Source organism: Schistocerca americana, chromosome 4, assembly GCF_021461395.2.
Source record: "Schistocerca americana isolate TAMUIC-IGC-003095 chromosome 4, iqSchAmer2.1, whole genome shotgun sequence".
NCBI lineage: Eukaryota > Metazoa > Arthropoda > Insecta > Orthoptera > Acrididae > Schistocerca > Schistocerca americana.
In genome coordinates this window covers 348,715,576-349,003,933 of record NC_060122.1, presented here as the reverse complement: position 1 = coordinate 349,003,933, position 288,358 = coordinate 348,715,576, and the positions used below count along the sequence as shown (strand labels likewise).

At 42.8% G+C, this 288,358-nt stretch overlaps 1 protein-coding gene across 1 annotated transcript; it reads right to left on the bottom strand.

Annotated features, from left to right (window-relative positions):
• Positions 1–60,552: 60,552 nt before the first annotated feature.
• On the bottom strand, positions 60,553–233,174 carry LOC124612779 (homeobox protein OTX1-like). The gene is made up of 6 exons (XM_047141174.1): positions 233,025–233,174; positions 218,524–218,625; positions 191,388–191,569; positions 109,799–109,953; positions 68,301–68,543; positions 60,553–62,632 (listed from the first exon to the last, which is right to left on the bottom strand). Coding segments are annotated over exons 1-6 (1,233 nt in total). The 5' UTR covers positions 233,027–233,174; the 3' UTR covers positions 60,553–62,083.
• Between the last annotated feature and the right edge of the window lie 55,184 nt (positions 233,175–288,358).

The window sequence follows — 288,358 nt, the reverse complement described above, 5'->3', positions numbered from 1 at the left end:
TGGCTATTTTCGTAATTTTCAAATTATTTCCTTTCAACTTTCCTCAAAATCGCGGTGAGTTTACCAGTTTTCCTTAGGTACTACGTCTCTTGATAACAAAATCTTCTTGGATTGACATTGAGTCAATGCGTTCTTCTCCAGAAACGTTTCAGCAAGTTTCTTACTTAGCATCTTCAGGCGAAGTCTTGGCTTTACGTCTCGTCGGGATCTTTATAGCAGCTGCTCCACGGACTCTCTGTATCCTCAGCACCGATCGAGACGTGAACCCAACACTTCACCTGAAAATGGAAAGTAAGAAACTTGCTGAAATGTTGCCGGAGAACAACACATTGACTCGGCTGTCAACCCGGGAAGATTGTATCGTCAAGATTCGCCGAGAAACCTGCATTCTCAAATACTACGTCAAGAATGTATTTTTCAATACTCATCCAAATCCTTTTTTTAAATGAAGTCAAATTCATCAGAGTCGTTGATAATTTTCAACACAAACGTCTTCCCATGATTCTGGCTCCTAAATTTGTCCTTCTATTTTTTACAGGTTTTGTGCCATACCTATGGTTTGGATTCCACTGTAGATACCAACCGATCCACATCAACATCTGGCATCAGCAAAAAATGTGACACCAGCTTTAAAAAAGTAATAATAATAAGAGACAATTTTAAAGAGATCTACTCGCTGTTGTTGTTGTTGTGGTCTTCAGTCCAGAGACTGGTTTTATGCAGCTCTCCATGCTACTCAATCCTGTGCAAGCTTCTTCATCTCCCAGTACCTACTGCAACCTACATACTTCTGAATCTGTTTAGTGTATTCATCTCTTGGCCTCCCTCTACGATTTTTACCCTACATGCTGCCCTCCAACACTAAATTGGTGATCCCTTGATGCCTCAGAATATGCCCTACCAACCAATCCCTTCTCCGAGTCAAGTTGTACCACAAATTTCTCTTCTCTCCAATTCTCTTCAATACCTCCTCATTAGTTATGTGATCTACCCATCTAATCTTCAGCATTCTTCTGTAGCACCACATTTCGAAAGCTTCTATTCTCTTCTTGTCCAAACTAGTTATCGTCCATGTTTCACTTCCATACATGACTACGCTCCATACAAATACCTTCAGAAACGACTTCCTGACACTTAAATCAATACTCCATGTTAACAAATTTCTCTTCTTCAGAAACGCTTTCCTTGCCATTGCCAGTCTACTTTTATATCCTCTCTACTTCGACCATCATCAGCTATTTTGCTCCCCAAATAGCAAAACTCACTTAGTACTTTAAGCGTCTCATTTCCCAATCTAATTTCCGCAGCATCACCGGATTTAATTCGACTACATTCCATTATCATCGTTTTGCTTTTGTTGACGTTCATCTTATATCCTCCTTTCAAGACACTGTCCATTCCTTTCAGCTGCTTTTCCAGGTCCTTTGCTGTCTCTGACAGAATTAAAATGTCATCGGCGAACCTCAAAATTTTTATTTCTTCTCCATGGATTTTAAATCGTACTCCGAATTTTTCTTTTGTTTCCTTCACTGCTTGCTCAATATACAGATTGAATAACATCGGGGAGAGGCCATAACCCTGTCTCACTCCCTTCCCAACCGCTGCTTCCCATTCATGCCCCTCGACTCTTGTAACTGCCATCTGGTTTCTGTACAAATTGTAAATAGCCTTTAGCTCCCTGCATTTTACCCCTGCCACCTTCAGAATTTGAAAGAGAGTATTCCAGTAAACATTGTCAAAAGCTTTCTCTAAGTCTACAAATGCTAGAAATGTAGGTTTGCCCTTCCTTAACCTATTTTCTAAGATAAGCCGTAGGGTCAGTATTGCCTCACGTGTTCCAACATTTCTGCGGAATCCAAACTGATCTTCCCCGAGGTCGGCTTCTACCAGTTTTTCCATTCGTCTGTAAAGAATTCGTGTTAGTATTTTGCAGCTGTGGCTTAATATACTGATAGTTCGGTAATATTCACATCTGTCACACCTGCTTTCTTTGGGATTGGAATTATTATATTCTTCTTGAAGTCTGAGGGTATTTGGCCTCTCTCATACATCTTGCTCACGATATGGTAGAGTTTTGTTAGGCCTGGCTCTCCCAAGGCTGTCAGTAGTTCTAATGGAATGTTGTCTACTCCCAGGGCCTTTTTTCGACTTAGGTCTTTCAGTGCTCTGTCAAACTCTTCACGCAGTATCATATCTCCTATTTCATCTTCATCTACATTCTATTCATCTCTGTAATATTGCCCTCAAGAACATCGCCCTTGTATAGACCCTCTATATACTCCTCCCATCTTTATGCTTTCCCTTCTTTGCTTAGAACTGGGTTTCCATCTGAGTTCTTGATATTCATGCAAGTGGTTCTCTTTTCTCCAAAGGTCTCTTTAATGTTCCTGTAGGCAGTATCTATCTTATCCTTAGTGATATGCTCCTCTACATCCTTACATTTGTCCTCTAGCCATCCCTGCTTAGCCATTTTGCACTTCCTGTCGATCTCATATTTGAGACGTTTGTATTCCTTTTCGCCTGCTTCATTTACTGCATTTTTATATTTTCTCCTTTCATCAATTAAATTCAATATCTCTTCTGTTGCCGAAGGATTTCTATTAGCCCTTGTCTTTTTACCTACTTGATCCTCTGCTACCTTCACTACTTCATCTGTCAAAGTTACCCATTCTTCTTCTACTGCATTTCTTTTCCCCCTTCTTGTCAATCGCCCTAATGCTCTCCCTGAAACTCTCTACATCCTCTGGTTCTTTCAGTTTATCCAGGTCCCATCTCCTTAAATTCCCACCTTTTTGCAGTTTCTTCAGTTTTAATCTACATTTCATAACCAATAGTTTGTGGTCAGAGTCCACATCTGCTCCTGAAAATGTCTTAAAATTTAAAACCTGGTTCCTGAATCTCTGTCTTACCATTATGTAATCTATCTGAGACCTTCCAGTACCTCCAGGATTCTTCCATGTATGCACTTCAGGGACCACACGTTTGCCTGGCCTCGCAACAGATACACCCCTCCGTTGTGGTTGCACCTACGGTACGGCTATCTGTATCGCTGAGGCTCGCAAGCCTCCCCACCAACGGCGAGCTCCATGGTTCATGGGGAGGATCTACTCGCTATCAGGTATCAGGTTAAAACCAAAACTGAACTGTGCTTATGTGAACATCTTGATTGTTTTCTGTTTCCTGGACCCAGTTCACACCTTACAGAAACCTGATGAAACCTGTTCGAGTGGAGGGAGTATTCTGTGTCCTACAGTTTCTATTAGGTACCGAATAGAAACCGAGACTTCGTTTCACACTTGCTGCAACGACCGAAAATGAACCAAAAACGAACCGAACCTAATGGAATCGCATATACGTGAAACAGGCCTTACCGTTTGTCAGCTGGAGCGACAGTAGCACTCAGTTATAATAATGTATGTTTTAATTATTTTTCTACTTATTTAACGAAATAGTTATCATATTTTGCGTTCCCATGCTTTCGTAATTTACCATGAGACATGAGTTATTGTGAAAAACTGTAAAAATAACCGAATCTCAGTGATTCATTGACATAATCTACAATTTATTTATGAAGAAATACATTCGAATAAGAGCATTTTTTCGTCTTGCTCTGCTAGAAGCAAGACAATATAAACACACGATTCACGCATGAGAAGCATATCTCACCTGTTGTCTGTTCTTATTATGATAGGCACTTTACTTGACTCGTAAAAATTTTGTATAGAGTCTAACGATTCGCCCATTCTTACACTTCACTTAACTTTGAAATACACGTATATTTTTGTAAATGATTACGCGTTTTTGGGTACCTGTAAAAGGACCGGTATTCTACCGTTTACTAGCGATTTTTTATTCTTAAAAACAGTCGTTCTTTAGTAAATATCAGTGTATTACAAGAGAATTGTAAATAAAATTTCCTGTATTGTACCGTTTCATACCGCCCAGGGTCCTTAGAGTACTAAAGAAAGACCAACGTGCTGCCATTTTTAAGTATTGTCGATTTGTATGGAACTACATACGGTTCCTGTTGTAAAAACTATGTCGCATATCAACATAAACTACACTATTTGCACGCATCCTGTAGCGTATTCTGAAGTATATAGCTTGCTGGCCGCTTGGAGCACTACTACCAAAAGAAGACGGAGGCCGCGACAGTTATGTTAGGCGGTGATAAAACACTCTAACAAAAAAAAAAGCATAACAACGCATCACGAAGGAATTGTCCAAATGGGACGGAAATCGTTAGATGTGATGTAAATGTGCAGACAAACAAATGGTTACAATTTCAGAAATAATGGATGCTTTATTGAAGAGAAAGAGCTTCACAAATTGAGCTAGTCAAACACTCGTTGGTTCACCTCTGGCTCTTATGCAAGAAGTTATTCGGTTGGCATTGATTGATAGAGCTGTCGGATGTCTTCCTGAGGGGTATCGTGGCTAATTCTGTCGAATTGGCGCGTTAGGTCGTTCGAATGCCGACCTGGTTGGAGGGCCCAGCCGGATCTCTCTCCAACGCGCCCGTTGCACAGAATTTGCCACGATATCCCTGACGAGGACATCCAACAGCTCTATCAATCAATGCCAAGCCGAATAACTATTTGCATAAGGGCCAGAGGTGGACCAACACGTTATTGACATGCTCAAACTGCGAAGCTCTTTTTGTTGAATAAATAATCCACTTTTTCAGAAATCGTAATCGTTTGTGTGTCTGCACATGATGTGCATCACATCTATCTATTTGTGTTTCTTCGTGGTTCGTCTTTTGTTTTCTTTTCCTTTTTTTTTCTTATCGTGAATTTATATTTGAGTATATCTTACTAAGTCACGCAACACACATACAATAAAGTCTTAGCAACGTATAGCAAAAAAAATTAATGAGTATCATTCGATCGAAGGTACTGACAATAAATGTCATCCAGAATTCAGATTTTTAGTGAGGGCAATCTTCTTGTAATTTGTGAATTGTGAGCCGATTACTAGGTAGAGTTGGATCGGCAACTACAAATATCATATTTGCCCGACAAATATAGAAGAAGCGAACTGTTTTGGAAAAGATTAATCATAACGTAAAGCGTACATAAGTGATCAGCAACGAGAAAGATCGCACTTTAGCAAGCAGTCTCACGAACAAGACTTATTTTGGCAATGAACGTCTTGGACAAAAATCGGTTAAATTTGAATTTCCTCTAACATAGTGCCACATATCAAACTCTTTAGTATTCGAATACAGCTACACCACATCTCTTATGATATTAAATACTATTTCCGCTAAGGTTCCTTGAGATTACTTCAACCAATCTCCTTTTGTTTCGTTCCTGAATGTATATTATCCGGTTACCGGTTTTGAACCGCCTAGCGATTCATCTTCAGATGGTACATATTTACTGGTCGCCTGCAGCAGTGTGGGATTCGTGTAGCTGTGCAAGATGAATTAACGAAATACACTACTGGCCATTAAAATTGCTACACTAAGAAGAAATGCAGATGATAAACGGGTATTCATTGGACAAATACTAGAACTGACATGTGATTACATTTTCACGTAATTTGGGTGCATAGATCCTGAGAAATCAGTACCCAGAACAACCACGTCTGGCCGCAATAACGGCCTTGACACGCCTGGGCATTGAGTCAAACAGAGCTTGGATGGCGTGTACAGGTACAGCTGCCCATGCAGCTTCAACACGATACCACAGTTCATCAAGAGTAGTGACTGGCGTATTGTGAAGAGCCAGTTGCTCGGCCACCAGACGTTTTCAGTTGGCGAGAGATCTTGAGAATGTGCTGGCCAGGGCAGCAGTCGATCATTTTCTGTATCCAGGAAGGCCGTACAGGACCTGCAACATGCGGTCGTGCATTATTCTGCTGAAATGTAGGGTTTCGCACTGATCGAATGAAGGGTAGAGCCACGGGTCGTAACACATCTGAAATGTAACGTCCACTGTTCGAAGTGCCGTCATTGCGAACAAGAGGTGACCGAGACGTGTAACCAATGGCACCCCATACCATCACGCCGTTTGATAAGCCAGTATCGCGATGACGAATACACGCTTCCAATGTGCGTTCACCGCGATGTTGCCAAACACGGATGCGACCATCATGATGCTGTAAACAGAACCTGGATTCATCCGAAAAAACGACGATTTGCCATTTGTGCACCCAGGTTCGTTGTTGAGTACACCATCGCATGCGCTCCTGTCTGTGAAGCAGCCATGGTCTCCGAGCTGATAGTCCATGCCGCTGCAACCGTCGTCGAACTGTTCGTGCAGATGGTTGTTGTCTTGCAAACGCCGCCACCTGTTGACTCAGGGAATTTAGACGTGGCTGCACGATCCGTTACAGCCATGAGGATAAGATGCCTGTCATCTCAACTGTTAGTGATACGAGGCCGTTGGGATCCAGCAGGGCATTCCGTATTACCCTCCTGAACCCGCCGATTCCATATTCTGCTAACAGTCATTGGATCTCGACCAACGCGAGCAACAATGTCGCAATACGATAAACCGCAATCGCGATAGGCTACAATCCAACCTTTATCAAAGTTGGAAACGTAATGGTACGCATTTCCCCTCCTTACACAAGGCATCACAACAACGTTTCACCAGGCAACGCCGGTCAACTGCTGTTTGTGTCTGAGAAATCGGTTGGAAACTTTCCTCATGTCAGCACGTTGTAGGCGTCGCCACCGGTGCCAACCTTGTGTGAATGCTCTGAAAAGCTAATCATTTGCATATCACAGCATCTTCTTCCTGTCGGTTAAATTTCGCGTCCGTAGCACGTCATCTTCGTGGTGTAGCAATTTTAATGGGCTGTAGTGTATGTAGGCACTGAGTGTTGCTAGACTTATTCATGTTGTGATATAGAGTTTCTTGCGTTACTTACACAGTTTTTAGAATCCGTAGGTTGGTTGTTGGAGCACACAGTATTTTGGAGAAGTATTTAATGTTTTCCAGTGACATCAATTTTAATGCAAAAAATGGTTCAAATGGCTCTGAGAACTATGGGACTTCACATATGAGGTCATCAGTCCCCTATAACTTAGAACTACTTAAACCTAACTAACCTACGGACGTCACACCCATCCATGCCCGAGGCAGGATTCGAATCTGCGACCGTAGCTGTCGAGCGGTTCCAGACTGAAGCGCCTAGAACCGCTCGGCCACTCTGGCCGGCAATTTTAATGCACTTCACACACTTATCTACAGGTAACACGTTCCACATGCTTTACAAGACGTAAATATTTTCCAAAATACTGCGTGCGCCAACAACCAACAAACGGATACTAAGAACTGCAGGTAATACAACAACGTCTATCTCACAACGTAAATAATTTTCGCCGCACTTACATATTTCGTTTATACATCTTGCCACAGCTAGACGACTCCCACACCGCTGCAGACAACCAATAAATATGTACCATCCGAAGATGAATCGCTATGCGGTTCTAAACCGGTAACAAGACGATAAAAATTCAGGGACGAAACAAAAAGGAACTGGTTGCAGTAATTTCAAGAAACCTTTTTTAATCTCAATCGTAGTGATCCTCGTCCATAATGGATAAAAGTTTTACTATTTCTAGGGTTCAGCGTTGTTACTAATTGCTGAATTGACGGGGCTTACGTAAGTGGCGAATCAGTGAAATAACTTGACTGTGAACTTAAACTCAGAACCTTGTAATACACTTGTGCGTACGAATGGCAACGTTAGGGATTTCCTAGGGACAAACACGTTCTGTAAGCTAGAACCATAGATATCTTTCAGCAGAAACTTACGCAAGCGTATAAGTTTGAAAAAAATAAATTTTTGCTTTCGTTAGATCGAACCAGGGAGTTATAACGCGATAGGGCTAAGCTACAGTAAAATAATATTTGCGATACAAAAATAGCAACATTTACCCACCTCTGGGAAACAAATACATAAGATGAGATGTAATCCCTATAGCTAGAACTAATGTGACACTTACGTTAGTATTGAAAAAGCAGATGATTTCCGAAAAATGGAAAAAGCTATTTACGTCGCATTCAAACCCAAGACATCCCAGGTTAGCTTCATTGATCCTGCAAGAACTGGATCAACTATGACTGAAGAGACATGACAGAAGTGCAACCCTTCCCCAAATTGCTGCAAATTTAAATTCTGGACCATCAGCAAGTGCCAACGTGCGAACCAATCAACGAAACTTCATCGATATGGGCTTTCGGAGCCGAAGATACAATCGTAAACCCTTGATAATTGCACGACAAAAGGCATTACCCCTCATTTGGGCCCGGAAATTGGACTGCTGATGTCTAGAAACATGTTGCCTGGTCGGATGAGTCTCGTTTCAATTTGTATGGGGCGGGTGGACGTGTACGAGTATGGAGACAACCTCATGAATCCATGGACCCTACATGAAACTGTTCAAACTAGTGGAGGCTCTGTAATGGTATGGTGTGTGTGCAGTTGGAATGATATGGGGCCCCTGATAAGTCGAAATACGACTGACAGATGACATGTACGTAAGCATGCTGTCTAATCACCTGCATCCATTCATGTCCATTGTGCATTCCGACGGACTTGGGCAATTCCAACAGGACAATGCGACACCCCACACGTCCTACAGAGTGGCTCCAGGAAGACTCTTCTGAGTTTAAACACTTCCGCCGGCCACCAAACTTCCCAAACAAGAACGTTATTGAGCATATCTGCGATGCCTTGCAACGTGCCATTCGGAGGAGATCTCTCGTACTCTTACTGATTTATGGACGGCCCTGCAGGATTCATGGTGTCAGTTCCCTCCAGCACTACTTCACGCATTGGTCGAGTCCATGCCACGTCTTGCTGCGGCATTTCTGCCTGCTCGCGGGGGCCCTACACGATGTTAGGGTTCTACATCTTTAGGTTTGTCCTCTAGCCTGTCCTGCTTAGCCATTTTGCATTTCCTGTCGATTTAATTTTTTAGACATTTGTATTGCCTTCCGCCTGATTCAGTTATTGCATTTTTTACATTTTCTCCATTCACTGATTCAATTCAATATCTCTTGTGTTACCCAAGGCTTGCTACTAGCCCTCCTCCTCTTTGCCACTTGATCCTCTGCTGCCATCACTATTTCATCTCTCAAAGCTACCGATTCTTCTTCTACTGTATTCCTTTCCCCTGTTCTTGTCAACCGTTCCCGAATATCTCTCCTGAAACTCTCTGCAACCTCTGGTTCTTTTAGTTTATCCAGATCCCATCTCCTTAATTTCTGCCGTTTTGAAGTTTCGTCAGTTTCGATCCGCAGTTCATAACGAATAAATTATGGTCAGAGTCCACATTTGCGCCTGTAGATGTCTTGCAACTTAAAACCTGGTTCCGAAATCTCTGTCTTACCATTATACAGGGTGAGTCACTAACTATTGCCTCAGAGATTTATACGCTGAAAGATATCCTCAATGTACTCACTCTACACGTCGTACATTTAAATATGTGTATGATAAATAGAGAACAACTGAATCTTTAATGCATCGGAAACGTATCCGGCAAAGGAAAGTTACTAATGAGGAAGCTGAAATTGGTACTCTTGCTACTGTGGTTCAAAATCCTTGTGTTAGTTCGCGTCAAATTGCAAGGCAATTTGGCATGAGCCAGAGTAGTGTTGTACCCGTTCTACGTCGCCATAAATATCATCCTTACCATATCAGTTTCCACCAAGAATTAACTGGTACGGATTGTATGCGTCGTATTGAATTCTGCCGATGGGCTCAACTTCAGATTCAGAGGGACGATTCATTTACTAATTAGATTTCATTTACTGACGAGGTTACATTCACGAACCACGTAAATATTAATTTGCATAACATGCTTTATTGGGCAACTGAAAATCCATGTTGGCTACGGCAAGTTGCACACCAAACAGCGTGGTCGGTGAATTACGGTGTGGGATTCTGAAGGACAGAATTATAGCCCCCAATTTCATTGAAGGAAATCTTAATTCCTGCAAGAAACATTAGGTCTGTTATTGGAAGAAATACCTTTAGGAACAAGAAACAGAATGTGGTAACAACACGATGGGTGTCCGGCACATTTTTCGCTGAGGGCTAGAAATGAGTTGCAGAGACAATTCCCCAATCGTTGGATTGGACGCGGAGGAGATGTGTCGTGGCCGGCTCGTTCGCCAGACTTGACGCCTCTGGATTTTTTCTTGTAGGGATTCGTAAAAGACATTGTTTATAAAGAATTCCCAACTACATTTGAAGATATGCGAGAGAGAATTGTCAGAGCATATGCTTCGATAAGTGCCGAAGTGATAAGGAATACCACTCAATCCATGACCAGAAGATTGCAGCACTGCATTGTGCATTGATACCAATGGTCATCATTCGAACACTATAGCATCCCATTAAAAAAAAAAAAAAAGTTGACCTTCATATCTCTGAAGCGACCCCACCTAGCAACAGAAAACTAACGTCATATTATGACCCTCGTTGTCCCATGCAACTTTTGTTCCACAAACGTTTCAGCTCCTATCATACTTTCGGAGTTATTCTTGTTGGCAATAGTTAGTGACACCCTGTATAATCGATCTGAAACCTTCCAGTGTCTCTAGGTCTCCTCCACGTATACAGCCTTCTTTCATAATTCTTAAACCAAGTGCTGACTATGATTAAACTGTGCGTTGTGCACCACGAGAAATTTATTATTGAAATTTCGGAACAGCACTTTTCAGGAGGAGTCGGACAACATATTACTTCCCACCACATACATATCGCATATTGACCACGAGGAGAAAATTCAAGAAATTAGAGGCAATACAGACGCTTACCGACAATCATTCTTCCCACGCACTATTCGTGCATGGAGGGATTAGATAGTGGTACCGAAAGTACCCTCCGCCACATATCAGTAGGTGGCTTGCAGAGTGTGATGTAGATGTAGATGCTCTGTGCAAAATTCTACCTGGCAGCTTCCACTTTCATTTCTTCCCCCCAGTCCATATTCACCTATTACTTTTCCTTCTCTACCTTTTGCTGCTATCGAATTCCAGTCACCCATGACTATTACATTTCCGTCTCCCTTAACTATCTAAATAATTTCTTTTATCTCTTCATACATTTCCTCAATCTCATGTCATCTGCGGAGTTAGTTGGCATATAAACTTGAACTACTGTGGTGGGAGTGGGTTTCGTGTCTATCTTGGATGCGTTCATTGTGCTGTTCATAGTAGCTTATCCGCGCTCCTATTTTTTTATTCATTACTAAACCTACTCGTGTATTACCTCTATTTTATTTTGTATTTATAACCCTGTATTCAACTGCCTAGAAGTCCTGTCCCTCCTGCCAGCGAATTTCACTAATTCCCGCTATACCTAACTTTAACCTATTCATTTCACTTTTTACATTTTCTACCCTACTTGCCCGATTAAGGATCTGACATTCCACGACCCGTTCCGGAGAACCCCAGTTTTGTTTCTTCTGGTGACGACATCCTCCTGAGTAGTCCCCGCTCGGAGATCCGAATGGTGGGGGGGGGGGGGGGGGGGGCATCTTACCTCAGAAATATTTTACCCAAGTGGATGCCATCATCATTTAACAATACAGTAGAGCTATTTGCCCTCGGGAAAAATTGGGTTGTAATTTTCCCTTGCTTTCAACCGTTCACGGTACCAGCACGGCAAGGCTCTTTTGGTTGATGTTACAAAGCCAGATATGTCAGGCATCCAGACTATTGTCCCTACAGCTACTGAAAACACTGCTGATCCCCTCCAGGAACACAGATTTGTCTGGCCTCTCAACAGATACCCCTCCTTTGTGGTTGAACCTACAGTACGGCAATCTGTATCGCTGAGGCATTCAAGCATCCCCACCAACGACAAGGTCATTGACTGATGGGGGGAAGAAGGGAAATGTGAACTATTGTATCAAAAATTCCGAACTGCACTAAACTACGAACTAATGAAACGTATACTGTTTACAGATGTGTAAGTAAATTTCCTGTGGACATCACAAAAGGTGGAACATGGTTCTTAATAAGGCGTGTGATCAGCACAGACTGCAAAGCATTGATGCATCGTGCTCCCGTGCTGGCCACAATGTTGGTAAGGAGACTTTGTGGTAGGGCTAACCATTCCTCCGCCAGCATGGCTGATGACTGCTTGTGGGAATATAGTGTCACAATGACGTTGAACGGTGAGAGTACCCTGCGCAAAGATTTGGCAGTAAGTACGACCACACAACATTAGGCCTTTCCCACCTGGACTACCCTAATGGTCACGTGCGTCAATGTTTCTGGGTGCATACATGTTCCTCCTCTCGCCATAGGAAGGTACGTGCAGCATTGTCGAAGATGGTTGGTTTGGTGTTTCAGATGTTATGGTGTGGGGACGCATAATACTGCATGAGCGTACTGATCTCCAAATCTTTTAACAGTGTCCACTTACCGGTCATTGCTATTGTGACACTGTACTCCTTCTCTGTGTGCATCTTTTCAGCAGTGCATTCGATCATGACTTCATTTTTATCCATGACAGTGCGCGACCACAGTGAATAGCGCACATGGAGGAGCTCTTAGAACGAGAGGATGTTTGGCGAATCGACTGATCTGCGCTCCTCAAACGCAAATCCCATCGAGCTTGTTGGGGAGACGAATTGCAACACGTCCACAAGCACAAACGACCATCCAGCAATGAAGGAGTGGAACACCCTTCCACAAGAATTCATTACAAAACTTGCGGCCATCATGGGAGCACGTTGCAGAGCCTGCATTTCCGTTGGTGTCTCTCGCACGCCCCATTAAGAATCATTTTGCGATGTGCAGGGGACCATCATGACTTCAGTTTAATTATTGTCTTTTAATAAATGTGTAATTTATCTTTGTCTTACTGCGTATTTCTCTCAGTTACCTTCTGTAAAATACTGTAGTAGTTCTTTCTGTGTGTGATCCATGTTTCATCGAGCTTATGTTATGCAGCAGTCACAAAACATGCGAAAGTTTCTTCGCCCTTAAGTTTACACACTAGCGTACACTGATCAACAAGAATGGTCTAACCACGTACCTAATAGCTGGTTTGTCCAACTCTGGCACTGATAACAGTAGCGATTCGTTGTGGCACGGAATCAATGAGGCGTTCGTAGGTCGCTGGAGGAAGTTGGCAACACATTTGCACACATGTCACCTAGATGCCGTAAATTCTGGGAAGGGGGTCGATGAGTTTGGACGCCGCATTCAAACACATCCAAGAGGTGGTTTATAGGGTTCATATCTGGAGAGTTGGGACGGAAACACAAGCACATCAATTGGAACTCTCCACTGTGCTCTTCAAACTACTCCGTTGCACTCCTGCCCTTGTGACAAGTCGCATTATCTTGTTTAAAAATGTCATTGCCGTCGGGACCATGATCGTCATGCCGGGGTGCACATGATCTGCAACCAGTGTACGATACTCCTTGACCGTCATGATGCTTTGCACGAGCTCCACTGGACCCACGGATGCCCGCATGAATGTTCCTCAGAGCCTAATAGAGCCACCGCCAGCTTGTCTCCGTTCTGCAGTACAAGTGTCAGGGAGCTGTTCCCCTAGATGACGACTGATACACGACTTCCCACCGGCATGACGAAGGTATCGGGATTCGTCATAATATGCAACGCTCTGCCACTGCGGCAGTACTGATGATCACGTGTCCATGTCTGTCATAGTTGCCAATGTCGTGGCACAAGCATGGGTTTTCGGCTGTGGAGGCCCATTGTTAGCAGTATTTGGTGCAGAACGTGTTCAGACACACTGTTCTGCTTTACCAGTCTGCCCAACCTACAATGTCACATCTGTAACGAATGGTGGTCGCCCACCCCCATGCCATCTGGACGTGGTTTCACCTTGGTTTCACCTTGTGTTGAAGACACTCACCACAGCACCCCTCAAACAGCAAGCAAGTCGTACAGTTCCCGGAATGCTCGTGCCGACCCTCCAGGCCAGCACAATCTACCCTTGGTCAAACTCTGACAGGTCGCGTACCTTCCTCAGTAATAGTACATGTACCGTGCGTGTGTCTGACTAGCAGTCATTCGTCTAAAGGTGACGCTGCTATCGCCAGGACGGGTTTATATCGATAGCAGGTCGGTAGTCATAAAGTTCTGGCTGATGAGTGTTTGTTGTCTGAGCAGGTGAAGATAGAGGCAAAGCTTTGTGTCCCTGTTAATTTGGCCTACAATGACACTGTAATAAACACAGTCAATGACGTAAGTGGACCCTGCACTTAACATCAATTAGCAATTCCAACATCTTCGTCACAGTGGTATCGCATAGACAGATCACTAAATCCCTGGAAAATCTGCTATGGGAGATGGTGTCTGTTGTGTCTGCATCAGATATTCTCATTGACTTCATCACTATTTACCACAAAGGATGTAATGAATATATGTGATACAAAGGACACAGCATATGTAAGGTTGTTGAATTATCTGATGTGTCAAATGGAATGATTAAACACCCTTGTTACCAGTGCAATAACTGCAGAAACTTTAGAAACTGTAAAAATAGGAAAAAACATAACTTCGATGATCGACGTAGACTTTTACGTGTACATGTGTTTAAAGAAAGTGTAACACATTCATACAGCCGAAATAATTGGCCAAAGCCTTTTAAACTTACGTCTGGAAATAAATACCTTTTGAGTTGTGGGCCATTACACTCTATAATTTCCAACATCGAACGAATGAAATATGACTTAACTGAAAGCAATGTCTGGCACTCACTTTACTTAGCTAAAAATTACACATAAGCTCAAATAATAATGTTGTTGCCATAGGCAGTATAAGAAATGTTGCCTCTGCTGAAGTCAAAGCAAGAAGTATTTCAAATATGTTGCATGTGAGCATGGTGCTTTCATGACCAAAGCTTGAATGAGCACAGTGCGGATGAGGATTAGAAAATGTCTTCCTGAGGAAAGAATTCAATAGAAAAATGTTTGATACCCAGGGATCATTCAGGGAGTAGACACAAAAGCTCATGAATAACATATACAAATGAGATCTAACACACCACAGGGGGCTACAGAACCACACATTTAGAAAAATACAGAAATGTAACCGCATTTGCATAGTAATCCCTTAAGTAGGGGAACAGTGTACGGAGGATAGGCAAAATAATGTGAAAATATGTACTTACTTGGTAATGGTTTATTAATAAGCGGTGGACCACCATTTTCCCCTAATACCTGAGATTTTTCTTGGAATACTGGCATATATAAGGATTGTATAGTCTCCAGTGGAATGTTATGCCACTCTTCAATCAGAACGGCTTCTAACTCCTGTAGTGACGAGGGAGGCGGAAACCTGCCACGGAGTCTGCGCGCCATTACATCCCACAAGGGTTCCACAATGTTCAAGTCCGGGGACTGCGCTGGCCAGTGAAGACACTGCAGTTCTTTTTCATGCTCCTCATACCACGATTGTTCTGTCCTGGCTGTGTGAATGGTGCATTATCGTCCTGAAATATGGCATTATTGTTGCGGAACAACAATTGAATTACGGGGTGCACCTGATCACCTAAAATGTTCGCATAATCGTTTGCTGTAACACGGCATGACACGGCCTTTGAGAGTAATGATGGGACCAGCAGAATACCGTGATATGGCTGCCCACATCATCACACTTACACCTCCATGCTTAACCGTTGGAATCAAGAAATCAGGATTGTAGGTTTCTTTTGGCGTTCTCCAAACGTAAACCCGGCCCAATGTCGGAAATAACGGAAACGTTGACTCGTCGGACCATACGACGTGTTTCCACTGATCAGCCGTCCAGGATTTATGCTCCTGACATGTTTTACGCTTCTTTGCGTTGGTTGTCGTCACCAATGGTTCTCGCTCGGGAACCCTGAAAATCCATTATGAGTAAAACACAAAAATATATCTTTCAGAAATTGATCATAATCTCTTTTATCTAAAATTTTCAGAGATCAAATAATTGACCGCTGGGATATCGTATAAAAATAATTAAATATGATTGGTAATCAACAACAGTACTATGTTTATTTTTTGATTTCTTTTCTGGAGGCGGCGAATGACTGACACCATATTTTCGTTGATAAATAGAGTTCTTTATTCATTATGAATTAGACTCCTATTGGGTAGGGGTCTAGAAATATCTTCACATTTACTCTAATGGTTTGATCAGTATTTTCTCCATTTACTCTAATGGTTTGATCAGTATTTTCTCCATCTTTTAGAACAGAAGGCAAAACTTCTCATAAACCCAATCTTGAAAACCTTCTGCAAAGGGTATTTTGTATTTCATAACTAAAGAATATAGACCAGGTTCATTGACAAATTTTGTTGAATTTTGAATGTATTTGGGTAGATTGATTTCACTGCTAGTGAAATTTGCATATGTTTTACAATACTTTTCTTTAACTTGGTTGGTTGGTTGGTTTGGGGAAGGAGACCAGACAGCGTGGTCATCGGTCTCATCGGATTAGGGAAGGATGGGGAAGGAAGCCAGCCGTGCCCTTTCAGAGGAACCATCCCGGCATTTGCCTGGACTGATTTAGGGAAATCACGGAAAACCTAAATCAGGATGGCCGGACGCGGGATTGAACCGTCGTCCTTCCGAATGCGAGTCCAGTGTCTAACCACTGCGCCACCTCGCTCGGTTTTAACTTGAAGTTTTACAGCATCTCGAGGACGGTTATATCCTAGAAGTTCAGCGACTTGATTTCCATAAAACCATGGATTGTTATATTTTTTGAATAGCTCTTTGACTGCGACATGTTAGCACTTTGAATTTTTAATATCGGTTAATATTTGCCTGAGAAATTAATTCTCAGCGACTAAATGAATAAAATGATCGTAGGTCAGTGGCTCTGAAAAGGCTAACAGATGGAGAATGAGTATGCATCGAATCGCTGATTGCGCTTGGCCTCTGATCTCTGCTGATAGTGATAAAGATAACTGACCTAGCTCAACGCACGACAAGTGTTATCTCAAGAACGGACTCGCGTGCGCCTAGGCAATTAGCGAGCATGATGTAGCCAAAGACTGCTTTAGCTGTCGCTGAGGAGAAACGTGAAACCTCTTTACACATTCTGCTATCCTAGTAAAGCGTCTCACAATATTCAGTATAAGTTAAAATTAGTGCAAAATTCTGTAACAGATGGGGGTGCTGTTTGTTTCATTTTTAATTAATGGGGTCCCTTTCTTGATTTTAAAATCGAATAACATATTTCCTAATTTTAATTTGAGTATTTTAACTGTCGTTACATTTTATTTACAATTCGACCCTTCAAATAAAAGTAAATTTTGATAAAGTAAGTCGTATTTTGCTCCAAAATAAATTGATGAAAAATCGCACTTTTAGAACATGCTTTGTCACTCAAATACCAACTATATATACAATCTTCGAGCATATTTGCTCTGTCAAGCCTGTTAACCTAGTACGTAGACTGAAGGATTTTGATCCTTATCTCATGGAGTCATTAAGTGCCAGTTGTTTGACGAGAGCTAGCCATTGGACAGAAATTTTCTATCCTCGCTTCTGTATGATTTATCGCCTTCGAAACGGGTTTAGGACCTGTCTGTTGGTGGGATGACATGTTTCAACTCGAATGATGGGGGTGGATCTGTTAATTCAGAGACGGGACTCTGTGCTGAGTGAACGTACAGGATACAGAGGCCTGAAGCTCAGTAATCACTGTGTGGATGGTGTTCGATAAGAAATGCTTTGTACTTTTTGAGAATGAATTCCTTTATTTTCTTACGTTCACCTGGGAAAATGAGTCATTTATGAGCCATTTACTTTGGTTCACCAATTCATTTTAGTTATTTTCTTACGTTCACCTAGGGAAATGAGCCATTTACTTTTGTTCACCAGTTGATTTTATCTATTTTCTTACGTTCACCTAGGCAAATGAGTCATTTACCTTCGTTCACCAATTCATTTTTTTTTACGTTCTCCTTTCATAAAAATTGTATTAACTTCATTTTCAAAAGTGGTTCAAATTGCTCTAAGCTCTATGGTATTAACAGCTGAGGTCATCAGTCCCCTAGACTTAAAACTACTTAAACCTAACTAACCTAAGGACATTACACACATCCATGCCCGAGGCAGGATTCGAACCTGCGACCGTAGCGGTCGCGCTGTTCCAGACTGTAGCGCCTAGAACCGCTCGGCCACCCCGGCCGGCTGAAATTTTGGATGAACATTCGATCTACTCGTCGAACTGAATGTCATGTGTAAACGAGTACTAGTGCCACTGCACAAGTGTTATACTAAAACACCACAGAAAATTCAGACATTACTGGATTATGAATGAACCCTACAAACAATGTTATTTTGTAGTTACTAAGAAAAAGAACTGGTGCACCTAATGCAAACTGTTAATACCTTTCTATAGTTTTAATTATTTAATGTTGAAATTGAGACTCTGTTGTGTCACATCTTGCAACATATGGTTGATCTATTTTGTATGTTAAGCTCAAAATGGTTTATATGGCTCTGAGCAGTATGGAACTTAACTTCTGTGGTCATCAGTCCCCTAGAACTTAGAACTACTTAAACCTAACTAATCTAAGGACATCACACACATCCATGCCCGAGGCAGGATTCGAACCTGCGACCGTTGCAGTCGCGCGGTTCCAGACTGTAGCGCCTAGAACCACTCGGCCACTCCGGCCGGCTTGTGTTAAGCTTCTATTTATATCTACAACATTTACCATGCATGTACAAAGTTGATATTGTACTTCTGTGCTGTTAGCATGTCCGCTTGTCACCCTTGTCACGTGTTACCAGTTGTAATAAGTGGTGGAATACATCAAAATGCAATAGTAAAAAGTATTGGTAGAATTAGGTGCCTGACATTAAGATAAAACATATCCTTCTTGAGTAATTGCATGGTTGCCTTTAAAACCAGTAGGGGCACTGCCTTCACTGGAAAGAAAGATTAACTTTTACTAGCCATCAAAGAGTTGATACTTCGTCTGAAAGCTCATCAAATCATGGCTACCGCCCAACTTTTACATTCTTGCACCATAAACGGATGCCTACAGGAAAAAAGGTTCCGTATATGTACAATGTGATTCACCGTGTCATATGACACCCCACCAAATGCATAAGACACACGCTGTCGAGGTCATGGTCATCTCACCTGCCAAATCTACCATCTGAGCTACCCACTGTAGAAAGTCTTCAAGGTAAGTAAGAAAAACGCCATTTTATAATTATTTTTTTTTAGAATACTGGAATAATGCACATCCTGCATCTATGTAAATGTCAGCACAGTGTTAATAACTACCTACAAAATTTACATAGAGAGATTGTACAGCACCTGGATGTCATGTAGCTGACCTGTTTTCAGTTTTTTATCGAGTGGTTTTCGCGAGATACTGCATCTCCTTTCCTGTCTCAACTCGCCACTCACTGCTGCATCAGTGAGTTTACGGCTAGTGAGAATTCAGCACACAGCCGATTTTCAGAAGTCTATTCGCTGTGATATTTTATGGTCCTCAACACACAGCTACTGTCAGCGTGGACACGTCCTTACTGCCAAGTACAGAAGCATGTAGCAGTCGTATTTCCCTCAGCCTTGATATTTTATGTAAGCACACGTCCTGCCCGCTGTTATACACACTAAACAAGCAGTCTATATATGTACATGTATATGTTCGTATTTCCGGCGCTGGGTTAATATTCTTACCATCCATCCAAAGCATCAACAAACTACACATCTTCCAAACGTTAACCCAGTACAATACTGACTGGCAAAGCCAACACTTATAGAGCCCCTAGAAAAGCACACATGGATTGCTGAGCACACACATACCCAAAATACATGTTTACGCCTATTGATACTTACAACAATTCACTCCAGGGGCAGAGAAAAACAAGTGTCGATATTGGTATGTCTCTTGGTAAGCTGAGGCCACTACAAATACCCACATCAAAAAAAGTTTTGCACCACCTCGGTTTCGAAAGTTCCGGAACCTGTACAGAAAATTGGAATAGAGATCAACATAAACATCATTTCCGCCCTTTATACTGCTCATGAAAACCACACATCGCATGAGACCTTCACAGGTGGTGGTCTAGATTGCTGCACACGCCGGTACCTCTAATACCCAGTAGCACATCCTCTTGCGTTGGTGTGTGCCTGCATTCACCGTGGCATACTATCCTCAAGTTCAGCAAGGCACTGTTGGTCCAGATTGTCACACGCCACTCCTCAACGGCCATTCGGGCGTAGAACCCTCAGAGTCGTTGGTGGGTCACGTCGTCTATAAACATCCCATTTCAAACTATTCCAGGCATGTTCGATAGGGTTCATGTCTGGAGAACATGTTGGCCACCCTAGTCGAGCGAAGTCGTTATCCTGAAGGAAGTCATTCACAAGATGTGCAAAATGGGGACACGAATTGTCGTCCATGAAGACGAATGCTTCGCCAATATGCTGCCGATATGGTTGCACTATAGGTCAGAGGATGGCACTCATGTATCATACAGCCGTTATGGCGCCTTCCATGAACAACAGCGGCGTACGTCTTCCCCACATAATGCCACCCCAGAACAGCAGGGAACCTCCACTTTGCTGCACTCGCTGGACAGTGTGTCTAAGCCGCTCAGCCTAACCGGGTTGCCTCCAAACACGTCTCCGACGGTTGTCTGTGCAAGGCATATGCGACATTCATCGATGAAGAGAACGTGATGCCGATCCTGAGCGGTCCATTCGACATCTTGTTGCGCCCACCCGCACCGCGCTGCATGGTATCGTGGTTGCAAAGATGGACCTCGCCATGGACATCGGGAGTGAAGTTGCGCATCATGCAGCCTATTGCGCACGGTTTGAGTCGTAAGATGACGTCGTGTGGCTGCACGAAAAGCATTATTCTACATGGTGGCATTTCTGTCAGGTTTCCTCTGAGGCATACTCCGTAGGTAGCGGTCATCCACTGCAGTAGTAGTCCTTGGGCGGCCTGAGCGAGGCATGTCATCGACAGTTCCTGCCTCTCTGTATCTCCTCCATGTCCGAACAACATCGATCTGGTTCGCTCCGAGACGCCTGGACACTTCCGTTGTTGAGAGCCCTTTCCTGGCACAAAATAACAATGCGGACGCGATCGAACCGCGGTATTGGAGGCCTAGGCATGGTTTAACTACAGACAACACGAACCGTGTACCTCCTTCCTGGTGGAATGACTGGAACTGATCGGCTGACGGATCCCCTCAGTGTAATAGGCGATGTAATGGTTGTTTACATCGTTGGCCGGGTTTAGTGACAACTCTGAACGGTCAAAGGACTGTGTCTATGATAAAATATCCACAATAAATGTCTATCTTCAGGAGATCTGGGAACCGGGATGATGCAAAACTTTTTTTGATGTTTGTACTTCGTAATGTATTCTCGTTTTTGTTTATGATATTAAGAGATGATGCTCACACTACTCCTATATCAGGTTTAATTTTGTGAAAGTCATTTGTTCTTTCAGATGCTATGCTAGGGATATTAGAAGCAGTGACTTTCTTCTTAGCATCTGCACTTACGGTACATTGACTGACATTTTACAGTTATTTGATGGATCATAAAACATAACATTAGAGATGGTAGATGAAGTGTCTGTCCGGAGTAAGCCAGGCTTTGAACAGAAATGTGTGTTGTGTGTGTAGAAACAGCAAAAATATGGGAGGTTCCTAAGCGACATGTATATGCAGTGACGGGAAAAAGATCGCAACACCAATAGGCAGTTGTGTGACATAAACGAAAGTTGGTAGGCATGTTTCTACATCTGAATATGATGTCTATTCAAATGTCGTGCCAAAAATCGCAACACCAAAGAGCAGTTGTGTGACACAAACGAAAGTTGGTAGGCATGTTTCTACATCTTAAAGATGATGTCTATTCAGATGTCGTGCCAGCCGAATGAGAGTGGCGCTAGTAACACCAATATGTGGATGGATATCCGGTTTGCTTTAAGAACACGTCGTAACAAATGGCTCTGAGCACTATGGGACTTAACATCTGTGGTCATCAGTCCCCACGTCGTAACAGTCGCGAACGTTAGTAACCTTTGAGATTGGACGTGGTAAGTTGATATTAACCAAGAATGCCTTTAAGGCGACAAAGAAGTCATTATCAACACCCCACTGAGTTTGAACGAGGTCATGTTTTAGGATTACGAGAAGCTGGATGTTCCTTCTGCGATACTGCAGAAAGACTTGGCAGGAATGTATCTACTATGATCACGAGAATGTACAGTCACAAGAAGACTGGGCTCCAGGTAGCAACATGGCACTACCAGGAAGAAGCCCATCGTATCTGGCATATGGCTCTTGCGTACCATACTGCATCTGCCCCAGCAATTTGAACAATAGTTGGTGTCATAGTGACACAATAAACTATTACAGATCGGCTACTTCAACGACAGCTCCGAGCCAGACATCTTTTACCAGGCATCCCATTGACCCCACACCGCCGCCATTTCCAATTTCAGTGGTATCAAGCGAGAGCTCATTGAAGGGCAGGTTGAAGTCATTGTGTTTTCTGATGAAAGCTGGTTCTGCCCTGGTGCCAGTGATGGCTGTGTGTCGGTTTGGATGAGACCAACTGAGCGCCTGCATTCAACCAGTCTGCGTGCTACACACACGGGACCTGCATGTGGAGTTACCGTCTGTGATTATACCTCTTATGACAGGAGAAGAACTCTCGTATTTGTCCCATGCACTCTAACTGAAAATTTATACGTCAGTCTGGTGATTTGACGCGCTATGCTGACATTCATGAGGAACATTCCACACGGGTTTTCCGACAGGATAACACTCACACATATGCCGCTGTTGCAACACAATATGCTCTATAACAGTGTGTCGGCATATTTCCTTGGCCTGCTCGATCAACAGACCTGTCTCTATTTGAGCACATACGCGACATCACCAGATGACATCTCCAGTGTCATCCACAAACAGCATTAACCATCCTTTTATTGACTGATGAAGTGCAACAGGCATGGAACTCAAAATGGTTCAAATGGCTATAAGCACTATGGGACTTAATATCTGAGGTCATCAGTCCCCTAGACTTAGAACTACTTAAACCTAACTAACCGAAGGGCATCACACACATTCATGCCCGAGACAGGATTCGAACCTGCGACTGTAGCAGCAGCGCTGTTCCGGACTGAAGCGTCTAGAACCGCTAGGCCACAACGGCTGGCCATGGAACTCCATCCAACAAACTGACACCTGGTACCTCTATGACACAATATATGCGTGTCTGCATGCTTGCATTCAGCATTCTGACAGTTACGTTGATTATAAATGTACCAGCTTTTCACATTTGAATTGGATTATCTTGCTCTTACCTGTGATCTTGGAATGTTAATCACTTAAATATGTTACCTAGATAAATGTATTCTAGAAATTTCACTAGTCTACATTAATTATTTTTTGGTGTTGCGATTTTTTCGATCAATGTATTAAGTATAACCCTAGGTGTATCCTTTTTATGCAAGATAGCACTTCCAAGTGAACGTTAGGTCCCACCCAGGCTACTATATAGAGCTACTAAAGCAAACTGTGAACGCTAGAAGTTACCCTAGCATGCATTCACTTTATTATATTGTGGGTTACTGCAAGTTTTTGTTATAATAAGATATGAAACAATTGTGTTTGATGCTTGCATGTGACCGAGATTAGGGTATGACTGTATCATCATTGTACCCCCTTCCTAAAGACTGGAAAGTTATTTTTAAGATTTTCGAATATATACTGTTTTCGAACATCAAGAAATATTGTAAATTGAAGAAAACAGCATGATATGCAGGAAATGAAATTTCCAGATGATTGATTTTTAAATCGTCAACCACGTGCTAGTACTGTGTGTACACAGAGCCCTAACAGCAGCAAAATCTCATAAAAAATGTGTATTCAATTGATGTGCTGATAGTTATGAAGTAAGAATGTAACCCATGTGTTACACAATTTGTAGTGGTGTGTAGATAAATATCAGTCCACCATAACTATGGAACAGCATGCACAAGTGTTTTCCAGAGATTCTCTATGATGCACTGGGGTAGAGAACGGAGTTTCTTTTTTTTTTTCAAAATTTCAGTTTCCAATATCTCCAGCGTCAACATCATGGGTACCTGGCTAAATTTATTCAATACACGGCATCAGTTCGTGTTTCATAATATTACCAATAGAGAAAAATGGGTAACAAGTACCGTCCGTCTTGCTGAGCGACTACCAAATTTTGGTATAACAATTAGTATGGCTGACATATTGGTCTATTATGCAAAAATGATTTTATGTAGAGTAACAAAGGTGGAGCGATGCCAGCCTTAGTCGTCAATCACCACAAATTAACAGGTTCCTGTGTATTGAGTCAATCGGCTACACAGAAAGGATCTCACCCCACTAGGCTCACTGGCGAGGAAAAAGCGTATGTTCGTCATCTAGTACCAGTTTCCTTGATGGCGTGTATAAATTAACAGCATTATTGATAAGTTTGGTCAGTTGCCTACCTGTGGGTGATATCAGGCATCTTGCTCTTTTCCTGCATTACCTATGCTGGTAAGTCATAATAAGTACATCTTATTAAGTCACATTTTGTTTATAGGAGAGGGACGAATGGAGTATAATGTTCCATCGCACCAACACACTTAGATACTTCGATATTAAAGTTTATACAAATTAATGACATTATGGTACATAATGCAAAATGCCAGGAAAAAATTTGGAATGTGGAAGACGCAAACATATCCACTAGAAAGCATAACACTGCTTCTAAATTTGATTCTTGAGAGCTACCTCGACGTTATGGTGTATGTAACAAATTAATGATGTCATGGCTTGTTCTGCAATAGGCAGTAAATATTAACATAAGATACTTTGGCATTACGGTGTGTATAAATTAACGCCACTGTGGCATCATCTTACCCCTTTTGCATTATGGTGCATATAAATTAACGCCATCGTAGCATCATCTTAACCCTTTCCTAACGATTGCAGAGTTGTTCTTAAAATTTTGGAAGATATACTCTGTTCAAAAATTAAGAAAGAAAAACTTCGAAGAAAACACCATGAGATTCAGAAAGTGTCCACATGGTTGCGTTTTTAAATCATCACGCCGCATCCAAGTACTGATCGCACACAGAGCTCTTATAACAGCAAAACCTTGAAAAAACAAACAAACGGATCTTCTATTGCAGAGCTGAAAATTTTGAAGTAAGAAGGTATTAACAAGATGCAACATTATATGTAGTGAATGTAAATAAATATTAGCCTATAACTATGGAACCAAGCAGAAATGTTTTCCGACAACCTCCACGGTTCTCTGCAGCAGAATACATAATTGTTTTCCACACTTTCAGTTTTCCATTATCCCCAACGTCAACGCCACACGTATCTATTCGATACATTTCATTAGACAGGTATTTTGTAACATTACGAATACAAAAAAATTACCAATGACCAAATCGTTATGTAAGAATTAGTACAGCAGATCGAACAGTGGATTTTGAACAAAATGATTTTACCTAGAATAGAAAGTGTGGAGCCAATGCCAGACATATTTGTCAGTGCATCACTGCAAATAAACATATAACCCTGCCTTGAATCAATCGACTTAATAGCACAGATCTGACCCCAGTAAGTTATCTGATCAGAAAAAATAAATGCCCGCCATCCATAATGGTGCTTGCAAATTAACCTATCATGGGTAAGTTTGCTTAGTGCCCAACCTGTGAGTGACGTCCGACACCTTGCTTTTCTGACTGCATTACAACTACGTTGTTACATCAATAAATACATACTCTTAACACTACGAGTATATGGGAAAGCCATCATCCACCTAAGGCTGATATTGAGGAGAGCTGAATTTGATTGCTTGGCTGGGTGTGAGTCAGTGGTATGAGGACTTCGTGCAGCTGCCCCAGGTGATCTCAGATGCAGAGCAAAAAGCACATAACTGGAAATGGGCAAATCCCGGAGTTGGGAATTTGGAATGCTGTGGTTTACATGTTCTCTGTGCACGAGATCCATCAAACATGCTGGAGCATCACACAAACTGAAAGATGCCTTCTTACAGCTCTTTCAGAATCTACAATAATTCACAGTCAAATATTATAGCAAACCTGCATACATTTGCGAGCTCAGAAAAATAGGGTGCAGCCAATGACACAACAGTATTTTAAAACTACAGAAGTTAATATTTCACAGTGAAGAAATATTTTCACAGTGAACATCTCAGTTAACAACTTTTAAGTGGTTCATGCAGTTTCAACACGCAATAACTCAGATGACAGCATTGCACCATAGCTATCATTTCTGAAACAACGTACTGTATGTATTTTATTTCTTGATTTAATATATTTTTTATGTCTTTTCATTATGCATATATTTGTCAAACACTGTGTTGTCCACAATTATACCTAAAATGAACATAACATGAATACCTGTCATATTGTCATATTTGGGAAGCTAATTAGTAAACAACTTTATTTAACTATTGATTGTAAGTGCTCTTAAAAACTGTGCTAATTTAAAAGTGGCCAGTCGCAGGTGTTAGTGAACCCCACAACTGAAAAGACTGACAAGTTACACATCTTTCAAGAAGATGTAAATAACTTTTAAAACAATGTTTAACGACAAACTCTTATCATTTATAATTAGCACACTTGTGCAAGAACTATTACTTATATTTATTGTAAATGATCTAGATATAACCAAATGTTTATGACGTTTCTTTATTTAAATGTTGTTGTAATATATTAGTTTAGTCCGGGAAGTGATCATGAGTCAAGTGATGTCTGTGGTACATAAGAATGATGTATTTTTGGTAGGGATGGCCTTCAGGCATGGAAAAAGAGACAGCAGTGGAACACCTTTTGAAGTGAAGAGCTCAAGGGAGCGATTCCGGAGACTTTTAAGTTTGTACCTAAAGGAGGCAAATCTGCCTGTGCTGACGAGTGGTACTCGATTGTGTACGTGATTGATTCTGGGGAGCGAACGACCACTACCATACTTTAACTTCTGACGAGACTTTATATTTTGTGATGTCTGAATTTATAGGATTCTAACTTTCTCCACTTGTATTATGGAACTAAGGATAGATAGAGTATGAGTTACTATTCTTTGTATCACGTATGATAATTTTTAAATCATCACATTGAACTCTGAACTGGTTTCAAATAGTGAATATTACGTATATAGTGATTGCAAAATGGATTTCGTTTTCGCATATCTTTGATGACTATTAAGTTTTGAGATTTTGCTACTGTTTTCGTATTGCTCTTAACGTAATTTTACTGCATGTGTTAAGAGTATTTTCTGTCTGCAATTTAAGTGAATATTGTAGGACCACTTCCCGTTTACTTGAGATGCTCTTTCTCTAATAAACATTATTCAACGTGAAACTTCCTGGCAGATTAAAACTGTGTGCCCGACCGAGACTCGAACTCGGGACCTTTGCGTTTCGCGGGCAAGTGCTCTGCCATCTGCCAGGAAGTTTCATATCAGCGCACACTCCGCTGCAGAGTGGAAATCTCATTCTGGATTATGCAACGTAATTCTCTGTCGTCTACATCGGTTACTGACTGACTGTTATTAAATCATTCGTTTAACTTTTATTTTGTATTTATGTGTATTTTATTAACTCGCAACTGTAGTCAATGCACAAACTGTTTTACTGCAGGATCACAGCTACAGGTTATCATTTGCAGCGAATCGGCTGCCGTTAGGTACCGTTGCAGCCTGATCATTAGAATACATTTTGTTTACAGGAGCGATGACTGGAGTATAATGCTTCCATCACACCAAGACAGTAAGACACATGGATATTGCAATGTGTACAAATCAAGAGTTCATACCATATTATGCAAAATGTCACAACATTTTGAAAAAAAAAAAATTGTTCAGTAAGGTGGAAGACTCCAACATATCCATTACAAAGCATGACATTACTTCTAAATTTGATTCTTGTGAGTTACTTTGACATTACAGTGAGTGTTATAAATTGACGACATCATGGAATATTATACAACTGGCAGAAACCATTAACATAAGGTTCTTTCATTCTACGGAGTGTATAAATTAAAATCATGACATTTCCTGTAAAATGACAGAAAATTTATCCAATCCACAATTCTTTCAATTGTACGCTGAAACACACATGGAGTGCTGACTTAGGTATCTTAAATGTTACTCCATGACTACATAGAAACAACGATGATATTCATTTATACTTTTCTGTCACATGTTAAGATCACAGAATACAGCCCAACTAGGAGGCTGTCAACACTTAGTGTGTGTGTGTGTGTGTGTGTGAGAGAGAGAGAGAGAGAGAGAGAGAGAGAGAGAAAGAGAGAGAGAGAGACTGAGTGTCCTAAAGCAGTAAGATTTATGTGATAGATGGAAATAATAATAATAACAACGTTCAAGAAACTGACTCTACCCTATTGTGAAACACCCACATAGCTCAGTCTCATCCCATGTATGAGTGGAACTGGAAAGGGAATGACTGGTGGTAAATATTAAAATAAATGTAGAGTATAATAGTCCGTCATACAAACTGTCTGAGGGCAATAATTGAATCTATTAATAGCTTACTTTGTTGTTAATGCCTTTATCGTTTTGATAATGAAAGGAAAACAATGGACAAATACTTACTGCTAGACTTCTATGCCTTTAAGTAGAGTTAAAGTATTGCATATATGAAAAAGAATACTGGAAATGAATGAGAGCGAAATCAAAAAACGAAAAATTGAGTATGACAAAGACAAATGCCACAAAGGATGAATATAAACTGATATCGGAAACTGATGGAATGGTCGCTGCAACACCTGATCCCCTCACCACAAAGCAGAGCCTTTGAATGGAGAGCAACAGCAAATGTTGGCGCACATGCAGTTGAATTACAAACATTAAAATTGCTCAAAGGTTGGGGGAGCCAATCTTACACACCTTTGGCAGACAACACTATGTTCGTCAACAAGCAGTCGTGTGATGAGTGCGAGGGAATTCCTGGAATGCTGATGCTGATCAGTGAAATGTAGCAAATGCAGCTGCCTGAGCACTGGATGCTGATGATGGTGGTTCTGGCATTGCTGATGCTGATGTCATCGATTCCTGGAATGTTTATGCTGATTGCGACTACTCTTGGGCCAGAACATGCAATGATTCCCTACTCCTGGAATATTATTAAATGGCTGAGAAAGTAATGTGGCAAACCATTGATATTATGCTCAGATGACCCAAAGAAAATCAAATACTAAACTCCATATATTCTAGCAAAGTTGCAAATTGAAGAAACAACTAAATTGCGTATGTCGAACTCATTTGCAAAGTATGGCTCATATGGCTCTGAGTATTATGGGACTTAACATCTGAGGTCATCAGTCCCCTAGAACTTAGAACTAGTTAAACCTAACTAACCGAAGGACATCGCACACATCCGTGCCCGAGGCAGGATTCGAACCTGCGACCGTAGCGGTCGCGCGGTTCCAGACTGAAGCGCCTAGAACCGCTCGGCCACTCTGGCCGGCTTTGCAAAGTATGTCCCGTAAACAAATCTGAAAAAGTTATATCATATAACCATGCATGAGCAAGCAGCTGTCTCTGACCAATATCTTGGATTAAGTAGCTCCAAAAAACCCATTTATACCTCACGTGGAAGGTGTCTATATTGTACTTTCTAGGTAGGCAGCAAGTAGAAGATGTTCACAGCTACAGTAGCAAAAGTAGAGTCCTTTATCTGCCAGTCCAAATTACTGCAGGTAACTCAATCCTCGGCACCAAGCAATATGATTGGCCAGCGTGACTCTGCTATCAAAGTCCTTGGTAGAGACATGCTTTACTACAAAACCAAAGATTAAGGTACGCTTAGCAGACGGAAATCTTGACTATAGTGTCTTTGAATTACACAAATGCTTAGCACTTGTGAACGAATACACTACATGAAAATCGTTTATAGCTGATGGTTTTCACAGTCTTTCGTTGAATTATGTTGCTTACGAATTATTGTTTTTTTTTTTTTTCTCTGTAGTCATTCCATTTACTGTTACCCTGATGTCAATCATAGTCGACACCTTTCTAGCAGTGGCTGAGTGCTGAAGTTCAGCGCCTTAGATCTGCAGTTGGTACTGGCATTTTGTCCACAAATGAGGTGGAATTTGTACATAATGGAATAATAAAATACCACGAAGCTTTTGCAGGTCAGATCATCGAGCTACCATGAGTGTAAGGCAAAGTGTTCACTTCTTATCAATGTGTGGGCAAGAACTGTAGATGCCAGATCTGTATCGTAAGCCGTACACATTTACTATTCACATTAACAGAGCAACAATTTCTGCACGACGAATTACATGCGCTATTGGGAGCATTACCCTTATCGATCAACCATTGATTTAATCTGTGAAAGAAGGGGCACTGTCCAATTTTCTATACCTGGTGGGACAGTACTTAACCCAAAGCTTTAATTAACGATTGATTACTCGCAGCGGTCCAGTAGTGTGGTGTCCCCTTTCAACAGATCCTAAACTATGAATTTCTGCATTTTGCGGTTTTAATTTTAAAAACACACGCCAGAGACATTCCCCCCCCCCCCCCCCCCCCTTCGCTACAGCAGCGAGCAGCGTATGTCCCATGCATGGACCTAATCTGTGGGCAATGAGGTCCATTGTCTTGGATTAACTTCCAGACACCGGGGTAGTGTGTCATTGAATGAGGTGATCGATACGTCAGATAGGAACGCTGAATGCGGCGACCCTTGTGAAGTGACGGGGTATTTTACCACCTCACATGTGATTCTCCACGACACCCCGATTCGGTTGATACGGAATGTGCCATGCTTTGGACGTAATTAGCTTGAATTGCATAATGAGGAGTGCAATAAGCGGTAGGCACATACGAGGCTTGGCTTTCGTGTACACGGTATTAACACTACCTTCCTACTTTGTATGCAGATAAATGCATATATTTTTATGGCAATTTGCAACTGCAGTGAAAGTCGCAAAGGGCGCAGAAGCGCGACATGGAAAACCACTATAGGAAACATTTGCGAGGCACTACAAACCGACCCTCACCACTGGAGCCAATTTAAGACGACAATGGTTTGGGCCCTCACCTCAGCACATTTCTAACGGAAGTGGAAAAAAACCTCTGCGTCACAATTTTAGTAAACACTCGGATCATATGATGCTGTCATGAATAACGCGTGGACTTCACATGTAAAGAGACATGCTCTGGCGTAACTTACGCGCAAAAACAAAAACTCGGACGCTGATTGATCGAAAGGAAGACCAGGAAGGAGAAGGCGACGTTACTAGGACGCAGAAGACTACTAGGAAAATTCTGAATGGCTCTAACAAGCAAGTACAGAATGTACCGAGCGCTCCCACTGACCGATACTAGTATCGGCAAGGCCGCGGTACAGTGGGGAAGTTCACGACAATACAGTCAATTGCGGATGAATAAATGAAGCTCTCTCTTCTCTCGAGAGGCGTCGGATATTGCACGGGGCGCTTAATGCCCTAAGGTGACGCAGATAGAGGTTCTTCTGCGAACAGTAGTAGTTTATCCTGTAGTGAAGAAGAAGTGGATAGTTCCTGTGAATTATTATGGGTGGAGGTTACACTCAACAACCGAGCTAGGTTAATAATTGGCTCCTTTTACCGATCTCCCGACTCAGCAGCATTAGTGGCAGAACAACTGAGAGAAAATTTGGAATACATTTCACATAAATTTTCTCAGCGTGTTATAGTCTTAGGTGGAGATTTCAATTTACCAGATATAGACTGGGACACTCAGATGTTTAGGACGGGTGGTAGGGACAGAGCATCGAGTGACATTATACTGAGTGCACTATCCGAAAATCACCTCGAGCAATTAAACAGAGAATCGACGCGTGGAGATAACATCTTGGACCTACTGATAACAAACAGACCCGAACTTTTCGACTCTGTAAGTGCAGAACAGGGAATCAGTGATCATAAGGCCGTTGCAGCATCTCTGAATATGGAAGTTAATAGGAATATAACAAAAGGGAGGAAGGTTTATCTGTTTATCAAGAGTAATAGAAGGCAGATTTCAGACTACCTAACAGATCAAAACGAAAATTTCTGTTCCGACACTGACAATGTTGAGTGTTTATGGAAAAAGTTCAAGGCAATAGTAAAATGCGTTTTAGACAGGTACGCGCCGAGTAAAATTGTGAGGGACGCGAAAAACCCACCGTGGTTCAACAACAAAGTTAGGAAACTACCGCGAAATCAAAGAGAGCTTCACTGCAAGTTTAAAAGCAGCCAAAACCTCTCAGACAAACAGAAGCTAAACGATGTCAAAGTTAGCGTAAGGAGGGCTATGCGTGAAGCGTTCAGTGAATTCGAAAGTAAAATTCTATGTACCGACTTGACAGAAAATCCTAGGAAGTTCTGGTCTTACGTTAAATCAGTAAGTGGCTCGAAACAGCGTATCCAGTCACTCCGGGATGATGATGGCATTCAAACAGAGGATGACACGCGTAAAGCTGAAATACTAAACACCTTTTTCCAAAGCTGTTTCACAGAGGAAGACCGCACTGCAGTTCCTTCTCTAAATCCTCGCACAAACGAAAAAATGGCTGACATCGAAATAAGTGTCCAAGGAATAGAAAAGCAATTGGAATCACTCAACAGAGGAAAGTCCACTGGACCTGACGGGATACCAATTCGATTCTACACAGAGTACGCGAAAGAACTTGCCCCCCTTCTATCAGCCGTGTACCGCAAGTCTCTAGAGGAGCGGAAGGTTCCAAATGATTGGAAAAGAGCACAGGTAGTCCCAGTCTTCAAGAAGGGTCGTCGAGCAGATGCGCAAAACTATAGACCTATATCTCTGACATCGATCTGTTGTAGAATTTTGGAACATGCTTTTTGCTCGAGTATCATGTCGTTTTTGGAAACCTAGAATATACTCTGTAGGAATCAACTTGGATTCCGGAAACAGCGATCGTGTGAGACCCAACTCGCTTTATTTGTTCATGAGACCAGAACATATTAGATACAGGCTCCCAGGTAGATGCTATTTTCCTTGACTTCCGGAAGGCGTTCGATACAGTTTCGCACTGTCGCCTGATAAACAAAGTAAGAGCCTACGGAATATCAGACCAGCTGTGTGGCTGGATTGAAGAATTTTTAGCAAACAGAACACAGCATGTTGTTATCAATGGAGAGACGTGTACAGGCGTTAAAGTAACCTCTGGCGTGCCACAGGGGAGTGTTATGGGACCATTACTTTTCACAATATATATAAATGACCTAGTAGATAGTGTCGGAAGTTCCATGCGGCTTTTCGCGGATGATGCTGTAGTATACAGAGAAGTTGCAGCATTAGAAAATTGTAGCGAAATACAGGAAGATCTGCAGCGGATAGGCACTTGGTGCAGGGAGTGGCAACTGACCCTTAACATAGGCAAATGTAATGTATTGCGAATACATAGAAAGAAGGATCCTTTATTGTATGATTACATGATAGCGGAACAAACGCTGGCAGCAGTTACTTCTGCAAAATATCTGGGAGTATGCGTGCGGAACGATTTGAAGTGGAATGATCATATAAAATTTAATTGTTGGTAAGGCGGGTTCCAGGTTGAGATTCGTTGGGAGAGTCCTTAGAAAATGTAGTCCATCAACAAAGGAGGTGGCTTACAAAACACTCGTTCGACCTATACTTGAGTATTGCTCATCAGTGTGGGATCCGTACCAGATCGAGTTGACGGAGGAGATAGAGAAGACCCAAAGAAGAGCGGCGCGTTTCGTCACAGGGTTATTTGGTAACAGTGATAGCGTTACGGAGATGTTTAGCAAACTCAAGTGGCAGACTCTGCAAGAGAGGCGCTCTGCATCGCGGTGTAGCTTGCTGTCCAGGTTTCGAGAGGGTGCGTTTCTGGATGAGGTATCGAATATATTGCTTCCCCCTACTTATACCTCCCGAGGAGATTACGAATGTAAAATTAGAGAGATTCGAGCGCGCACGGAGGCTTTCAGACAGTCGTTCTTCCCGCGAACCATACGCGACTGGAACAGAAAAGGGAGGTAATGACAGTGGCACGTAAAGTGCCCTCCGCCACACACCGTTGGGTGGCTTGCGGCGTATAAATGTAGATGTAGATGAACATTTTGGTTCACTAGGCTCTCTTTCAGACACATTTGTGCTGAATCGTAGCTCTCCAAAGCGGAGAAAACGGGCCGAGTTGTTCTAGTTCACGTTCTTGCTAAAACTTCAGAGGGCAATATTGTGCACGTCGCCCAACATTGGCGAGTGTACAGAGCCATTTTGTCTTAGCCTAGGGAGACTTCACGGAAACTTAGGGAAGTTTTAGTTTGGTTAAATTCAGTCAGAGGCAGCACAGTGTTATTAGGTTAGCAGGCACAAGCCACGTCACACGCAACAGCCGGGCATCGCCGCTACTGTCGCTGCGCACTTCGAAAGTTAAATGACGCATTGCTGAGGCTCAAAATGTTGAAGTCACTAGTGCGCTTTCAATTCAGAGCTTCGTAAGCTTTAAGTAATAGTTAGTATTTCCTCGTGTTCGTGACGGCCTCGTTATCCTGAGGTTTAAATTCTGGAAGTCATAGAGGTGATGGAAAACATTGCTCCGCTACAGTAGCTTAGTTTATGTTGTTCGGGTGAATATTTCTGGCGGGAATTTCAGATGCGAGTTTTACTTGCACTTTTGTCATATTTTTTCGTATTAAGTTTTGTTAAATTTTATGAATACACTTTTCTTGCCTTATGTTTTTTGACACGAGATCTTTCTAGACTGTGTAGGATTTTCCTAAGACTATCGTTTCCGCATCCTGAAGCCGAGTGTTTATGGCAATTTGCGTAATAAAAAAGTTCTGTGTACAGGAAATAAACTGTTTGTCCTAAAATAGAGATCCCTCTCTCATGATGTCCAACAGTGGGCGTGTCTGGAATCTCCCAACCTGGCAGGGCCTAGGTTCACAGGCTTAACATTTTCCTTTTCAGAGCACTCCTAAGTGGTGGGATAGATTACACAAAAACTCAGAGCACTCCGCACCTTAGACCCTGTTGCTGCAGCTCATCAATTCCTTCCCGACTCCATTCACGTATTGAAACCGTCTGTTTACATGCATACGTAACCACCTTTATTTCTCTTACCTTATTCTCGTTATTCCTATGCGAGATACGTGCTGGTGTCAACGTAATACTCACACAGTCTTCTTCGAATACAGGTTCTCTAAATTTAACCAACAGCATTTCGCGGGAACTATGTCCTCTTTCTTCCGAGGAGTCCCATTTAAGCTGCTGTAGTATATCGGTTATGGATACAATGATCCCAGCAGCACGTCTCTGAATGTGGTAGCTGTGTCTTGTCAAGCGTGCTTGATAAGGACTCCAGGCACTGGAACAATATTCCAGATTCGCTCGCATTACCGTCTCGTATGTTATTTGCCGTACTATTTGACTTCCCCCAAATAATCACGTGCTGTGACGTGCCCAAGACAATTTTCACTAATCTTGTGATCAGATGCTATACGATTCTTTTTTTTCTGTGGCCGTCATTTTACGTTTATACATGCGCCATAGGAATGTGTGATGTCATGGTCATCATTTTGAAATCATGTCTGTGTTAGTGTCGATAAATGAAAATTGTGACCAGTGAAATTTGCGCCCGTAGCGCCCGTGCAAAGATCTGTAAAATTTACGCACAATATTCATAGTAATGAAAGTGTGTGTTGAGTGATAGTGACAGACGGTCACCGAAGACAATTGTGAAGAAAAACTAGGGAACTACAGCTATAAAAGCCACTCCAGATCTAAATATCAGACCCTAGAACACTATGGGGAATGGAAGCAATTCATTTGGTGGGATGAATCTTGTTTTCCAAGCGTGAAACATGGAGAGGATTAAGTGATGATTTGGGTAGCCTTATCGTGGTATCCCAGGGGCCCCATAAATATTCTCCAAGATAACATAATTCCCAAGGATTACGGGAGCATTTTGCTTGATTAGTTGCATCCCCATATACAATGTTTGTTCTCCCACGCTGACGCTATATTCCAAAACGAAAGGTCCTTGTTCACATAGTTCACATCGACTACGACTGGGTTTGTGAACACGAGGATGAACTGTCGCATCTCCCATTTCCACCACAATCAACAGACTTTTATATTATTGAGCCTTTATGGTACGCTTAGGGGAGAAGGTAGCGTGATTTTTGTCAATCTCCATCATCTTTACCTGAACTTGCCACTATTTTGCAGGAAGACTGGTGTAAGTTTCCCTTGAAAACCAGTCAGTACCTGTATTTATCAATTCCGTGATAAACTGGAAGCTGTTTTGTAAGCCAACGATTTTCCTAGAGAGTATTAGGCGTGGTAATGTGTTGTGTTTTTGATGTTTCTGTATGTTCGTCCACCCCTGTATCTTCCACTTCATAGTTCTGCAGAATTATAGTTATAAAGAAAATCATTGTCAGGTGTTGAAGTCACATATAGCAGACACGCACATGTAACGCTAGGGGTAGATGGAGAAGATTTTTACAGCTTGTGCGATGCATACACGTGTATACTCTGTCCTTTCAGTTTGTGTGACGAGGCATCTTAAGTACATTACTTTTAGCATGTACTGATCCACCGTATGAACATATTTTGATTCGTAGTTATTTTAAAATATGCTTCGCCACGTAACGATGGTACAATTTTTAAATTCTGTGCTTGTAATTTGGTGTATAGACTGAGATGACAAAAGTCATTGCTAACCTCCTGATATCGTGTCGAATCTCCTTTTGCCGGGTTCAGTGCAGCACTGCAACGTGGCACGAACTCAACAAGTCGTTGAAAGTCTCCTACAGAAATATTGAACCATACAGAATCTACAGCCGTCCATAATCCCGAAAGTGTTGCCGATGCAGGATTTTGTGCACAAACCGACGTCTCGATTATGTCCCATAAATATTCGATGGCAGTCATGACAGGCGATCTTTGTGGCCAAATCACTCGCCAAAATTGTCCAAAATGTTATTCAAAACAAATGCGAACAACTGTGGTTCTGTGACATAACGCGTTGTCATCCATAAAAAATTCATCGTTGTTTGCTGCAAATGGTCTCCAAGTAACCGAAAATAACCATTTCCAGTCAATAATCGATCCAGTTGGACCAGAGGACCCAATAAATTCCATGTTAACATAGCGCACACCATTATGGAGCCAACACCAGGTTGCACAATGCATTGTTGACAACTTGGTTTCATGGCTTCGTGGGGTCTGCGCTATACTCGAACCCTACCTGTCCGCCGCTCGTGGTCTCGCGGTAGCGTTCTCACTTACCGAGCACGGGGTCCCGGGTTCGATTCCCGGCGGGGTCAGGGATTTTCACCTGCCTCGAGATGACTGGGTGTTTGTGTTGTCCTCATCATTTCATCATCATCCAGGAAAGTGGCGAAATTGGACTGAGCAAAGATTGGATAATTTTACGGGCGCTGATAACCACGCAGTTGAGCGCCCCACAAACCAAACACCATCATCATCATCGAACCCTACCATCAGCTTTCACCAACTGAAATCAGGACTCATCTGTCCAGGCCACCGTTTTCCGGTGGTGTAGGGTTCAACCGATACGGTCACGAGCACAGGGGAGGGGCTGCAAGCGATGTCGTGCTGTCAGCGGAGGTACTAACGTCGGTCGTCTTCTGCCACAGCCCATTGATGCCATATTTCGCCTCACTATCGAACGTCCCACATTGATTTCTCTGGTTATTTAAGGTAGTGTTGCTTGTTTGTGAGCACTGAAAATTCTAGGCAAACGCCGGTGCTTTCGGTCGTTAAGTGAAGGCCATCGACAAGGGCATTGCCCGTGTTGAGAGTTAATGCCTGAAATCTAGTATTCGCAGCAGACTCTTGACGCTGTGGAGCTCGGAATATTGAATTCCCTAATGACTTTCTAGACGTAATGTTCCATTTCAAGTTCAAAGTAATTCTGGGATGTGTGGGTATAGGGATATATTCAAGCTTTACTCAGACGTAAGGACAGGGTAGAGCTCATAGCCTGTGACCTTACTAAAAATGTTGGTTATCATTAAATCCAGTTAGTGGGGGGCCTCGATGATTGCACGAGGATCCCCGCTCAGTGCTAACGTTGTGGAGAGATAGAGCCAGTATAGTGGAGGTGTCAGGTAGTGGGCCTGAGTTCATCGACCCTATGAAGCAGTTTCTGCGTTGCATATGTAATGTGATTGGAGATGCGTGAAATGTTCAGTTCGGCCTGAAGGCCGGCAGTCCAGGCCCATCTTGGAGCTCCTAGTATGAAGCGGAGGCATCTGTTTTTAATGACTTGTAGTGCTCGAAGATTGGATGGGCTGGTAGTTCCCCACATGGAGCAGCCATAAAGGAGTGCGCGTAAAGCTGTCGCTCGATATAGCCAAAGCTTCTTTCGAACATTCACCTGGCAACTGCTCAACAGTGGGTACAATTGGTGTAGGAGGTATAATAGTTGAATCCTCTTGTTGTTGATATGACGTTTGAAAAGGAGTTTGCTGTCCTGGGTGACCTGCAAGTATTTTACTTCGTTGCGAGTGAAGAGGACGACCTTCGTTGCGCCGGCGTTAAGACGAAATGATTATCTGTTTCCAACAGTTCCGTCAGCATAGGCTGACGCTGTAGTATCCCCACGACTCCTCTAATCCGCCGACTACCAGTGAGTAAGGCTGTATCGTGCGCAAACTCAGCCAGAACGACCTGGGGCAGGATGGGTGTCGGGGAGTGAAGACTCTACACACTAGTGAAGTCAATGAATCAATACAGTAAAACTTCTGCTCCCACACATTTATTTTCACAACGTCCATTTACAGTGAAGAAGTTATATATCTGCTGCAGAGCGCAGCACAATCTACAGTCTTAACACAAGACCAACAAATGGCGTAAGAACCTTTATTCCCTGACATCCTCCCCACCCTGGCCCATCTCGAGGGGGATGACCAGCTGGACTGCTCGACAGATCTTCATACCATTTGGCTGGCGGAGGACGATGCGCCGTATTTTATTGTCTCTGTCGTGCCGCACTTCTTCCACCAGAGCCCTCTTTCACAAGTGCTGTGGTTTGCTGTCTTCTTGGAACAGAACAACCTCTCCAGTTCTCGGTTTCCTTTGCGAAGGGTATCCCTTTGCCTCATGGTATTGTCTTAGCAGCAGGAGGTATTCGGTCTTCCACCTACGCCAAATGTCCTCACTGACATTTTGTCTGAGTCGGAACTCCTTGGAAAAGTACCTTCTGATTGCTGGCTCTGGCCCACATGGAATTTTTACTAATTTCCCACCATTTAGAAAGAGAGCCGGCTTCAATACAGTATCGCACTCTCCCTGAGTGATGGGTCGGAACTTTTATGCTGATCAAAGTGGTGTTCAAACTCTCTTCATCCATCTGGGAGCGACCAAGAACTTTCCTCAAGCAGAGCTTGACAGAGCCTACCATGCATTCCCACCTGTCTCTACACCATACCGCACGTGGTGGTATGAATTTCCAAGTGATTCCATGGTGGGCATAGTAGAGCTGTACGCCAGTATGTTGATGAATCGAAATACAAAGGCTGTTATATGCAGTACTCACCAATATGAACTAAACCTTGCTGTGTACAGTAGTGGTTCAGTGACGGTGATCTCTATTACATTGTAGGTTCAAATGTTCAAATGTGTGTGAAATCTTATGGGAATTAACTCCTAAGATCATCAGTCCCTAAGCTTACACACTACTTAACCTAAATTATCCTAAGGACAAACACACACAGCCATGCCCGAGGGAGGACTCAAACCTCCGCCGGGATCAGCCGCACAGTCCATGACTGTAGCGCCCTAGACCGCTCGGCTACTCACACGCGGCCATTGTAGGTTCAAATGGTTCAAATGGCTCTGAGGACTATGGGACTTAACTTCTGAGGTCATCAGTCCCCTAGAACTTAGAACTACTTAAACCTAACTAACCTAAGGACGTCACACACATCCATGCCCGAGGCTGGAATCGAACCTGAGACCATAGCGGTGGCGCGGTTCCAGGCTGTAGCGCCTAGAACCACTCGGCCAACCCGGCCGGCCATTGGAAATAGAGGCATTTAAAACGTCAAGGCAAACATTCAAGACAAAGAAGGTATTCTACCAGACCAGCAACGTCTGATTTTTGCAGGCAAACAGCTGGAAGATGGAAGAACATTCTCTGACTACAATATCCAAAAGAAGTTATATATCCACTGCAGAGGGCAGCACAGTCTACAGTCTTAACAGCAACAGATGTCTTAAGAGTCTTTATTCCACGACAATGGGTAAGTCGTTGACATAAATGAAGAAAAGAGTTGGAGATAAAACCAAGCCCTGTGGGAGGCCTTCCCGTAGGCGTCTATCGTTGGAGCGTTGCCTATCAAAATGGTTCAAATGGCTCTAAGCAGTATGGGACTTAACATCTGAGGTCATCAGTGCCCTAGACTTAGAACTACTTGAACCTAACTAACCTAAGAGCCGGCCGAAGTGGCCGTGCGGTTAAAGGCGCTGCAGTCTGGAACCGCAAGACCGCTACGGTCGCAGGTTCGAATCCTGCCTCGGGCATGGATGTTTGTGATGTCCTTAGGTTAGTTAGGTTTAACTAGTTCTAAGTTATAGGGGACTAATGACCTCAGCAGTTGAGTCCCATAGTGCTCAGAGCCATTTTTGAACTAACCTAAGGACATCACACACATCCATGCCTGAGGCAGGATTCGAACCTGCGGTTTTAATCGATCGATTTTTCCTATTCCTATCGGGGTGTCAGCAACCTACAATTAAGGGCGTGGCATTGAATGAGCCGGACACAATGTACTGTCCTAAGTGGTTTTTTTGTGTCAGGGAATAGATGACCTAGATGGCTAAGCAGGAATTATCGGTGAAAATCGATACGGGCGGGCAGTGTAAACCCGGAACAATAGGCGAAGAACAAGGGAGGCGATCCGCTGGTTCCGCGGTGAATGCGCTGGTCCGGCCGGCCACGCTGAGCGCGTCGCGGCGCGCAGCCAGCCCCGGCGCGGCGCGGCGGCTGCTAGGGGCGGTGTTTGCGCGCTGCCGTTTTTCCGGCCGGCGTGATTGGCGCGCGCCGGATTAGGCCTGCTGCAATAATGATGAAGCATTACGCAACAACGGCGCATTGTGTGCGCGCCCCGGCCTGTTTGCTCCCACGCGAGAGCGGCAGCGACAACGCCGCTGAAACGACGCCCCGCGCCGCGCCGCGCCGCGCCAGGCCGCAGCGCGACTATTAATTAGGGCCTATGCAAATCGCGCCCTTGCGCCCCGTAGCGGCGGCTCCCTGAAGCTCCGTGCACAGCTCGTGGAACCCCCTGGGCGGTGCGCTGCCGGTGCGGCTGCGATTACAGGGAAGCGTCTGTCAGGCTACGATACTGTGCGTGCGTTAATACACTGAGGCGACGAAAGTCATGGGATGGCGGATGCACATATACACATGGCGCTAATATGACGTACGCAAGATATAAATGGGCAGTGCATTAGCGGAGCAGTCTATGCTCTTGATCAAACTCCTAGACCTGACAACCTTGCCTGACTATTGTTTACCTGGCATTGGCAGTTCTTCCCAACACCGTCAGATAATGGTCCACATCGATGCGCAACGGGCCGGCCGATGTGGCCGAGCGGTTCTAGGCGCTTCAGTCCGGAACCGCGCGACTGCCACGGTCACAGTTCCGAATCCTGCCTCGGGCATGGATGTGTGTGATGTCCTTAGGTTAGTTAGGTTTAAGTAGTTCTAAGTTCTAGGGGACTGATGACCTCAGATGTTAAGTCCCATAGTGCTCAGAGCCATTTGAACCATTTGAACAATATTGCATGTGATACCATGTGGCATGGCGTATTAGATGGTACACGTGTATATGCAGTGTGTGAGACTTGCCCCATCTGGTCTGTGTAGTAGTTTAGCACTGTTGTTGCTGACATTACTTGCATTGTACAGTGCACCATTCCTATTCTGCAAGTATTTCACGAAGTGTAGTGTCAGTTAAGTACAATGCCCCATTGGCTCTCTTTTTTTTTTTTTTTTTTTTTTTTTTTTTTTTTTTTTAATAAAAATGGCTCTGAGCACTATGGGACTCAACTGCTGAGGTCATTAGTCCCCTAGAACTTAGAACTAGTTAAACCTAACTAACCTAAGGACATCACAAACATCCATGCCCGAGGCAGGATTCGAACCTGCGACCGTAGCGGTCTTGCGGTTCCAGACTGCAGCGCCTTTAACCGCACGGCCACTTCGGCCGGCGCCCCATTGGCTTTAAAAGATTTAGAACGGGAAGAGCTACAACACACTTCCGATGACATGCAAGGAAAAAACTTAAAACGCAACAGTTCACTCCTAGTGCACAATAAAAATACAAAATGTGTGATCTGCTGTCTGTGTCTGCATAATACGTCTTTAACTGCTGGTAGCTTATGAAACCGGACAAACTAACATGAAAAGTAGAGTTCTTCAACCTCAATTTACACGCTTTAGCAGTGACTACTCGTAATGCCCAAATAGTGATATTATCCTCGATTACAACACTGTTTTTCGCAGAGTATCAAAAAATTTGAATGAATAAGAGAATATTGGAAACTTTTTGTAGTATCGAATCACTTACCACTTTTCGAGGAGAGCAGCGAATGGTGGACCCACTACGTTTTCTTTTATTTGCCTATTTAATGTATCTTGAAACTGAATGAGTCAGTTTTTTTCAATCTTTGTTCAGTTATTACGTTCATTACAGGATATAAAAGGAATAAAAAACAGTAAATCAGTTATATCGGAAAACAGTTACTTTCAGGGATTTTAACGATCCGGTTATATATGTACAATCAACATACTAAATTAAATAGGCAAATAAAAGAAAACTTAGCCCGCGCTCCGTTCGCTGCTTTTCTCGAATAATAATAAGTGGCTGAATATAACAAAAAAAAAAAATCGCCAGTATTCCCCTATTGATTTTATTTTTTTGAAACTGCTCAAAAATCAGGCTTTAATCTGGGATGATAACACTATTTGGCCCTCATGTATAGCCAGTGCTAAAGGGTGAAAACTGAGGTTGAATAACTCTTCTTCTCGTGTTAATTTGTCGGTTTTCAAGGTCTACGATTAGATAAAAGCATATTACATAGACACATGCAGCAGATCGGCTACTTTTTATTCTTGTAGTATAATATGAATGAACTATTGTTAAGTTTTTAATTTATTATGAAACCAAGGCCCAACGATACCGACCGGCGGCCGTGTCGTCCTCAGCCCACAGGCGTCACTGGATGTGGATATGGAGGGGCGTGTGGTCAGCACACCGCACTCCCGGCCGTTTTGCCAGTTTATGATACCGGAGCCGATACTTCTCAATTAAGTAGCTCCTCAGTTTGCCTCACAAAGGCTGAGTGCACCCCGCTTGCCAACAGCGCTCGGCAGACCGGATGGTCACCCACCCAGGTGCTAGCCCAGCCCGACAGCGCTTAACTTCGGTGATCCGACGGGAACCGGTGTTACCAGTGCAGCAATGCCATTGACAACCAATCGCTTACTGCTGGAGAAATTTATTATTTCATAGAAATGGCAAACAAATTTTTAATCCTGTAAGGTAAACGACCCGTTGTACTTCATTGCGAAGTCACTTCGTAAAAATATTTCCAGACTATGGTTGGTGTCATTCTGCAATACCATAGACGTCCGGTGACGACAGCGAGAAACTTCCGTTTAGAACAGGCGGGAGCAACTCTTGCACACTGAACACACACGCATATCTTAAGCCATGACACACGCCAACAGGGACATTATTCTCTCAGAAATGCTGTCTCAACTCTTATACTATGTGCTTGTTGCTCTTTTCTGTCGACATTGTTACTAAAATACCTTTTCCCATTTTGTATAATAACGCAATATCTTAAACCAATACAGATTTTACCATTAAAAATTACTTCCCTTTTATAACCGGTTTATTTCGAAACGAAATATGTTACCATTACTGCTATTGTTAATTAATATTTCGTTTTTTTTACACGATTATTAGTACAAAATAAAAAAACCACCTGCTATATCCGAGTCCAAACAAGTACTGAAAAAATCATTTATTCCGAACTGAAATACCGGCATCGGCTTTAACTGCTCGGTTTTTCCCATCCATAGTGTGCATTCCTCTGCCTCGGTGGGTAATTTCCTGTAGTGCTGGCTAAGACAGTCGCACCACTTGCCTCACTCACTCATCAAAACATCTCTTCATTAATTTTCCTTTATGGATCAAAACTAAAGTGAATTAGGATCGAATGAAATGTATTAAAGAAGAGAAATAAATGTTAATTTCAGTAATCGCAGATCGATTACTGTGTGAAATATTTTAAAACGTGGTGATGCACACTAATAAAATGCCTCTTTTTCGATTGCATAGGGTCGCCAGATTTCTCAATTTCCCGGGTCAGTCCCAATATCAGATTACGGAAATAGGTGTTCCGAAAAATACTTCCGGAATGCAGATTGCCCTGGACTTCGGATTTCAGAGAAATATTTTCATCCTATCTTTTGTTTCTCCAAATCCTTGTTGTGGATCTATATTTCTTTGAACATTGCTTTCTCCGAACTTTCCATACATACCTTACCTCCATTCTCGTTCAAATCAGTTTTTAGATACTCCTACGTCCCGACACAATGGATGTCTTGTGAATTAATAGATCATTATGATTTTATTTTGTACTGATCACCATATTGCACTGACAATTAAGCCCTGCAAAGTGCCCCTACATATCGTCAAATATGGAAAGGCCCTTACTCAATTACACTGCTCTCTCACTGAGGGCTTGAATATCAGAGCGCGCAACCAACCTCCAATCATATCGATGTAGTAAACATACAATTCATATCCTGCGCCACACAATATCTTCCCTTTTACATCATTCATGCACATACTGCGAAGACAGAAAGCACCGTATATACTCCACGCAGCACTAGATATTTCCCTGCGAGACTAGGTGGTCATCTATTTAGTTGAGAGAAGATCGATTGTGGTATGTGCATCTAGCATGTGGAAGACTTGTTGCCAGTTCACTAGACATGAGAAACACCTTAGTTGATGTTGTAAATTATTGGGATGATTTGGAATCTGCTACATCTCCATCATCGGTATTCGCAAGTGGAAATATCAGTTTCCTCTATTTGTTTCGAGTTTTCACATAAAGGTCTTCACAGACGGGATAAGCGCTAAAGTTTCAGGTTTGTATAGCATAATTTCCAGTCTACATCTTCGGAATTATGTTGTGCGAGCGATCGTGAGGGTACTGCTGTGTGATTGATGTCGAGAAGTACCTCGAAACTGGTATAATATCATGGCAAACCATGCGATAATTCATGTGATCTTGTAATCCCAAAGTCTGGAGATGGATGTAGAAAAGCAAGCAAGCGATCTGGTCCAGTCCAGAAACAGTTACGCGTTTGCGCCGAGGGGAAACGAGTCCGAATTTGTAGAACAGTTCTGAGAGTGACTTCAGTCACTTTTTTGCGGTGTGAACGTTTAACGTTTCTGAAACGTATATTGACAGCAGGACGAATATTTCGCCCAAAGCGTTAGCCGCACTGGATATGCGTGCATGCTAGACACAGCTCACAAGTTCTGTTAGGATCACGAGGAACAATGTACTATTCTGGAAACTTTTTCTACAGCGTCTGTGAGGGTGAGTCGTTCAGCAATTAGGTCTCTGCTGAACCACAGGTAGAGAGAGAGGGTTCACACAGCAACAGCGATGAAGACATGCATGCAAGGCCCAAAGGATGACTTGGCACTTATTTAGACAGACATGCGACGTCGCAGTCGAAAACTTTCACATGCTGTTGGCAGGGCCCCTGCACTGATTTGCGGTGGCTGGCCTGGCGGAGCATGTTGGAGTTGATGATAGTTTGGAAGCGACTTTTACATGTACTGAGTGTTTCTACAGCGTTAGACATGCATTATGGTTTGAGGATTTATTAGATGTTTTAGTGTATGTTGCATTATTTTGTGAATGGGTGTGCAGTGCACGATTTAGAAAGTTGATGATTAGCAACCATGTTTGAAGAGTCTTTTAAATGGAGCCGAGACACACGCACCCCAGTAACATCTGCGCTCTGCAAATAGGTCTTCACTCCCATCTGCTCGCATCAGCAATGGTTCCTAGGTGATCATGTATTTTGAGAGGAATTTCTCAGGTGTCAAGTAAGAAAGGGGCGCTGCCGGCTCATGCTTCTGGGCACATGTGCATCACTTTGCGGTGGGTGCCGCTGCATCCCGACTTATGGGAGCGTGTGCAGTAGCCTCCTGCGTGGTCCAGTGGACAGCGGGGGCTGCAAGCAGTGCCTGTGCACGTTGTTTACGAGCACGTCTGTAGGCTGCGCTATGCATTATTTGGATGGTTTACAAGTTGTTTTCGTGTCTCCACATCACTGTATTGCATTATTTAGGAGCAGTTTGCATGTCTGTATGCTGTGCAGCGAAATTATTTTGGTAATTACGAGTTGTTTTTAGTGCATTATTTAGAGGTCTGTAGGCTGTGTGGTGTGACCCCAAGCATGTCAGAGCTTGTGTTTTGTATCAGTGTGATAAATATACTATCCCCTCAAAATCCATCACTAAATAAATTGTTGGAAAATACATAAAGTACATCCTGCCTCTCTCCAGCAGCCCAGAGCGGGCTGAGTCATTTTCCCCTGCAGACAACCATCTTGGGTAATGTCACAGAATGGATGACACCACTCTCTAGTGACAGTACTGTGTACTAGGTCAGTTGGAGTTCGGACCCCATTGCGACCACACTGGATATCGGTAGTGCCTCAGATTGTTTGCATAAATACTAGATGCAAAATAAAGACTTATGCCCAGCACAGGCTGGGTCCATTTCCCCACCAATCCCTAGGAAGAGGTGGCGGTTGGGTGGCTTAGGTTAGTGCAGGTAGTCCAAGTGTCCTTTCTTTCCCACCATTTTCTTAGGTTAGTAGAGATAGCACAAGTGGTCTTCCTGGTTCCTTCCATTTTGCCCCACCATCTTGGATTATGTAATGGGAGGAATGACAGTGAACTCTGGTGGCAGTACTGTGTACTAGGTCCAGACCCCATGGTGAACATGCTACTTGTGTCATCAACTAACATCATGGCAGCCATCTTGTATTACGTCATGGAACGGACGACAGCGCCTTCTAGTGGTGGTACAGTGTACTAGGTCAGTTGGAGCCTGAACCTCATGGTGAACACACAAGATGGCTGTAGTGCATCAACTTGTTTTTAAATAAACAGTGCATGCAAAATAAAGACTTTTGTCCAGCACAGGTCACGTCCTCTCTTACCTATTTCCTAGGGTGAGGTGGCAGTCAGGTGATTTAGTTTAGTAGAAGTAGTCCAAGTGACCTATTTTCCTGACATTTGGTTAGGTTACTAGAGGTTGCATTATCGTGATGGAATTTGAACTTCCCACCATTTTCTGGTTGAGGATGCAGTCGGATGACTTAGGTTAGTGGAAGTAGTCCAAGTGTCCTTTCTTTCCTGCCATTTTCTTAGGTTAGTAGAGATAGCCCAAATGACCTTTATTTACTGCTAAAATTCAAACTTCACGCCAATCCATAGGAAGAGGTGGCGGTCTGATGATGGGTTAGTGGAGGTAGCCCAATTGACCTATCTTCCCGCCATTTTTCTTACGTTAGCAGAGGCTGCATTGTGCTGATGGCATTTGAACTTTCTGCCACTTTCTGGGGGAGTTCGTTAGGTTAGTGGAGGAAGCCCAATTGACCTGTCTTCTTGCCAAAATTCAAACTTCCCGCCAAAATCAGCCATTTTGAATGACGTCATTGCCGCCATCTTGGATGACGTCATGCACTGTTGCCAATTCTACACGCCGCCATCTTGGATTACCCTGTCGCTGCCATCTTGGATACATCTGGCAACAATGCAGAGTGCACTCGTGTCCCCCTTGTCCCAATTTTACCAGCCTGTAGTCCGCCATTCCCATCAGCTACAAGTCACAGATCACTGCAGCGAGTGTACAGGATGTAACAGAAAAGCGTGACCACATTTCCAGGTAACATCCCTCATATGAAGATGAATGAAATGTGTTATATAGGGGCTGGGCCTGGAAAAGTTTTACCTCATGTAAGAGTCCATTTTCTACTTTTCCTCATATTCATATTTATCCTTGCAAAGAAATAGAAACAGAACGTACCAGTATTACATGAAACGATTTCGCATATGAAATGATCAAAATAGTCTCTTGTTATGTTTGGCTAGAGTGTAAAGTAAGTCGCAATTCTTAGATAGAGCGCCAGTGTTTGCCGTTCCAGTTGAACGAAGGTAATGCTAAAATGCGACTAACTTTAATGCTTATGTTGCCATGCGACTAATTTCAGTGCTCTACTGGCCTCAAGCACATACCATCAGCTGTTTAGTCTTCAAAACGGACTTGATTTCCAGTACGGTGCAGTGGATGTGTTCGCAGATGCTGGTTGGCAAATTCGCAGATGGTAATAGGCCATGGCGCTCAACGTATATATTGGGAGAGATTTTTCAGAACGACACTCCCCCCAACAGGACGACTTTTGAAGCAACTAATGGTCGATCTCCGGAGCACGGGACTTGTAAGTCTATTACTTAAGAGTGGGGGAGATCATGAAGGACGAGGACACCTCACTTGGAGAAGGAACTACTTCTTGCAGTTGACGGTAGGCCTAGTGACAGCGTAAGACCATTAGCTGCAACAAGTAATGTTGACCACAATGAGTGAATGGAAAGTGCTTCATGAGAACCTGCTGTAGCAGTACTACGTACGGCGTGTGCAGGCGCTATCAGTAGCTGATTTCCCTGCACATGTACACTTTTGTGAATGGTTCATTCAGCAATGCGTCACTCCTCACTTTAGTGTGAGAATGTGCTGTTCATGGACGAGGCTTCGTTTCAACGTGGTCAGATTGTAAATTTTCGCAACCAGCACGTTAAGGGCTGTCGAGAATCCACACGAATTTGTGCAATCACGTCATCAACAAAGATTTTCTGTCAACGTTTGAGCAGCGTTGTTAGTAACTGTTAGGGGCCCATGTTCTTCCACTCAGTCTCAACGGAGAAACTTACAGTGTTTCTTACATAATATTCAACCTCTTCTGCTAGCACATATGCTTTTACAAGCACGACAGACTTATACGTCATGGGCGGTGGTGCTCCTCCTCATTCCTGTGTTAATGTTGGTAGCCTTCTAAGTTACAGATTCCGACAAAGATGGATTGGTAGAGGTGGACCAATTCCTTGGACGTCACGTTCTCCTGACCTATACCCACTAGACTTTTATTTCTGGGGGCATTTGAAAGCTCTTGTGTACGGAACGCCGCAACAAGTTGTATAGAATCTTCGTGCTCGTATTGTGAACGATGCACAGTTTCCTGGGCATACATCAGCACATCAGGGATTCTGTGCTACGGCGGATTGATTCATGCGTCCTTGCTAATTTAGAAACGTGTTTCATACTATGCTGATACGTTCATTTCCTATGTTTTGTGTGATTAATCTGTTAAAGAGTTATAGAAAGTGAGCTCTAACACGGAAATAAGCGCTTCCGCACCTATATCCTTACATCATTTTCTTTCTCTACGTATGAGGAATGTTTGCTGAAAGTTTTGCCATGCCTTTTTGTTACACCTAGTATCCATCGAACCGACTGATAATGAGCAATATGTGGTGGATATATGAGTATCACTCAACGCCACTGAAAGGGTTACGGATAGTTGATTTCATTGGCTTTTCCTACCGCCACTAACGAGGTTGGCAAATGCGTTAGCAAACTCACTCATCACATGTTTGTGTTACAGGGTCGGAAGGAAGATTTGATTTTTACAATTCGTTGACTCTGTGATCATTAAAATACGTAGCACCAACCCGTTTGGAGGGAAAACCGTGAAAGAAACTGATCGTGGCCTTGTTGAAAGAACTTTATGAAACTGTTGTGTCTAGACAAGACAGCCTAGACACAATGAGAGGAAGCCGAAAGGCACGCGTTTAGCTAAAGCAGGATGGCGTGAGGTCTGAAACAGGATACGTAATGAATGCTATAAAGAAAAGTACGTAGCTTCTGGAATACTTAACTTTAATCCATCCTTTTGGTACATCTGGAGATTGTGGCGATACAAGTGAGACTCTTTAGATACATGCAGTGTTACTAATGGCGCCTTGCTAGGTCGTAGCCATTGACTTAGCTGAAGGCTATTCTAACTATTGGCTCGGCTAATGAGCAATGCTTCGTCCATGTAGTCGCTAGCAAAGTCGTCCGTACAACTGGGGTGAGTGCTAGTCCGTATCTCGAGACCTGCCTTGTGGTGGCGCTCGGTCTGCGATCCCTGACAGTGGCGACACGCGGGTCCGACATATACTAATGGACCGGGGCCGATTTAAAGCTACCACCTAGCAAGTGTGGCGTCTGGCGGTGACACCACAGAAACTGTTTAGGAAACCTGGGAAAACTTAAATCAGGATGGCTAGAGATAGATTTCAATTCTCCTTGTCGCAAATACAAAGAGAGGAAGAAAATTTGAGTTTTCATGTCCCGTCGTTGATTAGATCATTAGGGGCGGCTCATAAGCACTAAAAATGGTTCAAATGGCTCGAGGTTATCAGTCTACTAGAACTTAGAACTACTTAAACCTAACCTAACCTAAGGACATCACACACATCCATGCCCGAGGCAGGATTCGAACCTGCGGTCGTAGCGGTCGCGCGATTCCAGACTGAAGCGCCTAGGACCATTCGACAACAGCGGCCGGCTCATAAGCACTAATTCTATTTTGTGTTAGATACTGGGAAACATTGACACTGTCGATACCACCAGCCTGTTTTGATTCATGACGTCTTTAACATGGCAGACAAGAACCAATCATCGAATTCCGATATCCATAAAATACATGCATCACATTTGTTGGTTTCGTCAAACGACAACCCAGGTGTACGCTACAGATTAAGTCTGTCACCACAACCTACATCCAAAAATATAATATAAAAGCAAAGTAAATATGTTATGTGTTGCGTTCTACCTCTGCCTGTGCAGGTAGGACGTTATCAACGAGCGAGGTGCCGCAGTGGCTAGCACACTGGACTCGCATTCGGGAGGACGACGGTTCAATCCCGCGTCCGGCGATCCTGATTTAGGTTTCCCGTGATTTCGCTAAATCGCTCCAGGCAAATGCCGGGACGGTTCCTGTGAAAGGGCACGGCGGCTTCCTTCCCTGTCCTTCCGTAATCCAGTGAGACCGATGACCTCTCTGTTTGGCCTCTTTCCCCAAATAGCCCAATCCAACGTATCATTCCGTCATGGGTTGTTATATGTACAGCACTGAATGCTGAGGAATCATGGGAAATAGTAATCTGCAACCGTAGCAGTCGCGTGCTTCCAGACTGAAGCGCCTAGAACCGCTCAGCCACAACGGCCGGCAAAATTTTGTAATTTCTAGATACAAACTTCTTTTCCTAAGATTCTCGGACTATTTTTACAATTTATGCTTACACATTACAAAACTTCTACTGGAGTGTAGCATTTACAGTTCTGTTCTTATCCTGTTTCATACGGACATGTTCCAGGCATACAGAAAGTTATTCGTTGGTTACGCCGGCATAGAAGTATCTGGTTAGATCCGTCAATATTTTTTTTATCGCGTGGATAACGTTAAGAGTACGTGGCTACAGTGATGCATGTTTGAGGAACACACAACACACACTCCTGTGTAGAACGAAAGTAACTTCTTCATGGTGTGTCGCTGCCAAATAGCGCAGCTCGATGAAACTTGGACGATAAATAAAAAGAACTTCTACATTATAGTACACATTGTAACTGAAAGAAATGTGCAGTGAGACGAACATAAATGACACTTTTATCCCAAGATAATAATTACACGAAGTCAAGGCGATTTATGATGGCATCGTGGACATTAAAAAATGCAGGACATTGTTCCTAAGTGGGTGGACCTCTTTGGATTTATTTATTTATTTTGCTTGAAATGTTCCCTGGTATATCTACTTTATTGTAATGTTCATTTCAAGTTCACCAGAAATTCAGTTATCGAGTTACAAGGAGATTTGTGAAAAAAATGTATCTGATAGCCATTCACAGCGGGAAAACAATTGCTGTCTTCGCGGCCAATGTGGAGGCGTGTGTAATATCAACGACGGCCTAAAAAGCATTATGGAAATTATAAAAGTACTCGAAGTTGAAATCGGAGCTGCTTGCTGAAAGTTCTGCTCAAAAGCGAAGGAAAAGCGTATCGAGCGAGCAGAGCATTAAGTGACAGAAGCTAACGAAGAGGACCGCGGGACCACCGTCGCCACTAAAAAGATGGAGGAAGACCTCCTTTTGGATTTTTAAGGATTTCTGTGTAGTCAAGGAATCTCCGACTAGAGGTATGTTGAACCTAGCTACATAAAAGTGCCGTGCCGTAAGCCAGAATTTCAAACGCGTTTTTCTCGAAACTGTGTGTGTCAAATTGGTGAGAAACATAACTTTGGAACGGCAAAAACGATTTTGATCGAAATTTGATGCCGGCATTATAGATGGAATTCTTTATCAGAATATGCAGTCGATTTCCGTTTTGTGATATCTTTTGTCTTGGGCAAAAACCATGATATTTATTTCTCTACGGGCCGGCCGCTGTGCCCGAGCGGTTGTAGGCGCTTCAGTCCGGAACCGCGCTGCAGCTACGGTCGCAGGTTCGAATCCTGCCTCGGGGATGCATGTATGTGATGTTCTTAGGTTAGTTAGGTTTAAGTAGTTTGTAAGTCTAGAGGACTGATGACCTCAGATGTTAAGTCATAACAGCGCGCCGACCCCACCAAAGACTGAATAATTCTTACTGTGCTTGAAAGATTCTTAGCTCTTTGGAGCGTAGGTTCGAGGCGATGCAGCACACGCAGCGAAGAGATAATGAATTGTTAATATTTAGTTAATTGGAAGGGACAATATTGGTTGGAAATGCAGACTGAAGTGAGTGAGCAGTCAATGAAAAATCACTAAACCTGTGGTGATGAGCAACCCAATACAGAAGTAGTGAAGCTGTGTTCTCCTTGGGGCTACCTCAGCACACAAAATACAAACATGGAAGCGGCCAACAAGTGCGCTGGGACGTTACGAATGGCACGGATATTTGGAGATTTCACCGATGTTCAACCATTTTCAAACACACTAGAAAGACTAACTTCTGTAAATTTTCATCTGACTTCTTCACATCTTCATTGTAATAATTTTTTCTGTGTAACTTAAATATTTGTTGGAATCTTTTTTTCTGTTTGATGATGCTTGGCTACGGTAATCTAAAGTTGCATGTTTGGTGTTTAAATGAAATTAAATTTCAGATTTATTCCACGTTTTTGACCATTGGAAGAAACATTAGCATATTTCTAGCTGTCTCTTTCTCAAGTATTTTGGTATTTATTACATGGTATACGCTCTTGAGTATCTTCTCACCATGGATCTCTGAAATTACCTGCAATAAAGAGAATATTTTGACTTGCTTCCCAAGTTTAATTTTTAAAAAAATCCTTAAATTCATCTAGAGGTATTGGTTCGATAATGTGAAAACCGTGACGCAATCTGACATATTTGTGTACTCTACCTACTATGAAATATTGAAATCTAGAGGAAGCTATGCTGCAAATGGAATAATAAATAATTATTTGGTGAATGCACTCAGTGGGTGTAAGATGTAGCAGCATCAGAATACGCTTATCATATTCTTGAATGGTGAAAACTAAATAAGAAACAGGAAGAAAAATATTTAAATTTTGTAGAAATGAGAAATATTTAAGTCCAATAAGTTAATCATTGTTTCTACAGACATCAGCTGGTCGATACTGCAAAGAATACTAAGGTAGTCATTTTCCTTAAATATTTTAGTATTACGTATTTACAATTGCTTTTTATTATTTACAATTATTATTATTATTATTTTATTATTTACAATTGTTTCTGTAAGTAGTCTTTGCTGTATGTTTTATTTATTTACTTATTAGCTTACATGACGCACTGCTTGGTGCAACCTTTCTAATTGATGTCAGTCAAATGTCATACTTTTAAGTGCCTTAACTGTTAACTATTTCGTGAGTTCGTGCAGGTGACTCCTATACGTGCTTGACAGGGAGAGCGGTGAGGGGGGGGAGTGAGAAACAGTTTTAATGAGGTCCAGTTTAACAATATACCACCAACGAAATCTCGCATGCTGTAGCCGTAACAATGCTGGTACAGACTTCGCGTTTGGAATCTCTGCGCGTAGTCTCTCTTACAAGTTGCCAGGGAGCGGTCGGCGCGGTAGAAAGGGTACAGAACGGTAAGTGGAACATTGCGGGGACGATTCTCTGTGCGAAAACATTTTCCGTTATTTTCAATTGTTACGTTACTCACAGTGCAAATAAACCAAAGAATGTTTAATAAATTGTATTTAGTAATATTTTGATAAAAAGCATGAAAAGGATAGGCAAAGGAAAATTTGGGACTGCAGATACATTTCCAGGAAGGTATTGTAAGGCGTACACGAGAACTTACTGTATAAAATTAGATACTTTATATTTTACACTTGATGATTTACACGTGCTGTTGTGATATTAATCCTAAAAACAGGGGAAGCTGTAACGCACTCGGCATCTTGCCACGTTTTAAAAATTACATTGTAGTTTTAAAGCTTCTTTAGAAAAATAACATTCCCGAAAAATTTACGTAACTCGGTAGAAAGGTAGCAAGCGAATGAGCACCATAGCCGTTGTCCCCCACAGCTGATGTGCTGATTCTACCTGCACCGGGAATTTATTATTTGCGTGCAGCTGCCGAGGACTGCTCGAAGGTCAAAGTCCTCTACACATTAATTACAGTCCCTTGTTGGTAAGTTATTTGCAGAATCCTAGAGGATGCTGTAAGTACAATCCTTTCTTGGAAATTATTTGCAGTCCCAGATTTTTCCTTTGCCTTTCCTTTACATACCCGTTATGAAAATATTAATTGATATAATGTATTGAACATTATTTCGGTTTATTCGGAGCGTCAGTAACATAAAAATTGAAAATAAAGTTTCCATACATGGGTTCGACCCTACGACCTTCGGGTTCCGGTTCTGCACTCTTTCCGCTTCGCCAATCGCCGCCTGGAATTTACGCTAGCATAAATGGCCATGACTCACCCGATCAGCACCAGAATAGCTATCTTTTTTGGACATTTGTGGCTAAGCCTTGCATATATTTTAAACTTGGACGATATCGGTGATGACGAATAGGCGTGGTTCCTTCATTAGTTAAGAAATTTCTGAAATCTTGATAGTCGCAGTCTCAATAATCCTCACACTTTCCTACACATACATGAAAATGTACTGTTTCACAATTTTCTACATTCAGAAGCAAATAGCAATACTACCCGCAGGGAATAATCATTAGTGCAATGTTCAGCGGCACTACTTCCATCAAGTGTGCACTCAATGAAACAGTTACGTTATCCTGATATATGGACATCGACGGAATATTTGCAACTGAAGACCGTGCTATTGTGTCCTTAGCCACACTACACTCATTCCTGCCTCAGTGGTTTCACACCCGGAAAAACTAGGTGACCTCCCTTCCTTTCGAAAGCTTCTCGAAAACTGAGTACTTGTTACGTTATTTGAATATGTTTCTATAAGGAAATTAGATGTCTTGTATCGGTGGGGTGATTTTAGCTTCGTAAAGCTTGATGCTTTCCGGATGCCCGTCGCAGTGAGGAGGAAAAGGAATTTACACTACTCACTAGTGAATGCACATAACTGCATGAGACACGATAGAACCTAAAGTGCCATGTTTGGTTGTCTTTCTATCAATTCTGTTAGTACGATGACTGACCTGTAATTTAGTACTGTCTTTGTGTCGCTACATATGGGAAACTCAAAGTAAGTGGTGAGAACCAGGAGCCAACTTATCCCCCTTTTTCATCGAATGGGTCCGAAGGACCTTTCGAATTTAGCGGATGTAGCCGAGGAACGAATCAACATCAAAAAATCTTTCTTAGTCTTACTGTTTGTGACAGAAATGAATATTTTAGCCATTGCTTTACGATGTAGGCAGGCTCAGTTTTGATCAGGAGACACATACATAATTTCTTTCCAAATACCGTTGACGAACAAATTTACCATCAGCTGTATTGAATCCGTTACATTCGCAATGGACTAAACGCGTAAACCGTAAACCATTTTGAGACATATAGGGGCAGGTCACAGATGCCGACGGCGCACAAATGGTAATCAAGAGGTGGTTCTCTCTCTCTCTCTCTCTCTCTCTCTCTCTCTCTCTCTCTCTCTCTCTATGCTCAAAAGTATTCTCTCTGACAGTTTTTCCGACGTCAAAAAATGATTACGTAACACCTAAACTCCTGTCTCATAAGTTAATTTTACTCTCCCTTTGTAATATATTGCAGAAGATGGAATAGGGGAAAAATGTCATTATATATGTATGAAACGCCTGACAGTCTTGGTGCTGTAAGTAAAAATAGCAGCCTTATAAAATTATTTTTGAGAGTTCTAGCAAATCAGTTCGGCTGATATATTTCGATCGACGCTATTAGAAATGATAGATTTCCACCTCTCACTTAGAAGAGTATGGTGTATTCTTTAAGTTATAATTCATCAACTCTCTTCGTTAATACATTTGTTGTTGTCGTCGTCGTCGTCGTCGTCGTCGTTGTTGTTGTTGTGGTCTCCAGTCCGAAGACTGGTTTGATTCGGCTCGCCACACCAGTCTTTTCATCTCCGAATAGCTGCTGCTACCACCCACATCCATTAGAGCGTACTTATCGTATTCAGGCCTAGGATTCCCATCTCAGTCTTTTACCTCAAAGACTTCCCTCCATTACCAAGGTACTATTCCTTGATGTCTCATGATGTCCCCTATCAACATAAAAATGGTTCACATGGCTCTGAGCACTATGGGACTTAACTTCTGAGGTCATTAGTCCACTAGAACTTAGAACTACTTAAACCTAACTAACCTACGGACGTCACACACATCCATGCCCGAGGCAGGATTCGAACCTGCGACCGTAGCGGTCGCGCGGTTCCAGACTGTAGCGCCTAGAACCGTTCGGCCACCCGGCCGGCCCCTATCAACATATCCTTTCTTTTAGTCGAGGTGTGCAATAATTTTTGTCCCCAATTCCAGTCAGTACCACTACCCCCCCCCCCCCCCCCATTAGTTAAACGACCAACTCATCTAATCTTCAGCATTATTTTTTACACAACATCTAAAAAGTTCTATTCTCTGCTTGTCTGAAATGCTTGACGCCAATGTTTCACTTCCGTATAAGGCTGCACTTCGGACAAATGTCTTCATAAACGACTTCCTAACACTTAAATTATTTTAGATGTTTACAAATTTCTCTTTTTCAGTAATGCTTTTCTGGATAGTCACAGTTAGTATTTCGTATCCTCTCTACTTTAGACATCGTTAGTTATTTTGCTGCCCAAATGGCAAATACATCTGTTCCTTGTATTCCATTTCCTTCCCTTAGTATCACCTGATTTACACTGACTACATTCCATTATCCTTGTTTTATTTTCGTCAATGTTCATATGATAATTTCTTTTCAGAACAATATCCATTCTGTTCAGCTGCTGTTTGGAAATTCCTTTGCTGTCTCTGACAGAACTATGCTATCGGGTATCAGCGAGAGGTTCTATTTCTTCTTTCATTTTTTTTAAACTGCTTTTCCAGATTTATCCTTGGTTTTCATTACTGCTTGCTCAATGTACGGATTGAATAACATCGGTGATGGCCTGCAACCTCTACCTCACACTTTTCTCAACCACGGTTTCCTTTTCACGTCCTCTGACACCTATAACTGTAACCTGTTTGCTTTATAAGTTGCAAATAACCTTTTGCTCCCTGTATTTTACCGCTACTACCTTCGAAATTAGAAATAGTAGGGGCTAGTCAACATCGTTACTGATGTAGGTCTGCTAAGATAAATTCGTAGGGTCAGTATTATCTCAAGTATTCCTAAATTTCAGCTTCTATCAGTTTTTCCATTCTCCTGTTAAAAAAAATCGTGTATTTTTCAACCATGAGTTAATGCGTAAATGAAGCTTTCCTAAACCTGAAGGGTGGTTCGACCACCATAGTAGGTTTCTACGCGTAGCCGTGTTAGAAATAATAATTATTCCCTTGCTTTCCTCCAAATTGAGGTCTGACTGAGACAGTTAATTTTAGGACGACCTAGGTTTAATGTGGAATCGATCCACGTTCCTCGTTGTTATCGCATAAATGAATGGAGGAAGCAATAAGTACCAAACAATTTTTGAGCTAAAGCCCATGTTATTTTAATCTTATACTGAATGGTATGAACTAGATTGTCCTAAATACGTATTGGCATTTAAGTGAATAAGCTGACATGTGCGGTATTCACTCAGCTGTTACTGATGATTTGCTTCTTGACTCAAGAGGTAAGAACATCTTAACATTTTCCACTTACATTTCTGGAGATCGTTCTCGTACATAGATGTTTTTTTAAATATCTCGTTTACGAGCAACTTCCACCATGAGGTTTGAGGATTAGCATACATTTTCATAGTTGCTTGGCATGTACCACTTTACTTAAGTCATGAATTGTAAGAGAACACATTTTAAACTACTATCTTGTTGTGAGACGTGCTTTTCCTCGAGTGTAGGTGTAACAACTCTGCAGATCTGCAAATTGAGGGGAGGGGAAGCGATGAAACACAGCTCATGGAGTTCGGCTCTTTTCGAAAGATGTGTGTCACTTTTTATGTCTATTAGTTTATAAGATGAATCTTTCGTGGGACGACATTTGTTTGATATATCCTTATTTCCCTTAAACGAAACGAAAGAGCCAATAAAATTTATTGCCATCTGTATTTCACAGGGCAGTAGAAGGACACTGATCTGAGATCCAGAAATACGGTTAAGGATTAAAAGCGCTGCTAATTAGCTTTAGAGTGTTAAAATTTTAATTTGGCAATATAACAATTATTGCTGATCTACATAGCTATTCGTCTGCGTAGAATGAGGGCTTACAGGAATTGAAATCGGCAGGTTGCCATGTTAGCTTTAGTAGAACTGCTATATTGAGCGTGGAACGACACATCGTAAGAAATCCGAACAAAAAAAATGCGGAAATTATGGCTTACTGTTAGCTATAAAACAGCAAAACAAAGAGCGCTGTGTATGAAGTATGAAACTGAAACTCCTGTTGATCCCCCCCCCCCCCCCCGCCCCCCCTATACTTGACTTGGCAAACATTTGCGAAGATAGGACATAAGGACATAGTTTAAATATTTCATGTACAGAGGTTTATTGTGAGGGACTGGCATTGATCGTCTTGGCTATTTTTACACAGACCAAGCCACCACAGTACTCAACCTCAGGGTGTAATGGGTATAAGTGCAGATATTTTTGTTTGTGATACCTGAATGTATACACACATCAGTGTGTTGGGTGCATGTTTCCCTGCATCAAAAAGTCTTCCCACAAACACGCTACAAACTTTACAACCTAATGTCTCCTGCATGACGGTAACTGCATTATCAAGTGAACTACACCTGGCAGTATAGACTAACCGTTTGGCCGCCATGTGTCCACATTTCAACGGCAGACCTGCTGCCCAGGGAAACATTAGCGCTAATGGCTTGCTCTTTCCACATGTACTTGGAGGTATTAACCAACCCAAAAACATATGACTTGGAATACTACAATTATTATTATTTTGCAAGTGACACAAATACTGATGTAATGCTGTTCAGTATATCGTCCTCAGTCACCGGTAGCAATATCTACACTTATACTCATTACACCCTGTATAACTCATTCGCGAATTGTGCTTGCCTGTAACAGCTCGGAAACAGGAGATTTCAGATCAATGTACTTGCCGTCTTGATCATATTTACATGATTGTGATAAATCGTTTCATGATGTCACAAGTATCCGACGACTTAGTCTTTTGAAAAGGACTTGGGGTAGGGTGTAAGTTACATGAAACTTGGCTATCTGAGTGATGTTCTTACTTCACGCCACATGTGTATGCCTCTGGTTGTGTAGCTGTATTTTTTGATGGTGACAGTGACAATGTTATTTCAGTGTCTGCTTGTTAACAATTTTTGCAGGGCGAAAAAGTTTATGATAGAGTATGAATGTATGGTCGAGTGTAAAACTAAATTCCGCAGACACTGTCGTGACAATTTTACTTTCTAGGGATATTCATCATGTGTAACGATCCATTCTTAAATTGAGTTCTGCTCTGTCACTTAGAACATTACAATGTGTCCTCTGTCTTCCGTCTAGGATTACTTCCATTGCAATATGCTACAGCCAGCTGACACGACACACACAATACGAGTGCTGGTTGTAATAACACGAAGACGTGATATTAACATATACTCACACCAAACAAATTAATTCGTAAAATTTTAATATGATTATTTTTGTAAAGGAAATGCTGAGAAAATACAGCACGTACTAATGAATACTGAGAAAAGAAAAGATTTACAGCGATCCATTTAATTTGTGCTTTTTTCAATTTGAATTTAAAGTAACTTAATCATATTATTTAATTTAAGACAAAATATATTAAAATACAAGCCACAACAACACATCACTATGATTTTTACATTAGCGTCCTTTTTTTTTGGAAAATTCTACAATTATATGTACGATTTTGTACAATGAGAATTATTAAATTTGTTTACAAAGACAACCATTAGAAGATAAAGACATTGCGAGGTAGTAAGAAAGTTTCTGAAAATAATTAAACAGCGTTAAGAAGGTGACAGTACTAATAACATGAAATGAAGTAATTAAAGACTGCACTTTTGAGTTCCTCTAAGCGATAATCAGAAGTAAATCGAAAGTAATTAATTTCGAATTTTGAGAATCTTAATGCAGCTGGTGGTGAGTTGAGTGGTGGCCAGTCCACGATGGGCAGGGTGTACTGCAGGTTTCTCGACGTTTTCCACTGCCCTTCAGTACCAACACCTCTTCCCCATTATTTCTTCCTTTTTTGAAACACGGAGACCACTGCTGGCTGGAACATCAGCTCACCAAACGCACAAAGTAAAAGTTGCTGGAGACAGAGCGAGTTGCGCTTCCTATAGTACAAAAGGCACTGAAGCTGCCAAGAGTCACAGTCTCTTAGTAACTGTATTTAATGCAGATCTTCCAGAAGGCTAACACATCACAGGTCTGGGATGGTCCTTTGATAGACGGCGAAATCCATGAAATTTCAGCGGAATTTAACCGTTATAGTGAACAGACTCGCTGCATTCTAAAATTTCTTCTCGTAGCTGGTAGGTTTATTTCGTACCTAATTTCTCGTCAGTGAGACAAGGAGTCATTTTTTCTTAACATAACGCTCGCACGCGTCGAAAACGTCATAGCAAACGTTGGTACGTTTTTGTGAATATAAAAAGCTCTTCAGTTGCTTAAAAAACAGAACACACAATTCACTCCAGAATAAATTACGTTAATAAGGTACAGTCCAGGCACCAGCTCTGGTAACAAAAAGGAAATCTACCCCACGAAGAAGTGTGGGATTTAAATCTGTCAGTGGCGCCTCGACATTTAGTTCTAGTTGCCGACTGCAGCGTTACGACAATGTCCGAGCACAGTTTTTTCTGGGGCTTATGACCTGTGCATCTAAGTCCTGCAGAGAACTTTTGCAGGGGTGAAAATCGTGTGGAGATTCCGTTGTGTGGTAATGGAAGCTATCGACACGGTGTAATCCATTTCTAGGAAGTGGTGGTGAATCGGCATTTGGTTTGTGTCCTTTGCATTATCCCACAACTTTACTTTTTTTTTGGACGCTCCCAGAACGATATCTATTAGAACTGCTCTCGTGTATTAACCCGGTGGCGACGACCAGATAGTGAAGTGTTTCGGCAATCTATCGTGTCGCCTTCCTCCACAGGAACACACTGCCTGTGGGTGACTACATCTCAGATTTTGGAAGTACTGCAGCATTTATAAGATGGCACCCGCGGGTAGGGATAGGGGTAAACCGGGAAAGCCTAAAACCACACAGAACGCCTTCTGCCACCCGATGAAATCACGAGTGCGGCGTCAGACACACTTAGGCTCGACACACGTCAAGACCAGAGACGCAGAATAGCGAGACGAGCGTTAGACCATCTGGTACTTGTCCGGGGTGATCTGGTAGTCGAGCGAGCAGTCCGGGTGCCTGGCGGTGTTGAAGGCCTGGTGGTGGGCGCCGGCGTACGATCCCATCTGGTGGTGGTGATGGTGGTAGCTGTGCGCCATGACGTGGTTGTGGCCGTGGTGGGCGGAAGTGTAGTTGGACTGGTGGTGGCCGGCCGACGGCGGGAAGTAGTCGACGCCCATGTTGCCGTAGTAGGGCGAGTACGTCTGCGAGTAGCAGTGCGTCGAGGACGTGGAGGCGGGCGTGCCCCAGCAGAAGCCGTTGTAGGCCGTGGCCGAGGAGGCGGCGGCCGCGGCGGCGGCGGCGGCGGCGCCGGGGGCGGCCGTGCTGGGGGCGGCGTCGTGCTGGTAGCCCGAGCCGGGCGTCACAGGCGGGCTGGGCGTCGTCAGCACCGAAGACACTGAAGCCGCGCTGGCAGAGCCCGCCCGTTGCGGCTGCGGCTGCTGGGGCTGCGGCTGCGGCTGGGGGAGCGCCAGCGGCAGCGCCGGGAACGACGTCGTCCCGGGCTCCACCTGCCGACAGTCACAACACCGTAAGTCCTACGACATCTTTTCTATATTAACAACCAAGCTTTCGATGAGAAATTTATGCGATCAGTTTGGCTTTAGGAAAAGTAATGGGACGAGAAAGGCAATTCTGACGGTACGGCTAATATTGGAAGCAAGGCTAAAGAAAAATCAAGACACTTTCATAGGATTTGTCGACCTGGAAAAAGCGTTCGACAATATAAAATGGCGCAAGCTGTTCGAGATTCTGAAAAAAGTAGGGGTAAGCTATAGGAAGAGACGGGTCATATACAATATGTACAACAACCAAGAGGGAATAATAAGAGTGGACGATCAAGAACGAAGTGCTCGTATTAAGAAGGGTGTAAGACAAGGGTGTAGCCTTTCGCCCCTACTATTCAATCTGTACATCGAGGAAGCAATGATGGAAATAAAAGAAAGGTTCAGGAGTGGAATTAAAATACAAGGTGAAAGGATATCAATGATACGATTCGCTGATGACATTGCTATCCTGAGTGAAAGTGAAGAAGAATTAAATGATCTGCTGAACGGAATGAACAGTCTAATGAGTACACAGTATGGTTTGAGAGTAAATCGGAGAAAGACGAAGGTAATGAGAAACAGTAGAAATGAGAACAGCGAGAAACTTAACATCAGGATTGATGGTCACGAAGTCAATGAAGTTAAGGAATTCTGCTACCTAGGCAGTAAAATAACCAATGACGGACGGAGCAAGGAGGACATCAAAAGCAGACTTGCTATGGCAAAAAAGGCATTTCTGGCCAAGAGAAGTCTACTAATATCAAATACCGGCCTTAATTTGAGGAAGAAATTTCTGAGGATGTACGTCTGGAGAACAGCATTGTATGGTAGTGAAACATGGACTGTGGGAAAACCGGAACAGAAGAGAATCGAAGCATTTGAGATGTGGTGCTATAGACGAATGTTGAAAATTAGGTGGACTGATAAGGTAAGGAATGAGGAGGTTCTACGCAGAATCGGAGAGGAAAGGAATATGTGGAAAACACTGATAAGGAGAAGGGACAGGATGATAGGTCATCTCCTAAAACATGAGGGAATGACTTCCATGGTGCTAGAGGGAGCTGTAGAGAGCAAAAACTGTAGAAGAAGACAGAAATTGGAATACGTCAAGCAAATAATTGAGGATGTAGGTTGTAAGTGCTTCTCCGAGATGAATAGGTTAGCACAGGAAAGGAATTCGTGGCGGGCCGCATCAAACCAGTCAGTAGACTGATGACCAAAAAAAAAACCACGGATTCATTGGGGGATGGAGGCGGGACTGCTATGGGAAAGGGGGAGGGGGAGGACTGTGGGGAGGGGCATGGACAGGAAGGAGAGGGGGTGGGGTGGGGTGAGGTTAGAGATGTAGGGGTGGAGCAGGGGAAGAGAAGAGGGTGAGGGTGAGGGTGAGGGTGAGGGTGAGGGTGAGGGTGAGGGTGAGGGTGAGGGTGAGGGTGAGGGTGAGGGTGAGGGTGAGGGGGAGGGTAAGGGGGAGGGTGAGGGTAAAGGGGAGAGCGAGGGGAAAAGAGGAGGAGGAGGAGGAGACTAGTGTTTAACGTCCCGTCGACAATGAGGTCATTACAGACGGAGCGCAAGTTCGGGTGAGGGAAGGATGGGGAAGGAAATCGGCAGTGCCCTTTCAAAGGAACCATCCTGGCATTTGCCTGAAGCGATTTAGGGAAATCACGGAAAACCTAAATCAGGATGGCCGGAGGCGGGATTGAACCGTCGTCCTCCCGAATGCGAGTCCAGTGTGCTAGCCACTGCGCCACCTCGCTCGGTCTGGTGAGGGTAAGGGTAGGGTAACAAGGGTAAGGGTAAGAAGGGTAAGGGTAAGAAGGGTAAGGGTAAGAAGGGTAAGGGTAAGAAGGGTAAGGGTAAGAAGGGTAAGGGTAAGAAGGGTAAGGGTAAGAAGGGTAAGGGTAAGAAGGGTAAGGGTAAGAAGGGTAAGGGTAAGGGTAACAAGGGTAACAAGGGTAACAAGGGTAACAAGGGTAACAAGGGTAACAAGGGTAACAAGGGTAACAAGGGTAACAAGGGTAACAAGGGTAACAAGGGTAACAAGGGTAACAAGGGTAACAAGGGTAACAAGGGTAACAAGGGTAACAAGGGTAACAAGGGTAACAAGGGTAACAAGGGTAACAAGGGTAACAAGGGTAACAAGGGTAACAAGGGTAAGGGTATGAACTGAGAGGGAGCTAAGAGGTTAGGGAGAGGGGTGAGAGGAGGGGAGTTGAGGAACAAGAGAAGAGGAGGGAGAGGAAGAAGGGAGAGAAGGAGAAGGATGGGAGGGGGGACAAATAATTGAGGTAAAATGTCAAGTAAAAGTGTTTACATTTTTTCATGTATAACTTTCCAAAATATCAGTTAATCTTCGGAGAACAAGGCAAATTGTTAACTAGGCTAATAGAAAATAGCATGGAATTCTAGAAAACCAGTAATCCTCCCCTTCTTTAAAGACACGAACCCTTGCATAAAACGGGTTCAAACGTCTGATTACTTAACAAATGAGTTAATGTGTTAAATATTTGACGTCAATCATGTAAAACCTTTATTGTTGACGAAGCACACTCGTAATTATGTTCGTTTTATTATTTTCGGATTATTCATTTACAGATTAACGAAAAAGTGAAAACAAAATTGTTTTGTAGAGCTGTAAGCGAGAAAAGGTTGAGGAAAGGCATGAAATGGTGTTTCAAGTTGGTTGGAATCACTACGTGCTTTGATAATCAAACCCTGGATGAATATAGTGCTCTCAGTTCCACGAAAAACTAGTTTTTCGACGCAGCGCAATGTTTATGAATAATATCTCCTTAACTGTGTGTCAGGCAATGACATAATTTTGCAAGTGTTGATGGGTATATGTGGATACTGTCTGCAAAATGAGTTGCTAATTGAGATGCTAGTAAAGAAGTAATAAAAACCTCATACCTGACGCGGAGGTTTGCCTGCATAGACACTTTTTTTTCCTTTCATCATTTAGTGGAGGGGATTTCAGCAAGAAAATGTTAGGAAATGGTTGAAAATATGGGTAAAATTTATTGGAAGCCGCAAAGTTTTTTTTTTTTTTTTTTTTTTTTTTAATTAAATAATGGATGAGTATACTCTGTGTACGTTACCTCAAGACAAACACACGACTCTACTTTCAATACAGGATTTATCATCTTAAACTTTTAACTTAAGATTATACCTCTTAGTAAGTAGATTACGACAGCATTTTAGTTTTTTAAATCAGTCGATAATTATACGAAAAACTGAAAATCAAGTTTTTGTAACCCCTGGAAGACGTTAGAAAGGCAGACTGCAACTGGGATCGGCTGACCATTTAGTAAAACAGATTGCAAGCTATGTTTAATACTGGCTGCTTTCCTGTTTCCCGCCAACGAAGAACGGCTTATCTCCTGGCCACCTCTAGAGAATCTCACACCCGGGTGAAAGCTCCATTAACTGGCTAAGGATGCCTTCGGTGCTGACAACAAATCCGGCACGGTTCATAGTTGCAGAGACAGGACTGGAAAAGCGCAGGAAGTTGAGGGAGCCAAGACAGAAAGGTAAACACCAAGCCCTAGATCCACAAATAATAATAATAATAATAATAATAATAATAATAATAAACAGACACTAACCAATACAAAATCCAAAGTCAAATTCATGGGCGAAATCTCGGACCCCTTTGAAATCCACACTGGCCTAAGACAAGGAGATGGACTATCCCCGCTATTGTTCAACATCGTCCTGGACGAAGTAATGAGCGAATGGGAAGCTGAAGTCAGGAGACAAAACACCTGGAGACCAGTCACATTAGGAAGGAAAAGACTGGAAATCCCTTACCTAGCATTCGCAGACGACCTAGCGATACTGACCTATGACCCAACATCAGCAAAAACACAGATCGAAATCCTGAAAGAATGCGCCGAGAAAGTCGGCCTACAAATCTCCTTTGAAGGAACGCAAGTCCTAACAAGAGAAGGCGACGACATCACTACCAAGTACGGCAAAATTAAAGGGGTCACACACTTCAGATACCTAGGCGAAATCATCGAACCGACCGGAACAGAGAAACTGGCTTACGAAGACAGACAACAGAAGACACGGAAATCACTAGGCATGGTACGAAACGTCTACAACAAACAATGCATTTCCAGAAACACCAAGATCAGACACTATAACACAGTGATCAAACCCGCCGTACTGTATGCCAGCGAAACACTAGCACTCAACAGGAAAATCAAAATTGAAGAAATCAAAAAAGAAGAACGCAAAATCATGAGGAAAATTTTAGGAGGAAGACCCACACCAGATGGCTACAGACTACAGAAGAACTCAACAGTAGAGGCACATTCGAACATCGAGAACGATATGAGAAAAAGGCGCCTTAAATTCTACGGACATTTTGATAGACTCCCTGAAACAAGACTCACCAAGAAAATTCTAGAACACATCAAGACACTTAAAGTCTCGACACCCTGGATGGAAGGAGTCCGAAAAGACCTACAAGCAATTGGCACCACAAACACCACAGACAGAAGCACCGTCCGAAAACACATAGACAATTGGGAAGTAAAGTCAGAAGCGCTAAAACAGCGGACCAAACAAGAATGGTCTGAGGAGAGAAAAGAGGCCCTCTCCAAGAGAATGAAGGAGTACTGGAAGGACAAGAAGAACAAGCCTTCAAAGTCATAAGCTTAACGATTTCCTTTTAGGGAAAATTCGCCAACAATAAATAAATAAATAATAAACAGAACTACTGGGTGCTCGAACGTAGGTGGGAATGACATAGAAACAGCCGTAGACTACAGACCTTGAAATAATCGTCCTGCTCCATGGTACCAAAAACACACACAAGACATCACAGAACCATCACTGACGTTATCTATATTCTCCACACGCTGCCAGTTAACCACGTCTTCGGGTCGCCGATGCGATCTGCGCCTTGCATCGTTTGAAAAGAGGCGGGGATTTCGACTCATCGGGCTATACTACACGCCTTCAGTGAGCCGCTGTCATAGCTACTGTCAAGTTTCTGTGTAGTTTGACCCGTTGAAGACGTCCAGCTTTAAATGCAGCTGAGAGCAATGGACTTTGCGAGTTTCCCAACTCCTAATATCTACTGCACGAAATTCCTTTCGCAGCGTTATCTCGGAAACTGATTGAGATGAACATGTAATCAACAAATCAGGCTTTTCATTCGCAGTGTGCTCACTCGCAGGTCCAAACACGATAGCTCCTTTCAGTCATTCTGTCAGGTCTATAAGTCTATCCGTCTTACTGTGTTGATTCCATACAACCAGTGGCGCCCCCCCCCCCCCCCCACACACACACACACGCACACGCACGCACCACTTCACTGTCATGACGTAAGTCGGTTGTGGAGGCTCGAGTGACGGCCTGGTTCCATTTCACCGCCTATAGTGCTCCAAAGTGGCCAATGCGCTTTTTTTAAATGTGTGATTTTTAATTTACCGATTGTGCTTCGATGTACAACATTGAAGAAAGTAAGATCTGCAGTGGACGTTTGCTCAGATACAGGAATGTGATTGGTGAGCAGTTGGGGAAGACTGTCCGTCAGTCGTATCTCCAAGGTATGAACAATATTGTTAGAGGCAGATGGCTGATAGCATGTACCGAATACGTTGTCTGTGGAAGTACTGACCTTGCACTTGGGGGAGCTGTTGGCGAGGGCGGCGGCCGTGGGAGGCGGCGGCGTGCTCTTGGAGGCTGCGGTCTTCATCTTGGGGGTGACGGCGGACACGGCACCGGGGGCGGAGCGCGTCTGCGACTTTGACGCCAGGCTAGACGGCGGCTGCTGCTGGTGCTGCTGTTGTTGTTGCTGCTGCTGCTGTTGCTGCTGCTGCAACTGCTGCCTGCATTTCGCCCGCCGATTCTTGAACCACACCTGTAAGCAGTTGCCACTGTATACGTAACGGGTCAACTAATAAACCATACATATATATCGTAAGAGGCGACTCATCACTGCAGTTATTTCGGGAGAAGGGCAACGAGCTGAGACACACACCACCATCTCCCGTGTTCTCACAGATTATCACTGCACTCTCTATCTAGCAAGTCAACGGTCTGACATTGACACTGAGGGCCTGTCACATCCGGGCAGAGCACTAAGCGACGCCACATTCTTGCAGGCAGTCACGCGGGAAGAAATACGCATGGCCCTGTCGCGGGTCACGAGAAACTGGACCTGACTGTCTTCCGCTTGAATTTTATAACACCTTTTCTGACCGGACGAGGAAAGTTTGGTGGCAGATGTGCTCCGAACTCCTGGACCCAGACTTTAGCCCCCCCCCCCTAATTTTTGGAGGCAATGATCATCCCTGTGCCAAAACCAACCGGTGGGGGGGATGGGGGGGGGGGCGCAGACCGCAAAACTTCCGGCCTTTGACATTAGTGAATTCCGATTACAAGCTGTTCGACCGCAGACGTCGTGCTTACCTCCTTGCTACTATCAAAGACGTCATTCATGCCACCAAACATGTGTAGGAAGTAGCAGTAGTATACACAGGGCCTTAAGCTCTTATAGAGATGTGGGTGGCGCTCATCTCAGCACGCCACTTAGAAGGCGCTCTCGTGGTAGTTCATTTGGACCACGCATTTGACCGAGTTGAGCGCTATCTCTTGTAAGGTCTCTTATAGAAGATAGGCCTGTCTCCAGTATCGGCAGGTGTTGTTCTCCGTCTCATTCAAGGATGGCTACAGCTCGCTACCGTTCACTAATGAGAGTTCAGTGCGGTAAGGCTGCCCTCTCTCTTCGCCGTCGCCCTTGAACTTGGCCGGCCGGGGTGGCCGAGCGGTTCTAGGCGCTACAGTCTGGAACCGCGTGAGCGCTACGGACGCAGGTTCGAATCCTGCCTCGGGCATGGATGTGTGTGATGTCCTTAGGTTAGTTAGATTTAAGTAGTTCTAAGTGCTCAGAGCCATTTGAACCGTTTTTGAACCTTGAGCCTACACTTCATGGTCTACGGCAATCTTTGGAGGGTATTCACCTCCGCAATATGGATTTCAAATTCTGTGTCTACGCGGACGAAGTATGCTTCTTGGCGAGGTCGGCAGAAGATATACAGGGTGGTCAGAAATTCCCGTTACAAACTTGTAGGACATGTATAGGGTAGTGAGTACATAACGTTTTGAACAGGAACCTATGTCCGGAAACGTATCGTTTCCGTTCTACGACAGTTTCAATGCAGATGATCATCTCATCCACACCCACGTGAGGAATGTACTTAGGCGTGACCCATTACAAATGTTTACATTTGAAAAGAATACTGACTCTTTCCGTTATTACTTACGCATTTGCATTACAACTTACACTTTATGGTTTACATTAGTCGACGACAACAATAACCCAGCATCTACGGCATCAGCCGCAACGTACCGATGCATTACAACAGCGGCTCGATGTGGCGACCACCGACGTTATTACACACATTGTACTTCCGAAGCGTGTTCTGGTACACTCTCTCCGTCCCACCTGGTGTCTCTTCAGTGTCTTGCGCCGCGGCCAGAACTCGTGCCAGCAAATCTTCCTCTGTCTCTACAGCTGTCTCACAAATTAGGCTCTTCATACGACCCCACAAGACATAGTCCATAGGGGTTAAATCCGGAAATCGTGGCGGCCACGCGGTTGGACCACCACGGCCTATCCATCTTTCACCATACCGTCTGTTGAGATGTCTCCGGACAGCCAGTGAAAAGTGAGGTGCTGCTCCATCATGCTGAAACCACATTTCCTGACGGACATTCAATAGCACAGCTTCCAAGAACGGGTCCATTACGTGTCGTAGGAAGACTAAGTATGCGGGACCCGTGAGCTTGGATGGAAGGAGGTATTGTCCAATCACATGACCGTCCAGAATACCTGCCCACACGTTAATTCAAAACCTGTCTTGAAATACCTGAACATGCGTGGCATGAGGGTTTTCATCCGCCCAGACATGGCTCTTTCGAGCATTCAGAGCACAATCCCTTGTGAGCCTACATTAATCTGTGAAGAGAACTCGAGGTGGAAACAGGGGCGCGTCGATGCAACGGTGCAGGAACCATATGCAGAAGGCGACGCGTTGTGGAAAGTCTGCTGGACCCATAGCGTGTACCCTTTCTAAGTGGTACGGATGTAATTGTTGCTCATGCAGGACGTCCAAGACGGTACTGTGACCAACAGCCATTGCACGCGCAATCTTCAAATTCGGGAGTGCGGCGTCGCCGTGGAGCACCACAGTCCTGCCTCCTCACGATGAAGGTACCCGTTTCTCGTAGACGTTGTGTAACTTGGGCAAACAGTTTGTGCGATAGAGTGTGACGGTGTGGAAAACGCTCGTGTTACAGCCGACTTCCGTTACCTCCAGCTTCGCCATACACAAGGAGCACGTCTGTGTATTGCACCATGTTTCCTCTGTTGGAGATGCACTCGGTCTCACAGCAAAGCGGAAAATAATTGACATCTGGGGATCGTTCGACGTAGTACACGTCATCGTGTCTACCCTGTTGCATACCAGGACAGGGAACTCTGAGACGTTTCTCTCGCCCCTAAGCAAACGTTGACGAGGTACTCATCTGAACTGAAACTGTCGTAGAACGGAAACGATACGATTCCGGACATGGGTTCCTATTCAGAATGTTCTGTACTCACTACCCTCTACATGTCCTAGAAGTTTGTAACAGGTATTTCCGCCCCCCTGTATGTGCGGCGATTGCGTGGCCTTAGGGGTATGGCGAGATGGCCGGCAGCCTATCAACCTGCCGAAGTTGCACTACATGGATGTGGGCAGAGGACTGAATATGAATACAACAGTGCCCATTACGAAGGTCCCGACGATGAAACGCTTGGGAGTGACCATCCGTGGGAACGTGCAGCGTACACCAGCAGATTACTTAATGTGATCCTCACGCAAGTACGTCTCGATACGTTTCAAACACTTGACTTGATCGTGCGGATACAGTTTGTCAATTTCTACTTCGATCCGAAATTTAATCACTACACACACTTTCTCCCAATGGCCGTACGGTAGCTGCCAAGCTTCAGGCGGTCTTATGTCATTTCGGCAGCGGTGGTAGGGTGTTCAAGAAGCGTTACGAGACACTAACGTTTCCCACACATGTAGGCTGTATTGGAATGATAAACGTGCACAACAGAGCGCGCACTCTCTTCCTGCGGACGATGCATCGCCTACATACTTCGGACAAGAACATCCTCATTGGTACGCTGATTTAGGAGGTGGCGCCCCACTCCCTCCGGCCGCCGATTCCTGTTGGACATTTCCGCGCCAGCACTGTGTCACATTTTCAACTATCTGGTCGACATGAGGTATCTGTTGGATGTCCTACGACCATGTAGGCTCCTAGAAGCAAGGACTTCTACCGCTAGTTTCAACGGACACAGCCTGCTAATGTGATTGGCTGGAAGCGGGTGTAGAGTAACATACAATCGCCTTTCCTTCTCACCGCGGTGAAGGCGCTGTGGTTTGTGATAAAGCTGAAAAATTCCCCACCCGATAACGTTTATACACTATACATCTTGCCGAGGACCCTTTCTGCCCCATATACCCCGCTGCCGACACAGCCATGCACCGTTTCGTTTGCGATATGACTCCTGGCTCTTCACACGGCGCATATTGGCATTGTTGCTGAGACGGACGCCTCAGTCCGTAGAACCCACCCAACTGATCCATCCCAACGTCAGTTACTACCTGCTACTCGTCACACGGAAGGACCTATATCAACACATACAGGGTTCGATGGTACGAGCAGTAATATTAACTTTACGCTAGCAAATAATGCAGGAATGGCATAAATAACAAACTGGACTGTACACGACACCACAACCAGTAGTGATCACAATATCAGAACATACACACTGACTCACACTCCGAACAGAACGACCAAATCTCACACCAGACACTTATTGTTGCACAAAGCAGACTGGAACAAATTACCGGAAATTACCCAACAACTTGATCTAGAAAACATCATAGCCGGGCGGAGTGGCCGAGCGGTTCTAGGCGCTACAGTTTGGAACTGCGCGACCGCTACGGTCGCAGGTTCGAATCCTGCCTCGGGCATGGATGTGTGTGATGTCTTTAGGTTAGTTAGGTTTAAGTAGTTCTAAGTTCTAGGGGACTGATGACCTCAGCAGTTAAGTCCCATAGTGCTCAGAGCCATTTCCGCCAAAACATCAGTGGAGGTATCGATTGTAGAGCACCCAAGCCAACATAGGTAATACAACATGCACAAAACACATCAATTCCGACAACAAGGAATACAAAATGCTGACCAGTACCATAGGCCTTCCTATAGGCCTATGGCAACGGCAAACCACCTCCATTAGGACCTTGCCTAGTAAGGCGGTGCGGGTCTCCCGCATCGTTCCCCTACGCTCTGTAAAGAAGCATGGGGCTTCATTTCCATTTTCACCATAGGCCAGCGAACTCACGAGACTCAAACAAGATGCCAGACGCAAATGAAAATTATGGCAAAGGGGGATAGTAGATAGGGACGGACACATAAGACTAAGCAAATAGGCAAGCACAAGACTTATACAGACAGACCCTATACAACACGCGTAGACAAGAACTATTACAACAACACAAACAGAGAAAAATAATTGAGGGGGGGGGGGGGGGGGGGCGGGACCATACAAAATACTGACAGAGAAGATAAAAACCCAACAAATTCTGGGAACGGTAAGGCAGGATGACGGCACGATGACGAGGGGATGGAGGAATACAGCGGAGTTTTTGCTGTATAAACTGTTCCCTGACGACGTCATCGATACAGACGCACAATATCATACAACAGTAAGAGAAAACCAACACACACCACACAACATTGCAACTGCACTTTTGCGCAAGAAGAGGTTGCGCTAGCAATCTCCGAGCTCAGAAACAAGAATGCACCTGGACCAGATGGTATCCACTCGGAAATACGGAAAAAAACTAGCACTGCAGATCATCCCGTTCCTAACGACGTTACTGAACGATACCTTACGGCTGGACAGGGTACCTACAGTATGGAAAACCTGCTAAACAGCCATTATTAAATAAACAGCGGACAGGGATCCTTCAGATCCAAAGACTTACAGGCCAATATGCCTAATAAACACCCTAGCAAAGATTCAGGAGAAGCTACTATGTAAGCGCTTGCAAACACACAGAGCTCTCAGGGGTATGAGCCATCACCAATTTGGCTTCAAAACAGGTAGATCAATAGATGATGCCGTCAACCAGGCCCTACACATAGTTAATACTAGAACACAGAAATACGTCATGGCAATAATGATTGACATTGCCGGGGCATTCGATAATCTCTGGTGGCCCGCAATATTTCAGAGGTTAAGACATCTGGAGGTACCACAGTCACTGTACAACAGTTTGCTAGATAACTGTACAGACCGAGTAGTCTAATGGCAGATGGACAGCCGGAAAGTAATAAACAGAATTACCAAAGGCTGTCCTCAAGGTCGGTCTACGGCCCCATCTTCTGGAACATAACAATCGAACCCATCCTCTTACAACTTCTGGATCGGGATGACAGGTTAGATGGAATTGTCGCCTATGCAGATGACCTATTAGTTGTAGTCAATGCAAACAACAGAGCCCAGTTAGAAGAGAAAGCCAGTGGAATACTACAAACAATTACACAATAGTGTCACAACAATAAACTCAGGATAGCCGAAAACGAAATAAAATACACATTACTGAAAGGATCACTCCAAAGGGATCCTTCTGTTAAAACTGGGGGCACAAACATCGAACGAGTACACATAGATGAAAAATTGAATTTGCAAGAACACATAAGACTAACAACAGACACAGCAGAAAAAATGCTACATAAACTAGTGAGGAATTGAAAACTGTACACCAACAAAGCATCGGTCAGACGGGGGCATATAAGTGTCCTACATAGGCCATCTGGAGCCTTGGCACCACCTCAGTGGTGCACTGTGTGTGATGCTCGAAATATGCCGCATAGATATCACGATCAAATACAGAGCTGCAAGGTGCTGGTTAAAGATGGAAAGACTAGATAAGGTACGCGCAATTACTGGTGTATCGATAGAGACGATATGTCACCTTAAAAGTTGGTGTTTGGATATGTGGCAAGATGAGTGGGACGTAAGTAATAAGGGACGCAGACTGCACGACTTCCTCCGTGACATAAGGAAACGGTTGAGAATGAAACATATCTATCCCAGTTGTGGTATGGTAAATTTTTTAAGCGCGTGAGTCTGAGGCAGACACCTACATGCATAAGCGGGGAAGAAGGTGGCCCAGAACACACTGTCTTTCTTCGGCGGGCAACACGCGAACGATAGACATACACTACACTTAGACTACACAGAAACAGACATAGATATATAAGAGACGAAGAACAATGGGCACAATTAAACCTTTGACAAACAGTATTTCAAAAACAGCGCATTAACAGTACATGCGGACACGACATAACAGACATGTCTATGTGCAACGTAACAACAGTCTCCAGAGGGTGGACAGCAATACCCACAGTGAAAGCGAAAACAGTGACAATGAGGAGGAACAGGAGGAGGAAGACGAGATGTGAGAGTAAATAAGCATAAAGTGCTGGCTGGCTATCTAGCCAAGAAATCACCAAATGGTTCAAATGGCTCTGAGCACTATGCGACTTAACTCCTGAGGTCATCAGTCGCCTAGAACTTAGAACTAATCAAACCTAACTAACCTAAGGACATCACACACATCCATGCCCGAAGCAGGATTCGAACCTGCGACCGTAGCGGTCGCTCGGCTCCAGACTGTAGCGCCTAGAACCGCACGGCCACTCCGGCAAATCACCAAATGCTGTACGCGGATGGGCACCTAAAGTTAATACATAGGATTAGTAATAAATAGGATTAGCAATACTATTTCTCTACTAATAACCGTGTGTGTGTGTGTGTGTGTGTGTGTGTGTGTGTGTGTGTGTGTGTGTGTACTGGCTGTCAACGGCTCGAAGAAACCATTCCGAGGTAGTCACCGTCAGTCAAAATCGGTGACGGTGCTAACAAATCTCTCCTCTATCCTATCATATTTTTTATATTCTTCTTAAAAAAACAACAAAATTTTATTTGTATTTAAACCTCAAATTATTGTTATTTTCAAAAGTATTATTCTTTGTAAATGTTCTAGATAAAACAAAAGAAAAGAAAACCGCAAAAAAATGAAAAACGAAAATTTTAAGATGTACGACCTGTTTTAAAATATCAGGTAACAGGTCTATAATTTGGCAATAAATAAATAATACTCGTCATAACGCCACGGTGTGGGTTAAGGGTACGTCACTGTCACACTTTTTAGTGAGAGTTTTGCAGGGTTGTTAGGTTTTTGGCACTATTTAACGAACAACTACACGATTTTATGGCGCAAGGCGTCGTATGGTTCGCTCTTTGCGAATTACTTGTTTACGCGCCCTCAAGACCATTGGGGTGTACCGGGTGTGACAAGAGATTGATGAGAGACATCAACGGTACTTTTAGGGCGTTTCACTCTCGTTGAACGAGTTTACAACCTGAACATCCCACCGTCTGGCTCCTGTGGACACCCCCGGAAGAAGGTTTTTTTTAAAAAGGAAAAGAACATAACATAACAAAATTAAACAAATAAAGTATAATAAAAATATTGTATCCGTTCCTTTATCCTTTTGTTAAAAATAAAACGATCAGAGGCGTGTTTAATTTTTTTTTTTTTTTGCGGGTGCAGACCCTCAAGTGGTGGCAAACAGCAGTCCTAGTTAGGTTTTAGGGTAAACGTAGCTGTGGCACTTGTGTTGTTTTTGTTTTTAGGTTAGATAGCTTTTTGGGGGTAGTATATGTGATAGTGGCCAACGCCTGAAGTGGAAGAGGTCTAGGGAAGAAAAAAAATGCTAGCGTGATCTGGCGGAAACCGATGTTACCACTGCGGCAAGGGCGTGGGCTACTTCGAACAATCGTTGTCTTAATCTGTGAAAGAAGAGGATGAACGTGTAGATACAATTATGAACTTTACACTGAATATAAAGATCCACGTATTAGAAGAACAGTGAAAGCCCCATATTGTGTTGGGAGGGGCACACGGCACTGACGAGTGACTCGGAAGTAGCTAGAATGATGTTAGATAGAAATCCATCGAGTCAAATAGTACTGGGTCGACCGAGAACTAGACGGATGATCGAGTCATGGGAAACCTTCAGAATACGGGGTTGGGGAATGGGAAGCTCAGCCGGCCGGAGTGGCCGAGCGGTTCTAGGCGCTACAGTCTGGAGCCGAACGACCGCTACGGTCGCAGGTTCGAATCCTGCCTCGGGCATGGATGTGTGTGATGTCCTTAGGTTAGTTAGGTTTAAGTAGTTCTAAGTTCTAGGCGACTGATGACCTCAGAAGTTAAGTCCCATAGTGCTCAGAGCCATTTGAACTAATGGGAAGCTCAAGCGTTGGATCATGAAAACTGGTTGAGAATTAACTGAAGAGGTCAAGTTTCACAATGAGCTGTACAGCCACTGAATAAGACCTACACTACTTAAATCGGCAAATTCCCTTAAAAATTTCACTCTGACGTCACTGTTTTAATTCATTCATTATCATCATACCTGTGCGATTCAGTTGACGCCTCATTTGGAGAGAAAAAAAAAAGTGTCACCGATAGGTTGATCTCGACTGGAGGAAAAGCAAGTAAAAAAAAAAAAAAAAAAAAAAAAAAAAAAAAAAAAAAAAAAAAAAAAAAAGAATCAGAAGGCTGGAAACGTCCACGCCCTTTAAATCACCGTATCTAAAATAGAACCATAAATCTCAGTTAAAACCACACCGAAAAATCTCTCCCCCGTTTCATGCGCGCACGACCAGAGCTAAGTATTATTTGCAGTGGTGCAGCGGCTGAATACAGAGGAATAAAGAAAGAGGAGGAAAGAAAAAAAACGGTGAAAAGAACTGACGGATGGGGTGAGGGCGACTGGGAGCGGGGCAGAACAGCAGAGCAGAGCAGGTACGTCGCAGCTCGCCGCACGCAGCTGCGCCCGCTCACACGCGACGCCCCGCTCTTCCGGCCCGCTTATTGAATATTGATAACAGCGGCCGCCCCGCAGGCAGGGGGGCGGTTTTTATTTTCGCCCCCTGGCCTCGTCGGCGGCGGCGATGAGCTTTATCAATTCATTGCGAAAATTGAAACTCAATTTGCGCGCGCGCTCTCCCGGTTCACGCCCAGCCGTCCCATCCCCATCCCCACTGCCGCGGCCGCAACCGCCGCCGTCGCGGCCGCCGCCTCCCTATCGGTTTTCACGGTGAAGCCATTTTAAACAGTTGATGTGATTTCATTATTCCGTTGAGCCGTGAGCGCCCCTCCCCCCCCCCCCCCCCTTCTACCCGCGGAGCGTACGTCCCTTGTAGCAAGTAGCGCCCTCGCGTCCCCGGGCAAACATTGGCCCAGTCATTTACACCCCTGTAGAACAGGCCGTCGCGCCCTATTCTCCGAGGACTAATCCTCTTCGCTAATGGAAACGGCCCCTGCCCCTCCCTAGGGAAAGCTGCGACCCGTCCCGTCCCGGCCGGCCCCCTCCCCCAATCTCCGCCTCGGCCCATCGCGCGGCATAAAAGCTACTGTGTCTGCCGACGCGGTACGGTCCACAGCGGAAACAACAATGGGATAAGGGGGCGGCCGGTGCATATCGGAACCCCACAATGGCACGCCTCCTGCGGCGTGTCGCGCATAAAAAAAATATACGCCCCGTCTTCTGCGCGCTCATAAAAATTGCATTCCGCCCGAGATCGGGAGAAAGGGACACCGAGGAGAGACAGATCTTTATGCTGCCGGCATAAAGCCGGCGAGGCACGGCATCCCTCCCTGCGGCTCAGACATCCCGGACCGGGGCAGCTGGGAAGTGCGGAGAGCCCTCCACGGTTTTCCAGAGGAGATCCGCGGTTCGGTCGTTCAACGCCTACCCCTCTTGAGCACCATCCACGAGTTAACGAGCTTAACAGCACAGTTTGACATCATCTCTTTTCTTGAATGTTAGTCTCTTCTCAGTTATACAGAGTCACTTTCCGATGTGTACTGAAAAGTCACCGGCCAAAAGTACAGATAATATGCAGGCGAAAATTCCTCTTGCATTTTTAGGGTCCCGTACCTCAGTCTGTACGCTTTTGACAATGTTGACTGGAATACTCTCTTTCAAATTCTAAAGGTGGCAGGGGTAAAATACAGGGAGCGAAAGGCTATTTACAATTTGTACAGGAGATGAAGAAGCTTGCACAGGATAGAGTAGCATGGAGAGCTGCATCAAACCAGTCTCAGGACTGAAGACCACAACAACAACAACAACCACCTCAGTCTGTAAAAGTGCAACTCTTATAGCAGTTGTCGTCAAGCTATTTTTCCTGAAGAGTCAAAATACTGAAACTGTGCTGACGCATCTTGGACACATATACTACGACTTAATGAACCCCCCAACAGATCAGTTGGTAGAGTGTAGCAGCAGCAATAACAACAACACTATCAGCTGGTGTATTAGTTTCATTTGATTTTTAAAAGAAAATCAGCTATTTGACTGTGTGTTACTACATTTATCTCCTGTACTATCTAGATTTCGGCTTTTATGCCATTATGAAGCACAGTGCTAAAAGTTATATGCTAAGGCAGTCCAAACAGGTAAACAAGTCTTTTTTACCTGCTTTGGAGTGCCTTAACATATGTGACATAATAATGGTCTAACGACTTTTAGCATTATACTTGATAAAGGCAAAAAAGCGGAAACGTATACAGGGTGAGTCACCTAACGTTACCGCTGGATATATTTCGTAAACCACATCAAATACTGACGAACCGATTCCACAAACCGAACGTGAGGAGAGGGGCTAGTGTAATTGTTTAATACAAACAATACAAAAATGCACGGAAGTATGTTTTTTAACATAAACCTACGTTTTTTTAAATGGAACCACGATCGTTTTGTTAGCACATCTGAACATATAAACAAATACGTAATCAGTGCCGTTTGTTGCATTGTTGTATTTGTAACCACATCAAATAGTGACGAATCGATTCCACAGACCGAACGTGAGGAGAGGGGCTATTGTAATTGGTTAATACAAACCATACAAAAATGCACGGAAGTATGTTTTTTAACACAAACCTACGTTTTTTTAAATTGAACCCCGTTAGTTTTGTTAGCACATCTGAACATATAAACAAATACGTAATCAGTGTCGTTTGTTGCATTGTAAAATGTTAATTACATCCGGAGATATTGTAACCTAAAGTTGACGCTTGAGTACCACTCCTCCGCTGTTCGATCGTGTGTATCGGATAGCAACGAATTACGTAGGGATCCAAAGGGAACGGTGATGGACCTTAGGTACAGAAGAGACTGGGACAGCACATTACGTCCACATGCTACCACCTTTTTATTGGTCTTTTTCACTGACGCACATGTACATTACCATGAGGGGTGAGGTACACGTACACAAGTGGTTTCCGTTTTCAATTACGGAATGGAATACAGTGTGTCCCGACATGTCAGGTCGATAGATGTTCAATGTGGTGGCCATCATTTGTTGCACACAATTGCAATCTCTGGCGTAATGAATGTCGTACACGCCGCAGTACATCTGGTGTAATGTCGCCGCAGGCTGCCACAATACGTTGTTTCATATCCTCTGGGGTTTTAGGCTCATCACGGTACACATTCTCCTTTAACGTCCTTACAGAAAGAAGTCCAGAGGTGTAAGATCAGGAGAACGGGCTGCTCAATTTATGTGTCCTCCACGTCCTATGAAACGCCCGTCGAACATCCTGTCAAAGGTCAGCCTAGTGTTAATTGCGGAATGTGCAGGTGCACCATCATGCTGATACCACGTACGTCGACGCGTTTCCAGTGGGACATTTTCGTGCAACGTTGGCAGATCATTCTGTAGAAACGTGATGTACACTCCTGGAAATGGAAAAAAGAACACATTGACACCGGTGTGTCAGACCCACCATACTGGTAGCATGCCGCGACAGCGTGGACGTGAACCGTATGTGCAGTTGACGGACTTTGAGCGAGGGCGTACAGTGGGCATGCGGGAGGCCGGGTGGACGTACCGCCGAATTGCTCAACACGTGGGGCGTGAGGTCTCCACAGTACATCGATGTTGTCGCCAGTGGGCAGCGGAAGGTGCACGTGCCCGTCGACCTGGGACCGGACCGCAGCGACGCACGGATGCACGCCAAGACCGTAGGATCCTACGCAGTGCCGTCGAATGGCGAGGACCATTCGCAACCGTCTCCATGAAGCTGGGCTAGGGTCTCGCACACCGTTAGGCCGTCTTCCGCTCACGCCCCAACATCGTGCAGCCCGCCTCCAGTGGTGTCGCGACAGGCGTGAATGGAGGGACGAATGGAGACGTGTCGTCTTCTGCGATGAGAGTCGCTTCTGCCTTGGTGCCAATGATGGTCGTATGCGTGTTTGGCGCCGTGCAGGTGAGCGCCACAATCAGGACTGCATACGACCGAGGCACACAGGGCCAACACCCGGCATCATGGTGTGGGGAGCCATCTCCTACACTGGCCGTACACCACTGGTGATCGTCGAGGGGACACTGAATAGTGCACGGTATATCCAAACCGTCATCGAACCCATCGTTCTACCATTCCTAGACCGGCAAGGGAACTTGCTGTTCCAACAGGACAATGCACGTCCGCATGTATCCCGTGCCACCCAACGTGCTCTAGAAGGTGTAAGTCAACTACCCTGGCCAGCAAGATCTCCGGATCTGTCCCCCATTGAGCATGTTTGGGACTGGATGAAGCGTCGTCTCACGCGGTCTGCACGTCCAGCACGAACGCTGGTCCAACTGAGGCGCCAGGTGGAAATGGCATGGCAAGCCGTTCCACAGGACTACATTCAGCATCTCTACGATCGTCTCCATGGGAGAATAGCAGCCTGCATTGCTGCGAAAGGTGGATATACACTGTACTAGTGCCGACATTGTGCATGCTCTGTTGCCTGTGTCTATGTGCCTGTGGTTCTGTCAGTGTGATCATGTGATGTATCTGACCCCAGGAATGTGTCAATAAAGTTTCCCCTTCCTGGGACAATGAATTCACGGTGTTCTTATTTCAATTTCCAGGAGTGTATGTTGTAGCTGTTTGGGCGCCTGCAATGAAGTGAGGACCAATGAGGTGGTCGCCAATGATGCCGCACCATACATTTACAGTCCACGGTCGCTGTCGCTCTACCTGTCTGAGCCAGCGAGGATTGTCCACGGACCAGTAATGCATGTTCCGTAGATTCACTGCCCCGTGGTTTGTGAAACCCGCTTCATCGGTAAACAGGTAGAACTGCAACGCATTCTCTGTTAATGCCCATTGACAGAATTGCACTCGATGATTAAAGTCATCACCATGTAATTGCTGATGTAGCGACACATGAAACGGGTGAAAGCGGTGACGATGCAGTATGCACATGACACTACTTTGACTCAGTCCACCGGCTCTCGCAATGCTCCGTGTACTCATGTGTGGGTTCATGGCAACAGCAGCTAACACACCAACTGCACCCGCTTTTCCTGTGACGGGCCTGTTACGGACCCGTTTGCGTGCTACGACCATACCTGTTGCATACAGTTGGCGGTAGATGTTTTGCAATGTGCGGCACGTTGGATGCTCTCTGTCCGGGTACCGTTCTGCATACACCCTGCAGGCTTCAGCTGCATTTCGTCGACACTCGCCATAGATGAGTATCATCTCCGCCTTTTCAGAGTTCGAATACACCATGGTCACAGTTCCTACAACACTACACTATAACAGACGTCTGGTAACACGGTGTACTACAGTTGGTCTGCGTGCGGAGACGAATGCAGAATAACAATAGCAGCAAGCGCTACATGCGGACACTGCGACGGCTAGACGGAACCACAACAGTGCACTACAGCCACACTCGTAAACACGGTCGTCATCGTAAACATGTCCCTGCAGATGCTGCTCGCCGACCGTGGCTCGTGTTTGTTACAACACGCAACTGAACGTCGGAGGTTTCAAGCGTCAACTTTAGGTTACAATATCTCCGGATGTAATTAACATTATACAATGCAACAAACGGCACTGATTACGTATTTGTTTATATGTTCAGATGTGCTAACAAAACTATCGTGGTTCCATTTAAAAAAACGTAGGTTTACGTTAAAAACATACTTCCGTTCATTTTTTTATGGTTTGTATTAAACAATTACACTAGCCCCTCTCCTCACGTTCGGTCTGTGGAATCGGTTCGTCAGTATTTGATGTGGTTTACGAAATATATCCAGCGGTAATGTTAGGTGACTCACCCTGTATAATACAAAATGCAAATATAGTAATACTCAGTCAATTCGGTTTACTCTTTTAAAAAGTATTGCGTGGCTATGGTTCACCACCATCGAAAACTTTTTAGTTTCATTTGACTGCAACCGGTTTCGAGGATACAACAGACTCTCGCCAGGCCCCTCTACAACATAGTTTGATGACGCTCACATCAGGCATCAGCACTATATCTGTAATAAAAGGAGCGGAAACGATTGGCGTTCGCGAAACCTTTCGTTAATGGTGTATCTGGCTGCAGCATAAACAAAAAGTTCCCCCGGCGCCGGTGGTTTTTGCTCCGCTTATTAGAGATAAAGTGATGATGCCCGCTTTAAGCGTCATCACACTATGTTGCTGAGGGACCTGAAGATGTGGGTTGTATCCCCAAAACCAGTTGCAATTAAATAAAAGTTATACAGCGGGCTACTTGTGTTGTTATTGCTGCACATAAATAAGGCAGCTGCTCTCACATCATCCATTAGAAGATGGATGTACGGACATTACCTAAAGTAAGGGTGCGATAAAGTGGCCGCTCGTCCCTGAAGTTGAAAGGCAGCACTATACGGAACACATCGAGTCGACTGTGGTGTTTCAGATTGTTGTCAGCCTCAGAGACCCAACAATTGTGGCACTACAGCTGCGTGTTGAAATGTTGTCAGTTTCGATGTGTGTGTACATGATTTTGATTTACAATAGTATTTGTACTTATACACTGAAGAGCCAAAGAAACTGGTACACTTCTCTAATATTGAGTAGCGCCGCCGCGAGCACGCAGAAGTGTCGCAACATGACATGACATGGACCCGACTAACATCTGAAGTAGTGCTAGAGGGAATTGACACCATGCCGTATTCTGTGTGTTTACATATACCTGTATTTGAATACGCATGCCTATACCAGTTTCTTTCGCGTTTCAGTGTATTTAAATGTAGTACTGAATATGAGACACATCACAAATGTTCCATAAATGTTTAAATGCCAGATACCTTCTGCTCACTGAATTGATTACTGTGGTGTCACAGCCAGACACCACACTTGCTAGGTGGCAGCTTTTAAATCGGCCGCGGTCCGCTAGTATACGACGGACCCGCGTGTCGCCACTGTCAGTGATGGCAGACCGAGCGCCGCCACACGGCAGGTCTAGAGAGACGTACTAGCACTCGCCCCAGTTGTACAGCCGACGTAGCTAGCAACAGACACTGACGAAGACTCTCTCATTTGCCCAGAAGATAGTTAGCATAGCCTTCAGCTAAGTCAATTGCTACGACCTAGCAAGGCGCCATCAGCAAGTTATATTGAAATGATAATACTGTATCAACAAGACCAATGTTCCGCAATTGTGGATTAAAGTTAAGTATTCCAGCAGCTACGTACTTTTCTTTATAGCATTCATTACGTATCCTGTTTCAGACCTCACGCCATCCTGCGTGAGCTTATAGCGTGCATTTCGGCTTCCTCATACAACACGGTGTTGGCACTTCTGCCGACACTTCAATTACAACAACCCTAAATAATTCAGTGTTCCTTGTTACAAATAATTACGATACTTGAAGTTTTATGATTCAGCTGTTAGCTGCTAGATGCGGTATTATAAGAAGCGACTGAGACCCGCGAGCCACACGAACACTTGATTCGGGCTGCATGCGGCTCGCGGGGACAGTTTGACGACAACAGGATCACATTGTAGAGTTTCCGACTGTCCCATTGCTGAGAACCGTTTTTCTCTAGAACGGGCAGGCGTATCAAGTTCAAATTTTTCACATACTAACATCTAAGGTGCCTTGGCGGTGTATAATATTCGAGCTTCTATGTCAATGCAACCGAAAGCTACGGCGTTTTATGTCACATATTTTGATACCCGCAATCTCATTTATCAACACATGGAGGGTACTTCCAGTTGGTCTGTAGTCATGAAATTTGGCAGGAAGCAATGTTCCACAGTATCAGTAAAGGGAAAAGTATGAAAAATATTAAATTGTAATTCATTACATTAAAATATATTATAATTTACAATGTATACTTCATACATCAAAAACTTAATAGAAAAATATTACTGCATTCAAAAATAAATCTTAAGTATTAGTCATGTTTTAGTATGTAAATAAACATATTTTATTAAGTGTTCTATCTGTACTTATATAAACTAAAGTACCCTGCTCGGTTCTGTTGCTGTGTCCGGACTAGTCTCAGGAACTACTGTAGAGATTCTGATACAGTCTTGGAATTCCCCGGACCGATATCTTGCCAGGATCGATATCAATAACAGGAAATATTTGTTGAGAGTCTGGATCCCGGGATGGATGAATTGTCTACATACATAATCAAGTTTGCACGGAACACTCATTGCGTGAGTCCTGCTAGCTCTTGGCCATTTTTTTTCTTTATCCAACGATGGCGTCAATAATTAACAACACACCGTTTTTGTTTATAAGGATGACCTTGGGAAGGCGTCTGTGGCTGGATTATGCAGCAGTGCCAGAAAACTACACGGGAATCTTTCTTCATTTTGACAATACATACAGAATGCATTTGACAGATGCATACAAAGAAACTTATGCCATATTTACTCTGTAAGCCAAGCCCACGTAAGTTGGTGTGCACGGTGGCAGTAAATCAACTGATGGTTGGTGGACTGTCACCACACACATCACAGGCGCTAAGTATCTTCAGATTAGCGGTCACTAATGTTTTGGACCTTCTACAGAAACTATACACGATTCTATGGAGCAGCGTGACCAGCCAGAGTGATTAATTTGCCTGACAGTGGCGCACTCTAAGACAGAAACCGTTGGCGTGTAAAATAAACAAATACTCCTGACGGTATCATCGTTACTACAAGTAACACACAATCGTAGCTGTTGTCCTAGTATCCACCAGAGGCCTGGTGTACAGAGAGTAGACCGAACAAGAATCTATCTTACTAAGCGTCTCTCCCAGGGCACTCCTCCCCCGCCCCCTTCCCCCTTCCCACCCCAACACACACAGAACGAGGAGAGAGGAAATCTTTATCACTTTCTATATTCTGGTAATGTTCATCCAGCAAAACTTCAAAATCTGGCATCATTTTTTAATTTATTACCTCTTTACTACTAACTGCACTCACAACACCTTTTTCAGACGGTATCCAAATACAGAGTGATTCACCTGCTTGCTTCCTATGGTTCTACGCAACCCGCAACGCCTTCAAAAGCCTCGTGCGATGTTTTCGTATTCTCTCACTTGCTATGCACAAACTACTCGCCCCACAGAAGAAATGGACAGGAGCTTTTTGTAGCAAATGTAACCTAGTTAAATCTTGGAGTGGGATACATTTCCTCTGGCGGCCACAGTTTTCGAGTTATTGAAGAAAAAACCATTTGGAGGAAACTTTTGTATGTTTTTCATGAAGAATTCGAAAACTACGGCATCTATAGAAAAGTTATTTCAGAAAAATATTAACTACATTAATTTTCATACGGAAAGATGCTGTTCATTTTTTCTGTAGGAGTAATAGTTTGCGTGTGGCGAGTGAGAAAAAATGAAAATTTTGTGCGTGGTATTTGAAGGCGTTGTGGATAGCATAGGTAGAGGCAACTGAATCAAGTGGTTCAAATGTCTCTGAGCACTATGGGACATAAAACTGAGGTCATCAGTCCGCTAGAACTTAGAACTACTTAAACCTAACTAACCTAAAGACATCACACACATCCATGCCCTAGGCAGGATTCGAACCTGCGACCTTAGCAGCAACGCGTTTCCGAACTGAAGCGCCTAGAACCTCTCGGCCACCGCGGCCGGCGGCAACTGAATCATCCTGTATACCACTGAATATAAGAGAGTTGGGGCAAGTCATTGTAACTACTTTTTACTTGCAGATGTGGGCAGGACACAAATTGTTACTTGTCGCGTGGAAGCTATGCAGGAATAGTATAGGATTCGCAACAACGGATCTATCTGTGATTGCTGGTAGTAGCATAGATTGAGCTGTGAAATCAGTTGGGTGGCCAGCGTCGCGCAAGATGAAAGTAACTCACATTGAGCAGCATGCCTACTTCAAAACAGCTGTTCTCCGAGGAAGGATCGCGAGAGAACGCCACAGTGAATTGATGGAAGCCTATGGGAATAATGCCCTCCCATACCAGTAGCATGGACGGTAGAAATGTTTCAGCAAGAACGTGTGACAACTAGCGTCCAACAACGCTCGGGACGACCTGTCACTGTAAGGATCGATGTGGCTCGTGCAGTCCTCGACCAGGTGCTGGAGGGAGAGACAGACAATGGACGCTACTTGAGTTAGAGAGAACAAGTGGCGTCGAGAAACGCACCATCCACAGTATATTGCGAACAGAGCTGCCTGCAACTGCACAAAATCACCTCGCAGGGGGGTACTGCTTGAACTGACGGAAGTTCGACAGTGGAAGCGATATGCAACATGCTCCAACTAGTTAGCACGCTGGCAATAGGATGGTAACCACTTCCTGTTACGAATAATCGCCATCGATGAATTTTGGAGCAGGGCATACTGACAGGATCTAAACGCCAGTCCGTAGAGTGGAGACATGCCGCATCACGAAGTTGACAGAAAGTTCCGTCAGACTCCTTCCCCCGGGAAACTGATGGTGATCGTCGAGTAAGACGCCAGGAGTGTGATTGTGTCCACTTCGTTCCATACCGCAAAACAGTGAGGGCAAAGTACTACAGGCAAGGGCGCCCAAGTGATAGTTTTTAGGGGCGGGGGATTCTAAACCTAGGGGTATGGAGAATTTTTACTATTTTTTAAGTCGAATGGTGACGTGTAAGTGGCCATAAAAATTCCATTTGCGACCCTCTTAAAAACCCACATAATACCAACTTTTAAATAATTTTATTAAAAGAAAAACCCTTGCCCCCAGGTAAGGCTGCCCTTAACTACAGGGACTTGCTGGTGCGACAGGTACGATGTGGCGTTCGGGAGAAACGTCCGGATTTTGCGGACAGTGCACTCATGCTACACGACAGCGCAAAGCCACGTAAAGAAGCGAGCGTACGGCGGCAGTTGCGATGCTGGGAATGGTAAGAATTGGGACACCCAAAGGACTCTCCTGACCTTACGCCCTGTGACTTTAATCTCGTACAAAATGTACAGGAACCCCTACGCGGTAGGCGGTTTGCGACAGGAGAGGTCAACTGCCAATGCTGTGCCACAACAGATGACCCTTATTCAGCGAATGTGCGGCAAATGGTGATGCAGATGGTATTCAGCGCCTCTCACATCGTTGGCAGCCTGTGGTGAACGTTGTAGGGGACTGCTCAGAATGCCTTTAGACCCGGCTGCGCCTTGTCAACTGTATGTGTGCTAGAATGAGATTTTCACTCTGCAGCGGAGTGTGCACTGATATGAAACCTCCTGGCAGATTAAAACTGTGTGCCGGATCGAGACTCGAACTCGGGATCTTTGCCTTTCGCGGGCTAGTGCTCTACCAGTTCTGCAAGGTTCGCAGGAGAGCTTCTGTAAAGTTTGGAAAGTAGGAGGCGAGGTACTGGCGGAAGTAAAGCTGTGAGGACGGGTCGTGAGTCGTGCTTGGGTAGCTCAGTTGGTAGAGCACCTGCCCGGGAAAGGCAAAGGCTCGAGTTCGAGTCTCGGTCAGGCACACAGTTTTAATCTGCCAGGAGGTTGCATGTGTGTTGTGTGGTAATTATTTTGCACCTTGAAACCCGTATTGTCCTGTAAACTACCGTAAAAATTATGTAATGCACGAAGTTCGCGTGTTCTTGAATATCTGCAAACGCATTTCCCACCTCTTCCTTTCACTTGTAAGCCTACATGTCACATTTTCTAACCGAGATGGCATGTGCTAGCAGAAAAATAGTAGCAATGTTTTTTGTCCTAAACCTCGTACTTTCGAAATCATATAATTCTACCGCACGAAGTTTAGGAAATATGACGTCATAAGGAGGCGTAAAAAGTAACTTCTGCTTAGAGCGGACCGCAAATTACCTAGATTACTCAACCAGTATTTGATTATGTGGGCTCATCGCGACTTACAACAAACCTGGAACATAATTTCAAACCTTTTCTAAAATTATTCTCGCTTACGTGCTTATCGTCAAAGATTTAACACATTAATTCATTTGTGAAGTAATCAGAATTTTGATACTCTTTTATACATGAGAGTTTGATTCTTTAATGAAGCGTGGGTTTATAGGTAGTCTATCAGACAGAGATTGATTTTCTTAGGTACCGTTCTTCATCCAACATACTTCCTGTGTAAGATCTAATCTGACCTATAGACACACACATTCGCGCATGTGCAATACAGTATGTTTGTTGTTGTGGTCTTCAGTCCTGAGACTGGTTTGATGCAGCATTCCATGCTACTCTATCATGTGCAAGCTTCTTCATCTCCCAGTACTTACTGCAACCTACATCCTTCTGAATCTGCTTAGATTATTCATCTCTTGGTCTCCCTCTACGATTTTTACCCTCCACACTGCCCTCCAATGCTAAATTTGTGATCCCTTGATGCCTCAGAACATGTCCTACCAACTGGTCCCTTCTTCTTGTCAAGTTGTGCCACAAACTCCTCTTCTCCCCAATTCTATTCAATACCTCCTCATTAGTTATGTCATCTGCCCATCTAATCTTCAGCATTCTTCTGTAGCACCACATTTCGAAAGCTTCTATTCTCTTCTTGTTCAAACTATTTATCGTCCATGTTTCACTTTCGTACATGGCTACACTCCATACAAATACTTTGAGAAACGACTTCCTGATACTTAAATCTATACTCGATGTTAACAAATTTCTCTTCTTCACAAACGCTTTCCTTGCCATTGCCAGTCTACATTTTATATCCTCTCTACTTCGACCATCATCAGTTATTTTGCTCCCCAAATAGCAAAAGTGCTTTACTACTTTAAGTGTCTCATTTCCTAATCTAATTCCCTCAGCATCACCCGACTTAATTCGACTACATTCCTTATCCTCGTTTTGCTTTTCTTGATGTTCATCTTACACCCTCCTTTCAAGACACTGTCCATTCCGTTCAACTGCTCTTCCAAGTCCTTTGCTGTCTCTGACAGGATTACAGCGTCATCGGCAAACCTCAAAGTTTTTATTTCTTCTCCATGGATTTTAATACCTACTCCGAATTTTTCTTTTGTTTCCTTTACTGATTGAGTAATCAACTGAAATGATTGTGACACAGTTTCGCTGAGTCGTTTACTGCCGTAGCATATCGACATGCTGCCTCTCAAATCGTGCAGCGCAATTTAGCACATTAATAAATCCATTGACTGCTTAGCAGCGGTAGCACGAGTGGAGTGGAGCGTTAACTGTGAGAAGTCGCATCGGCGAAGTGACTCGGCTGTGGAGACGGCGACGGGAGGGCGTACTGAAAAGGCCGCGGAGGTGACGACAGCCGCGAGGGTCCGCGGGCCGCAGATCCGCGCGGGGAGTGCCGCCTCACGCCTCACGCCCAGCGCCTCAATGGCCCCACGGCGGCGCTGCCGCTGCCACTGTGTTACACGTCTGGAGCCACTCCGGACAGCCGCCGTAGCAAAGCCGTCGCGCGACGGACTGTTTCGTTCGCCATACAAATTCTTCTGCACCTGTCCTTCATGGGCCAGGTACAGTAACCGGTCTTTGCGTATTCGTTCGGCGTAGATCGAATGTTTGAGCGAATGATCCCGTTTCTCAAGGCTCGTTACCCGCACTAGAAACTAACATTATAGTACCATCTCGAAAATCGTCGTGGGTCCTGAGTCGTACCTGGGAAGCTCATTCGATAAATAGCGTAACTTGACAGCGTTCCCGGTTCGAGTCCAGCTCTATCACACAGTTTTAACCTTCCAGTAAGTTTCAGTCTAAATGCATTCGCTGACGCTTCATCCCCTCCTCCCTCGGACGGTATTAATGACTATTATCATTTAATCTCATTCACCCCGAAGGAATCATTTTCTTCATTACGGCCCAATTTTTATTTTCTCATGCTTTTCCTATTTATAAGATGCAATGAGTTCCTGCCTCTAAAGAATACATTCAAGAGGGATTGGGTTCGATGGACGGAGGCGTGAGAGTTACAGCATGCTAAGCTTGACATCGCACTGGCCGTCGGAGTCATTGTCAAGCACATGGTGAGCAGGAAGCTTCTTATCAACGCTTTTGATCACAACCATGACACTTCTGTGTTTGAGCAATGTATCTCAGAGTGAGCAGTCATTGTGGTTCCAGGTGCCACTATGTCGAAGGTGTACCGCCGGTACCTCCGTTTGAAAACACCTACCGCTGCCACATGAAAGTACAAGCTGATGACGAGGTTCGCTATCAGCTATTTGAGGTTTAACAGTAGAAAGCTGGGCATTACTGTGAACCCATTCCGTGTTCGCAGTGTATGTAAATTGCTTGGTGAATAACGGCGGAAGAACCAAGAGACTGTTTGATGATAGAGTTCCTGTGTACAGGGTACTTACACAGCAGGAAAGTGCAGTGAAATGTAGAAATGCTGAGGACCAATTCTTGATCCTGAAGCTGTTAGTTGACCCTAAACATAATCTAATTTAACATACTGAGCAGAAATAGGCGGAAGACCTATTACCGATGCTTATGTAACTCGCAAACAGTCACCAGAAACTTTTAGTATACTGGAGCACAATTTAAAGTGTATCGCCCGCATAAGATTAGTTGAAGGAATGGCGATTGCCAAACACATTGACTGGAAAAATCCCGAGAAAAAAGGTACCCTAAAATCTGTCGCCGGCCGGCGTGGCCGAGCGGTTCTAGGCGCTTCAGTCTGGAACCGCGCGACCGCTACTGTCGCAGGGTCGAATCCTGCCTCGGGCATGGATGTGTGTGATGTCCTTAGGTTAGTTAGGTATAAGTAGTTCTAAGTCCTAGGGGACTGATGACCTCAGATGTTAAGTCCCACAGTGCTCAGAGCCATTTGAACCATTTGAATTAAAATCTGTCATTTGATGGGTTCTTGAGTATTGCACTTTAATCTGCGACCCATACCAGGTAAAAGTAGTTGAAGATGTTGAGCAGCTCGAAAGAAGAGCCCAATGTTTCATCACGGGTTCAATTAACTAGCGCGAATGGTTCACCATGATGTCCACTTATCTGCAAGACATGCGTTGTGTTTCCTGGAAATATTTACAGTTAAAATTCCGAAAACATGCATTGCAAGAAGGGCGAGGCATTCCCTTATAGCATACGAAATGATCACAACGAGTTAATACAAACCGGCATCGTTCTTTCCCCTTACCATTCGTAACTGAACCTCGGAATTCGAAGTGGGACGTGAATTCTGGGGGACAGGCAAGACACACGAGAAGTACCTTAAACCATTCACCATAAGGTACTTTTTTGTGTGCATGTAGAACAAAGAAACTCTAAATACAACACGTAAGCTCTAAAAACAAGTGCAATATATACTGTTCATTTTTGGAGCATCACCTGTGACCAGCTTTGCGAAAGAAGCGGCGACACTTTCTGCGTAACCCACCCATCATTTTGCACGACAATGCGCGGGCGCATACAGCGCAAGCTGTAGCTGCTCTGTTCGGTCGATGGGACTGGGAAGTACTGTACCATCCCCCGGACTTAAGCCCTTGTGACTTTGATTTGATTCCTACGATGAAGGAACCACTTCGTGGTATTAGCTTCAGAACTTTTCCAGAGATCCGACAGGCAGTAGACCACTCCATTCGCACCATCAACAGAACAGACCCTGCTAACGGTACACTACGCCTTCAACATCGCTTGCAACGGGTTCTACACAACGCTGATGACTACTTTGAAGGACAGTAACAGGTGCAAACATGTAAATCTGTTGTATCGGTTGTGAATAAATAGTTGCCACTATTTAAGTTCCAACCCTCGTATTTCCACTATACACGAGGTCCCTCACAGGTGGCCAAGCCCGGGATATAAGTCGAAAGTGCAAAAGGTTTGCTCGAAAACGCAGCAGAATGTTGGCGAGCATTATTGGCATAATATGTGAACGGTACGACAGTAGGCCGTTGTATTTCTGGTATCTCCACTACGATAAAACAAATTACAGCGTCCTTCAGATCCCGAAACAATCTGACCATATCATTCCTGACGTTCAAAATTTGTTTGGCTTTTTTTTTTTAGGGATCTTGAATGATGCCATTCCAGTGACTGGACCTTTGTTTCCGGGCTTTTATGTGAAACGATGTCACATCACCAGTAACAATATGGTTCAAAAACTCCTCGCCATCCTTCTCGAGTAAGAAAAGTCTGTGCAGCTCCCACTCGTTGTTAATTGAGTTCAACTGTGAAAAGTCAAGGAATCCACAAGGCACACGAGTTTCTATAGTCTAAATCATCACTGACAATTTCGCATTTGAAATTTTAGGAAATCACAATTTCCGACGATCAGTACGTTGTAACATGTGTAAGGTGGCTAAAATTTCGCACCTTACTAGAACTCATTTACATACTTTTCCGCGATTTACAACCGCAATTAGGTAACATTTGATAGTTTGTATATCGTATATATGAATATTTAAATAAGACTGACATAGTCACATACATCTTGTAAATAATTGTCAACGCTTATTGCATGAAAGGTGACGGAGTGTCTTTATTATCAAAACGGCGTAATGAATGATTGTCTATACTAGTAGAGGTTGGAATGCCAATGGAAATGAAACGGCAGGCGTAACTCAAACTATGGGTAAAAAAGCCCGCACAGGTGTATTGGTCTTGCTTCACACAGGAAGAGCCAAGACGGACGGTCTGGGCACCTGAGTGCGGAAGCACAATGCAGCGGCGGCCGGCTAGTAATGTAGTAGGGCCGGAAGGATAACCAGATAATATTTCGGAAACTCTGAAAATCTTCGACGCAGCAGAGACGAACGAGGAAGCGTTACCTAGGAAATCACAGGCTGGGTTATTTCCGAGGATGTTTTACTCTGAGAAGCGTACCATTGTATGAGTATAGGTATTTCCTGACAAACTTTCCGCGCTGGACGACAAAAGATTAAAATATGGTTGGTCGGCGTTCGGAAGAATCTGTAGAGAGGAAGAATATTCTGTAGTTTCGAGAATATGATTCGCCTTCTGAGTTACGAGGGAGGGGAGCCGAGCTTTGCTGGGAAGCCAGCGGTGGAGAGAAGAGGTCTTCTGTTTTGAGCGCCCTAGTTTGAGGGTCGTTCAGTATCAGCTTTTGTTGGTACAGACGGACTTGCTTTCTTTGCTCTGAGAAGATTTTGTAGTTAGAACGGTTAGGCACTGCACTGTTGCGAACTTATACAGTTCTGGACTTCGCCTCCGGGTAGGGAGTCATCGTTGAGTATGCAGCAGTCAGTGATTGAGAGCACTTCTTCTGTCTGTACTCACGTTGAGACGTTACCTGAACTCCGTCCTTTTGGCTGGGAGTTCGCGTTTCTCGTTTGTAGAACACAGAGAGGAGAAGACAGTATTAGATTATACTTGTCAGCGGACAGTCTTATGCCGTCCTAATGTTTGAATGAGTTTTCTGTATGTTTAATGGCTGGAGTTTTTCCGTCGTCGCAGACGTGTACGAGAACCATCACTTCGAAAATTCAAATGGTTCTAAGCACTATGGGACTTAACATCTGAGGTCATCAGTCCCCTAGGACTTAGAACTACTTATACCTAACAAACCTAAGGACATCACAAACATCCATGCCCGAGGCAGGAGTCGAACCTGCGACCGTAGCAGCAACGCGGTTCCGAGCTGAAGCACCTAGAACCGCTCGGTCACAAGGCCGGCCATCACTCCGACGCACCGGACGCAGTACATACGGTGATGTTGCTAACTGCTTCGGCTTATTAGGGCTATAAAGCAAAACAGCTGTGATCACGTAAAGTTTATTTCCACTGAGGCCACACACCACTGTAGATCATCTTTGAAAGTAGTGTCTTCTAGTATTTGGTACGTAGACGATGTCAGTCGTCTCGCGTTATTTATATTAGACCACGTAGCCATAAGTAGGGGCAGATTTGGACAATTAATCAATAATATTAGGTAGGAAATTAATTTGTAGCTCTTTATGTCCATTGGACATTGATATATAAACAGTTGTAATATAAAGGGATTTAATCTACAATAAATGTATAAGCAGAAACAACATTTATTATTTTATAGTTACTAGTTCCCCTAATCATCCATTTATGTTTATGTTGTAATTTACATATTAAACAGCAAGAAGGAGGAGATATCATCATTAAGAGAGCCTAAGATCTGCTTCAAGGGGTAGTCAGACAGGGCAAAATCGTCATTTTCGCGTTCAGTTTTTTCCGTTGCGCACATTCATTTTACACCCGCCTGGAATAAGATCACGGACATCTCATAATTGTATTATGTAGTAGTTACAGTATGTTACTATGTTACATTTTGTCATCTTTTTATCTTTTTTTTCAGATTAGAAACAACTTTTGTAGCACAAATTTCCTGATATTAAATTATCGTTTGATGTTGCTTACGATTTCCAGTGTTGCTAGTCCATATATGTGGTACCGGAAATGGTTTCAAAAATGGTTCAAATGGCTCTGAGCACTATTAGACTTAACATCTGAGGTCATCAGTCCCCTAAAACCTAGAACTACGTAAGCCTAACTAACCTAAGGACATCACACACATCTATGCCCGAGGCAGGATTCGAACCTGTGACCGTAGCGGTCACGCGGTTACGGACTGAAGCGCCTAGAACCGCTCGGCCACACCGGTCGGCGAAATGGTTTCATTCGGTCCCCTTGTGACGGTAACTACCCGTTGTTAAATAGGTGGGAGTGAGGGGAGAATGGAAACCTTTCTTCACTCTGAAAATTGCCCTTACATATGCAGCAAGCAAAATATGAACTGGAAACAGGTAATAATACCCTGTAGTCTGCTGGAGAATTCTTAAGTCAAAGGAGTAGATGCATTCCGAGATACCTTCAGTTATCCGGCTAAACATTTTCGTCGGCGCCATGGAGTGTTCACAACATTATATGTTTTCCTTTGATTTGGCAGTTTTATTGATTACTTTGATATATAGCAATTATTCACATTTAAAAAGGAGAAAAACTTGCTTGTGGTTTTTGTATCTGTCGTTCACAAGAACCTACAGCCTTGTCTTACCGTATTGTAGATGTAAGGATGTGCCACAAAACCACAAATGAATTCTCTCATATTCCTCATTCTTATTTTCAACGAGATGTCAGAGCTGTATAGACACATATACACACCGTCCGTCCAAGAAGTTTCGAGACCACCTTTATAGTCGGCCGGGGTGGCCGAGCGGTTCTAGGCGTTATAGTCTGGATCCGCGCGTCCGCTACGATAGCAGGTTCGAATCCTGCCTCGGGCATGGATGTGTGTGATGTCCTTAGGTTAGTTAGGTTTAAGTAGTTCTAAGTTCTAGGGGACTGATGACCTTATAAGTTAAGTCTCATAGTGCTCAGAGCCATTTGAACCATTTTGAACCACCTTTATTCCTAACGTATAAGCCACGTCAGCTCAGTAATTGCGGTGGCAGCTTGATCTGACAACTGTAAACATAAGGTGTGCATTTGACTAGTCAGTTGTGAGCAGGCAGTTTTAAGAATTGGACCGTAGTGTGTCAACGTTGTTGCGTCACAAATAGTAATGGTGCAACATCTCTAAATCAAATGTTGAAGACATTCTCCGCAATGTTTAGAAGAGAAACGTGCGCGCAGAGCTGACCGACACTAAATTCCTACTGCATAAGAGCTATACCCTGCAGACGCCTGCTACGACTTCATTGAAATGCGAAACGTGGACAGTTCACTCCGGGTACAAATCACTGCGGCTGGCGAAACTTTACGTTATCAATACGGACCTACCACAAAACGAATCAGTCCACAAATTCGTAATGAAGCCGATGTGACGCCGGAATTGAACAATATCCCAAAGGAGGACTTTTCTGACACACACACGGGCGCGTGCACGTGAAGTTAGTACGGACTTATTTCCCTGTCTCTGGCTAGGAGTACGTTAAAGGAGGCAGCAGGATCCCTTATTACAAAACGACTGAAAGTAAAATGTGCACTTTCGTGTAACTAATAAATGAATGACTACTTTATCTAGACAGAAAATCCTGATGTGTGTTGTTGAATCCCCGCTTCAGTTCTCGCTGTCAGGTAGCAGCTGACGTGTACGCTGTGTGTCAGACATGCAGAAGTGGTTCCAAACGAATCGGCAGCGGTGTCTGTGGTGGGGGCCAGCAGTGGAAGCTGTAGTGGTGGGGGGCCGCGTTATGAGGTGAGGAGGCGGGGAACTAGCCGTGATTAATGCGCGGCCCTACTGGCCAGAGAGTCCGTACGGCAGCCACCCCGGTCTGGCCGGCCGTTGGCGTGGATTATAGGACTGCACCGCCCTATCAGCCGCAAACACGCCTGCCGCGCCAGCTGCCAGTCACTGCTAACACCCTCGCCTTCCCCTCTGTGTACTGGTGTAGCGGAAGAGGGAAGGGCGCATGTCTTTCAAGCGGCGGCACTCTGTTTCCCTTAGACGTCACGTATATACAGACTGCCTACGCCCCACCTCTCCCGTTTTAAGGTTTGAAACTACAAAGACGAAAAAAAAATCTCTACATCAAGGAGGAGTTATGGGGCTTAAGCTCAGGTTCTCATTCAGAATGGTCCAAAATTCGATATTTTTATAGCATTTCTTGAAAAGTATATGTGTCTAGAACGTTAAGACAAAAGGGTTTATTAATCCGTGCGGTACTAAAGCTTCTATAGCACATCGTTCGAAGCAGTGTCACTGCCTCTGTGGGAAGCTCTCAGCCCGCGACGTACGGCTCAGGTAGAAATCTTGTCATGCCGTGACGCACGTCCACAAAATGATTTATATTGCAGTATGCATGCGAACGTAACTGCCGAAAAACTGACGAACACCGTGTGCACGCTGCCGAACGCAATATATCCACCAGCTCAGCCAGATCGGCTTTCTCGTCGAGAAGAACGAGGAAGTTGCTCTCCAGGAACAATTCGAGTTAGAGGAAGGATTAATATACTGTCCTAGAATTGCAAACTAAACGTAAGTAAGGAAAACACTTTTTCCGGTCAAAATTGGTCAAAGCATAATTTTTGGTCCGCCATACTGGATTCACCAGTTTGAATATTGAAAATCTATCCTCAGATTTGTGGTCAACGACATTAAAAGTGTTTATTAACTTCTAGTTTTTATGCATATTATACAACTAAAACGTATAAAATTTTTCCCTATGCTTTAAACAAGTTTTTTCGAGAGACGATTTTTCAAAACTGCGTGCAACATACGATAAAAACGGTACAACCTTTGACCCTCGAAAAGTAAACACTTTCCGTGGGAGCTTATAACTATTGTAAGTTTGTTAATACTTTTTTTTTAAAGTCATAAAGAGTGAAACAAACCCGCAAAAACTGAACTCAAAAGTTCTAGTTAGCATCATATCGTTAAATTTAAGATTATTTCATGGTAGTTAGATATATTTAATGTAGTATCGACTGATGTTATCATTTATTTCAAATAACTTCTGAGGGGACTACATTGGACGCAGTCTACATACTTCAAACTCTCACGAACTCGATCAAGCCACCATTATGGGGTCAGGTTTTTTTTCTGAAAATCCGAAAAGTAGATCAATCATAATCCCCAAACAGATCCTTTGTATGTCTTTTCATCGTCAAAAAATTTTGAACCTTTGCCGATTTCTTGCTTTTTGATTGAGAACCTGTCCATAAACGAAAGTTGGTAGGCGTGTTGCTGCATCTGAAAGAAATGTGTATTCCAACTTCGGGCCAGTCGCATGAGAGTGGCGCTAGTAGCATTACTATGAGGAGGCAGATGACGTTCTTTAAATACACGTTTTGACGGTCGTCAGTGTTAGTTACCTTTGAGGAAAGACGTGGCGAGTTGATGTTAGTCAAACATGCCTTCAAGGCGACAAAGACGCCGTTGTCAACACAGTGAGTTAGGACGAGGTCGTGTAATAGGGGTACGAGAAGGTGTATGTTCCTTCTGCGATATTACAGAGAGACTTGGCAGCAATGTAGCCACTGTACTCGTAAATGATTGCTGGCAGCGGTGGCCACAGGAATGTACGGTCGACCGATCACGGGGCACTACCGAGGGGAAAGAGCATCGTTTTCAGCTTATGGCTCTGGCGCATCATACTGGAACTGCAGCAGCAATTTGCGTATCATTTGGAACCACAGTGACTCAACGAAATTGTTACAAATCGGTTACTTCAAGGACAACTCCGAGCCAGACCCCCGTAGAGTGCATTCCAATGAATCCAAACGACTGCCATTTGCGACTTCTGCGGTGTCAAGCAAAATTTCATTGGAGGGACGGATGGTAATTTGTTGTGTTTTCCGATGGAATCTGGTTCTGCCGCGGTGCCAGTGATGACTGTATGGTGGTTAGAAGCAAGCCAGTTGAGGGCTTGCAACAAACCTGTATGCATGCTAGACGCACTGGACCTACACCTCAAGTTACGGTGTGGAGTGCGATTTCTTATGACAGCAGGAGCACTCTCGTGGTTATCCCACACACCCTGACTGGAAAATTGTCGTCGGTCTGGTGATTCGACCTGTTGTGCTGCCATTCATAATCGGGATTCCAGGGGTGTTTTAGAGTGTCGACATATTGCTTTGGCCTTTTCGATTACCAGATCTGTCTCCAGTCGAGCACATATGGGACACCTTCGGGCGGTAACTTCAGTGTCATCCATGACCAGCATTAACCGTCCCTGCATTGTCCGATCAAGTGCAACCAGCATGGAACTCCTCCAGCCCACAAACTGACATCCGGCACGTGTACGGCAAAATGCAAGCACGTTTGCAAGATTTAGTTCAACATTCTGGCTGTTACATTGGTTATTAATGTACCAGCATTTCACATTTGCAATGCCATGTACATTGATCTATGATCTTCCAATGTTAATTACTTAAATATATTACCTAGACAAACGTATTCCAATAATTTCATTACTCTACGTGAATAACTTCTCTGGTGTAGTGATTTTTTTTCCGTCAGTATAAAGTCTAAGTCACGTGACGGAGGGCAGAAATTGGAGTTCCTATCATTATGCATTATATGATATGGAGATGGAGTCGACACTTAGACATTTTCATAGTTTAAATTAGATTGGTTCAAATGGCTCTGAGCACTATGGGACTTAACTACTGTGGCCATGAGTCCCCTAGAACTTAGAACTACTTAAACCTAACTAACCTAAAGACATCACACACATCCATGCCCGAGGCAGGATTCGAACCTGCGACCGTAGCAGTCACGCGGTTCCGGACTGCGCGCCTAGAACCGCTAGACCACCGCGGCCGGCTTTAAATCAGATTTTAACAACTGGACGACTTATGGTATCAGCATTACACAGTTAGTAGCACAGTTACAATACTTCCTCCAGCATTATGCGATTGGTTCCCAACGACCTTGCCGCAGTGGTAACACGGGCTCCCGTCAGATCAGTGAAGATAAGTGCTGTCGGTCTAGACTAGAAATTGGATGGGTGAGCACCCGGTCTGCCGAGCACTGTTGGAAAGCGGGTGCACTCAGCCCTTGTCAGGCAAACTGAGGAGCTACTTCACTGAGAAGTAGCGGCTCCGGTCTCGTAAACTGACATACGGACGGGAGAGCGGTGCGCTGACCACATGCCCCTCCATATCGCCATCCAGTGACGACAATGGGCTGAGGATGACACGGCGGCCGCCCGGTACCTTGGGGCCTTCATGGCCCGTTCGGGCGGAGTTTAGTGTTTCTCGAGCGATTGATTATCATTTTTACATTCAGTCAGGGTAACAAACAGTCAGACACTGTATTGATAGTTCTTTCTTTTCTTGCAAAAGATAGATTTGCAGTTCTTCAGTGAATTACAGTTGTTGCAAAGTGGCTCGCTTTCACGGGAGTAGAAAACGAAATATTAGCCTGACAGGAAGCATTAATCCCCAGCACCACGTTTGATACGATTTATAAGTAATCACGTTCGCTTTTATCTGTAAATAAAAAAGTACTACAGGAATAGTGTTGGAAATTCATTCCGCACCCACCTTATTCAACTGATCTTGCGCCCTCAGATTTTCACCTTTTCGGCCCTCCATCGAATAACCTTCAAAGAACTTCCTTTATGGATGAAAATGCGCTCCAAACAGCCGCGCGTGGTAGCCGCGCGGTCTCATGCACCATGTCATGGTTCGCGCGGCTCCGCCCGTCGGAGGTTCGAGTCCTCAAATTAGGTAGTGTGTAAGCCTAGGGACAGATGACCTCAGCAGTTTGGTACCATAGGAAGCTACTACCACCACCACCGCGCTCCGAACATGACTCGACGAATTTCTTCGCCTCAAAACCGCGTGATTCCTACAATCGCGAAATCGAAAAGTTACTCCGTCGTTGGCAGACTGTTGTAAAAAGTGAAACAGAATGTACTTATTATTAATGACTTAAGTCTTTTTATGTCCATCTGTTGTAACTTATGGGAAAACTCTACGAACTTGGGCTCCAACACAGTACTCGATGCACAACATGGCCTATGCCGCCGCTACTGTGAACGCAGGCCGGCCCCCCCCCCCCCCCCCGACCCCTCCAGCGTGGGCGAGGACCATTCTGGGTGGCGTCGGAGCGTACCGCGGAGGTCACAGATGTGTGAAATGAATGCTAACCGAGTTTATTCCTGGCAAACAGATCGTAATTCACTGGCGCGGGGCGCGTCCCCGGAGCGCATAATGGCCGGCGAGGCTGCGCGTGACAAATTGTGTGCGCATTGTGCGCGCCCACCACCTCTGACCTCCGGCAACAGCGGCCAGCCAGCCGGAAGGCAGCCACCCGCCACCCGCTCTAATAGTTTCCTGCCTGCCCACCCTCGTACGTGTCGATCTGCTGCGTTGAAAGCACCGCTGACAGCCAGCACAATTGTATGCGGCTGGTGAATACGTTTTTGAGAGAAATGGGGTACGTCATAACCAGTATTACCTTCACTTGAGACTAAGTTCTTTAGAGTTAAAGGAGTCATTATGCACACTGTTTTATGTAATTCGAGTTCCATGTAGAAGCTACACTGAAAGACAGTTGGCTTAACTATTTATTAAGACCCGTTGCCACAGACAACGAAAACTTTGACGTGCTTCTTCCCACCACTGCATCGGACAGCAAACTCGTCTGTAGAACGCACTTGTAGTTAACTGCTGTGCTAGCTGGCCTGACAGTCAGAAAAGTTAAAACCCTTTTAATTAACTGCGATGGTGTACCTTCCCCCTTATCATCATCAAAGAGCTTCACCAAATGCCTCTCTATTGTCCTGCTCTCATTCTGCTTTAGGTCATTCGTCAGCATGCATCTTGAATCGTTTGTCTAGTAGTTAAAAACACACAAAAAATCATAAAAAGTGGGTTCCGTCTTCATATAAGTAAATAAATGTTCTGTAAGTTGCCAAAAGGTTCTTAAGCCTTGTAGTAGAAGTCTCACTCTATCTTTCAGCAATTGGTTGTAATGACTTATCTGTAATAAAGTAACGCAGCACCATTTGAAGCAATGATACGTAGTGCAGAAGTATTATAACTGTATCGTTATACTCAGATACATACTGGGTGATCAAAAAGTCAATATAAACTTTAAAACTGAATAAATCGCGGAATAATGTAGATAGAGAGGTACAAATTGACACACATGCTTGGAATGACATGGGGCTTGGAATGACATGGGGTTTTATTAGAACAAAAAAAAAATACAAAAGTTCAAAAAATGTCCGACAGAGGGCGCTTCATCTGGTCTGAATAGCAATAATTAGCATAACAAAGTAAGACAAAGCAAAGATGATGTTCTTTACAGGAAATGCTCAATATGTCCACCATCATTCCTCAACAACAGCTGTAGTCGAGGAATAATGTTGTGAACAGCACTGTAAAGCATGTCCGGAGGTATGGTGAGGCATTGACGTCGGATGTTGTCTTTCAGCATCCCTAGAGATATCGGTCGATCACGATACACTTCCGACTTCAGGTAACCCCAAAGCCAATAATCGCACGAACTGAGGTCTGGGGACCTGGGAGGCCAAGCATGATGAAAGTGGCGGCTGAGCACACGATCATCACCAAATGACGCGCGCAAGAGATCTTTCACGCGTCTAGCAATATGGTTTTTTTTTTTTTTTGTTCTAATAAAACCCCATGTCATTCCAAGCATGTGTGTCAATTTTTACCTCTATATCTACATTATTCCGTGGTTTATTCAGTTTTCAAATTTATACTGACCTTTTGATCACCCGGTATTATTACACAACAGTCAACATAATAAAGATAATTCAATTACAGGAAAATAATGATAATTTTTTGCTTGTCATTGAATACCAATATTAGAATGAATTGGAAACAGAAAATTTATTGGAACCTTCAGAGATGTAAAGCTATACTTGAGCGTATTAAATTCCATGTACGTATAATAGTGTCTTATTGCCGCAATCAGTTAATTGCGGATGTTCTGCACAGGAGTAGAGTAAGCGTCATATTTACAGCACCTATCTCCTATCTGAACCTTGTATAACTCTAAAAATAAAAACAATATTTCTGCGAGCATGGGTCTTTCGTAAACGTTCTCGTTCTAATATCTGCACAATTACATTTTCTCCTGCACGATTTATTTCATTTGACACCATCTCGCAGGCAAAGTCAGTGGAAAACCAGATCTCCCGTATGAAAACGCTCATTGTCCTCCGAGGGCAATGAGGGGGCATGCTTGTGCAAATTTTCACTGCCTATGGAATCGCTGATTACCACTATTTCCCTCGTCAAGTGGTTTACGTTTCTGGCTCTACAGAAAATGGTTCACGTGCGCTTCCGATCATTTTAACAATTCACAAGAGAAAAATTGTCTCTGACGAAGTTTGCTTGATTTCGTGACACCCACTTCGTAGTGCATTGAAACTCCCCGGTACATTTAAACTTCGTTACGGATCGGGATTCGACTCTGCCTTTCCCGGACACTACTCTTACTTACTAAAGTAATCAGTCATAACTCACGCCCCCTCTCCCTCCAAGGTTCCAAACTCCACTGAAGCTCTCTCTCTCTAGCATAATGTGCTGGAACAGCACTCTTGGAAGAAACGGTGTTGCGGGAAAAAGGTTTAGCCTTAGCCTAGGGATTTTTTTCCGGAAGCGATCTTTCACTCTACCGCACTGTGTGCGCTGTTTTGATACGTGCTGCAAATAATCCCTTTGACTGTCCCTAACCACTTCCCAGTAACATCCTTTCTTCCATCAAGTTACGGAAAGGAGCTTCTTTGAAGTATGGCAAGAATGAGAGAGATATACACCTACGAGGACAGGGCCGGGAGTCGTTCCTGGATACCTCGGCCAGTAACGGCATTGTCTGTGAAAGGCAGTGTTCCGAATTAGAGTTCCTGTTCGGCACACAGAGTGGCAGATATATTCTGACTACTTGGGGGAGGACTTCAAAACCACATAACATTGGCAGGCCAAGTAACTTTTATTGTATTCTGGACAACACCTCAAGTGAAATAGATACACGAAATTATTTTCCAACATGGCCACGATGTCTCTGCAAACACGGTCGCAAAGTTCTACCAGTCGTTCAATTCTTCGACCATAGAAATCCGTACGTTGCTCTCTGTGTCATTAGAGAAACGCTGTGTGAACGACGTCCTCTTTGGAAAAGCTCTCACCCCGCCTTCCCCTTATTGTCCATTAGCTTGTCGAAAACATGGAAATCGCATAGTACAAGATCTGGAATTCCTGGTCAGAATCACCCAAGTCTGGCTGGTCTTGGTCAAATTGTTGGTACGAATTCAGCACTCTTGGACGCGACGTTGCGTTTGGTCCATATACCGACAGAATTTCGCGGTGAATCTGTGTGCAGTTTAGACATTTTGCACACAGGGATCGTTCTGTACCGCGTACTTAAACTTTGGAGTACCCTCTCAGTCGCCGCGCCTTTCACTCCAACACTTTGACGTACCGGTTATCGTTATTGAAGCAGAACTGCGTCTGCAGAAAGCGCAGGATACCCTCTCTCTTATAACAACGCGTCACTCTTGTCGCGTTAAGAGCTTAGCGTGGGACGACACGTGTAGTGTCTGAAGTCTCTTCGTTGACTTAAACTACATTATATTAACACTGTGACACAGCCGGTGTTTTGACATTTTCACGAAATTTAACTATAATAATAATTTCTTATGACTGTCGAGGTAGGGAGGATATAAAATGGAGACTGGCTATGGCAAGGAAAGTGTTTCTGGAGAAGAGAAATTTATTAACATCCAGCATATATTTAAGTGTCAGGAAGCCTTTTCTGAAAATATTTCTATGGAATGTAGCCATGTACGGAGGTGAAACGTGGACGATACACAGTTAAAACAAGAAGAGAATAGAAGATTTCGAAATGTGGTGCTACAGAAAAATGCTGAAGATAGGATGTGTTGATCACGTAACTCATGACGAGGCTCTCAGTAGAATTGGAGAGAAGAGTAATTTTTGGTACAACCTGACCAAAAGAAGGGATCAGTTGATAGGACAGGTTCTGAGGTATCAAGGGATTACCAATTTAGAATTGGAGGGGAGCGTGGAGGGTAAAAATCGTAGAGGGAGACCAAGAGATGATTACACTAAGCAGATTCATAAGGATGTAGGCCGCAGTTCAGTAGTTATTCGGAAATGATGAGGGTTGCACAGGATACAGTAGCATGGAGAGCTGCATCAAACCAGTGTCTGGACTGAAGACCACAACAACAACAATAATAATGATTTCAATCACATATGCAACTGGAAGACTCATTGAATCGAAAACTAGATTAACAAGAAATTCAGAAAGTAGAGAGAAAAATTATTAGAAAAATTCAAGACCATGATACACACGAGATGGATACAGACTGCAAACCATCGAGACAACACAAAGTATCAAAGATCGAAACTGACATCACTAAGAGAAGAATGAAGTTCTATGGACACCTACACAGATTACCTGGAAACAGACTAACCAAACGTCTGTTGGACTATGTGACATACCTTGGGTAACTGAAGTTAAGAAGGATTTGATAAAAGCAAAAATTGACGTAACAAACATATCAGACAGGGATGTATTAAGAAGCAAAATTGGTACGGGGAAGCTTATTCCAGAGATGGAACCAAACCCATAGCGACCAAAGTGAACGGAAGAAAGAAAGAAGGCCTTCGGTGAGAAAATGAAGAAATGTTGGGAAAATAAGAATCCTAAGACAGATTGAAAATCATCTGCTTATCGTTCTTCAATGGGGACATTCAGTAATAATAATAATAATAATAATAATAAGGCTTGGTTAAAGGAAGACATAAATTTCTTGGTCTGGCCGAGATTCGACTCTGCGACCTTAATGTTTCCAGGCATTCTCTTTACCACTGGGCCACGACACCTGACTGTAGAGAATGTAATTGAAAACGTGGAACAGGGTGTGAATCGTAGCAGCCTTCTACTGCAGTCATAGCTTAGAGATATTGTAGGCGAAATACCGTTCCTATATGGAGACGTTTCATCCAGTACTCATGCTCTGCTTTCCAGAAGTAATATGTCAAGAGTTAGATGAATCAGGTTAACTTGCAGCTCTTTTAATTTATGCAGTCTCCAGTGTTTGTCTGAAACGTAGGCTATTGTAAATGTTCTGAGCATAAATAAATTTCTGTCCCTATTTGGGACAATTCAGCAGTGAAAAACATCCGATATTCTACTAGATTCTCGTTGAAACTTATACAAAAAACGACTAAAAGAATAATGGAAGCTCCCGCCCCGTCCGTGGTTTTTCTCCCTATGCGATGACGTGTGAAAAGGGAGTAATGTGTCCTGGTCCATTATTGTAGGGTACACATTAGGATGTATGAGTATATGCTTACGTTAGGCAATTAAAACAACATCATAATTAGAAAGTGGATCCTAGAGTATCTATCAAAACAATTCTTTGTCTACAGCTGTCTGACGACTTTTCGATCTATAAAACACACCAGATGATAACGAGTGGATGTTACGCTAACTTCCCAGGTGACAAATTCAACGTAGACAAGTCAAAAGCAGTAACAAAGAAAGAGAGAAAACCTGTTGTACATAGAATCTTCCCAAACTCTCTTGTATTCACAATTTTTTGCGTCAATGGTATGTACAAATCTGGCATATTTCACACGATTGGTGATTTGAAACAACTTTACTTGCTAAGCCGATTAATGTACACAACGACGAGGCTAACATCTGAAGGAAAGGTGGCGGGATATAGAACTGTCTTCCTCATGGAATGTGAACATTTTGAGATAGCCCTTTATTTTCGCTCTAACCTGTTTTCGTTCATTCAGTCCTTTGTAGGCCTGTCATTGTCTTCGTAAAATTATTATCTTACCTGCCTTCTCCTTAAAACCTACAATGCTCAGGCATACAGCTGACACCTTCACATACTACCTCAGGGGAGGTGGATAATAGTGTGGCTACGTCATCGCAGTTTGACACAAAGCCGCACTGCAGACTTAACGAATGACTGAGCGTACGGAATAGGTTCTCAAATATGTGAGTGGCTCGAAGATATTTATGTAACAGAACCCAGGACGTTATCCTGGGTGGTGAAAGTTCATCGGAGACAAAGGTATCGTCAGGAGAGTCAAAGCGGGGTGTAATAGGACCGCTCCTATTCTTTATATACGTAAGCGATCTTACGGATAGGGTTAGAAGTAGTCTGCGAATGTTTGCTGATGACGCTGTAGTGCATGGGAAAGTATCATTGTTGAGTGACTCTAGAAGGATACGGGCTGACTTTTATAGTACGTCTAATTGGTGTGATGAACGGCAGATTGCTCTAAATGTGGACAAATGTATGTTAATACACACGATCGGGGAAAACAACCCTGTATCTTTCGATTACAGTACCAATGACGTGCTGCCTGATACAGTTACATCAGTTAAATATGTAGAGGTAACGTTGCACAGCAATTGAAAGTTCACGTAAGTCGGGTTGTCGGGAAGATCTACTATAGAGACTGCCTACACTACGATTGTCCGTCCTTTTTTTTTATTACTGCTGCGTGGTGTAGGATCCTTACGAGATAGAATAAACGTACCACATCGAGTAAGTTCAAAGAAGGGCAGCACGTTTTGTATTATCGAAAAATAGGGGAGAGAATGCCACTGACATGATACAGGATTTGAGGAGGAAATCGTTGAAACAAAGACATTTCTCGTTGTAGCGAGATCTTCTCACGAAATTTCTATCAACAACTTCCACCTCCGAATGCGAGAATACTTTGTTGACGGAGACTTACATAGGGAGAAATAAGCATTATAATAAAATAAGGAGAATCAGAGTCACACGGAAATATATAGGTGGTCGTCTTTTCCGCGCGGTCTTCGAGAGGGGAATGATAGAGAATTATTGAGGTGTTTTTATGAACCCTCTGCCAGACACTTAAATGTGATTTGCAGAGTACCCATGTAAATTTAAATGTAGATCCAGCTTAGGAGAATTTTAGGAAAATGTAGGTTCCATAAAAAAAATTACGCGCAGAAAGATTATTCAACCAGGAAGAAGCTGCTTCTCTCACTACGAGATAGTGAGTTGTTTTTCAGACTTATAACCAATATTTGAGTGATACAATGGAAGATTGAGTTTCTATGGCAAAAGTTATCTGAAGAAACAGTTCTGCTTGAACGAGATGGTATCGTTGCCTGGAGATGCTGTTTTTTGAGGGCAGTATATAAGTGAAAGCCTCACAAAATCGTGCCGTTGGACGAACCGTGGGTAAATGTTGGTCATTCCAGATAGACTACAAGGAGTGATGACACTGCACAACGAAAGGTCCGGTTTGTAAAAGGCAATTGGCTCATTCTTTTACATGTTGGAAAAATTGGCGGGTTTATTCCAAGTGCTTTGTTATTGCTTACACCAAAGAAATCTGTGGCCTCAAAGAGGAAATGACGGCAACAAAACTTGAAGAGTAGTTGTATACCTTTTGCTTCCAAACGATGGAAGGAACTCCAGCATAATTTTGTATTATGCATCATGTAACTCCATTCATTTAAACGAAGTCCCTAAATGCAGAAGCAGGAAGAGTGGGAAGGAGGACTTGCTAGAGAAGAACGGCGTAGATTTATCTGATAGGGAAATGAAAAAGGCAGAAATTGTGCAAATCGCAAATGAGCATAAATCACGTAAAATCACTTAAGATAGTGACAAAATACCAGAAGAAAATGGTCGTAGTGTGTTGCCCTTTCCATTATATCATTGCCACGTCAGTGTAATAAAAGTGATGTGAGCTCAGGTGAAATCATATGTTGCAGATTGAAATAAATCTTAAATTGAAAAACGTCGAAATTTTAGTGCCTGAGACATTCGCCAGTATTAATCCCACAAGATGGAACAACACTGTTAATGTCTGTTAGAAGAGGTTAGGGGATAATAGTAGTAGTAGTAGTAGTAGTAGTAGTACGTGTGAAGATAGTGAACGCGACACAGGAGATGCGGCTAATGACGACACTTCAATTGAAGACTGGTTCTCTATAACCTCTTCCATGAGATGCATCTATGCATTATAATATGTACTGAAATACTGAAACACAGTAACCATCACTTTGTAGTTACGTCGAGAGTATGTCGTAATTCCCCAAGATTATCAGCGGTATTTCACGCTTCAGTAGTTCGGCAATGCAAAAGCTCTACAATTTTAAGGTATGATATTCGTAACGGGGCGACCGACGCGGCGTAACGATAACAGCCGCTTGTAGCATTGGCAACATGGCTGCCGGCTGTCAGCGTCGTTCTTTCGGCGGCTCGACTGTACCTTTCGCGTGCACCGCACGATGGATTGCGGAGTACGTATGCAGAGTGAACATGTTTTTCCTGAGTGCTATGGCTGAGGAGCAAGGACACTTACCTGTACCCTGGACTCTGGGAGGTTGATCTTGAGGGCCACCTCCTCCCTCATGAAGATGTCCGGGTAGCGCGTCTTGGCGAACAGCGCCTCCAGAACGTCCAGCTGGGCGCGCGTGAACGTCGTGCGCTCCCGGCGCTGCTTCCGAGGGTTTACACCTGCCACACACAGACAACACACACAGTAAGCTACCTGCCTGACAACTTACAACCAGTCTCTGTGCTCACAGCAACTGAACAAGTGTCGCATCTGCCAAAAACTGAGCAGCCGGACGCTCAAAAAGACTAGGAAAGCGAAGCGAGGCCGCAATGGAACTTCGGTGAATCACAGTTTCTAATGTCCATTCATATTCGGTGCCTTTCTGTAAGTTAATTGATTTTACTTCGTGGGGTATATTTCCCACTGTCTTGTTTATGAACGCAGCAAAAAACAGTTGACTACTGAAAATTAGCTAGAATTTCTAATTTCAGGGATAATAGCTATGGCTAGGAGTTGAAAAACCGTAATGCAGCTTTGAGTTCCACCGACAACAGAGATTTATGTGGTCTGGTATTGTCAACCTCCATCTGTATGATCTGCTCAGGTACTAAACTACCGTTTCTTTCTCCACAAACACCATCGGATATGTTGGCGAATTCCCGCTTGAAGGCCGGCCGAAGTGGCCGTGCGGTTAAAGGCGCTGCAGTCTGGAACCGCGAGACCGCTGCGGTCGCAGGTTCGAATCCTGCCTCGGGCATGGATGTTTGTGATGTCCTTAGGTTAGTTAGGTTTAACTAGTTCTAAGTTCTAGGGGACTAATGGCTTCAGCAGTTAAGTCCCATAGTGCTCAGAGCCATTTGAACTCGCTTGAAGACGCAACGGGTGTGGTTCCAGATTGACGGGGGACCACCACACTTTGCCACTGACGTCAGCGAACATTTAGAAAATGTTTTTCCCCATTGTTGGATTCAGAGGAATGGATCTGCACCGTGGCTACCACGTTCTCCTGACCTCACACCTACGGTTTGTGAGCGTGTGAGCAGGAAGGAGGAGGAGAGGGGGGGATGAACAGGTTGGTGTGTGAGAGACAGCCCGTTTGGATGGAACTACAGAGAAGTTGACCTCATTGCATTGCCTGTATAGAGATAGGAATTAGTGATCATGATGTGGCACCGACGTGGTTACAAATTGTAATATCTCTGTCATGAAGGATGGGAGAGTATTTATGTTGGAAAGAGCAGATAAGCAATTGTTAGCATCGTACTTGGACATCATTTAGTTCCAAACTTTCTGAGACCATTATCCCGGAGTGCAATCAGATATTAGGTTGTACTCGCTCCCCCCCCCCTCCCTCCCATAATCAACAGTAACGCCTAGCTAAACTTTATAACGAAAAGAACTTCCTTTGAACGATATTACATATTATATTAAAATGAGAATATAATGAAAAAGAATTTTCTTTGGACAATGTTATATTAAAATGATGAAAGATACATGTTATTTATTTATTTATTTACAGAAATATGAAGCAACTCTCAGTGCTCTTTTAAAAAGATGAAACAACTCTCAGTGCATCGCTGGTACTGCCTAGAATTCATTCTCAGAAAGGGGACGTAACTACCCACATTGAGGGTACACCCGCGTCACAAAACATGCTTCCTCTGCACCAGTGCTGTCCCCAGCAACGCTTGCTTCATCTGCACCGTACAACCCAATTTAAAATGAATCAAGTCAAAATGTATGCACTATACATAGGCCTACGGCTTGAAATTCACTTGATTGATGCTCCTTACTTCTGAACTGACAAAGGTTGGAAGACTTCAGACTGACAAAGCTTTGTGTATGGTAACTTCCACTAATAATAATAATAATAATAATAATAATAATAATAATAATAATATGTAAGCCCCAAGCAATGTGGTAGTCATTATGTAGTTGTCCGCAGGTCGTGGTCTACTGGCTAGCGTTGCTGCCTCTGGATCATGGAGTCCCGGGTACGATTCCCTGCCGGGTTGGGAATTTTATCTGTCCGGGGACTGGGTGTTTGTGTTATCATTTCATCATCATCATCATCATCATCATCATCATCATCTTCATCATTCGTGACAGTGGCTAGATTGGATTGCGTAAAAAAATTGGACTGTGTAAAAATTGGGAATTTGTACCGGCGCTGGTGACCGCGCAGTTGAGCGCCCCACAAATCAAACACCATCACCATTATATAGTTAAAGTTGTGCTTTCATTTAGTGCGTTTATTGTTGTTAAGTAAATAACTAAGCAATTTATAGTCTATTGCTGGAACTACCTGGGAGTCCGAGAGCGCATTTTCGTGAGATATTTAAGTATGTTATGTCTCAATTTTACTGTCATAGATGCATGATACAAAACAGAAAGTATGGGTGTAGTGGAAGGACTATGTCAGAAATGAGATGTTTATATGTTCATTTCACCAGCAGTAACCTTTACCACATTGTATCACATGTTGATGCTAGTACTTGAAGTGATAACTTACGTAATCAGTATTGAGTTCTTATGAAATAGTGGTAATAGTAATGTATTTTGAAAAATAATTTAGTTTCATGACTGAAACACAATTGAGTCTTTTTGTTTTTACCCCACAGAAAATTACACTTTACCCGCAGCGAATAACACCTAATGCTACATGTACTCAAATGGGAAGAAGAGAAGACGAGGTGCTTTTCGCAAAACACTGTTAAGAAAATTTAGGGAACAAGCATTGGCAGCTCACTGCAGAACGATCCCCCTGCCGCCAACGCGCTGGGTGACAATTACTGAACTATATGAAGAAAAACTTAAATTAGTTACAAACTAAGGCGTGCACACACTTTCTTTCAACATGTGACGGTCACTACAGATATTCGCATTTAGGTTATGACGTGCTTGATATGGCTGCCATCATTGGCGATGATGGGTAATAGACAAATAGCGAAATTCAGCAGGTTACGCTGAAGTGTCGGAACATCGATGCTGTCGATGACCTTCTGAATGGCTGATTTCAGCTCAGCAATGATTTTGAGGTATTTGCTGTAAACCTTGTCTTTAATATAGCCCCACGAAAAGGAGTCGCACGTGTTCAGATCTGAGGAATATGGAGGCCAATCGAGGGCCATGCCAGGCGCCTCTGGGTGCCCCAGGGCCGGAACGTGGTCCCTAAATTGCTCCTCCAGGTCATCAAACTTTCTCCTGCTTCGACGGGGTAGAGTTCTGTCTTGCGTTAACCACATCTTGTGGAAATCAGGTCACTTTGGATAATGGGGATGAAATCATCTTCCAAAAACTTCACGTACCGTTTGGTAGTAACTGTGCCATTAAGGGGAGGTTTAGTATCTTTTGGTTCAAAAAATCGATTTTTTAATTGCAAATTTGGATCCATAAAAGTGTTTAGAATCCACCCCTAAAACGGTTTTTCCGAATACGGAGCGCAAAGAACGCACCTGCCCGAAATCGGCCTTTTGCACGCACCAGTTTTTTCTTTCGGAGGACAAGTTATTGTACTGGTGCTTAGGAGGAAACACACAAAATTCAAATGAAAGTTTCAACGCGTGTGTTTGGAAGTTAGCCCCCAAGCATTTGCATTCTGGTGCGAAAACTGTGGAGACTGCGACTTTCATGACAGTGAGCAGCTTCAACGAAAGGTATTCAGCAATTCTGAAGATCATGACAACGATGGACGTCACCCTAGGACTCTATTCGACGCAGTTCGCCAAGCATTCGGACGACCACCGGATTCAAGCGGACGAATACCGCTTGTCACCGGCCGTACGAACAGCTCTGGAGCAGCGCAGGATGGCCCAGATCGAGCAGAGCGCCCTCTATGAGGAAGAGAAAGGACTAGTTTATGAACCAGGAATAGCAGATTGAACGTAAGTTGGATAATATTGCATTTATATGTAGTCAAAACTTCAAACGCGTTGTTCTCGAAATGACTTTTTTTATCGCGCGGTATGGTAACATCAAATCTACTGAACCGATTGGCATGATTCTTAGTTTCTGACGAAGCTAACTAAATTGTCTAGGAGTTGCAGCACTTTTATTCCGATCCATCAACTATGAATATTTTTACTTGGCCGACGAAGTCTAAAAATCGATGGAAAAAACCTATTTTTTTCAAATGGCTGCCATTTTATTTCCTATGGTCCAAATAACTTAAGCGAGGTACAGCTCCTAAAGAATCTTATATACTTCGCTAACGTCAACTCAATTTTGATTTCAGACGATCCGGCTGACCTGAGACATAACGGGCGTGGAGGTCAACATCGAAATTTTGTTTCGTTCCGACGGCACTTCCGTCTTTATTCTTCAACATCTCCGGTCGAAAAAAATCCAGTTTGTAGAGGAAATATCAATAAACATTTTGGCCAAATTTGACATTGATACCTATAACACATCCAGAGAAAAAAATTCTCAAAAAACATGCTATTTTCGGGCCAAAGACAGTAAACCACCCCTTAATTAATGTTCCACCGATTATTCGGTGACTGGACATTGAGCACCCGTTGAGGATGAAGAGACTTCTCGATCGTGAAATGCGGATTCTCAGTCCCCCAAATGAGTCAACTTTGCTTATTGAAGTACCCATCATAGGAAAGTGGGCTCCGTCACTAAACCAAACTATACTAATTCCAATCATGCCCTGCGGCCAACTGTGCATTTAAAACGTCCTAACGCAAAACGTCCGGAAGTTAATGACGGCTTTATTTCATATAGTTCAATAATTGTGACCCTGTACGTTTCGCATAAGGACTGCGAAGACAAGAGAAATTAAGGCTGGTACGGGGGCATACCCACAGTCGTTTGAAAATTGAGGAATATTGATACAAGGTACTCCCCGCCACGCACCATACGGTGGCTTGCGGAATATGGAAGTAGATATAGATGCAGATATAGACGAAGCTACAGCTATTACTTGTGGAACATCTAGTTTTGAGCCTGTCAGACAAACATTAGCACACAGATGTCAGTTGTGCATTAAGGAAAACGGGCGACATTTCCAGCAATACCTCTAAAACAATATTCATTACACGGCAGTTCGAACATCATAAGTGTCAAAACTTTCATGGATCCCTAGCGGGGAAACGATGCACCAGCGCAGTTTTTGCCACATAAAAAATGTTTATCTCCTGTTTTATGTATCTTTTATCACTTGTTTTGTCAAACAATCTGTAAGATGAAAGACAAATTAGCAATGAAAAAGTGTACAATAACGTCTGAATCACAATGAAAGTGCAGCGAAGCAGATACCAGGGCAAAGGATGGTAGACGATCTTTTCCGGTGGGGCCAAAAGAAGGGATGCTCACTGAATGATTGTTCAAAGTAACTAAACCTGTAGTAGACTGCCTCAGAGGACAAGCAAACTTGTTGAAATTGATACTTGATGAGCAACCGCTAGAAGTGAAAGAATTTTCGTGTCTCGGGAGACAGGTTATATGGACTGGCTATAGAAAAATGAAGAAGTGAATTGACACACTGAAGGAATGTTCAAATTAAATGGACAACGTCGAAACGAATAGGTGAAAATAAGATATTGTGAGATACACGAGGGAAGAATCGAAGTACTATGACGTCTGGGAATAGTTAACTTGGAGGTGGAAGGAGCAATACATGAAATCGTCGTATAGTAACTGTTGGACAGAGGGGGAGACGGGGAAGGGGGGAATCGTCAGTATTATGACTGGTTCGATTGAGCCAGCTACAGTTTCCTATCCTGAGAAAATATCTTCATCCTAGTGTCCTTTGTTACTCGATAAAGGTAAGATCATCACAAGAAATGAAAGAGTTGGAGGGTGTCATGACACCATCGAAAGGTTGGAGCCTAAAAAAATAAAGTTATTTTATTGTGTCCGTATGTTAACATATTCAGGTCTCCAAGGAGTCATGCTCTCTGATTCTGATAACTTCTTCCTAGCAATAACGTAGTACTGTTAGTACAGTTTTTAGTCTATCTAACGTATAGTCAGTAGCGATTTGCTTTGGCACTTGTACTAACTCATAGATGGAAGGATGAACCGCAGCCTAGCCGAAGTAATTACCTAAGCGTTTACCGAATGTGATTTAGAGAATGGTAGTAAACAAAATATTCATACTTAGATTTGGACGCAGGATCCTGCAACCCATTCCCCAGACTGCAGATTAGGAATACCGTTGTCGTTCAGAGTGCTTGTAATGCTTCGAACGAGCTGTGATAACGCAAATCTCGGCGGCGCTCCTGTTAGTATAAATTGAGCGATTTTGTTGTCTGTTGTGTAGTCTACTAAGCGGATAACGGGCGATAATTTTTCGCGAACTGTGTTTGGCCAGAGGGAGTGGGGAGTGGTGGGCGGCCTCTGTACCTGACAAATGGATGTCTTCCTGTTGATAAACCGCCCGGCCAGCAGTGCATAACAGCCTCCTCCTGCCCCCCCCCCCCCCCCAACCCCCGCCCCCCACACACACTCCCCTCTTTTGTAACTCTTTTTCTCCATCCGCACTATAGCTTTCGCACAGTTGCTATGCAACCGCTCACATCGTTACTACTAGTTAGAGCGTCCCTTATCTTCATCGCACTTTACACAGCACCATGATTTAAGGTGTTAAATTCGTAAGTTTAGTTCATTGGCGTGTATTAACGCGTAGTGAAGTACTGATTCTAATCTGTGGTTCTGAGCGACCGAGAGACTTGGTCACTGGACAGCGAAACGATGGACAGTCGCCCCCATTTGTCCGGAAGAAAGCGCAGCGTAGAGCACTTTGTTCACACGATCTGTGAAACACAGAACGAAATGTTCGTGAATGTAAGAACAGAGTGTTCAAGGTTCTTCCAAAGGGATGTCTACTGAAAGAACGTTTTACGTGTACAGATTTCTAGACGTGCCGTTGTAAATGCGCGTTGGAAAGAAATAATCGATGGCGTTCATCAATGTTTCATTTCAATGATCTCAAAAACGAACGGTTGCTGGACAATTTTAAACACAATATACTTTATCTCCATTAAGTAAAACCATTAGAGTTTAACGTCACGTCAAGATCATTGTCATTAGAGATTCACGACTAACTCGATTGACAAAGACAGTGGCTAAAGGGCGTGGAAGAGAATTATGGCACAAGCGTGTGGCAACCATTATAAGTAATTTCAACTTTTTCTTTCTCATTTCAACGTAAGGCTTACTCTGCAGCTAACTGCCCGTAATTATTTACTTTGTTGTAAACTATATACCAAATGTAAGCATAAGATGTTACAATTCGCAGTTGTAAAATTAGGCTTCCCTACAGTGCAGACGCATGCAGACTATCACGAGGCTAGCCGCTGTGGCCGAGCAGTTCTAGGCGCTTCAGTCCGGAACCGCGCTGCTGCTACGGTCGCAGGTTCGATTCCAACCTCGGGCATGGATGTGTGTGCTGTCCTTAGGTAGTTAGGTTTAAGTAGTTCTAAGTCTAGGGGACTGATGACCTCAGATGTTAAGTCCCATAGCGCTCAGGCCATTTGAACTATCACGAGGTATCGGCGTATTTACAGAAAATTATTGAAGATAAGTCTACTTAGCTTCAGCGTTGTTTTGGCTGTGCAGCACCGTAGAAATCGAGGAAAACAGAAAATACAGAAAAATATGAGACTAATTATCACATCAAGCGATGAGTGTTCTTTGACTATGCGTGAAGATCAAAACTCGCTACAGACATAATGGCTGATAGTCGTTGCTGACTAATAAGATTTTTCAGAGACCACCGCCAGTCACAATATTTTGTAAACTTTCTTCAGTGATGAAATGTTCCAAGATATTTCGATGTATAATCTCGAATTTAAGACCTGTGTGTATTTTGTTAAGTGTTTTTGTATTGCCTTTTGCTGCCTGATGATGGGATTATTACTCGAAACTTATTGAAATGTTAAATATTTAAACAAGTTGACAAATAACTGTGACTAGAGGCGGTCTTCGTAAAACATGCTTCTAAACATAATAAGAACTGTATAGTTATGGGAAGTTAAAAAAAATCCCCTGTTTATTAGGTTAACCATCCACGACTCAAGAAAAGCGTTTATCGTCGTGTTATATTCCTTCCTTTGCTGCCAGTCTCTAAATGATAGCATCGCCATTGTGCAGGGAATTACTCTTAGTTGAGAGCATTAGTCTCGTCCAACAATAGCTTAAGAAGATTGTTAAACGAGAATCTCATTACGGCGGATTCCGACACTAAGGCTGTTAGCTAGAGGCAGGGCACTTGTTTGTTGAATGGCTGGAGCCTACGGGATAGATACCAGGTAGCGCACAGGTGAGGGAGATGGCTTCCAGATAATCAGAAAGAAGGAACGTTCACTGCTTTCTCTGCCCTCTTAGAAAACAGTTGGTGGCAGTACTACCCGTATTTCCGCAATTACTTTTGTCTGCTAATAATATCAATTTAATACTGTACTAACCAGCGTTGCTAACAAGCCAGAAGCCAGTAAACGTATCAAGTTGAAATTTATGACACATACTAAGGTCCACAGTCCCTTTACGGTGTAGGACATTTAAGCTACTGAGTCAATGCAATCAAAAGATACGGTCATTTACGTCACACGTTTTGATACTGGAAACTCAGTCATCATAACCTATATAGGGTACTTCCCATTGACCTAGAATCATGAAATTTGGCAAGAAGCAAGGTTTCACAGAACAAGTGAGGGAAAAATTCCGAAAATTGTTAAACTGTAATTATATCACATAAAAATACCTTTTCGCCATTAGAACTTATATAGCATTCCTCGTCCGTCAAAATCATGATAGGAAAATGTTACTGCATGCAAAGAAAGAAATGTAAGTTGTTGTCATATTTTAGTAAGTAAAAACATTTTATTAAATCTTCTCGTTTTACATATATAAACTGAAGCCTCCTGTTTGCGGGTTCGAATCCTGCCTCGGGCATGGATGTGTGTGATGTTCTTAGGTTAGTTAGGTTTAAGTAGTTCTAAGTTCTAGGGGACTGATGACCACAGATGTTAAGTCCCATAGTGCTCAGAGCCATTTTGAACCTCCTGTTCGCTTGTTTTTGTAAGCCCTGGCTAGTCTCAGAAACTACTGTAGCGAATTTGATACGATCTTTGAAATCCCGGGACCGATACCTTGCCAGTACCGATATTGATAAAAGACAAAAATCTTCGAGATTCTCGATTCCCAGAATGGATGAACTATCTGTGTACATAATCAGGTTTGTACTGAGCCACCAGCGCAAGGGCTCTACTCGCACTGGTCCACATTCTTCTTCTCTAGCAACGCCAGTAACAGCAATAATATAAATGTACTGTGTGCGTATGTGTTTTACTATAGCCTCACAATAGCCAGTGGAGTGTAAGTGATGAGACAGTTTGATTCCATTGATAAGAGTACATTACAACACGAAAGTGAATATTTCCAGGCCGATTCAGTTGTTAAAGCAGTTCTGATACGTAAAAATATGTTTATTTCCTTGAGAGACAACATTTCACAATAAAAATAAGGAGGCACGAAGACGGAAAATAGAGTTCGGTTTGAAATGGCGCTGTTAATACAATATGCCGGGAAATAAGTTCATGTAGCCAACTGGAGTTATTAGGCTATTGAGCTGCCAAAATATCTTATTATACACACTTTTTTTTTTTTTTTTTGTTTTTTGTTTTTGAGGCTCTGTTCATGAAGACAGAACACACGCTTTCTAACACTCCTAGCTCTCATCTCTGAATACGTTGCTGGTGTGGAGGTATTCAGACGGTATTTTACAACTTGATTTTCTTTATGTCTTACGTATCTGCCTTCGGTGTGGATTAATTCTCTGCCCCGCTGCACTTTACTAACAGTGTATAAAAGATTAGCTAGCCTCGATCTGACCTGCGAGACAAGGCTAAACTCTCACTACTCCGAAGTCAATTATATTGAAGGCCTGTAACTAGCCAACTATTCTCAGGTAGATTCCCAGATAAGACCACTGGAATAGACTGTACACAGCCGTAACACCTCATATATCTCCCTGAAGTGGTTCGTAGCAACTTCCACCGGTAATCTTCACAAACAAACAAAAAATGGTTCAAATGGCTCTGAGCACTTTGCGACTTAGCATCTGAGGTCATCAGTCGCCTAGAACTTAGAACTAATTAAACCTAACTAACCTAAGGACATCACACACATCCATTCCCGAGGCAGGATTCGAACCTGCGACCGTAGCGGTCGCTCGGTTCCAGACTGTAGCGCCTAGAACCTCGTGGCCACTCCGGCCGGCCTTCACAAACACAAAATAGGTAAACAGATTAAACTTAAATAGGAAAAGGATACACGTCTCTCGAAATTATCACAATGAGAAAATTAGAGAAATTATGTCATACGGAGCTTTACCGACAATCATTTCTCCCACGTGCCATTCGTAAATGGAACAGGAGAGGGAGGACAGATGCTGGTAGAGGAGTATGCTCTCAGCGCGGTTGGCTGCCATGCACAGGACACAGGCTCGATTCCTGGTACTGCCAGAGATTTTCCTTGGTGGCTTGGTGGAAGGACTAGAAAGGGGTGTACTCAGCCTCGTGATGTCAATTTAAGAGCTGCTTGACCTAGCAGTAAGCTGCTACAGGTCACGAAAACTAACAGCGGTCGGGAGGGCAGTGGGCTGGCCCCACGCCCCTACGTAGCTGCATCCAGTGACACTATTGGCGGAGGATGATACGGCGGTCGGTCGGTCGGTCTGTCCCGATGGAATCGCCAGGGCCTTTGGACGGAGTTTACATTTACGTTACCAGATGTATGCTCCGACACACACTGTAAGTTAGTTTGCGGATTCTGGATGTAGATGTAAAGAACACTGTACTTAATTTCCACTGCTATAAAGTAATTTCACTGTCTCACGCTACGCCTTGCCGAATCAGCTTCTTTCACTGAACACCATTTCCAACTAGCTACTGAATGCGCGATTTGATATAGAGCCTGTGCCTACACTCACCTAGATAACAGGGAATGTTTCGAACAGAATTCTGTGGCCGAGAGCTGGAACGGAATGGTGAACTCTTAAGAGCGAATCCTCTAAATAACTCTTTTGGATCACTCATGAACTAAGTGATGTTAAACACTTTTAAACAATCACCTTTACCTCTGAGGGCACAGGACTCTCTTCCTACGTCCGCTAAGGTTGCTGGCTGAGTTCCTGATTTCGCGACTTATAAAACCGCTGCATGAATTTAAATAACTTTTGCAGCCCTTTCAACCAGTCACCAGCAGGAACAGAAATCATACGTATCAGTTGGACAATCCGTGCTCCCACTATTCGCAATATTTTGTAATAATGCTGCTTCCGAACAGCACTTACAGAATGTTTTTTCCAATGGGTGCTGCAAAACACCGACAGTCCTGGAAAACTTTAAGCCCTTAAGCCTTGTAGGCCTTGACAAAAACCCATTTAGGAAGACACAACAAATTTCAAGACTGAACAAAGTCCCTTTCCGGGATCTGGCTGCAACGCCCACAATAGTGACCCGTCTAGCATCCGGGTGCGGCCAATGATATGTAATAGTTTCTTCTTCGCGTTAATCTCGTTCAGCACGGGGTGCGCTGTACTCCAAATATGACAATTTTATTCAGCTCTGCGGCCGAATGCCTACCTTGTCACCGCAGTCGCGTTACGTGAGGGAGGGAAGTCGTGAGCTCCATCTGCCTGTGAACTGTGTAAACTTCGTCTGTGTGTGATTATATTTTCGCTGATAGCGTTCGTATTTTCTCGGGTATGAATTGGGGCCGAGCTTAAAAGAGCGTGGGAAACCGACTAAAAACCACACTCAGGCTGGCTGATCTTCCTCTCTCGGAAGCTAGAGTGCTTCCCGTTACCCTAGACGAGCAGTTTTCTTACACAGTTTTTACCCTAAGATTTAGGCTATTTATATTGTATGCCACCGGTAGTACTAATCAGTCATCGTTATTACACATTATTGGCGGAGTTATACTATATTGGTCTGTAGTGCAGTGTCCTGGAGAGTGTAGATAGTTTTTGACATCTGCAGAGGTCAAAGATACGGTGACATTTTCTGATTTCTCTCGTTTTTTCTTTTGTGCAAAACCATATTTGCATTCTACGTCCGTCGTGCCAGCAGCTGCTTAATGTTTGAGTGATTCCTCTGTGGAGACATTTCCTACTAAATCAGCGGAGCAGTGCGTCGTGTAATGTACCTCAAGCGCTGCACATCGTTAGCAGTGCGGAGATTACAGTCGTGCGCATGAGCGGGACTGGCGCTATGCTACGTAATCTCCGAGGCCGGACAAAAGTAAAGTTTCAACTATCCCGTAATTTTAATCAAAACGGACGAGGTGCGTTCAACAAGTGCTGCAACACATTTTTTTCTGAAAACTGGTTGGTTTTATTCACGATTCCAATACATCATACTATTCCCCACTGTTTTGGCCACGAAACTCTAATTTTCAGCATAATCTCTGTTCCATGCGACGCCCTTACGACATCTTATTGGGAAGGTCTGTATGCCCACATGGTACCACACTACCAATCGATGTCGGAGCCAATGTCTTGCTGCATCAATAAACTCCCATCATCCGCGTACTGCTTCCCGCGTACTGCATCCTCCATTGGGCCAAACAGAGGAAGACGGCAGGCGCGAGATCCGGGCAGTAGGGTGGATCAAAAAGAACAGTCCTATGAAGTTTTGTGAGCTCCTCTATGGTGGGCTGTTTTGTGTGTGGCTTTGCGTTGTCATGGAGAAGGAGAAGTTCGTTTGCATTTTTGTGGCGACGTACAAGCTGAAGTCGTTTCAACAGCCTTCTGAGGGTAGCTCAGTAAATTTCAGAGTTAAGAAGAGAAGAAATCATATAGGATAACCCTTTCAGAGTCCCAGAAGGCCGTCACCATGACTACCGGCTAAGGGCGTGGGTTTGAATTTTTTCTTCGGAGGAGAGGTGGCGGTTTGTTTCCGGTTCGAAGAGATGAGCGCATGTCTCATCACCTGTGACGATGTTCGACAAAAAGCAGTCACGATCAGCCTTGTAACCCGCTCCTCGCAGAAGGTCCTTCGTTGCCCTTTATGGTCTTGTGTTAGACAGCGACGAACCCAGCTTGCACACAGCTCTGGGTAGCCAGTGATGGACGAGTAAGTGTATCAGCACTACCAACAGAGGCTTCCAATTGAGCAGCGATCGAGGTGTTTGTTTGTGTTGTGTCGACCGTCTCCAATGAGTGTGTCCGCACGTTCCAACATTGCAGGAGTCACAGCTATGTGCGGCCGGTCGGCGCTCTGGAGATTGGAGAGGTTTGTACGATCTGGTTTCGACAATGAGAGACGTCTCGCCCAACGATTTACCGTGCTTTTGTTCACTTTCATGTCTCCTTCAACTTTTGCAATCGCCTATTAATATCTGCGACGCATCGGTTTTCTAGCAAAAGAAGCTCATTGAGAGCTCTCTGCTTGGAACGCACTTATGATAAAAGAGGTCATTTTGAAGGCTACGTATAGCGTCACCACCTGTCGGAACGCCATGAAATTGTAGGCGCCGAAGCGGGAATATTCTGCAATGTCCCACAACAAATTCTCATTTTTTGCAACGCCCCCAGTAAGTAGTATTGACGATAATCGCAGTGGTGCATGCTTCCACGTTATCATTACTGCGGAAACCCGCGTAAGTCGGCATCTCCGCAAATCTCTTGCAACAGCCGTTCCCTTCCACAACTGGCATTGCGTATAATTTAGGCTTTCTAGGAAATTGGGGGTTTTTTGGACACCAGGAGTGGTGGTGGAGAGGTATCACAAGTGCCGCGGTCGGCTATCGAGATGAGACCACAGAGGGGGTGGAAGGGAGAACACGCGCGGTGGTAGCGGCAGCGGGCAGCGGCGCACTGTGCCGCGCTGGTCGGCTGCAGACGTCCGCTGCTCGCTGTCGGCAAATCCGGCTTAGCGTCGGCCGCTCCAGAAGCAGCGGCGGGCCGGCCCACTGATCAATACGGCGCGGAGCGGGCGCCACGGAAGAGCGGAGCCAAACACAGCACAACAGCACAGCGACGCCGGTTGGACGGCTGCCTGCACTGTCGGTGCCCACTCTGCCGCAACAGAGCGCCCATTGGCACAGCCGTCGGCGAACGAAATTATCCGCCATCTATACTAGCCGCAGCCAGGCGCATTTACTCTGCAGTTCCGAGACGTATTTCGGCTGAAGAGAATGCAAATATGGTCTTCTTTTACTCGTACACACTTGAGCACTTTGTACTATCTGATTAGAAGTATCCGGACACATATTAATGCTCATTAATATGGTGTGTGTCCAACCTTCGCCTTAATGACCACGTGAACTCGGCTGGGGACACTTTTAATGAAGTATCAACGTGTGCAGAGAGAAATGGCAGTCCATTATTCCTAAACAACCGAACCGGAGAAGATAGTGATTTTAGTCGCTGGTGTCTGGAGCAAGGTCGACGTTCTCACGCTGCCAAATGTTCAGGACGGGACTCTGGACAGGCCTGTCAGTTAGGAACGTTCCCAGAATGAGATTTTCACTCTGCAGTGGAGTGTGAGCTGATATGAAACTTCCTTGCAGAGCACTTACCCGCGAAAGGCAAAGGTACCGAGTTCGAGTCTCGGACCGGCACACAGTTTTAATCAGTCACAAAGTTTCAAGTTTCAGTTAGGAACGTTATTGCCCACAGATTATTGCTTCATATATATTGCTTCATGATGGGGTAGACAGTCATCTTGACACAAACAATCGTCGTCTTCAAATGGTTCAAATGGCTCTGAGCACTATGGGACTCAACTGCTGTGGTCATCAGTCCCCTAGAACTTAGAACTACTTAAACCTAACTAACCTAAGGACAGCACACAACACCCAGCCATCACGAGGTAGAGAAAATCCCTGACCCCGCCGTCGTCGTCTTCAAACTGTTCCTTTACAGTACACAGTTTACAACACTGTAAAATACATGGGCGATTCAGATGCCCCTATCAGTTGGTTTTATGCAACCCGCAACATTTTTTTAACATCAAATGTAAGATTTTCATATTCTCTCGCCTACATCGCAAAAAATTTCAGTGCAACAAAAAAACGAACAGCACGTTTTTGCGGGAAGTTTAATGTAATAATATTTTGTACTGGGAAACGTTTTCGCTAGGGCTCTAATTTTCGAATTATTCAAGAAAAATATACAAAAATGACCTTCGAACGCGTTTTTCTTGAATAACTGGAAAACTGTGGCTTCCAGCGGTAGTTGTCACAGTACAAAATTTAACTATTTTTTTAAGAAAATCTTCTCTTAATTTTTTCTGTGGGACTAATAATCTGTGCGTAGCGAGCAATAGAATATGAATATCTCGCCTGTGGTTTTTGAATGCATTGCAGTTCGCATAAAACCCTTCAGTAGGGGCAGCTGAATCACCCTGTTTGTTCATATCTTTCCAAATTCAGCATTTTCTAAAGCGCATTAAGGGGACCATATCCTAAACACGCAATATACCAACATAATGTAACATCACTTCCTCCATATTTCACTGTTGGCAGTACACATGGGGGCAGCCAAACGGAGAACAGTCCGTCTGATTGGCATAGGCCACAGCGTCGTTCATCACTACAAACCACTAAATTCCAGTCGTTCACCGTCCACTGGATCGCTCTCTGCAGCCCCTTAGTCATCACTTGGCAGTGACTACAGGAATGTGTGGCGGATGAGGAGCTGCTCGACCACTGCACCCTGTCCTTTTAAACTGCTAGCTGGACCGCTGGTAGCACTTTGCAACTCACGAGCGAGGCCTCCTGCTGAATTCATCAGATTTTTTGTAAGTAACTTCCGCAACGCTCGGCGGTCTGCCTGGTCTCAATTCAGCTGTTTCCACTTCACATTCACCACATCACCAAAAGTCGACACGGGCAGCATTTGAATGGCTTAAATGTCCCAGATGGATCTATTACTCAGGCGACATCCAATGCGTAACCCATGTTCCAAATCACTGAGCACTCCTGACCTACCCATTTTGCAGCTTCTGTTGTTCTGCTGGCATCAAAATAATCCCTGTCTCTTTTTATACTGGCGGGTGTGCTGCTCATGACATCTAGTGTTCAGTTCCGCTTTACATAAGAGTGTTTGGATACTTTTTATCAGTCTGTGTATGCACTATCTTGAATGTTTTTACCGGGCGCGGTGGCCAAGCGGTTCTAGGCGCTGCAGTCCGGAACCGTGCGACTGCTACGGTCGCAGGTTCGAATCCTGCCTCGGGCATGGATGTGTGTGATGTCCTTAGGTTAGTTAGGTTTAAGTAGTTCTAAGTTCTAGGGGACTGGTGACCTCAGATGTTAAGTCCCATAGTGCTCAGAGCCATTTGATTTTTTTGAATGTTTTTAATTATTATTATTATTATTCCTGAGTTTTTTTGTGAAAACTCAGTGGAGTCTCATATGAAACTGACTTCAATATATTTTTATACAAAAATAAGTGATAATCTAAAAACAGTTGCTTTATTCTATAGCCACACTTACTTTTTAATGAGATTACGCGTTTCGTAGCAAGTTCTATCATCAGACAATCCCACAATTCAAAACATCATACTGCATAATTTAAAAAAAAAAGGCACAAAATTCAACATACACAAACCCTTACTCCTTGTGAGCATTCGTCAAGCTCTATTACCGAAATAGATCTGTCTATACTAAAAGTAAAGATCAATGTTTTGCTTTAAGGTGCAAATTGCGGCCAGAAATAGCAAGAGCGTCCCCTATGTACATTGGCCTTTTTTCTAAAAAAGAGTCAATGTACAAGATATGTAAAAGTAAAAATCATATAAAACTGTAAGAAAACAAATAATAAAATAAAAGTACAATAAAACAATCCCCATGTAATTAAAGATTAAAAGTATATTAAGCATTTAAGTTGCTATGTTTTCATCAGCTGTTTCTGTATGGTCCGTTCTACCATAAACAAATTGGCCAGGCGCGAGTAGAGCTCGTCACTGAGGTTGCGAACCCACTTAGTTATGTGTACGGACAACTCATCCATTCGGAGCGTAGAGGATCTCGACGATTTTTGTCTTATCGACATTGATACTGGCAAGACTCCAAGACTTTCGCGAATGTTTTAATTTCAAGTTTGAAGTCTCATAACAAATGACAAAAGAAATACTGTTTTCATATGTTATTACAAATTAACAAGTTCCTGATTATTTTCATTTACTTGTGCTGTCAAACTTTTCTTTTTGCCAGATATCATGACTACAACGAAAGGCAGTACCCTATAGGTTTCAATGATTGAGTTCGAAAATATCAGAATATCTGACATAAATGGCCGTATCTTTTCATTGCATTGACAAGGGGAGCTTCACTTTTTTGCATCGGCAAGGGACCGTAGGAGTCAATAAGTCATTAATTTCGACTTAGGTCTACCAGTTCCTCAGAAAAAGGGTTTCGAACAATCGGACAGACAGGAAGACAGACGGACAACAAAGTAATCCTATAAATAGATCTGATGATGATTCATTCCTATCGTGTATGTGTTGTCCGTAATAATAGCATTATTTCTTTAGTACTAAGATTATTTATATCGAAAAGATACCCAGAATCCTCAGGGAACAGCGGTACAGTGTGGCTATACAGTACTCTCCAACTGTCAGTTGATGATGCTTGATCATGCTTCCTGTTTCCTGATGATTTGAATAATTTACAATATTACACTTAAGGAGCTAATGACTGTGACAGGTGGTGTACAGTAGAAGCATGCAAAATAACACGTGTTTCTTCGTGTTAAAAATTAGGCCTACAATATTATATTGGTAAATAAGATGGTTATACTGTACCGTATTATTTACCTAACGTGACAATATCAATTACTTTGTATTTCAGTGTGGTATGTAAACATACATTATACTAGCAACAATCCCCCAGGCTGTGGCTAAAGCATGTCGCAGCAGCATCCTTTCTTCCAGAAACGCTAGCCCTGCAGCTTCGCAGGCGACCTTCTGCGAAGTTTCGAAGGCAGAACATTAGGTACTGGCAAAAGTAAAGCTGTGAGAATTGGTCGTGAGTCGTCCTCGGGTAGCTCATTTACCCGTGAAATGCAGGAGTCCCAGATCGAGTTCCGGACCGGCATACAGTTTTAATCTGTCATGAAGTTTCATAGCAGCGCGCACTCTGCTGCAGAGGAAATCCCATTCTAGAACATTTTCTATTTTTCTATTTCATATTTCATTACTTACTGAAAATCGCTACACCAAACAGATTGTTACGGCTCTGAGCACTATGGGACTTAACATCTGAGGTCATCAGTCCCCTAGAACTTAGAACTACTTAAACCTAACTAACCTAAGTATATCACACACAGCCATGCCCGAGGCAGGATTCGAACCTGCGACCATAGCAGTCACGCGGTTCCAGACTGAAGCGCCTAGAACCGCACGGCCACGGCGGCCGGCACAGGTTGTTACCAAGAAGCCCCCCCCCCTTTACAGAATAGATCTACCACGTATAAAATAGCTTTAAACGCCTGATTACTTTACAGATGAGTTAACGAGTTAAATGTTTACGTTAATTGTGTGTACCTAAGGGAGGAACAATTCAGAAAACTTTCAAGATTATGTGCAAAGTTTGTTGGAAGTCACTAAGAGCTCTCACTCTCATGAGTTACATTGCCCCGAGACATACTCACAGTTTCTAACTCCACCGCCTATGTTCGACGCCAGCGTGCAATAATCACACAGAGACGGCAAGTGGTACACTAGCAGTGGAGGGTATATAAAGCGCATTCGTGGGTCGTGGGACACAGTGCAACCGTTATCGTAACGCGCAAACTGAGGGATTTAACTGAAATCCAAGTGGGCATAATTGTTGGCATTTGGGCCAAAGGTGGAAGTATTTTCCAAAACGGCAATGTCTGTATACTCTTCGTATGCCTCCGTGGTCAAAGTGCACCATCCACGTCAAAATGGAGCTATTCGAAGCCAGCACCGAGGCAATGGAGATGCACCATGGGCCATATATGAAAGGGGTGAATGACGGTTGCGGAGATGTGTACGTGCAAACAGACGTGCAACTTTTGAGCAACTGACCACCCAGATCAACCAAGGAGTCTTCTCAACGACCGTTGAGCGAAAGATGCTGCGTGTAGGCCTCCGCACTAGATGCCTGGTTCATGCACCCATACTGACTGGTGTTCGTCGGCGACAAAGACTGGAATTTGCACGCCAATACCGCAAATGGACGTCCAGTGAGTGGCGACAGGCGGCCTTTTCAGATGCATCTAGTTTTATGCTCCATCGGACAGACGGTCGTTGGCGTGTCCGGAGTTCAACGTCTGAAAGCAAAGTGTCCAGGCCTGATGAGGGACCATTACGGCTTGGGGAATGTTTTAATGGCATTTACTGGGAGACCATATCGTTCAGGGAGACACAATGTATCAACACAAGTATGCATCCATCCTTGGCGACTATGTCCACCCCTACATGAAATTTGTTTTCCCTATGCACGATGGTATCTACCAGTAGGATAATGCAAGTGCCACACAGTCACAGTGCATGAGCGTGGTTCTAAGGTCACCAGGATGATTTTACCGTACTCCCCTGGTCACCAGACTCACCCGATTTAAACCCAGTTGATAATCTGTGAAACCACATCGATCGGGCTGTTCTCACCACAGGTCTTCAGTCGAGAAACATAGCGCAGCTGCCACGGCATTGGAGTCGGCATGTCTCTACGTCCTTGTCGGCTCCTTCCAGGACCTCACTGACTCTTCCTGCACGTTTCACAACGGCCCGTGCTGCAAAACGTGTTTATTCAAGCTTCTGACATGTGATCACATTAATGTGACGGGAAGGTGTAATTGCGCCATCTAGCTTTGTTTCTGAACAAGAAGTCTAAGTATCACTAAAAAAATATATTCTCATATTAAATGAGAAAGCGTTCTATCGTAATAGAACAGTCTGGTCTGGTTTTCCTACTAACAGTAATAATCTTAAATTTTACGTTCGTAATCGATGTTTGGTATTGTGCAGTGTGTTTTAAATCTTAGCTCATGTTCAGGCGATAGTTCAGATACTCTTTTTTTAACGCGAAATATTTTATGCCCGTAATAATATGTTGCAGTCTGCAGATACAATTATCCTAGGCGAAAATATCTAAAACCTTTGGGGTGAAGAACTAAATAAATTCAAATAATTTCGACCAAAGTGTCTGCGAGATTTTGTGTAGTTGTGAGGCGAATGCCAGAATTGCAAGTTCCCTAGCAATTAATCCCAACTGAGGACCTATTCACACCAATCTTGCAAGCTGAGATCCGACTGTAAAGATCGGAGCTCCTCAATGGGGTGAGATCTTAAACACTCCGCTCTTTCCACTCTGAAAAGGAAAGTATTTAAGAAAAGAGAGCACCATCCTTCTCAGCTTAACCACCGTCCTTTCTTTTGCATTCATATCCTACAGCGCTGCATTCAGGTTATTCGGACGAGAACGTAAAATACGTTGTATGTTCCACGAGTCTAACAACGTTTCAACAAATCGCGTTTGCCATTGACAGTAATCATCTTTGTTTGAAACAAAGACTTCGAACTGTAAATTATGTCACTCTTTGAGTCATGGAGGACAAAGTGTACCTCTGTGTCTCGGTAATTTGACACCATGTTTCGGCATTTTGCTGCGTCACTAAGACCATGCCGCTTCTCATTAGAAAAGTAATAATTATAAAGTGCCTTTCGCAGATCAGAAAAATCAAGACAGTAACAGTGAAGTATGGGTAACGTAGCATATTTCCTATAGATGTAGAAGAGGATGTAGATACTTCAGCAAAAGGTTTGTAGTCTGTGGCGTCGCAGAAAATGGCATGGCACAGAGATATTTCATAATTAAACACTTATTTCTGGAAAAAAAATCAGCAGAAAGGTAGGCCAGGCCTGAAACGAAAATAAACTGTACCTATTGTCTACTGTAGCAAATAGCAAAAGCTGCCTAAACGTTTTTCCTAAATTTTGCTTTTAAAAATTATAACCACACCTGTGTCATTGTCACTGACACAGAACTTGAGTGAAATGTATAAGCTTTGTTTTTGCTTCCGCATGTCAGCCTCGTACGAACTAAGACACGCCATTGTTTACATACTCTTAAACAACTTGAAGTATTCTTACAGACGAATGTGTAACTACCTCCTTTTATTTTAGGAAAACAAAGAAATTTTTAGAAGCGCAATCTGTTAGTAGTTTGCGGATATTACGACTAAAATCTGTGACCTATCCGAGAAAGGTGGGCTACAGGTTCTACGCACACTGAAGCAGCGACTAGGTATGAAAGTACACACATGTAATGAGGCGCGTAATCTTAGAGGAGTAAAAATGACGACTTAGTCTATTTCATTTATATCGAATATCGTGTTGTAGGATTCAATGTTTTAAGAGCATTTGTTTTAAAGGTATTACAGTCAGCACAGCTGCAATAATGGTTTAACATACACAAATGAGTTCGTAAACACTGGTGTGTGTGTGTGTGTGTGTGTGTGTGTGTGTGTGTGTGTGTGTGCGCGCGCGCGCGTGTGTAGAGAGAGAGAGAGAGAGAGAGACAGACAGAGGGAGCGTTCTAGGAACGATGCACAACCGCAGATTAGTTGGTTAATTACACCTACTTTCAAATGACTACCGAAAGCGGGATTATTTGTAACTGGCGCGGGTAGTGCGAAACCGGGAGCTCAAAAATGCATTTTCAGTTATTAATGTGCATGCAGTTTAATTGCTTTTCGAACGACTGGGTGAAGCTTTTGCATCGAGGTTCAGTAAAAATTAAATACAGATTGCAAGCTCGTAGGTTTTGTACTACACGATCGGTGAAATGTTATGGAGCGGCACATCAGCGTCAGCGACAGAAGATTACTGTGCCACGATTGAACTTTATAATTTAAAAGAAAATATCCTGACAAGTATTTATGTTGTTAAGAAACTTTATTCCATAATTACAGGGTGTTTCGAAATGAACATACCGGTTTTAAGGCGTTGTAGCATTTATTACGTTGAACTTACGATTGTAAATAATACACCAAATGAAAGTGCAACTCAGACAGTTTTGTTTATATACCTGTGCGCAATGGGGAGAGTACGTAATGACAAAGACTAACTGAAAAACGTGTTGAACGAGTGCGAGTCTTTAAAGCTTAGCCCCAAGAAATATACCCGCGGAAAGTTTATGGGCCTTTCTTTTTCTGTGAACCAACTGTAACTGATGTTTCTTATCTTGATGTGCTACAGTTATGATCCGTGCCTCAATGGTAAGAAGCTGAACAACACATCTTTATTTGGGAACAAGATGGTGCGCCGCCTCACTGGCGTAACTCAGTACGCGACTGGTTAAAGAACATTATATCCGACCGGTGGATTGGGCGCAAGAGGCCGGTTGATACAGCATTTTATGCGTGACCTCCACGTTCACACACGATCTGTCGCGATCATGTATATGTGCCTCCGATACCAGCTGATATGTCCGACTTTAGAAACAGTGTTATTGCAACAGTTACTCCTGACACATTGATCAAGGTTCCGGAACAACTCTCTTATCGACTCGATGTGTGATCGGTATTCACACTGAATAACTGTAAGAAAAACTGTGTGATTCTTTTTCTTTTGGTGTATTATTTATAATTGTAAGGTGAATGTAATAAGTGCTACAAAGCCTTAAAACCCGTATATTCATTTTGAAACACCACGTATTTCTGGATTTTTGTTGTTAGCTCATCAACTTTCTTCGAACGTTTACATTTACTACAGACGTAACCGCTAATTTGCTTTCTTACCTTTTTGAGTATAAAATTATTTTCAGCAACCATTTCAACCACTTTCACACTCTCGAAGCTATCTAATCTAAATACTGTGCTTCTAGTGAGTCGGTCAACTGAACGTACTTCAGAGCCCTGCTAGGGTGGAGTGTACGAGACAAACACAGCAACTATGAACGAACAGCAAAGTCGAAATGTCTGTCTACAAACATTTTTTCTCCAAACATTGTTTACATACAATCAAAAGTGGTTCAAATGGTTCTGAGCACTAAGGGACTTAACTTCTGAGGTCATCAGTCCCCTAGAACTTAGAACTACTTAAACCTAACTAACGTAAGGGCATTACACACACTCATGTCCGAGGCAGGATTCGAACCTGCGACCGTAGCAGCAGCGCGGTTCCGGACTGAAGTGCCTAGAACCGCTCGGCCACGCCGGCTGGCTACATACAATCCATAATCAAACCAGTTAATAGACCAACGAGAACTAACACATCATTCTTAAAGCACATTTGTTGAGCTTTTAGGGAAATAGATATGCAGCTGATCTGTCACCTCCAGCAGAGTGCTCCTATGTACAAACACACAGAATGTTCTACACTTTTCCGATTTTCATACATACGTAAATCCCTGAAACCTTACAGAAATGGCACATAAAATTGCAGGTGAATGGGATCGAGCCAGTGATCTGCACGTCGCCACCTGAACGTTAAAACCGTTACTTCACGGTGGACGATGTACAGCACGCGATATTCTCCCGGAGTGGACTAGAACCTCCTGGACGTTCATCTCGGCAGTAGATCTTCGTATGGCGGCGCTTGTGTATCCTCGCGATATGCTTGTATTGTCATATCCCCGTGACCACCGCCACAGTCAAATCCAGTTATCCTGCTTTCGTGGAGGCATCAATCGTCGAGCAAGCGCTTCACATTAATCTGCTCTTCAATACTATGGTAGTAGGTCTCTAGTCTGTGGACTTCACGATATAGGACCACCCTCCTCCACTTCACCGCTGACATCTGACAAGCGACGTAAAAGCCGACGCGGTCCAGAGTATCGATTTAAGTGTTTTATCGCTCTGTCAGATCGACCAGGTTTCCTGTATTGTAGTTTGCATGTTGGTGTTTGGACTTACAATTTCACTATCCTTATGCTGGACACACAAGGTCCATTTGCACGTCAGCTATGCTGTTCCTTCAGTTCTGGTGAGAAGCTGGTTGGCTTAATCGGGCTGAGCATCATCGGATTGAAATGAAAACAATATATTGTTTTTTCAGTCTCTCAGCCATGACAGGAAAACTGTTTACACGTCACAGTATTGTAGCCTATCTGCCGTCCGCACAGCACGCGGCAATGTCTCTCTCCCCTTTACGAACAACTCTGACAAACGCCACAAAAATTAACAACTCAATAGCCCGTGTAATATAGCAACTAGTACTTACTTATCCTTAGGTGATAGCGACAAATGCGTTTCCGTCTTCAGAAGTTTGTACTGTTTTGTGGGAAAAATAACTAGCCCTCAAGCAACCTTTACAATGAGTCGCGTAAACAAAGTAAGCAATAAAATAGACGTTAAGAAAGACGTAAAACCCACTAATTAAACATGAATTCCTGTTCTGTGGTTCTACAATTCATAGTGAACCTATGCCTCTTCAACGATTCACCGCCAGATTATCACGATCCAACGCCCGAGCTGTCCATCCCCTGCATCCCTTTCCTGATGGTCCTCCATGACTCCATCTGTCCATCTGGATTTGGATCCCACCCGTCCTATATGACCTCCTGGTTTTCCATCTAGTGACCTTTTAAGCATTTATGTTTCACCCATCGGTGCAAGGTGCCCACGATCTGAATGTGGTTGATTTTACTATTCTTCTTATGGTGTATCTTTACACACTGTCTGTTAAGTAAGAGCGTGGTCAGCATTACACGGATCGGAAAAGATATCGCCGCGTCTGATTTGTCAAAGATGTTTGATGCCGACTGCGAAACGTTGGTTCATCGACAAAACTGAAGACTGGATACTGCAGGGAAACAATGATTCGAAGCATCGGAGAAGGCTTCGCATCAAATAGGAACAGGAGAAAGGTGTGCAGGGACTGGATTGGTCCTCAGAGTCGCCTGACGCTAATCCAATTCAAAATGAATAACCTCATATCAAAAATAAGTACGGCTGAAAAGGGACGCCAGCGTGCCCTCAAACAGCCCGCCTTCCTCCTTCAAAGGAAGGAATGAAAAGCGCAAAAAAAAAGAAAGTAAATAAAGAAACAAGTTGCAAGTAAAAAAGATCATTTTCATACAGCTGTCAAGCCAGATTCGACGCATTTGGTTGTCTTTTCCACATGAGTACGCGGAAAACCTGGTTTCAACCATGACTTGGAGATACCAAGAAGTTATCGACGCTGCGGGTGTCTGGACGTATTATTAACTGCAGTTGCATTTTTTTGTTGAAAAAAAATGTATGAATATGTTTAAGTTCGTTGTCAGATGCATTTTTCTACTGATTAACCCAACCACAATCTTACTTAACAGATTGTACAGCGTGCATCTCATGATCGTACCTCACCTCCAACTTACTCTTTCACAGGCTGACCCAACGATTCTTCGGAGAACATTTCTATCAAACGCATCTAGCATTCCAATATTCACTGATGCTAATGACTTTAATGTCAGTTATCACAACAAAACTACACTGCCTGACAAAAAAAAATAAACATCCAGAAGTGATTATGTAAATAATCAGAGCTGAAATTATCTGTGACAGGGAGGACGGCCACCAGAGTAAATTAGTGTTGTTCGTATGCACTGTTGTTGCCAGGCTTGGTAGGGTATATAAGGGGTGTGAACAGCGTCGGATGTTGAGTGATCAGTGTGAAGGACACGCAGATGCCGCGCACTCGTATGAGACAGCGTTATCAGCACCTGACAGGGATTGTAAGCATACTCATTGTGGGGCTCCATTTGGCCAGCTGGTCTAATAGTGGAATATCTAGAATTTTTGGGATTTGGATGTGAGAGTGGGCCCGATGTTCCACTGCACAGGAATGAGAGGGCAGGCATATTCTCATCAGACACATCGTAGCCCGTTCACATCTGTGCTTGCCATCGAAGAACAAGTGATGGCCTCCCTGCAATATTTTATCTCATCCCACACCATTCGTCCGATACTAACCGCGGCCGGTTAGGGAATTATCATCCCATGTGCAGGCTACCGGTAACAGCAACGCAAAACGTTGATCTTGCAGTTGAGTCGTGACCGGGAGACATGGCTTGCTGATGAATGTCGCATTCTGTTTAGGAACGAATCGCGGTTTTTCACTGGCCCAGAAGAGCATCGTTGGCGACAACAGTAAGGACCTGGGAAGAGATTCCATTCTTCCAATATTTTGCAGAGGCGCAGCGGTGTTACTACTGATGTCATAGTATGGAGAGCTACCGATTATGTCTGCTGGTCACGGCTTGTAGTGACTGAAGGAACTTTGACGCTACAACGGCATGTCACCGACGCATTGCGTCCACGTGTGTTCTCACATGCTACAATATCGTGATGCTACTTTTCTGCAGGACGATGATCGTTCACACTTGCTATGTGTCTCTATAAACTGTCTGCGTGACGGTCGAGATACTCCGGTGGCCAGCAAGACGCCCAGATCTGCTCCCGGTGGAACATGTGTGGGACCATGTCGGACACGAACTTCGTCACAGCGCCAGTAGCCAGAATGTCAACTGATGTGGGCCATCTTGCTTCAGGAGAGCTTACAGTGGCTTAGAAACACCTTTCCTAACAGAATAATTACACACATCCGGGACAGAGGTGGGCGCAACGCCTTGCTGATTAGTGGAATTCAAGTTGAATGAAAATGACATGCGCCGATGACATAAACTCTGTTCAGAATTGTGTGTTTGTGACACTCCCATAGCGGGACAAAGTTTCGTCTCAGACGAATGTGCAATTTATCGATCTTGTTGGAATTGGGGTATTTTTATTTCTGGAACTTGAAAAGAGCATTCTATTATGAAGGGCTACAGAATAAGCCCTCACAAGTTATGAAGTTAATGATCTGGACTGCAGTGTCCAGCAGGTACCTCATAAGGCCGTCTTTCTTTCACGGTGCATTGAATCAACATTCTTACCTACAAATGTCGCGTGAATGGTTTATTCCCGAGCTCCAGAGACTGAACACTCATGGTGACACTTGGCGTCAACGTGATGCAGTCGTGCCTAGTATTCGAGAATTCTTGGACGAAGTGTTATCCCAGAGGTGGATATGAAGAGGATCAGTGCATGTGCTAGCGCCGATCGAGTGGCCTCCGAAGGCACTCGACAATTCCCTATGGGGAATATTAAGCACTATGTCCCGAAACAACGATACTACACGATTGATGAACAGAATCAAGCTGTTAGGGGGGCATGAAAGGAAATCACACTGCCTATGCTTCGAAAAATTTCACATTGGACCTGGCGCCGTATAATTTTTGCCGCGACAGTGATGGTGCCCATATTGACGTTCTGTACCACTAAACAAGCTGGAACGTAAAGCATCAAGTTTATCACACATATGCTATGACACGTCCCAAATAAATAAATAAACGTCATTCCCACAAGAAAGGGGGGGGGGGGCAGAACATTCACATTCAGTTCAGAATGTAAACTGAAAATAGAGATGTCTGATTTTTTTCAGAATTTTTACTAGCTTTTGACATTTCCACAAACTGGCAATACTGTACGACGGTGATATGACCTTTAGGCGCCTATTTTCGTGACGGCCACTGTAGGAACCACGTCGGCCACGTAGGAAGCTCGTGGCACTGTGTACTTCAACGCTGCAGCGAAGTAGCCGCCCGCTTACTGCCGCTGCGGCCGGTCTCCTTGCCCTTCCCGCTCTGCCACACGTCCCCGGCCGAGGCTGCGCCGCGTGCGCTCTCTCCCACGCGACGCGCCGGCCAATCAGTGCTGCGAAAACAGTGCGGGGCCAAAACAAACGAGTGTCGGTGTCGGCGCCCCCGGCCGTATGAATGATTCACGGCGCGGGGAGTGCGAAGCCTTGTCGCCTGGGCGCGCCCCTAATAGGCGTGTAGCGGCCACACACTGTGTGCACACGGCGCCGCAAGTCAGTGCAGGGGCGGCGGCGGCAGCAGGGGGACAACAGTCCCGTCTTCTGTCACAGGAAGGAGATCGGTTCGCAATGGACGTCAAAGTAATCGAACACAACATCGACACACTAGGCGGAACGTCAACACAATTTCGCTTCCCTTAGCCCAGTACCGAAACGCGAAAGCGAATCCGGAATATACACCGATGAAAAAAAAACTTAGTACCAAGAACTAGTGCGACATAAACGGAAGTTGGTAGGCGTGTTTCTACATCTGAAACATGATGTCTATTCTAATTTCGCACAAGTTGCTTAAGAATGGCGATAATAGCGCTATTATGAGGATAGAACACGTGAGGCAATACTGACCCTACTACTTATCTTAGAAAATAGATTACGGAAAGGCAAACCTACGTTTATAGCATTTGTAGACTTAGAGAAAGCTTTTGACAGTGTTGACTGGAATACTCCCTTTCAAATTCTGAAGGTAGCAGGGGTAAAATACAGGGAGCGAAAGGTTATTTACAATTTGTACAGAAACTAGTCGAGGGGCATGAATGGGAAGCAGTGGTTGGGAAGGAAGTGAGACAGGGTGGTAACCTCTCCCCGATGTTATTCAATATGTATATTGAGCTAGCAGTAAAGGATACAAAAGAAAAATTCGGAGTAGGAATTAAAATCCATGGAGAAGAAATAAAAACTTTAAGGTTCGCCGATGACATTGTACGAGTAATTCTGCCGGAGACAGCACAGGACCTGGAAGAGCAGCTGAACGGAATGGACAGTGTCTTGAGAGGAGGATATAAGATGAACATCAACAGAAGCAAAACGAGGATAATGGAATGTATTCGAATTAAATCGGGTGATGCTCCGCGAATTAGATTAGGAAATGAGAGGCTTAAAGTAGTAAATGAGTTTTGCTATTTGGGGAGCAAAATAACTGATGATGGTCGAAGTAGAGAGGATGTAAAATGTAGACTGGCAATGGCCAGGAAAGCGTTTCTGAAGAAGAGAAATTTGTTAACATTGAGTATAGATTTAAGTGTCAGGAAGTCGCTTCTGAAAGTATTTGTATGGAGTGTAGCCATTTATGGAAGTAAAACGTGGACGATACATAGTTTGGACGAGAAGAGAATAGAAGCTTTCGAAATGTGATGCTACAGAAGAATGCTGAAGATTAGATGGGTAGATCACATAACTAATGAGGAAGTATTGAATAGAATTGGAGAGAAGAGAAATTTGTGGCTCAACTTGACTAGAAGAAGGGATCGGTTGGTAGGGCATATTCTTAGCCATCAAGGGATCACCAATTCAGTATTGGACGGCAGCGTGGAGGGTAAAAATCGTAGAGGGAGACCAAGAGATGAATACACTAAACAGATTCAGAAGGATGTAGGTTGCAGCAGGTACTGGGAGATGAAGAAGCTTGCACAGGATAGAGTAGCATGGAGAGCTGCATCAAACCAGTCTCTGGACTGAAGACCACAACAATAATAACATGAGGATGCAAATCAGGGGAATCTTTAAATATAAGTTGTATCGACCGTGAGCGATAGTTAACTTTGAAGTGGACGTGTTGAGTTGATGTAAGCCAAGAATGCCTTTAAGGAAACATAGACGACGTTATCAGTAAGTCGCAGAGTTTGAAGAGGGCTCGTGCAATACGGTTACGAGAAACTGGACGATCCTTCTATGATATTACAGAAAGACGCTTCAGGAAAGCAGCCACTCTACATGATGCCAGCGTTGGTTACGAGAATCTGCGGTGGAAAAAAGACCGAGCGGCCATGTGGCACTACCGAGAGGGAAGAGTATCATGTTCGGCGTATGGCTCTGGCGCATCGTACTGCATCTGCAGCGCAATCTGAACAACAGTTGGCATCACTGTGACACAACAAAGTTTTCAAATCGGTTACTTCAAGGACACAACCGAGGCAGACACCCCGTAGCGTGCATTCTTCTGACCCCAAATAGACGTTTCAGTGTTGTCAAGCGAGAGCTTATTGGGGAGCAGGGTGTTTTTCTGATGAAAGTTGGTTCTGTCTCTGTGCCAGTGATGGCTGTGTGTGGTACACAACTAACGGGTAAGGCGAACTCTAGATTGCTGTTTATTGGTAGAATCCTGAAGCGATGCAGTCTTTCAACAAAGGAAATAGCTTACAATAGTTAGTTCGTACGCACTTAGAGTATTGTTCGTCTGTATGGTATCCGTAAGAGTTGGGTCTGATTCAAGAGATTGAGAAGGTCCAAAGAAGAGCGGCAAGATTCGTGACTGGTACATTTAGCCATCGCGAGAGCGTTAAGAATCTCATAGAAAGTTTGAAGTGGGACACACTTGCAGATAGACGGCGCGCTTAACGGAAGGGGCTGCTCACTAAATTCCGAAATCCGATCTTCGCCGAGGATGTAGAGCATATCCTACCACCAACTTTCAAATCGCGCAATGATCACCATTGAAAGATATGGGAAATTAGAGCTCGTACTGATTCGTTCAGACAGTCGTTTTTCCCTCGCGCGATCCGCGACTGGAACAGAGGGGGGAAATGACTTTGGCGCGAATTGTGCCATCCGCCACACACCGCTTGGTGACTAGAGTAGTATATATATATATATATATATATATATATATATATATATATATATATATATATATATAGAGAGAGAGAGAGAGAGAGAGAGAGAGAGAGAGAGAGAGAGAGAGAGAGAGAGAGAGAGGTTAGAAGGAGGCTACTTGAAGGCCTACAACCAACTGCGTACTAGACATGCTGGACGTACAACTGTAGTTATGGTCTGGGGTGCGATGTTGTGTGTCATCAGAAGCACTCTCGTGGTTATCCCACGCACCCTGACTGCATTTTTGTACCTCAGTCTGGTGAGTCGACTTGTTGTGCTGTCAACCACGAAAAGCATTCCAGGGGTTTTTCCAACACGATAACGCTCATACACATACCGTTGTTGTAACCCAACATGCTCTACAGAGCGTCGACATGTTACCTTGGCCTGCTCAATAACCAGACCTGTCTTCAATCGGGCACATGTGGGACATCAACGGACGACAACTTCAGCGTCATCCAAAATCAGCATTAACTGACCGACCAAGTGCAACAGGCATGGAACTGCACCCCACAAACTGATAAGCGGCAGCTGTGCAACACAATGCATGTACGTTTTCAGGCTTGGATTAAACATTCTGGCGGCTGCATCAGCATTTCACATTTGCAATGGCTTATCTGATGATGGTCGAAGTATCTGAAGAAGAGAAATTTGTTAACATCGAGTATAGATTTAAGTGTCCGGAAGTCGCTTCTGACAGTATTTGTATGCAGTGTAATCACGTATGGAAGTGAAACATGGACGATAAATAGAAGAATGCTGAGGATTAGTAGGGTAACTCGCACAACTAACGAGAAGGTATTGAATAGAATTGGGGAGAAGAGAAATTTGTGGCTCAACTTGACTAGAAGAAGGGATCGGTTGGTAGGACATGTTCTGAGGCATCAAGGGATCACCAAATTAGGATTGGAGGGCAGCGTGGAGGGTAAAAATCGCAGAGGGAGGCCAAGAGATGAATACACGAAGCAGATTCAGAAGGATATAGGTTGCAGTAGGTACTGCGAGATGAAGAAGCTTGGACAGGATAGAGTAGCATGGAGAGGTGCATCAAACAACTCTCTGGATTGAAGACCACAACAACAACAACACCTCGCTCGCACATTAACGTGTGATCTCGCAACGTTAATCACTTAAATATGTTACCTAGCTAAATGTATTCCTGAAATTACATTACTCTACATTAATTACTTCTTGGTGTTGTGATTTGTTTCCGTCAGTGTAGCAAAAGAATTAAGAAACTACCAATGATGAACTATATTAATGAAGTAGGTACTGCTAATTCCTACTGTGTTAAGTAGCCTACTGGGTAACAAATATATTCCAGTGTACTCGATCAGCAGTTAGTTTTTCAGCGTCTTCCCAGTTTACGTCCATGCAATGAAAATGCTTTGCAAAAGTTCCAAGTGTTGCGAGGTCTTCCCCAGCTTCTACATTCATCCATTAGTTTCCGCATCAGTGCTGATTTGGGGATTCTTCCATCTTTCATGCACAGAGCATGTCCTACAAGCTACAGGCTTCTTTTAGCAACGTTTTCGTGCAGGCTGCTTAGACCACATTTTCTCAGCACTTCATCTGAAACTGGTCGCAGTAATTGATCTTTAGAACTCGCTCCAAGTATCGTTGGTGAAAAGCATTGATCTTTCGTGCTGATTTTACTGCCAAGCCTCCCATTGGTGTATGTCCATCGGTACGATGATAGAGGAGTACAGCGAAGGCTTTGTAGACGTTTTATCGAGTATGGAAGATGGCAGGAGCCTTCCCAGTTCTGCTGCTGATGTCTGCATCTATGTCCGCGTTGTTACATATAAAGCCGTTGAGATATGGAAATCAGGCATCTTACAGTACCTTCTTTCGCACTATAATTTTAATAGATATATGTCGAGTTTTTATGCACAGTGTGTTTGCCTTATCACCATTTATTTTTAGCTCTATGTAACAGGCCATTCTGTCCAGCTTGGTAGTCATTAGATGTAAAATTCGTGGTTTTACGCCAGAAGAACAATGTCACCAGCAAAATCTAGATACTTAAGTCTAAATTGCTCCTTCGAACGTACGACCATGTTGGATTTAGTTTTTCTCGTAAAGAAATTTATGAGAAATATGAAAAGAAATGATAACAAGATGGAACCCGTGGGCGTACAGCCGGCCCTACAGTCCGACCTTGCATTCGCCTACTTCGATTTTGTAGGCCGAAGCTTTTCGATCAATTCGAATTAAGACCAGTCTTGAAAATTAAAATTCCTCAAACTTGAAATCAGAATTAAAGTACACCCGTCTGTAAAATCTGAACTGAATTTCTTCCATTATGTATGCCAAACATATTCCCGTACACGACTTAGTGCTATGCCAAAGCATTACTGAAAGCTAAGCGTATGGGGATTTGTAACTAATGGAAGCGAATCTCGATTCTGTTAGTAATTTTGAAATATGTTTTTATATAACTACGGTCCACTTGACGCTCCAACATCCAGTGCTGCTACAAATGCCGCACGTAAGGCTGAAGGACACCTGAGCTCGGCACCAAGCCTGGGGAGGTGGCCGCATAGGTGCTGAGCGAGCACAACTACTACTCGAATGCAAAATTAGTGAACATGATGCAGATTTCTGACCAAATACATCTTCCACTAGAACGAATTTTAGTTCTGAAGCTAAGTCTCAGGCATCACCAAATTTGCAGTAAGGAGTATTTTGTACCTTCGAAGAATTTAAAAAGCTTGTGAAGCTATGGAACGTAAGACTCTCTTCCAGATTCTGAAAGAAAAAAGTCTGGGTCTCAAAACCACAGTACTTCATAGTGATACACTGAATGGTGGATAATCTAAGGTAGAATCAGTGGGAAAAACCGGAAAAATTTTGAAATTAAAACAATGAGAAAAAGTGATGAACTTTCACAATTAGTTTTGAGCTGTCTCTTAGAAAATGAAATCCAAGAGTGGCGAAAAGTGAAATCAGACCATAAAATTGATGAACTCATTGAATTAGAAAGATCCATTATTCAGATAAATTGCTTAATGACCTGGCGATGGAGTGTCAGGACACTGAAAAACCGAAAAAATAAATTTGAATTCTTAAAGCTACAACCGAAGGAGAAGCGCTCAAAATATCGGTCGAAAAAACATAATACATGTTTCTCAACTACTCGGCACACAAAAATCCTCAAAACTAAAAACGAAAAAATCGAGTGCTTTTCAGATCAAATATTTAGGCGAAACCATTCACGAAACTAAGCTACAAAAGAAAGGTTACGAAATTTGTTGCCACAAAATCGAAACAGCTTTCAGACTTACAAAACGCATCTGTAACAAAAATGCATGCAAACTGAGGCACTACAGTACTGACATCAAACCAGAGTGGCTTTATGGACCTGAAACACTCGTTTTAAATAGAAAGGCGGCCATTGAAAAAAATAGAAAAAAAGAGAACGAAAAGCCGAAGAAGCAACATAAAGACGAAAACAAAATTAAGGAACTGAAAAGTATACCAACTTTTATTGGGCTATGAAAGCACATACAATAAAATTTTGTAGTTGTATTAAAATCAATCAGATTATACCAGTTGTGGAATTGTGCAAAACTCTCAGTAAAGCAATCACTGAAGTAATAAAATTGATTTGTGTAATTAGGGAGACCTGGAAGCACGAGTAACACAACGTAATACAACAAACAGAAAAAAAACTTAGGCAGAAAATTCACGGCAGGACAGTTGACCTGGAAGAAGGACCTGAGAAGAGGTGAACTCAGGAATGTGCCCGTTCTGAGAGAATGAAAGTAATATGGACCCAAATAAAAGCTAAAAAAGAAACTCTGAAAATGCCCCTTGTTCTACATCGCATGGTCCAGTAAAGCTCAGATGTGAATAAAATATATTCTAAATTTTTGATAAAATTTTTGGGAAAGAGCAATCTTGTATGCTGTGTGAAACAACGAAAAAACAGTCTACATAGCAACGGTTATTTTATTAAAATGACCGATTTCGACCTGGTCTTAGGCCATCTTCAGAGTAGCACCATCAGCTGAAGTTGATGATGTCTAGAACAGATGGTGCTTCTTTCAAGATGGCCTATGACTAGGTCGAAACCGGCCAGTTTAATAAAATAACCATCGGGATGTAGACAGTTTTTCCACCTATTTTAAGTATATATTCTCTCCCTTCTTCCGACATACCCCGTTAGAGAACTTCTGGATGTTGGGTTTGAAAATCTTCTATAAAAAACATGAAATGAAAGTGTGTGCTACTCTTGAAGATATGATACTTTTAGCCTTTCGTTGCTAAGGGGACACTTTTCCAAACATTTTGTGTAAGAAAAATGAAATTTAGCATTCCTTAAGAAAATGAGACACTACTTGCACAGAGACAAAAATAATGTGAATTTGCGGTGCTTGAGGAGCAGAAAGCCGTAACTCTCAAGACAGACAGACAGGGTATATAGTAAAAGAGAAAAGGCAGACTACGATAGAAAGTGTTATTGAAAAATCATAATTGAGTTACCAATGATTGACACTTCACGAGAAAGATTTTCGGCTAATTATATAAGACTTACGACCTGCATTTGTGAAAGAGAATGGAAAGTAATGATCCAGGTGAATTTTCACTTTTCAGAGGTGTATGCAACGAGTTTAAACTACGTGGCAGATTAAAACTGCCTGCCGGACAAGGACTCGAAACTGGACCTTTGCCCTTCGTGGGCAAGTGCTCTACCGACAGCTCTGTACAAGCCTGTTCTTGATCCCCACACCCTGTCACAGCTTTAATTCTGCCAGTAGCTCTTCTATATAACGGTCCGGGACTCCAATAACTTTACCTTTTAGAGGGCAACAAGTGGCTCACCAACTGAGCAATCCGAATTTGGAAGGTAGAAGAAGTAGTATTGGCGGAAGCGGAGCTGTGGGGGAGAGTCGTGAGTCGTGCTTGGACAGATCGGTAGAACAGAGGCAAGGTCCTCGGTTCGCACCCTGGTCTGGCATTGCTTTAGTCTGCCATGAAGTTACGATAGTTAACGTAGTTTGTAGGGTATCCTATCGGTATGTGAAGTAGTACGAAGTGTGTCCTCCGACAAAGATCCTGAACCCTATCGCAGCCAGTTGACAGTTCCGGAGGCATCGACGACTACTCAGTGGGCGGCACAGAGACTGCTCTCCCAGCCGGCGCCGCCACACACGGGCAGAAGAGGCCGCGGCCGCCTGCTCGTAATTTGCCATTGTATGGAAAGGCAGCGCCCCTGGCGCCATTGTCATGCAAAGTGCGGACCGCTGAGAGCTCCCTCGGCTTAGGCCTGTGGTCCACCGCCGCACCGGACCGCGTCGCCTCCACAGCGACTCTATTTTAGAGGCGAAGGACGCGGGTTCTTCGTACCCGCTTACGTACAAGGCGGCTCGTAAATTGTCACTGCACTGCAGGAGAGCCTTTCTCTACCGTTATTTACTTCGCGGAGTTTGTTCGCTCTGTCTGCATAGCCGGCTCCCGATAGTGACAACAGACTGGAACCGGGGCTGCATGAAATATTTTAATCTCAGTTTAAAATTTTCTTTATGGAGGTTGCACAAACGTCTGTTAGTGTAGTATTGATTTACTGGGTAATAGCCGGTCGTGGTGGCCGAGCGGTTCTAGGCGCTTCAGTCTGGAACCGCGCGACCACTACGGTCGTAGGTTCGAATCCTGCCTCGGGCATGGATGTGTCTGATGTCCTTAGGTTAGTTAGGTTTAGGTAGTTCTAAGTTCTAGGGGACTGATGACCTCAGATGTTAAGTCACATAGTGCTCAGAGGCAATCGAACTGGGTAATATTGCTAACATCTTTTGACGAGCAGGTATAGTGAAAACTTTCTCCTATGTGTTGCGTCAATTTATCAGCGACGTTATAGGTTAGAATGAGTTATTATACATGCATTGTCTCCAAGGACATTACCATACCTGAATAATAATAATAATAATAATAATAATAATAATAATAATAAACCCCGTGGTGGCCTCGGAAAAGAATAGGCCTCCGGTATGTTTTGCCAGTCGTAAAAGGCGACGAAAAGAACAAACCACTAATAGGGCTAACCCCCCTTTTAGTGTGATTAGTTGGTTCAGGACAGAACTAAAGAAGCCTCGGACAAGCGCCGTCATGGTCGGGGACGACGCTTGAACCCTATGCCCGCCCACATGGTAACGACACTGCTAGCCAACTGGAAAATGATTTAAATCCAAATAGAGGTGTTTTGCAGGATATGCTTCCTGCAACCACCCTAGAAGGAAAACAAAGACAGAGGATGAGATGGTCAGATGAAGTTAATCGACACCTCATGTTCTGTTATTACCAAGCAACAAACCTAGGAACCAACACAACTGGATACAGATCACAAGTATACACAACATTTATTACCAGATACCCAGAATTAAAATTTTTAACAGAACAACGACTAGCTGATCAGATCCGTGTAATAATAAAAAATAACAGGATACCCCAGTCAGAATTAGAAAACATCAAACAACAAGTACAACAAATACTGGAACAAAATAATGTGCAATCAGAAGAAGAAGAAAATACAGTAATGGATTCAAACATCCCTGAGCAAATAAACAAAGAACAACACGCATCAGTTAAACAATCAGAGCAAAACGAAATCTTAAGGCAGCCACCAGAACAAGCACAAATAGAACACCAAGTGACACACATGTTAGATATAATAGAAAAATTTCAGCTAACATATATAGAATACAAAGACACAAATACAGACATTAGACCATTCTTGCATAGACCACCAAAATAACCCAAAAGTCGAAACAACAATAACTATCAACACAATCATACACAACAAAATAAATGAAAATACAACTATGGAAGAGTTAAAACTACTGGTTTATATAGGAGCACTTACTACACTAAATATACACACTAGGCAGAAATCAGAACCAACCAACACACAGAAGAAACCCACAAAACCAGCATGGCAACACAGGCTACACACCAGAATAGAACAACTGAAAAAAGACATCGGACAGCTAACACAATTTATAAGAAATGAAATGTCAGAAAAAAAAACGAAAAAGGTTAGGTAAAATCTCACAACAAGAAGCGACAGAGCAATTAGACGAAAAGAAGCAGAAATTACAAGCATTAGCCAAACGACTCAGAAGATACAAAAAAAGTGAAAATAGAAGGAAACAAAACCAAACATTCAACACAAACCAAAAGAAATTTTACCAGACAATAGATAACACACACATAATACAGACAATCCACCAAACATAACAGACATGGAACACTTCTGGAGCAACATATGGTCAAACCCGGTACAGCATAACAGGCAGGCACGGTGGATACAAGCAGAAACAGACACATACAAGATGATACCACAAATGCCTGAAGTGATAATTTTGCAACATGAAGTCACCCAAGCAATTAATTCTACTCACAATTGGAAAGCCCCTGGAAAAGATAAAATAGCAAATTTCTGGTTAAAGAAGTTCACCTCAGCACATTCACATCTAACTAAATTATTTAACAGTTACATTGCAGACCCATACACATTCCCTGATACACTTACACATAGAATAACTTATCTGAAACCTAAAGATCAAGCAGACACAGCAAACCCAGCTAAATATCGCCCCATAACATGCCTACCAACAATATACAAAATATTAATTTCAGTCATTACACAGAAATTAATGACACATACAACACAGAACTAAATTATAAATGAAGAACAAAAAGGCTTTTGCAAAGGAGCACGAGGATGTAAAGAGCAACTGATAATAGATGCAGAGGTGACATATCAAGCTAAAACTAAACAAAGGTCGCTGCACTACGCATACATTGATTACCAAAAAGCTTTTGATAGTGTACCCCACTCATGGTTACTACAAATATTGGAAATATACAAAGTAGATCCTAGATTGATACAGTTCCTAAACATAGTAATGAAAAATTGGAAAACCACACTTAATATCCAAACAAATCCAAATAATATCACATCACAGCCAATACAGATTAAGCGTGGAATATACCAAGGAGACTCATTAAGTCCTTTGTGGTTCTGCCTTGCCCTGAACCCACTATCCAACGTGCTAAATAATACAAATTATGGATACAATATTACTGGAACATACCCACACAAAATCACACATTTGCTATACATGGATGATCTAAAACTACTGGCAGCAACAAATCAACAACTCAACCAATTACTAAAGATAACAGAAATATTCAGCAATGATATAAATATGGCTTTTGGAACAGACAAATGTAAGAAAAATAGCATTGTCAAGGGAAAACACACTAAACAAGAAGATTACATATTGGATAACCACAGCAACTGCATAGAAGCGATGGAAAAAACAGATGCCTATAAATATCTAGGATACAGACAAAAAATAGGAATAGATAATACAAATATTAAAGAAGAACTAAAAGAAAAATATAGACAAAGGCTAACAAAAATTCTGAAAACAGAATTGACAGCAAGAAACAAGACAAAAGCTATAAATACTTACGCTATACCAATACTGACCTACTCATTTGGAGTAGTGAAATGGAGTAACACAGACCTAGAAGCACTCAATACACTTACACGATCACAATGCCACAAATATAGAATACATCACATACATTCAGCAACAGAAAGATTCACATTAAGCAGAAAGGAAGGAGGAAGGGGATTTATCGATATAAAAAACCTACATTATGGACAGGTAGACAATTTAAGAAAATTCTTTCTAGAACGAGCAGAAACTAGCAAAATACACAAAGCAATTACTCATTTAAATACATCGGCTACACCACTGCAATTTCATAACCACTTCTACAACCCTTTAGATCACATAACATCAACAGATACGAAGAAAATGAATTGGAAAAAGAAAACACTACATGGCAAGCACCCGTATCATCTAACACAGCCACACATCGATCAAGATTCATGCAACACATGGCTAAGAAAAGGCAATATATACAGTGAGACGGAAGGATTCATGATTGCAATACAGGATCAAACAATAAGCACCAGATATTACAGGAAGCGTAGTATTGAAGATCCCAATACCACAACAGATAAATGCAGACTTTGCAAACAACAAATAGAAACAGTAGATCACATCACAAGCGGATGTACAATACTAGCAAATACAGAATACCCCAGAAGACATGACAATGTAGCAAAAATAATACATCAACAGCTTGCCTTACAACATAAACTTATAAAACAACACGTTCCCACACACAAGTATGCACCACAAAGTGTACTGGAGAATGATGAATTCAAATTATACTGGAACAGAACCATTATAACAGATAAAACAACACCACATAACAAACCTGACATCATACTCACCAACAAAAAGAAGAAATTAACACAACTAATCGAAATATCCATACCCAATACAACAAATATACAAAAGAAAACAGGAGAAAAAATTGAAAAATACTGGCTGAGGAAGTCAAGGACATGTGGCATCAGGATAAAGTTGACATTATACCAATTATACTACCAACTACAGGAGTCATACCACACAATATCCACCAGTACATCAATGCAATACAGCTACATCCAAACTTATATATACAACTACAGAAATCTGTAATTATTGATACATGTTCAGTGACCCGAAAGTTCCTAAATGCAATATAACACATACCATACAGTTAAAAGGAAATGACGCTTGATCAAGGTCCGCGTCACTTTCCATTTTTAACCAGACTTTACGTCTGAGAAAGTAAAGAAATAACAATAATAACAATAAGCTGCTCGTGGTTCTTTTCTTGTACTAGCCAAACACTAGTCCATCTACACGTGCACTGACCGAGATGGTGAAATGGTTATGACATTGGAAACATGTTCGAGAGGACTTCTGATCAAGAACCAGCCAGCTTCTTTAAATTTTTGCCATTAAATAAAATAAGTAGGGTTTTATTTTAAAATCACGTAAACTACCACAGAAATGTCATTAAAGAGGAACCTCTAGCATAGTTGGAGATAGGTAGGGAAGAAATCAGACTGTCAAAGATATAATGGAAACTGCCCTTAAATAACTTTAGGAAACTACAGAAAATGCATAACTGGATAGCTGGGCGGAAATTTGAAGCTCAATAATCCCAAATACACATACAGAGATAACTTCCCTTTTTAGATTTTTCCTTCTGGTGACTATGCCACAGAAATACGCAGCGTAACAGGTGACTAGCGGCTATAATAAATTACGTAACTACATGTGAGGAAGTGACCAAGTTGCGAATTTACTCAGACACAAAATGGTGGCCCACTTGTTGCTGAGGAAAACAGACGCGATGCAACATGAGGGATGTTGCTTTTGCGCCTGATTTGCTAAACACGAATTACACTATAATTTAGTTGAACGCGCCTGCGGCGATAACCCAAAGATTTAGCTTCCACAATATAAATATATCACTCACACACACACACACACACACACACACACACACACACACACACACACACAAACGCGCGCGCGCGCGCGCGTGTGCGCGCCATGTTTATGCTTGATATATATATCCAAATATGTATACTTCATTCAAACTTAATGTCACTTGTCGCTATGCGAGACATGATGTAAATATATTTCATACTTTTAATTCATTTTCCTTCAGGGTACTCAATTTGTAGTTTCGCATGCAATCCATATTCTAATCGAATCAAGTTAACTATGAACTTTTCATTACTTTCCAAATGTTTAGAACTGTTCGCGAACACTGTTTTCGACGAATGTCCTGTATACGTGTGTTTTACTGGGGCTCGTAAAATTGTTCCTGTGGAAAAAAGTTATCAGACAAGTTCGATGAAATTTTTCATTCCCAAGACATTTAGTACGAAGTAACAGAATATTTGGAGGAAGAAAATGAACCAGATTCTAGCGAAACAGTGGTGAAAGAGGAAAAACTGCCACAACAGTGACTTCGAAGAATTAGCAGAGGAAATCCAATGTAATGCATAGAGATTTACATTTTCGTATATGAAACGATGGAGCAGCTATTAGGGTAAGTGAAACATTGTTTTCAAATTGAATGACGCAGATAATGAGGAAGGAAGATTACAGTATTTTTAACTGGCTTCTTCCTGTGCAGATGAAAGAACATTTAAAACAACGAAAATTATTTGAAATATATATCCAGAGAATATGCACGCCTTGTTCGCGAGGTTTAGGTGCGTGGAAGCACCAGCTGAAGAACCAGAAAAACCTAGTATCTGTTATATACATATGGCAAGCGCATGAACAACAGAACACAGGTCACAAGGAATCGATTTTATAGAAGCAACAGCCTTACGTTACTTACAGAACCTCGCGGTACAAAATATTTTGATTTAAACGGATTATAGAAGCCCTTTCCAAGATAAGCAGATGCCAACCCTTCTAAAGAAAGCTAATCCACCGGTAACAGAGATTATGAAATCCAACAAGGAAAACTAAAATGTCTGTAAGAAAGCAAACTTGATGCGGCTCTAAGGATACGATTGCATTAAATAGAAATAAGGTCTATTACTTAGTAAAGACTACCGTTCAAACCGGTTCATTTAAACTAACATTTTACTACCCGCGATAAGACTATATTATTTAGAAGAGCAGGACGCCAAATGGGAAGGCGAATATCATCATGGAAACGCAGTAAAGGGAAATATTAAGGACAAATAGACTCAAACATTCCGTCGGAGACCTGGTGCTACACAATCAATGCAGATAAAAATTTCATAAGCTCTATAATACGCAAGAGATGTGTCGTGGGTCATTTCCCAGCCATCTTCGTTATTATGAATGTGATAGAGTAACAGTAAGAGACACGTCACATTTCTTTCGGACGTAAACTGTATGCAATCCAGCAAACTGATTTCACGCAGCAGTTAATCAGATCTCATCAACCATTACCAACTTCATTTTCACCAAAGAATACATTAATTTTAAAACTAATTATGTAATTTAGAAATAAATGTAACCCTAACATGGAGAATCTTGGTAAATTGATAGTACACTGGGAGATGGCTGTATTGCCTTCTGCCCAAGAGACACGACAAAAAAAAAAGAAATAATTTGTAACCGGTTCATCTAGTAAGCGCAAGAGATTTACGGAGGTTTATCAAACATCAGTGTAAGACGCTACAAGAAAGGTATTTCACAAAAAAAGGTTTCTGTTAAAATTCACAAAGCTTATGCCTAGGAATAGTCAATTAACGTATTACGTCCTGATATTTGCGAGGAGTGTTCAAAAAGTAATGCAACAAATTTTTTTCTCGCCAGTTTCGGTTGAAAATATGCGTAATTTTTTGTGGGACATACTGGAATATTCCCACTTCAGCTTCTATTGTTTCATGAAGTTACAATAGGTGGCGACGCTGTATTTAGCCTCCAAAATGGTCTATGTAGCGGAGGTGCGTTCCAAGCAAAAAGCTTTCACTGAATTTCTTTTGCCGGAAAACCAGTGCATCGCAGATAATAATAAGTGCTTGCAGAACGCATACGGAGACCTTAAAGTGAACAAAAGCACAGTGAATCGTTGGACGAGGTGTCTGTCATCATCGCAACAAGATCGCGCAGACCTGTCCGATCACCTGCGTGCGGTCCGGCCATACACATCTGTTACTCCTGCATTGTTGAAACGTGCGGACACGCTCATGCGAGGTGATCAACGGATGGTAGTTAAACACCTTGCTGCACGGCTGAACGTGTCTGTTGGTAGTGCTGACACAGTCGTCCATCAGTTGGAGTACTCAAAGGTTGTGCGCTGGGTTCTTCGGCGCCTAACAGATGACTATAGAGAACAATGAAGGACCACCTGTGGTGAATTGCTTGCTCGTTACGAGGGAGTCTGTAGCAAGACGTTGGCTCTGATACCGACCTGTAAAGTGGTACCATGCGGGCATACAGGCTTTCCCAGTGATTTAGTGTAAGGCCGTCGCATTGAACGGAGGTTACTTTGAAAAATTGGGTTTTTTAGCCAAAAGAACGGGAAATAACAGGGTGTATTGGGACCTTGAATAATATCAATTTGCTTTCAGAGAAAAATGTGTTCCCTGACTTATTGAATGCTCCTCGTAGACATAACAAAATGATACATGCCGTAACATGAGGGGAAATTCGACATCACACGGTAGATCACCGCCCGTAGTTCCTTTCGTGCAATATTTGTAAATGGAACAGACCCTTGGGAAGTTATACTGGCACGAGAAGTAATCTCCGCCATATGCCGTAGGATGGTTTGCGAACTCTCGATGCGACGGTGTTCACAAAACGTTGTGCACTAAAAACTTCACCTGCTGACACTTTCAACTAGCCTTATGAATTTAATCTCCGAAACGTTCTCAAAGGTATACAAAGCACTAGGAGTATTCGTACAGTCCTAATTATCACTTCGAAAAAATAAAGATTTGTAATTAATTTTTTGTTTGTGAAACTTTAATTTCTCCTGGTGTATGCAATGTTCAAACAGCTGATGGAAATGCAACACCGTAGGACTTCAACAGCAACTGGTATATGGGCAGGTAAACCCTTGTCATTTTCAAGGCACAAATACAACCTGACAGTACTGTATGAGGAAATTGTATCAGGTTCGATTCCATGGCCTTGTGCTTTATGTTTATGACGTCATATCTCCTGAACTATGTGCTGTACAATAGTATAATTTTGTAGGCACATTCAGCGGATAAGTTTATACTGTCTGTGAAATTTATCGCGAATAGAGTTAGCAGCAAAGATGTAACAAACTTAAACATCATGCATTGTGCGGCAGCTTTTCACCCATGTCATTCCTAATGATGTCATATTTCCTGAACTATGTGTCGCACAATGATAATTTTGCAGTTACATTCAGCGGTTTATGTGAGTATTGCCTGCAAAACGTATCTCGAATACAGTTAGTAGTAAAGAAGTAATAAGTTACAACGTCATGCCTCAAGCGGTACTTTTACTGCAGGAACACCGGAAAAGGAGTAAGCGATTAACTTTTTATTCCTTTCATCGTTTTGTAGGTGTTGGCGGAGAGTAAAGTTTGTTGCAAGTCCCTAAAGTGCTCCCATTCTCAAATACTGGGTGAATAAAATCTGTGAATTCACGCGTCACGAGCTACGCACCTTTATCATTACTCACCCCCATCCCCACGCCGTTGATAGGGAGGTGCAATTGTTGCCTGACAGTAAGGTGTAAGTGTAGCAAGTTTGGTTGAAATCGGTCCAGTGGTTTGGGAGGAGATGTGGAGCGTACATACACACACGTATACACACATCCTTTTTTATAATACGTATGGATAAGTCTATATTCATTTCACCTAGCAACATGCCCGCCTCCGTACCGCGGCGGTAGCGTTACCGCCTACCAAGCAAGGGGGCCCGGGTTCGATTCCCGGCAGGGGACTGGATGTTCTGTGTCCTTCATCATCATTGACTCTCAAGTAGCCGATGTGACGTCACCTAAAAAAACACTCGCAATACTGTGGCCGAACCCCGAAGGGGTATCCCGGCCAATAAATGCCATACGATCATTTCATTTTCACGTAGCAACATTACCCTTGCTAACTCTCAGTACGTGCAGCTGTACGTCTGGATAAGATTTCATGAGCATAAGTCTAATTTCTATGCTGTTGTAACGAGCACTTAAAACCATCTACCAGTACACCTGCATCTACAGCTGTTGGATAAAAATATGTAAATAGCAAAACATAACACGTTCTCGTGCCTAATACTGTGTAACACACCGGTTGCCATTCAAAATAGCTTCCAGTCGTCTCAGGGAATTTACAGTATTGTTCATGCAAAATAGTGGCAAGGTCAAATAATGATGAGGTGGATAGTGATCGCGCACCCTTTTCTCGAAAGTGGACCACAAAGGCTCAATAATTTAAAGATCTGGTGACTCTAGTGGCAAGGAGAGACGTAAAAATTCATCCTCGTGCTCACAAAATCAGACCTTTACGACGCGAGCTGTGCACACGGCGGACCTCTCGTCTTGGGACACAGAATCCTTGCAGAGTAACCAAGGAACCCATGGGAATGCCACGATGTGATTGTTCAAATCGGCAGCGAACCACTGCCATGTTTCAGTCTTGCGACATAAACTAGGTCGGAAGCTGGAAACAGTACGGAACAAGATTCATCTGACCAAAAGCCTATTTTTCATTGCTCTATCCTTCACGTTTTATAGCTTCGGCAACACCTTTCCAGTTAGGAGCGTCTGAGTCACTGATAAGTGGTTTTGGGATTTCAGCTCGCCTTACAGTTCCTCTGTTTCTGGAGCCCCGTTTGTGTTGTTTTAGCGCGAGGTTCAGTTTTGCAGCTACTTATGTAGCTGTCGTCCTCTTATATTTCGTCACAATCATCTTCGATGACCGTCAGTCACGATCACTCCGCAAGCACTATCACCCGCGTTGTTACTTAGCGCTTGGCGTTTTTCCACTTTTCCTGTATGCGGTAGAAATCTTCGATAAAAAAGGTGCCTCATGAAACACCAAACTCTTCGGTTACCTTGGTTTCGAAAGCATCTACCATAAGAGCACCAATAATCTGCCCACATTCGAATTCACTTAGCTCCTATATAGTGACTCACAACTACACAGACTTCTGTTCTGATCAATCTTAAGTTTATTTAGATTGCAAGTAGTTCACATCCGAATGGAGAGCGCTACAAACTGCCTCCTTCAGACATTTAAATATCAGCGTTCTTAACATTGCGAACGATGCCAGAAGCAGGTTTCTACCATTTGAAGAGAGCGTGAGCCGACAGAGCACCTTCCCCAGAGCGGTCCGCTTCAGTTTGTTTTTCCAACGGGGAAGTTCACGCGGTAGCTGACATTAGCGGACAAGTTGCGAAAAGCGTGTGGGAGACGACCAGCGTCGTCTTGTCGCAGCCAGGAGAAGGGGACCGCGCCGGGGCATTGAGGTCTGGCCAGCTGAGCAAACAGCGCCCAACAAGAGCGGTGCGCAATGCAGCCAGCAGCCGCGTCCTCGGCGCCCAACATTCGTCACGCGACCTGTGTTTACACAACGCGAGCTTCGTCGGATGGCCCCGCGCTGCAAAGGGCACTGCTCAGGTGGTGGTGGTGGGGGGGGGGGGGGGGGGGGGGGAGTGGGGGGGGGGGGGGGGTAGGAGTAATCAGAGGCGAGGCCACAGCTCCTCACAGAGCCAAAGGCACTGCAAAAAAAAAAACTAATAACATGGCTATCAGTTGTGGTTCTCGGTGCAGCCTTACGACCGCTAATGCTTTCCTTAGTTAACACCTCGCTGATCGCGTCACTAAAACTTCTATAAGCGCGTGCCCTGTGGCTTTTCCACCGCAATGATTAGTTTACATATTTTTCCACATTGAGAAATATTTTACCTCAGAAAAAATTATGATTTATACTTTTGTGAAGAAAGACTATACCTGTCGTGAACAACGAACTTGCCGCTCTACCAAGACCTGTGATTTTGGGGCGTTCTACACATCTTGGAATACTCAGTGGAATTATCGGCAATGCAGGTTTTTACTGATTGCTCTACTCCGGCGAATGTTTTTGTTGTAAGTGTGGAAAATGTCGGTTGTTAAAGTTGCTTCGTAATGCTGGTAATTGAAATTGGTATATGTTACCGCTCTTCGGATATCAGGTAAAATATCCTTCAAATCTACAGAGATTATATTAATTCCGGTTTTCGGGCACTGTCTCTGGGCATTCATTTCTCCATGGGAAAATTTTTGTACTTTCTGTATTAGTGGCAGGTCAATTGCAGAAAATCTTTTCAGAAGGAATACGTCCGTCACTGATTTCCATCGTACGGAGTAGGGCATTTCTGCAGCTTCCGTTAACAGTACGTTTGTTTGTACGGAACGCACGACAGGGCTTTACAGGCACCGTGCTCCACGAGCAGGCGGTGAGCACAGGCGTGCGACCAGCACGCACCCTACCCCCTCCATCGTCACAGGGAACAGGGAGGCGATCCGTATGCACACCTTTGTAAGCGACGAAATAGATCTTGAGCGATATGGGTAAGAGATCTAGAATCTATACACGTATTCTCTGTCGCACTGCAAATCAAATTACTTTCAGCTGCAGATTATGGCGAAATGGGTACAAGTTGCAGAAGGTTTTCCATTTTCCCATTCAGATGCACCACAGCTAACGACTTATATGGCTCTGAGCACAATGGGACTTAACATCTATGGTCATCAGTCCCCTAGAACTTAGAACTACTTAAACCTAACTAACCTAAGGACATCGCACACATCCCGAGGCAGGATTCGAACGTGCGACCGCAGCGGAAGCATTCTTCACATCAGTGAAACGGCAGAAGGAATTTGCTAAAAGTAGTAGCTCACAGCAACGGCACGCTTATTTGATTTTCCTTCCTCTTCGTCAGAAAGCTTCCTTATACGTTTTATAATCTCTTGTAAACGCTCACGTTCTTCACGTATTTCATTCCTTGTATTACGACGTGGTAAGACATGTTGTGTCTTTGTAAACTGACCTTCCTGAAAATATTAAATGTTTCGTGATAGACCAAATATTTTGCGAAATCATTTCTTTGTAAAAACATAAGATTCCTCACAGAACACATTGAAGTGCGAAAACATTGTAATATACAATGCTCGACGCCGTCAAAATTGGCCCTTCTCCATTTCAAAATTGGCGCTTCTCCTGTGTTTTCGTGGTCACATGGCGCCCGCGCGTTTCCCTCACTCACCACCACACCGCCACTGCTTTGCTCGCAAACATGAACCTGAGAATGCACGGGTGCTTGTTAAGCCCTGTCCTAAACAAGTGCTAACACAGGTACACTGCATTTTTCTACTTTATAAACTAATTTTTCTGTTGCGTCTGCAGAACAACGAGCTATCGCAGTCAATTTTAGATGTTTTTAGTCTCATGCACGGAGCTTCCCCTCTTGATATAATATCTATCTCTTCTATTTATCGTAACTGTCAGTTATCCAGGCTGATGAGTACAGTTCAAAAATTAGCAGGAGGAGGATTTTCTGAGCTACCTGCTCTGTCTGTGAGGTACTTTTTCTTAGGACTCATCGAGAGAATCTCAGCCTCAGACCTGCCTTTCTTGCGACTATTTGTATGTGGTCGTCTTTCACTTACGGCTGTACACACGAACTGACCACAGATCCGTAGACAACAGTTCCCTACAGCGGTACAAGTACGTTATTACTGCATCTGGTTATGGAGATGTGAACTACGGAACGCACCGTGGAGATAAGACACCAGTGAGCGTCTGGAGTAATTAAAGTGCGTTTGAGTTCGGGACCGGCGCTTCCGGCGCGTCCCGAGCTAACCGGTGGGCGGGGCACCTAACGGCGAGACGGCGCGGCCCGTCTCTCATTTGTTTAAACGCACAATCACGTCGTTACGGAGAGAGGTAATGAAAGTCCAAGTCCGTGCGCTGATCCGCTTACCGCCGGCCAGGGCTGATTGCCAGTTGCCAAGGGAACCGCTTCCAAATCCCATCTCTTAATAAGCGCCGGTTAATGACGGCACAAAGGTTGTCCATTCGCAAACACGTCCCCCCTGCCGCCCCCCCCCCCCCCCCCCCCCCCGACACCGCCTCTTCAAAAGTCGCTCAGACGCGGCTCATTAAGCGCCGCTGACTCCCCCCCCCCCCTCCCCCACTTCCTTCCCCCCCACTCCTGTGCCGTCGCTGCCGGGACCAAACGCTTTCTGCGCTCCTAATGAAGAGTTCGCCGTGTCATTCTCTTATCATCCAGACGCAGCGCCACTTCTTTCCAGCTTCGCAACTTTTTTTTTCCTGGTCGCGTCACTTTTTACTTTAATGTAATTAGTTGCAGTTTTTCGTCTTCACCATCATCCATTTGATGCTCACTGCTGCACAAAGCCCCCCTATAGTAATAATAATCGTTTCTATTAAAAGTCGTATTCAGGTACACTCATCGACATCGCTCCAGCAGTTTTTCACCTTCCATTAGATGGTCGTTCTGTCTCCGTTTTTTCAATGACAAGATGGCAATGTGTCACACGTAGGGGCTTTATAATTCACGTAGCAGTTTATCTGAAGATGACACTATAACTTTACTGGAACTACTAATTAGGATGTGTATCAAATGCGACCTAGGCACTAAAACTTATACTTTAGAAGGTTTTTACATTGATATAGAGCCCCCCTTTCCTTCTGACAATGTCAGGAAATTACCATAATTACGTTTGTTTCATCATCCAGTTGTTTGTAGGGTTGTCAAATGGCTCTGAGCACTATGGGAGTTAACATCTGAGGTCATCAGTCCCCTAGAACTTAGAACTACTTAAACCTAACTAACCTTCCATTACACACATCCATGCCCGAGGCAGGATTCGAACCTGCGACTATAGTGGTCGCGCGGTTCCAGATTGTAGCGCCTAGAACCGCTCGGCCACCTCGGCCGGCGTAGAGTTGTCAGATTTTCAAATTGAAAACAATAGAGATTCTGAAACCTGCTAACAAGTTATGCGATGTAGGACGTTACACTACATTACCGACGTTTTCTATAGTATTTCAATTTCTAGCTTCGATAGGTCCAACGGAATTTTTATTCTCACACCATTGAAATACATAAAACACTTGAATGCACAAACGTGGTTGCAAATGTTTCTCCGTGTGAGGTGACAATTCTTCACTGTACAAGGAACAATAGTTGTTTGTTTTCACCAGGCCAATCCAAAAATAATTTTACTCCCAGCGTGAAAGATCGGCATACATACAAATACGTTACTTCTTTGGTAGTGTTTGATGGTATGCCTCATCACTTTCGTCACACACTACACTAAGGCGAAAAAAGCCATCCTAATATCACGTCGGATCTCCTTTTGCCCGAAGTAGTGCAGCAACTCGGCGTGGCATGGACTCAACAAGGCGTTGAGAGTCCCCTGCAGAAATATTGAGCCATGTTGCCTCTGTAGCCGTCCATAGTTGTTGTCAGTGCAGGATTTTCTGCAGGAACTGACTTCTCCATTATGTCCCATAAATGATCGGTGAGTGGCCCAATCATTCGCTCGAACTGTCCAGAATGCTCTTCAAACCAATCGCGAACAGTTGTGACCCTGTAACAAAGCGCATTGTCCTCCACAAAAAATTCATTATTATTTGGGACAAGAAGTCGATGAGTGGCTGCAGATGGTCTCCAAGTAGCCGAACGTAAACAGTTAGTCAGTGAGTAAATCAGTTGGACCAACAGGAACCTGTCTATTCCATGTAAACACAGCCCACACCAATGTGCAGCCGCTACCAGCTTGCACATTGTTCTTGTTCACAATTTGATCCCAATGGTTTTGTGGGGCCTGTGCCACACTTGTACCCTACCACAGCTCTTTCCAACTGAAATCGGGACTCATCTGACCAGGCCACGGTTTTCCAGTCGGCCAGGGTTTTACGTAACCGATATGGTCACGAGCCCAGGAAAGGCGCTGCAGGCTATGTCGGGCTGTTAGCAAAGACACTAGCATCGGCTGTCTGCAGCTATAGCCCATTAACGCAAAATTTCGGCGCATTCTCTTAAGGGGCTCCGGAAAGGCTCAAAATCATGAAAAGTTCAATTTTTACTTTTTTGCGTTTTCTGAATCTGCAGACTATTACCTTTTAATAGATATATAATTTATTCAATTCCGAAGACTACAACTATTTTTAAATTTTTTTTGAAATGTGTTCTACATGGGCGTGACCCACTGTGGCGCTGTTAAACTGCTGTCAAATGGTGTTATTATTAACGTCCGTGTTCATCAGGTACATTTTAGTGATGTGAGATAAAGTATGTGTTGTGGCTAACCTGTGATGGTTCAATATATATCGCTGGTGTGATTGTCGATTGTTTCATGTTTATTTACTCTGTCGTTATCTCGAAAATATTCGTAATTAATTCTGTTTCTTGAGTCTCTGTTTTGTTGAAGTATAATAATGAGTAAAAGTAAAGTTATTAGAAATCCTCTGAAGGCTTTTAAGAAAAGGAGAAATGTTGGAAAGCCAAAGGTATGTGTTATTACTGTAAACAATAAAGACGATAACCAAGTGAGTGAACCTAACCTCTCAAGTACACCTGCCCATAGCAGTCAAATGGGAAAGAAAATACTTCACAGAAGCAGCTTGGTTCAATGAGTGAAAACTATGAATGTTTTATGGGCGAATCGGATGTGAATGAAATGTTTGATATGTCGGTTCTCAGAGGAATTTTTTCAAACTGTGTAAGATGTATTCATTGTAGTGAAGTTGGTCTGGAACTCTCCATAATAAAGCACGTAGGACTTGCTAGTGAAATACAACTGAAATGTGATAAGTGTTCATACATGACCACCTTTTGGAACACTGTTGCAGTAACTGCAACTGTGGTAGCAAAATCTTCGAACACAAAAACGAACGATGCTTGCTTTAGACAAGGAGCACCTTCGGGCTGCAGACAGGGCTGTAAAGAGTCTAGAAATACAAGCAAGAGTAAACAGGAGGAGGAACAAGAGGAAGCTGGAGGAGAAGTTTGCAGAGGATGAAGATAATCCATCCTATGGACCTGGAATGCACTAAAAAGTTAATCCAATCTTTGTCACTCGATTCCCAAAACTTTTATTTTCTCATACTAATTACATGTTTTCTAAGGATCTTCCAAACATATTTGTTTCAAACTTTCAGTAAATGTTACACAGTACCTTCTGCATAATTTAACACAGCCTTTTTCCAAAAAAACTGTATATTTTTGAATATATAAATAAAAAATTGCAAGAAAATGTTGTGAATTTTCATTACAATTGAAAAAAAATCATCTTTAATAACTGAACTAAAATTTTGTAAAATCCCTGTGTTAAGTTGTAGCCCATATTCTAATAAATAATCTGTAAAAAGTTCAACTTCCTACCTCAAATACTTTGTGAGGAAAGATGTAATTTATAAGCGTTATTTTAACATTGCAAGTATAGGGCGTTCCGGAGCCCCTTAACGGACTTTTGTCGTACGTCCCACATTGATTTCTGCGGTTATTTCAAGCCGCGTTGCATGTCTCCTAGCACTTACAACTCTGCACAAATACTGCTATACTTGGTCGTTAGGAGAAGACCGTCGGGCACAGAATTGTCCGTGGTATTCCTGAAATTTGGTATACTCGGCACACTCTCGGCACTGTATATACTGAATTCCTTAACGGTTTCCGAAACAGAATATCACTTGTGTCTCACTGCAACTACTATTCCGCGTCGGAAACCTTTTCACATTAATCACCTGAGTACAAATGATAGCTCCGTCAATGCACAGCCATTTTATACCTTGTGTACGCAATACTACCGCCAGCTATCCCACGACTTCCGTCACCACAGCGTATAACAGACACACCATAAAGAGAAGAGAAACACCCAGCGATCCAACTGCTGCCAAAACAAAAGCAAAAGAAAATTCGAGGCGAGTTCAAGGAACATTACCATTTCCATATCTTCAACTTCCGGTCTCTAGCTTAACCAACTTGATTAATAATTTTTTTTCCATGTGGCAGCTCTAGAAACTAATACTGACATAAACGTACATAAATGTACATTTGTCTTCACGCTTGTAAAACTAATTTTATGTTGGCAGTGACGCTAATACGCTGCTTAGTAGTTTCATTACGGCTTTAGAACAAAGCTACGATGCCAAAGCACAGTTCGATCTATCACTCAGAATATTTCGATAATCGAAGTTGAATCACTGAAATTCGAAAGCACACAATGTCAAATCAGAATGCAGTACGGGAGAAATGTTCTTAACTACGTGAGACGGGAGACTGAAAAAAATAATTTCAAAATATGTGAATACCCAGGGAATACTGAAGGTATGGCAACCCTAATTGTTTGTTTTAGGTCCCTCTCAGAATTATTTCTCTACAATACAAATGGGTTATTGTGGGCAGCCTTAGCTATCATTATCACTGTGAGTACCCTACAACATACCACGAAAAAGTAATCGACTGCAAATTGTTTAGCGATCTACCTGATACTCATACTTTATATCTACGACATTGTCTCAGACACAATATAATAGGAGCTCCAGTTCCTTGGTTCCAACAAGATTCTCGGGTGGTTTTTCTAAGTTGTAACGCAAATACCGGAGCCGTTAATACCCTCCGTAATACTCTCAATTGAGAGCTCCTTTCATCATTTCCAGCTCACTTGGCTGTGCTCGAAAAGAACAGTTCTAAAATGGGCAGGATTTCAAGCAGTAGGAAATGTGGATAGAAAGATAGTGAATTCATCCGTAGATACACGAGTGTAGCATTCTGATTGAAATCTTTCTCCTCCTCCTCCTCCTTCTTCTTCTTCAGTTTATCTCAGTCCACTGATCGTTACAGGACTACTCCATGTTTCCGTGGTCTTAGTCCTGAGCCACTTAGCACCATCGTATTCTAGCCACCACTTTCACGTCAACAAACCATCTCTTTTGGAGCCTTCCAATGTCTGTCTTGTGGTAACCATGGTCTCCAGTGAACAATTCTAGGAGTTCACTTGCTGTATTCTTGTCGAGGACATGCCCTATTCCCGACACTGGCTCCTAGCATCTGTCGCTCCACTGCTCGATGTGTACGCTGTAGTTTATTAACTGTTGCCTTGTCTGAGTTATAATTCCCAGACCGTAGGCTGTTACTGGTAGTACTGGTATGTACACATTTTTGACCTTAACCTTCAGGTTATCTGGGACATCCTTATTAGTCAAAATGAATCTTCGTTTCCAGAACGGTGCCCAGCGCAGTCCTTATTCTGCGAGGAATTTCTGCATTTTGATTGTTTTAACTCATAAGTCCTGTCACCGAGGCAGATCTATTCATTAACAGCTTCCGTAGACTAGTTTTCGACTATAAATGCAACTACTTAACTTTTTTTAAACTTAGAGTCGTTTTTAGACGAACTATAAACCACTGTTTTTCAGAATTCCTCTCTACCTGATCAGTGGCAAGATTTGTCTGCTTGAAAACTTCGGTGCCCTCGGAGCTGAATGTTTTATCCGAGTGACACGCATACCTCTGCTACTGACTATAGTTTCGAGAACTTTTGTCTTATGAACGAACTGCGTGCATTTTAAAACTGGACAAGCTGTTTCTAAAATATTCAATAAATGGCACCATACAACAAAGATAGCTGAATATAAAGATAGGAAAAGTTTGCCTTCAAGGTAATCCCTCGATATTTCTAAATGGGTGTCCTGTAATTGGAAAAATAGAGCAAAATGTCAAACAGCTCCACCGACTAAATAAAGGAAATAAAAATGGATATCCTAGAAGAACTGGAGATATATTCACATTACAGAACATAAGAAAATAAAATATTAAACGAAAAACTTGAAAGTGAATCAGTGAATTTCTTCAGATGTTCCGATAGTAAACTTAAATAAAAATTGTAACAAATACAAATAAGCACAATTGTGAAATAGATATAAGTAAATTACGATCAGAATTGTTAAGGTAAATAATCTCTGTACAAAAGCATCTCATACTCTCTGGAAGACCTATAATGTCATCTCTGTTGACTACTAGTAGGAACATCTGTGTAACTTTTGTTTATGTGAAATGTTTTCGATGTTTAAAAGTGTACAACAAGTTGCGTGCGATGTTTAGTGTGTGTGTGTGAGACTCTGCACAAATGGACCATAAGGAAACTGTAAGTACAAATTCTTCTAAATTTCGCCACTAACTTCACAAAAAGATCGACAACCAACTAAAAATCGCGTGTTTTCTTATATGTTGAAGTAAAGTCAACGAAATGAAGCAGAGTCTCACACATCGACAACATCACATATAAATGGCATAACAAACACAAAAAAAACGCACTTGAAAATGGGAATATTTCCCGAAGCGCGTCGTGCGAAAAATAAAATAAAGAAAATCGTGACTGCTAGCAGATGAGTTATTTATAAACAAAGTCGCAGGCTTTCAGAACCAATGGATCAAATCAGACAAGTAAGAGTCGCTGGAATATCGTTGCTTTTTGAAGTCATCACTATTTATTCATATTTTCTTGGCACTTTCTAGAACACCACTTGTTAAGTAAATGCATTGTACAATATTTCAAGGTAACGCAAAGAACTTGATGGTTACATTGACGAATCTCGACAACTGAAACTAATGAGGTGCGTTTGGCGGCTAACATTTCTGTAAGTATCACGTACGTAGCTTCTATATCCTTCTAGAACAGGATGTAGTTCAAGTGAAATTACTTTTCAGGATAATTTATATAATGTTTTCTGTAGGTAATTTCTTATATAAACACTTATGCGCCCAATAATGATAGAGGTTGCAGATTTTGGCCGTATAAAAACTACCAGCTTCCTTTCTTTGTCTAATTGTCGACTCAGTTATCGATAATAAAATTAGAAAAATTAGAAATTAAAACAGAAATTTTGTTGACGTGAAAACTGAACCATAATAATAATAGTTCCACTATAAAATGTCTTTTCACTCATTTAAGTTAACAGTCGTGCTTACTAAGTTTCGTGGTTCAAGGTCGATGTTGTCACATGGATCGATATGACAAAATTACATTATGACACAAATAGTGTTTTGGTGATCAAATATATGAAAAATTATCTTTAGATGTAGAATATATCATTTAAGTAAAGAAATTAACTCGAGTCAGGTCGAAATTTATACGGAATCGAGCATCTCAATCGAAGCACGAAAAGTTCTGAAAAGGCAAGTTTCATTAACCCTCTCCCCCAGAAAGTCTCACTCTTTCCAGCATATTTTTTCGTGGGTGCTGTTTTCAGTCACGATCAGTCTTGCAATTGAGGTTTTTTCCTTACGTAAGTAAGCACAAGGACGTCATGGTTAATCGAATCTACCGCTAAGCGGCCAACCTGAGATCATAGAAAAAAAATTAGGAAGAATCTCATGAGTACTTTAGTAAGTGTTGGTACAAGTAAGCAATTTATTATCAGAAGGCTATATCAATCTGTCCACATTTCGATGCAGTTACAGTTAAATTGTCCGTTGTTGTTGTTCATATGCAAAGACCAGTATTCTTTACTGTAACGAGGCTGCGTCTTCACAATCTCATTCACTATTCCGTTATCAATCTAAGGTAATTATCAGCTGAGTAATGAGCTGGCAACTCTCACGGTAAACCACTCCATCCTAACCTGAGTTAACCCACTTTTCGCACCTATGGATTCCGCCACTGTCACTACCACTGATACACAGATTCTTTCGAAGTGTAAGCCGTGATCGTTACGAAACGGCACACCTAGAAATGGAGTCAGAATGCACTGCACGTCACACAACGTGGAGCGATGCGTGGATTCGTTGCTGCACGAAACCAGAGTTACGTAGAAGGGAAAATAGCAAGGATGGGCATTGTCCCAGAACTTCCGTCGATCACAGTTTCAGATAATGATAAATCTGAGTGTGGCCTAAACGATGTATTGATTAGGCACTACAATCAGCCGTTATCATTAAGAACCCGTTTCTCCATTGTCAGGTTGGTTCTTTACACCGAGGGGACACGAAACGCCTTGCCCGCGGCTACAGCTCGGGCACGCGGCAGCAGGCAGTGGCGGCATTGAATATATGAGGCGGCGTTAGCCGGATGGCGCGGGGGGGTGCGGGAAACCCCGCTGGTCTCCGGCCGGTGCGGCTGGCGGCCACCGGTCGGCGTCGGGTTGCACTCCGGCCCGCAGGCGGCTTCTCCGGATAATCCCGTAATCCCGCGCGGCACGCTCCTCGCTCCTCCAGCAACCGCCTAACGAGCGCCGGGCCTCGGAATGCCTTCCGAAGACTTCCCGCTATGGGACGTCACCTGCTTCTAACGCGGGTCGAGTATCGTCGCACCTTCGCAAGTGGGAGGGTCACGTCGAACGTCAAATTAGCAACACAGTAACTTCCCACGTCGAGTTCTAGAGAGTTGTTGTTGTTTTTGTGGTATTCAGTCCTGAGACTGGTTTGATGCAGCTCTCCATGGTACTCCATCCTGCGCAAGCTTCTTCATCTCCCAGTACTTACTGCAGCCTACATCCTTCTGAATCTGATTAGTGTATTCATCTCTTGGTCTCCCTCTATGATTTTTACCATAGACGCTGCCCTCCAGTACTAAATTGGTGATCCCTTGATGCCTCAGAACATGTCCTACCAACAGATCCCTTCCTCTATTCAAGTTGTGCCACAAACTCCTCTTCTCCCCAATTCTATTCAATACATCCTCATTAGTTATATGATTTACCCATATAATCTTCACCATTCTTCTGTAGCACCACATTTCAAAAGCTTCTATTCTCTTCTTGTCTAAACTATTTATCATCCATGATTCACTTCCGTATATGGCTACACTCCATACAAATACTTTCAGAAACGACTTCCTGACACTTAAATCTATACTTGATGTTAACAACTTTTTCTTCTTCAGAAACGCTTTCCTTTCCATTGCCAATCTACATTTTATATCCTCTTTACTTCGACCATCATCAGTTATTTTGCTCCCCAAATAGCAAAACTCCTTTACTACTTTAAGCGTCTCATTTCCTAATATAATTCCCTCAGCATCACCCGACTTAATTCGACTACATTCCATTATCCTCTTTTTGTTTTTGTTGATGTTCATCTTATACCCTCCTTTCAAGACACTGTCCATTCCATTCAACTGCTCTTCCAAGAACTTTGCTGTCTCCGACAGAATTACAATGTCATCAGCGAACCTCAAAGTTTTTATTTCTTCTCCATCGATTTTAATACCTACTCCGAACTTTTCTTTTGTATCCTTTACTGCTTGCTCAATATCCACATTGAATAACATCGGGGAAAGGCTACAACCCTATCTCACTCCCTTCCCAACCACTGCTTCCCTTTCATGCCCCTCGACTCCTATAACTGCCATCTGCTCTCTGTACAAATTGTAAATAACCTTTCGCTCCCTGTATTTTACCCCTGCCACCTTCAGAATTTGAAAGAGAGTATTCCAGTCAACATTGTCAAAAGCTTTCTCTAAGTCTACAAATGCTAGAAATGTAGGTTTGCCTTGCCTTAATCTTTCTTCTAAGATAAGTCGTTGGGTCAGTATTGTCTCATGTGTTCCAACATTTCTACGGAATCCAAACTGATCTTCCCCGAGGTTGGCTTCTACCAGTTTTTCAATTCGTCTGTAAAGAATTCGCGTTAGTATTTTGCAGCTGTGACATATTAAACTGATAATTCGGTAATTTTCACATCTGTTACACCTGCTTTCTTTGGGATTGGAATTATTATATTCTTTTTGAAGTATGAGGGTATTTCGCCTGTCTCGTACATCTTGCTCACCAGATGGTAGAGTTTTGGCACGACTGGCTCTCCCAAGGCTGTTCAAATGGCTCTGAGCACTATGGGACTTAACTTCTGTGGACATCAGTCCCCTAGAACTTAGAACTACTTAAACCTAACTAACCTAAGGACATCACACACATCCATGCCCGAGGCAGTATCGAACCTGCGACCGTAGCAGTCCCGCGGTTCCGGACTGCGCGCCTAGAACCACTAGACCACCGCGGCCGGCCCTCCCAAGGCTGTCAGAAGTTCTAATGGTTCTAGAGAGTATACAGCAGAAAATGAAACAATTATGGTATTGCCTCTGCACCTGTCATACTTAGGCTATAATGTTTACGGCTTTGGAGAGTCTATTGCGGTAAGAATATAGAAGGTGGTGACACGGACTGGTTCCGAAGAGCTCGTCAGTAGAACGACCAATAATGCTCTGTATTGTGCTACATCTTCTAAGAAACTTTGGCGTGTTTTGTTACACCACATCGGAACTGTAGACAAATAAAAGTCCCAGTAAAAGGAAGTGACCAAATCTCATGTGGGGGCGGATACAAAGGTGCAAAAGAAGAAAGCAGTTAAAGTAAGGACAACGTGAAGGACGAGGATGAGAAGGAAAAAGTTGGAGGCGATGGGTAATTCGCAATGTGAGAAGGAGAACGACGACAGTATGCTGGTAGACGGATCAGGTGTCAAAACGCAAAGCAAAATTATTTCTGGGCTCTAAATGTCTCCTTGCGAATCTAAACGTGTGTGTCACAACATGAACCATGAAAATATACTTCTTCCGCAATAATCGATCTGGATATCCACGGGTATATCTGGGGATGTGCGCAATAATAATTACTTTGTGGCTGAAAGTTAAAGGACAATTATTATTACCATTATTTTCTATTTTTTCAGCACAAGGAAAATCATTATTATTATTATTATTATTATTATTATTATTATTATCATTACTGTTTAAATAATTATTATGATTCATTCCGGTCAGAATGCCGCTGTAATGGCTTGAATGAGCAGTGTCCTAGAGACAGTCGACGAGTTGCTGACATCAGCAATGGCTGCAAACGGTGACAAGTCTATGTTATTGGTTTTCCGAACAATCACATGCAACTGACATCAAGCTTCTATCGCACCAGCACCTGCCTTACGTCTGACTCATTCTTGTTTCGATTATAATAACAAATCCTACTACAAGGCTACGTTAAGGCTGTTCTGCAACACTCCACCCATAGAAGTCTTCGGTAAATGGTGTGACGCCGATGTACCGCTTACGACATAAACAGCCGCCCGGTATAAAGTCAGTGAATCTATCACCATTTCTCTTACTCATCATCATTGCCCGGCCTCCACATAAGGGAAGGGAAAGGAATGAAAGAAAAATAATTAAATCGTGGACTTGCCAATACTACGACCAATAAAACTAATAAAATACATGGCAATTTAGAACATAAACACATTGCACACTTATTACACTGAGAAGTATAATGAATGATTTAATATTACGATCAATTAAAGTACATTTGATAAAAGAGCTAAATGACTAACATTTAATAGTATGCAACTTGTGACCAGTGTGGAAATATTCTGCAGAAAATTTTACCAAATCTGTTTTTGTTATTATTACGAATTCTTAACGTAATCAAGAACATGACAGACTATGCTTCATTAAATTCTTACTGCGTGGAATTACTTCAATAGGCATAACCAGACCAGATGCGGACTTGCAGTCAGAACTCTAGTGCATTGAAGAGGTTAAGGTGCTTTACAGGGTTTTTAAAATGCACAAATGTAGATGAAATCAGTTGCGGATGCCGATAAGATACTTCCTAATAGAAATTTTCTTTTCCACGCAGGCGTGACAACCATAAAGAACCAAAAAAGGAAAAACAGAAAGTTAGACACATGCAGCCTCGTTGCTCCGGGAATACCAGGATAGCAAACTGCTGGCTGCAGGGGGATTCCAGGGCAGGCACAAAGGGATTCCTGGTAAGCAGGTCATTAGGGCAGGGGACGCGGACTTGACACATGTCTCCGTTTAGTTGTCAGACGCAGCCCTCTCCTCGTCAGCTTTTACCGTGCCAACATTCAGCGACTGGTCTGCTTGTCACTTCAGGGATTCTGATTCGTTGTGCACATCGAAATATACCACCTAATGTTAACCCTGTGTTATTCAAAAGGCAGGACAAATTAGCAAAATCAAAGAAAGAAGTACTAAATAACTAAGAATACAGCTGTAACAAGTAATACACTGTATGGAGGCCACCGCAACACTCATATGAAGAGTCCTAACAGGACAAAATAAGATAATTTAAGGCGCTAAAATGACAACAAGTCATCAACGCCTCCACCTCTCACCGTAAGGGAATGGAATGAGAAAAAAGAAAATCGTACACTCGCCAAGTCTTCGACTAATGAAATACACGTCGATTTAGAGTGTAAATTATACTGACTTGGTCTGTGAAGTCATACCCAGTTTCAAGCATTCAAAGATCAAATAAATGTGGTTTCGTCATTTTTATGTTTTCTGACTTTTCTTAGTTGCTTGCAGCTTCATCAGTAGTCTGTAATAGAGTGCATGCTTATTCTATTACTAGCTTAGCGCCCGCTGTGTTCGCTCGCATGTACTTTATCGCAGGCACAGATTTTTGTTTTGTTTTGTTTTTGTTTTCTTGAACCGAAGTTTTATGTTGTTCGCAAATTGAAACACCTTCTAAACTTTTCACGCTAAATAAGGTCATAGAAGCAACGTCTCTAATGAATGTACTTCTGTCCAAAAACCGTTCCTGGTAATGAGAATCCAATATTCTTGTTAATCAGCCCTTTTGCGTGCTTGTGTTGGTTTCTCTATAGAAACTTCATTCCCTAACACATATTTCTTTATATCTAACAAAGAAGGGAAATACCAATTTCCATAAATTTACCTTTAAAAATTTTTTAATGTAACGAAATATTTTCTTAAACATTATCATATCCTATTTTACCCTCTTAGTGGTTGAATTTCCAAAAATTCTGAAACAAGTATTTCTTTATTTCTAACCGAGAAATCAAATACCGATTTTCGTATGTCTGACTTCAAAATTACCTTAATAGCGACAGTTTTCAAAAAACCTTTCATCCCCTGTTTCAACTCCCTTGGGGTGGAATTTTGAAAAATACCTTCTTAAACGACGCCTACAGTATAAGATGAACACCATCTGCAAATTTCAAGTTTCTATCCTCAGTGGTTTGGGCTGGACGATTACGAGTCAGTCAGTCAGTCGAGACGTTGTCTTTTAAACACACAGATAAACGAGTTACAAAATGTTTACAAACGTATTACTCTATTGAATTTTTTTCGCTGTTCTCTTATTCCTGGGTGAGCAACAGCTTCTTAGAGCGCAAGTTTCGTGAAGTTAGATTACTGCATGGTTCTAATTACGATTTTTTGGTGTCTGTTTATGACTTGTATGTCGTTCTGGAATTTTATCCTGCTGGCCCGCGCACACAAGGATGTCCGATGTTTGGCATTTGCGAGCACATTTTCTGGACGCACAAAGTAGTTAAGTGAAACATACTCGTAAACGCTGAAAATCGAACATCCTGGTGCATACATAACAACGGGGTATATTTCCAGGGCGACACGTATGAGAACAAAATGTCAAAAAATCATAAGTATAACTAAGCAGTACTTCAAGTTTACGAAGCTTGCGCTCCATAAAGCTATTTCTTACCTAGATATAAGAGAATAACGAAAAACTGTAATACAGTAATATATTTGTCAACATTTATTACATGCATAGAAGAAACTTTACTTACAGGTCACTTATGATGCTTCGTATATAAATTGCAAAGACGAATCACATCTTCGAGAAAATAACAATAAAATTTTGTTTCTTTGGGATGGCTGAACAATGTGTTTTAAAAGATTTATTTTAGAGTATTTCTTTAATTTTTATCTCGCGTTACCGAGGAACATGCGTATAGGATGTCTTAAGGGCGAAATTTATTTAGGTATAAATACAGCCGCGTTAATAATCACCTGTTGTGGGATACTTTAAACTTTCTCTCCTTTTAATGGCCAGTTTGACATCTTTAACTTTTGATGAATTAATTCAACCGTTATCATAACTGTACTTCGCATCTCTATAAAGCCGCATATTTACGAAACCTACTTCCAACAAGACAAAATGCGCTCTTCATTTCACTGCATATTTTACAAGAGCTTCCAGCTATTTTGCTTCATATTTATGTAAAACTTACGTGCCGCTTAGTTACGAAGAGTAGGTAAGTCGTATATTCCCTGACTAGTGGCCCCAGTACGAAACCCTTGTCATATGAAAAATTGATTTCTTTGGAAGAGTTAGCAGTGTTATTAAAACTAAGGAAACAGAACATGCCTCGGGCATGGATGTGTGTGATGTCCTTAGGTTCGTTAAGTTTAAGTAGTTCTAAGTTCTAGGGGACTAATTCCCTCAGAAGTTAAGTCCCATAGTGCTCAGAGCCATTTGAACCATTTTGAAACAGAACAGTACACAAAATTCATATCCAGAAACATCAGTATCCGTGCACTTCTGTTCTTCTACAACGCCAGTTTTCTCTTCAGTTGAAAATTATCAAATAAAGAAAGAGACGCACAACAGCATGCCTCAGAAATAAGTGCCATTTACATATTTTGCTTATCTGTGTGCATTAACGGTACATGACTACGCTGCTACGTACTTTCGTACCTTCGGCAACAAAAAGCGACGGATTAGACGCCCAAATCAAAAATTCAGTTCTTACCAATAAAATTTTATCACTGAATGTAAGCGCTACTCGATTCATCTCATAACTACTGTATATTCCAATGGATTAACAAAGTATCACAAAACGTTTGACGCCTTGGATGGAGCACTTGCAGCCGACAGCATTTTTGCAATTATGGTGGAAACTATGTAGTCTCTTCAAATGAACTGTGTAGATTTTGCACTTGTGTTGTTCCTTCATGGAAATTTGGGCCTTTAGGAAATATCTAAACAGCGCTGCCGGTGAGCATTTAAAATGCTTATATCTTGATTTCGTGTGCATGCCATGTTTCTCCAGTAGCCTGTATTTAGTAATACATTTCCTGTCTGTTACGAGAGAATGGTTTCCTTATCCACCCACTATCCTAAATTACTGAGACTATCGTATGCCATCTGCTTTTCATCCAGGCTATTACCATCCAACAAATATTAAGCGAAAGTGCCGAATAATGCACGAATTTCTACAGAATAGACATGCTGCAAGCCTGACTGTATAGCTCCTTGACGCCTCCATTCTCAGATCACTAATAAACAAAAGGGAACAAGAAATACAACAACTAGAAACAAAAAATCGGGAGGGTGGCCGACCTTATGTGCCTTCTGTGGCCATTACAGCGCAGGGAAGAGTAGACTGCACAGTGTTCGCAGGTGGTACTTATCTACGCCCACAGCCATGACTTACGTGGTTGATTTTAAAGTGACATATCAACAGAAGTTTTTTGGTTCATCACTGAAAAGTGATTACATTTGAACTGTCAGATTCAATATATATATATATATATATATATATATATATATATATATATATATATATATACTCCGGAAGCCACTGTACAATGAAAGGACGGAGGGACTTCGTGCCGATATTACCGATTTTCTGATCTATAAGATTCGCGTATTTAGCCCATGAAAATTGACTGTACACAGGCCTTACTCCATCTTCCGTTGTTTTCACAACTGCTATGACAGATTTATGGTGGCTCAACATTCTGGCAACACAGTATTCTTCAAATACATATTCTCGCGAATAGCAGTACGTGTTAAAGTGCCGCTTCCGGGACGGGGAGGTACGCTGACCCCCGACCGAATCCGCCCAACGGATTAACGAAGAGTGTCGGTGTGCCAGCCAGCCTGGATGTGGTTTTTAGGCGGTTTCTCACATCCCACTAGGTGAATACCGGACTAGTATCCAAGTCCCGCATCAGTTATACGATTCGCAGACATTTAGATACCTTTCGCTCACGACCACATGACAAACATTGTATTTGGGCCACACTTGTCTACGCCAAGTGACCCCGATCCCACTTTGAGCGGTGGCGGAACGATTTTGCGGTGAACTACAGCTGTACCGCCTGCCTAACTGATCGATCCAAATAGCCATACGCGGCTGAGAGTAGTGGGACTACGATACACCATTACTCACTTGATTCTGACGCACAAGACGCGTGATACGTGGCTGTCAACAGGAAGTGTGTGACACACGAACGCCTTTATAAGATCCGTCTGGGGGATTCACCCACTTGCCGGACATGCCACGAGGTGGATACCGACGACCATCGTCTCAGCTGTGGGGATGAGGGGCAGGTCTGGTACCTTGTGCGCCAGATTTTAGCATATATCCTAAGTACAAACGCCTCACCATATTGCCGCACACATGACTCTTCTACTGGATAAAACTTTCTACTCCAGGGCTCGGACGAATTCGGTCTTGTGGATCCGCGGAGAGGCCGTGAAATATCTCTACCGTGACGACCCCAAACGCGTTCTTGATTTCTGGTGTTATCTCCATGAGCGGCACCATGCCACTGTTCGCCGTCCACAATAGCATCAACATTTTTAAAGTTACCTATGGAGTGCCTTGCACCATTCGCCGTGTAGCTAGAACGTCCCCGTCGAGAGAAGTTGATGTGACTGCTTATGTTCTTAAACAAACCAACTTAGCACAACACAGACTGAAACGAGGATACGCTGGGCGACCCGGCGTCACGTACGATGATGCGTCTACTACCGCTGTGTCTGTTACTATAATGTTTTTTATCTGTTTCCTGGGTGTTCATCACACGCTAGAAGCGTCATTCAGTTCTCCCTCTTTCGTTCGTCATGTTTGTATATAAAGTTGTTGCTCTACGGCTGCAGACTACGATATTTGTCTTGTTTAGGTTTTCCACGTACTTCCCCTTCTCTCTCTTTTCCTCAAGGTGTGACGGGGATACCGTGACCAGATCTCGGGTTGCGACTTCGACCCACTCTGCCCCCTGACACCCTTCTACAGGGTGTTACAAAAAGGTACGGCCAAACTTTAAGGAAACATTCCTCACACACAAATAAAGAAAAGATGTTATGTGGATATGTGTCCGAAATAGCTTAATTTCCATGTTAGAGCTTATTTTAGTTTCGTCAGTATGTATTGTACTTCCTCGATTCACCGCCAGTTGGCCCAATTGAAGGAAGGTAATGTTGACTTCGGTGCTTGTGTTGACATGCGACTCATTGCTCTACAGTACTAGCATCAAGCACATCAGTACGTAGCGTCAACAGGTTAGTGTTCATCACGAACGTGGTTTTGCAGTCAGCGCAATGTTTACAAACGCGGAGCTGGCAGATGTCCATTTGATGTATGGATTAGTACGGGGCAATAGCCGTGGCGCGGTACGTTTGTATCGAGACAGATTTCCAGAACGAAGGTGTCCCGACTGGAAGACATTCGAAGCAATTGATCGGCGTCTTAGGGAGTACGGAACATTCCAGCCTATGACTCGTGACTGGGGAAGACCTAGAACGACGAGGACACCTGCAATGGACGAGGCAATTCTTCGTGCAGTTGACGATAACCCTAATGTCATCGTCAGAGAAGTTGCTGCTGTACAAGTTAACGTTGACCACGTCACTGTATGGAGAGTGCTACAGGAGAACCAGTTGTTTCCGTACCATGTACAGCGTGTGCAGGCACTATCAGCAGCTGATTGGCCTCCACGGGTACACTTCTGCGAATGGTTCATCCAACAATGTGTCAATCCTCATTTCAGTGCAAATGTTCTCTTTACGGATGAGACTTCATTCCAACGTGATCAAATTGTAAATTTTCACAATCAACATGTGTGGGCTGACGAGAATCCGCACGCAATTGTGCAATCACGTCATCAACACAGATTTTCTGTGAACGTTTGGGCAGGCATTGTTGGTGATGTCTTGATTGGGCCCCATGTTCTTCCACCTACGCTCAATGGAGCACGTTATCATGATTTCACACGGGATACTCTACCTGTGCTGCTAGAACATGTGCCTTTACAAGTACGACACAACATGTGGTTCATGCACGATGGAGCTCCTGCGCATTTCAGTCGAAGTGTTCCTACGCCTCTCAACAACAGATTCGGTGACCGATGGATTGGTAGAGGCGGACCAATTCCATGGCCTCCACGCTCTCCTGACCTCAACCCTCTTGACTTTCATTTATTGGGGCATTTGAAAGCTCTTGTCTACGCAACCCCGGTACCAAATGTAGAGGCTCCTCGTGCTCGTATTGTGGACGGCTGTGATACAATACGCCATTCTCCAGGGCTGCATCAGCGCATCAGGGATTCCATGCGACGGAGGGTGGATGCATGTATCCTCGCTAACGGAGGACATTTTGAACATTTCCTGTAACAAAGTGTTTGAAGTCACGCTGGTACGTTCTGTTGCTGTGTGTTTCCATTCCATGATTAATGTGATTTGAAGAGAAGTAATAAAATGGGCTCTAACATGGAATGTAAGCGTTTCCGGACACATGTCCACATAACATATTTTCTTTCTTTGTGTGTGAGGAATGTTTCCTGAAAGTTTGGCCGTACCTTTTTGTAGCACCCTGTATATCCCCAGACTTAAAAAAGAAAAAAAAGACATCTGCACGCAGACAGCGTACACATATTCCGTCCCGGGGTTTAACGAGGTGGTAAGAGGAAGGGCCCCTTAAAATCAGCCACGCCAAATCCGTTCATACCCATGCCAACCCTGCACCGATGAGGGCGAATGGCACAAGAAAAAGAAGATGGAGTATTCTTCGAATACCTGTTCTCTAAATTACCCAACAGTACTTCGCCAGAACTATGTCTCCTTTTCTTCCAAGGACTCAAAAAAAGTTCAATGTGTGTGTATTCCTAAGGGACCAAACCGCTGAGGTCATCGGTCCCTAGACTTACACACTATTTAAACTAACTTAAAGCAACTTACGCTAAGAGCAACACGCACACCCATGCCCGAGGGAGGACTCACTTCCGTATGGGCTACACCGAGGTTGCGACCCTAGCAGCGCATCTCTGAATTTATTTGACGTCTTTTGTCACGCTTGCTTTATCAGGACTCCAGTTACTCAACAAACACCCTAGAATTTATAGTACTGATGCTGTGTAAGTGACTGCCTTCGCAGATGCGCTGTACTTTCCCCCGATCCCCTCCATCAAATCGAAGTCTTTCATAACTCGCCTTCAAAAATGGTTCAAATGGCTCTGAGCACTATGGGACTTAACACCTGAGGTCATCAGTCCCCTAGAACTTAGAACTACTTAAACCTAACTAACCTAAGGACACCACACACATCCATGCCCGAGGCAGGATTCGAACCTGCGACCGTAGCGGTCGCGTGGTTCCAGACTGTAGCGCTAGAACCGCTCGGCCACACTGGCCGGCAACTCGCCTTCCGTGATGATGATTTTAGGTAATATAGCACCTCAACATTAGTCCTAAATACGTGTACAATGTGATATCCTGTAAATATTCTCCACTAATTATGCAATGTATCAAGTGGAAATTTTGTCGAAGTGTTGTCGCGCTTCATGCATGCGACAGCATTGGTAACGAAAATATTCTAGTGCTGCTGAATCTATCTGATAAATCTGCCAGAAACACTGGTAGAAGCAGCTCTCAGAGAGAATCAGTTTGGAAGATACGTAGAAACACACGAAGCGGTACTGACTACGACTTATCTTAAAAGATACACCGAGAAAACACAGATCTACATTTATAGCATTTGAGGAATTGAGAAAGATTTGGACAGTGTTCACTGGCGCACATTCTTTGAAATTTTGGAGGCAGCAGGAATCACAGCCATTTTTAGTGCTACGTACAGCACCGCCACCAATCATATCTTTATGAAACTTAAGGAGCTGAAGCGGAAATATTTCATGATATCACACAGAAAATTCCGCATTCTTTTCAACGGAAACTGGCCGAGAAAAAAAATTGTGTTGCATTACTTATTGAACCCCCTTCGTATTATGACAATGCTCTTACACATGCCCATGGGTAGACTAAAAACCGCAAGGCTTCAGTTTCTATTATTTCACATTACTGATTTCGAACGACCGGAATCAACTTTTCCAACCTGTGAACTTTTAATATCCATGATCCAACCGCCTGACGAAATACACCGATTATGTCACGTGGATACAAAACTGTGTAACCACTGACGGAAATTTTCCCGAGAAAATGAAATCCTTCTTGTGCAACGGCCACATCTAAGTAAACCCTTCCGATATTTTTGAGAGCTTTTACCGTTAACTGAATTCAACAGCGGTATGAGTTGTTACGCATGACGTTAGCAACTGAAGGACTATGAAATTCTTTATGTCGGAGGCCGTGGGATAAAGCGACGTTGGACGAGAGTGATGACTGACGGTGGAGCCACAAAACGAAAAGAAAGACACAAAAGAACGCACTGTTAGCTAGAGGTCACTTTGACCTCATGACGGATAGCTGCAATTACATGCACCGAGATAAATCTGCGCTGCCTAGTGTGCTAATCTCTGCTCGTTTGTAAAGAAAGTGTAGAAAGCGTGCACGTCTGTCACTGAGGCACGCCTACAAATGCCCTCCGTATTAATCGCTATGCGGCTTTCCGACAGCTGTTAACGGTTTCTTGGAGTCCTCCGCCGTAATCTGTCGTATATTTCGTAAGAGGGGAGTGTCTAAGGAGAAAGATGCGTAAAGTTCTTCCCCGTATGAGAAGTCTCATTGTTACTAGTGCGTACGTTATTAAAGTGTGTTTTATACGTTCGAACTTCTGGTCAAAATCGACTACTGGTGTGAGAGTGCGTCTCGTGCCTGTTTTTAAATAGACTGCCAATCATCCGAGTAAGTGAGTAACATTAGTGATCGGTTAACAATGTAACCTTTAATTGTTTAAATTGCGAGTTTATAAAATGATATGACCGGTTCGATTGTGCTAGCAATCATTTTTGTATTATAAAATATTGTTACAAGGCATAACGCATAACATGTTGTACAATCAAGTACTGAGTCATTAAAACTACAGTACGATATTGTATGATGTGAAGATAATTTCTATCACACCGGTTATATCATTTTATAAATTCGCATTTTAGGCAAAGATGTTTCAAATGACTCTGAACACAATGGGACTTAACATCTATGGTCATCAGCCCCTAGAGCTTAGAACTACTTCAACTTAACTAACCTAAGGACGTCGCACAGATCCATGCCCGAGGCAGGATTCGAACCTGCGACCGTAGCGGTCACGCGGCTCCAGACGGAAGCGCCTAGAACCGATCGGCCACACTGGCTTGCCGGCAAAGAAGGGTTATGGTGAAAATTCACTTTTCTACATTCTTGACCACATCAATTCTTATAAAATGATCAGTTGACTACGCCGAGTTTTAAAGTTGTAAAATCCTGAGCGTAGTGCAGATTACGTACGCACAGAAAAGAGTTTTGTAGCGTCGTTTGCTAACATCTGCATTTAACGTATTCCCATCGCATCCACTTAAGCTTACACAAATTTGTTTCGTGTTCTAATGTCTTCTTAGTTTTTATTTCTAATCTGTTTCATGTTCGTATCATTTCAAGGGTTACTTGGGGACTTTATATTCTTCCTACTAGTGTCCTGTCTCCAGAGTATCCTGCAAACAGTTGTTTGTGTTTTGCAGTGGATGGACAAACAAAAAGCCTATACTGTGCATAAATGAGACCGGAAATAGACAAACGTTTTTAATTACAGTAATTTTAACCATGAGAAAATCAGTTCATTTGAAGAGAAAAATAATTTTCTGTTGATTCCACTTAGGAAAAAAAGACATAAAGTAAAAAGACTTCATTTATTGCATTGTATATATTGTTTGACGTGTTCGTATGATTTTTCGATCAAATAAACGCGTTGTCGCCGTACCACCTTTGTCAAGAACATCCACTTTCAATTTCTCTTTGGTCACAAATAAACTATTATCATTGCAACAACTGATTCCCTATTTCGACTTTCAATGAGTGGAACGGTCCCGCATAACATCTCTTTCACCGTTCGAATGCCAAATTGTACATCAGACAGATCTCACAAGACATGCCATTCTGGCGCCGACATGTAAACAATAACGACCACTCGAGAGCGATGAGACGCAATAACGAAACGATATGTTGGTGGCGCTGAGGAAGACTCATTTGCCACGAGTACTCGATTGAGACAAGAAGGACGCTTCTGTAAAACCTGGACGGCGGGAGGGGGGGGGGGAGGAGAGGGGAGGGGAGGGCATAATATAAACCCTTTATAGCGCGTTCGTCCTTTGCAATGCAGTGCAGCATCGATTCTGTATGTTATAGTTTCGACGAATCCTTCCTATTTTTCCGCTATTTTTCCGGGGGTATATAACACCAGACGTCGAGTTACTGCATTATCTGATAGCAGGACTTCACCATTCTCATCTTTTAACTCCATCCGTCTCATTGACTGTGAGAGCACAAAGCAACCAATAGCCAGCGTACTTAAGAGAGGCGCCCACTTCTGCATTACTATAAATCAGTTTCTCCCCTTAACGACTACTACAATCAAAATCTGAAGAGACTATTTAGCCTACATTTTTTATTTTCATGCTTAGTGACAAATCTTTTATTTTAGTATTTCTATTCTTGCTCTCGCCTATTATAAATAGCTTTACACTGATGCTTCTTTTGAAATGTTGTAAATAAATATAAAGCTGCAACATCAACCAAAATTGTAAGAACAGTGATTCATTATAGAATGTGCAAAGTGCTATATTAAAAATTCTATATTACTAAGTCATACACCAGAGAGGTAAAAGCCGTTCCACATTTCCAGTTCCTACTAGCATTTCGCACCTACATTGTTATTCGGTCAATTTTTTTTCTTCTGCGTCTTTTTTTTTATACGCGTAATACAAATAAGAAAAAACTGGACAATAAACGACACCGAGTATGTAATTTTCTATCTTAAAATTTATGTTGAAACGGACACGATATCAAAAACTATTTGTCATGACTATAAAGAAAGGTTCAATCTTGATAGTGAACGAAAATTCAAAGATCCACCACAAACACATTGCACTACAAGACTACTTCTATCAGTCAACACACGAATATGGAATGCCTTATTGACAGGATGAAAGTAATATTACGCTCGTTGCTGTTTCCCAATAACAGCACGTAACACAGTTTCAGTAATAAGCGCATAACATCAGCAAAAAAATAAAGCGATGCCCATACGACTAATTTCGACACCTAGTTTTTGCATCATTTTTGATAACTTTATATTTTGAAATACGTCTATTGTGCAATTTTAACTTAATAATTTGTTGCTATTTATTATGGAAGCCAAGGTGGATGTGAGTGTTAACTCCGGAATGAAAATACTTTGTGACATGTAGCTCGTCGATGTGACTGATGGTTGATGGAATGGAGCCACATTGGAGAAGAATTCAATTCAAATTCGCTTCTGACTACCGATATCAATGTTTTCTGTGCGTTTCCTAATTCGCTCAAAGTAAATAAACGAATAGTTCCTTGGAATAGATACGACCTGTTACCCTTCCTATATTCGGTCTCTTTCACGATGACTTCGTCGTCTTTTGAACGTTAACCCCTATTCTTCCTTCATTTTCGTCAGTCTAACCATTTTGTACATATTCTCGATATTTTTACGCTCTTAATGCAAAGGTGTGCGTATATTGACGAAACTGCAACTTGTATGTCCGATACATTTTTTTATTGTAATGAAGTGCTTTTTTTCTAACGAGAAAAATACTAAGTTGCCCAAAACAGATCTCTCTGTTCGTTATTGTCTCTCAGTTGTAGCTTTCCCTCCTCCACCGCACTGTAAGTCAGCCACATTATATACGAATGCATATAAAACTAATTACATTTGACGCTATACGCCACAAGACAGTAAGTTACATTAACCTTTGACTAAGTTGAAAAATAATTCATCTTTAAGAAAAGCAGTGGCATTTGAACTGACGAATTAGAAAATAGAGAAGGATCCAAGGGACGGGAGGAAATGTTCACTGAAATTACGTCACAGCTACAACTGCTTCCAATCTCGCTACTACCGCTCCATCTAGCGACGAATATTGCAACTACGTACGTAGCTCAGGTACGTCACGCACGGTATAGCGAACACATACTACATTCACTTCTGCTGGTGGGCAGTTTTTCAATTGTAACTAGGAATGTGGGCGGAAAGTAAAAAAAAAGATATTTTATAGATATACAATAGAAAAGAACGATATAGGAGACATTGATTCTGATAGGTTCACACACAAATGTGGTTAAATGACGCTCGTTTAAGATCTACGTAGACTTCTTAACTCAGCTTCATTATGTACAGCAAATAAGCGGTATTTACTGTTAAGTAAACCTGCATTTGAAAATCTGTGTGGCAGCAGAAACATTTTGATGTATACAGGGTGTCTTAAGACGTGACCGACAAGCTTTGAGTTGCGATACAGCCAGCCATTTCCTGAGGAGGAGCAACGACCACTTAGGCAATCAATGCTACTGTGGCGACAACTGAAGCACCGTTTAACACATTTACGCCATTTGAGGTAAGCTGAACGCCGGAACCATCGATACGTGTCGCGAGATGAAATAAGAATCTGTCCGCGTTCGACACATCGAAACAATAACTGCTATGAAAATACGAAGCATATAATGAGACTCTGGGCACACAATTTGATCACCTGTAAACTTATTTCAACGTGTTTTAATAAATTCAATTTGTGTGCAATAGTTGATTCATGCTCATAACAAACTGCATGTTAAAAAGGACATGTACCTGAGCAAAAAACATCCCTGTGTGCTCTCCAAGATTGACGGTGAGGTTCTGAAACACAAAATAAAACAATTATCTGTTTTTAAATTAATATTTCGTTTAGACTTTGCACATTGTATATACGGTGCTTGTTACAATACTTGATTTTATTTCCTACGTTGTTTTCGGTTTTTTTGGTCAGCTCATCTGTCACAACTACGCACGACTATGTCGTTGACACGGATTATTCTGCCTACTTTTTGGTGCTGGGTCTCTACCTCCTTGTGTGAATGCCCTGTGCACGATTTTTTAGGCAATTTGAGGCACTAATATTTAGATGACACTCGCTGCTTATGTCGAACTATCGCATACCTTCATGCTTTTCCCAATACAACCATACTGTGACAAGGTGCAAAATGATGCGTCAACAATGAATGAATGAATCCACGTGAAAGAGGCCTAATACTCAGGAAGACGTTTTGAAATTTGTTTGTATGTAAGGAGGTGTCAGTGAGTGGAGTCCAATGTAACCACGCAACGCCTAGAGAACTGTAAATATGGTGCACATATAACTTAACGGTGAGGTTAAGACTTCATAATCTCCATTAAGAGTGGGGATAGCCCTGTGAAAAGTATGTCAAATAAAAAAGGAAAGAAAAAATCCTAAAATAACCAATGTTAGTGTCGAATCCAGAATTTTCGGTGCCGTTGGGGTAACACTTCCGATAACGTTTGACTCATAAGTTAGTCGCACGGTACAAAATACTGCGGAGAGGAGTTGAGTTCGCCGTATTAGTGTCACGGTCAAATTAATTTATTTCGCTTGTTCAAAATTTATTTATCCATAGCCAAGAGAGGAAACTGGAGTTTTCACATAATGTTTTGTGTTAGTAGTAATACTGAACGAATCTGGAAAAGAGTTTTCTCAATAATTTCCTAGCTTAAGTTCCACTTTGAGTGAGGATTTGGTTTCTTCTTACCATATAATGAAAAAGTGTGACAGAATAGACAACGTCGGGTAATCAACAAATTGAGAAAGGTGATCAGCTATTGACATTAGGTGTACTTTAATTTTAATTCTTTTCGGACTCTTCAGTATCATAAGTAGGAGGAGCAATCTAGTCTTATATGTAAAATATGCCGCACTACTCCTGTTTCGTATTGCCAGTTTCGCTACGCTGTGTTAGTTAAACAGTCACTGTGCCACCATTTACTTAACAATGTAAAGTTGCAAACAGTGTACTCTTGTCTTAGCACTCCTGATGCGTTTTGCTGTACAGCATCTTCAAATCTTGCTGGATACTCAGTATGTAATCAACACTTATCATCCTTACTTAAAAGAACATGGCATTTTCCATTTGTGCTGGTTTCATTTTATTTGTTCACAACTAATTTCAGGCATCTAGGCCATTTTCAAGTGATTTTGTGGTTCTATTCAAAATAGAGGGGCTTACATTACCTCCACGAATAGACATGCAATTATGTCAGTGTAAGTATATTTGAAATACAATTACCTGCAATAGAAAAACTTGCCTTACGTACTGAAATGACAGCGTCTCTAAATTTGTGTTTATTTAACAGTGATGTTAAGTAAGCATTTTCAGTATTGATCATATTCCGTGTATCCATCAAGATCTGAAAGTGCCGTACAGTGAAACGTCTCAGGCGGAAAAAAATTATTTTGACGACTAAGACAGGAGTACTGGCGGAGGTAAAGCTGTGAGGCCGGGTCGTGAGTCGTTCATAGGGAGCTCAGTTGTTAAAGCCTGTGTTGCCCACGAAAGGCAAAGGTCCCGAGTATTTCAGAGCACATTCCAATGCAGAATGAAAAATTCATTCTCGAGACGAGAGTAAGTCGTTTGAGCCAAACATGGTCGCACATTCACCGACGGATTTTTTTGTCCAACGTAATGAAATTTCAACTGCGCCGTGAAATATGGTCTTCTTTGATGCGTAACGCAATTTTTATATCATTCATTTTATGTGCGCCCTATCAATCTGAACAGGCAAATGTCTGCATGTAATGTACGTACAGTACACACACAGAATATTAAACAATGTATGCAACACAATATGTACCTTCGTTTTTTAACTGATACAGAGGCTTATATCAAGTTTGAAGGAGGACAATATTGAGCTGAAAAACACAAATACCTTCATAAATCGTTTCTCAACATGTACGAAAATTGTAATTTGCTGTAGGTGTAACTTCCGATGTAAACAAACGCATGACACGCCACAGGGTAAATGCCTCGCAGTCGGACGTCAATCCGTATGAAAGATTTACTTCATTCGGAATAGAAACAAGTGCAGCTAACTTTACATTTGATATAAGTATACGACATCATAAATGTGGTAAGAAACGAAATGGTTTGTGTAAAAATGGGTTGCTGTATTTTTCCTGTAATTTTAACGCACAACCACGGACATCTATCACCAGTATGATGGATACTAACCTCACAGGAAGTTGTTCATTGCTGTGTTAAGGAGCGTCCCTGTTTTCATTACGGAAACGGCCTCTATGTTGTGACGTCGTTCTGAGCCAGTGATCCGTGTGCTGCCTGGATGTTGAACTTCGGCTGTCTGATCGTACCAGCCATACATGCTCATATATTAATTTTTTTGCCAAACTACAACATGGCTGCTAGGAAATGTCACTAGAACACGAAAAGGAAGTACTTTTAGATTCAGCTCCCACAACAGCCTATTAGATCACATGTTGCCAAAGTTCAAACAAGAAATCAGTCTACAATTCTTTGTCACGAACAGACCGATGGAAATTTGTTTGTCATACTACGTCATGGCGGACGATGCAAAGCACATGAATCTGCAGACAGGCTGCAGTTCTATACTCTGGGACCAGACTTCTACATCCAGGTTGTATGGAAATCGCTGCTCTCGGCCGAGCAAGCAGGCCTATACTACGCATGCCGTGTGATCGTTTAGCAGCGTAGCGGCTGTAGGCGTGCCTACTTGGCGCTCGCTAATAGCTGGCCGCCCTAGGACCGCAGCCAGCTATCAATTGTTCAGAAGCAATAATGCTGGATTACAGCGCGTAGTGAAATAATCCCGGACTAATAGGATTTCTGAGGCTAACAATTACCAGCTCTGCTCTCGCCGGCTGCGGCGTGCAAGAACCCGCGGCGGAGTGCGCTGCGCTCCGATCCGATCCGATCCGCAATTTGCGGTGGGGCTGTGCTTTCTCGCTGTAGACTCGCCGCTTCCGCGAGAAGCGGCACATGTCGCAAGCCCGACCGGTGAGCCCTTGCGACGGAGACTGGTAGCTAAGAAGACACGCCTGTTTCGTATGTCAGATACCTACCACTGTCAACAAACATACCATCATCTCTGTTGACACGTTCGTAGCTCTCTTGATGCAAAGCAACTGCAGAAAGTAATGGAGAGGAGCGTGGGAAAACAGTGCCCCACTGTCACTGTCTTACTGCACAATAACATCTTATACTCGCAGAAATAATTATTGTTAATGATACAGACTAACGGAATGTAAGTTTTCCCTCTACTCACCGCATGGTGTCGCTAGGATACGCCGTAAAGAGAACTTGGATACACAAATACTTATAAAATCCTCTGGCGGCCGCTGTGTTTTTATCCGACTACATGCAGCACCTAAAATTAGCTTCGCTACCAGATAATCAGCCACCTACAAGCCACTCGTATAACAAACCATTGACTTAATATGTAACATCAAATCAGAACTTTCGTTATTTAATGAAAGGATGAACCAAATGTCTTGCAAATTATAGAATATTCCGTCAACACTTGAGGAACATAAATATAACAAAATCTTAAATACACTGTAGGAGAATCCTGGACATGACGATAATGCTGACATTAATGGTTAAAGTCTAATTAAACAGGCAAAAAACTACTACATTTCTATGTACACTTTAAACAGTGAGAAACTAATGTAAAGGCACACTGGTGAACACTATAAGATAATTACAAAAGGCTGACAACTGATCGTTTGGGGCAGTACGGAACGGCATTCGCAATTCTAATATTGCGAAAGGGCTATTATTAATTTACATTTTCTTACAAGTTTAATTTAAAAGAGTAACAAGGTGACAAAAGTCATGCGATAGCGGTATGCACATATACAAATGACGATAGTATCGCGTACATAAGGCATAAAAGAGCAATGCATTGCCGAATATGTCATTTGTACTCATTTGGCTCATTTGAAAAGGTTTCCGAAGTGATTAGGACCGCACGACTGGAATTGAAACAATTTGAACGCGGAATAGCAGGTAGAGCTAAATGAACGGTACATTCCATTTCGGAAATCGCCAGGGAATTCAATATTCGGAGATCCACAGTGTCAAGTGCTTGCCGAGGATACCAAATTTCAGGCATGACCTCTCACCAAGGATTACGCAGCGGCCGACGGTTTTCACTTAACGACCGAGAGCAGCGACGTTTGCCTAGAGTTCTCAGGGCTAACAGACAGGCAGTGCAACATGAAATAATTGCAGAAATCAATGTGAGACGTACGACGGATGTATAAGTTAGGACAGTGCGGCGAAAGCTAGCGTTCATGGACTATTTCAGCAGACGACCGACGTGAGTGCCTATACTAACAGCACAATAACGCCTCCAGCTCCTCTCATGGTCTCGTGACCACATCGTTTGGACGCTAGATGACTGAAAAATCGTGGCCTAGTCAGATGAGCTCCGATTTCAGTTGGTAAAAGCTGATGGTAAGGTTTGAGTGTGGCGCAGGCTCCAGGTTGTCAACAAGGCACTGTGCAAGCTGGTGGTGGCTCCATATCGGCGTGGGCTGTGCTTACATGGAATGAACTGGGTCCTCTGGTCCAGCTGAATTAGTCATTGACTGGAAATGGTTATGTTCGACTACTTGGAGGCCGTTTGCAGCCATTCATGTACTTCAAAGTCGCAAAAAACAATGGAATTTTTATGGATGACAATGCCCCATGACACCACGCCACAGTTGTTCACGACTGGTTTGAAGAACATTCTGATCGATTCGAGCAAATGATGAGCCATCCAGATAACCCAACATGAATCCCATTGAACATTCATGGGACATAATCAAGAGGTCAGTTTGTGCATAAAATCCTATACCGGCAACACTTTCGCAATTATGCACTATACTGAGGCAGCATGGCTCAATATTTCTGCAAGGGACTTCAAGATGTTGCACTATACAGGCCAAAAGGATTTCCGACGCGATATTTGGAGGCATCGCGTGATTTTTGTTACCTCAATGTAGTCACTTCATCCACGGCATTCAGGAAGTCACGTGAGGAAAGCCCAGCTTGGGCTTCACATGATCGATGTTTTCTTAAGAAATATTGATTAACGTCTACATCCGCATGATTAATCTGAGTTCACACGTAAGTATTTGCTCGTGGTTCATAGAACTTTCAGACTATGTCACGACTGTTCCGTTCTAGAATAGCATGTTGGAAAAATTAACGCCTAGAGTTTCCCGTCCTTGATCTGATATCTCTTTTATTACGATGGTCGTTTCTCGCTATGTAGATGGGATTCAACAGAACATTTTAGCATTCAGTGTAGGAAGTTGGCGGTGTAAATATGGTGAAAATCCTACCGCAATAAAAAAAAGTCTTTGTTTTAATGACTGCCACCCCAAATCGCATATCAATATCCCTGACGGTCTCTCCCCTGTCTTGCAATAACACAATACGAGCTGACTTTCTCTGAACATTTTGAAGTCTCCTATCAGTTCTATCTAGTAAAGATTCCATACCGCCCAGCAACAGTCCAGAAGAGGATACATGAGAGCAATGTAGAGTGCCGTTTTAATACATCTGCTACATATTCTAAGTATTCTGCTGATGAAACGCAATATCTGATCCCTCTTGTCTGCAAAATGTCTGCGTCACGGTTCAAATTCAAGATATTCGTAATTTTAATCCGTAGATATTTAGTTTAGTGAAAAACTTTTACACTTATGCGAATTATCTTATTGCCGATTTTAATGGATTTTTTTAGAATTCATGTCAAGGATTTGATATTTTTAATTGTTTATGGTCAATTGTCACTTTTTGGTGCATACAGAGATCTTGTCTAAATCATTTGGCATTTCTGTTTGATCTGATGATGAAAAAATGACTCTGAGCACTATGGGACTTAACTTCTGAGGTCATCAGTCCCCTAGAACTTAGAACTACTTAAACCTAACTAACGTAAGGACAGCACACACATCCATGACCGAGGCAGGACTCTAACCTGCGACCGTGATCTGATGATGATTTTACTAGACTGTAGACAACAGCATCAAATGCAAACAATCGAAGATGCCTCCTCAAATTATCTTCTGAATCTTTTTATATAGCTTAAGATCAACAGGGGGGGGGGGGGGGTGCAACACTTACTTGAGGAACTTCAGATACCATTATGTTTTCATTAGATACGTCTTGTCAATCACTGAGAACTGTGACATATCTGATAGGAAGTGACCGATTCAGAAGCACAACTGAGACGATAGTCCATAGACAAGCAATTTGATTAGAATTCCGTTGTGGAGAACTGCGTTAAATGTATTCTGGAAAGCTAGAAATATGAAATTAACTTGAGGTCCATGGTCGATAGCAGTAGTTACTTCTCGTGAATGAAAAGCCAATTGTGTTCCAGAAGAACCATATTCCCTAAATCCCTGCTGACTATGTACCAATAGATTGTTTTCTTCGAGGAATGTCATAAAGGTGTAATACAATATAAATGTGCCGAAATCTTATTGTAAATCTATATCAGTGAGATGGGTGTCGACCCGTGCAACTTTCGAGACGTTAGATACGGATCGTTCGTGTAGCGAGCTGTTGTATATACGAAGGTTGGAACTTAAATCTGCGAGCAGCTTTGCGAAAGAAGCCGTTGCACTTTCTGCGCAATGGCTGCTCTGTTCGGTCGGTGAGACTGGGAGTAGTGTACCATCCACCAACTTCCCGAACTTAAGTCCTTGTGACTTTGATTTGATTCCGAAGATGAAGGAACCACTTCGTAGCATTCGCTTCAGAACTGTTCCAGAGATCCGACAGGCAGCAGACCGCTCCATTCGCACCATCAACAAAACAGGCTCTGCTGACGGTATGCTACGCCTTTCACTTCGCTGGCAACGGGTTCTACACAACGCTGGCGACTACTTTGAAGGACAGTAACAGGCGCAGTCATGTAGCGATTGTGAATAAATAGTTGTCACTATTTAAGTTCCAACCCTCGTAATTGCTAAACAATACTTGAGAAGGAATCTAAATCGTCTAAAATCATATTCATCATATTCTATATGAATCTAAACCTTTTTTGGTGAATGAATTTCGGAAAACCGTGTTTAGTAAGTGCGCGTTAGTGACGCTGTCCTCGGTAACATTACATTGCTAACGCGCAATGAAGGTATTGTCTCTCGCCGCTTGTACACTTCATATACCAGACTCTCCTTGCATTCGCTACCAGATTTAGAGACGGAGTTCCATTGTACAAGTGATTGAAAGTATCTCGCATTGAAGTTTGCGCCAAGTGTCAGCATCTTGGAGATTTTGCTTTACTTTACACCTAGCATTCTTTTTTCGCTGCTTCTGCGGCAGTATCCCGACCAGTATACCAAGGGAGGTCCGTTCTTTCTCTTATTAATTTACTTGGTATAAACCACCAGCTGTCGTCAACACTGTTTCTTCGAACTTAGCTATGCTTGTTCGACGCTTACACAGTCTGTATGGAAAGAATTGAGACCTAATGGCGTCGATCAATGACTTTCGGGGTGTCATGTGGGAAAAGCACAAGTCGAGTTTGAAATCTGCAAAGACGCACCATTGATAGGTTAACTGCCAGCAAAAACTTTCTCATCAACATCGTTTGGTTGCAGATGACAAGCTACTTGTAGTAATTAACATAAAAGTGATCCAGAAAATTCATGCACACCGAATGTAAAGGTATTTACAAAGAGAAACCATCTGTAGTTTATACTAAAAATGCACATAATTTTATAATCATTTAAGAAAAATGCTCACATTGCAGAATAAATAAAAACGAAAAACCACTGATGATGGCACAGCGGTGCCGAAACATGTTCGGGTACTGAGTAAAACGGTGTTTTGCACAACTGGCGGACCTCACATCCAAAAATTTTAACTGCAAACACGGCCAATACATGGAACTGCTAATCAGAAAGATGGATGATCGATATTTTTATAATGCACGTTGGCTGTCAGAAGTAGAAGCGACGGATCGGCTTACCTTGCGGGAAGGCGACGGCGGGGTGGACGGCGTCGAGCGCGGGCGGCAGTCCGAAGGGCCCGGCGAGCCCCGGCACGGGCGGGTGGAACTGCGCGCCTGGCGCAGACTTCAGGTAGCCCGCCATGTAGCGCGGCAGCTCCAGGTCGCCGCCGCCTCCGCCGCCGCCGCCGCACGAGCCGCCGCTGCTGCCGCCGGAAAGGAAACAAAACAGCGACCGTTAGCACATCAGAAGGCGAGTCAGCTCTGACGTTACACTAACGAGGGAATGGTTCAATCACACATGTCGAAACAATTTCTGAATATTTTTACTCAGGAAGAAACCAATAAAAGAAATGCAGTGTCGAAATTTTAGCAGATAAGAGGCACAAAAGGTGCTTTGTTTTTTGTTTAATTGTTGAAACTAATCGTTTTTGTCGCACGAAGTGACTGAGCGAATTTGAAGCCCCTAACGGTACAAAAAAAAAAACCGTATCGTTAACGTTTTGAACAAGAGGAAGCACTTATCGACAGCTAAAATGCTGCACATGCAATTCTTACAAAGTGGCTGGAAGAGGAAAATAAATCAAGGTAGTATTTGATGTTAAATTGTAGACGACTTCCATCAGTTGTGACTCTTATTTATCGTATCGAAATGAAATATTTCTTGCGCACACATCACATTACCACAATTCCTGTAGCACACTTCTAGCGAAATTTTTTGAATAATGTGTATTTTAGTAATAATGAGATCCTAGTTTATTTTCCGTAGTTGGCACAATAAAGCCGGCCGGTGTGGCCGTTCGGTTCTAGGCGCAACAGTCTGGAACCGCGTGACCGCTACGGTCAAAGGTTCGAACCCTGCCTTGGGCATGGATGTGTGTGATCTCCTTAGGTTAGTTAGGTTTAAATAGTTCTAAGTTCTAGGGAACTGATGACCTCAGAATTTAACCTAGGGACATCACACACGTCCATGCCCGAGGCAGGATTCGAACCTGCGGTCGCACGGTTCCAGACTGTAGCGCCTAGAACCGCTCGTCCACCTCGGCCGGCAGTAAGAAATGGTCCTGGCCGTTGCGCTTCTTATTGTGCTGCATACCGGGCGTACTTGAAGCAATTCGTAAGACGTGAGGAATCGAACTGATAATGCACAAATGACTGAAATTTGAGAATACTTACCTCCTGATAAGCTTCAAATGACGCAGAGCTATTGGAAATTATGTTCTCCAACAATTTCCTTAAAAATACTTTCCACAGTAGAAAAAATCATTAATCGACACTCACACTGATTTTTCCCGGAGGATCCTGAATTAATTATATCAACAGTTTTTTCTTCATCCTCCTCAAGCAAAGTATCGTTATTTTCCGTCATTCAGTCGAACAAAAGCAAAGAATTAATTTCTGCAACTGGTTAGAAACCGTTTGCAATCAAATGTCGAAAATTATTCTTTTGTACTTTTCCACCTTTTTATAGGTCGATTATAAGAATTTTGTCACTAAACAGTCCTTTTTTATTTTTGGTCCTAATACGCCTTGAGATTCCAGAAGATAGAAACCTGCGGAAACAGTAATCCACTCACACTTATCACTGTCATTCTCGTACGTGAATGTGTCATAGCATTAATCGATTGCACAACAGACTGTTTCTTTTGTCTCCTCAGAATGATAAAGTGCAATTTGACATCAGCTACGAATTAATGGCGTATTCTCTACACTTTTACTTGAACTAAACTTCGTTATTTTGCGGCTTCCTATACTGTATGACTTCTTCAATCTCCTTAATAGGTTGAAGAAGACGTGAACTCAACAATGTTCATGTCAATTGTGATTCACATTGGTCAGTCCCGTAGATGTTCATCAGTAACAGCGCACTGCCTCTTGTGAACAACTCTACAAGGTTCATATCGCACGGAAACTCCTCTAAAGAAGGGTTGTTCGCATTATTTACTTAATTTTACTGGTTTATGTTTGTTATTAATGAGAGTAACAGAACGTTGTGGCCACCCTGTACAGTAAATATTTCTGATAGTTTTTCTTTCACATTTTTGCGAATTTTATTTTGGCGCATATTTATTACTTCATGTAAGTCTTTCTCGAATTTATACAGTTCACGGTCAGATGTTATAATGCAAAAGTGGCTTTGCACACTGATTAACATTAACTGTTAAACACAATGAACATTTATTCAGTTTTATTTCTATTGTCAACACTTACGCTACCGCAAAACCAACTGATATTAAACAAGATGCAAATTTGAGTGGACACTAACTATGGACAATTATTTCAGAGAAACTATCAATGAAACTGAAGTTTCCTTTACAAATTACGATTCCGCCAAGTTGTGTTATCCATTTACTAGTGCGCCGTCAACCTAGGATATGCGCCCGCCATGTTGCGCAAGTGCAATCTCTACTGCTCCAGTTGTGGTGTACAGTACTCCAGTTGGGGTGTACAATTCTCCAGCCGCTTGGCGAACTACGAATTTGGCAACTTTTAATATTTTTGAGAATATTTACAGTGCGTCTGTGCAACTAAAATTTTGACAGGGTCTTTCTTTCGGTGAATTCTTCCCGTGTAAAAAAAAAAGTGTCGTAGGAGTAAGACAAGCAGTTTCGGACAGCAGATTGTGTCGGATAAAATCTGTTTCTACAGGTTAGTGCTAGCGACACCACTTCTTGCGCCACTTCAGTGTGAACTACGAAGGAACAAGACCATTTACACGATTTTGAATCAAAACAACGATGCGTTTTAGTGTGGTAGCAACTTTATCTCTTCCTGGCGGGTTTTTCGGCGCACAAAATTATCTTTGGTGTGTAGTGTTTAGTTAGCAATTAAGTGATTTGATACTGTTCACCATAATATTCTATTAACTAAGACAGAAAGAGAGGTACCGAATGACTGGTTCTCACCGTACCTCAACATACGAAGAGTAGACATAAAAATACCTGAAAAGTCCGAACTTTTGGTAGGACGCTTCTCAGAACTAAACTACCTTAATATAGCCTAGCAATTTCCCAGCGTAGTTTATTGTGGCCAGCAATATTCCTGATTTACAGGGGTTGGACAAAAACATGGAAAGACGGCAAGAAATGCACGCTTGAACATAAATGCAGATGCCAGCCACGACTACAGGTTGTACTGCTGTATCTGACCACGAACGGCGTACTATTCATATGTACACTCATTTATTAGCCTTGGAATTCTTTTCTGGCGAACATACGTACAAAACACGAACACAGTTCTCAAATTGCAGGAAAGGGCTATAAAAATAATAAGCAAAAATAGTAGTCGAGCTCACTGTAAAAATCTACTAAAACACTAGTGATTTTAACTGCGCCGTTAAGTACATCTACCAGTCAGTTTTACACATCAAAAATACCATTAATAATTACTGCATAAGCAACTCTCTCCATGACCACGGAACAAGACCAAGATTGAACTTACGCTTACCAAGAAAGAATGAATATGAAACTTAAAACAAAATTTTGTAGCAAAGAATAAAACTGTACAGTAAATCGCCAAAGGCGATTGAAGAGATTACTAAGACAAACTTATTTAAAAAGGCAATGACAGCTACCTATTAAATTAATTCTACACAGTGAAACATTACGGATTACTTAGCTAACAGAGACCAGGTGTTCGGAAAAAAAAGGTAACACATTTGAACAATAAGAATAATAAAGCACATTATTTCACATAATACTTCCCCACTATGTTTTTTCCTTCTTTTTTTGTTTTCTGGAAAAACTTACTCCGAAAGTTGTACAATGTGCACTGATCAGCCAGAACATTATGACCATCAACCACAACCGATACGTTCGCCTGTGACACAGATAACAGCGGCGATGCGTCATGGCATGGAGGCAGTGAGGGCTTGATAGGTCGCTGGATGAAGTTAGCATGGCATCTACACACACAAGTCACGTAATTATCTAAAAATTACGGGAAGGGGGGCGATGAGCTCTGACGCCACGTTCAATCACATCCCAGATGTGTTCGATAGGGGTCAGATCTCCCGTGTAGGGGAGTCAGAAAAACGACTGGATCTCGCCACTGTGTTCCTAGAACCACTCCAAACTCCTGGTCTTGTCACATTCGCATTGACTTGTTGAAAAATGCCACTGCTGTCTTGGAAACGTGATCGTTGTGAAGGATTGTACGTGGACTGCAGCCAGTGCTCAATATTCCTCGGCCGTCATGGTGTCTTGCATGAGCTTCCACTGGACCCATGGATGTTCACGTGAATGTTCCACAGAGCATAATGGAGGCAGCCATCTTGTCTCCGTCCCGCAGCACAAGTGTCAAGAAGCTGTTCCTCTGGAAGTCAACGGATTCGCGATTTCACATCGGCATGATAAAGAAGGTATCGGGATTCATCAGACCATGTAACGCTCTTCCGCTGCGCCAGCGTCCCGTGCTGATGGTCACGTGCCCATTTTAGTCGTAGCTACCAATGACGTGTGTTAACGTTGGCACATGTATACGTCGTCGGCTGCGAAGGCCTATATTTGAAGTGTTCGGCGCACTGTGTGTTCAGACACAGTTGTACTCTACTCAGAATTAAAATCTGATGTTAGTTCTGCCACAGTTCGCAGCATGACCTACTTTACCAGTCCATCGAGCCTACAACGTCCGGCATCTGTAATGAGCAGTGCCAACCCAACTTCACAAGGTCTGGATGCTGTTTCACCCTGGTTTTCACCACGTGTTTAGGACACTCACCACAGCACTCTCTGCAATCCGACAAGTTGTACAGTTTCCCAAATGCTCGTGCCGAGCCTCCGGGCAATCATAATCTTCCCTCGGTCAGACTCAGGTAGAGGCGATCCTTCCCATTCTATGCACAGACAACACACTCACTGATACGACATGCAGCGTGCGTGTGTCTGACTAGTAATCATTCCTCTCCAGGTGACGCTGCTATCACCTGGCCGGATTAATATCGTTGGTACATTAGTGGTCATTTTGTTCTGGCTGATCAGTGTGTAACAATAACACCTTATCCTCATTCTCGGCTCAACATCTCACTCCTTAGTTTTTCGGGCTACTAACAGGGAAATTGCGGTACACTAAATGGAAACCACGCATCGCCTCCATGGTCCTGTCGTCAGCTGATAGTGTGTGTAGTGTTACGTTATGGAACAATAGGTGCGTGCAGTGACTGGGAGTGAGAAATGAAGCGTACCACTAGCTTTTTACTTTATTCAACAACTTCTTTGTGTAACAGTACTGAACAGTAAGAATAAACCGAATGAAGTAGTAATGTTTTAAACAGACTCGTCTTGTATTGGGGAGGGTGGAGAGGCTCCGAGCGTCTTTCGCCAACCTGATTTAGGTTTTCCACGGCTAACCCAAATTACTTAAGGCAAATGCCGGGACAGTTTGTACTATAAGGCCACGAGCGACTACCTGTTACATCATTGTCAGACTAGATCAGTAAGTACGTAAATAATTGATGTATAAATATTTTTGATTTGTAGTTCTAAATTTGTAATAGCAAGGCATGTTCAGTATACTTGTAAAAGTGTTCTACAGGTGAATACTACTACTTATATTACAATTTTATTGTATCTTTGGTTATAACTGATATTATTCTCCACAATGCAGACTGTGTCAATGTGTAGCTCGAATAAAGCATGTTAAACTTCCAAGGCGCTCTGTTCGGGTTGTATAGGACCAAGCAATTTCGGGTTGTACCGGACAAAAAAGATACTATAAAAACTTGCGTTGTTGAATCTAGAGTGCAGATATGTAGAGTAACTGAAAATAAAACAACAGTTCGTTGATACAAAAATGAGAGCGGTAAAGATTTCTGCTACGATTTTATGAAAATACACGAAGACTTAAGCTGAGTTCAGCTGAATCCCCTAGTTTGTAGCGAGCAACAGTTTCCAGCAAGGAAGACGATTCTCTGACAAACTACATGAGGTAATGGAAACTTTACATTTATTATCATTTACGATCCATTTAAAACATTTTTGTAGCGAAAACGACGTTTTTTATACATCAAAATTTTATGTCTGCTGCAATCGTCCACAAATTTAAACAACCAAAAATGGAAAGGGTAAAAAAAATATTAAAAAATTAACGAATGTATATTCTTATCACGCAGCTACGATTAGGGACTTCAAGAGAAGTTAAACGTAGTCTCATGTTAAGGTTATCACACATATAATGGTTGAATCACAGTGAGGGAGCGAAATCGTATAACAAAATTGAAATACGTGGGACAGTACGATTCTTGTGGGCTTAACATCTAAACTGCACACAGGTTGACCGTGAAATTCTGCCGGTGTATGAACGAAATGCAATGTCGAGTCCACCCGTATTGAAATGGTGCCATTTCGTTAGGGCCGCGCAGACGTGGCTGATGCTGATTGGGAAGTCTAGCTCTTACATTACACTGTTTCTACCTTTCCTACAAGCCGAAAGAACACCTGTGGTGGAGTGCGTATGGAAGGAGGTTGTAACGATGGGAACGTTTACCCAGCGGTTCTCGAATGGCTCTGTGACCAAGGAGCGGATTTCAGTCGTCGAAGAACTGAACCATTGGTAGAACGTTCCGACCGTTGTTTACAGAGACTGGATCACAGTGTTGAAAAATAATATCATGTAGCTGTGACGCTTTGCAGTTTAGTGCAGCATTCAATAAAAGTGACTTGGTCTGCAATAATAATGTGTTAACTTACTATTTGAAATTCGCTCGTATAATTCTAGTAACGTATCATACAGATGTTTAATGTCCCAGTAGCAAATCATTCAATCCGCCTCTGAATTGCTTCATTGGCTTTCTTTAATCCGACCCGTTGGGGAACAGAGGATGAACCACATTTTCCTGAAATTCTACCAATTAACCGAAGTCGAACATCCGCATCCCGTACTACTGTCCTTAAATTCTCCATTCATTTAATATCGCTCTCTAACGTCGCGCCTGGGTCAAGCACCAAATAAATAATGCAGCATTCGAACATTACGGCATTATTTTTCCTACTTACTGTGTATACATTAACTTACATTTTTCTACATTTAAATAAACAAAGTACGCGAAGGAACTTGCCCCCCTTCTTGCAGCGGTGCACCGTAGATTTCTAGAAGAGCGTAGCGTTCCAAAAGATTGTAAAAGGGCACAGGTCATCGCCGTTTCCAAGAAGGGACGTCGAACAGATGTGCAAAACTATAGACCTATATCTCTAACGTCGATCAGTTGTAGAATTTTGGAACACATATTAGGCTCGAGTATAATGACATTTCTTGAGACTAGAAATCTACTCTGTAGGAATCAGCATGGGTTTCGAGAAGGCGATCGTATGAAACCCAGCTCACGCTATTCGTCCACGAGACTCAGAGGGCCATAGACACGGGTTCCCAGGTAGATGCCGTGTTTCTTGACTTCCGCAAGGCGTTTGATACAGTTCCCCAGAGTCGTTTAATGAACAAAGTAAGAGAATATGGACTATCAGACTAATTGTGTGATTGGATTGAAGAGTTCCTAGCTAACAGAACGCAGCATGTCAGTCTCAATGGAGAGAAGTCTTCCGAAATAAGTCATTTCAGGTGTGCCGCAGGGGAATGTCTTAGGACCGTTGTTATTCACAATATATATAAATGACCTTGTGGATAATATCGGAAGTTCACTAAGGCTTTTTGCGGATGATGCTGTAGCATATTGACAGGTTGTAACAGTGGAAAATTGTACTGAAATGTAGGAGGATCTGCGACGAACTGACGCTTGGTACAGGGAATGGCAATTGAATCTCAATGTAGACAAGTGTAATGTTCTGCGAATACATATAAAGAAAGATCCTTTATCATTTAGCTACAATATAGCAGGTCATCAATTGGAAGCAGTTAATTCCATAAATTATACGGGAGTAGGCCTTAGGAGTGATTTAAAATGGAATGACCATATAAAATTAATCATCGGTATAGCAGATGCCAGACTGAGATTCATTGGAAGAATCCTAAGGAAATGCAGGCCGAAAACAAAGGAAGTAGGTTACAGTACACTTGTTCGCCCACTGCATGAATGCTCTTCAGCGGTGTGGGATCCGTTCCAGATAGGGTTGATAGAAGAGATTGAGAAGATCCAACGGAGGGCAGCGCGCTTCGTTACGGGATCATTTAGTAATCGCGAAAGAGTTACGGAGATGATAAATAAACTCCAGTGGAAGACTCTGCCAGAGAGACGCTCAGTAGCTCGGTACAGGCTTTTGTTGAAGTTTCGAGGACATACCTTCACCGAGGAGTCAAGCAGTATATTGCTCCCTCCTACGTATATCTCGCGAAGACACCATGAGGATGAAATCAGAGAGATTAGAGCCCATACAGAGGCATACCGACAATCTTTCTTTCCAGGAACAATACGAGACTGGCAATAGAAGGGAGGTCTGATAGAGATGTTATAGTTTCAATCTCTGAGAATGCGTTACAGCGAGCTCTGAATTACAGAAAGTACTAGTTCTTAACATCAAGCCTATGAAATAAGTTACTTTGAAGGTACACGTTCACCCATCGACGAATTTGACATTAACATCGAAAAAAGCGCCCTAAAAAACAAGGCGAGGAAGAATAGGATTCTTAAGTGTTTGCAAGACAATGACGGTATCAGTAATTATGTATGGTTCTGAAACTAAGGTTCTTACAAACAAAGACAAATCATTGTTTAAATAAAAACTTCTTAATATAACACGCTTTTAAAACGGACTAAAAAGTGTAAGTTCTCATAGCTCCATACCGATTCCGAACCCCATTCACATAGTCCTAAAAATATGTGCTTGTGAATTTTTATAGCTATGAGAATACTTGAAGAATTTAAAACGAAAAACGTGGAGCGCATGCAATAGATAATAGTCAGAAGGCTAACTATTCAGGCATCAATCATGTGCGAGTATTTAAAGCACCCCTCGTTTTTCATTTTAAATTCTACAAGTATTTTTATAACTACTAATAGTTCACAAGCATAAATTTTCAGGGTCATCTGTATGAGGTTGGGAATCTGTATAGGGCTATGAGGAATTATTTTATACTTTTTACTCCGTTTCAGGGAGGTGTTATGTTAAAATGTTTATTATTTATACAATTTTTTCTATTCTTAGTCTCGTGCGTGTCAATTTTTAAATCGATTTCAAAAAATTTGACGAGATTATAACAGAGACGTGTAGTAAATTTCAGGACTATTTCAGTTTCCTTACAGTAGTCAGCTCCGTGCTACGATTATCCCACGAAAAGATGTCGAAGGTAAATATTTAGAGAGAATCAAGGAACTGTTCTTATCACGAAACATTCTTAAGTGGAACAGGAAAAGGGAGAAGTAGCAGTGGTGTACACACACACACACACACACACACACACACACACACACACACACACACACACACACACACACACACCACACGAAGTACCCTCTGCCACACACCAGACATGAAACTGGATTAATACTGCGTTTTTGTCCAGGTCTGAGCTATGTTGAAAATTTCAAGTCTCTAGTTTCTCGGGGAATTGCTTCAAAATGAACTGAAAAATTTGACCGAACAAACAGACCGGAAAACGAACTAATAAAAACGTGTTAAAAAATAGATCTCAGGCTTCGAAAATTCGTTTCTTTGTCCGATTATACGTGAAAGAGATGGAATACGTAATGAAAGGATACGCCAGTTTTCTAACATCTGCAACGCAAGTAATATAAACAAGCATCATCAACAGAAGTGTAGATCCAATATGCATATGATGAATGGTATACACCTACAAGAGCAGTGGGAAAGTGTCAGCCTATGAGAGTCCATAGAGCGCGCAACTCGAACATCACATGATAAGATAAACTAACTATAAACAACGGATAGAAAATTCAAATGCTCGAGAGCTGATTTCTTTTTTTTTTTCCTTTTATTTTGCACAACAGTGAAAAAAATCTACGCCATAATTTACATTTACTTTGTCAGCCTAGTGTTTTTTTTGCACTAAAATGATAATAGGAGTCGCATCTGTTAAACGGAGCCCCACTAAGAAACTTTTTCTCTGCAGTGGTGGCTATTTTCTCAGGAATATTTCAAGGCGTAGTTACTGGAACTCCTACCGTAAAGTCTGTGATAAGATCGAATGCCAGAGGTGTTATGCGGCACTAGCAAGCCGTAAACTTCGGGCGTTCGTGTATTACATCTTAATGGTAGTGTGTTACCTCACGAACCCAGAAATTAGACGTTGGCGTATCGTTATTGCTGTCTCGAACCCGTGCAGTGACTGCATTGGCAGCCCCCTTAAAATTATCTGGACGGCTTTCCGATGCTTTACATTGACCTTAATGGAGTGGTATAAATCCACCCACGACATATTTTAAGAATCATACTATGCAAAGGGCGATTACTTTTGTGCTATCGAAAATAATAAGTAAATAATAAGCAATACGTGAATGATCGAACCAAGCGAATGCATCATGTAGCAGAAAGGCTTCAAAAACGTCAGCAGTTAACGCGGGAGGAAGTCTCTGTTGATTCATCATGGACAGAGGATATCAGCTGGTCGAATAATTGCCCGTATCAATTAAATTCGCCAATAGCCGTGTAACTGAGATGTTCTCTTGCTTTATTGCTATCAAGTCCTCGAATGAAGCACTTGTGAAGTGGTTTGCACTTACGACATCCAAGAATATCTGGCACTGTATTATGACAATACAGTTTATTTTGGGAGATGCATATGGGGCCTGAAGATGGCGCAGTGGAATGCCGAAACTGGTAGTTAAAATAAAATAACATCTCAGTTACACGGCTGTTGGCGAAATTCATTGATATCGCCAACTATGGGGGGAAGTTGTTATTAGGGCGCTTTCGTACATTTTCACGCATTGGAGATGCTAACTGGGCTGAACGAAAACAACAAGAATGGAAATCTTGTCAGATACTCTGAAATTCAATTGAAAAAGTGGTTGCTTCGTCATTGTTATGGATTTTGTTTCACTCTAACGTTTTTCTGAGAAAAAATCTTATCGAACGACCGCTTTTCAAGTACAAGGGTAAACAGTCACTTCGTCGCAGGAATTAATTGTTTTTTTTCCGCGAGTAATGTCAATTGTTACATCGTTATCTTGACATGTAAATTTTTGGTTTACAACGATTAATTGATCTGCAGATCTCCAGGAATAACAACAGGCGATAATACTTGAAACGTTCGAAAAAATATTGAAAATAATGGAGGTGAACAGTTTTCTCTTTGCAATTTGCAACTAGTTTCACGAATAACAGCTCACCTGTCAGTCGAAAGTGTATGACGACGTCATACTCAGCAATTTCAAAGTTGCAGTTCCTTCTATTTGCATTGTCTGACGGATGTTATGCAGATATTTCTACGTTGCATTTAGATTGATTGTAGGCATCGACTGAAAGTTATTTAGAAACGTTTACTTAACGTATCTTTGCTAATTTACCGGCTAAAATGTAAAGCTGCATAACAAGGCATCTTCGACAAGTTAAATACCGTCACGTACTTTAGTTGCTACCAACTGCCTCTTCTCCATTTTTTCCCCATTGCCCAAGTATCAATACTAAGAATAATAAATAAATGTAGTGTGACTAGGGTCTCCCGTCGGGTAGACCATTCGCCGGGCGCAAGTCATTCGATTTGACACCACTTCGGCGACTTGCGCTTCGATGGGAATGAAATGATGATGATTAGGACAACACAACACCCAGTCCCCGAACGGAGAAAATCTCCGACCCAGCCGGGAATCGAACCCAGGCCCTTAGGATTGACATTCTGTAGCTCTGACCACTCAGCTACCGGGGGCGGACATGGTATATTAAGAAAGAAACGTTTCAGACATATTTATGCAGTTTCATTGCATTGTTAGACACACTTAAATATCTGTTGCTGAAGTTAGCTTTATTCTCTTTTTGGCCGTGGGGTTCTAGGCGTTCCAGTCTGGAGCCACGCTGCTGCTACGGTCGCAGGTTCGAAACATGCCTCGGGCATGGATGTGTGTGATGTCCGTAGGTCAGTTAGGTTTAAGTAGTTCTAAGTTCTAGGGGACTGATGACCACAGCAGTTGAGTCCCATAGTGCTCAGAGCCATTTGAACCATTTCCTCTCTTTTGCCACATGATTACGTTGTTTTACTCTTACAAAAACTTAATAGCGTTAAACATTATTATATTTATGTAATAAAATTTTACCGTTCCTTCATTTTTCATACAACCGTAGATTATCATAGACAGTCGGTAATATTTATTGACAGTAACAGTCATAACACCGTCTCTTCATAAAAACTGCACTGCAGTTTCTATATATCGCACAAACGAAAGTGATGAAACGAGATACAATAAGTTGTTTTAAAATATTCAGCGTTTCGATGTATTTCATGGCGTTTTCTGTCTCGTCTTATGACAGATCTTCATCTCTATGGACTTACTTCTGCCAGTTACCCTATAATATAGTAGGTTGCTTAAAGAAGGCAAAAGATTACAACGTAAGTAATCAACGACGAAAGGGCTGAAAACAAAACAACTTTGCTCACGATTCTTGGTTATGTGAACCTGAAAAAACCAATGTATTCTAACACGCACAGAATCTCCGACCATTCAAAACTGCCAATGTATCGGAATATATCCCCGGTCTTTTATAAAAGTTTAACAGCACAAATCTCAAAGTCTATCTTGAGCGAAGCAACGCTGTGTCTCTGACAGTGTTTCTAATCTAGGATGACTCACCGAGACATCCAGTGGAGGAGTTTGGTTTTATAAAGATATTTTCCTTCTCAAGATCACTTCTCTGACTGTACATACACGTCGGTTATGATATACGAGCATTTGAAGAAATTTACACAAGAGCGTATTTCACCAGCAGTTATCTCCACTCTGAGGCTAGCAACATGACTTTGAAAATTTTGATGGAAAAATTAAGCATTGTCATAATTATAAAGGCTTAGCAACAAGAAACGGGATTCAAAGTAATGAGGCAGAAACTGCATCTTTCAAACGGTGTAGTATATTGTGGTACTTGCTTAAATTGAAACTAGAAAAGGTGCCAAAAAAAGTAAATGGAAATTTCTTGCCATTCTGTGGATGGGGAAATAAAAAATAATTACGATTACTGAAATAATAACGTTTCACAAAAGTGCGAAAATGTTAAAACTGTGGCTGTGAAACGAAATCCAAGCAAATCTGAAGTAATTGGAAGTGATGATTAGTTAATGAATAGTTCATTAAACTTTTAGAATCTCTTAATACGGACGCAGAAACAAGGATTTGATCATTTCCACGGTCATGTACCAAAACCCGAAGTGAGCCCATTTCCTCTGGTGGAAAACTAATAACCAAAAACGTTTTATTGACAGTTTAGCGTGACATTTTAAATGAGATTTTTCATAATTATTGTATTATTATTATTATTATTATTATTATTGGGGTGGCAATAATTAAAACAAGGGCGTGTTTCGTTGCGGCGATACCTTCTCACGAAATTTCAAACTCTGCGTTCTCCTCTGAATGCGGAAGTATTTTACTTACATTCACCTATATACGGAGAAAAGATTAATAAGAAAATAAGAGATCAGAGCTCGCACGGAAAGATTTAAATATTCGTTTTTCTTGCGTGCATTCAAGAATAAAAGATAGATAAATAAAGTGAAAATGGTTTGAAGAATCCTCTGCCAGGCACTTAGTGTTGTCAACAGAATTTCACGAAAAGTACGTCGTCTTCCCTCCAAGGATTCTCATTTGACTTGACGGATATATATTCCCACAATGATCGAAACCACCAGTAGCAAATCTAACAGCACGTCCGAATTGCTTCGATGTCTTGCTTTCATCCGACCTGGTGGGGACGCCAAATACTCGAGCAGTACTCAAAAGTAGGCCGCACTAGTGTCTCATTTATAGATGAGTTACGCTTTCCTAGTATTGTCTCAATAAACCGAAGTGGGTCACTCACATTCCTTATGTGCTCGTTCTGTCTCATGTCACTTTGCAATGTTACGCCTAGATATTTAATCGGCTTGATGGTGCTAAACAGCACATCACTAATGTGTATTCGAATATTACAAAATTGTTTTCATAGTCATTCTAAGTTTAGGGCAAGATAACGTTGATCGCACCAAGCAGATATTCTGCCCGTCATTCTGTATTCTCCTACAGCCACTCAATACGACACTTCCTACAGCTTCATCAGCAAACCGTCGTAGATTGTTTCTTACCGTATCCGTAGATAGTTTATGTATATAGGGAAGAAGAGCGGACCTGTCACACTTCCCTGAGGCACTCTTGACTTTACCCTTGTCTCTGATGAACATTTGCCATTCAGAACAACGTACTGGGTTCTTAAGTAGTAGAAGTCTTCGTGCCACTCTCATACCTGGAAACCTATTATACCGTATGCTCGGATCTTCGTTAATAGTCCGAAACGTCATATTGTATCGAACGCTTTCCGGGAATCTGGGAATAGGTCTGCTGCCATTCACCCATGGTTCGCAGAACGTCGTACGAGAAAAGGGAAAACAGTTCGGCGTGAGAGATGCTTTCTAAGTACCTGCTTATTTCTGGATAGAAGATTTTTCGTCTCAAGGAAATTTATTATACTTGAACTTACAATACAAAATGTGTTCGAAAAGAAACAGAACTGTGGCTGTAACGTCTTTATTGCTTATTGTAGAACATCTTATGCACTGTCTCCTCAAATTAGTCCCCTCTACTGGCAATATACCGCTCCCATTTTTCTTCCACTTTCAGAAAGCTTCCTGGAACGCATTTTCTTGGAAGGCGCGCAGCTCTCTCGTCGCACTGTTCTCACTCTCCTCAACGATTTGGAAACAGTCATTTCAACGTGGTTTTAAGTGTAGGCAACAGAAAAAAGTCTGCTGTAGTTAAGTCGGGAGAGTACTGTGGATGGGGCACAACGATGATGTGATGTTTCGCTAGACAGCTGCGGGCAAGGAAAGAGTGACGTATGAGGCGGCGCATTGTCATGATGCAACACCCAAGGCTGATTTTCCCACAATTCACGCCTCTTCCTACGCACAGCATCCCTCATGTGCGCAAGGATTCCTGGTAGGCGTCCTTGTTCACCATCTGACCGAGTGGTACAAAGTCCTGATGGACAACGTCTTTGTAGTCAAGAAACACAACCAACATCACTTTGATCTTTGACTGACTCATGCGTGCCCTTTTTTTCGACTGGGAAACCCTTTGCTCACCCATTCATACAGTCTTTCCTGTATGCCTGGCGAAGCATTTCCAATGTGTCTCTGAAAGTTTGACACACACACACACACACACACACACACACACACACACACACACACGTTATTTTTCAAGCTCTTTCATTATCCCTGGCACGAATCCAATGAGGTGCTTCTACACGTGCTCCCGTCAACGGCTGTAGCTAGCTTATTAACGGTCAAGAGCGAAATGCCAACGGTTAAGAGCGAATTGCGCGAACAAATAGATGGTTAAAACCGCCGCTACGCGCACTCGATAGCCGCAGCGCTCTTTCTCTGTCGGTTCGTACATTATTACAAAAGTTTGGCTTTTTTTCGAACACACCTCGTATGGCAAATGGTTCAAATGGCTCTGAGCACTATGGGACTTAACTTCTGAGGTCATCAGTACCCTAGAACTTAGAACTACTTAAACCTAACTAACCTAAGGACATCACACACATCCATGCCCGAGGCAGGATTCGAACCTGCGACCGTAGCGGTCACGCGGTTCCAGACTGAAGCGCCTAGAACCGCACGGCCACACTGGCCGCACACCTCGTATGCTCAAGAATTCTGCAGCAAACCGATATTAAGGATATTGACCTGTAATTTTACGAGTGCTTTCTTTCACCCTTCTTACATTCAGGGGTCACATGCGCTTTTTTCCAGTCGGTTGGGGGCTTGCGCTAGGCGAGAGATTCGTGACAAATGCAAGCTACATGAAGGACACATTCTGAAGAGTAAAACGGAATTGGGATTCCGTCCGGAACCGGCGACTTAACTGTTTTTTGTTTTCAGCTCTTTCAGTAGCTTCTTAACGCCAAGGTGCCTATTTCACTGTCCTCTGCACAGGAGACAGTGCGACGGTCAAACGTCGGTATTTCTGTACACTCCTTTTGCGTTAACGATTTTTTAAAAGCTAAATTTAAAACTTCAGCTTTCCTTTTGCTGTACTTATTGCCACAGACTGGTCGACGAGCTCCTGAATTATTTTACGTAGGATCAGAAGCCTAAAACAGAATTCCGTAATCACTGCAACGTGTTTGGCGTACTCTGGTCTTCATCGGTACATATAATTATTGCCTCTCTACTGCTCCTAATATTGTAAAGGAAGTTCATGGACGCCGCAGAAAATGTCCTTATAACCTGACCCTTCACCCCTCCGCCCACTCGCGGTAAAAGTGTTCAACTTTATTCTTCTATTAGTTTCACTACCTCCACTTTATTTTTTAATATCCTTCTGAATCACATTTTGACTGCTTGTCAGTGCTTTAAGCTCCCTTTTCCACTTTCATAGGATACTGTGCTATAGACGTACTTTTTCAGTAACTTCACCCTCAGTTTCACGTCGATATTTAACACCAGCAAACCTCTCTTACTGAAGACAGCTTTCTTCATATGCACCAGTCCTTGCTTTGGGCATCCTCTGTAACATTACAGCCTAAGAAGGAGAATTCTTTCGATTCTTCTATGTGGATTTGTATTTTTTACGCGAAAAGAGATTCTGTCATTTCTGCTAGTAAGCATACAGTCAGTAATAAACGTACTCATTGCATGTAAAGTACTGCTGTAAAACAAATATTCTTCATCGTGTGGATACTGGTTGCTATAATTTATTCTGTGCTTGTCAGAACAGAGTGCAAACGAAAGATACTTGGATGAAAATTAGCCTAAATCAGGATTCTGAGTGAGAGACGTAGTTTGAGTTTCAGTATGCAGTAGGATCGAAAAGTCGCGCACATGGAATTAGAAGTGTCTATATGAGAAGTTGCACTGGATTTATTCGATCAGCCACCGCAAGGCAACACCACAGATATGACCAACAACAAACCGAGACGCCAATTTAAAGAGTATAGGTCACACGACCTGTTACTGTACTACAGTGCCCTTTTCTCAATAGCAATGAATTTTCATCGTTGAATTGTATTTTTTCAGTCGTTCGTATACGCATTTAGTGGTAAATTTCCAGATACTGCAGTGCTGAAAATTTAATATTAACGAGATTAATCTCTCATTTGGGCGAATATGAATTAGTTACAGAAATGAGGAGAAGCTAAGGACTATCCATTTTGAAGGATGCTAAACTGGGTGAGGTGAAGAATGTGACGCTGCGTTCTCCTTCATAATACTCCAAGCTACTTTCTGTTCAACTTCAGATTTCGTGTGGTACTGCTCAGAGAGCTATGAAGTTGCAATTTCGTGCATATTACGTTAGTAATGTATAGCAGTTGAAGTTGTAGAATGAAGAAAAAGCTTCTAGCGTACTGTACATGGTTTCGGTCATTTGTTTACACTCACAGAATCGCAGAAACACAACACTGTCAGAAAAAAATTGGAGTGTCGTGTGCTATAACGCGTCGACGAATATTAGGGCCATTTTCTTTAAATACAGTTAACAATGTTGTGAACCAAGACATTACAAAGTTTACATGCTACTTTGTGCGTAGGGCACTCACAGCTAACAATAATTAACGCCTTGTTACACTTTACTAAGAAAAACACACATATATTGGCGTTCTCTCCAATTTTACTAGGTAATTATACAAAGTTACCACCTGTTACCACCACATTGTATTACGATGCCCATATTTCAGCTGTTGATGAGTTACACTTATACAGGGCCCCAGCTGCCTATGATTACGCGCATGTGCGATTCTTCATTGTCATAAGACAAGCTCGATTCCGGTTATTTTACTCAGGACCCAGCCTACCGCATGTAACCTACAACACCTGTGCAGCGGATGTTTCCCATAGTAGTTTTACGTCTGCCACAGTAAACACATATTATAGGATGCTTTTACTTATTTTATGCTTTTTATTAAGTCGTCTCTGCAATAAAAAGGGTTGTTATTTTCATTTTATGGCACTTGCCGTTGGTCTACCATAACGGTCAGCCACACATAATGCAAGCTGTGTTTTACTATAGGTTCATTCCTTTTTCATCACAAGGAATCGCTTGATTCATGGTATCAATTTGTGAATGAACGTTTGTCAATACGAGCTTCTAGTACAACACCACCAGTCGCCAGTCCGTAGCATTGGCATAACAAACAATCGACGTTTTCACAAGTGCTTAATGGTGAGTGATTCTTAAATGCAACAGCACTTCTGGTAGGTTGCTATTATTTACTTTCATATACCCCGCAGACGTTACATGCCACGAACATTGTTAAAAGTTCTTCATGCGCTTTAGCCACAAATTTTAATGGCTGTGATTATTTTCTACATTAGATATTATCGCCCATATGTTCAGTTTGACATTCACGTAGTAATACTTAACGCCAATTTTCTGTTGACAACAGCCTATAACTGATCAACATTTTAGATTTGAAAGTGAACTAAGGGCCATCGTAGCTTCCCGATTGTTTGAGAGCTAGTCATGGCATCATTTTTCAGTCAATGCACGTATGACATATTTTAAGAACTTTTATAATTTTTTCTCCTGTTTACAAAATTCTATTCTAAAAATGCTCCTTATTTAACAGTCCAGCTCCTGAGGATGCACCTGTAACGGTGGGAAATCTGTAGAGTTCCCAATAAAGGACTAAGGAACTTCCTTAAAAAAAAAAAAAGTATGAAGATTCTAAAATGTTAACAATTAGCTTATTTCGCTTTTTGAGAAAAATAAACATTATTGTTGCTTGCCGCAAGACAGTGTCAATTGTCATACATCTAGCGAAACAACTCATTTCTTAATCGAACTGTTTGAGGATCGAATCATCTTTAAAGGATTATAGCCCCCACGTTCTCCCGGTTTAACGTTTGCAGACTGCCTCCCGTGGGGATTCCTTAAAGGAAGGGTCTTTTGAGTCCACACACACTGACGGAACTGAAGGCTACTATTGCAGCTGAGACTAACAGCATCAGTATCAACGTGCTCCGCAAACTGGTCTCAAACAAGGAAAAAGGTCTTCTGCATGTATTACTGAACGGTGCATCCATTATGAGGATGTGTTATAAACAACGTGTTTGTGTGAATATATGAAATAAAATACGTATTCCAAACAGGTACATATTTAATTACTTTTTGATTTGTGCGACTTTTATATCACCATGCAGTTCAAGGCCCGAAGTAAGGGAATGCGAAGGTTGCTGTTTAGTGTCTCGTCGACGACCATGTCTTTAAGGTTCGGCAGACGCTAGTGGTTTGAAACGCTAGAAAGGAAAACAAAGAATTCCTTTCTACAGAAATAAACGCAGGAATTGGCTTGATCATCTTGGAGAAACTAAGGGAAACCTAAATGGCAAAGGCCGAAAGGGGATTCGACTTTCTGTCCTTCGATAGGAGAGTGGATCTCTCACCAATGCGCCCACTCGTTCGGTAGGGTCCCGAAGTAACGCACGAGAGAAACTGAACCGTTGCTGCGGACGCCGTGTGAGATGAGGGAGACAATGGGATGGTGGACGCGGGGAATGGCGGGGGGAGGGGGGCGGGTCGCTGGGTAATCCCCACGCCCCGCCAGTGCGTGGCTGCGGTCCAGGTAGCCTGGCGCCGCATCTGCCGGACCGCCCGCTGCGGCACAGGCCGCGCCAGGCGAAGCGCTGCGCTGAGGGCTCCCAGCGCCTCCGAGCAGCCCATGGCAACATCTGCTACTCTGCCAGTAACGCTAAATTTCCCGAACCGTTTACTTCCTCACTATCTGCTCCCAGTTGTGCTGCTACCAGTTAAAGAGTTATTTGTACCGAAATATCAACGCCGAAACTCATTAACCACCCGCGTGCGCCATCACAAACCTTATCTGTTGGAGGTATTGAGGCGCCAGCCATTTATGGCTCCGTAGACCGTTCGAAAAAAAAATCTGAGACGATGGGAGAAGCTGACAATACATATCGCTCATAACTAGCTCGCTTACTTCAGGAAAAACTAATCTCTACGTTAAACTTAATGCATTCATTTGATAGTTAACTTTAATGAATGACTTTTTAATCATGTTACCCACACCAGGCGAACATTAGTCACACCGACCATCCCACGGGAACAGCGATTTTTTTTTTCCCTGAGTAAAGACTATTTCCAGTCCGAAGTTCATCTTAAATCCGTCCAGTCGCTTCAGCGTGAAGAAGTACAAACATACTAAGCCAACGATGAAAGAAAATAAGCGATATCTCAGTTTGGTGCAAAGCAAATTTTATAATATATGTACGGGCATCAACGTCATCTTCCTTCACGTGCGAGGCTGTTAGCAGTGGGTACGCTCGCATATCATAATCAAATGCAACCTCACTAACAGCCTACCACGTTCTTCACGTTAAAGCACAACGCCTCTCTGTCGTACAGCATTTAAATAACACCGCCGTTGTGAGTCTTCAAAAAATGGTTCAAACGGCTCTGAGCACTATGGGACCTAACTTCTATGGTCATCAGTCCCCTAGAACTTAGAACTACTTAAACCTAACTAACCTAAGGACATCACACAACACATAGTCATCACCAGGCAGAGAAAATCCCTGACCCCGCTGGGAATCGAACCCGGGAACCAGGGCGTGGGAGGCGAGAATGCTGCCGCGTTGCGAGGCTTCAAACGTCTCAGAAGAAATTAGATACGCCTCACGCTCAGCGGCTAAAATGCAACGGGTTTGTATGGAAATAGGTATTAAACACTTTGAGGATTGTATAAGCATTGTATTCATTACACTGAATCGTATTATATAGGACATATTAAACAATAAAGGAATTTTCACAATACGACACAGTTGAAAAGTCAATTAGTAAATTGCTTTTTCTGAGACTAATTGTTGTTCCACATTTCGCGTTATATGCTTCAAATCAATAAATATCTTGTACTACACATTTTTAAAAGGAGCCTGTAAATTCAGGGTATAAGTTAATTCTACTCCAGAGTCCTTCGAAATCCGCCCTGCCGTTTCAGTGTGAAAAAGTAACAAACATACTTACGGACAAACTTTCGCATTTGTCATATATAGAGGGTCTTCTCCACTCTAGGTTCGGCTGCATTGCCAACTCCTTTCGGTTTACGGCTTGCTACGTTCCCGAGCCAGTTTTCGTCAAAGTGTGTGTTATCAAGCCTTCTATAAATTGATGTGGTAGTGGTGTTTGTCATTTTCGACTGGGGCACTCAATACCAAAGAGATTAGCCCTAAATCACACCACTTCACAGGACAAGTATAGTTAAAACCTGTGCAATACTCTGAGTGCGGTACAAACAATTATTTGCACTCGTATGTAATCCGCACGTTGAACCCGCAGTTAAAAAATGTCATAGAACTTTCTGTTTAAAAATATTTTCAGAAAAGAACTTCTGAACACACATTCCTTTTAGTGTATTAATGAAGCTGACAAAAAAATATTTGCAACGGATCCAGTGTAATTTGGCACATTAAAATCACATTGGACACGATTCCTGACACAACTAAATACAACATTTTCCATGCACGTACCAAACACTTCAAATTTACCGTCATCGCGTTACGAGCCAAGGGCTTCCGTCGTAACATCACGATGTTAAAATTTTACGCAGTGTGAATGGCAGATAACAGATACTTCATTCCAATGTGTGTTCGCTTCGAAGGAATCAACTCTATACCGGAGGACAGTGTACAGGGGATAAGCAAAATAATGTGAAGACCTGTACTTACTTGGGAATGGTTTACTAATAAAGGGTTGGACCCCCATATGCCCGTAATACAGTTGCGATACTTCTTGGAATACTGGTATATAATGATTGTATAGTCTCCAGTGGAATGTTATGCCACTCTTGAATCAGAACCCCTTCAAACTCCTATACTGACGAGGGAGGCGGAAATCTGCTCCGGAGTCTGCGATCCAATACCACCCACAAGGGTTCGATAATTTTCAAGTCCAGGTACTGTGCTGGCCAGGGAAAACGCTGCAGTTCAGTTGCATATTCCTCATACAACGATTTTACTGTACTGGCTGTATGAATCGGTGCATTATTTTGCCTATCCCCTGTACAATATGGAAGTGATCGAGCAATACTTCACTGTCTGCCACAAGCCGGAATAAAGTGGGCTACGACTGATAAACCAACTGATGTAACCCCCTAGTCATTCATTAGAGTGTTGCCATCTTATTTACTTTCTACACATTCCTTTCTCTACATATAGAACGATAAGATCTAGTGTAAAATATATTACAGACATTAAAATTCATGGCTAAAGCGTTTGAAAAACTTAAACCAAGTTCGTGTGATGTTACGTCTGCGAGTTCTATGGAGGTAAATAACAGCAACGTACCAGAATTACTGATGCATTTAAGAAGCACTCAAAGACCAGCAATTTTGAAATGGATGGAGATATTACCAGATTACCAGTCGGGAAAGTTGGGAAGGTGGGGAGCGAAAGTGTGAAGTCGATTAAAAGCAAAACTTCGTAAACTTAAACGTTACAATATCGTTTCTTTGTTACTTTTATTTTGGCTGCACCACTTAATCGAGCGAACAAAGATGGTATCTGAGTTCACCCATTGTTTTAGATAGCTACCGTTTGATAATTAGTTAATCTTGACAGGATTTTTACGAATTTTATAATTACAGAGATTACCGCTTTAGTGTACGTTTTGTGCTTGTCTCCGTAGCTTTGTGTCACGATAACGTTGTTCTTTCTTTCTGTTTGTTTATCAAAATTGTAACTGTGGGTCTTTGTGCACCAGCTGTCAGTCATATCTGGCAAGCTACGGTGGTCACGCAATAGTACATACAGAGATTAATCTCCTACAGGTTTTGCACGCTAACAATCATGCTCTGACCAATCTCTAGACACTGACAAGTTACTCTTAATGACGATGTTGTGGTAATTAACAATGTATTCGAGTAGCAATTACAGTGCATACATAATAGGGTTTTCACTATTTTAAATGTTTTAATACTCCTGAAAAGATTTGTTTTCAATCACTGTTACGCGGTTTCCACAGTAACCGAAATACAACTTTTCTGTAAATCTGTGGATGGTTACTAACCAACAGAAATCGGTGATCATCTGCTTGTTATTGGATTACATTTCGATCAAGACAATTAAAAGTTATGATCGTCATGTCTGCTTCACATGACGATGACATGTCTTATAAACAAATGACAATCTTTTTCTACATTCTGTCAATATTTCCAGTGTCATCTACTGATTTTACTATTATGTGAAAGTGTTCTTTTGCAATCTACTGCACTCGTTTTACATTAAGATCCTGTTGTCATGCTTACAAAACTTCAGATTTCTTCCTCATTTCTTCAAATGGATCATATGGCTCTGAGAACTATGCGACTTAACATCTGAGGTCATCAGTCCCCTAGAACTTAGAACTACTTAAGCTTAACAAACCCAAGGACATCACACACATCCATGTCCGAGGCAGGATTCGAGCCTGCGACCGTAGCGGTCACGCAGTTCCAGACTGAAGCGCCTAGAACCGCTCGGCCACAACGACCGGCCTCCCTTCAACTGAACCGTCTTGTAACGCTCTAGGTAGTGAGATTGTAAAATTTTCTTTTAATAATACTGCGAGATTACACTTTCTGAGCGTACTGTTGTATCGCTAACATATTTAAAGTCGCCTCTCCGGCGAGAGTAAAGCGCATCATTTGAGTGGTAGCTTGGTTACTGTGGGCAGTATTGATACCATGGCTGCAACACGCATTTTTCAAGTTATTGCGATGTAATTAACAATGTTTCCCACGCAAGTTGTACATTTCATATCAGTGTTCGCGATTTAATATTAATAGTTATCCAAAAGGTGACTATTTTCTATCTCGTATGTCATGTCGGAAGGTGAATAATCAACCGCGTCGGGACTGTTAGAAGATAACGTGGGCTAGATTGGCTCAAATTACAATCTCCAAGTAAAAGAAACATGTATGGTTTGACTGTCTGAATATCGCGAGTGCAGGTACTTCCTCGGTTCGGATGTCACACACTGACTTTCTGAAACATCCGCGTCGCGCTTGGGTCACGCGCACCCTCGTGCAATGAACGAAGGAACTCCTTAGTAGTGACCAGAAGAACTGTGGTTTTCGTCGAAATATAAAGCACCTTTTGAACAGTGAATTTCATATGCGTTCTGTGTTGCATATTTCTGAGTTGGATAATATTCCTTCAACAATAACGTGGTTGGAACGCAAAAACCGACTACGCCAGTTAGGGAATTAGATTAATTGTGAGTGTTCAACAGAATATACAGAATTCTGTCGCACTGAGGTGAGATTACTTGTGTGAGTGGCACCGCATCCTGTTGGATAATAACAATAATAATTAATAATGTTAATGCAAGGAGAGAAGAGCAACCGCCGCGGGAAAATCTGGATAGTGAGGTTTTAGGCACACAGTCTTTAAAGATGCAGTCCCCGTTCCTGCGTTTACAAGTATGCACTGGATGCGTTACAACTTACATACATTATTATCCTATTTTCTTCTTTCTTGCCCCAATACCTCAACGTAAGACGCGTGCTCGTACGTGTATTTCGCGTTATTTTTACTGGATTGATACGTCCTGAAGCTCTCTCTGTCATGCGATAATTTTTTGATGTCTGCACAGTTAGTATATCCATCACTCTCAAAATCTATTTGCATGATCTACTCTTCGTTTTCCCCTGCTTTTTTTTCCTGTGGATTGAGCCACACAGCACGTAGTCCCACTTTCTATGTTAACCAGTTTACATCTACTTGTTTCCCAAATCTCGTATCTGTCCCGTCTACTTATTTTCTGTACTTTTTTAACTTTACCAAATTATTTTATTTGCGCAGTGAAATTGTAAAATCGACATTCGACTGTCGTCGAAGTTTACCAAATAATACTAGGTCAACAACTTTGCTTCCGACGTTTTTTCTCGAAGCTGGTTTTTATTGTGAAAAATTTACAAAAATATGATTCGTAGTATTGCCCATTGCTGGCCACTACATTCTACCATCTTTCGGACAGCACACTAATCCCGTGGCGGAAGAACTGGGCGTCTTTTGTGGGGATCCACGAATCGATTCAATTCTTCACTTGTTCATATGATCGGAAGAGCTGGTCAGCCAGACTGTATGCCACTGATCGAAGAAGGTGGTAGTCTGAGACAGCAACATATGGAGAATACGGCGGGAGGGATAGGACTTCTCATTTCAACGTTTCCATGAATATTTTGACTGGTTTTGCGACATGGGGTCGAGCACTGAGCTGCTGCAAAATTACCTTTACGTGCCTATCGCTGTATTGTGGCCGTTTGTGTTTCCGTGTTGGGCTCGAACGCTTCAACTGCTTTCGATAATGATGTCCGGTGACTGTCATTGTCTGTTTCAGTGGCTACGAAAACATTCTGTCTTCCTCCGTCATGCCGGTCTTCGACATCTAAATCACCGTTCTGAAGGCGTTGAAAATATCCTCTGCACGTTCTTCCACTAATAGTTCCATCCACACCCAGCATTTTAAAAGCCACAGCCTCAGATTTCTTCATGTTAAAGCATAAAATTAAAGCTTCCCGCAAATGGCAAGAAATGGTTACGTAAGTTGACGTACTTAATCGAGGATGACCTTGTGATCCAATCACTACAGACGTCTAAGCTTATTCTATTACACCTATGACCAACCACCTGAACCCCACTTTCCGCTACTGCCGTCTCTTGCATACCGGCGGAAGCAAAGTTTTGCTCGTCTATTTTTTAGTGGAGCATAAATCCCACTGCCAACATCACTTCTCAGTAGTACGCAATTTTATATTTTCTTTCTTAAGTTCCTAACATGTATGTCCCACTCATTTCTAGCATTAGTAGACTTAGAGAAAGCTTTTGACAATGTTGACTGGAATACTCTCTTTCAAATTCTGAAGGTGGCAGGGGTAAAATACAGGGAGCGAAAGGCTATTTACAATTTGTACAGAAACCAGATGGCAGTTATAAGAGTCGAGGGTCATGAATGAGAAGCAGTGATTGGGAAGGGAGCGAGACAGGGGTGTAGCCTATCCCCGATGTTATTCAATCTGTATATTGAGCAAGCAGTAAAGGAAACAAAAGAAAAATTCGGAGTATGTATTACAGTCCATGGAGAAGAAATAAAAACGTTGAGGTTCGCCGATGACATTGTAATTCTGTCAGAGACAGCAAAGGACTTGGAAGAGCAGTTGAACGGAATGGACAGTGTCTTGAAAGGAGGATATAAGATGAACATCAACAAAAGCAAAACGAGTATAATGGAGTGTAGTCGAATTAAGTCGGGTGATGCTGACGGCATTATATTAGGAAATGAGACGCTTAAAGTAGTAAAGGAGTTTTGCTATTTGGAGAGTAAAATAACTGATGATGGTCGAAGTAGAGGGGATATAAAATGTAGACTGGCAATGGCAAGGAAAGCATTTCTGAAGAAGAGAAATTTGTTAACATCGAGTATAGATTTAAGTGTCAGGAAGTCGTTTCTGAAAGTATTTGTATGGAGTGTAGCCATGTATGGAAGTGAAACATGAACGATAAATAGTTTGGACAAGAAGAGAATAGAAGCTTTCGAAATGTGGTGCTACAGAAAAATGCTGAAGATTATATGGGTATATCACATAACTAATGAGGAGGTATTGAATAGAATTGGGGAGGAATTTGTGGCACAACTTGACAAGAAGAAGGGACCGGTTGGTAGGACATTTTCTGGGGCATCAAGGGATCACAAATTTAGCATTAGAGGGCAGCGTGGAGGGTAAAAATCGTAGAGGGAGACCAAGAGAATAATACCCTAAGCAGATTCAGAAGGATGTAGGGTGCAGTAGGTACTGGGAGATGAAGCTTGTACAGGGCAGAGTAGCATGGAGAGCTGCATCAAACCAGTCTCAGGACTGAAGACCACAACAACAACAACGTTCCACTTCCATGCAGTGGCGAACTTCAGTTTGCAGAATATATTAATAGAAACACTGAATGGTTTCAGGTGTTAAGATCTGCACCTCGTAACGTAAGAGCGGCGCGCAGCTCGTGAGACGGCCACTTGGACGCAGAGAGAAGTGTACAGCGGGCGGCCAGCTAGCCAGGCGCGCGTTACGCAAGTACTCACCCTATGGCCTGGTCGTGGTGATCGGCGTCCCAGCGCGCCGAGTTCTCGTACCACGGCTCGCGAATGCGGATGCCGCCTCTCGCATGGATGGTCGATATTTCCCTGCACAACAAAAAAAACACAACCCGTCAGCATCTCTCGGGCTAAAATGAAGTGATGGTTCTGCGCGCACGGTACAAAGGCAGAAGACGTTCGCCGATTGCGGAGAGTGGCAGTTTTGGTATACGGACAAGAAAGCATCATGAAGGTTCATCTAAGGAATACTGCACAGAAACCTTGACACCTGCGGGCAACACTGTTTGTTGCTTCCACAATTCTCCGTTCATACAGTGGATCATAACTCGAAAACTGACAGGGCGGAAAGTATACGGCACTGGAAGCAAAACATCCCTGTCAGTCGTTTGCGAGATAGTAGTGAATTTTTCGTTTTGAGCGGCCACTGACTTCAGTATGAACTATTATTCTAGTTCGCACAAATGTCTTTGAAATGTGAACTTTAAGTTCTTATCTAATAGGAAATCGCATTTCAAAAACTACGGTTTGGTGGTTTAGTATACTACATAAATCACGTAGTAAATGGTAAGATTAAGATTACCGGTAATACTGGTAGAATTGTTAGGGGCGTAACATGAATGAATGTGTAAGAGAGAAAATGGGAGCCGATAACCCTTTTTTGACATAATCAGAACCGCACATCGTTCATTGCGCCTTGCACAATATAAATTATATTTTAAACGTAATAAAGATTAGTTGATTGTGTAACTTCTGCCCTTTTATACAAGCAAACCAATTATTTTTGCTGCAAGTATGTTTACATACACAAACATAAAAAATCTGTATAATTTTGTAAATAGTCTTCACGGGTTTGCCGCCGGATCACGTAGTGCAAATTCCACAATATTTTCCTCGAAGCAACTGTCCGACATCTTCAGGTGGTTCAACCTTGCTGGTGGCTAGGTACGACTGACAGTATCCGCACGTCTGCGCCCCGTTTCTATAACACGCGCGCGATTTGCAGATAGATGGTGCCATATTCAAACTCCCTCTGGCGAAAATCGCAGAGCGGCTCTGCTGCGCATGCGCTGTACGCTGCGTTTGCCTACAGTGCGGCCAGACGTTACTCACCAGCTGCCGCACTAGACCAATGTTATTACAGACCTGTTATCGAAGAATCTGGATTTTCGCGTCGTGATGCTATTAAATCACGACGTGAAAATCCAGATAAAAATTCTTAAAAGACAAAATCAAAAACATTACCGACCCATTGTAGATGGAGTGGAAGGAACAGAAAATATGTAAACAATTGCAACCATGATGTATTCTTCACTAGGATTTTTAAAAAAAAATGTTTAGGCACCGCAGTATATGTGGGGAAAACTCAAAAGAACGAAAGCTAAGAAATGGTAATGCGAAATTACTTTTTGCGGACCACATAAACTGGAAATTTAATACACCCATTCTGTCACAACATACGATGCAAAAACTCAGAACTAAGATCTGCGCAGTCCCTTACCTTCAGCTTAATGTGTGTACCTTCTTTTACAACTTCCTAATATCAGAGACGGAAGGCAGTGAGTTGCAGACAGATTTGGTTGATTTTCTTATCTAACAAGAATCTCAGTACAATGAGGACTAGCATATAAAACTTGCCACTGGAAAGTAAGCGTGTTACTCATGCTATAGTCAGTGATATTGCGCAGATCCTCTTTTATCATAAAGACTGAGCTGTTTTGACAGCCACATAACTGCTCTGCAATTCTCTAAAAAGTACGTGACACAATTTTCCCTACCCCAACAGTAAGTGACTTGGCCGCATTGGGATTACGAAGTGACATGATTAAAGACTCCCAAGAAGCAAGCACACCTTTGTGTCGGTGACACACACACACACACACACACACACACACACACACACACACAAAACCCACGCCTTATCGGATATAACGGGGTGAAACAACATTAAAATTATAGTTTTAACGTATGGAATTACTCCCTTGACATTCCTGGTCATATTATATTCCCACTTGTATTGCTATGGAAAAGCAGAAGCTCTATCAATTTCGCACTTTTTTTCTCAGATTACAGGCATATCTTTTTACATACAAAAAGTTTCGAGAGTGGGTTAATAGAAAACAAAGAAAAGTTGCCGGTTATAATGCTTCAGATGCTCCACACAGTCACCTTCCACATGCGAACAAGACACAGAACGTTCATACAGCCATATGAAACTGTCATAACACTACTTCTTTGTGATGATATCCAACTCGCACCTTACATTGGTTTGAATACCGGTTAAGTCGTCTAAGCGTTGATCCTTCATGTTAATTTCTGCACTTTGTCGTTTTGTGGCAGGTTCATATTGATAACACCATGTCTAATCGCCCGTGATGATTTTTCTAGAAAAGAACTGTTCGCGTTTTGCATTTCAATCAAGGTGCGGCAGGCGTCCATAGCAGTTAGTGAAGCTGTGTGCGACAAATTTAACACAAACTCTTTTCTTCTTCAAAACATTCTGGAGACTGTCTTGACCATTTAATTTGGAGATGTTGATCCAATATATGTGACGAAACAACGTTGAAACACTACGGTCACACACGCACTACTTAACACTGCCTGCTAACAGCTAACTCGAATTTACATTTGTCGTTTGCAATGCTACTTCAAGCTGCCACCGTAGTTTGCTGCGCAGACGTATAAACGCAAGGAATAAACTCAGTCTCGTAATTTTTGGACGGACGGTGTACGTTAGACAGTTCAACATTCTCTGGTAATCACCGTACAGAAACGAGAGTCTCAAATAGTTCATGATAAATGATCACTAGTCATCACCTTTGTTTAAAAAGTTTCACACAATGGATGCTGTACTTTCACTTATCACCCGGACACACGGAGATTGGCTGCTGTGATCACGGAAATAAATTTCGATGGTCTTTAGAATGTTATAGTTTTTGGGACTGTTCCTCTTTGCCAAGTGTCAATTTACATTCTTAGAACACCAACATTGCTGTCATGAAAGCAGCTATGCCAAAAAGTGAAAAATGTTGAAATTTATTACTGCGGCCCATCGAAATGTCTTGTATTGTGAGATACGGAGAAACTATGGCCAAGAAATACATACGCATGAATACCAACCCAACGCGGTAATCGTAACTGTGCATGAATTGGATCGTTTTTCCAATCTTGCGTGCTCTAGAGCAGATGAACGCAGAATAAACGCATCTCTTCCTAGACATTTGCGACCGATATAACTGGCGCATGAACGTATCATTGGAAACAGCGATACATATGCCAGTGTTGGGTGGGCGATCTTATTCATGTGAATATCTTCATTTCTTCGGAGTTCAAAAATGGTGACAGGAATTAAATGGGTAACAATGTATGACTGACAAGCGCAATTCTAAATTACATATTACGGACAGTAGAATAACAAGCAAACAGTAAGCGAGTGTTGATTGTATGTATTGGAGGAAAAGGAATCTGGAACTCGGACTAAAATTGTAAAAGTAGTACGATTTACAATTTCAATATCAGAATTTTAGCGTCATCAGTATTTGTTATTCTTGTGGAGTGTGTCAGTAATATGTTTACAAGCTCTGGGGAAGGTATCCACCCATCAAAACATAAAGTAGTCCACATAAACGTATGTCCGAAAGCCTTTCGTTTCCGAATTATTGCTTGAAGAAAATGTAACGAAGTGTTCTAGCTACGAACTAAAAATGAATTATAAAATTTTCTTCGCTCACTTCAATTCATTCACGAAGATGACTGGATACACAAGTTGCTAGCGAAGTATCCTCCATGCGGCCCTGTTGACAAGTACTACATGCTGCGAAGACATACGTGATGACACTTGAATCTTCTTCGTCTGGCTGTTGAATTATTCTTTCTGGTCACGCGTGCCACCGAAATCTACTCTACATCGATCCCAGTTTTGTGGTACTACGTATTCTGTTTCAACAACACAACGGTAGAGATAACTCTAGTGTCTTAGTCTGATACCTCTGTCCAGCCTACCGCCCATTATTGTAAGTATGGCTCTGTATAATGGTCGCTACTTGCTTAGAAAATGAATATCTAGCAGTGGCTAAAATGGAACATTTGTCGGGTAACTCACCTCTTCATCCACTGGTAGATAAAAGATGACTCCTTCTTTAACAGTAATTGATACGTAACTCAAAACGAAGAATTTTCGGACATACGTTTAAGTGGACCATTTCCTTGGTCTTCGTATGAGATATCTGTCCGCAAAGTTTTCAACAAAGACTGTATTTGAGAAGAAGACCCATGGTAACAATGAAAACTGAAAAAAAAAAAAAAATGACAGCTAACATACTCGTTCACTACAGACTACACAGTCCCAATTACTGCATCCGTGAAAATTAAGTTTAACACTAACGGCTTATTGATATTCTTTAATTCTCTACGTGGCGTAGACAACATACAGCACACTTTCTCATACCATCGCGAGCGAACATATGACATTGCACAAAACGTCTATTTAGACATCTATATATTAAACATTTCAACCGCAATTCCTTTCCGTCTTGCAATACATAAGTGTTTTTGCATGCGAGTTTGCGAGGTAAAGGTCAAGCAACGTCGCTGTGCAGACTTTTGATGTGTGACGGCTTTTGGCTGTCAACAAATGAATCTTCATGAAATACAACAACTTCCGACGCCCGTTATTGTCACTGGTTTCTGTTCTGAAATCACTCTGTGTACACCGACGAAAAACCGAAGAAGTCTTAAACATGTCGAATATTATGCAAGATGGCGATGGAGTTCTTTTCATATTGATATCGTTAAGTGTTGGAGTGGCTACGCAAGGATTTCAGAAAACTGATGGCGTACTGTAATCTTCCCTAACGATTTAGCACATTGTAGTTTCAAACTCCGGTCTTTCTTCCAGTGTCAGAGTGTCACAATATACAGCAATCTATAGAGTAAATACAGTTACTGCGCAACAGTGTTACTGATAAGAACGAGAGAATTTTGCCGGCAGGAGTGGCCGAGCGGTTCTAGGCGCTACAGTCTAGAGCCGCGTGACCGCTACGGCCGCAGGTTCGAATCGTGCCTCGGGCGTGGATGTGTGTGGTGTCCTTAGGTTAGTTAGGTTTAAAGTTCTAGGGGACTGATGACCTCAGCAGTTAAGTCCCATAGTGCTCAGAGCCATCTGAACTTTTTTCTTTTTTTTTGAGAGACTTTTATTTACGTCAGTGTTATGTGAAACATGGATCTGAATCGCCGTACCTCTGACCGAATAAGATGCGTGACTTTGTTCTGAGTACTCTTTGCGATCGAAACCACGTATCTGAAAACGAGCTGTCAAAGAATGGTGTGCGCCGAACAGCACCCTCTGAAGTGCATCGCTACAGGGATCTTAATTTAGCAAAGGTTTCCTTTTTCTGATATCTACGGTCCCAAATATTACACGAGAGAGATACCAAATGAAGATAAAAGACGTACCACACAATGTTTCGAGGATGCACCGGCAAAATAAAAACACAAAAGGATCAACCAAATTAGACACAGATCACCTGGGAATCATTTTCAACTAATTGAGAACCAGAAAAAAATCTCAGATATGGGGCATACAGTGCATTTTGCACAAAGTCTAATTACATGAATGAAAATAAATAACAATGCAGTTTCATTCACGAGTAATGAATTTTCCAAGAGGGTGTTGTATAGACAGTTTCAAGTTACATAAATATATAACTATGTATCCTTCCTTCAGCGGATACGGAAAACCAGCAGTCTGGTGTTGGCGTTCACACTTAAGACTGAGTAAATCGAACAGATGGCCAGTAGTCGCAAATAAGTTGTCTGAATGAAACGATGCACTTGTTTCAAGGTGATTGGAAAAACAAATTTTTAAGACAATATCCTACATCTTTAAATCTCTTGAATACATCAAGGGCGCATTTTCTTTTTTATATGTAAGGAAATATACTTGACGCGCGTGAAGAATATAGTTGACAGTCTCCTAACTGCGAATATTCTACTCAGTATCCTTCTCTAACGTATCAACAATTTTTGTGAGCCTGGTACAGCTCCGAAAACACACATTTCTGAAAGGACAACCGAACAATATGGGTACGAAGTAAGAATAATTCTTTAGTCGATAGCGTGTAGCAGTATGAAAGTACATAGTGAATTTCACCGTGTTGCATTGTTCGACGCACACATGTATGATCAACATTTTGTTAATAGGTCTGAATAATTAGCTACTGTAACACCTTCACTAGGTGACCACAAGAAATTTGTAGATGCGCCAACGCTAATCTGAAAGTAATTACATTCATAATTTTTCCATTAAAGAAATCACTTTCACGTCCGAAGGTATTAACAATCTTAACAGTTAACTTACAATTATGGTGGACATATCCAGCCTCCTTGCTCAGTATATTTATCGTACGATGTCATTAAAACGCTGCCCTATGTAAAATGAGTTAGTAATATTATTTGAAGGCCGTTTGACTAAACGACCGGCCATAATCTCCTATTACAACTAATCCTCGGTGCATCCTACCGGCCAATTAATACGTCGAAATCTGCCATATCGATAACATTTGTATGCCACTTAGTTAGGCACGTCTTACTTCAACAAGGATAAGACACACACACACACACACACACACACACACACACACACACACACACACACAGAGAGAGAGAGAGAGAGAGAGAGAGAGAGAGAGAGAGAGAGAGAGAGAGATCCTCAGAACAGATACACGATGTGATCTGAGCAAAATAAACTTACACGTTACGATTTTTCAAAAAGTGGAAAATTTTCACTTGTGCAAACTCCTTCATGAAGTTACCGCGAACCATCGATAACTTTCATCATGTTACTGTCTAACATGCTCTGGACACCCTCTAGCACCTGAACACAAGTTAATGATTCATTTTAACGTAGGTTATCAGTGCTGTCGCCTCCCGTGCTATTTACTGTTCCTCAAGGGACACGTTGGCGAAACGTAAGCTTTCTCAGCAATGGTCAAATTTGTTAAAATCATCCTGAGTGTGTGGATACTTTGATACTAAATAGTTCGCAATAGCTGCGTATCTAGAAACATTTTAGTGACAAAATAAATGTTCACCGCCTTAACTTGTATGAATATTTAGTCACCGCAATTATCACAAATCACTTGACACTAGAAAGCGTGCCGCCAATCATCGCTTAGCTAAGTGACATCTGCTTAAAGTTGTATAGTTTTTAATGAGTAAGTCTGGTAAAGACTCTACGAAACCAAGCAACTTGACTGTAACTCTCATTGTTAGATTTCACGGAGAATAGAAACGTATTATTAGCTACAAATATGAACATATAAACTCAGATTTCTTCGAAAACAGTATTACCCTCAACAGTCATCAGAAGAGTAAGTCGGGTTTGGTGGTCTACTAATAAAGTGGGAGCTTACAGACCGTAAGGTCACGAGATCGAATCCCGATCAGACACCAGAATTTTTCAATCTGCCTTTACGCTAGCCTTCACCTGGGAATGCTGTTAAGATATGCCTGCAACAACACGTTATTCGGATTCCACGTTAAACAGTAGGTCTCCTTTCTCCTGTAGCGTTACGGGAGTACGTGAAGGACACGCAAGCATCTCACTTAGATAATGAACTGCCATCATTTATTTCCAGTATGATGGACACAGGAATTACGGACAGAGTTTAAACCGCTCTGGTCGAGTATATGCCTATAAGAGGATTAAGGACAGAAAAAACCCACCGTGGTTTCATAACGAAATTCCAAAAGTGCTGAGGAAGTAAAGGCTGTTGCACTCTCGGTTCAAAAGAGGACACGCAAATGACGGCAGGCAAAAGTTTGTAGAAATTAGTGCGTCTATGCACTAAGCATATAATTATTACCGTTATATCTTAGCAATGGATCTGACCCAGAAACAGAGAAAATTCTGGTCCTGCATCAAAACGATAAAGGGTCTAAGGCTTCGATCCAGTCATTCGCTGACCAGTATGGTGTGGCACTTGAAAATATGAAAACGAAAGCCGAAGTATAAAATTCTGCGTTTGAGAAACCGTTCATGCAGATGAAGCGTACAAACATACCTCTGTTTGACTATCGAACAAATCCCTATTCGGACGACATGGTAATAAGCATCTCTGGCGTAGAAAAACAAATAAGTCGCCAGATCCATATGGAATTCCAATTCGGTTTAACAAAGAGTTCTCTGCGGCACTCGCCCGTTACTAAGTTTGCATTTATCGTTAACCTCTCGGCTAGCGCAAAATCCAAAACGAGTGGAAAAAAGCGCAAGTGACTCTTGGACACAAGTAGTTTAAAAAAACTGATCAGCAAAGTTAAGGAATATTTTCCTTAACTTCGGTTTTCTGCACAATTCTAGAACATATGCTGAGTTCGAATATAATAAATTTCCTACTGACCGAAAAGCTTATATCCACGAATCAGCACGGTTTTAGAAAACATTGCTTGCCCTTTTAACACGAAACACTGCGAACTATGGATGAAGGGCAACAGGAATTACGGACAGAGTTTAAACTGCTCTGGTCTATATTTCCGAAAAGAATTTGACACGGTACTCCATCGCAGACTGTTAACGAAAGTAAGAGCACACGAAACAGGTTCTCATATCTGTGAGTGAATCGAAAAATTCTTAAGTAATGGAACCCAGTATGTTGTCCTCGATTGCGGATGTTCACCAGAGACAAAGGTATTGTCAAGAGTGCCACAGGGAACTGTGATAGGACAGTTATTATTTTCTACATACATAAATAATCTGGCGGGCAGTGTGGACAGGAATCTGAGGTGGTTTGCTGAGGTTGCTGAGACATAAGGGAAGGTGTCGAAGATGAGTGACTGTAGGAGGATACAAGATGACTTTGATAAAATTTCTATTTGGCTGTACATGTAGATAAATGTAAGTTAACACAGAGGAGTAGGAAGAACAGACCCGTAATGTTCTGATACAGTATTAATAGTGTCCTGCTTGATACAGTCAAATCGTTTAAATATCTGGGCGTAATGTTGCAAAGCAATATGAAAGAAAGCGACCGTGTGAGGTTGTGGTATGGAAGGCGAACGGTCGATTTCGTCTTATTGGCAGGATTTTAGAAAAGGGTGTTTCATCTTCTTGAGTACCGCTCAAATGTTTGAGATCCGCACTAGGTCGGATTAAAGGAAGACATCGAACCAATTCAGAGGCGGGCCGCTAGATTTGTTACAGCAGGTTCGAAAAACACCCAAGCGTTACGGAAACGCTTAGGGAACCGAAATGGAAATCCTTGGAGGGAAAGCGGCGTTCTATTAAAGGAACACTATAGAGAAAATTTAGAGAACCGGCATTTGAAACTGAATGGAGAGGATCCTGCTGCTGTCACCATACATTTCTCATAAGGACCGCGAAGGTAATATACGAGTACGAGACATTAGAGCTCTTAGAAAGGTATATAAGCAGCTAGTTTTCCCTCGCTTTGTCTCTGAGGGAAGCAGGACAGGAAACGACTAGTATTGGTGCAGGATACCCTCCACCACACACCGTACGGTGCCTTTCGGAGTATGTACATACATGTAGACTTGGAAGAGCTTGTTAACTGGTGGTTGAACATCCCTCTTCAGGACTTCCACAGTCAACATGCCATACGAATTTACTTTTTATCAGGCCAAAGACTAAGCAGGCCACAGAATAGCTGAACACACAACAGTGGAGTTGATTCCTCACGGAGGCAGAATGCCGCGGCAACGTCGATTCGTCGAAGCACGTGTTAGCGGGGTCAAAGCCTGCTGCAGGGGGAAATTTCAAACGCGTCATTCCTGGAAAGCGACTTACTTTAGTCAGTCTTTTATAGCTACGGACCTGAAAAAGTTATCTGAAAATTGCGGCAAAAGTTGTCAAGAATGATAGGAAAATGGACACTTTCAAATTTAATTATCTGTACGCAATTAATAAAAAACAATATCTCCTTCGGCAAAACAGAACTAATGACAAACAACTACACTGTACCACTACAATTAAGCGCAGATTATAGGTATAACAAGACGAAAGAAAATTCAGTAAAATTAGTAAACTTGATTTTTCACGGTTTACTTTCGATACAGGCACCAATATAATCATCTGAGACAAACTTTCTATGTAATGTGACCTTTACGAATTAACCTTGCAGTTTTGATTTTTATAACGAAATGTCCATTAAGTGTGGCGTGAACGTAAACATCAGGATACGCCACAGATCACATTCTTTCATCACTACCCACTATCACATGGGAACATTAAGTTATCAAAGCAGGTTTGCGAAAGATGGGCGTAGCATTCGGTTGAACTCAAAATGTTTGTAACAAAAACCATTGCCTAAAAAAAAAAAGCTACAATCATTAACTCGGCCAAAATACACATATTCATCAAAACCATAAATTTAGAATCTATAAAATATAATGGAAAAAATTGGACAGAAAGCTTGTGAGCAACTTATTCTGGAATAAAACAACAGTATAAAAGTGAATATCAATAAACACATAAGTACGAATCTTTTTAAAAAAATATTAAAATTAGATAAACAAGAGTAATTGTTCTAAGGGCACTCCGAAGATTGTCTAAGCTGCACGACGTTTGAAAAGCTAAGTGGCAAAGCAAATTGGTATAAATAAGCAAGAAATGAAGCTATAAAATAGGGAAAGAAAATTAAGAAGCGAAATGGTTTGGAAGACAAAGTGTTAGAAGAAGGCGAGGAAGGAAACGAACACTAAAATGTATAAAGAAAAAGTGAACAGATGGATAACAGTAGCAAAAACTTAAACCTAGCCTAGCTGTTTAAACATAGTCCTTGGCTGGACAGTAACGGAAATAGAAAAAAACGTTTGTATGACTGAGAATTAATTAATAATGAATATAACAACTAACATTATTGCAGAAAATAATTAGAATAACTAACTTAGCGGATGTACTCCAGATTACAAAGATGGGAGCAGCACAAGAAACACTTTCGTGATCAGATAACAGATAAAAAGCAAACAGCAAGCATCGACGTGATCATAAATTTCAATTGGACAGATTACACATATAAATTACTAATGGAGCTTCACTTATGTTCAATATCTGAGTAAAATCAGAGTGGTCTGTAAAATAGTATAGCGTCGTGTAGTTAACGTCTATAGGACGAAACCACCCTCATAAATACCAATACACAAAATTATTTCATCCTCTTGAGTGAGAACAGTTTGCCACAAACGCAATGAAATACGCTGTTAGCTTTGGCGGTCTGGACACCACACCCACTACGTAAGCATAAATAACTTGTCTACACTATTCACTAAGTCAGCGACAGATTTCACTGTCGTTTCAATTATTTTTTAGTCTTAACACGCATTGTGACTATATTACTATAGTTACGCTACATTTGGTGTTAGTGTCCCATTAATTATACCACTGCAACCTAATAAGCTAGCAAACCGCTAAGAGATGTTTAATTATCAGCTGCATGAGCCTTTGTTTGCGTTCGAGTTGTCAGTTGCTACACGGAAAATATCATTAGGCTAGGTGACAGATGGACGTACTTCATAATACCGTATGGGCTCCTGTGGATGACGGCCCGCGAGAAATCGCGACCCTTCAAATTGTGCAGGCTTGGCGATTCTCCCGAATCTCTGCAGGCACCGACAGGACGACTACACCAGGGGGTTTTCGTCACTTCTAGGCGAACGGTAGGATGTTCCTCGAGTTCCATCACAACCTGCTACAGTCACAAACACACGGAGCAGGGTTTACACCACGCAACACTTGACAAGTTTCACAAATAAATAACCCACACCCACTTCCTCTAAAGCACAGACCAATTCCCTTGACTAAGTGGTCACAGGAAGCCGAGGTCGTTCCAGAGGCACAATTTCTTTAAATATAAAATCTCAGTGCTTAGAATATTTTCCGCATGTAGACCACTATTTTTGTTATCTCAAACTGACCTGTTTCGGACAGTGTGATCCATTTTGAGATATGTTAAAGAATGCAAAAATCAATGATAATTGTTTTCTGATTCTGTATTGACAGTGTCACGGGACACAGGATTAGAACCCACCTATAATTTATTTTTATATTTTTTAACAGATATGAAGACTTGAGACACCAACAGAAACAGATCAGTTCGAAATAATAAAAATAGAGACCCAATGATGAAAAATTAGTGTATTTTCTCCATAGCGATAAGTATTCTCAAGTTTGATGTCACTCTATAGTAGGTCCTAAATTTTCATCTTCTTACTAACTATTAAGTCAGCGAGACATTTGCTATCTCAGATTTTGACAAGTACACTATTTACACATCAACGAAAATTATATTGACATACCGAACACAGACGTGAAATATATGAACACGGAAACTGTCAAGATGTTAGAATAATAATGGTACTACGATTAAATTTAACGAGAAAACTAGAATCTTATTATTGAGCACAGAAAAAAATGACAGTGGAACCGCATGTCGCAGAGGCGAGCAATTCGAATTACGGTTAAAGGATATCTGCATGTACCGTAAGCAGTGAGAATGTTTAACCGTAGAACAGTAGAGGAGGAAAATTGGTACTAAACCATCGTAAATTGTACCACTCCAAATTTATTCAAGTGAAGTCATCGTTTATTGGTGATGCATTAATTATAGTTATTAGATCTCCAATGGTATGTTATGTACCAAATTAAGTAGAAAATGCCCTGTTTTGTTCCCTATTGCAGTTGTAAATTTTACAAGAGTTTAGTAGTCTAGGATTAAGATTGCTGATCTTAAGACACTTTATTAGCGACGCGCTTCGAATCAGTTGTGTCACATGAGACACCAAGACATACTTAATCACTTGTAACATTTGCACTATCTATACTGTCAACCAGATTATCGCCAATTTCTTGAGTTGCCAAGGTCTTCATTAGGACCAGGGCATATTCCTTTCTACAAAGAAACGAATATTACGTACGGTGTATTTTTTGACAAAAAAGGTGCTGCCATGTATATGCACATATATACCGAGTTACGCAGTAGTAAATTATGCTATTATCCTCGATTTAAAAACATTGCGAAAAAAGGGAGACTTAATACGGCAGCGCAATTAAGTTACAAAAAAGAGGATAGAGTTTCAGTCACCGCAGTAAGAAGTGGACGTTCATACAGTTAGCTATCACCAAAAATATTTACATGGTAGTAAATGTTTTGTCAAGAAGTGAGCCATAAACGTTTTCCATTTCTACGCAGGGAAGCGTTTGGTCTGGAACTAGTGAAGATTCTGGCAACTCAAGTCAACTAATCAACAATAATCTAGTGCAATGTTAGTAACGTAAATAATATTTAAGTTGTTTGCATGTCTTGCTGTCTGATGACGAGCACTAGTGGCAGGAAACGCGCAGCTAGTAAACTAATGTAATTTTAATAATCATAAACGATGTGATGGGTTGTGGTGCACGCATAATCCTTTATTATAATCCAATTACGGTAACTTGTCAGCGTAGCTAATGATTGTTCGAATTAAGAGTTAGTACAATAACTTAAAGAACTTCGTGTGCAACCTCATACACAGACACTAAACATATTAGCGAAATACGCATGATGGGAGCCTCCTTAGAAATATTCAATAGTTGTCCCCGATGAGGAATCTCTTCCTGTAATCTACCGTGTATAGTGACAACGTAGGTACTGACTATACTGTAGCAATTGCACCTATATATTCTAGTACAAACAGTGGTCTTACGTAAGGTAAAAGTGTCAGTGAGGTGGGTACATTTTGTGATCCTAAGAGGCATAAAAAAAAGAATTTTCTGTCGCTTATCTAACCGTGGATTGTAGATTTCACATTTAAAAAGTGCCTGATATGCTAGCAACGAAATTTCAAATGCGAAATAGTAATCAATAAACAAACAACTGAGAAATGAATAAACGAATAACTACTAATATTATGCGCGTACTTGTTTACTGAGTGATAAGTAATTTAGCTCTTGAGCTCATTGCAGATTACACTTTATGCGGATATGAAATTATGTTTTACTATATTGAGTACCATATCTACTATGCTCACAAAGTAAATGAACTGCAAAGGCGGTACATAATTACAGATAATAAACATCATTATATTTTTTTGGTGCTACTTACTTTCAGGGAAATCCGCTCTCAATTGTATTATAGAAACGTAGTCAACACTGAATGCTTACAGAGAATGACAGAATCCGTAGACACCAAATACGGATAAAATACACAGAACACTGTGATAGCGCCTTATCGTGCTGCATTAGTTTGCACTTTATCGCGCGGACTGTTATGACACCTCCATATGTTGATCGCAACGCGCATCAATATCGATCGACCGTAAACAAAACACTACTACTGGCCGAACTACCTGTTGTCATCGCTTCGGAAACAAGCCTGCCGAAGCAGTCCACACAATCACTTCCAATGGCGCTGAAGACGGCGACAAAGACGCAACGCAGTAGTGCAGAGAGGCAGCGGCGGGCGGCTGCGACGTGGCCTGGAGGTCGGCGCGGTACTCACATGTGTGCCGCGGCTAGGGGGCGCAGCGTGCTACGTGGTCCTGCGCGGGTCGCCGCCAGCGAGGCACTGAGGCGCGCGCCCGCCGACAAATATTTTGGGCGGCGTACCTGCCCCCTCCCCCGCCCTCGGCCGGCGCGTCGCAGACTGTTGGGCTGCGGAATGCCGCCTTCCGGGAAACCCGGCGGCCTTTGTCCCGCGGGAGCAGATGGGTGCTCGGCTGTCGGCGGACCACGCGACGTACTGCCGCCAGCGGCGCGACGAGACGCTCACGTCTCCGACAGCCTCGCAGCGAACGGGTTCCCCCCAGCTGGGGCGTTCGGCGCCCATTAGCCACAGCTCGCTGGGCAACTGACGCTCGGGCCAGCTTCCCGCGAGTTACACGCGCCAGCATCACAGCCGCGGCGTCGCGAACTCCTCCGTAACACATGCAGTCCACTGTATGTGTAACGAATAAGTAGTAGTGGAACACGTTTTACTCGTCCAGAACTCGTGCTCAAATGTCACCAATAGCTGATAGTGAAAGTAAGGCAAAAAGTAAAATCACTGACTGCAACACATTTCCAATATATCTACACGGTGAGGCAGCTAAGGCATCCTATCCCAGATATCGGTACACATCCGACAGCACACGCTATCAATATGCTCCGAAACGCCGAGCGTGAAAACGGGATTTTTCCATAGCTCATACCTCGGGCCGGCCGCTGTGGCCGAGCGGTTCTAGGCGCTTCAGTCCGGAACCGAACTGCTGCTATGGTCTCAAGTTCGAACCCTGCCTCGGGCATGGATGTGTGTGATGTCCTTAGGTTAGTTAGGTTTAAGTAGTTCTTAGGGGACTGATGACCTCAAAAGTTAAGACCCATAGTGCTTAGAGCCATTTTAACCATAACTCGGGTTTTATTGGTGACAGAAACGTAGGGTCAAGTAATTTGGATAACTCTTGGACTAAGAGTAAGAACCATTTGTATACCCAACAGAAGCACCGTTTTGCTGTAACCTACGTACAGTGCAGGGTCAAAGTTCGAATATTACACACTCCCTCCCGCTTAGGCAAACAGATTAAATCGGTTTGTTCTTTTTGGGTTAGATGTGGTTTACGGTGCGCCATATGACGCTTACAAGGCCACCATTTACTTCAGGGGCGGATCCTGAGAAAACGCCAGAAAATCTTTTTTTCACCACTTTTTCGCCGTCAGCAAATTGCTCAAATTTTAAGGTGTATTCTCTGGGCATTTATCTAGAAGAGTCATTGTTCCGCCTTCAAAAAGTTTCATTTGTTGTCGAGAAACACCGGAAAACATGGTTCTTGGGTACCAAAACCGAGTCGAGAATTCCACGAGAGCCATGCACAGCCAATGGCTGTAATTTTTACGATATATATCTAAAATCCCGATCTTCCGGTGTGAGGCGAAAACATTGTTTATAGAGCGACGTAGCACGGAGAAATACGCTGTATCGTGTCTCCGTGATCATCAGAAGGGTTCTGGGAACTCCATGTTGTAGCATCGAAGCACATGCAAAATTTTAGTGCACGTAAAATCCCATCTGAGGTGTAAAATTAGTAAATTAATTTTACATCTGAGACCGGATTTTATTTATTTGAATTTCGCGGAGGTAAACTATCAAATTTTTGATAAGGCATGAAGTTCTTTTCATGTGAGTGACAAGTCCCGCTGCAACCGGGAAAAGAAGAGAACCAACGGAAAAAAGCTATCAGCGCACAAAACAGGCGAATATACTCCTGTTTAAAAGACTGGCCGGAAAGTGGGACAGCAGCTGCCTCATTCAACATTCCTCAGCATCTTTAAAAATTTTCCCAAAGATTTGGCCATGCGAACATATTCGCGCTCTTTCAGGCTGAGAAAGGAGACCGTAACAATGGGAAAGAGATGGAAAAGTAATAAATGCTGGAAGACAGTTGTGGCATAGAGTGAGCGAAAGAGATAATGCAACTGTGAGAGAAAGAAAGGGACACTTTGGCAGTGGAACATAATTGACATTGACAGAACAGTGCTAGGAAAAGAACACAAGCACAAAGTGGAAGTAGGTAAGAGTCAGTGATAAATGAGAGACAGTATATGTCAATAACAACGAAGAAGAGAGAGACAGTGAAAATGCGAAGAGAAAGCTGCAGTGGGAAGGAATGAATGAGATAGTAGCAGAAGAGAAAACAAGAGGGAGGCTATGATAGTGAGAGGATACAGTATTAGTAGAACAGAACGAAGGAGACTTTGGCTGTGAGACAGGAGACAATGACAGAAAAGCACAAAGAGATAATGACAGTGAATGAGAAAGGGAAGTGGGACTGGGTAGGTATGAGCGAGCTACAGTTACGGGAGCTTGTGGCAGTCACAGGTGAGTTGCATGTTAAAAAGAGCGCGAAAATGTTCGCCTGCTAAAATTTTTAGAGGTGCTAAGAAAGGTAGAATGAAGCAGCTGGTACTCTACTTTCCAGCCAGTGTCTTTTAAACAGGACCATACTCGCCTGTTTTGCTCTTCCGTAGGAGCATTTTTCCGCTGGTATCCAGAATGGGCAAATATGAATCCTATACAGCTTTTACCACAGTCTTTACAATTAATTTTATGCCTGGCTGTGTGTAGTGGTGGTTTTGTTTATCTGAATACATCAGTTTCTTGAGGCTATGTCCAGATCTCTACGCGAATTTAACTATTGTCTTCTTTAGTAATGTGTTCAGTTCGTTGGACATATAGCATATGTTAAGTTTGCGGTATGTATCTGCAGTTGTTATTAGCTATAATTTTACAACTGTTAACAAAGCATATTTGCCGGCAGGTAGCCTGAAGATGGCCGTAGAGTTGACATACTCCTATTGCTACTGTATAATCTACAGCAATAAGAGACCATGAATATTAGTAGCATTCGGCTTCAATATTATTATTACAAATAGAACATATAAATACTACACATTGCATTCAGTAGCTTTTAATCACTGAAGCAGTTAACTGTCAGAAAACAATAGAACGAATTAAAAAACAATCGCGTATCTACGAACAAAACAGTTCTGCCAGCTTGTGGTCTGCCAACTTGTAACTTCCAACTAATATACATCCGTAGTCCATACACCAGCGCACAGCTACTTTCCGAAAGTACTGTGTTAGCTACTGTTAAGAGCTTGACGGGAAGATTATAACTGAATCGGTATTCTTTTCAATTTATTTTTACTTCCTTATAGCACTGTTATCCCGTTCCTTATCCTTACTTTTGTAAAAAAAACTGCACTCATAACGCACATACGAGAGCGACCCTAAAAAAATTAGAATGCCTTGTTTCTAAATACAAATGAATTTTGTTTATATTTGAAAAATATTTCCTACTCTTTTTCGAGTAGTTTCTTTGATTTTCTCCAATAGTTTACTATCATCATTTAAGAAAAAATTGTGTACAAAGAAATATGAATTTGACTAGAGAAAATTTCCGGGCTATGATTTTTTGCGATTTTAAATAGTAATTAACGACAAAAATGTCTGAAAATTGGATCAGAACTTGGAGAAGAAGCCCCATCTAAGCCAACAATTTATAACTAGTAAAGTAAATTAAAAAAAGAGATCGATTTTTCTCCTTAGTGATGAATTTTGCGAAGGACGTCCAAGAACTCCTGTTACGGATGAAAATATTGCCTCCGTTCAAGCAATGCTCGAACATGATTGAGAGACATGTTATGAATTTATTCGACCGGTATTGGGCATTGGTATCAGTCAAACCCAAAAAATTTGCGTCAACAGTTAGATGCGACAAAACTTTTTGGTCGAAGTGTTTCATATAAACTCACTCCCGATCAAAAACAAGAATGCACTGACTGCTGCAAAAAAACCTCTGGAAAAATTCGAAAGGCGGCGTTTCAAATTTCGTTTGGATATCGTTACTGACGATGAAACTTGGATTTATTGTTATGATCCTGAAAAGAAATGTGCTCGCCTTTACTGAAACCATGAAAGACAGAAACACATATCCTGCAACCAGTGACTGTGAAGAAGGCATTGTGAAGGACACCTGTAATCTCCCAGTGCGATGAAGCTGTTTTGGTGGCGCACGTGGCTTCTGTTTGTACTGTGCAGTTGTAATTTTGCCAGGAGTGGAAGGGTGGGGCAGTTGGAGGGGTGGGGGGGGGGGGGGGGACTCCAGTATTTTTTTAGTGGCCCAAGGCCTCTCCTTGTCCCCACGACTACTCAGTCTACAATCTTACTTCGTGGCTTTTTTCCCTCTCCAAGTGAACATCTCGACCTCTTCACGTCGAGGAAACTTCAACAAGTTTTTGCTTCCATTTCAGCAATGAGTTACAATTACTATTTACGTCCAAGCATTTAAGCAAATAACACACGTACCTACATACTAAAAAAAAAATCAAAAACGAATATTAAACGGTGTACATACACAACAGCGCAAACAAAAGACGGCTGAAAATACACAGCGACAGTTAGCAACAGTATAAATAATAAAAGCATGCAAGCTGCACACATTAAAAGAGGAAGCCAAAAAGTTAACGTTGAGTGTTAAGGTGAAATGTGCTCTCAAATGCCAAAATGGAGCATCGCTTGCAGTTATAGCATGTGTCATTCAATGATACTTTATTTACAGGATTAACTACAATTATCACTCGTGCGACCAATTGTAGAATATTGCTCAAGTATGTGGAACCCATATCAAACATGAGTAGCAGGGGATACTGAACATTTACAGAGAAGAGCAACACGAATTGTCACACGTTTGTTTGACCCGTGGGAGAGGGTCATACAGATGCTGAAAAAACTGAATTGGCACATCCTTGTAGGTGAACGTAAACTATTCCGAGAAAGCCTACTTGCAAAGTTTCAAAAACTGGATTTAAATGTTTAGGAATATAGGCTACTACAATCCCCTACGTATCGCTCACAGAGGGCTCATGACGACAACATTATGTTAATTGGAGCACGCACACAGACATTTAAACAATCATTCTTCGCTCACTCCATACGTGAAGGGAACGGGAAGAAACCATAATGACTGGTACAATGGGACGTACCGTGTATCAGTCACTTCACTGTGGTTTGTGGAGTACAAGTGTAGGTGTATAAATCGGGAATTCTGGTGCGTGCAGGACAACGCGGTAAATTGCAGGGTGTCACATATGTGTTATTTCAATATCCCAAAATACTGTAAGTAGAACCGAACAGTAAAATAATCTTACAAAACTTGCGCTCAAAAAAAATGTTTTTTTTTTACCTGACTATAAGAAAATAACGAAAAATGCGGTAATATGGTAAACATCATCCAACACATTTATTATGTACATATAACAAACCAACTAATAATTTAGTTTAACAACAATAAGAACGTAAGTAAATACCCTATATTAACAGGTGACACAAAAAAGAGACTTTTAATCATTTAGTGCTTAGCTTCTTAGTTAGTTTGTAAGTATGCTGCTCGGAAAATAGGTCCATACGAGTTGCAAGAATAAGAATATAATCATAATTCAGCCTTTTACTAGTAGCAATATTTTCAACTGAAGTAGCAGACAGTGATAAGGTCACAACACTAACGAGCAACGGACGTGAAAGATAAAACTTCTGCGATTTGTGAGAGTCGAGCCCTGTTCAAGAAATAAAGTAGCTATCGTCTTCTAAGAAGTTCGTACACTGTTCGAAAAATCTATTTATTTTCCAAAAAATATTTAAATTCAGTGCTGAAATATGTCCTGCTGTTTGAAGTTAGTCAGGTTGTCCATTTGCATCAATCCGCGTGCCGATATACTGGAGGACGAGGAGTAGCAGGAGGAGGAGGAGGAGGAGGAGGTTAGTGTCTAACGTCCCGTCAATCGATGTACTGTACTTCCGGGTGTTCACCTGCAGACTGATTACTACATCGTTTTAAGTTCATTTCATACTATTGTATCTTCAATTTCTCCATGTTAAAGACGCAAGAGTGCAAGGCCCGTTTTGTATGAATGATATTGGATTACTTTTTCGACTACAGAAGCTTGATTTGGTAAAGAACAATGTGAGCAGATGTCTCATCACGAGAGTTTAATTTAAAATTTCACGCTTTACTTAAATATGCCTCAAACAGGGGGTCACCATCTTGTTGTCGTGAGTTTAGACAAAGTGAACGTTCAGATACAAGTCACTCTGAAGATTAATTATACGCATCGCGAGGCTTGGTTAGAGGCTAACGATAGAATTAAGTACAGTCTTTTTCAAGGTAGCTAGTTTTTCACGAGTTTAGGAAGCCGTCGTATGTTGCAGTGTCGCTGTTCGCTGGCGTGCTGAGTGTGACAACATTGTCTCATGAAACTATCGTTTCACATATGATAGGCTCCGGAGCACTATTAAATGATTTCGCAGATAGTTAACTACTGTATCCACTCTGAACTCACCAATACATGATCGGGAAAACGGTCCAATAACGCAACAGTTCCCTATAAGCGAGCAGCTAACACATGTTAGCGCCACCTGTTGCTTTCACGAAGCTATTCACTTATTCCCTCTGTGTCGCTTTGGGATATGCAGGCCATTACCATCATGCTACACTTATGATAACGGACCTTGTGCTGTGTGACTATTTTAGAGGTGTTTATACAAGTCAGACAGTGTTAGAAACATTTTCATAGCCGTTACATATTTCATTTTGCATATCGCTAGGATATCAGGGCTTGCTTAATTTTTTCGTTGCGGTCATTTCGTGAAATGTATGTGGGAAGTAGCAGCACATTCCCCAAATCATCCCGGAACGTAAGCTATCGGAGTTTCAGCAGTACATTCCTCTGTGGTGCCCAACCCGAGCCTCGTAGCTTCAGCCACTGGAGTTTGAAGGGTCTACTCATAACATTGTAACGCTGACTACATGACCCCGTGACGAAACGCGCCGCTTTCCGTTGGCTGCGCTCTATTTCTCTATTACTACTATTTGGTAATGTTTCCAGCTGATGAGCAACACTCATTAATCGATCAAGCAAGTGTTTCGCGAGTCATTTCTTTCGTGAATGAATTACATTTCCTTAATATTTTTCCAATGAAAGAGCAGAATCTGCTTTTCCTACAGTTTGTTTTATGAGGTCATTCCACAGCAATTCGCTCAGGATGTTACTGCAAGGTATTGTACGGTAGTTCCTGTTTCAGTGATTTGTCATCAACAGTGTAGTTGCATAGTAGTGGATTCTTTTTTCCTGTGTATGCCCAATGAGTAACATTTATTTACGTTTAGGGTCAACAGGCAGACAGTGCACCAACCACTGATCCTCTCCAGGTCTTACTACAATTCGCTTCAGTCCACTGGCGTTGCCAACTGCGTACAGACAAATGTATCGTATGCGACAGCCTCATGGAGCTTCCGACGCTCTCCACTAGATGGTTTATACAAATTGTCGACAGAAATGGATCTATCACACTTCATTGGGGTGCTCCCAAGATTAACTTTATCCTTGTTGATTTTGTTCTATTAAGAACGACATGATGATTTCCTTCTGCTAGAAAGTCCTGAATAAAATAAGAAATCTAGTCCTATACTCGTTGACCTAGAGTTTTGATCATTAACCGACTGTGAGAACCGTATCGAGGTCTAAGATAACAGCATCAACCGTTGTCCATGGCGCTCTGGATCCCATTATACGATGAATCACCTAATACTTGGACCGCAGATATTTCGGACATGAAAGATACTAACGAAATGGGGTTTTCACAGAACTGAATTGTGGGCAAGGACGCGGCCAACACAAAGATTTTGAGACGTTGACGAAAGGGCTTTTTTCACAACAGATAAGTTTTTAAATGGGGTAATGCCTATTGAAATCAAAATCCTGAAAGTAGCGCAAGTGAAAATGTCATTTGTGATTGTTGGAGGAAGCTAGTGCAAGTAGTTCAGGAGTTACCATGTAGTGAACACTGTATACGGCGACAGCTTTTTGTTCCATCCTACTGCTCAGATGCTATGCGACGACGGTGTGTTGCGTCTACACAGCGATTACATTGCGACGGTTCTGTCTCTCAGTGTGACAGTGGTCGTAGTAGGACGTGCTTGGAAGATGGTATTTACCAATGCGAGAAAAGCGGACATGCACATGGCTGATGGTGAATGTAAGAAGTATGCCTTTCGATCGTGTAACGTGTACGCCGAAAGAGACATCAATGGACGTGAACCTCTTCAAAAAATTTCAGGTGATATGAAACGGCGTATTACTGCTGACTGTGCTGAATTTTCCTCTGAAATGCTAGAACGCGTGCAGCAATCGCTGCATGGCAGACTGCAAGCTTGTATTGACGCTGGTGGTGGTCTTTGAGGTACATTGGCTTTCTACGTGTCAGACCCTGCAGAGGTACTGCATTCACTTGTTTCTCTTTCGTTTGTCCTTGGCCATGTCCCATTTAACAACATGACAACTCCGGATACTTACACTATGTGATGAAAAGTATCCGGACACCAGGATGAAAATGTCTTACAAATTCGTGGCGCCCTCCATCGCTAATGCTGGAATTCAATATGGTGTTGGCCGACCCTTAGCTTTGTTGACAGCTTCCACCTCCGCAGGCATACGTTCAATCAGATGCTGGAAGGTTTCTTGGGTAATGCCAGCCCATTGTTCCTGGAGTGCTGCGATGAGGAGAGGTATCGATGTCGGTTGGTGAGGCCCGGCACGAAGTCGGCGTTCCAAAACATAGGATTCACGTCAGGACTCTGTGCAGGCCAATCCATTACAGGGATGTTATTGTCGTGTAACCACTCCGCCAGAAGCCGTGCATTATGAACAGGTGCTCGATCGTGTTGATAGATGCAATCGCCATCCCCGAATTCTCTTCAACAGTGGGAAGCAAGAAGGTGCTTAAAACATCAATATAGGCCTCTGATGTGATAGTGCCACGCAAAACAACAAGGGATGCAAGCCCCCTCAATGAAAAACACGACCACACCGTAACACCACCGTCTCCGAATTTTACTGTTGGCACTACACACGCTGGCAGGTGACGTTCACCGGGCATTCGCTATACCCACACCCTGCCACCGGATCACCACATTGTGTACCGTGATTCGTCACTCCACACAACGTTTTTCCACTGTTCAATCGCCCAATGTTTACGCTTGTTACACCAAGCGAGGCGTCGTTTGGCAATTTAACGGCGTGATGTGTGGCTTATGAGCAGCTGCTCGACCATGAAATCCAAGTTTTCTCATCTCCCGCCTAACTGTCATAATACTTGCAGTAGAACCTGATGCAGGTTGGAATTCCTGTGTGATGGTCTGCATAGATCTGCCTCTTACACATTACGACCCTCTTCAACTGTCGGCGGTCTCTGTCAGTCAACAGAAGAGGTCGGCCTGTACTCTTTTGTGCTGTACGTGTGCCTTCACGTTTCCACTTCACTATCACACCGGAAGCAGTGGAGCTAAGAATTTTTAGGAGTGTGGAAATCTCGCGTAGAGACGTATGACACAAGTCACACGTTCGAAGTTTGCGAGTTCCGCGGAGCGCCCCATTCTGCTCTCTTACGATGTCTAATGACTACTGTTGTAGGTGGCAGCAAAATGCACGTAATATGAAAAACGTATGTTTTTGGGGGTGTCCGGATACTTTTGATCACGTAGTGTATTAACAACCGTGTATGTTGCACATACATACCCATGTGAAATTCACATTCGTTTGTACTACAGCATGTTGCAAACAACTGTTTGTGTTTACAAAGTTCAGACTGCGGTGTCTCGTAAACTACTAGCACTAGAGTCCTGCAACAAACATCGCTGACATCCTAATTTAGTCCTCTTTCATCGTGGTACCCTCAGCAGGCATTGTTCCATTTAAATATCGGTACTTTTTATACATAAATACGTCCGCCCCAGTAGCTGAGTGGTCAGCGTGACGGATTGCCGTCCTCTGGGCCCGGGTTCGATTCCCGGCTGGGTCGGAGATTTTCTCCGCTCAGGGACTGGGTGTTGTGTTGTGTTCATCATCATTTCATCCCCATCCGGCGTGCAGGTCGCCCAATGTGGCGCCGAATGTAATAAGACCTGCGCTATGGCGGCCGGACCTGCCCCGCGAGGGGCCTCCCGGCCAATGACGCCAAACGCTCATCATCATCATACATAAATACAAGGTTGAAACTCATAACACTCTATATATGGGCTGCAAAGGCGGGACTTTACCTAACGTTCAAGTCTGTGAAATCTGCATATCAATGGCACCTTCATTTTATCGAAAATTTTGATGTGCAAGTTTTAGGTGATTCACCAGGTACCGGGTGATCAAAAAGTCAGTATAAATTTGAAAACTTAATAAACCACGGAATAATGTAGATACAGAGGTAAAAATTGACACACATGCTTGGAATGGCATGGGGTTTTATTAGAACAAAAAAAACGCAGTATTGCTAGACGCATGAAAGATCTCTTGCGCGCGTTGTTTGGTGATGATCGTGTGCTCAGCCGCCACTTTCGTCATGCTTGGCCTCCCAGGTCCCCAGACCTCAGTCCGTGCGATTATTGGCTTTGGGGTTATGGGGTTACCTGAAGTCGCAAGTATATCGTGATCGACCGACATCTCTAAGGATGAAACTTCCTGGCAGATAAATACTGTGTGCCGGACCGAGACTCGAACTAGGGACCTTTGCCTTTCGCGGGCAAGTGCTCTACCAACTGAGCTACCCAAGCACGACTCACGCCCCGTCCTCACAGCTTTACTTCTGCCAGTACCTCGTCTCCTACCTTCCAAACTTTACAGAAGCTCTCCTGCGAACCTTGCAGAACTAGCACTCCTGAAAGAAAGGATGTTGCGGAGACATGGCTGAGCCACAGCCGGGGGGATGTTTCCAGAATGAGATTTTTATTCTGCAGCGGAGTGTGCGCTGATATGAAACTTCCTGGCAGATTAAAACTGTGTGGAAAATAGGAGACTAGGTACTGACAGAAGTAAAGCTGTGAGGAGGGGCCGTGAGTCGTGCTTGGGTAGGTCAGTTGGTAGAGCACTTGCCCGCGAAAGGCAAAGGTCCCGAATTCGAGTCTCGGTCTGACACACAGTTTTAATCTGCCAGGAAGTTTCATATCAGCGGACACTTCGCTGCAGAGTGAAAATCTCATCTCTAGGGATGCTGAAAGACAACACCCGACGCCAATGCCTCACCATAACTCCGGACATGCTTTACAGTGCTGTTCACAACATTATTCCTCGACTACAGCTATTGTTGAGGAATGATGGTGGGCATACTGAGCATTTCCTGTAAAGAACATCGTCTTTGCTTCGTCTTACTTTGTTATGCTAATTATTGCTATTCTGATCAGATGAAGCGCCCTCTGTCGGACATTTTTTGAACTTTTGGATTTTTTTTGGTTCTAATAAAACCCCATGTCATTCCAAGCATGTGTGTCAGTTTGTACCTATCTACATTATTCCGCGATTTATTCAGTTTTCAAATTTATACTGACTTTTTGATCACCCGGTATATCAAGCAGGAAGCCCGTAAACACGAGGAGTGATCCCGTTTTTGCCTCTTCCAGTGCTGCCTCAGTGTTTTTTGAGAAGGGTGTAATGAGACTAGATGGCAGTAACAAGCGCGCCTGTGTATGGACGGAGCAGTCCTGCGACTGGCTGGGCCCAGAGCGGAGCAGGGCAGTGCAGCGTCGCTGTGGGCGGAGAGGCGTCCGTAGGCCGCCCACGCTACGTAGGCGCATGCTGCCTGCTGCCTGCCGTCGGGATTTGCGCTGCCCGGACGCTGAATGGCCCGAGTTTTAAACATTTTTATGGCCGGGCATTTTTTTTATTTCGCCAGTAATCCTCTTAATTACGTTTCGCCGTATACGCCGCTGTTTTTGTCACGGGACGTATAAAAGAGCGTCTGTGGGTCCGCCTGTATGCATGTATATGTACGTATATATGTAGGCGCGTGTGTATGTGTTTTAGAATACAGCGTACGTGAAATAAATAAGCACCTCCTCCCACTGCCGCTTCCTCTCTCTCTCTCTCTCTCTCTCTCTCTCTCTCTCTCTCTCTACAATTTTTCCCTTGCTCTTTCCTCTACTACGTTCCTCCGCTTTCCGTGCGTTTTACGTACGCAGCTGATCAACTAGCGCAAAATGTAGCAACAGAAGCGTCGGAGACTCGCGACTCGCTTGCACTCAAGTACGACTCGTTTCACTTAGCCCAGATCTGCAGCCGGAACATTTTTGACTACAACATACTTCATTTCTTTCAGGTGAACGTACAGATGAGTTACCGAGCGAGGTGGCGCAGTGGTTAGACACTGGACTCGCATTCGGGAGGACGACGGTTCAATCCCGCGTCCGGCCATCCTGATTTAGGTTTTCCGTGATTTCCCTAAATCGCTCCAGGCAAATGCCGAGATGGTTCCTTTCAAAGGGCACGGCCGACTTCCTTCCCCGTCCTTCCCTAATCCGATGAGACCGATGCCCTCGCAGTCTGGTCTCCTTCCCCGAAACAACCAACCAACCAACAGATGAGTTGATGAGTTTAGCATTACACCCGTGGAGCGGGATTTGAAAAATGTCTTTATAGGGGAACTCGGGTCAGAACGGGATAGCGGGACACAATGGGAAATTGCTCTTTTCTACACTGGATAGTATTGCAACCTGTTGTATGGGCATGTAACTATTTCTCCGATTGGAAGGGAAGTGAGGGCAGCCATTCTGATTTAGTTTGATGTGCGAGATCTAAGTGAATTGTTGTCCGTCACGTTACCGCTTGCGTTGTTCTAACGTTTGATGAATTTCAACGCCTGGTAAGCTGTTAATTGTACACCCTAAAATGACACATTCCCTTAAAGTGCATGCAATTTGTTATACTTTAGTTGTTTAACGCGTTTAAATACGTCAGTTATTACACTCCATGAAAATTGTTAACCTCAAAAGTGCTCTTGGGGCGGAACGGGACGGGGCAGAATGGGATAGTGTCCTGTTCTACCCCGTCATATTTTGATGCAAGTAGAAAGCAAACCCAGCCTGGATGTTCATAGATGCCAGACTCTCCCAACCAGCCATTTTCGCCGAACAACTCAGCTTTCCAGATATCGCCCGATATCGCCCAATCCCACTAATCTGTCAAAATTCTCGGCGGACTACAAGGCGAAAAGGAAAAACCGTCGTATTAACAGATTCTCCTTATAAGAAGGAATTGCAGAATGCTGTCGCACGTAAAGTATGCCTACAGAAAGGAGGAGGGTGCACAAATATAAACAATGTTAGGACAGAGACGTCAGGTGCAATGCAACTTAAGGCAAAAATATCATACTGTACACCCAAATAAAACCAAAACTGGGGACATCAAAGACCATAAGAAAAATGAAAGGAAGAAGATGATGGAGAAGAGAGAATCAGAGAGAGAGGATGCTGAGTGTCTCTACCGTGGGGACTTCTACTCCGTTTCTAACGAGGGCTGGGTCGCATGCCAGAGTGGGCACACAATTCGTGTGCTGGCATAGACAGTGAAGATGAAGATGAAATACTTATTTGTGACTATTGTCGAAAGGGTTAGTAGTTAGTGGTTTGGTGGTTATTAAGCATTGTATATTTTTCAGAATGACATTAAAATATTTCCTTATTTTGAAGAATGACTTTTTAATTGTTTAAATTACACATTCCTTAGTCTGAATTGCCTGTTATAAAACATTTGTCATAGTTTAATATGATATTCGTAATTCAAATTCAACGTTTATTCAATAATTTAACCAAAAATACCCTTATCGCATTCTGCCCCGTCGGTGGGGCGGAACGGGAAATATGCAAGACTTTCTTTGAAAAATTGTAAAAAATGCAAAATGTATTGTTTTAAGTGATTTTAAAATAAGGTACATTAGGTTACACTACAAGGTGTTTTTTTTATCACTTTAAGAAGTGTTTCCCTGTGTTCCCTTATTTTATACAAATTGTTAAACATTAAGTAACCCGTTCCGCCCCGAGTTCCCCTACATAAAGTTCAGCCTTCGTATATTTGTGCTCGCTAAACTCGAAACGTAGTCGTCAGTGGACTTGAATTTTTGACTCAACGTTGCATCTGAATAGGCGTATGTTTTCATACCTGGGAAATGATTTGATTATCCGTCTTCGAAAATAAAAATGTGAGCTACTTTGATTCCCATTGTTACGTTCAATTAATTTCTTTTGTTCGCATTGTGATTTGATAATCTATTTTCGAAAATCGATTTCATTTCTTTCGTTTCTTTCCAGTTGATCGTCGTCGTCTTTCACGGGCCACGTCACGACTTTTACGAGTTGAAGGGGAAGAGAAAACACGTTCTAACGGCCATATTGCGTTAGCTCTTGCTTCTTCACGCATTGCTGCTGGTAGGGAGTAGATATTAATAAAATCATGCATTTCCGAATGTGTGTCCAGTGTCATAACCACCACGCCTCTCTCGTGGTTTATCTGTATAGAACTGAACCATTCGTTTTGACAAGCGAACGTTCTGGTACCAAATGTTGCTTCGTTCATTACGTAATTTGTTGTGGCATGTGACGCCATACGTGTGTAAAAAGAAAGAGACTCGAATGCTGGCAATATTTTTTGATTATATTATTTTTTGAAATATAACTCTAATTATAGGTTAGGTTGAAAGGTGACAATTCGGTTGTGAGTTGACGAAGGTAACGAATATGAACTTAAATCTTTTTGTGATGACACAAAAATATGTTCCTTGTCGGACGTCTATGTTAATTTGAAAGATGCTAGTTTGGTTATGCGGTAGCGAAGATTTCAGTTAATCCGTTGAAACCAAAACAGTTATGCATGGATACATACTGAGCAAGGCTTTAAATAAGTGACTGGATTTCTCTACATAGTTCTCTCGGAAGTTTATACTCTTGCCTTTCTATGATCTATATACCTGTACGAAAAAACTAATCAGGGGACGTAGGCTTGTTCAACATACATAAAAGATTTAAGGTGCGCACTAAAATGCCACGATCTCCTCTACCATATTGATACTCTCATGTTACTCAGTTTTTCACTTTTTATAAATTATCGATCATTCCGCTGGTGCATCCTTAATGATCTGCACAATAAATTGGTTAAAATACAATGTGATTGTCAGAAACGAAGATTATACAAGAGAAATATGCTGTGTTTCTATCCTACATCTCTCAGCTGCCAATCTAGCACTGACAGAGAAGGCGCAGCATATTAGAATACTGGTTTATTTCAGAACTAAATTGTGTTGCATTTAGAAAGTAGAAACTTTTTTGTAGACTCCCATGGTTGTGACGGACGTATTTTGTTTTCATAGCTGTAAACCGAAGTTCTGCACAGTTTCATCTTAACAATAAACGGAAATATCTTCGCAAAAAGCGGGCGAAATGTTACCTTAGTCGACTGACAATGAGACAATTGCTAAAGGATGCTCAAAATGAAATTAGTCTGATAAGAGTTTTTGAGTTTTAATGATAAAGTATTTAACCAGCAACGATACCGTTACAAATCTTTCCGAAACCAGATGGAACACCAGAAATTATTGCGCAAATAGAACACGCTGCAGCAAAATTCGTCAAAACTACAATGTCAGTTAGCTCTGCGGCTGGAAATTAAAAAATTGACGTGTCAGGTCAGTATCAAATAAGACCCCAATCCTAATCCTTACGTTCTTTGTTATGTACTAGTACGCTAAGACACCATTACATCATGTTAACATATGTTTGGTGAACACTTTCGCGCCAGTTTTGTTTCGGCTATATTATATTACCTGTAAAGTGCTAGAGTACCTTCTAGTCTATTCCTCCAGAAACATGAACACAGCCTCAGACGAAACGTTTCTTCAATTATTGTATTGTATTGTATGTCAACCAGGGACGTAGAAACGACGGAGAGGCTCCGTCCCCGCCGCAGCCGTAGTGGTCCACAACCCCACGACGACTACCGCAGTCCACTTCATCCCTCCGCCGCCCCACACCGAACGCAGGGTTATTGCGCGGTTCGGCTCCCGGTGGACACCCCCCCCCCCCCCCCCCCCCCCCCAGGGAACGTCTCACGTCATACGAGTGTAACCCCTATGTTTGCGTAGTAGAGTAATGGTGGTGTGCGCGTACGCGGACGCGGACGTAATGTAACTGAGGCGGAATAAGGGGAACTAGCTCGCATTCGCCGAGGCAGATGGAAAACAGCCTAAAAAGCATCCACAAACAGGCCGCCGGGCTGATTCGTGCCGGGGACCAGGTGCTACTACTTCCATAGAAGATATAGGTGATTCGTTAGTCGCTTATGACAAAGGATTTTCTAGAAAATTTAGGAAAATAAAATTCATTAAGGATTTAAAAAACTAAAAGAAACACATATTACCAAATAGATTTTGCGGAAATCAAATTCTATAATTAGTCTCAAAAAATTCACGATTATGCGTGAAAAACGTTTGGATGTTCTCGTAAGTAACAAATCATTCTACTCCTCCTTTTCCATTCCCGTTAGTTCTAGTATTCGCTAAATATCTCCCCACTCGCAATTCACTTAATCGTCTTATTATCTCATAGTAACCATAGTGCCTATTTCTGGCTGAACTGTTAAAATGAACTGAATGGAAAGCTTAATGAATGGAAAACTTTATTACGAAGTCTGTTTAGTGTCTTTTCAATGGGATTTACTTCATTTGCTATTGTATATTCTTCTTAGCTTCAGCATGACATCGCAGCAAAATTTACAAGTAGGCCCTACGTATTTTTGTAGTCCCTACGTATTTTTGTGGTCTTCACATCACAGTGAAGGTCTTCCAATACCAAGCTAAGTCACTTCAGGGTACGATATGCAATGGTAGACACGCACAACGCATATATCGATGAAGTTTGCTGGATCACCTCAGTCCATCAACGTACCATTTTAATTCGACTGCAGCAACGGATGCAAGAATCTTGTATGTTCACTTCTGTACGGCTGACTGTGGTGCTACACAAACGCACACCACGGCTAGTCGACAGTGTGTGTGGAAGCATGTTTCGCAGATACAGCTCGTGCAACGAACAGCAGGATGGACACTTGTGACAGCTCCCGTAGAGCATCGGGTTAGAGCCCCTAAGATTTGAAAGTGATCCGATCTTCGGACTTATTTTACATCCAAACGGTATATTTCTAGGCATGGCTAGCTAATTACAACTTTATCTGCACAATCCCCTCTACAACATCTAACAACCTGTAGTAGGAATTGTGAAACAATCTATAAATAAATTATTTTGTAGACAACGCCGGAAGCTGTCCGCGAATTGTACGATTGTCTATGAGAATGTAGCAACGCCAAAAACCTGTATCGAGCTGCAGGAATACCTGCAGAGGACTGATGATGGGAGAAGGGGCTGGCCGTTGACCCTGAAAGTAAATAAATGTAATATATTGAGCAAGTATAAGCAATAAAATCCGCTATCATATGATTACATTACTGGAGACAATTAACTGAGAACGGTAACTACGGTAAAGTAGCTAGCAGCAACTATATGGAACGCCGTACTGTGGAGTGACCGCATAAAATAGGAAAACCAGTCACCAGGACACTCATAGTAGGTATGTTAAGGAAATTTAACTCATCTCAAAAGGAGGGGGCTGGCAAAACTATTATATCGATTATTGCGTAGTGCAGGTTAGTGTAGGATCCTTACCAGGCTGTATCAATAGAAGAGATAGCGAATATCCAACGAAGAGCGGCGCGTTTCGTCACTGGATCGTTTAGTCTGCGCGAGAGTAATATGGAGATGCTCAACAAACACGAGCAGCAGACACCACAAGACAGACGTTGTGCATTCCGGAGACGGGTACTATCAAAATTTCGAGCGAGTATGTTCCTGGAAGAGTCGGGCAACATATTACTTACTCCCATGTGTCTCTTGAAATTAGCACAACGAGAAAATTCGTAAAATTAGAGCTAATACGGAGCTTTACCGACAGTCATCCTTCCCACGAGCCATTCTCCCTACGAGCCATTCCTGAATGTAACAGGGAAGGCAGAAACAAATAGTGTTATCGTAAGTTCCCCCCCCCCCCCCCCCCGGCCACTCACCGTAAAGTAGTTTACGGAGTCTACATGTAGATGTAAATTACCGCTATACGAGGTTTGGTGCACATCTCAGGAAGAGAGGCCTCGAGCACTTTTGCTCCTCAGCGTGTAGCTGACGCCGTGCTAACCAGGGAATTCCAGCCCTAACGGCCGCGCCGAAAAGGGTTCAGCTAACACTGCCCCCCCCCCCCCCCCCCCCCAATTGCCTGACGTGACGCATGCGAAGTCCACAACTATTCGGGCCTGCTCACTTCTTTCATTTCCATGCTGTGCACTGAGGCATCGACTCAGTCATTACAGGATCAGTGTTTTCGTTTTCGGGACTGTAACAGGCGATGTCTGGCGTATTTCTTTACTCAAAATGCCGCATTCAGCCTTAGACAGCAGCGAAAATTTTATTCCGCCTCGAACATAATCCTTAGCTGCTTGACGCTAGAAAAATTGTCTGATAACTGCACTATAGAATCGAGAGGGGCAGCGCAGTAGTTAAGGCGCTGGACAGGCAGTCAGGAGGTTCGGTGCTCAAATCCCCTCCACTTGTCCAGCTTTAGGTTTTGTGGTTTCAATGATTCTGTTAAGGTGAATTCCAGGAAAGTGTCTTTGGAAACAACATTACCTGTGCCGATCCCTGCCTTTCTCCAACGTGCTCCAATAATCTCGTCGTTCAGCCATTATGGTTTTCTCAAGCTCTTATTGGCGGGATTCAAAAGGTCTTGTAAACATGATGTAACGCTTGTCAGTGTTGATGTTGAAACTTTTCACAAAAGTATCCCAAAAGTTGCTAAAACTAAGAGGCAAGCCATCATAGGCGACTATTGCGAGGTTCTGGTGGGCATTGTACCTGTCACAGAGAACTGTAACTCTAATCATTTACATACCCGCCAATAGTGTATCCGTGTGCAAAGTTACACTCATATCCGTCCATGTATTCTGGTTGCGTCACTTTCTTTGTAAGGCAAAGTATAAAATACACTTGCTTCACTATCTCGGTTGATACAAAAATTAAGAATATACTACAGTAACACGTGTGCCTCTATCTACTACCATTCGCCGAAAACCTCATTTCGATCTTGAGCTGCTGACTAAACAAGAAGTGCTACGTATTAAGCGACTCAATTTCGTATGTCATTAGCAGAGAGCGTGCGCAAATTTGAGACTATATACACTTTAAAAAATTAAAAAATAAATAATAAACGACACACCACGAAAGAATTATCCGAATGGGACGGAATACGGTAGATGTAAGGGACGTGTACAGAAACACAAATGATTACAATTTCGGAAAAAAATGGATGATTTATTCAAGTGAAACAGCTTCACTAACTGAGCAAATCAATAACGCGTTGGTCCACCTCTGGCCCTCATGCAAGCAGTTACTTGGCTTTGCATTGATTGATAAAACTGTCAGATATCGTCCTGAGGGTTATTGTGCGAAGTTCTGTACACCTGGCGAGTTAGATCGTCAAAATGCCGTGGTAATTAGAGGACCCTGCCCACAATGCCCCAAACTTTCTCAGCTGGAGAGAGATCCGGCGACTTTGCTGGCCAAGCTAGGGTTCGGCAAGCACGAAGACAAACAGCAGGAACTCTCACCGTGAACTCTTGCTGAAACGTAAGCACAGGAAGACTTGCCATGAAGTGCAGCATAACAGAGCGTAGAATATCGTCGACGTACGCTGTGCTGTAAGGACGCCGCGGATGGCAATCAAAGGGGTCCTGCTATGAAATGAAATGGCGCCAGAGATCATAGCTCCTTGCTGAAGAGCTGTCTGGCGGGCGGGAATCAAGTTCGTATCCCAGAACTATCTATTCCGTCTCCAGGCACGTCTTCACTGGCCATTGGGACTCATTTCGAAGCGCGACTCATCACTGACGACAATTCTACTCCAGTCAATGAAATTCCAGGCCGAAGACATGTCTGGAGATGCCCCGGACAGTGTTGGGATATCAAACTGACTATCGCCCGCCATACGACCAACAATAGGGATTGATGGTCTGGGATACCATTTCGTTTCATAGCAGGACCCCTTTGTTTGTCACCCACGGCACCCTTACAGCACAGCGGTACGTCAACGATCCAACTGAATCGAGTTTTTTGACGCTCTAATGCTCTAAATGGACATAATTTGCCAGAATATCGCTCAACAGGACATTCAGTAACTCTGTTAATCAATGCCATAAGGGCCAAATGCGGATCAACGCGTTATTGACTTGCTGAGTTGCCGCCGCGGTGACCGAGCGGTTCTAGGCGCTTCAGTCCGGAACCGCGCTGCTGTACGGTCGCAGGTTCGAATCCTGCCTCGGGCATGGATGTGTGTGATGTCCTTAGGTTAGTTAGGTTTAAGTAGTTCTAAGTCTGGGGGACTGATGACCTCAGGTGTTAAGTCCCATAGTGCTTTAAGCCATTTGAACCATTTTGAACTTGCTCAGTTTGTGACCTCTTTCTCTTGATAAAGTTGTTGGATATCGTCCTGAGGGATATTGTGCCAAATTCTGTACACCTGCCGCGTTAGATCGTCAAAATGCCGAGGTGATTGGAGGGCTCTGCACACAGTGCCCCAAACTTTCTCATTTTTCCGAAATTATAATCATCACATCTATCGATATCGGTACCACTCAGATAATTCCTTTGTGATGTGTTGGGTTTCCTTTTGTCTTGGAGTGCATTCACTGCAACTTGCTAAAGAGTTAAAATATCATGCAAGTTGTCATCGTGTTTCTTGAACAAAAGAAACAAAGATGTCACAAAATCGTGTTTAAAGCGCTTACTGTGAACAACATACCACGCTATCCGCATAACGCTATGCTACTCACGTATCGTGCATTCGTTTCAGGGTGTAATGAATATCATTCGGTTCTTACTGCCCAGATATCGTCCTGAACCCCGCGTTTTGTGTCATGCTGCGCCGTTTGGTCGAGCCCCTCTCTTGCTTCCGCAGTGGGATCTGTATTGCCCGCACGGGAGACGCGCGGTCGGAATTCGAGAGATGGCCCGAAGTGGCCGGCCTCATTCGCAAAGTGCGCGGACTCGGTCAGGAGTGGATTTGCGCTCGCGTCGCCGCGGAAAGGCGCGTTCCGCTTTGTGCTTTGCGCGTAATCCGACGCGCCCAATTAGCTTAATGACGGGCCGCGCCGCTTTGATGTCTGCGACGCACGCGGCGCGCCCGGCGACTGCCGGCTGCCAGCTCGCTCTAACCAGATTCCAGGCCGCTCAGCCGGGCCTGCGGCTCTGCTGCCTCCACGCCACGCCCTCCACACACGCCACCAGAATTTTCAAATTACTTCCCGTACTCGCATCCGGTTTTTTCTCCTCTACGGAATACCGATAAAGGTCAGACCCACGTAACTCTGGTTATCTTTTCTCAAGCTGTGTTTTTTCTCTATGTATTGTACGAAGGGTCTTCAATAGGTAATGCTTTCTGAAAGGAAGCTGGTTTTATTCATGACTCCAGTACTCATTATTCCCCTCTCCTTTCGCTATTAAACCCTATTTTTGAACATAACTCCGTTCTACGCGGTGGCCTCACGCCACCTTACTGATACCACTCTACTGGTCGACGTCTTAGCCAACGTCTTGCTATATTAGTAACCTTCCCACCATACTTATTTGGGCAAAACAGATGGAAGTCGCAACATTGCTAGAGTCACAGATGTGTGTGGCCGGCCAGCAACCGGGAGGTAGTAGAGGTTTTGCGCCTCCTTGTTGCTATGATAATAGACGCCTCGCCCAAAGACTCACCAGGCTTTTGTTCACTGCCATATCTTCACCTACGAATGTCTGCAATGCTCCAATTTTCCGCCGGAAAAACTCAATGAGAGGTCTCTGCTTAGAACGCACCTCAGTTACAGACGACATACTGAAGGCTACGTAAGCGCCGCCACCTATCTGAACTTCATGGAACTGTAGGTGCTGAAGCGGAAATATTCCACAGTGTCCCACAGCAAATTACACATTTTTCAATCGATATTGGGCAAGAAAAAAGCTTCGTAGCCTTACTTAGGTATTAAATGGCGCTCGTAGAAGCTAATCTCTGGCAAGATCATTTTGGATTCCGGAGAAGTGTAAGAAAGTCGTACTGGCCTTAGCACTTATCAGAGAAGATAGGTTAAGGAAAGGCCAACCTACGTGTACAGCATTTGTGGATTTCGACAATTCTTTTCACAGCGCCGACTGGAATACACTATTTGCAGTTCTGACACAAGAAGGGGTAAAATAAAAAAAATAAAAAACTCCGTGAAGTGTGCAGATATTGCAGATACCAGATTGCAGATGTAAAAGTTGAAGGGCATGAAAAAGTAAAACGGTACTTGGTGTGACAGTGTTCTAGTCTCACCCAGATGTTACTCAGTCGGTACGGTAATCCAGCAATAAAAAACACTAATGGGAAATATTTGAATGAAATTAAAGGTCAGGGAGAAGAAGCAAACCTGTGAAATTTGCTGAAGACATTGTAATTCGGTTAGAGACGGAAAAAGAGTTACGAGAGCAGATGAATGGAATGGATAGATACTTGAGAAAAGGCCAAAAAATGAATTTCAACAAAAGGAAAGAGAAGTTAATGTAGTGCAGTCACTTTAAATCAGATGAAGCTGATGGAATTAGATTAGAAAGAGAGACACTAAGAGTCAAAGTCGAGTTTTGCTACTTGGGCAGCAAAATAACTGACGATGGAAGAAATGGAAAGGATTTAAAATTAAGGCAAGCAACAGCAAGAAAAGCTCTTCTGTTGTTAACGTGGAACATAAAACTTGAATGTAAGGATTCTTGTCAGGCAATGTTGGTGTGAAAGTGAAACGTAGACGACAAGCAGTCCAGATTGGAATAAAACAGAAGCTTTGGAAATTTAGTGCCACAGAACATTTTTGAAAATTACATGTTTTGATCAAATAACTAAGGAGGGGGTAATATATCGAATTTGAGAAAAAATTTATGGCACAGGCTGACTAAAAGATGGGATCGGTCAATATGACACATCCTGAGGCATCAAGGAATTGTCAGTTTGGTAATGGACGCACGTAGGGTGGGTGGAATTGTCAAAGGAGATCTAGGCTTGAATATATAAGCGGGTTGAACTAGATGTAGGCTGCAGTAGTTGTAGAGAAATAAACAGGCTTGCACAATGTAGACTGGTGTACAGAGCTGCGTCTGACCAGGCTTAGGACTGGAGACTACATCAAAAACAACAATGTACTAGCCAAGTTGCAGTTTTTCATCTATCGATAGCTACCCAAATTTGACCTCTAATGTTTCATTCTCTCTTGAAACTGGGCGAGGCAGTTGGGGCTGAACGGAATTTGGAAAGGGGAGCTGCTCCGTTGGTGCCGGCCGCGGTGGCCGAGCGGTTCTAGGCGCTTCAGTCCGGATCCGTGCGACTGCTACGGTCGCAGGTTCGAATCCTGGCTCGGGAATGGATGTGTGTAAACTCCTTAGGTTAGTTAGGTTTAAGTAGTTCTAAGTTCTAGGGGACTGATGACCTCAGATGTTAAGTCCCATTGTGCTCAGAGCCATTTTTCGAGCTCCGTTGGCAGTTTAATTTTGTCGGCGGAGTCTTACCGACGCAGTTATCTTTCTATCCAAAAGAATACATTGATGTAAAATTTGCCTTGGGCCACAGATCCGATCATGAAAGCAGGTAAAAATATCTAACACCAGTCAGTGGGCCGGTACGTGACTTGAGTCTTCCGGTGTACTCTTTATTCAGCAAACTGTGATTATTTCTGTGCTGTGAGACATGTACTAGCGCCAGAGGATAAAGGCTGACTGTGCATCTTGGTCTCAGTTAACACACATCCATCACATTTTTATCTACTATTCTTCTTCTATTACTCATTATTCTTATTTTTTATAAGCTTACTAATTTCACATAGTACTGATATAATGATAATGGTTTAAATAACAAGTTATCATTAAATTAACTATATTTTTCAAGAACTCAACAAACTATTCGCAGTTATTCAGCAAAAATGCCTTCTGCAGCTGTCAAAAGAGCGAAGGATGGAGTTTTAGTTCCTGCAGTCTGTTCACAGCCCGTCTTGGAACAAAACCGGTATCCGGTATCACCACAGACACGATGTGTGTAGACTTCGGTTGCCACACGCCTATTACTTCATCTGCCAGGTCCCTGTATTTGGCCACCTTCTCCTTGAAGGTGTTTACTGGCTACAGCGATGTCTACAACGAAGGTGACTTCATCAGCTATAACGAGCCCTTTTATGTCAGTCTATCACAATGGATTATCTGATCGGTTATTAGGTTCAAATGGTTCAAATGGCTCTAAGCACTGTGGGACTTAACGTCTGAGGTCATCAGTCCACTAGAATTAGAACTACTTAAACCTAACTAACCTAAGGACATCACACACATCCATCCCCGAGGCAGGATTCGAACCTGCGACTGTAGCAGCCGCGTGGTTCCGGACTGAAGCGCCTAGAACCACTCGTCCACCGACCGGTTATTAGGCTGTGGTACCACTAAATTTTTAAACCTTTTGTTTTTCACAACAGTGAAAGGGAAGTCCTTCATTAATTGGTACTGCTGACGAACTTCTGTATTCTGGCTGCCACATCGTGCCTTTCCAGATATTCTGCGGGTGCAAAAAAGTTTCATCCAAATTTATTATGTGATCACATTTTGATCCCCACACTTCCGATAGCTGTCATCTGTTCCTTGCTCTTTCAGTATATAATTCGGTAGTTCATCGTTGCAATCAGCGGATAATGTTCGCCGTCAGAAATCCCTCAGTTTCTGCCTGCTGTGCGTCATCCAGGTGTTCGATGCTTGCAAATCGACATTATCCTGCCTGAGGTCATTTGCATGTGTTTCGTGTAGTTCTTTTGTAAGCCAGCCTATTACACGGTCCAGTCACGTTAACGTGACCAACGCCTAAGGTCAACGTCAGCGTACAATAACCACTCACAGACGGCTGGTGGCAGTACTAGCAGTGGAGGGTATAAAAAGCGTGTCGAGGGGCGCGGAGAACGCTGCAGTCGTTGTCGTATTGCGGAATTGCATCGTTTTATGTGACGTCCAAAACGGGATGATCATTGGCTTTTAGACGAAGGATGGAAACATACCCGAAATGATTACGTTTGTAAACTGCCACTGTTGTTAAAGCATACCGAGCATGGCAAGTTTCTCTATCCAAAACAGGCGCCGATGCAGTGTGATGCACCACAGGGGACAAAGACGGCTGCCAACATGCGTACAGGATAAACGTGCAACTGTTGAGCAACTGATCGGCAGATCAATCAAGGGGCTACCAACAGTGTCTCCTCAACGACCATTCGGCGAACGTTCTGCGTATGGGCTTCCACAGCAGGGGTCTGGCTCACGCACCCTTGGTGGCTGCTGTCCGTCGACGACGAAGGCTGGAATTTGCACACCAATACCGCAACTAGAGGTCCACCGAGCTGTGACAGGTGGATTTTTGAGATTCACCACGTTTTATACAGACGGCCACTGGCGTGTTCGTCGTGAAAGGTCTGAATGCAAACACCGTGTAAAATCGTCGGAATGACCCAGGCCGGACGAGGGAGCATTAGGGTCTGGGGAACGTTTTCGTGGCATTTCTTGATTGATCTCGTCATTCTGGATGGCACAATTTTTCGACACAAGCATTATTATATCCTTGGTACTATGTCCACCCCACAAGCAATTTGTTTTTCTTCGGCACAATGGCATCTACAAGCACGACAATGCAACGTGTTACATAGGCTCTTAATACACGTGTGCGGATCGAAGAGCTCCAGGATGAGTCTACCGTATTCGCATGGCTACCCAACTCCCCATATGTAAACAAATCGAGAATCTGTGGCATCACCTCGATCGGGCTGTTAGAGCCATGGATCCTCATCCGAGAAACTTAGTGCAGTTGATCCAGTACTGGAGTCGGCATGACCGCACATCCCTTCCGGTACTTTCCAGATCCCTATTGACTCTGTTCCTACACGTATTGCAGTGGTCCGTGCTGCAAATGGTGATTATTCAGGCTTTTAACAGGTGGCCATATTAATGTGACTGGACTGGACTGTGGTCAGTTGTTTCTGACGTAGGTCTTGGGACTGTTCTGAATGTTTCTGCCAGATTGAATTAGGTGTAATTAGTGTCTGTGGCCACTATTGCTTTAAAGACTTAAGTAGCTGTTGTACAATAATAATAATAGTAATAATATTCTTTCGTTTCTGCTTCTTTTCCCACCATTACTTGGTTCGCTGATGAAGAACAATTGTTCATGAACAATTCGCTATTTTTGCTTTTGAGACTCGATGCCACCACAAATGTCAGTTGCCCTCAGTGATGAGCACGCATTAATTGTGTAAACCCTTTTCAATGTGTTTCCCTATACCAACAGTTTGTAATATTGTTGTCCAGAGGTAATTACAGTGTCGTCGCAGCCCTCAAAGTTTTTCTTTCTCCTTCCTGAACTTTAATTCCCTTTCCACATTTCTCCTCGGTTTCTTTTACTGCTTTCGCAATGTTGTGACTGAATGAAATCAGGGATAGGCTACAATCCGGGAGCACTCCCTTCCCAACCACTGCTTCCCTTTTATGTCCTTCGACCCTTGTAACCGTAGTGTGGTTTCCGTTGAAGTTTAAAATAACACTCCCGGCGATTTATCCCTGCAGCCTTCGGCGTTTCAAAGAGTGTATTCCCGTCAACATTGCCAAAAGCTTTCTCTAAAGCAATGGAAATTATGTTATGTGTTTATTGAAATCGTCATTCAAGACTTATTCGTCTGTAAGATCAAAATCTAAGCTTACAAACTAAAGTGTACAGTCGATCAGCTCTAATGAAGTGGTCTTTTCCCTACTTCCTGAATCGGTGGACGAAGTACAGACAAGAATATGGAAACCGTAAGGGAGATATATCCAAGTCTGTTCCAAAAGCGAACGGAAACAGTGTAAGTGGTACCACTACGACGGAAGGTCATATGGAATTACAATACACACTCGGGACTTGCAAGAAGCTGTCATTACTTGCGTGGACGAGCAGCCATTAATCAGCACTTCGTTGCTCGTGAAATAGCTATTGCGCTCAGTACTGTTGAGGAATAGAACGGAAACAGGAGCTTCAGCTCAATCATTGACACGAAGTGGAGGCTTTAAATTTTCTGGGTTAGAACTTCTCGACATGCTGACAGCAATCTTTGCTACATCATTATATTGTCGACTCTTACTCTCCTGCGTATGTACTTTTCTCGCATAAAACCTGTTTCACTAGGGACGGAACGATCAATAGTCGCAATAGTACAGGCTGTAGGGAATCCACACGGCACAGTTACGAAGGGTCGTAAACGTAGATTTGCAGTGAATCTGTCGGCGGGAGTAGTTAACGATTGTTCAGCAAGTACTATCTGATTCCTACATCTTTACAGCACCAGTGCGCGCACACTCTCTCTGAGAGGCGTGCTCTCTACGTTCTAGCAAGATATCCTACTTGACCTTCAAGCACGCACGTTGTTCCTACATGATGGAGCCCCCGTTCACTTTACACATCTTAGTCCTTAACACCCGCATCAGACGAAGAAAGGTGCGACATATTCATGCAAAAGGTAACGCAAAATGCAAACAAAGCGGTGCAGCTGAATAAGTCGATGGTGTGTAAATTACGGCAGCTAGGACACAATGCTGAGTGCCCTAGATAAGGGAACGAAAACCCCGTCTTGGTGAAAATTTCACGATTTTTGCTACACAGAACTGGACTTCGAGCGTAGCGAGGCAACTTTGAGAAAAATTATTCCATGTGATTTGGTTTTCAGAGATTTCAGTATAAACAAGTCGTTATATGAGCGAAATGTATGACACAGCATCAAAAAGGCAGACTACATTGAACTCTGAAGTAAAAATGAAGCATCGCTATTAATGAGACCAGTAGCTAACTTACTGAGCTAAAACGTAGATTCATATTACGTTGTCAAAGTGGGCAAGGATTAGTTTCAAATAGAAAAGCCGAACAGTGTTTAAAAATTGTTCTCCGCAGGATATAATCACGCAGATACAGAGGGTGGACAAAAATGTGGGAACACCAAAAACACAAACCGTTACCATGTGTAATACGGTATACGAAAATCGCTGGGATTCAAAACAGCTTCTAGTCATCTCGGAAAGGATAAGCTGACGTACTTTATGGTTTTCAAGGGGATCTTACGCCATTCTTCCTGATAAGCAGTGGCAAATTAAGGAAACCACGATGTAGGTGGATAGAGACTACGTGCCGTTTTTTCCGAAGCAGACAATAATGGTTCAATAATACTGAGATCCGGTAACACCGGTGGTCAAGGGAGATGCTGTAATAATTCGGCTTGGTGCTCACAAAACCAATCCTGGTCAATGCGAGCTGTGTGAACAGGGATCCTGTCGTCTTCAACCATAGCATCGCGACTGAGGAACAGACGTCGACCATGGAATGGGCCTGTCAATCAAAATGGTCTCATAATCCTTCGCAGTAATCAGACCTTGCAGAGTAACCAGGGGGCTTATGAACACCGCGATATGGCTGCCCGAATCATCACCGAACCACCACTATGCGTCACTCTTGCGACGTAAAGTCGATCAGGAGCTGCAAACAGTGCGAAGCATGACTCATCCGACCGAATGACTTTCTTCCATTGGTCCATAGTCCTGGTTACAGACATTTGCATCATTGTTTAGTGATTTTGGATTTACAGCTCGCACTGTAATCCTCTGATTATGGCTTTCCCTTTGTGTTGTTTTGATGCTGACAAGGTTCGCGAGTGCAACATTCAGCTCTCCAGTGACATCTGCAGCTATCGTCCTGTTTTTTCTTTCTTTTTTTCCCACAATGCTCTTCGATGTTCATCCGTCACGATCACTCAACACACACTATCGTGACTTAGCGGTTGATGTTTTTCAGCATTCCCTACATGCGGTATAAATCTTCGATTCGGTATCTCTTGGACACTTCGGCTACCTAGATTACGGAAGCAGTCACCAACGGACACCAATAATTTACTCGTTCGGATTCGCTTAGCTCCGACGTAATGCATTCAGAACTACACAAAACACTGTTCATACCATCACTGACACTTGCAACGTGTTGAGGACATTGCTCAAGCTGCCGTTGGTAGGCAAATATAACCTGCAGGTTTAGCCAACACCTGCATCTAGACTATGTGCCAAAAATATCCGTACACCCTCAAAAACATACGTTTTTCATGTTAGGTGTATTGTGCTGCCACCTATTGCCAGGTACTCCATATCAGTGCCCTCAGTAGTCTTTAGACATTATGAGAGAGCAGAATGGGGCGCTCCGCGGGACTCACGGACTTCGAACGTGTCACTTGTATCATTCGTTTGTACGCGAGATTTCCACACTCCTAAACATCCCTAGGTCCACTGTTTCCGATGTGATAGTAAAGTGAAACGTGAAGAGACATGTACAGCTCGAAAGCGTACAGGTCGACCTCGTCAGTTGACTGACAGAGATCGCCGACGGTTGAAGAGGGTGGTAATGTGTAATACGCATACATCTATCCAAACCATCACACAGGGATTCCAAACTGCATCGGGATCCACTGCAAGTGCTGTGACAGTTAGGCGGGAGGTGAGAAAACGCAGATTTCACGGTCGTGTGACTGCCCATAAGCCACACATCAGGCCGGTAAATGCCAGACGACGCCTCGTTTGGTGCAAGGAGCGTAAAAATTGGACGATTGAATAGTGAAAAAACGTTGTGTGAGTGACGAATCACGGTACACAATGTGGCGATCCGATGGCAGGGTGTGGAGATGGCGAATGCCATGTGAACGTCACCTGCCAGCGTGTGTAGTGCCAATAGTAAAATTCGGAGGCGGTGGTGTTATGGTGTGGTAGTGTTTTTCATGGAGGGGGCTTGCATCCCTTGTTGTTTTGTGTGGCACTATCACAGCAGAGGCCTACTTTGATGTTTTAAGCACCTTCTTGCTCCCCACTGTTGAAGATCAATTCGGGGATGGCAATTGCATCGTTCAACACGACCGAGCACCCATTTCTAATGCAGGGTGTTTGACGGAGTGGTTACACGACAATTACAGCCCTGTTATGGATTAGCCTACACAGAGCTCTGACCTGAATCCTATAGAACACGGCCGGCCGGGGTGGCAGAGCGGTTCTAGGCGCTACAGTCTGGAACCGCGCGACTGCTACGGTCGCTGGTTCGAATCCTGCCTCGATCATGGATGTGTGTGATGTCCTTCGGTTAGTTAGGGTTAAGTAATTCTAAGTTCTAGGGGACTGATGGCCTCAGAAGTTAAGTCCCATAGTGCTCAGAACCATTTGAACCTATAGAACACTTTGGGGATGTTCTGGAACGCCGACTTCGTGCGAAACCTCACCGACCAACATCGATACCTCTCCTCAGTGCAGCACTCGATGAAGAATGGGCTGCCATTCCCTAAGAAACCTTCCAGCACCTGACTGAACGTATGCCTGCGAGAGTGGAAGCTGTCATCAAGGCTAACGGTGGGCCAGCACCGTATTGAATTCTAGCATAACCGATAGAGGACGCTACGAGCTTGTAAGTCATTTTCAGCCAGGTGTCCAGATAACACAGTTGTCATACGCATAGTGTATGTTGAAGCATATATAAAATTCTCGTGGAGTTTTCGTATTTTCGTCCATCCTCTTTATACGGGTGCGACAGCGCTTCACCTATAAGAAAACTGTATGGTAAGCATACTGTTATTAGTTTCCCTCGCTGATCCTCCGGCATCTACGGCGTCTACACCTACAGCTACATACATACTCTGCAAACCACTGTAAAGAGCACGGCAGAGGGTACCACGTATTAGGGTTTCTTCCCGTCGTAATCGCGTGTGGAGCGGGAGAGAAATGCCTGCTTGTGTTACTTTGTGCGTCTTGTCTTCGCTCTAATTAGTGTTCACTGGCGCTACAGTAGCGTCATTCTGACCGATGAAAGATTTCTCTGGATTCTTCACTTAATACTGGTCCTTGAAATGTTGTGAGTAAACTTACGCGCGATGATTTACCTCTGTCTTCGGGAGTCTGTTAATTCGGGGTTTTCAAAATTTCCACTGTGCTCTGTGCAAGGCAAACAAACCATTCGTGCCACCCTTGTTTGTACCCACGCAATGGCCGCTATTGGTCCCATTTAGTATGGGTCCAAGAGAACTGCTGAGAAATCTCCAAAGTTGTAGTTGGCTAACAATATTCTAGCATTAACACTGTATGTTTTAATGAAGCACGTCTGCTGCAAAAAAGGTGCGTGAGGCATTGGCAAGAGTCAACTGAATACGATGAGAGAGAAATATGATACGAAGACATTTTTAATGCAGATGAAACCAGTATCTTACAACAAAAAGAGCGTGAGAAATATAGTGACGAAAAGAAATGGAAGTAGAGCAGTGTAGCAGCGTAACAGAGTACGAATTTACAGGCACCCAGGAAGCTCGACCAGCCAGACTAGAAACTTGAGACTGAACAAGCATTAACCAAGTAACATGAAGCTGTTGACAATCTTCGTTATTACGACGCTATTGTATAGCTGAACATACTTTTTTGTGATATACCTTTCTGTCTGATTGGCATTATTAGACAAAGGACGGGTGTATGGACAGATGGATGGATTATGGAATGTGGGGCCTTGAAGGACCAAACTACAATGGTCATCAATCCCTCCATTCCCTCGACTTCTCTTTGCAAGGTGATGCGTCCATCTCCACCTGATCAGAGAAGTTTCTCTTCCCCACTCACACTGCCACCTCGTTGCGAGAGAGTGATGCGTCTAAAGTGTAGCTTTCGTGTCTATGATTGTGTTGACTGTTCTGTATAAAAAATGGTTCAAATGGCTCTGAGCCCTATGGGACTTAACTGCTGAGGTCATCAGTTCCCTAGAACTTAGAACTACTTAAACCTAACTAACCTAAGGACATCACACACATCCATGCCCGAGGCAAGATTCGAACCTGCGACCGTAGCGATCGCGCGGTTCCAGACTGTAGCGTCTAGAGCCACTCGGCCATTTCGGCCGGATGTTCTGTATAGCGTGTTGTATTTCTTGTATTACTACGACAAATGGAAGGAACAAAGAAGGCGAAAACCCCCTTGCCGACCGACACCTTACTCGTCTCGAATAATGCCAAGGGGGTTGCCCCTCTTAAAATTCGTTGTCATTGCTCCTGTATAAATGTCCATAAAATATCAGTGTTCTTTTCCTTACTGTTTCTGTTATTTTTTATACTTCTTGATCTATTTCATCACTGCTTCTCAATTTCCGAGGTTCCTTCCTTCTTATTTTACCTAAAACTTTCTTCGTCATACTTCTGACCAGGAAAATTTTAGGTCCAATTGGAAATTGTGAAGCAATGATAAAAATATAACTTTCCATTGTCATGACTTCTAGCCCTTTCAACTCTCATGTATAGCGATAAAATGTTCATTATTTCCTATTTCCTTGCGTCCACAATCGTGCAATACTTCAGAAAGCACCACATTTTTCTCTTGGATTCGCTCTTCTCTTTTTCTGGCCTTTCTCCTGTCTCTTTAAGGGGTCGGCATAATAAGTGTTGGATTTGGTAGTGTTGATGGTAAGGGAGGCCGGATGCCACTCCTGTTGCCTTCCTGGTGTATATGGTCGTTTATACCCTCAATATGGGCATTGGGACAGAGTTGACGCCCGAGTAGTCCCACACGTGTTGTACCGGGGACATATCTCGGGATCTTGCGGGTCGCGGGAGCATCTCAACATCACCAAGACAGTTCACAGAGACACGTCCACGGAAGTACCTCAAAATCATGGAGACAGTTCATAGAAAAAAGTGTCATTTGTGAACGAGCATTGCCTGTTGAAATATGGCACCACAGTACTGTTCATTAGAAGGAAGATACAAGAATGTACGATATACCATACTGTTGTGCCGTCAAAGTTCCCTCAGTCCCCACTAACCGTGACCTGAAGTCATACACGATAGCTACCCATCCCATGACGCGAGGAGCAACACCGCTGTGCCTCTTCAATTTGGAGAATTGGACTTCCCCAGGTCGCCGTCATACTAACCGGCGAAAGTCGTTCGGTATACTGCAGAACGGCGATTCATTGCTGAACACATTGTCATGTCAGTCATCATCAGCCCATACTTCCAGGTCATCGCACCATTCCCAACATAGTCGTTTCTGTTGTAGTGTTAAAGGTATCTTGCACATGGGGCGGTAACTCCATAGTCCAACAAATCTCCGTCCAATGATGCATGATAGCACAAAATAATGTAGAGAGCCAACTGCTTGTTCTCTGATGGCAGATGCAGGTGTGAAAAGGGTTACGACGTCTTTGGTGCACAATACGGGGATCCTCCCTTCCAGTGGTCACCAGTGTGTCTGTCCCGACGTTCCCATATAGCCCAACATCGTCCCAGTATAACATCCGAATGCTCCGCAAACCTCGACATTATGCTGATAACGCTCTCTCAGACCAGTCGCGGTATTTCCGCATCCCTCGCAGTGATCACTCAATATCTGACGCAGTTCATGCCCTATATATACCCTACTAAGCTAAATACGAACAACACTTTCTGCCGAAACCGAGACTCGAACCCGGATTTCCTGCTTTACGCGAGCGGGCGCCTTAACCGCTATCGGTCATCCGAGCACGAATCAGGACCAGCTCCAAGCTTCAGTAATGTCGTCGTCCATGTGTCACAATCTGCACTGGTACGTTATGTACACTACTGCCCATTAAAATTGCTACACCACGAAGATGACGTGCAACAGACGTGAAATTTAACCGACAGGAAGAAGATGCTGTGATATGCAAATGATTAGCTTTTCAGAGCATTTACACAAGGTTGGCACCGGTGGCGACACCTACAACGTGCTGACATGAGGAACGTTTCCAACCGATTTCTCATACACAAACAGCAATTGACCGGCGTTGCCTGGTGAAAAATTGTTGTGATGCCTCGTGTAACGAGGAGAAAAAGTACCATCACGTTCCCGACTTTGATAAAGGTCGGATTGTAGCCTGTCGCCTTTGCGGTTTATCGTATCGCGACATTGCTGCTTGCGTTGGTCGAGATCCAATGACTGTTAGCAGAATATGGAATCGGTGGGTTCAGAAGGGTAATACGGAACGCCGTGCTGGATTCCAACGGCCTCGTATCACTAGCAGTCGAGATGACAGGCATCTTATCCGCATGGCTGTAACGGATCGTGCAGCCACGTCTCGAGCCCTGAGTCAACAGATGCCCGAGGCAGGATTCGAAACTGTGACCGTAGCGCTTAGAACCGCACGGCCACAACGCCCGGCCGATGGTGTACTCAACGACGAATCTGGCTGCGCGAATGGCAAACGTCATTTTTTCGGATGTATCCAGGTTCTGTTTACAGCATCATGATGGTCGCATCCGTGTTTGGCGACATCGCGGTGAACGCACATTGGAAGCGTGTATTCGTCATTGCCATACTGGCGTATCATACCGGTGTGATGGTATGGGGTGCCATTGGTTACACGTCTCGGTCACCTCTTGTTCACATTGACGGCACTTTGAACAGTGGACGTTACATTTCAGATGTGTTACGACCCGTGGCTCTACCCTTCATTCGATCCCTGCGAAACCCTACATTTGAGCAGGATAATGCACGACCGCATGCTGCAGGTCCTGTACGGGCCTTTCTGGATACAGAAAATGTTCGACTGCTGCCCTGGCCATCACATTCTCCAGATCTCTCATCAACTGAAAACTTTTGATCAATGGTTGCGGAGCTGCTGGCTCGTCACAATATGCCAGTCATACTCTTGATGAACTGTGGTATCGTGTTGAAGCTACATGGGAAGCTGTACCTGCACACGCCATCCAAGCTCTGTTTGACTCAGTGCCCAGGCGTATCAAGGCCGTTATTACGGCCAGAGGTGGTTGTTCTGTGTACTGATTTCTCAGGATCTATGCACCCAAATTGCGTGAAAATGTAATCACATGTCAATTCTACTATAATATATTTGTCCAATGAACACCCGCTTATCATCTGCATTTCTTCTTGGTGCAGCAATTTTAATGGCCAGTAGTGTAGATGTAGGTGTACCAATCGACATCGACATCCAACCATGTCTTCTGGGTGTTCCACTACTTTTTTTAGGCATTGTATAAAATACTGGCTTTGCATATGAGGGCCGTAGAACAAGTCACAGCTTTTATCAATGAATTACGAAAGTGGAATAGTAGAAGAAGTGGACAGTTGAGAAATATATTCTTACTGAAACACCCAGAACCGGAATTTTGTCACACTGAGGGAAATTAAATGCAGCAATCTTGCTACGGTAATCTCTATCGCTCTCGCAGGTCCATCACTGCGCTGTTAGCGCAGTGTTTAGAAACACGTCCGAATTATTCAGCAGCGCGGACCGCCATCGCTGCTACAAACCCCTGTAATTCGTCCAGCCGACACTCTCTCGCACACAAACACACATACACGCGCTCGCGCACACACAATGCAGCAGATTTTCGCGGCTTACAGTCTGCAGTTAATTCAGCCAAAGGGCCGCGTGCTGTCCCAAAACAAAACACGGTGGCGGCCGCGAGGGGGGAAAAAAGGAGCGAGAGAGGGAGGAGCGGCCGCCAGAGGGCCAAAACAAATTACTAGCGCCGCGCCGCGCTGGGTTCGCGGGGGTCTGCTCATTTCCGGACCGAAATTGGAATTGTTAAAGCGAGCGCCGAATTAACTGAGTTATCGCAGAAAATTGATGGGTCGCCCCCGCAGCGCGCCGGCTCCGCCGCAGCATCGAATTACCACCCAAGATAACTTATTTACACGGCCGCGAACTGACGCGCGGTCTTTTCGGCAATCTGCGTGATCCCAGGCGTGACGGAGTGGTTCCGTGCGGATTTTAGCTTCGTAAATGGCGCCCTACATTGATTTATCGCTTAATGGCCTTTTGAAATAATTACTGGTGCATTCGGATTTGCAGAATCAGTACTGAGCGGTGGTTGGAGGCTATGTGGTACCCTTTTTTATTCAGGAGGAGGATGGTTTGAACGTCTGACTAATTCGAAAAGCAAACGACGAACGTTGCAGAGTTTTATCTACCCCGTCGCGAGTGGTTGACACTGAATCATATTCGAATGGACATCGTAGATTTGGCCACATCTTTAAGAAACGGAGTTGTTGTGAAAGTAGCGCATGTTCTTGCGATGTGGAGGACCGGGCAATAAGTCGTATTGCAGAGAAAAGGCCACTCCATGCTTTTACAGGAGTGCGAAAGACTCGCTTGGAGTAACAGCGAATGCTGTGATCTCGCTGTGAAACTAAAACATTATCCTATCGATATATAGCGTATGTCATGCAATAATAGTAGTAGTAGTAGTAGTAGTAGTCTAGTAATAGCGATTTGAATCAAAGCCAAATTATTCGTATTACGCAGTTTCTGTTGTAAGGACTAGACAAAGGACAGAACGGAAACGCAAGCCGCGCAAATATTCCATGAGATAATAAAAGTCTGACATAAAAGTTACGTAGGAGGCTAGCGACCCTTCTAGTAAATGTGCGTAGAACTGTAGTTAAACTGACTAAGTCGCATAAAAAGTCATACACCACGTGACGAAATATTTTATTGATCACAAAGTATCTATGACGCGTTTCGGAATTATTTCCATCTTCAGAAACCCAAGTACAAGGGTAGCAAAGGACAACAGCGTTACCAGCTGTGCACTTAACATGAGGTGATAAATGGGATGTCATCTCATGTTACGTTCACAGTTGTTATCACTATTGTTCTTGTGCTACGTTTGCACTTCGATTTCTGAAAATTGAAATAAATCTGAAACGCGTCATGCATACTTTGTGATCAATAAAGTCATTCTTCACCTGCTCTATAACCTTTTATGCGACCTAGTCAGCTTAACTACAGATCTACGGATATTTACTGAGATCTTAACAAGAGGCCGCGCGGGTTAGTCGTGCGGTCTGGGGCGTCTTGCCACGGCTCGCGCCTCTCTCCCCGTCGGAGGTTCGAGTCCTCCCTTGGACACGGGCGTGAGTGTTGCCCTTAGCATAAGCTAGTTTAAGTTAGATCAAGTAGTGTGTAAGCCTAAGGACCGATAACTTCAACTTTTTGGTCCCATAGAACTTACCACAAATTTCCAATTTTTCTTAACAAGATTTCAGCGTGCTACAACGATTGAAAGCTTGCTTTCAGAAATGTAAAATGCACATTTCAGAAAATGCAAAAATATGGTTTATTATGACTGCAATAACAATCAATTACAACAATGGAATCAGTAACTCGTACAAATACCTGCGAGTAACAATCTGTTGGAATATAAAATGTAATGATCACATGGGCTCAACGAAAACGATCGTAGGTAAAGTACGCAGAAAGCTTCTGTTCATTGGCAGTATACTGCCGAAATGCAGTCGGTCTACAAGGGAAATTACTCGCAAGACATTCGCGCGACCCCATCGAAGAATTTCCTTCAAGTGTGTGGCAGACGTGGAAGAGCGTTATGGAGATGCTGAAAGACTGGAACAGACATCTGAAGATACAAGGCAGCTATCCTACAAAAGCGTATATTCATATCACCTACTTTTTGTTTTCTTATCTGTTTTAAGCGTACTGCAATGTAAGATAGTGTTGCACCACACTGCAAAATAGGCGAGACAACAGTAAAATCTCTTGTGTGGAGTTTTGCAACAGTGAACGGCAAACTACGTCATTGTAGTGGAAGAAATATCGGGTTCCTAAAAGTCGACAAACAGCGAAACGTTTTCGAACAAAATCTCTGCTGGCAAGTAGGTAGGGTAATATACTGCCGTTATCAGACCATCTACAGCACTCCGTCTTCAGGCCACAAGTGGCCCATCGGGACCATCCGACCGCCGTGTCATCCTCAGTTGATGATGCGGATAGGAGGGGCGTGTGGTCAGCACACCGCTCTCCCGGTCGTTATGATGGTTTTCTTTGACCGGAGCCGCTATTATTCGGTCGAGTAGCTCCTCAATTGGCATCACGAGGCTGAGTGCACCCCGAAAAATGGCAACAGGACATGGCGGCTGGATGTTACCCCATCAAAGTGCCAGCCACGCCCGACAGCGCTTAACTTCGGTGATCTCACGGGAACCGGTGTATCCACTGCGGCAAGGCCGTTGTCAAACCATCTACAGAGGAGTAAAAAGCGCCAATCAACGGTGATGATGCTTTCCCAATAAAAGCGAAACGCATTTGGTGTAACACTCTCAAACTGCAGAATGATTAAGACTAAAAAACGTAAGTAAATAGTAATTTATATAGATAAGAGTTGTTTCTGAATATGGCCATCAGATAAATATCTTGTCAAAGTTTCAAGAACCAGTAATAAGTGAGCAATATAAGAATATACCCCAGCTGCCGCAGACAGAGATGTTTAAGCAGATACTTTTTCCCGGCTCTGTACGAGAACAAAACTGAAAGAAGCCCTAACAATGAAACTGAAAGAAGCCCTAATAAGTGATCGAATGGGAAGTACCCTCTGCCATGCTCTTCACAGTGGTTTGAAGACAAGGGATGTAGAAGCAGATATGTGCGCTAGAGTATTTGTCTTTTATCTCCCAGATTAATCAGTGTGGATCCTCTTCAGTTAAATGAGAAGTTGATTGCTACCTATACAGAGAAAATGAACACAACCGATTTGGGCATAGACGAAAGTTCCTTGCAAAGCTTAACAATTTAGGGGATCGGAAATTCAACCAGGGTCCTTGCCATACATTCTGAGCCATCCACGCGGGACACGCGATCTGGATTCTCTCCCTGTCCCACAAGAATCCGTACTCCACTGACGTGTAGGGCTGCAGGGGAAATGGTTTCATCGGAACCGAGGACCCCCTCGGAAGATGTGAAATTGCTATGTCAGAGGCGGTATTTTAGTAATTAGCATTTCTGTCTAGCGGTAGCACCTTGTAAAATTTTTGTCGATATATTGGTTTACGGGGGAACTTCAGAAAGTTAGTTACACATTGTTATTTCATCCATCTTGTGAAATCCAAGGCCGCTAATGATAGTTGCTGAATGACGCAACCAGCTACAAATACTTTTTAAATGTTTTATTTTGCTGGCATAACCGGTTTCGGGCTACAATATTTTTCGTTACATGGATGTTTTGATTAACAGAATGTCGTGTGCTCCACACGGCACAAAACTATATACGATTTAGTGCCACTTTATCAGTTCTTTCATTAGTAAAAATACCTTAAAGTGCTTGCATTTTACGTATATATGATGCAAAATAGTCGTGTTCACTTACATATGTTCCGGTAGATGGTGGTTTGTTTTGTTGTGGTCCATGTGGCTTCCTAGCTCGATGTATATGTTCTCGAATTCCATCATAACACACATATTGTAAATAAATTACTGTGGCCCACTTCACAACATTCTTAAAGCGCATATTGAGCAAGTGTTATACACTTGATGTTTATCTTTACAACGCAAAGATATTAATTAAGCAAAGAGACAAAGATATAAATAGCGACCAAGGATGTAAACAGAGCAAAGATTATGTTTGGCATGTGCAAAATGTAACATATTAATAACAGAAAAACATTTACCAACGAAGTTACACAACACTTTTGCAGCCAAAACAACTTTTCCTAATGCTGCACTACTCTCCAAAGTTACACAGATACATGCCACTATTTTTCAACAGTCAGCAAGTCTCTGGAAACAACGGCCGGAACGCTCTACCAATTGCCCAGTGAGTCGGCGACAGAAATCCGCCCCTTGGTCACGCAGCCATTCTAGAACCACTGTGTGAACGTGCTCATCGATGGAAAATCTCTTTGCCCCCAAGACGTTTTTTCACCCTGTCGAAGAAATTACCTGGACGTTATCGTCTTTGTTGGATGTCAATGGCCTCCCTTCTCGATCAAAATCACCCACGTCTGTGCGGCCTTGATCAAACTGTTGGCATCATTTCGTTACTACTGGAAGCGACATTGCATTTGGTCCACATGCCGCGAGAATTTCACGGTGACTCTATGTGCCATGCAGACGTTTTGCCCACATGGATCGTACTGTCTCGCGTAGTGAACTTCGGAGTACCTACATTTCCAGTTTCTGCTTGTGCCCTGTGATCGACATGCTGTCCGTTGCGCAATGATCTTAGCGTGGGGTATGTGTAACTATATATATATATATATATATATATATATATATATATATATATATATATATATATATATATAAACTAGAAAAAAGAGAGAGAAAAATATTAAGAAAAATTCTAGGTCATGAGAAAAACAAGGAAAATAGGTGGATTAAAAGGAGAAATGAAGACCTATACAAAAATACAGAAAAGATCACAGATACAATGAGGAAGAGACGGCTAAAATTTAATGGACATTTAAAAAGAATGGAAGAAACACGGATTACAAAGAAAATTTTTAATTACGTTAGTAAGCTGAAAAACACTGTAGGATGGATAGAAGCAGTAAAGAAAGACGCCAACAAAATAGGTGTTACAGAAGAAATAATACGTGACAGGAATAACTTTAGGTTACTTATAGAAAACGCAAACTACGAAGAAGATGCGCCAAAACCTCGACCCAAGAGAGTGTGGACAGATGAGTAGAGACGAGCAGTTGGCGAGAAAATGAAGAACTACTGGGAAGAACGGAAGAAAAAGAAACACCATAAGTCTTAAGTTGTATGCGGTCCATAGCTGGCCAAATTCATAATAAAAAATATATATATATATATATATATATATGTAACAAAATAAGTTTAACCGTAAATTACTTGTCTACGAGGCCGTGCTGAAAAGTAATGCCTCCGAGTTTTAATGCCTCCGAGCTCCGAGTTTTAATGCCTCCGAATTTTTATGTGAAAACCCTTAAAGCTTTTTAAATAAGACAAACGTTATTAACATTCTACATCTTCCTAGAATTACGGGGCGTGAGTCGTGCTTGGGTAGCTCAGTTGGTAGAGCACTTGCCCGCGAAAGGCAAAGGTCTCAAGTTCGAGTCTCGGTCCGGCACACAGTTTTAATCTGCCAGGAAGTTTCATTCTACATCTTCATTCTTCATGTGTATATATCTGCAGACTTGTGCCGCTATAGAGCTCCCAATTGTTGGATGTAACATGGCGGTCTGTAACGTAATAATGTCGGCGCGTGACATACAGCATGCTGTAATCGAGTTTCGAAGAATTCGTCCATACAGGAGGCACATATGGACTACACACAAGGGCTGCTACATATGCAACAATCCCGTATCCTTGGGTTCACTGTCATCGATTATCTGTCATAGAGTTCCGACTTGGCTCCAAACGATTTTCATCTGTTTCCAAAACTTAAAGAACACTCTCAAGGATTCCACTTTGACAGTGATGAATCTCTGCAAGCAGAGATGAGGTTGTGGCTCCGTCTACAAAGTCAAATATTTCTACACTGACGGTATCACCAAAATGATCTCTCGTCGGGAGAAGTGTGTTCGTCGCCAGGATGACTGTATTGAGAAATAAATATGCAGACGTAGAGAATAAAGATGTTGAATGTCAATAACGTTTGTTTTGTTTAAAATGTTTTCAGAGTTTCCACATAAAAATTCGGGATTACTTTTAGCACGTCCTTGTGATTAACAGTTAAAAAATGTAATGAAAGTATAAATAAATGCCATGTCCATGACTGACAGGCTGACATAAGGAACTGCATTACCCGTTGAAATCCGAGACTACAAAATTAAAAACGAACTCTCAAAGGCTTCAGTTCTTTTCTGTTTCCACGTATCTCAGTTTTAATTTCTCATCCTTTTTTCAGTTTTTCCTGCCTCTTATTTCATTGTAAGACGGCAGAAGTGGAAGATCGTGAAGTAATACATATTTCATGTTCACTTTCACCAGATTATTACGTTTGTAAGTCTCGTTTTAAACAGGTAAGAGCACCTTCTTTTCCTGAATAGATTTTCCTGAAAATTTTACACTTCGCAGCATTTACATCGACCTCACTTCTCAATTGCAAATTACACTTCTCTTGTGCTTCATTATGATTACGTCTGGCGCTGCAGTCCGGAACCGCGAGGCTGCTACGGTCGCAGGTTCGAATCCTGCCTCGGGCATGGGTGTGTGTGATGTCAAAATGGTTCAAATGGCTCTGAGCACTATGGGACTCAACTGCTGAGGTCATTAGTCCCCTAGAATTTAGAACTAGTTAAACCTAACTAACCTATGGACATCACAAACATCCATGCCCGAGGCAGGATTCGAACCTGCGACCGTAGCGGTCTTGCGGTTCCAGACTGCAGCGCCTTTAACCGCACGGCCACTTCGGCCGGCCTGTGTGTGATGTCCTTTGGTTAGTTAGGTTTAAGTAGTTCTAAGTTCTAGGGGACTTATGACCTAAGATGTTGAGTCCCATAGTGTTCAGAGCCATTTGAACCATTTGATTACGTCTGGTCAACAGAGACTATCTCAGACACGTAATAACTGAACAGCATACGAAAGTCTACGCTAAAAAGAATGACATTCCCAGCTCTTCGCACTCCTGGCCGTCACCTGATAGTCTTTTGCGGGGTGTTTCCAGCTTCCAAGCTGACAATATTCTTCTTTGTTACAGAGGGCTCTTTGGGAATTTTGCTAATCCTCCCTGTAGCGGACATACCTGAGGTGCTTTTGTCAACAGCGGCATCCCTTCCGGTGAGCCGAGGCGGCTCGTGATCTGCTATAGATCTCCACCACTCCAGCTAAAGGGCTGCAAAACGTTGCCGTTGCTGCTGTTTGACGCTTTCAAGTTGAGTTTTAAACTCAAACTTTAAGGCTGCACCTTGAGTACAATTTCTGTTCAAAACTACCGGAACTCGAACCTGAGTAGGAGATACGTCTTCAAACGGACATTCCGATTTTTTGAAGTTAAGGTTTCAATCGGAAGATCTGATATTTCGGAGTTAGAGGCGAACTTCCATTTAATCATTACTGCCCAGCAAAATATTCAGCAAGAGTTGCCCATGGAGACTCTATAACAACTGCATGGTGATAATCACAGTGTATAAAACCATTTTCCGAGTACAACAGGGTAGGAAATTACTAGACTTCTGTCATACTATGTATGGTGCCTTGCGGAGTGTGTACGCAGACGTAGTTTCAGATGATTATTAAAGCAAGGCAGGTATCTAAACCTCTTTCAGACTCATGGCGACTTCACTTGGAAGATCAACTATTTCTTTGATTTTGTTTACTGGCCTTAAAACTGTGTTACGTTGCCAAATATCTTTGACAAATCTTATAAAAGCTACGATAACGCTACAGTTTTTATATAAGATATGATAAAAGCACCACACTACACCTTCAACTATTTTATAAAAAGGTTAGCTACAAAAATATCTTTGATAAAGTTGTTTGACGGTGTAATATGAACCTTAGCTTGCAATGTACAACCAGCTTATTTGTCGCAGGTTATTATTATTATTATTATTACAATCATTATTATTAAGACGTAGATTGCATAGTGTCGATGTTAAATGTGGTTGTCAACAGCACCAGAATATCTGCGAGGCACGTCGTAAATTCTGTTATCTTGCGTTGTTTACAGAGCGAACTGCCACGTTGGCTAACCAAGCTTCAGATTTGCGCATAAGAGCTCTACCATAGTCTCGTATCGTCTGAGACACACAGAGACGATATTATCTACGCCCTCCTCTTCTCCATAAGATCAGAAATAAATTTCCTCGGTGAGCAGCTTATGTAAGCGTTTGCGGAAACGATCGTGGTTAAATTTGAGCGCAGATATTCAAGAAGACATGCGCCCAGAAGCTGAATGCGGTTGGGGTTGCCGAGGATGAAATGAACGTGAGTTATCGCATAGGTTTTGCCTTTCTTTCTTGTTGCCTTCTACCATTTATATACCTGTGACGAGGTTCCTTTCCTTTTTTACATCCAAAAAGTATCAGTGACGTTCTACGATTTTTACACTTGTGCATTTTTGATTCATTTTCCCGTTATCTCACAATTTTCCGTCTTTGTGACTATTAGTGGAATGACAGTTTCCTTATTATATTCTCTTTGTAGCAATTTCAGTTTTATAATTTCGAGCTAAAAGCACTCTTGAATTCAACAGTTATACTTACGAATAAAAAAAAAAAAAAAACATGTCTGCCAATGTTCTAGACACAAATATATACAGTCCCGATACTCACTGCTGTGAAAATTGTTACCGTCTGAAAGAACGATAGTAGCGGCTCTAGCGACGAGGAAGCAAACTATAAAATTAATGCCTATTGGTGGGCCGGCCGATGTGGCCGTGCGGTTAAAGGTGCTTCAGTCTGGAACCGCGTGACCGCTACGGTCGCAGGTTCGAATTCTGCTTCGGACATGGATGTGTGTGATGTCCTTAGGTTAGATAGGTTTAAGTAGTTCTAGGTTCTAGGGGACTGATGACCACAGAAGTTAAGTCCCATAGTGCTCAGAGCCATTTGAACCTATTGGTGGTAATTTTACTAGTTAATTAACGAAATAGCTATTATATTTTTGAGTTCCAAGGATAAGTAAATTATCAAGAGACATGAATGATCGTGTAATAGATGTAAAAACAGCCAAATCTTACTGATTCGGTGACGTAAGTTACAACTTACTCATGAAGTAGCAGGCCTACTCTCGAACATGTGTATGTCTGTGGCTTACTCCGCTTAAAGAAAGATAATATAAACACACATTTTATGCATGACAAGCTTATATTTATGTCGCTTCACTTCTTATTATATATAGGCACTGTCCTTGACACGTAACAATTTTGTATGCAGTCTAATGATTCGCACATTGTTCATTCGACTTTCTAATACACGAATGTTGTTGATGTAAATTCTTTGCTTCAAAAGCGAATTTGTTCAACAATTTTGCCGTTTGTGTCTACGACGTAGCAACAATTATGGAACTGGTATCTTCTGTTTTGAGAGAAAATTTTATTGTTTTTATGTTTTATTATCACGTCAGTGCGATTTTCCCTTAAACTATATTTATGGTGGCTTATTTGGTAGGTATACGTTACATAATGTATGTATACTGAATTTATTAACGAAATTAATCATTCAAAACAGAGACTCACAGACATTATTAACTGTGTTACACCAGACATCCTTCCACGTGTGTGGGAGAACTTGCTTTTCATACAAGTTTCTCACGTACCACATTCGCAGATTTGACTAGACGTCCAGTGACTAAAATTTCACATTATTGAGTAGATGTAGTTCGATGTCTTTTTGCAAAAGGTCAGGTCTCCTGCTGCTTACTAGCTTTTTCTTTCTTTTTTCTTTACTTGTTCTTTAAAGAAAATATATTCTTCAGTAAACAGCTGTACTTTACAAGAGAGCTGTAAATGAGCTGCCCTGTAATGTACCTTTTTATAACTCACGCCGTCCGTAGGAAACTAAAGAAGACAAATGTGGGGGCATTATTTAGTTATTGTCGATTTTTATGCCACTACATACGATCCCTATTGTAAAAACTATGTTACAAATCAAGATAAACAATACTATTCGCACTCGTCCGATATCGTATTCAAAAGCTGCCCGTCTGCTTTCGCACTGTGTAACACAAATGAACAGGTGTGCCGTGACTCAGTGTGTTACACTGTGGTTCTAGGTGAACCTCCAAATACAACTTTTTTTCCTCATTATAAAATATGGAACTGTTGGAAGAATACTATGTTACGACAACCGCCTTGGCCTCTCTAGCCTCTTATTAAACCTTGAACCACGGTTTTTACGTATTTGATTATGTATATATTGTCATTTACACCATAAGCAGTTTGTGTTTCGTTTACGCTTTCGTCTATACCGATTACTTTAAAAACAGTTTATTGAATTATGTCGTCCAGGTATTTAACTTCTCTTTAGCTTTAACTACCCGTTATAAAAATGTTGTATTTTGATGTTATTGATAAACTTAGTTTACTATCGCTCAGAGATTCTTCACCAAGTTCCACTACCTGTCTATTGCGAGCATTTGCATTTCTGCGTCTGATAGTAGCAACAATAGTTGTCGTTGTCCTTATTATTCGTTTGATGCTACCGTAACCTATAAGTTTATTCAATGGAACCTGATAACTATATATATATATATATCCCTTTTTTATTCAGGACACTTCCTTCCATTAACAAACTTACAATTCATTGGTGCCTGAGTATCACCCCTATCAACCAGTCACTTCTTTTAATCAAATTGCTCCGCAAATTCCTTTTTTCCTCAATTTGATTCCATACCACCTGATTACTCATTCGATTTACTCATCTAATACGCAACATCCTTCTTCACGCCGCATTTCAAACGCTTGTATTCTCTTCTCGTCTGAAATGTTTATAATCCACGTTTCACTTCTGTACAACGCTACCTTCAGGAAATACTTCCCCACACTCACATTTACATTCGTTGTTAGCTAACAACTTTCTTGGAAATAGTTTTCTAGCTATTTGACAGTCCACATTTTATGTCACCTCTACTTTGCTGTCGAATTAGTAAAACTCATGGACTACATTTAGCGTCTCATTTCCTACTCTAACTCAGTCACTATCGCCTGATTTCATTTAACAACATAGCATTACTCTTGTTTTACTGTTATTGATATGCAGCTTGTAACATCTTTTCAAGACACTATCCGGTTCATTTCGTTTCTTTCATTTCGTTTAATGCATATTTGAAGACATGTTGCCTAATATTTTAAAACAGATCGTACGTTTTAGTTTTCATCAAGCAATAACGTAAGTTTTTCTATTATACAAGCAGATATTGTTTTGAGCCAAGAATAATCGAAATAAAAATAATACGCCACAAAGAAAATTAAATGAAATATTAATTGCAGATTAGTTAAAGGGAAGGGAAGGTGGCAAATAAAAATGTTCGTAATTTAGAAAAGACCGAAAGAAGGATAGGAAAGCATCAGTAATATGGTTGCATGCCACCGTCAGTGTTCGGGAGGAAAAACATCAGAACTGCACCGAGACTTTTTCTTTCGATTTGAAATTACTAGTTTTCTATATAATTTGACTGTATATTAAGGGTTAGTTTCTACCATTCTGCTCAACTGCCCTTGTAAGTCTTTTAACGTCTCTTACAGAATTACCAGGCCACCAATTAAAAACGATGTAACAGCCAAAATTGGCCAATAGATAGTAATTGCAATCGAAGTGGTAAAATGTTGTCTTTTCACAAATTTTGTACGACTATAATACCTGTTCGAAAGAAAGTATTTTGCGGATTTTAAGGATTAGAAGAATAAATGTTTCATGCTGAAAGATAGCAAGTTTTATTGCACCCATTAAAACAATTGCTTGTACTTAATTCCAGTTGTGTTTCGTTGCCCTTACTACGTGTTCTGCAAGTTGCTGAGTTGATAAGGACGGGCTACCGTATTACCGGAAGAGACTCTGACACCGTGTTTGTAAAAGCTCAGCCTCGCCCGCAGCAATTGTCGGGTGGCTGTCACAAAGTGCTGAGCCCTAAAGCCAGCAGGTGTGGTAATAAACACGACCTCCTCCTCCTCCTGCGTGTGGCGCGCGGAGGCGGAGGAGCAATCAATGCTAATTATGACGGCGGCGACCTGTTGTTGACATTCCTGCGTTAAGAAGCGATTATCCAGTAGTAATCCCCGCCGACAGCCGCCGGACCGCTAATAATAGGTGCCCTTTAAGGGGCCAAGCGGGGAGGCGTGGCCAAGTCTCCGCCCTCTTTGCTCGCGGCCCGGCCTCTCGCGCACGATTGGCTGCTCAAGAAGTGCTGGCCCAGGTGGCGGCGCTGCGATCGATGGCAGGGCCGGCGCATGCGCAGACGCTTAGGTCGATTTCCGGCCGCCCTGCCGCTGCCGGTCCGCCGTGCCTCGCCTCGCTGCCTTTATGGCCGGCATGATGGACTGCTGATACACTCGGCCGGGATAGAAGGGAAGGAGAAGCCGAGGAATGGGGTGGACAGCGACACGGGACGGTTACGACGGCGGCGGCGCGTTCTATTTTCAGATCTTTCCCGGGGGCGGTGAACCATACATCGTAGCAGCTTACGCAGTTCCCCTTCTATTTCGGATGGATACGGATTTCATGTCGAAGACAGCAGAGTTAAAAGCAATCAAAGGCAACGCCGTGAGTAGATAGCTATGACGTAAAAGCTGCCGCATAACCGATACGTAACGCTGAGCAGTGCCGCGTGATCATCTTCTTGGGTAGTGGCTGTTACAAGCGTCGTAAAAATACGTGTTTGGTTATTCTATTGTAGTTGTACGGTGTGAAAATATTTACCGCACATCTGTAACCATTGTCTTATTTTCACCTCAGCACTTTCACGAGTTATTCTGTGTATCACGTCTTCCGAATGTCAAAACAGTGCCGAGTAAGCTGGCGCTGTGGCAACAGAGTGCACTTCAATGCGGAAGGAAAGCGGTTCCAATCATCGACCGGCCGTTCAATTTTAGCTTTTGCCGTGGATCCCCTAAATCATTTGAGGCACGTACCAGGCTGATTCTGTTAATTCGGACACTGCCGATTCCCTTCCCTGCAAACCAGATTTATACTTCGTCACTTGCGACCCTGTCGTCTCTAGGGTGTTGAACTCTATTTTTTTAAACACTTTCGTTACGTACCCACACAGTTAACTCAACAAGAACTGTCAATTATGACGATATGTACGTGAGGACAATACAACAAACCCAGACCCCGAGCGGGGAAAATCTCCGACCAGGCCGGGAATCGAACCCGTTCCTCTTTGGTCACCAATTCTTCCCGCTGACCCCACATCTAGCGAGGCAGACCTCTATAGTCTTCGTTTCTTCCGTAAGCACTATTTAACCGGCCTCTTCGATGTGAACTGTGGGCATCGTGTCCTAGATGTCACTGCCGCGCGGATATGTGAGCTTCTAAATTCTGCCAGAATTCTCATTTGTACAAGAAACCATTAACATACAGTGACTTTTGTAACATATCGTTTCTAGAATAAACCATTAACATACAGTGACTTTTCTAAAAAGTTGCAGGTTACATTTAACAATTCCAACAAAAGGTTTACGCAAACGGCAGCAAATCAGGAGTTCTGAAACTCTTTGAGGTACAGGTACCAGATTGACAGTCGCAAAATTGTGATTCAATAGCTCAGAAGCAAATATGCGTCGTACGGTATCTAACTTTCTTAGATTCGCGATATAACTTCTGTCTTACGTTAACTGAACTTTTCTCTTTTGCTCTTCGTTTCTGTATTCTTTGGTTTCACGATTTGTTGAGTAATTTTTTACCGATTTTGCACCATCAGCATCCCGTTTGTCACATAGCACCCGTTGACTATTTCCTCGTTTCTAAACATATCATCTACTTCCCAGATCAAGTAAGTTGGCGTAGTGGTGTGGCACGCGGTATGTGTTAGAAGAGATGACAGTTGGAATGACATGCAGACTTACGTTTTCTGTGATTTCCCTGAATCGATTACGGAAAATGCTGGGATGGTTCCATAGAAATTGCACTCCGGGCTTGTGCTCCGCCTCTAAATACTTCGTTGTCGACGAGGCGTTTAAATTCTTAATCTTTATTGTTCATTCGTTCTCTAGTTATACACGTCCTTACTTGGTATCCGTTACTTCGCTCGCGTTTGCGTAGTAGTTACAACAAAAATAATTTTATGAACCTAAGCTTACTGAAAGATTTATGTACTAAAGCGCTGTTTCTTTTTTAAGCAGTCTTGTCAAAGCCGATTTTTCGTGACTGTTACATAGCTTTCTTTGGTATAGTTCATAAAGTGCAACATCTTATAATCGTTTCACGGTAGTCAAGGCCATAGGATCACGGTTTTTCTCCGAATGTACTTCTGACCAAAAAACTATTCTAGCAGCTGGAGCCGGAGAAGATAACACTCGCTACATGAACACAACCGGTACGCAGTTCCATCTCTCTGTCACTACTTGTGTAAAACAGAATCAAATGGCGAGGTACAGTTCTCATGACAAGGAGTAATATGCAGAAACGTGAAGACAAATTGTAAAGAAGAGTGGTGGAATTTTAACTCACCAAACACGATGATGGCTTTGAAGTGGCGTGATAGAAGAAACGTAATATGTATGTTCACCACATATCACACAGCCGAAACGATATCTGTGAAAATGGACCGCGAAACCAATTGAGAATAATTTAACGCAAAATTTGTTGGGTTACGAGTGAAGTAAACAAATATGAAAGGTTACTTAGCTCAGCTGGATGTGTTCCCAAACAATGGAATTGTACAAAAATCGCGGGACTGCTACGGTCGCAGGTTCGAATCCTGCCTCGGGCATGGGTGTGTGTGATGTCCTTAGGTTAGTTAGGTTTAAGTAGTTCTAAGTTCTAGGGGACTTATGACCTAAGATGTTGAGTCCCATAGTGCTCAGAGCCATTTTTTTGTACAAAAATCTCTATGTGGTTGCTTTAGATATTTTGCCGCCAGATTACCATAGTATTTTCAAGGCTCTTGCCGGAAATAATACTTCGGTTCCCGAATTTCATCAGCTCATTCGTGAGATTTTCGGAGAAATACCACCAAGGTAAAAAATAATCAGGACACAGTCGATCAGACGAAACACTACTGTGTCATCGAGAAAGACACTTTCCAAGCACTGCTGAATTTAGAATTAAACAAAAGCGACCTGTGACAAGATGCATCGGATGTAGCAAGAATACAAAGCGAAAGGAATCACCTTATTGCTGCAAACACTGTGTATTATATACTGTGTGTCGATACTTGCTTCGGAAAGTGTCATCCATAAAAAACTTTCTGAAATGTGCTTTATCTGCTTTGAACAACGTCAACACTAAAGTATGTTTGAAGTGTACTTTATCTTACCAACTTCTTGTCGAGAGTTAATAAGAGTTTGCGAAGATAAACGTTCAAGGCAACAAGTGCTGCATAGCGCGGCCCGTATCGCGGCAGTAACTTTTGCGCTCATGAGAGAAAGCGTTCAGTCGTGTTGCGTGTTTCCGCGGTTTGATTGTTGTATCTTGCTTTTTCACGGCCTTCAGAAATCAACCGTCGTTAATCCAGTGCGAAGATTCACTGCAGGTCTGCCTTAACTTCCTATCTAAATAACGCCATAAGCAAAAACTGTAACAGAGGGTCAACTGATGCCGCCCGTCGTTGCGTAATACATACACCGAAGAACATACAAGTTGTACCTTGATCTTCGTCTACATACATATTCCGCACCGTGCCTTGTACTTCTACTGGACATTGCCTTTCCTGTACTACTTGCAAACAGAGCGAGGGTAAAAACGACTGTCTGTATGTCTCCGTAAGAGCACTAATTTCTCTTATCTTCTCGGTCTTTACGCAAAATGTACGTTACCGGCAGTCCGATCATTCTGCAGTCAGCTTCAAAAATAGTGTTGCTTTGGAGAACGTCGCCTTTCCTCCAGAGATTTCCGTGTGAGTTCCGGAAGCATTTCCGCGATACTTGAGTGTTTATCGAACCTACCAGTAACAAAACTAGGAGCTCGCTTCTGAACTGCTTCGATGACTTCCTGTAACCTGATCTGGTACGGATTTCAAACACTCGAGCAGTACTCTAGAACAGGTCAGATTAGTGTTCTGTACGCAGTCTCCTTTCCAGAATAACCACACTTTCCTAAAATTATCCCAATAAACCGACGTCGACCATTCGCCTTTCCTACTGCAGTCCTTACCCGCTCGTTCCATATCACATCACTTTGTAATGTTACGTGTTGATATTTAAACGACCTGACTGTGTCAAGCAGCACACTAAAACAGTAATGCTATATTCGAACATTATGAGACTGTTTTTCCTGTTCTTCCACTTTAATTTTTATACTTTTAGAGGCAGCTGTCATTCATCACTCAAACTAGAAATTTTGTCTAAGTTATCTTGCGTTCTCCTAGAGTCACTCAGCTTCGATACCTTTCCGTACATCACAGCCTCACTAGGACAAATATCTGCAGACTGCAGATCGTTTATGTATGTAAGGAATGATAGCGCTCTATCACTCTTCCCTGGCTCACTCATGGAGATACATTTGTTTCTGATGAACACTTGACGTCGAGGACAACGACTTGGGTTCATGAGAGAATCAAACTATGCGTGCCACATATGAGATGACAATTTATATAAAAGATTAACGTTTCAGACTGACCATCCACTTTAGTGCCAGAGAAGTTACTAGTCAGCGTCTCAGACCTCGTTTTCCTCAATGCGATCGTGGGAGATGTATCTGGCGTGTGTCCGTTCACGCTCTTTTCATCCAACTTTATCTTCTGTTGACTGTGCTGCAGGGTAGCGATATCCTTCTCGTGTCCGGTATTTGATATCTGGAACTTAAAAATTGGATTTAATTTTCTGTCTAACGTTTCGACAGATGGAGGTGTCGGTCGCAATTCTTAAGGCATTGAACAGCCGTTCGGGAGGTCGGCACTTTAAATCCCCTTTCGCCCAAGAACGTTTAGATTTTCGGCGGGTTTTCTAACTTTCAAGGGCCAGATTAGTTCCACACCACTAGAAATAAGGACAGTATAGACTAATCAAGACAGAAGACAGCTTCCGGAGGGTGCACTACCAATAGTGTTCAGTACCTAACAGTGGAGCTTGTTAAAGCAGAAATGAATGACTTAAAAGAACGTCCATTATACCCTGTGAATGAATTCTTTACTTGTGATCGATCCATGATTACCTTAGTTGCCACTCATTGTCGCAACACTAGCAACAATTCTGATATTATTATTTTAATATTATTGTTGCATCTATTCTACTATCGTATTATTATAGAAGATTAACTTAATTCTGACGCAATGAATCCTGTCCAAACAAGTCCTGTCAATGTCAATGTCGGTCATAATAGATGAAAATAACGAATCCGATTTACTTCCCTATTCCTTCCGAGCTGTGCCTAATGACCTCGTTGTCGACGTAATATTGAAGCCAACTCTCTTACTTCCTAACGCTGCACCCTTTGTTGCAAGCGACTGCACCAGAAAATTAGGGAATGATAATACTTTAATTCTTCGGGGTTATTGCCTACAACACGAATAAATGGTACATCTGTTCGATTTGATTCTGATAAAGTATTAGGAATATTTTTGTTGCGACGCAGAGAAATCTTAGACGTCAAAGTCAAAAGCTTCCTACAGAACACATCGTCATCTGCTTTCCAGTAACACAACGTACAACTACTTGTACCACGTTTTTTTTAAACATTACGGAAAATCGCGTACTCGCGTACTCCTACCAAGCATCTCGCCAATATGACGAGTGGTGTCTGATCGCTAGACACCCGGAAGTGTCCTCTGAAAATAAGTACTATACTCTGTTCATATTAAAAACGATCCTGATGTGAACAAATACATGTGCGATGATTGGTGAGTGGTCGTACATCTACATCTACTAGAATACTCCGAAAGTCACACTTAAGTGCCTGACAGAGGGTTCATTGAACTACCTTCACAATAAGTCTCTTATCACTCCAATCTCGAACAGTGCGCGGGAAAAACGAACCCCTACATCTTCCCGTGCGAGCTCTGGTTTCCCTTATTTTATTATGATGATCGTTTCTCCCTATAAAGAACGGCGTCAAGAAAATATTTTCGCATTCGGAGGAGAAAGTTGGTGACTGAAATTTCGTGAGAAGATTCCGCCGCAATGAAAAACGGCTTTGTTTTAATGATGTCCACCCCATGTCAGCGACAGTTTTTCCCCTATTTCGTGATAATACAAAACGAGCTGCTCTTCTTCGAACTTCCTCGATTTACTCCTTTAACCCTGTCTGGTAGGAAACCCAGACCAAGCAGCAGTACTGCTTTTGTTACCGCCTGACGTGCCCGTAACGCCACCAGGCGGCATCCAACGTCTCAGTGGGCAGTGATCATAACATTTTGGCTCATCAGTGTATTTGTCTGGAGTGCAGGCTTGTACGGCAGTGGAATGTCGACGATTGGTAATTCAGACAAGAAGAGAATACAAGCATTTGAAATGTGGTGCTTCACAGGTATGCTAAAGATTAGATGGTTAGGTCGAGTAACTAACGAGTGGTTAGTGGGGAAAAAGAAATTGTTTTCCAGAACGCGCCGTATCGCTAGACCAGCAGCCGCGAAAACCACTTCATAGAAGTTACTTTGCTGCGGAGCGCGGCTGGGATCCCGAAACTCGCCGAAACCAGCATGTTGCCATGCGTGGCCAATGTGAACTTCGTCTGGTGGTTGGACCGCGGAACCTGGGGCGGTGTATCCGCTCCACGCGGCTGGTCCGGGCTGGTCCGCCGTGCTGCAGCGCCCCCTGGCTGTCGGATTTGCGGCGCTGTGTCCCTTCCCCTCCCCTGCTATTGATGCTGACTCCCCCCACAGCACGCTCAATAACGGCGCGGCCGTGATAGCGCGCAGGGGTGCCTCCTTTTCAAAAAATAAAAAAAAATCAACATTCACATTCGTCCTCCGCGCGAGAGGAGAGAGCACGCCGCTTTACGGCCACTCCGTATTGATGCCACGCTGTGTGCGAGCGAGCTGCCGCCGAACCGGCTGCGTCTCTTCATCTGGACCTGCCCCCTGCGAGAGGTAGTCGTAAAATTTCAGCTACTACGTCAAAGGAAGCTGCGACCATGAAATGTGGTGACGCTGTAGCTCCCCCCCCCCCTCTCTCTCTCTCTCTCTCTCTTCCTCCCTCTCCCTCTCTCCCTCTCCCTCTCCCTCTCCCTCTCCCTCCCTCCGTCCGAACAGGACTTAAAAACTCAACAATACCGACCGACCGCCGTGTCATCCTCATTCATAGGCGTCACTGGATGCGGATATGGAGGTGCATGTGGTCAGCACACCGCTCTCTCGGCCCTCGTCAGTTAACGTGACCGGAGCCGCTACTTCTCGATCAAGTAGCTCTCAGTTTGCCTTACAGGAGTTGAGTCCAATCCGCCTGTCAACAACGCTTGGCAGACCCAGACGGTCATCCATCCAGCTGGTAGCCAAACCCGACAGCGCTTACCTTCGATGTACTGACGAGAACCGGTGTTACCACTGAGGCAAGGCCATTAGCTCCATACTTAAAGCTGTGATATTTTTCCCAAAGGCAGATGATTTGGTTGTGGACACCTGGATTTCGGATGTTCGGGAACGGTCTACCTCGAAAACCACATCGTCATCGTTCTGGAAATGCGTCCCACACAGTGCTCTCTCTATCTGAGGAAGGAAGAAATAGTGTCTAACAGGCATGACAGAATACGGGAGATAAGGCAAAATCTGGTAGGCCAAAGAAACAGCGTGTGTGACTTGGTCCTGTGTAGTGTGTGCTGGGGCACTGTCCTGGAGCAGAAATTGCTCCATTGACAGTCAACCCCGACACTTCAGCCCGACAGTGTCCTGTAACCTTGTTAGGAGATTTCGGCAGTACGATTCTGTGACGGTTTGGCTCGTACGAACGTAATTTGCCGGCGCCACACGTTTCCAGTCGTACATCTGCATCTACATCTATACTCCGCAAGCCATCTTACGGTG

Excerpts from the sequence above, each read along its gene's own strand:
- LOC124612779 (XM_047141174.1), bottom strand. Across the intron at positions 191,570-218,523 it reads CACCACGACCAGGCCATAGG|CGGCGGCTCGTGCGGCGGCG; the intron begins GTGAGTACTTGC and ends CGGCGGCAGCAG. Across the intron at positions 68,544-109,798 it reads TCCCAGAGTCCAGGGTACAG|GTGTGGTTCAAGAATCGGCG; the intron begins GTAAGTGTCCTT and ends AACTGCTTACAG.